Source organism: Salvelinus fontinalis, chromosome 2 (assembly GCF_029448725.1).
Source record: "Salvelinus fontinalis isolate EN_2023a chromosome 2, ASM2944872v1, whole genome shotgun sequence".
Lineage (NCBI taxonomy): Eukaryota > Metazoa > Chordata > Actinopteri > Salmoniformes > Salmonidae > Salvelinus > Salvelinus fontinalis.
In genome coordinates, this window is record NC_074666.1 from 74842514 (window position 1) to 75092230 (window position 249717).

The 249717-nt window shown below is 44.6% G+C and overlaps 8 protein-coding genes, 4 non-coding genes and 2 pseudogenes across 22 annotated transcripts; 4 read left to right on the forward strand and 10 right to left on the reverse strand.

The window, feature by feature from the left end:
* Positions 1–2776: 2776 nt before the first annotated feature.
* Positions 2777–14325, forward strand: LOC129867367 (fas-binding factor 1 homolog; annotated as a pseudogene).
* Positions 12761–12833, reverse strand: LOC129833816 (small nucleolar RNA SNORD49). The gene has a single exon (XR_008756116.1). It is a non-coding gene; the product is annotated as a small nucleolar RNA SNORD49 (small nucleolar RNA).
* On the reverse strand, positions 12998–13069 carry LOC129833809 (small nucleolar RNA R38). The gene has a single exon (XR_008756111.1). It is a non-coding gene; the product is annotated as a small nucleolar RNA R38 (small nucleolar RNA).
* On the reverse strand, positions 13558–13629 carry LOC129833811 (small nucleolar RNA R38). Its single transcript, XR_008756112.1, has one exon. It is a non-coding gene; the product is annotated as a small nucleolar RNA R38 (small nucleolar RNA).
* Positions 14326–14411: 86 nt separating the features above from the next.
* Positions 14412–35875, forward strand: LOC129825810 (sphingosine kinase 1-like). Its single transcript, XM_055885952.1, has 5 exons — positions 14412–15687; positions 25746–25895; positions 29487–29581; positions 29744–29859; positions 31749–35875. The coding sequence occupies exons 1-5, from the start codon at positions 15261–15263 to the stop codon at positions 32611–32613; spliced, it is 1653 nt and encodes a 550-aa protein (XP_055741927.1). The 5' UTR covers positions 14412–15260; the 3' UTR covers positions 32614–35875.
* Positions 35876–36962: 1087 nt separating this feature from the next.
* LOC129825822 (serotonin N-acetyltransferase-like) lies at positions 36963–38983 on the forward strand. The gene is made up of 3 exons (XM_055885959.1): positions 36963–37215; positions 37522–37676; positions 37858–38983. The coding sequence occupies exons 1-3, from the start codon at positions 37065–37067 to the stop codon at positions 38311–38313; spliced, it is 762 nt and encodes a 253-aa protein (XP_055741934.1). The 5' UTR covers positions 36963–37064; the 3' UTR covers positions 38314–38983.
* A 9638-nt stretch (positions 38984–48621) lies between these two features.
* Positions 48622–61349, reverse strand: LOC129825830 (envoplakin-like). The gene is made up of 21 exons (XM_055885968.1): positions 61191–61349; positions 59253–59352; positions 58872–59026; positions 58580–58703; positions 58148–58279; positions 58003–58044; positions 57545–57814; positions 57308–57403; positions 57103–57213; positions 56865–57011; positions 56590–56744; positions 56393–56490; positions 56069–56241; positions 55781–55959; positions 55495–55633; positions 55152–55345; positions 53173–53323; positions 52974–53057; positions 52750–52857; positions 52541–52633; positions 48622–52426 (listed from the first exon to the last, which is right to left on the reverse strand). Exons 1-21 carry the CDS (start codon positions 61232–61234, stop codon positions 48929–48931), a joined length of 6093 nt encoding a protein of 2030 aa, XP_055741943.1. The 5' UTR covers positions 61235–61349; the 3' UTR covers positions 48622–48928.
* Positions 61350–69082: 7733 nt separating this feature from the next.
* LOC129825842 (probable ATP-dependent RNA helicase DDX5) lies at positions 69083–74563 on the reverse strand. Of its 2 annotated transcripts, none has more exons than XM_055885978.1 (13): positions 74381–74563; positions 73432–73606; positions 73165–73261; positions 72912–73045; positions 72740–72805; positions 72518–72659; positions 72281–72441; positions 72026–72198; positions 71828–71938; positions 71684–71745; positions 71549–71608; positions 70068–70286; positions 69083–69841 (listed from the first exon to the last, which is right to left on the reverse strand). In XM_055885978.1, exons 1-13 carry the CDS (start codon positions 74419–74421, stop codon positions 69429–69431), a joined length of 1854 nt encoding a protein of 617 aa, XP_055741953.1. In that variant the 5' UTR covers positions 74422–74563; the 3' UTR covers positions 69083–69428. The 2 variants fall into 2 exon arrangements, with proteins under 2 accessions (XP_055741953.1, XP_055741958.1); XM_055885983.1 differs by having other exon boundaries at positions 69722–69841; positions 70055–70286.
* A 5945-nt stretch (positions 74564–80508) lies between these two features.
* Positions 80509–136675, reverse strand: LOC129825920 (E3 ubiquitin-protein ligase SMURF2-like). The gene is made up of 20 exons (XM_055886038.1): positions 136281–136675; positions 108819–108857; positions 106952–107060; positions 102341–102474; positions 100816–100881; positions 99934–100018; positions 99356–99439; positions 98211–98425; positions 96906–96990; positions 93570–93728; positions 93366–93419; positions 88533–88734; positions 86681–86784; positions 85940–86054; positions 85127–85305; positions 84684–84821; positions 84283–84403; positions 83920–84121; positions 83203–83278; positions 80509–83000 (listed from the first exon to the last, which is right to left on the reverse strand). Exons 1-20 carry the CDS (start codon positions 136330–136332, stop codon positions 82901–82903), a joined length of 2319 nt encoding a protein of 772 aa, XP_055742013.1. The 5' UTR covers positions 136333–136675; the 3' UTR covers positions 80509–82900.
* A 288-nt stretch (positions 136676–136963) lies between these two features.
* Positions 136964–140198, reverse strand: LOC129825928 (importin subunit alpha-1-like). Its single transcript, XM_055886052.1, has 11 exons — positions 140138–140198; positions 139801–139927; positions 139531–139671; positions 139257–139345; positions 138874–139139; positions 138690–138784; positions 138232–138498; positions 137851–138084; positions 137557–137739; positions 137287–137436; positions 136964–137189 (listed from the first exon to the last, which is right to left on the reverse strand). The coding sequence occupies exons 2-11, from the start codon at positions 139864–139866 to the stop codon at positions 137100–137102; spliced, it is 1581 nt and encodes a 526-aa protein (XP_055742027.1). The 5' UTR covers positions 139867–139927; positions 140138–140198; the 3' UTR covers positions 136964–137099.
* Positions 140199–142350: 2152 nt separating this feature from the next.
* On the reverse strand, positions 142351–167123 carry LOC129825858 (nucleosome-remodeling factor subunit BPTF-like). Of its 10 annotated transcripts, XM_055886008.1 has the most exons (32): positions 166399–167122; positions 163845–164667; positions 162726–162946; positions 159932–160129; positions 159608–159793; positions 157742–157942; positions 157343–157491; positions 156690–157048; positions 156405–156536; positions 155937–156066; positions 155664–155799; positions 155205–155522; positions 153097–154990; positions 152766–152890; positions 152522–152650; positions 152077–152227; positions 151772–151895; positions 151212–151434; positions 150489–150659; positions 149736–149878; positions 149429–149558; positions 148893–149134; positions 148521–148773; positions 148290–148382; positions 146966–148250; positions 146549–146774; positions 146100–146380; positions 145805–145993; positions 145514–145706; positions 145194–145278; positions 144793–144979; positions 142351–143211 (listed from the first exon to the last, which is right to left on the reverse strand). In XM_055886008.1, the coding sequence occupies exons 1-32, from the start codon at positions 166874–166876 to the stop codon at positions 143175–143177; spliced, it is 9492 nt and encodes a 3163-aa protein (XP_055741983.1). In that variant the 5' UTR covers positions 166877–167122; the 3' UTR covers positions 142351–143174. The 10 variants fall into 10 exon arrangements, with proteins under 10 accessions (XP_055741983.1, XP_055741979.1, XP_055741972.1 ...); XM_055886004.1 differs by having other exon boundaries at positions 142351–144241; positions 146966–148382; positions 166399–167123; XM_055885997.1 differs by having other exon boundaries at positions 146966–148382; positions 159608–159790.
* A 2002-nt stretch (positions 167124–169125) lies between these two features.
* On the reverse strand, positions 169126–169207 carry trnas-aga (transfer RNA serine (anticodon AGA)). The gene has a single exon. It is a non-coding gene; the product is annotated as a tRNA-Ser (tRNA).
* A 2506-nt stretch (positions 169208–171713) lies between these two features.
* LOC129825933 (growth factor receptor-bound protein 2-like) lies at positions 171714–220865 on the reverse strand. The gene is made up of 6 exons (XM_055886067.1): positions 220650–220865; positions 219080–219366; positions 177578–177675; positions 174803–174925; positions 173879–174047; positions 171714–173550 (listed from the first exon to the last, which is right to left on the reverse strand). The coding sequence occupies exons 2-6, from the start codon at positions 219155–219157 to the stop codon at positions 173365–173367; spliced, it is 654 nt and encodes a 217-aa protein (XP_055742042.1). The 5' UTR covers positions 219158–219366; positions 220650–220865; the 3' UTR covers positions 171714–173364.
* Positions 220866–222195: 1330 nt separating this feature from the next.
* LOC129869172 (melanin-concentrating hormone receptor 1-like) lies at positions 222196–224804 on the forward strand (annotated as a pseudogene).
* Positions 224805–249717: the final 24913 nt, after the last annotated feature.

Below are 249717 nucleotides of genomic sequence, written 5' to 3' on the forward strand. Positions count from 1 at the left end.
TATTCTGTAAGCTCATACCCAAATAATGTTGTTGACTCATCCTATACTCATATTGGTGGCCAAAGCATGAATTTGAGAAAAAACACCCCACCTCAAACAGACCATTTAAAAAAATGCTTGCTATTTCCTCAGAGGATGATGTCATCCTCCTGAGGATAAACTGTCCAATCAGTGGTCTTAATTTAACTAGGCAAGTCAGTTGAGAACAAATTCTTATTTACAATGACAGCCTAGGAACAGTGGGTTAACTGCCTTGTTCAGGGGCAGAATGACAGATTTTTACCTTGTCAGCTCGGGGATTTGATCTAGCAACCTTTCAGTTACTGGCCCAATGCTCTAACCACTAGGCTACTTGGTCTACTCGCATTAATATTTTTAATGACTGGTTTACACCCACACCATTCTGTTGTTGGGGGTACACACACACATTTCATTCCAACACAGAAAAGTATCAGGGCACAAGGCGAGACCCAGATGCAGGAGGCAGATGGTTGGAGTCTTAGATGTTTATTGATCCAAAAAGTGGTAGGCAAGAGAACATGGATACGCAAAAGGTCAAAACCAGTTCAGAATCCAGGAGGTTCAGATGCAGGCAGGCTCGAGGTCAAGGCAGGCAGAATGGTCAGGCAGGCAGGTAAAGAGTCCAGAAATAGGCAAGCGTCAAAACCAGGAGGTCTAGCAAAAAGAGAATAGAGCAGGCAAGCGACCAGGAAAAACACACGTTAACTTGGACATATAACACAAACTGGCACAGAGAGACAGGAAACACAGGGATAAATACACTAGGGAAAACAAGCGACACCTGGAGGGGGTGGAGACAATCACAAGGACAGGTGAAACAGATCAGGGTGTGACAGAAAAGCTGCTTTTTAACATACATAATAATAAAAAAAATCTGAAGTAAAATTATTTCACTCATATTGTAATTCATTATAGGTCATATTTCATAGAAATCTGGAAACACTGGACAGTTACTTTAAAGGTCGACTTTGGACAAAACCACAAATACAATAGCTTTAAATGGTATAACTGATCAATCAGTCATTATATCAGGTCATTTAATGCTTAAAAACAAAAATAAAATATTAATGAGATATTTGGCTACAGAAGTGCCTTTTCTTACCAATTTCTACAGCTTCTGTGCAAAAACAAATCCTGTGAAATGACCTCAACACATACTGGAGGAGTTACTTGCTAGCTACAAATGGTTAGCTTAGCTAATCAACTAGCTACGTCGGTCACGGAGCGCATGACCAGAATGACAAATCGATGAACCATCAAAAGCAAGACGGAAAAGCTGCTTTTATTAACATACTTAATTAACATTTTTTGTTTTAAATTATAAATGTATGTTTGAAAATTGAGAAAGAGGAGTTCAACAGTTTTTTGTGCCCAAAGTCAACCTTTAAAAGCTAATTTCCTACATTTTGCCATTGCTTATGACGTGTTCATATGCTACCTGCGGGGTCCCAACTAAAAAAACTAAAACATTTAAAGTAATTATCGACCTGTTCTGAATATTGGAGTCGCATCATGCAGCCTTAGAATGTATTTGAAATCCAAACATATAGCTTAAGGTTTGTATCACAACTAAAGTTGCATAAATAATTAAGCATATAGGAGGACCTGTTTCAAATGATCACTTTGTTAAGTGTGCTCAATAAAGAATAGCTGCATGTGCGCACTCCCTCTAAAATCGTTTGGGAAAATTATATGTTTTCTATTTTATTCAGCCATATTCAATTGTATTCCTCTTACTACAAAATAATATAAAATAATGCCATGGGAATTATAAGCAAATCTTGTCTGCTAAATGAACTAGTGTAGCCTACAGCCATATTGCATAGCCAGATCAGGGCCTAACATAAGGACGACTCAGAATATGCTATTCTGTTCTTCTGAAATAGGCAACATTTCCTTCATATCATCATTTTCTTTAGACCTGCCTAAAATAAATAATGGATTGATTGTAATGTGTAGGCTATATTAAATGGATTTGTTAAGAGTTTTTTTTATGTAGATGTTCCAAAGGTCTGCATCAGTGGCTTGTAGGCTATGCGTGGAAGCCTATGTATGCTAAATGGGTTTATGTTAATTAACGGTCAATTACCGTGAGACCGGCAGTTATTTGCATGACAATTACCGGCTGACACAATTTCATGATCTCTACTGCCCTACTTGTTAGGAGCTCAAATAGAATTGGTTTGATCCCACCTCACAAACCTAAGTGCTTTGTGTTGTTGGTGCTGGAAGGGGACAAGATGTTTTGCATGTAACCAATAAAGTTTTCAAGATCTATACACTTTCAAATACAAAACGCAGCATCATATGATGCAAAATGCATCATACCGGCTCTATTTCTGTATTTTGAAAGTTATATATCTTGAAAACTTGATTGCTGACATGCAAAACATTTTGGGACTGAATCAACAATGGACTAAAGAAACAAATACCAAAAGATAGTTTTTGGGTGGAGTTTTCCTTTAATTCATCTGTTCGTGCCACTGAGATTTTGTTGGGTATAGTTGATACAGTCCATCACCACCACTGACTGAATGATTAGCTATGTAGACCCATTAACAATGTTGTTATATAATCAGTTACTTCGCTTATGTACACCAATACTGACCTGCAATTAAACAAAAAGTAGTTAGCTAGATAAAAGCAATATTTGTTATTCTATATTCTGCTATTCTGCACAATAATAACTGATATCTTGAAATGTTGTAAACTGAAACGCCACCTGGTGGTGACCAAACAGAATGTTTACCAATAATTCACTGGTAAACAGGGAGTGTACGTTGAAAATACTACAACAGAGGAACATGCGGGTAAAACACACGGATAAAAGCATATGGATTGGTATTTTATTAACTTAAATTGAGGGATGGTTAGATTTACTCGAAATATTTAAGTTAGTATTCAGTCATTCAACCTGGTCAATCAGAGGGAGTACGTTTTGATTTTCTAGCTAACGTTAGCTACACAGTTAATGCATTCATGATGAGACAACTGCCTTTCCATGTCATTTGAATGTAGCTCGTGCTGGTGTTAACGTTACAACACCGAGCTGAGTCCACACTCAGCAATATTTGTCTGTTGTTTCTAAATGCTTAAAAGGTAGCCAGTGACCAAATATACTAGCTAAGTTTGTGAAATAGCTACAGACAGTAGCTTTTAGTCGTCTAGCCAAATCAAATTTGCAGACTTGTTGGGATTTCCCTTCGCTGTGGTTACCAAGTCACCTTGACGCTTTACTTTAGCTAGCTAGCTAACGTTAGCTAATTCAGTGAAACATCATGGTAAGTATCGTATACTATCTAAATCAAGATAAGAGTAATTTATCAAAGGTCTCCTAATACATTCTTGGTCATTCTGCAAGATCAACCCTCTTAAGCTGTAATAGTGCTCAGTATAGGTTGTTGAGAGCTAACGTTAGCCAATTCCTCACAACAAGATAGTTTCTAGTTAAAGCTTACGGTTTATAACTATTAAAGTGCCAGTCCCCCATTGACTGCAGTGAAATTTGTTTTAAAACCCCTAACCTGGGTGTTTATAATTTATGGAACGTTCCAACAGGAATCTGTTCCAGAAACTTCGTAAATAACAAGGTTGCCAACAAACAACGCATACAAAGTTGTACAGCGGCCGAATAAGATACCCGGTAGGGAGTGGGCTATTTCATTAAGATTTTCACTCACTACGTTTATTCCGCAAAATGTCTGTCCTCACTCTGGTAGCCTATGGACAAACATTAAGAATAAGCTATGTGGTGAGTTGATGCCTATTCGAAAGCTAGTTAGCAAGGTGAATTTATCGTGCTACTTTGTATGCGTTGTTTGGCAATCGTGTACTTTACGAAGTTTTTGGAACAGATTCCTGTTGGAAAGTTCCACAAATTAAACCTACCCCCTATCCCATGTGTTCCTAATCGATACAGGCTAAACAGAAGAAAGGGCAGAAGAGTAAGTCCCTCTGATGTTGTTATTTACCTATTTAAATCCTGCACAATACAACTTGAATGGAGCTCACAGATTCATTCAATATGATGTTTTTGTACTACAGGTTCAATTGATGACATGTTAGGAGACCTGTTGGGAGATATAGGGATGTAATCACATACCATCAACAGATCTATGACCATTCAAAATGACAAATCATTAGTATAATATACTGTAAGTACACACTGTGTAGTGATGGTAAAGTGTTCCTCTTTATTTGTACAGATTTCCCAGTGAAGGCCAAAGCTCCGGCCCGTAAAGCAGGCAGACTAGGACCTCCTCTACCATGACGCAGTGGAAACGGTGAGTTAACTGGGACTGAAAAAATGTACTGCCATATCAGAGAGTAGTCTCAACTCTTTCTTTCTTGACCATTTAGACAGGATACTGTCGGTCTGCTTGCTAATTATATGCGTTTCGGTTCTCCAGCTCACTATTAGGCGACGACTTCTTCAGCAAACTGGCTGAGGAAGCTGAAAATGATGAGGTGAGTTGGCAGGTCATACATTAAGTATGGCAGGGAGGCAGTTGACTATGTTTTCCTTCATATACATATTTTATATTCACTTCCAATCCAGGGCTCTGATGTTTCTGAGGCTGATCCCACAGCCTTACTGGAGAGCATGAAGGTAAAAATGCCTTGTTCTAATGACAAATCCCCAGGGAGTAAGACTCCAGGCTTTATGTGTGAACCCCAGCTGTGTCTGTTCTATCCTTACATAGGACATAGATGATATGGACGCTGATCTCTTTGGATCAAAGAAAAAGCCCAGTTCAGCCCCAGCTCAGAGTAAAGGCTCCGGCATTGGAGGACCTACGAAAAATCCTCCTAAATCAGGAAACAAGTTAAAAGGAGGAGGAATCTCAGATGAGCTACACATTGAGGAGAAGAAGCCAAGTTCTGCTCCTGCATCGACAGCACGTGGCTACCAGAGGTTCAGTTTCACTGGTGAGCTGACTATCCTGTCTGGGTCTTTGGCTAGTCTGGCTACACCATTGGTTATCAATGACCCGTGCCACCAAATTAGTATTAATACAATGCAAATATACATAATTGTACATTATTTCTCCCTATTGCTTTAGATGATGATGATCTTGCCCCAACAACTGACACAAAAGGTACCAAAGCTAACAGTTGGACCCATGTATAGACCAAAAAATATCAGGTCAACTGTAAAATCCATTAGAGTGGCCCTACGTGTAGAGTTCTTAACACACCATAAAGCATATTAATATCGAAACAGAATCCCCAGCTCTGGTATCATATCTGTTGTCTATAGACTTTGATGACCCTTTGGCTGACCTGTTAGATGATCTACCCATAGAAGACAAAAATGAGCCAAAAATCACCAAAAAAGCTCCTCCAGTGCTGCCCCCAGACTCCCCTATCATAAAGAAAAAAGAAACAGGTTGGTGAACTTTTTTGTGTGTTTTATTTGTGAATTTATACATTGTAACATACCCAAAAGAAGAGAGCCAGAATGTATCAAATGCATATATTTCTCCTGTAGCCTCACCAGCTCCAGTTCCAAAGAAGCAGGACGAGCTTACGTTTGATGATGACGAGGATGACCTAATGGATGCATTGGTGTTTGGGGAGAGTCCCAAAGAGAGCACTAAGAAGATTGAGACCGTTCTCATACCAAAGAACGAGAGGTAGGGTCTCAAATGCCTCAGTCAACATCATAAGTTCCAACCAAGGCTATCACAAAACGGACTATGGACTATGATAAACCCAACAAAAAGTTCATTTGAAATGCACCCTCCCTGTTCCTCTGCGCTGACTGTCTCTAGCAGCAGTGAGCTCCCTCAAAGAGCACGCACCAGGCTAGATGAGATTCTGGGGCGTGGGACGTCCCCTCGCCTTCTGGAGCGCCCTCTACAGGGGAGAGGAAGGACCGTCCACAGCAGCAGGAAAAGCAGAAGCATCATCAGGAGACCCCCACTAATAAAGGTAGCTAACACTCCATGTTTTTGTATTTAAAGTGTGATATGGTATTCTTGAATGAATGAAATTAGTTGATGTTTCCCTTTGTCAGACCTCTTCCTAGAAGAAGACCTGACTTTTGGTTCCTATCAACCTACACTGGTCACTATACCTGAGGGACGCCACTCACGCAGACAGTCGGTCAGGTAAGTCAGAGCTCTAGCAGAAGCCCTCCTCAGTTTGTTTTGGTCAAGGCCTGGATCAATGCTTAGTTGTGTCAATAAAAAGTCCATCATAGTTAGATATAATCGGAGTTCCTGAAGATTATTTATGTAAGCTATTGGACCAGAGTGTATGTCAAAAGAAATGGCCAACATCTAAGATTAGCCACTCCTTTTCAGATTCTCCACTGAGGACAACAGTGCCTCTTCTCCTGAGAAGAAAGCCAAACCCATCACCCCCACCACGCTCACGCCTACCTTCCCCCGGCCTGCTGCAGACTGGCTGGGGCTCTCGCAGGATGATGAACCAGATGTTGCTGGAGAGTGTTCAGCAGAGACACAAGCAGGACACTGAGCTTATGGAGAACACACACAGGTATGACAGGAGCTCGGAGACCTATAGAGGTCCTGCCACCACCACAGACTGAATAACTACCTCTTTACCCAAAAGAGTGTGTGTGCTTCCACCAGGGCTCGTGTGACGCTGCTTGACGATTTCACGGCACAGCGAGAAGCACGACAGGAATGCGAGGACCTAGCAGAGCGCCTAGCCACCGTCACACGTATAGATGAACAGGAGCGTATGAAGCTGCAGGCACAGCACCAGCGCAGACTGGCCCAAACACAGCAGGACAGAGACCGAGAGGTGGAGCGACTCAGAGACCTACAGAGGTAGGGGGGCTGCAAGATACCACATTAGAGAACAAGATTGTGGCCATGCCTGTATTTTCTCCCTAAAGCTCAGCTATTTGCACTGCTTGTGGATAAAAGAATGTATGTTATCTTTATATTTCCTTCCTCTAGGAAGTCTATTTTGGAGATAAAGAAAGACCACGAGGATCAGGTCCAGAGGCTGAAGAGATTGAAGGATGAGGAGATTGACGCTGTGACCAGTGCCACATCACAAACCAGGTCACACATGCATTTCTACTCAATACTAATTTTTAACCATACTCTGCTTAATCTCCGACCTTTGCATAAGAATTATACAGAGGACATGCTACATGTAACCAAACTCGTAACTTACTACAAGTTGACATCATATAGCCTCTCTCATTCTGTGTATTGGTGTTGTAGATCCCTGACAGTGGTGATTGAGCAGATGGAGCATTTCTCCCACAGGCTGGGGGACTTTTCATCTCGGGTGGAGAGCACCCATGAGAACACAGCCCAGGGGCTGGAGCAGGGGGCACGGCAGAGAGACGAACAGCTCCGAGGTATCATACCACTACTCAGTTTTATGAAAAGATAACAATGATTATCATAATACAGTAGTTTCTATTTATTTTCCCTTCAGTCAGTGAGAATGTCATGACATTATGTGAAAGTCAGCTTGTCTACTCGTTTCAGTGATGCAGGACCGTCTGGGCCAGCAGCAGAGGGGCATGGCAGAGGAGAGAACAAGGCTCAATGAAGTCATCGCCAAGATGGACACCCAGCTGGCTGAGCAGCAGAGGCAACTAGAGGAGGTCAGGAGTCAGAGGTTAGGTCTTTGATGACTATGCTTCTATGACAGGTTGTCATTGTAAATACGATTCTTAATTGACTTACTTGTATAAATAAAGGTAAAATAAAAATGTTGCCATGCCACTCTGGGGGAAAAATGGGATTGTAAAGGAAAACGTGTCTTGAGTGACTTCATTTGAGGTCTTGTGTGTCAACACAGGGCTCCAGACTAACGTTTTCAGTTGGTGGCACCACGCCCCTAAAAAATTTAAAAATATATAAATAAATAAAAATCGGCAGCGTCACAATAGAATAAATTTGAGGCACCATCTTATAAAATCATTCACAATGCTTTATCATATATGCAGTCACTAACTGTGCATACTACCTCAATTTGGCTGGCCAACCAATGCTCCTGCACATTGGCTAACCGGGCTATCTGCATTGTGTCCCACCCACCAACCCCTCTTTTACACTACTGCTACTCTCTTCATATATGCATAGTCACTTTAACCATATGTACATACTACCTCAATCAGCCTGACAAACCGGTGTCTGTATGTAGCCTCGCTACTTTTATAACCTGTCTTTTTACTGTTTTCTTTACATACCCAAAAGTTGAGTGACACAAATATTAATTTTCGCGAAGTTTGCTGCTTCAGTGTCTTTAGATATTTTTGTCAGATGTTACTATGAAATGCTTGTAATTATACTTCAGTATTCCATAAGTGTCAAAGGCTTTTATTGACAATTACATGAAGTTGATGCAAAGAGTCAATATTTGCATTGTTCTTTTTCAAGACCTCTGCAATCCACCCTGGCATGCTGTCAATTAACTTCTGGGCCACATCCTGACTGATGGCAGCCCATTCTTGCATAATCAATGCTTGGAGTTTGTCAGAACTTGTGGGTTTTTGTTTGTCCACCCACCTATTGAGGAGTGACCACAAGTTCTCAATGGGATTAAGCAAAGGGGGGGTTTCCTGGCCATGGACCCAAAATATCGATGTTTTGTTCCCCAAGCCACTTAGTTATCACTTTTTCCTTATGGCAAGGTGCTCCATCATGCTGGAAAGGGCATTGTTCATCACCAAACTGTTCCTGGATGGTTGGGAGAAGTTGCTCTCAAAGGATGTGTTGGTACCATTCTTTATTCATGGCTGTGTTCTTAGGCAAAATTGTGAGTGAGCCCACTCCCTTGGCTGAGAAGCAACCCCACACATGGTCTCAGGATGCTTTACTGTTGACATGACACAGGACTGATGGTAGCGCTGACCGTGTCTTCTCCAGACAAGCTTTTTTCCAGATGCCCCAAACAATCAGAAAGGGGATTCATCAGCGAAAATTACTTTTCAGCAGTCCAATCCCTGTACCTTTTGCAGAATATCAGTCTGTCCCTTATGTTTTTGTCTGGAGATAAATGGCATCTTTGCTGCCCTTCTTGACACCAGGCCATCCTCCAAAAGTCTTCGCTTCACTGTGCGTGCAGATGCATTCACACCTGCCTGCTGCCATTCCTGAGCAAGCTCTGTACTGGTGGTTCTCCGATCCCACAGCTGAATCAACTTTAGGAGACGGTCCTGGTGCTTGCTGGACTTTCTTGGGCGCCCTGAAGCCTTCACAACAATTGAACCACTCGATGGTCCGATAAATGGTTGATTTAGGTGCAATCTTACTGGCAGCAATATCCTTTCCTGTGAAGCCCTTTTTGTGCAAAGCAATGATGACAGCACGTGTTTCCTTGCAGGTAACTATGGTTGACAGGAAGAACAATGATTCTAAGCATCACCCTCCTTTTGAAGCTTCCAGTCTGTTATTCGAACTCAATCAGCATGACAGAGTGATCTCCAGCCTTGTCCTCATCAACACTCACACCCGTGTTAACGAGAGAATCCCTGACATGTCAGCTAGTCCTTTTGTGACAGGGCTGAAATGCAGTGGAAATGTTTTTTGGTGATTCAGTTCATTTTCAAGGCAAAAGGGGACTTTGCAATTAATCGAATCACTTTTCATAACGTTCTGGGGTATATGCAAATTGCCATCATACAAACTGAGGCAAACTTTTGACCACGACTGTACACCTGTTGTATTCTGCGCATTTGATTAAGTGTAACAGATGTTATTCAATAAGTTACATGTCCAAGCAGGAATGTATGATTCTAATAATGTTTTATATGCAGCCTAATCCAGTGATTGTCATGATTTTTTGGATCACAAATCAAAATAGAGATCCAGAATAGACATGAATGTCCCTTCATCTTTGTGTGCCAATATTATGTAGGCCTAATTCACCACCCGAGGAAATGTAAACCCAAAACACATTAGCTAGATGTAAATAAACACCTATTGCTAGAACCATGCATTCATTTAACAGTAACTAACGTCCCCCCCAAAAAAATATTGGCCGATGCGCAATTTCACAGCCATACCAGATCCTGTGTAAAACAGTGCACTTTGAGCTCAATAATAATCGTTAAGAAATGTGTATTATACCTACAGAAAGTGGAGACCCCTCCATTTTACATGGATAACTAGCTTGCTTCCAAAGTTATTTTACCCGCAAATGCAGGAGGCTCGCTCATTACAGCATCCGGCCCCATTGAAACAGGCAGGTACAGTGGCACACAGCAGACATTTATTATGAGGATAATGCACTTCGGTGTTGAAAAGATTCATGGTTTTATCCACCCCCAATTTTTTGTTTTTCGATCGAGGTGACCAGGTAGAATGTGCAGCTCGCACCAGTGCCACCAATATAGATGTACTTGCACAGCCAAGTCAAAGGGTCGCAATATTATATTCAGAGAGGTCGTCTTAATTTGCATAAATGGTTCGCTTTTCCTTCCATTTCTCCAGAATGTTAAATAGTGATTATTGTGTTGTAGGAGCGCTGGAGAGTGAATGCAGAGTAGGCTAAGGCCAACTCATCTCAGAGAGGCCTGGACGAGAAGAGAGGAGCTTGAGGGAGAAGTGGTTAAAGATGTCTGCCAGATCCCTACTCAAGTGTTCCCCAACCCTGGTCCTCCAGTACACCTGATTCAACTAATCATCAAGCCCTGAATGAGATGGGGTACTGGAGGACCAGGGTTGGGAAACCCTGACTTAAAAGACCCCTACTCCCCTCAATGTCTAGAGTGCCTTGGAGGAGCTGTGCAGAGGAGAGAAGGGAGCTGTGCAGAGGAGAGAAGGAAGCTGGCGGCTGAATGGACCCAGTTCCACACCCAGGAGAAGCAGAGGCTGGAGGGGGACGCCATCAGCATGGCACAAGTACTGCAGACTAAGGGCTAGGATAGGACAAGAGGGTTGTATGTCTAGCATTGTCACATGCAAAATGCCAGCGTTACCATGTTCAGGCAATGGAGTTCACTTAACCCAATCGTCATTACATTTCTCACTTGATCAAGCAATTGAGATTTGCAGAGCTTTGAAACAAGCTTTCTTCTGTAATCACCAGGAGCTGGGGAGCTAAAGCAGCATGAGGCGGCTGTAGCACAGGAGAGGGAGGCTCTGGAGACAGGAGGAACTGGACAGGGGAAAGGAGAGGCTGAGTGGTACAGGCCTGCAGCTGAAGACATGTGTCCAGGAGGTAAAGGCCTTCAGCAAGGTCTGGACCACAACATCACTATTAGCTAGCTATTGGGTTGACAGTAATGTATATAAATCATTGGTTGTCGTATGCGATAGAGTGGAGGTAGCACAATGTTGTGACTGGGCGCCCTGCTTCGGTATTTGCAGCTGGCGTCAGAAAAATGTGTGACAAGGCCCTACAGGAGTCCAGACATGTGGAGGCTGAGGAGCAACCACTCCCAGATGGAGAGACTGAGACAGCAGGAGCAGCACCTTCATCAGGTCAATAAGTGTGTGGGGGGGGGGTATACCAGCCAATCTCCCACCAGCCTCTGCTGGTACACATCAGGAACAGCACATTATGGTTGGAATGGTTCCAGTCCAGCCAGTCCTCCTATAGCGCCTTTGAATTGTGTACAAATCATATCCAGACTCATGGAAATGTTAGTGTATATCAACTAACCATTGCCCCATTCTGCAGGAGACTGAAGATGACTGAGCAGCGTAGAGAAATGGAGACAGGCATAGCCTCCCAAACACTTCTTTCCCTCAATCTATGGCCCCTATATTCACAGGTGGGCTGAACCTTTTACAAAACAAATATTTTTTGCTGAATTAACATAACAGCATATTTTACAATAATTTGAAATACTTTAGACCAGCATTGGCAGTACCTCAGATGGCCTACAAGGCTATTCTCCAGCCCTCACCCGTTCTCTAGTCCGGATTCTACAGAGCTCCAGGCCAGATTGGCCCTGCTCAGGCACACAGCAGAGAAGGTAACTAATGCATTACTAACCAAATCGAGTGCTTACAATCAGTTTAAAGTTGGACAGTTTCAGCCAATTTCAGAGGGCCAAAGCAGTTTACAACAGAAGTCGGCATTGAAAATTACCCTAGATGTTCTAGTAAAGATGGAACAAGCAGATTAGTTTCAAATCTTTATTGTAGATAAATGTACTTGTTTATCTTCTTAGGATCGTGACTTTCTGCAGGACGAGCAGTTCTTCCTGGACACTCAAGCACCTTACAATTCAGCCTTTCACACCAATTAACTGTGGGGCTTAGAGCCCTGTGACTTTCTGGTTTTAGTACGCCATTAAACTTGACATTTTCTAATGTTTGCATTAGCTAGTTTCTTTTAGTCAGGCACTGATCATTCCTTTGGTGAATTTCAGTTGAGTCCTGTCCTTGGCACGTCTTTGACCCCATTACCTAAAATGAAAAACATCTAGTAAGCCAAGGAAGGGCTCCAGCAGTCAACTGTTATCTTATAAAACCAGAAGGTAGTACATATGGATCTCCCATCAAGCCTCAGGGGTTTCTATAAGTCGACACTGCTGTTCAGACAGGGATAACGTGTTTCATCACAGGCTTGTTACCCGCTTCACATCTGCACCACCATTACTCATACCATTTCATTATCAGCCATAAGACTAATTCAGTTCATGTAGTAGTTACCTGATCTGATTCCAATGGCATTACTTGCTGTATTTTCAGGGGTTCACATCCAGGTTGGCAGACCTGTAGAGAAATTACGTTAATTTGGTTCAATGCTACAATTGCCAAAAGCACGGTGACATTCAGGGCTGTGAATTTCTCAGAGCAGCTTTATCCAGCGTCAGTTATCGCATCAGACGGCACTTCCTATGCAGCAATTTCATCTCTGAAACCACAGCCACCATTATATCCACTGTAAAGTAAACCTAAAACCTTGCTGAGCACTTACCAATCTGTCCTCTTGACCCTCCGGCACTATAAACATTTGAAATGTTAATACATGTTCATCATGGTAATACTTTAATATATCATTATGCCACAATATTAATCTCCCATCAAGTCTCAGGGGTTTATATAAGTCAACACTGTTGTTCAGACAGGGATAACTTGTTTCATCACAGACTTGTTACTACACCCTCCACAGATTTAACACCATTACTTAGCAATCTGACCATCACTTAATGTCCAAGTAGTGGGTACCTGCTCACACGGGAGTAACATCATTGGAATATTTATGGATCAGACCCAGGTTAGCAGACCTGTAAAGAAATTACCATGTTTGGTTCACATTACCACAACAATCAAAAGCATTCTTCCACATTCAGGGCTGTGCATTTCTCAGAGCATCTTCAGTGCAAAGTAAAACTAATCAATGTCTCCATTTGAGTCACAAGAGACCATAGAGGTCCTAGTTAAGTACTTACCAAGTAACTGTCCCTTCACCCTCTGAGGCCACAACTACAAGAAAGGGTATTAATTAGTCCATTACTGCACGACTTCTATTGATGATCTTGCTATGCAACATGGCTACATATAACCTTGAGAAACTACGCCACACAATACATTCACTCAACTGACTGCCAAAACGTACCCATTTAAATCATATAGTCTTACATCAAGCCTCAGGGGTTTCTGTAAGTCAACACTGTTGTTCAGACAGGGATAACTTGTTTCATCACAGGCTTATTAATTAAGTTTGGTAGACACTTCAGACCTGCTCAAATCTGACTCATCAAACTGCCCAATTTAAAACTGGTCAAACGTAATCATGGAGATTGTTTTACCGCTTGCGTGTACACAGCCCATAGGACTTCTGACGTCCATCCACGTGAGTTAAGATGGGAGTCCATTCAAACGGCTCTGAAAGGTGCAGACAAAGATCAGACTGATACATAGCTAACCACATGCAATAAGATACCATCTACAGTGGAAACAATGTTTCCGCGCTAGTAAATTAATCATAAATCCGCCACAAATATTGACGCAAACCACGTTCCCACACCTCAGGCGACCTGCACCACCGTGATTACTAAACTAAACCAACACTAACTAAAACCCGTGAAGTGATAGGAAAAATCTGGCAACTTATGTTCGAACCTGATCTACAGAAACGCCAGGGTTCTAGAATGTTATTTAAACAGGCCAGGCCTAGACCTTTGGTTAGAAAGTTAGCTAACGTTAGCTTGCCATGTGGCTAGCAGTTAGCGAACTAGCTACTTCTGCACATGGCTAACAGTTGTAACTTACAATTTACACTCATGGTGGCTGGTCGACACTGGAGTTCGTAGTGTCTTTGTAGCATTTCGCTATGAGTTGATGCAGATAGTTACCCCCCCAAAAAATTCTACCGGCCACATATTCTCTGCACTATGTACGTTCGAAAGATTGAAATTGTGCTCATGGTAGGTATTTATACATTTCAAACGTCACACCCCCCCATGTGACCAATCTTGGACCAGTAGGGAGTGGGTTTTGAATTTCCCAGAGCAGACCTCAAGTGGCGCACATATCAGGAAGGCTACTCACTCAACCGTTGGGTTGGGTGACTTAATGTTTTAATCAGTGGTTGCAATCTGTCTCAGTGAATGCACCTATTAATACATATTTGTGATTTCATTTACATATTTTTCTTCTTTCTATGCCCTCTGTTGCAAGCCAGTGTCCCTTGGTGCACGTTTGGCACACTGGGGGGCATACACTCCAGGTCATAGCAGGCATATATCCGACTTTGTGAAATAATAATGGAAATATATATACCGGTAGTCTAGACCTAAATGAACAACATAGGATATTCTGACCATATAGCCTACAAATAGACAAATGAGAGCCTTGGTTTGAAAATACCTAATTGCATTTGGTGAGGCTATAAGAGAGTAATCAATCTAAAGCATTGCATCTAGTCTTTCCTAATAATATTCTAACATCAATAGATCGTATTATTTGCTACTGGTAAAATAGGGCATTGAAGTAGCCTAGCCTATTCATTATCCACGAGGTAAATAGCAAAGCGGTAAATAGGCCTAACTGATCAACAATGTAACCATTAGCCTGCAGCAAAATGGGTTATGGTAATATTTGCTCAAGATGCAAAACATTTATTATATTCCATGAGAAGAGGTGGATTCCTGGCATGGGGCATCCTTGTCCAACTTTCATTTCTCAGTGTGTGATTCCCCTTTAAGTCACTAGGGAGAGACCTTTCAACAAGGAAAACAGCTGGTTGACTCCGGGTCCAACGGCAGTCAAACAGGCAGGGGCAGCCAGCCGCAGTCATCCTCATCAACCGCACGCCGATCTGCGAATCACATCGTCCACGGGATGGATAACGACATCGCCGAACCAGACCCATCCCGTCAGCGCAATGGTGTCGTGGAAGGACTTTATGGAGAATTCACGGACTCGCTCAACGCAAAGGTCAGATATTCTGTGAGTTTGACTGAGAGTGCTCTCACTATTCAAAAGATCCCATCGTCACCTGGACAGGATGAGTTGGTTTTCCATTTAGCTGACTGTCTTGGCTGCCGGGCTTATAAAGTGGAGGACGAAGCGGACGTTGGGGCGTTCTTTACAGCCTATTTCTACCCGTTCAAGAGGCGATGGATAAGCACAGGCATGGCCCGGCAGAAAGTAGAGCAGTGCTTTCGGGTCGCACTGGTCCAGGACCCTCTCACTAATCTTCAAGAGGCAGAGAGATGGGCGCGTGCCATCAGAGAGGCTTCTATCCGCCAGATACCCCGACGACATGGTGAGAAGCAAGGCTGCATAGTTGAAATAAAACAGTTGTTTCTTTCTGGTATAGATAGTTATGTTTGATGAGGGCGTAGGTTCTAATTTAATTTAGCTTAACAGGATCAAACTTTAGGCTATTTATATGGATAACCTGAAAAGTCTGTCATCATTGCCATATACTGTGGGTCTATATGTTTCCTCATTTATTTAAGAGGAATTGTATACTCTGCCCAGGGAAATGGGGCTTATAAATTCAGTTCAAAATGTGAGGGCAACTTTCCATCACCTTTATCCCATACTGTACCTAAGGTCCAGTAATTCACAACCTGCTTACTCGGTTTCTATAGAATAGGATAGGCTTAAGTGCCAACTGACTGGGCAAGCTTGGAGAAGGAAATGGAATGTCCTGGAAATGGAATGTTGTTCATCTCTCACACCCAAGAACCAGCTTTACCTGCTGTGGGAGGATGACTGCCAGTTACCTTTCTCAGAGTGAAATCATTTGCATAGATTTGCAACTGTGAAATTTCTGTATAATTTGTAAGGGGTAATTTAGTCATCCCAAAAGCAACATTGCTGAACCCAAGTACTCAAGTGATTGAACTCATCGTTTTTCATCTAATGGTGCTTATGCCGGTTGTCTTGGATCAGGAAAACCCTTATTACAACACAACCATATTGAAATGCATGCTTTTGAAAAATCTTCAGTCCATGTCATAGACTTAGGTCCATGTGCAGAGACCCGACTGACCCTTCAGTTCTGAACATGAAACAGAGTGCTGCTGATGCTAGTTACCCAGTTATCACTCACTGAGGAGATCATTTGGTGTGGATGAAGCTGCCACAGGGAGAGCCATATGCAAAATATTATGCTGACATTCTGTCAAAATATCACACATTATTTTTAATTGAGTTTATCCAAGTTATTGCTACAAGATTAAATGTCTCACATTATTGTGTGCTTCGTTAAATTGCATTATTAGATTGGTTTTATTAGTTTATTCGGATCCTCATTAGCTCTTGCGAAGCAGCAGCTAATCTTCCTGGGCTCCACACAAAAACACAGAACATGACAAGGAACAAAACACTGATACACTGATACAGTCACACAAATAAGATAGGAGTGCATGTGCCACGGGCCTAAATAGGCAGAATGTAAGGGAATTTCCATTTGAACAAAAAGGAGAGGTGTCGAGGATATAGTCAATCATAAATCTATTCGGTTTAAGTTGCAAGAAGGATATTTTTTAAAAAGTCTAATGGTCCTTCTCTGAGAAGGCACTTATATATTAATTAGACAGTACCAAATATTCTCTAAACATCAGCCCGAGAGCCTTGTATGAAGTCAAAATAAAAGACAGTGACTTTGCCAGCTGCTACAGAATCACACAGTGTTCATAATGTCATTGTGTCCTTGGTCCTTGTTTCTTTAGTAGCTCTGGCGTCAATCACTATCAAACGATATGAGAACAATCCATAACATTCAGTGACAGAACTAGTGACCATCAACCCCTACACAAATGAGTATCATAAATAGAGCACTGGAAATCATGTATTACAGAACGGGAAAACATATACATATGCTAAGCATTGTGTTAATTATCTTAACTGAATATCAACTTTATTCATCTTAAATATTCCCCATTACACAGAGTGAAGATAATTGTCCATTAAACAGGTGTGCCTGCCTATTATCTGCTTAGGGGCCCATGCTTAGGGGCACTCTCTAGACCCCTCAGTGGCATAGTTCTAGAGGAAACGGATATTTGATTTGACAGTGACGGATTTGGAATGTTGGTTGCCAGAAATGGAGTCAGGTGTTGGTGGAATAAGGAATGAGGTCGCCCCGTGAATTGCCCTTTAGGTGTCCAAGGCAACTGAGACAAGGGTCTTTGTGTGAGTTGTACCTTAGGCCTGGAGCCAGCAGGAGTTGGAGTTTCAGAGCTTTGCCAAGAAGACAGATGGTAACCTGACCTGAGAGGTAACTGGTAGCATTCTCTCTGGCCTGCTGGACTTCAAAAGCCACCAAAGAACATTTTTAAAATGTCAATTCGCACATATTAATGAAGTATCTATCGATAGCCACTGATGATAAGCCATTGAAATGCTAACTATTGATGAACTGTGGCATGACTCAGGATTCCTGCTCTAATACAAGAAGGCTTCTCCATCTGTAGTACAGTGACTACTGCATAATGCAATGATATCATTAATTAATACGTTTTTTTTAGCATTCAAGATTCGGGCCAGACAATAATACAGTGTTCAACAGAATATATTATGTATTTTAAATGAGTAATGGGAAGCTAATAGATGCAACAAAATACTCCACATTAATTCCTTGTTCTAGAGCAGGGGTGTCAAACTCATTCCATGGAGGGCCTAGTGTCTGCAGGTTTTTGTTTTTCTTTTCAATTAAGCCCTAGACAACCAGGTGAGGGGAGTTCTTTACTAATTAGTGACCTTAATGTATGAAAGTCAGAGGGACAGAGGGCGTCTTAAAGTCAGAGGTTGCATGAAAGTCAGAGGGACCAACTAATCCCTGTTCTAGAGGGTGTATGAAGTCAGAGGGACCAACTAATCTCTGTTCTAGAGGGTGTATGAAAGTCAGCGGGACCGACTAATCCCTGTTCTAGAGGGTGTATGAAAGTCAGCGGGACCGACTAATCCCTGTTCTAGAGGGTGTATGAAAGTCAGCGGGACCGACTAATCCCTGTTCTAGAGGGTGTATGAAAGTCAGCGGGACCGACTAATCCCTGTTCTAGAGTGTGTATGAACGTTTGAGGAACCGACTAATCCCTGAAGGGATATTTATGTTAATTAATTTCATTTTATCTTGTGATGCAGTTGGATAGGTTGGATTAGGAAGGCAATTTCTTTTTTGGCTGTAAGGTTAATGTTTAGGGAAAGCTATCAGACACTTTCAGTGCATAATACCACATAATTTTGTTGAAACTGTAGATGCTAGATATTCCTTTTCCATTTGTTTTATTGTGGTTCAGTCACAGCTTGACTGTGTAAGGACTGCACAGTGTGTTCAAGTATCTGCAGTCTACCATTAAGTTCCTGTCACAGCCAGGTCATAACGGACTGAATGAGGTGTAAATAACGAAATCCTCAAACAATGTGATGTACTTTTGCACATCAAATGCCATGGAAGGTAATATCCTGCTATTTGCAATGCTTAGGGGTACCATAAAATGAATGTCTGCATTTTTGTAAGGAAATTCAGTCTGTCTTGACTTTCAGGAAGGTGAAACGTTTTCAGTGTGAACTTATACGACTTAAACCAGATATAAAATATGTTGAAAAGATAATGGACCTATACATTTTTAAATAAGATCATCAAAATATCGCCAAAAATAAAAACTCAGGGAGAATCTAAAATTCAAAAAAATGTCATGGCCCCCATTGATTTTGTTAAAATGTTTGAGTCACTCAGATAGCATAAGAACACGACATAAGCCATGGCAAAATGTGTAAAATTGCTGGAAATTAGCTTTAAAACCTCAAAATGTCTCTCTGTGTGTGTTCCACGAAGAGGGTATGTATCTGTCTCTGTGATATCGCCCTATGGCCCAAAGCTCTGCTGACGCTACAGTGTCTCTCAGTGATGGAGACAAGAGCTGAACGGTGCCCCTGCTACATCAGTGGCCTCTCACCCCAGCCTGGCTGGTCCCCCGGGGCCCTCTTCTCCCGCTCTGCTCCCTCAGACAGGCCTGCCTGTGACAGGCTGTCAGGGCCCCTGGCTCTACCTCTGTGGGCTGGGTGTCTAATCCCCCACCCTAATCTTGGACTCACTCAAGCTTGTTTGCAGATATGCCAGCTATGTCTGAGTCATGGAGGTAGTGTTACACCTTGGGGACACCTGAGACAGCAAACTTTCACTGAAAGCCATTTCTATCCGCATTGTCTTTTGTTTTCCTCAGTGTTCTGGCTAGTTTTCACTTATAGTGATGTGTCATAGCAATAATGCAATAATGTGTGGACATAATGAGAGATATTATGTTCTAAATTCATGTGTTTGGTAATACTATATGTATTGCTTTAGTAATAGATTGATTATACACAGCAAAGTTGATCAGTTAATCTGTTCCGTTCATTTGATCCCAGCCTCAGTACTTGTTAGTACTCACACCTACTCAGCCACCTCACCTCTCTGTTTACTCTTTTCCTCAGAGAAACACACACACTAGCTTGCTTGTCAGACAGCCCTTCAGCATGAGTCAGGGTCACATCTGCCCACAGGCACTTAACCACAGCCTCTCTCTCACACACACACACACACACACACACACACACACACACACACACACACACACACACACACACACACACACACACACACACACACACACACACACACACACACACACACACACACACACACACAGGACCTAAGAGGTTATTTCCACAGAAATTACTCTGGGCAGCATATTACAAAATATGACTTAGCTCCTTATTTAGGGTCCTCACTGCTTCTGTAACCAACTTGACTGGTGAAGATCACCGCCTGTAACAGAAGCCCTGTTCATACCTAGTTCTAACATGCGCCTTTTGTCCTGATCTTGTCAACATTCTGATTGTGCCCACATTTTTAGACAGGTGTAGACGATGGAAAGACACATTGTGATTTGATTTGATCAGATCTTCCTGAGGTAGTCAGGCACGGATTGTGTCTGGATATCAGTCAAGTGTAAACAGATCTGGAATGGTCAAACTATTTAAATTATCATTATACCAGCCTCTAACATCATTGACAGATACCAAAATTGATTTACAGCATCAGTAATTGTCTTAAAATAAATACATTCATGTTATTTTTAAAGAATATCTGTCAAATAATTTGCTTACAGGGAGGCACCAGCTAATCTGGTCACAATGCGGACACAGTGAACGGATAAGAGACACATTTTAATACAATGTGTAGACACGACAAACCTTGATCACATAGTTATTGGATCATATTGATCAGATCACATGTTAGCGCAAGGTGTAAACAATGCTATAATAAACCCTGTATGACTGCTACTGAAACTTTTGTAACTATCAAGCTCTGATAACCATCTTCAATTCGGATAGCTTTGCTTTCGTGCTGTATCCATGTGAAGGAGTTTTTTTTTCTATGATAAGTGAAACACCAAGCTATATAGTATTTCTAGTTGCAGTCCATAGGTGCACAAACGTACACTTCTTTTAATGTCAACTCGATATGTTTTCTATACCCAATTTTACCATAGATAGACCTAATAATGATATAAGGTATTTGACTGTTTAGATCACCTGTGAGCACATATGTTAGAGCCCACCTCTTATTGACACAGCAACCATGGAAATGCTTCCTCGACATATACTCTGAGGCTTCTGGAAGCTGAAGGCTTTTGAACAATAGGAGGCCCTATGTTTGAAAGTAACGTTACCAACTTAATGAGTAGACTAACGTCTAGTTTGCGTCTTTAGTTTTAGCCCCAAGCAACCATTAATGTACTGGTACAGGAGACTGAAGTAGTCAGGAGACAGGAAACACAACAGAATACAGCAGAGCATGATATTGCTTACATGGAAATATCTCATGTTCTGTGGTGGTAAAGGCGATGCTGAATTCCTACTCACAAGCTGTCAGGGTAGGATGTTAAACCGCCTCTGTATTTGAAGCACAAGGACAACAGCATTGGCTTTGACCCCTGAGGAGGCAGTGATTGTTCTGTCATCCCTGAACTGTTTTATTGAAGCCTTTATTTGGCTCATTGTATTGAGAGCATTTTATAGAGCTCATTTGACCACACTTGAGTAGAAAAACTGACCTTAAAAGTTATGTACCAAACGGCAGCATCCACCATTGTGTCTGAAAGACAGGAAGGCAGAGCCTTTTGTGTATAAAAGCCACATTGTGTAGTGTGAAGAAAAAAATACAATGGCAACCCTTTGTATGAATGGGGAAGAGTTAGCAAGACTGTGTTTTGATACTGTCTTAATACTGCTCTTTGTGATGGTTTCACACCTCACTTTGAGATATTTCGGTACCTCTGCTGTCCCTGCACAGGAGCCAAATGAGTAGAAGGTGCCACTCCAGGTCAGCTGGCTGGTAATTGGATTTCTGGGCAGGAACAGGGGAGGCCATTTCCGCTCAGACGGCACTGGGCTTGAACCAGACAGAGGGGCCTTGTGTGGAGGGACAGTGGCACAGCAGGGTAAGGGTGTACTGGTGCCAGTCCTGTTGGCATGAGGCTACAGGATGGAATTCACAGGGCAGTGCGATGGCTGTTTCACTGCTCCCAAGGGTCCAATTAGGCCCATGGGACCGGTCCCAATGCCCAGCAGAACCGGACTCACACTCACTGGTGGGAAGTTGCTTCCGCATGTGGCACATGCAGGGTTCAGAGGATAATGCTCAACTGCCAACCTTGATCCGGTACTGATAATGTCTGACAGGGTTCATTTGAGTCTGAAGTACTACTCATAACCACAAACAAGTGTAATCTCTGTAAGGATGACCCCAATTAGTCGATTGGTCGATTGTTTGGTCGATAGGCTGTTGCTTGACCAAGATGTTTTTAGTCGAGCAGTGGCAAATATATATTTTTTAAATTATGTGGACTAATCCATTTTGAGGCCACAGGGATGGCAGACCACAGTATCACCAGTAGTACATTTACCGTTAATTACCATAATTTCTCATTTGGAATGTTTGTTTGGTTATGGTAATTTATGTTAATACATTCAATATCTTATCATAATTACAGGTCCTGGGTGGCACAGCGGTCAAAAAGCACTGCACCACAGTACTGAGGCATCACTACAGCCCGGGGTTCGATCCCAGGCTGTGTCACAACCGGCCGTGACCGGGAGCCCCATAGGACTGCTCACAATTGGCCATCCGGGGTATGGGAGGGTGACCGGTGCGGCTTTCCTTGGCTCATCGTGCTCTAGCAACTCCTTGTGACAGGGCCGGGCGCCTGACTCCGGTCATCAGTTGAACGGTGTTTCCTCTGACATATTGGTGCGGCTGACATCCGGGTTAGTGAGCAGTGTGATAAGAAGTAGGCGGCCAGGCGGGTCATGTTTCGGAGGACCTTCGCCTCTCCCAAGCCAATTGAGGAGTTGCAGAGATGAGCCAAGGGACCTAATTTGGGGAGAAAACGGGGTAAAAAAAATATGCTTGTGTCCGTCGGGGCCTAGTTAGTACTGGGATGGGAGATCGCCTGGGAATACTAGGTGCTAAAAACTATATTATTATTACAGTCTTACCGTTGTCATTGTAGGAGTGGAAACGTTGTTGGCAGAATACACATCCTAAGTTTTGGTTTATTTCATTCCATTTCCAAGTTGTCAATTTATTCACTGTCTTTTGTTTGAAGCGCTCCTGTCAATCTTGAGTAAGTACATGCACCTGATTACACATATATAATAAATAAATGTGCCCATTTGGGGATCTGATACTATTTCTGATTGTCTAAACTCACCATCACTGTGGAGCTTCTCAAAGTCATCTTTCCTTCGCCTCAAACAGCAAATAAACAGTCTGTTTTTACATCCATTGAGAATGACAATAGTTCCTTAACGTAGCCTAATTGAAAAATTCGCTCCCTTTTGATAACCACTCAGCATGAAAGGGTGAAAAAATCTCATGCTCTGATCCGGTTGAAACGTCATAAAATAGGCCTGCCTGATTACTTCTTATCCCTTGCGCAAATAGCCTACATCTGTGTCTGTTTGGGAAACTCTGAGACCCCAGGATATTTTTACATATTGGCAATGGCAATAGAAGTAATTTTTTTATTTTAATAATTTTCATTTAGATAGAATTGTGATTAACCACATGACATTGATTTTGAGACATGAGGACTTTAATATAAATTAAATTAAACTGTTCCACGAATATGTGCATATGAAAATCATAACTGGCACGCAGATCAGGAGAAATGGTATGATAACTTGGCACTCCAAATGGAAAAGGTTGCCAACCGCTGGTGTAGCCTATTACTGGCAACTTCAGGAGAATAATGGCAGAATCTGCGAAGCCCGGCAGCAGCAAGAGGAGGAGGGTCGGGTCAGGAACAGGTTAGGCTTATTGATCTCTGGCTTCCTCTTTAGTAATTTGTGTCTTCATTTTTAATCGCAGTGCTTAAAGCATCAGACAAGCTAAGTAGCCTGCATATAGTTGATTTTATTCAAACATAGGGTGTGTCTATAAATGGAAAAATACATGTTTTTAAATTTGGAGCAATCTATTGGTCGAAAGAACAGACGACTCTCGACTAAGATTTGTTTTTGTCGGGGACAGCCCTAAATCTCTCTTATGATTTACTATAGCCTCTGAGAAGACAGTGTCCCCTGTGCAGAAAGACAAGGGCATCTACAGTAACTATAGTATCAGAGGCTAGGAGTTCATCCTGAGTTAAAAACAACTGTCTCTGAAATGATCTCTCATGGCGCTCTGCAACATCTGAACAAGTTCTGCCAGCTTTTAATTATTCCGTTGGTGTCTGGTAATAATTCTAAAGATAACCACACAGATCATAACAGAGTAGCATTACTTAAAGAAATTCTCCGGTACTTCTGTATACTTTTTAGCCAGTAGTTCTGAAAGTAGCACTCATAAGCCAAAAGTGGTCCCCGAAAATTGTGTACTACCTCACATATGTGCACCACGTCATTGCTTTCTCTCTCACTCTGCTCTGTGTGCATCATGCTAGCTTTCACTCAAATTACGAGGGGCTGAACCTCATTGGCTGGAACTCAAATTGTTAGGGGTCTTGCTCACGTGTGGGAAAATGGCGCAGCACAGAAAAATTGTCGCTTTCAAACTAGGGATTTGTGGCTAATTTAGGTAAAACTGCAGATTGACACATCCAGCCCAAAGCGGCAGGTTTAAAAAATACTTAGTATTCGCCAAAGTTCCGGAGCATATCATCAACTACAACATTAGGCGAATGAGTTGAGGTGGCATGTGTTTTGTTAGACTTACATTTCTGGGGGAAAATAAGTGGATCACAAAAACAATAACGTCAAGCACCATCTGTGAGTGAATGGTGTCACTGCACTTGGCATCACTGTTTAATGCTATCTTTTTGAACAATGGTTTTCTGCCAAGGGATCTAGAGGGTAGAGACTCCTTTCATAACCTCTGACATGTCTGAGATTGTCTTCCAAAATGTTTTTCTGACATCAATGGAGAGTTGCATGATTGATGTTTCCTTGAAAATTAAGCGGAGCAAATTTTCCCATCATCAAATCAAATCAAGTTTATTTTATATAGCTCTTTGTTCATCAGCTAATATCTCGAAGTGCTGTACAGAAACCCAGCCTAAAACCCCAAACAGCAAGCAATGCAGGTGTAGAAGCACGGTGGCTGGCAAAAACTCCCTAGAAAGGCCAAAACCTAGGAGGAAACCTAGAGAGGAACCAGGCTATGAGGGGTGGCCAGTCCTCTTCTGGCTGTGCCGGGTGGAGATTATAACAGAACATGGCCAAGATGTTCAAAATGTTCATAAATGACCAGCATGGTCAAATAATAATCAGGAATAAATGTCAGTTGGCTTTTCATAGCCGATCATTAAGAGTTGAAAACAGCAGGTCTGGGACAGGTAGCACGTCCGGTGGACAGGTCAGGGTTCCATAACCGCAGGCAGAACAGTTGAAATTGGAACAGCAGCAAGGCCAGGTGGACTGGGGACAGCAAGGAGTCATCATGTCCGGTCGTCCTGACGCATGGTCCTAGGGCTCAGGTCCTCCGAGAGAGAGAAAGAAAGAGAGAAGGAGAGAATTAGAGAGAGCATACTTAAATTCACACAGGACACTGGATAAGACAGGAAAGTACTCCAGATATAACCAGCTGACCCTAGCCCCCCCGACACATAAACTACTGCAGCATAAATACTGGAGGCTGAGACAGGAGGGGTCAGGAGACACTGTGGCCCCATCCGATGATACCCCCGGACAGGGGTACCCTGATGATACCCCCATGACAGCTTGAGAATACCAACTCACAAACAATTCCTTCTTCCCTCTTCTGTTTATCTACATCTTTCACTCCATTGCTCGCTTTTTCTATTTTCTCTCGCTCTCTCTCAGATGTGAAGTACTATGAGGTACGGCGGCCCTGCAGGGTCATGGTTCTGGTGAACCCCCAGAGTGGGCGAGGCCAGGCTCTCCAGCTTTTCTCCGGGCAAATCGAGCCCATGCTCACCGAGGCTTCAGTCCCCTACACACTGGTCATCACTGGTCAGTCCCCTGCACATTGGTCATCACTGGTCAGTCCCCTGCACATTGGTCATCACTGGTCAGTCGCCTACACATTGGTCATCACTGGTCAGTCCCCTACACACACTGGTCATCACTGGTCAGTCCTCTACACATTGGTCATCACTGGTCAGTCCCCTACACACTGGTCATCACTGGTCAGTCCTCTACACATTGGTCATCACTGGTCAGTCCCCTACACACTGGTCATCACTGGTCAGTCCCCTACACACTGGTCATCACTGGTCAGTCCTCTACACATTGGTCATCACTGGTCAGTCCCCTACACACTGGTCATCACTGGTCAGTCCTCTACACATTGGTCATCACTGGTCAGTCCCCTACACATTGGTCATCACTGGTCAGTCCCCCACACACTGGTCATCACTGGTAAGTCCCCTACACACACTGGTCATCACTGGTCAGTCCCCTACACATTGGTCATCACTGGTCAGTCCCCTACACACACTGGTCATCACTGGTCAGTCCCCTGCATACTGGTCATCACTGGTCAGTCCCCTACACACACTGGTCATCACTGGTAAGTCCCCTACACACACTGGTCATCACTGGTCAGTCCCCTACACATTGGTCATCACTGGTCAGTCCCCTACACACACTGGTCATCACTGGTCAGTCCCCCACACACTGGTCATCACTGGTCAGTCCCCTACACACTGGTCATCACTGGTAAGTCCCCTACACACACTGGTCATCACTGGTCAGTCCTCTACACATTGGTCATCACTGGTCAGTCCTCTACACATTGGTCATCACTGGTCAGTCCCCTACACATTGGTCATCACTGGTCAGCCCTCTACACATTGGTCATCACTGGTCAGTCCTCTACACATTGGTCATCACTGGTCAGTCCCCTACACACACTGGTCATCACTGGTCAGTCCCCTACACACACTGGTCATCACTGGTCAGTCCCCTACACACACTGGTCATCACTGGTCAGTCCTCTACACATTGGTCATCACTGGTCAGTCCTCTACACATTGGTCATCACTGGTCAGTCCCCTACACATTGGTCATCACTGGTCAGTCCTCTACACATTGGTCATCACTGGTCAGTCCTCTACACATTGGTCATCACTGGTCAGTCCCCTACACACACTGGTCATCACTGGTCAGTCCCCTGCATACTGGTCATCACTGGTCAGTCCCCTACACATTGGTCATCACTGGTCAGTCCCCTACACACTGGTCATCACTGGTCAGTCCCCTGCACATTGGTCATCACTGGTCAGTCCCCTACACATTGGTCATCACTGGTCAGTCCCCTACACATTGGTCATCACTGGTCAGCCCCCCACACACTGGTCATCACTGGTCAGTCCCCTACACACACTGGTCATCACTGGTCAGTCCCCTACACACACTGGTCAACACTCAGTCCCTTACACACCCCCTGCTTGAGCCCTATTATCTCACTGCCCTGATTGCGCACACACACATGCACACACACGCACACAAACACACACACACACACACACTTTGACTCTGCACTGCCTTGTCGGATCCCCTGCTCCCAGTATTATATACTCTCAACTGCTTTTCACTAACAGTAGCAATGAGTTCAAAGTCACTGAACTCTGCATAACCTTTCACTGAATTAAAGTCAGGTATCTTTGAGCAGCAGGAACAATCCAAGGAGCCAGAAAGACTTTTAAAAATCACATCAGCTACATATTAACACCACCACCTATACTTCACCATCACCCAGTATAGCTGACAAGAAGCTATCTCTGGCAGCGTTACAAACCATCACCAAGACACCTATGAGTTGTTCAATGCCTTCTTAATCTTTGAAACAACTGAAAAAGGAGAGAACAGAGAGAGAGTAGAAAGAGTGTGAGTTCAGTCCCAGGGGACATGGGGAAGGTTAGCATCTGGGTGGTGATGAACAAAGACAGTCTATTTACCGATGGTCGGCGTGACGATGCTGACCTGGGACTGCTGGGAGAATATGAGTCACCAGAGGCTCTCTCAGCTAGCGCTCAGCTAGCACTGCTTCCCCTCCACTGCCTGGGTACTGTAGCTAGCCTGTCTGAGTGGATTAACCAGCGCCACCTCGCTGCCCTGCCTGCCTCCACTTAGAGAATGGAGCCCTGCAGAACTATCATGTCACCTACTAGTCTCTGCCAGAGGACTAAGGCACACTGAGAGGATCGTCTTTCAGCAAGGGGGTAAATCTGTGGTTTTCTGTGGTGTGTGTTCATGTGCTTTTGTGCACCTGCATGTGCACAAACTGGTCAGTCCCCTACACATTGGTCATCACTGGTCAGTCCCCTACACACTGGTCATCACTGGTCAGTCCCCTACACATTGGTCATCACTGGTCAGTCCCCTACACATTGGTCATCACTGGTCAGTCCCCTACACATTGGTCATCACTGGTCAGTCCCCTACACATTGGTCATCACTGGTCAGTCCCCTACACATTGGTCATCACTGGTCAGTCCCCTACACACTGGTCATCACTGGTCAGTCCCCTACACACACTGGTCATCACTGGAAACTGAGAGCAGAAAAACGTTATATTGGGCATGCGTTGGTATCATCCTAACCCAAAAGGGACCTTGGTTCATATCGCATTAACAGAAAGTAGCTACCAAGCTATAGCTCATCAGAAGAGAGGATTACATAAAATCCAGAAAGTCAAGAGATGGTGAGGTAGCCCCTGTCTATGTGTGTTTGTGTGTGGCAGTGACCCCGTGAATAAGCAGAGGGCTGGGAAGTGCAGCCTCAGCCTCCAGCCAGCAGCATAGAGTGCTGAGTCAGCCGCAACAACCTCCCTCTGCTTTTGCCTGACAGCACAGGACCACATCACTCCGCTCTCAGTCTCCCCATACATACCAAACAGCCTGGACTTAAAGGAAACTCAGTGGGTGAGGGAGGGCTAGGGGACAGGTACATGTTATGTTAGGAGAGGAGGAGAAGAGGAGGAGGAGAGGAGGAGGAGAGGGGGAGGAGAGGAGGAGAGGGGGTGGATGTAGTAATGGAGTTTTCTGGTCATTTTTCAAACCTCAAAACATACGGTAACTCAAGCAGAAAAGTAATGCCCTTGTGATGACAATGCCTCAACACACCCACACAGACACAGGCATAGACACACACAATTGCAAAAACAAACAAACACAGTACTGCCTTTAGCAGAGCTGATATTTGCTGCAGAACACGAGTCTCAGCTGGCAGAATGGTGCTAGACAGTGTGCTTAGGGGGGATCCAATAAGACCCCCTGCAGCGCGACTGTCTCAAGGACATCTCCAGTAAAAACTCCACTAAACAAACAGAGTTGGCCCCAGTCGTCACATTAACCATCACAGCAGTGGCAGATGTTTGCACTAAGGCCTGGCTGCTTTGAAGACTGCCACTGCATGGTCTAATGTGATATGTATGGACTGATAGAGTGAAATGTAATCTCTTTTCTCTCCAATCTCACTGATCCCTCCCTGGGGGCTTCTGGTGAATGGATGCCATCTCTCGGACCTTATTCCTTCTCTCTTTCCTCCCTCCTTCTCCCTGTCCCTCTCTCTCATGGCGTTTCTCTCTGTCCCCCATAGAGCACCAGAACCATGCGAGGGACCTGGTGAGAGAGACTGATCTGTCACAGTGGGATGCTCTGGTCATCCTGTCAGGAGACGGGCTGCTGTTCGAGGTGCGCCAAGTATAGGCACTGCATGAACACATTTCCAGCATAGCTAACTTGTCTAAAGTTTCCCTAAGACTGTTTGAATAAGCAGTGGGGTTTGTGGGGTACAACTCTCAGTTGGAGGGTCATGGCCTGATGCTGTTTGTGTGTGTTTGCCTGTCCGGTCAGGTGTTGAATGGTCTTCTGGAGAGAGAGGACTGGGAGGAGGCCATCCAGACCCCATTGGGCATCTTACCAGGGGGCTCGGGCAACGCCCTGGCAGCCTCCGTCCACCACTACACGAAGTAAGTCCACAAATGAGACATTTAAATGCATAGAGTACAGTAGAATGGAATGGGATAGGAAAACTGGCCTGGACAAAGAAGGTGATTTATCCCTTTTCTATGGATGTCATTATCACATTAGCTGACTGGGCAGAGTAGGCACATTTCTCCAGAGACAAAGGAGAGAGATAGTGTCTGCTTCAGCTTCACACTTCATAAAGTCCAAGGAGAGTCATTATTTGAGAGTTGCTGATAGCTACTTTTAATGGAGTGATGTAATGGGTTCTAGAGCAACTGGAAATTCAGTGGACTACTACTGAGGTAGTGGCTGGACCGCTTTTATTACTGCTGTTTGTGAAATATGAGCCCCCTACATTTACAACATCAACAGAACAAAATACACAGCGAGTTGTATAACATCAGATATCTATCACAGTTGAATAAAGCTTTGCAACCAATGAACAAACCTAACCCTAACACCCCTGTTCAACCCGAACCAAGCTAACCCTAGCCACAACCCTTACCCTAGCCACAACCCTTACCCTAGCCACAACCATTACCCTAGCCACAACCCTTACCCTAGCCACAACCCTTACCCTAGCCACAACCCTTACCCTAGCCACAACCATTACCCTAGCCACAACCATTACCCTAGCCACAACCCTTACCCTAGCCACAACCCTTACCCTAGCCACAACCCTTACCCTAGCCACAACCCTTACCCTAGCCACAACCCTTACCCTAGCCACAACCCTTACCCTAGCCACAACCCTTACCCTAGCCACATACCTTACCCTAGCCACATCCCTTACCCTAGCCACAACCATTACCCTAGCCACAACCATTACCCTAGCCACAACCATTACCCTAGCCACAACCCTTACCCTAGCCACAACCATTACCCTAGCCACAACCCTTACCCTAGCCACAACCATTAACCTAGCCATATCCCTTACCCTACCCACAACCCTTACCCTAGCCACAACCCTTACCCTAGCCACAACCATTACCCTAGCCACATCCCTTACCCTAGCCACAACCATTACCCTAGCCACAACCATTACCCTAGCCACAACCATTACCCTAGCCACAACCATTACCCTAGCCACAACCATTACCCTAGCCACAACCATTACCCTAGCTTCATGTCCACACGCCAGTTCAACCCTAACCCCATTATCTTACAGTTAGACATTGCAGATGGTTATGTTTAAAGTACTATAACTGTCCAGTGTTTCCAGATCTCTATGAAATATGACCTATAATGAATTAAAATATGAGTTAAATTGTGTTCCTTCCAAAAAAAATTGTAATTAAGAATGTTAAAAAGCAGCTTTTCTGTGTTGGAATGGTGTGGGCATACCCCAACACAGAATGGTATGGGTGTACAGTGTACCGGTAATTATAATTAAAAATATTAATTCATAATTAAAAATATGAATGTGAGTAAACTGCTGATTGGCCAGCTCATCCTCCTCTAGACTGCTGATTGGCCAGCTCATCCTCCTCAGGAGTATGACATCATACTCTATGAAAGAGATAGCAAGTATTTTTGAAACGGTCAGTTTGAGTTTGTCTCCAAGTTATACTTTGGCCACAAAAACGAGTATAGGACGAGTCAACAACATTATTTGGGTATGAGTTAGCAGAATATAAATTTAAAAGTGAGATTTTCACTGGACAGTTACTTTAAAACAATGGGATTAGGGTTTAACCAGCGTGTGGACATGAACCTAGGGTTAGGGTTATGGCGAGGGTTAGGGTTACTGCTGTAAGGACAATGTATTACCATTCTAGAGTTAGGATTAGGGTCATTACTTTTAATTGAAGGAGTAGCTCCGGCTCAATTGAACCACAGACTGATACCTAACTACCTCAGTCTACTGTGAGCTGACTACTACTCCCTGCAGGTCTCCCCCGGCCTGGGGTAAGGAGCTGCTCCTGAGCTGTGGCTTCCTGCTGTGTAAAGGCCTGGTGACTCGGCTGGACCTGGTCTCTGTCCACCTGGCCTCCAGCCAGCGCATCTTCTCCTTCCTCTCCCTGGCCTGGGGCTTCGTGGCCGACGTCGACATTGAGAGCGAGAAGTACCGCCTCGTTGGCCCCATGCGATTCCTGGTTGGTACGCTGATGCGCCTGGCCTCCCTCAAGGTATATCAGGGTAGGTTGGCATACCTGCCTGCTCCTCCCTTCACACCCCAGAACTCCTCTCTCTGCTCCTCTCTACCCTGTGGGCCCAACAGCTCCCCCAATCAGAACTCTCGCCACAACCACAGCACAAACCACAGCACAAACTCCAACCACAACACCGCCCACAACTCCTCCAACATTGCCATCACAACCATGAGGACCAAGCCCCAACCAGTCAACCAGAAGGGGCCTCCTGACTCGCTCCTAGTAGACCTGGAGCAGCCGTTGCCTGAGCATTGGACAGTAGTGAATGAGGAAGAATTTGTACTGGTATTGGCCATGTTCCAGTCCCACTTGGCTGAGGACCTGTTTGCCGCCCCTGGGGCCACAGCAGACGACGGCTTCATCCACCTGTTGTATGTGCGTGCAGGCATCTCCAGACTAGCCCTGCTCACACTCTTCATGACCATGGAGAAGGGGGGCCACCTGGCTATTGGCTGCCCACACCTTGTGTATGAGAGGGTGAAGGCCTTTCGCCTGGAGCCTCTGTCCCCCGAGGGAGCGATCACTGTGGACGGGGAGATGGTGGAGTACGGGCCAGTACAGGCCCAGGTTCATGAAGGAATTGCCAGGCTCATCTCAGGCTGAGAATCTACTCAGAGCGTCTGTCCTCCCCACAGCTCTGACTTCTCGCTCCCTTTCTTACTCTGTCTACTGTATATACAAAGTTCCAAAGACATTATATCAGCCTTTGGAAAATCCCCCCCTTTTTTCTATAGATACATTCAGTATCTATCTCTGTGTCCTGTTTTTTAGAGATCCCTCCCTTTCCTCTCCATGCTTCATTCAGGGTCAAAGCCATGGATGTTCTTGCAGCTGGCTGGTCTCAGCTAAGAGTGTGTGTGTATGAGAGTGTGTTGTGAGCGGTGAGTTTAGTAGGGAGGGGCCCACGGCTGAGGAGTACCTTGTGTGCTCCGCTGTCTGACTTAATAAGTGTGACACACGTGAAGAGAAACACATTTTTCTGTCCCGCGAGGATGTGGCAGGCAACCAGCTCTACGCCCGCTATCTAGCCCCGGGGTAATCATTCTGTGGAAGATGAGACACGGGCCTGACATGAAGGCCTTCCCCCCTCATGATATACTGTTCGAGTCATGGATGTAGGTTTTCTATGGAGAAGCACAACGTTGGAGAATGCAGCATTGTAGACCTCCACCAATGATATTAGGTTACTCTTCTCTCTCTCATCAGTGAAAACCTCCACTTTACCTCTGTGTTTAATGGATGGGGTGGAAGGGGTTAGGTGCTAGTGAGGTCGTGTTAAAGCAGCGTGGAGGTTCAGGAACCTGGCCAGCTGAGGTTACCTTCTTATATATCTTGCCTGTCTCCTACCCTGCTGCTGCTGCAGCTCTAGCCAACATGCTTCTTGCTGCTACTGCAGCTCTAGCCAACATGCTTCTTGCTGCTGCTGCAGCTCTAGCCAACATGCTTCTTGCTGCTGCTGCAGCTCTAGCCAACATGCTTCTTGCTGCTGCTGCAGCTCTAGCCAACATGCTTCTTGCTGCTGCTGCAGCTCTAGCGAACATGCTTCTTGCTGCTGCTGCAGCTCTAGCCACCATGCTTCTTGGACCACCTCCTTCCTGACACACACAAACACACAGGCTTGACTTTCCCTTTCAGATCTGGAGCACTTAGCAAGGAGGGGGATGGTCTCATCTGCTACATATGATCCCTTTCTTCTAGCTGTGTTAAGATTGTACTCCCTCCTCCTTCACAAGATTTTGGAGCCATCAGCACCTAATGTGTCCTTATTCTGAAGCTTTATGGGTGAATGAAAAATACTAGCTGATAGAACTACAAGCAGTTGAAGAAGATACAGCACCATTGTCGATTTTTATGAACGTTTTTATTGTAGATAAAATAATATAAATATTTCTGTTGTTTTCTGTCCAAGCACACATTAAGAAGGGAAACAGGGTTTTGCACTACGCAGCACTGCATGGGTCAGTGGGTTTTGCACATTGACTCGATCAATAAGAGTTGGAGCGACCAGGCCAGAGTGCTGTGCTCTCTGCTGGGGCCTTTTTCTTGTCAGGGCGGAGATGATGAGCTTAGTGCACTGGAGCAGATGTGAGCATTATCATCAGTTCTACTCGCACCAGTTCATGCCAAGTCGGGTTCACCCCAGAGATATAACAATTACTGGTTTAACTAATCCTAGAGCCCTCACTTGGTTTGGTTTGGATCAAAATGTCATATGGGTGGAATGGTTTTAATGTACTGTATAATGAATCTAAAAGGATGCTTAAAATGACTCTACTTGAAGGTATGCTGACTGCAGATGTAACATTAACTTCTCGAATCTGATTTCAATCTTCCATTTCTGTGCCTGTACCTGACTTTGATATGCCTTTAGATAAATAAAAGTTTAAGTTTTATTTGTCACATGCACAAGGACAGTGAAATGCTTAACTTGAAAGACCTACCCAACAGTGCAGTATTATATATATAAAAAAAGTATAATTAATAAGAAAGAAAAACCAAGGGGGGAAAAAACACAAGAAATAAGAAAGAAGAGAGGAAGCTATATACAGCGTCAGTGCCAGTACCAAATGTACAACGTACAGAGATACTGGAGTATTGAGGTAGATAGGTAAATGTAGGCAGGGATTAAGAGAAAGTGACTGGAAGCAGGATAAATCACTTATTATAATAATATTAAACATACTGTACGGTACCTTTTACCCCATACATACCTATCTACCTACCTAATCCTTAGGTGTCAGGCTCTGCTGGTGGTATTGACAAGGTCATAGACCATGGATACACAAGAAAAAGCACATATCCAAATTGAGAGATTAGCTATGCAAATTCTTTCAATGTGGCCCGTTCTGGGACACCTCACTGCTCTTTATGCAGCGTGAGGGGTCCCCCTAGTGGATTTACCTTAACCAGTCATTGCAGTGCACGTGGTGGAAGTTCTGATAAAGTACTTGCACATTTGTTTCTATGGTACAACAGTAGTACTGTATAAAATCTTATGATAGCTCACTTTCATTCTTTGTATGTTTGGTTGCATTGATTCACTAGCATACTGGTATCCAGGTTATGAAAACAATTACAAGCCATTTGAATTAAACTACAATCACTTATCATATTTCCATCTGATTATCAAAAACCTCCATTTGAATCACCTCAGGTACGGTAGCTCATGCTAGACTGTGTATACTGAGTATCATCTCTCCTCAACCGAATATAATCTCTCCTCAACCGGACAGACAAGCGGACATCCATTGCTGACCCTGGCTGACCCTAGTGACTGTTATGTAATATGTACAAAAAACAACCGGTCTCAACACATCTGAGTGGAGTAATTGCAATTGTGTTGAACTACTGTTATCTTCTGTGTCCTGTACCCTTGGCTGGTAGGGTGGACTGTGGAGTGACTACATCATAGTACTGTTATCTTCTGTGTCCTGTCCCCTTGGCTAGTAGGGTGGACTGTGGAGTGACTACATCATAGTACTGTTATGTTCTGTGTCCTGTCCCCTTGGCTAGTAGGGTGGACTGTGGAGTGACTACATCATAGTACTGTTATGTTCTGTGTCCTGTCCCCTTGGCTGGTAGGGTGGACTGTGGAGTGACTACATCATAGTACTGTTATCTTCTGTGTCCTGTCCCCTTGGCTGGTAGGGTGGACTGTGGAGTGACTACATCATAGTACTGTTATTAATATTCAAATACTGCTGTAGTCTTCTCATTGCATTCATGTCATTTTGTATGTCATCATTCCTGTGTAGGAGAGAGATCTATATTTTTCCAGGGTTTCATTTAGTAAGAACCACAACTAAATACATGAATCATGCTGTATCGACTGTCTGAATGGTAATAAAATTCCCAAATTCTTCAAGAGTTCTGTCTTGTTCATCATTAGCAACCATCTTTTCCAGAGAGCATTAACAATGTTAATTTTCTTTTTAGTTTTTATATAAAGTGAAAATGATAATCCAGTGGTTAATATTGTCCTTTACAGGTGTTGTGTATTTGAGGGTGTATTATAGTTCTGCTTTTAGGACCAGACTAATCTTATCTTTATGATAGCAGTGTTCCAATGTCAGTACTGCTGATAGCTTCTCTCCCTCTAACCATGGATACCCATTCTAAATATCCACCTGTTGAGAGAGTAACCACTAAATAATATCATTTGTAGGCCTATACTAAGGAGACCGGTATAGAGAACTTGGCTGGAGCAAGAGTTGACCACAATTACTCCATGCCTACTATATCTCCCAAATATACAGGAGAATATCCACTTTGCCATGTGTCAGTCAAACTCAAGGGATGACGATAGAAGCTAATACGCCGAGTTGTGGAAACAACTTCTATAATCTGTCACGTGACATAGTAATAATCACTGGCTTTATAATGAAGAGGTGGACGTCTTTCAGGGCACGCAAGAGAGAGGAGGGAGGAGATAACGAGAGGGTGAGATAAGACAATAAGGCAGGTAGAGAGAGTGTTCGGATGAGATTGCATCAGGTAAGTAAAGCAACGTTATTTTCAGTTACAGTGCTGTTGTTGGTTACCATATCATTTCAGAGTATCTGCATATGAGTATCTGCATATGAAGGCAAACAAATATCGAATGTTAGAGGAAAAAACATATTGTAAATTCATTACATTCAGTGTGTTAATTTTCTATTCTGTGTTACATTAATTCTCTAGGAAATTAATAAACAGGTTGTCACAACACTGCCATTTGTGCGTAAAGCAGCTGACCTCAGGTCGCTTAATTTCTGACTCTAGTTAATTGCTCTCCACTCTCCCTCGCTCCAAATTCTATTATTTCATTCATGAGCACCGACGTCGTACTATTCATATTCTAAATGGTAAAATGACTCACATCTACATGGACCACATCCTATAAATACGGATTCTACTCCCTTTGGTCATCTGTGCACAGGCTGTCCCAACAAGAGGAGGAAACTGAAGATTAACCCTCGTGTAACAGCCAAGAGAGAAGACTTGTGCAAACAAACAACAATAGAAGGAACAGAAGAATATCGAAGTAATCCAACTGGAGTAATAAAAGTTGTAAAATGTCACTAGTGGGCGCCCTGCCTTTCCTGAAACCGCGCCTCTCCCCTTCTGTTTCTCCTGGGCGCCAAAGAAGACACACACTGCCAGCAAGCGAGTTCCGACCGCTCAACACGCAAGATGCCATCAGCGTGTTCGAAATCGAGAAAGAGGGTAAGTTGTCCATAGATTCAGTTATAAATGTGTGTTTGCATTATGTGTTATAAATTAATGGCACGAATATACAATGTATGAGCGTTATCAGGGGTACTCATGTCGCGCGTAAAACGTGTGCCAACAGCCTTTCCTTGGGCTTTACGCACGTTGACTGGGCGCGCTAGTCTGTCTCTTGCTTTAAATAACACTTTGTATTAATCCCTTGTTATAGGTTTAATGCACTGATACGGATCCGCCTTGGCATTCTTAAATACAGTGAGTCCAAGGATGATGAAAACGTGTCTCTCTCTTTTCCTCCGCCAGCCTTTATCTCTGTGTCAGGAGACTGCCCGCTCCACCTTGATGAGGTGCGTCATTTCCTCACGCTGTGTCCAGAGCTGTCCATGGGCTGGTTTGAGGAGGGGAGACTAGTAGCCTTCATCATTGGGTCCCAATGGGACCAGGACAGACTCACCCTAGTAAGACACCTATGATGTTATATAATTTCCTATTGATTCATAGGTAATTTACTCTATATCTTACTGTGTTTGTATTAGCTCACTGATAGTTTTTCGAAATCAGGTGCTCTGTATTACATCCCCGTACATATTATTGAATGAACTTTACTTGAGCTACATTTGCATTTTTCCTTTGCTGCAGGACGCCCTAACTCTTCACAAGCCCAAAGGTTCCACAGTTCATATCCATGTGCTGGCGGTCCACCGGACCTTCCGGCAGCAGGGCAAGGGTCCTATCCTGATGTGGCGCTACCTGCAGTACCTACGCTGCCTGCCCTATGTGCGCCGTGCAGTGCTCATGTGCGAGGACTTCCTGGTTCCCTTCTACCAGAAGTCTGGCTTCAAGGTGCAGGGCCGCTGTTCCATCACGGTGGCATCACTGACCTTCACAGAGATGCAGTACCCTGTGAGGGGCCATGCCCTGATGCGGCGCAACAGTGAAGCTATTGGTTTTCCTCAGACTGTGTTATTATTGGAGGAACAGACTCAGAGGCTTGAGTCTGTGTTATTATTGGAGGAACCGATTCAGAGGAGTGAGTCTGCATTGTTATTGGAGGAACAGACTCAGAGGACCGAGCCTGAGCCTGCTGATGTGTAAATCTTTTTTTACTGAGTAAGATATTAGATTCCTGCTGTACATATCAACTATGATGTAAAATAAAGTGATGTAAACATTTACATTTATATCTAAGATGGTAGTCTAAAGTGCACACCATACATGCATGACCAATGCAGGGAGTCTTTAAGCTTTATTACAATGTTTTAATTTCAGATACCTAACGTTATTTAATATGTGAATATTTCAACGTTAACTAGCTACATGCTAATGAATGTTAGAACAAATATCGTGTGACTTCTGTCTGTGTGAGATTATATTTTTACTGCAAATGTTCCCGTTTTATTTATTGTACGTTTTGTCTGAAGGTTTGAGTTGCAAGCCCCCTCCTCTCTGACGGTATATGGACTGACGTCACTGACTACCAGGCTTAGCAGCTCAACCGTGCCTCTTTATCTCTATTAGTGGGCATTAGGTATACTGTAAACGTCTGAGGATTTACACCAGGATCCTTTCATTGGACTGCCAGTAGATCTAGTGACTTAACAAGCCCGTTTTCATACAATGAGAAAAGTAGGCTACATCCACACCAATTTGGATTAATTTGTTACAGAAACTGTTTGTCTATTCATTTCCCTTTGGGTCATATGTGCAGAGCGTTAATCAAACCATGTAATATCTTCTCTTACTCAGAACCTGTCTTACCCTTGAAACCAATCATATCTTTAATAAATATGTTTTTGTACTGTTTTTGTTATTAAAAAATGTAATAAAGATGATAATGTATTAACTTTCTGAGCATGTTCAATTTGGATGACTTCAGTATAATAATGAAATTTACTGTTGATTCATTTAACTATATTTATTCATAAGAATACACAACATCATATGCATACTTTGGCTGTGTTTACACATGCAGCTCAATTCTGATCTTTTGCAAAATTATTGGTCCAATAAGTGGGAAAAGATCCGAATTGGGCTACCTGTGTAAACGCAGCCTAACATTTGTCACGACCCAGAACTAAAGCTTGCGTGAACATGGCCAGCTACTGGACAGGAAAGACTACTGGACAGCAGCTTTCAATCTATAGCTAGAGGACTCCTGATATCTCCAGGTGACTTCAACCTAATTACATCTACCTCCGGTTAATTACTTTCCACCTCTTTCTTTCCACTCCTTGCCTCTTCTTGCCTCAGCCTTTCCCGGACCCCTCCCACTCACAAGGCAGGCAATATGCTTGACCTAGTCCTTACTAGAGGCTGTTCGCCTACTAATCTCACTGCAACCCCCCTCCAGGTCTCAGATCCCTATTTTGTTTCCTTTTCTGTCTCCCTCTTCTCCTCCGACCCAACCCACTCAGCCCCTACCCAGATGGTCATGTGCTGTCGCAATCTTCGCTCTCTCTCTTCCACATCTATCCTATCATCTCTCCCGTCTGCTAAATCCTTCTCCCTCCTGTCTCCTGATTCTGCCTCTTCAACCCTACTTTCCTTCCTTTCCGTATCTTATGACTCGTACTGTCCCCTTTCCTCCCGGCCGGCTCAGCCCTCCCCTCCGGTTCCATTGCTGAGAAAATCATTGCGAGCATACAGAACAGGGCGAAAATCGAGGAAAGCTAAACTCCCTCCTCTCTATATTTCCTCCCTCTGTATCTGCTGCGAAAGTCCATTTCTATCACTTCAAATTTCAAGCTTCTTCCTCTAACCCTAGGAAACTCTTTTCCAACTTCTCCTTCCTCCTTAATCCTTCACCCCTTCCTCATCCCTCTCTGCAGACGACTTTGTCAACCACTTTGAAAACAAGGTTGATGACATCAGCTCCTCATTCACTCAGCCTAGTGAGTCTATTGGTCCCACTGACACAGAACAACTACGCTACGCCTTAACCTCTTTCTCCCCTCTCTCTCCAGATAAAATCCTGAGACTAGTGATGTCCGGCCACCCGACAACCTGCCCGATCAACCGATCCCCTCCTCCCTTTTCCTGACCATCTCTGTGGAGACCTTCTCCCAAACCAACACTTGATCACTCTGACATCAAAAACTATAGACTGGTATCCTTTCTTTTCTTTCCAAAACAATTGAGCATGCTGTCTCTGACCAACTCTCTCGCTAGCTCTCTCAGAATGTGTCAGGCTTCAAGACAGGTTACTCAACTGAGACTGCGCTCCTCTGTATCAGTGAGGCTCTCCTCACTGCAAAAGCTGACTCTCTCTCCTCTGTTCTCATCCTCCTCCTAGATCTGTCCACTGCCTTTAACACAGTGAACCATCAGATCCTCCTCTCCACCCTCTCAGGGCTGGGCGTCTCAGGCTCTGCACACTCTTAGATTGCATCCTACCTGACAAGCCGCTCCTACCAGGTGACATGGAGAGGATCTGTGTCTACACCACATACTCTCACTACTGTTGTCCCCCAGGGCTCGGTTCTAGGCCCTCTCCTTTTCTCTCTATACACCAAGCCACTCGGCTCCATCATATCCTGACATGGTCTCTCTTATCATTGTTATGCGGATGACATTCAACTACTTTTCTCCTTCCTCCTTCTGACACCCAGGTGGCGACACGCATCTTTGCATGCCTGGCAGATATCTCAGCTTGGATGTCGGCCCACCACCTCAAGCTAAACATTGACAAGACGAAGCTGCTCTTCCTCCTAAGGAAGGCCTGCCCACTCCAAGACATCTCAAAGTTGACAACTCTACGGTGTCCCCATCCCATAGTGCAAAGAACCTTGGTGTGACCCTGGACAACACCCTGTCGTTCTCTGCAAACATCAAAGCAGTGACTCACTCCTGCAGATTTACGCTCTACAAATCCATCGAGTATGACCCTACCACACACAGGAAGCGGCATAGGTGTTGGGATATTTTCTAGCCGTTAGTGAGGAGTGCTGCTGTATGATGTGTTTGCTGAGGTCACAGCAATGAAAGAAGGTCGACTCCCCCAGCCATCAGTTAGAAGCGTGAGCGGCACTAAATTGTATTAAATGAAAGACAGGTGTCAGTGACGCCTATTCATCCCAACAGTGGAAACAGAGTGGTGTAAATGCTTCCTCTTGTGTGCAGTGGACACAGGATCAGTGCCAAAGACCGTGGTATGGCATTATGGCAATAATCGCACAGCAATACAAAAGGGCCTGCAATTACTTTCGTCATCCATTATGTTTTATGACTGAAAACAACTTACTGTCACACCCTGATCTGTTTCACCTGTCTTTGTGCTTGTCTCCATCCCCTCAGATGTCACCCATCTTTCCCATTATCCCCAGTGTATGTGTTCTCTGTTTGTCTGTTGCCAGTTTGTCTTGTCGAGCCTACCAGCGGTTTTCCCATACTCCTGTTTTTGCTCTTGTCCCTGTTTTCCCGGTTTTGACCATTCTGCCTGCCGTTCTGTACCTTGTGACACTGCCCTGGATTACTGACCTCTGCTTGCCCTGAGCCTGCCTGTCACTGATCCTGTTATGCTGGTGAATGAGGACCCAAAAGCGACTTAACAAAAACAGAGTCTTTATTCCAGTCTTAAACAAAACGGTACTCCAGGATATATCTTAGATGACACCTGCTCACACGCAGCATCTGTTGAAGGCAAAAACACGACAGGGCGGAACCAGGACACAGAACAGCAAACATCAAACAAAGATCCGACAAGGACAGAAGCGGAAAACAGAGGGAGAAATAGGAACTCTAATCAGAGGGCAAAATAGGGGACAGGTGTGAAAGATTAAATGAGGTAGTTAGGAGAATGAGGAACAGCTGGGAGCAGGAACGGAACGATAGAGAGAGAGCGAGAGAGGAAGAGAGGGAGGGGAAGAGAGAGGGATAGAAAGAGGGAAAGAACCTACTAAGACCAGCAGAGGGAGACAAATGGAAGGGAAGCACAGGGACAAGACATGATAATCAAATGACAAAACATGACAGTACCCCCCCACTCACCGAGCGCCTCCTGGCGCACTCGAGGAGGAACCCTGGCGGCAACGGAGGAAATCATCAATCAACGAACGGTCCAGAACGTCCCGAGATGGAACCCAACTCCTCTCCTCAGGACCGTAACCCTCCCAATCCACTAAGTACTGGTGACCACGTCCCCGAGAACGCATGTCCATGATCTTCCGTACCTTGTAAATAGGTGCGCCCTCGACAAGGACGGGAGGGGGGGAGGGAAGACGAACGGGAGCGCGAAGAAAAGGCTTGACACAAGAGACATGGAAGACAGGGTGGACGCGACGAAGATGTCGCGGAAGAAGCAGTCGCACAGCGACAGGATTGACGACCTGAGAGACACGGAACGGACCAATGAACCGCGGAGTCAACTTGCGAGAAGCTGTCGTAAGGGGAAGGTTACGAGTGGAAAGCCACACTCTCTGACCGCGACAATACCTAGGACTCTTAATCCTACGTTTATTGGCGGCTCTCACAGTCTGCGCCCTGTAACGGCAAAGTGCAGACCTGACCCTCCTCCAAGTGCGCTCACAACGTTGGACAAAAGCCTGAGCGGAGGGAACGCTGGACTCGGCGAGCTGGGACGAGAACAGAGGAGGCTGGTAACCAAGACTACTCTGAAACGGAGATAGCCCGGTAGCAGACGAAGGAAGCGAGTTGTGAGCGTACTCAGCCCAGGGGAGCTGTTCTGCCCAAGACGCAGGGTTTCGAAACGAAAGGCTGCGTAAAATGCGACCAATCGACTGATTGGCCCTTTCTGCTTGACCGTTAGACTGGGGATGAAACCCGGAAGAGAGACTGACGGAAGCACCGATCAAACGACAGAACTCCCTCCAAAACTGTGACGTGAATTGCGGACCTCTGTCTGAAACGGCGTCTAACGGGAGGCCATGAATTCTGAACACATTCTCAATGATGATTTGTGCCGTCTCCTTAGCGGAAGGAAGCTTAGCGAGGGGAATGAAATGTGCCGCCTTAGAGAACCTATCGATAACCGTAAGAATCACAGTCTTCCCCGCAGACGAAGGCAGACCGGTAATAAAGTCTAAGGCGATGTGAGACCATGGTCGAGAAGGAATGGGAAGCGGTCTGAGACGACCGGCAGGAGGAGAGTTACCTGACTTAGTCTGCGCGCAGTCCGAACAAGCAGCCACGAAACGGCGCGTGTCCCGCTCCTGAGTAGGCCACCAAAACCGCTGGCGAATAGAAGCAAGCGTACCCCGAACACCGGGGTGGCCAGCTAACTTGGCAGAATGAGCCCACTGAAGAACAGCCAGACGAGTAGAGACAGGAACAAACAGAAGGTTACTAGGACAAGCGCGCGGCGACGCAGTGTGAGTGAGCGCTTGCTTTACCTGTCTCTCAATTCCCCAGACAGTCAACCCGACAACACGCCCTTCAGGGAGAATCCCCTCGGGGTCGGTAGAAACCACAGAAGAACTAAAGAGACGGGATAAGGCATCAGGCTTGGTGTTCTTATTTCCCGGGCGATAGGAAATCACGAACTCAAAACGAGCGAAAAACAACGCCCAACGAGCTTGACGTGCATTAAGTCGTTTGGCAGAACGGATGTACTCAAGGTTCTTATGGTCAGTCCAAACGACAAAAGGAACGGTCGCCCCCTCCAACCACTGTCGCCATTCGCCTATGGCTAAGCGGATAGCGAGCAGTTCGCGGTTACCCACATCATAGTTGCGTTCCGATGGCGACAGGCGATGAGAAAAGTAAGCGCAAGGATGAACCTTATCGTCAGACTGGAAGCGCTGGGACAGAATGGCTCCCACGCCCACCTCTGAAGCGTCAACCTCGACAATAAATTGTTTAGTGACGTCAGGAGTAACAAGGATAGGAGCGGATGTAAAACGCTTCTTGAGGAGATCAAAAGCTCCCTGGGCGGAACCGGACCACTTAAAGCAAGTCTTGACAGAAGTCAGAGCTGTGAGAGGGGCAGCCACTTGACCGAAATTACGAATGAAACGCCGATAGAAATTAGCGAAACCGAGAAAACGCTGCAACTCGACACGTGACTTAGGAACGGGCCAATCGCTGACAGCCTGGACCTTAGCGGGATCCATCTGAATGCCTTCAGCGGAAATAACAGAACCAAGAAAAGTGACAGAGGAGACATGAAAGGCGCACTTCTCAGCCTTCACGTAGAGACAATTCTCTAAAAGGCGCTGGAGTACACGTCGAACGTGCTGAACATGAATCTCGAGTGACGATGAAAAAATCAGGATATCGTCAAGGTAAACGAAAACAAAGATGTTCAGCATGTCTCTCAGTACATCATTAACTAATGCCTGAAAGACAGCTGGAGCATTAGAGAGACCGAACGGCAGAACCCGGTATTCAAAATGCCCTAACGGAGTGTTAAACGCCGTTTTCCACTCGTCCCCCTCTCTGATGCGTACGAGATGGTAAGCGTTACGAAGGTCCAACTTAGTAAAGAACCTGGCTCCCTGCAGCATCTCAAAGGCTGACGACATAAGGGGAAGCGGATAACGATTCTTAACCGTTATGTCATTCAGCCCTCGATAATCCACGCAGGGGCGCAGAGTACCGTCCTTCTTCTTAACAAAGAAAAACCCCGCTCCGGCGGGAGAGGAAGAAGGCACCACGGTACCGGCGTCGAGAGAAACAGACAGATAATCCTCGAGAGCCTTACGTTCGGGAGCCGACAGAGAGTATAGTCTACCCCGAGGGGGAGTGGTCCCCGGAAGGAGATCAATACAACAATCATACGACCGGTGAGGAGGAAGAGAGTTGGCTCTGGACCGACTGAAGACCGTGCGTAGATCATGATATTCCTTCGGCACTCCTGTCAAATCCCCAGGTTCCTCCTGAGTAGAGGGGACACAAGAAACAGGAGGGATAGCAGACATTAAACACTTCACATGACAAGAAACGTTCCAGGATAGGATAGAATTACTAGACCAATTAATAGAAGGATTATGACATACTAGCCAGGGATGACCCAAAACAACAGGTGTAAAAGGTGAACGAAAAATCAAAAAGGAAATGGTCTCACTGTGGTTACCAGATACTGTGAGGGTTAAAGGTAGTGTCTCACATCTGATACTGGGGAGAGAACTACCATCTAAGGCGAACATGGGCGTGGGCCTCCCTAACTGTCTGAGAGGAATGTCATGTTTCCGAGCCCATGCTTCGTCCATAAAACAACCCTCAGCCCCAGAGTCTATCAAGGCACTGCAGGAAGCAGCCGAACCGGTCCAGCGTAGATGGACCGACAAGGTAGTACAGGATCTTGATGGAGAGACCTGAGTAGTAGCGCTCACCAGTAGCCCTCCGCTTACTGATGAGCTCTGGCTTTTACTGGACATGACATGACAAAATGTCCAGCAGAACCGCAATAGAGACAAAGGCGGTTGGTGATTCTCCGTTCCCTCTCCTTAGTCGAGATGCGAATACCTCCCAGCTGCATGGGCTCAGTCTCTGAGCTGATGGGAGAAGATGGTTGAGATGCGGAGAGGGGAAACACCGTTAACGCGAGCTCTCTTCCACGAGCTCGGTGACGAAGATCTACCCGTCGTTCTATGCGGATGGCGAGTGCAATCAAAGAGTCCACGCTGGAAGGAACCTCCCGGGAGAGAATCTCATCCTTAACCTCAGCGTGAAGTCCCTCCAGAAAACGAGCGAGCAACGCCGGCTCGTTCCAGTCACTGGATGCAGCAAGAGTGCGAAACTCTATAGAGTAATCCGTTATGGATCGATCACCTTGACATAGGGAAGCCAGGACCCTGGAAGCCTCCTTCCCAAAAACTGAACGATCAAAAACCCGTATCATCTCCTCTTTAAAGCTCTGATATTCGTTAGTACACTCAGCCCTTGCCTCCCAGATAGCTGTGCCCCACTCCCGAGCCCGACCAGTAAGGAGTGATATGACGTAGGCGATCCGAGCTCTCTCTCGTGAGTATGTGTTGGGCTGGAGAGAAAACACAATATCACACTGGGTGAGAAAGGAGCGGCACTCAGTGGGTTGCCCAGAGTAACATGGTGGGTTATTAACCCTAGGTTCCGAAGACTCGGAAGACCAGGAAGTAACAGGTGGCACGAGACGAAGACTCTGAAACTGTCCTGAGAGGTTGGAAACCTGAGCGGCCAGGGTCTCAACGGCATGACGAGCAGCAGACAATTCCTGCTCGTGTCTGCCGAGCATTGCTCCCTGGATCTCGATGGCAGTGTTGCGAGAATCCGTAGTCGCTGGGTCCATTGTGGTCGGATCTTTCTGTTATGCTGGTGAATGAGGACCCAAAAGCGACTTAACAAAAACAGAGTCTTTATTCCAGTCTTAAACAAAACGGTACTCCAGGATATATCTTAGATGACACCTGCTCACACGCAGCATCTGTTGAAGGCAAAAACACGACAGGGCGGAACCAGGACACAGAACAGCAAACATCAAACAAAGATCCGACAAGGACAGAAGCGGAAAACAGAGGGAGAAATAGGAACTCTAATCAGAGGGCAAAATAGGGGACAGGTGTGAAAGATTAAATGAGGTAGTTAGGAGAATGAGGAACAGCTGGGAGCAGGAACGGAACGATAGAGAGAGAGCGAGAGAGGAAGAGAGGGAGGGGAAGAGAGAGGGATAGAAAGAGGGAAAGAACCTACTAAGACCAGCAGAGGGAGACAAATGGAAGGGAAGCACAGGGACAAGACATGATAATCAAATGACAAAACATGACAGATCCCTCCGGAACTGTCATTACGCACGCCTGGTCCCCATTCCCACTGATTGTAATTGTATAAATGTGCCCTTTGGTTCACACCATTGGGCTGTCGATTATTGTTCCAATGTCCGTTGGTCGTATGAGTACCTGTGCTGTGTTTTGGCTTTCGTGCCGCTTGTATTGCGAAGATGATTACGGGTCTCGTCCCGTGTGGTATCATTGTGTGCGTGTATGTTACGGGTCTTGTCCCGGTGTATTTCTTCAAGGTACTCCTCGCTCTTTTGTTTGGTCTTCGTCCCCGTGCCTTTACATGGCACGCTATAATTTGGGTAAATAAAAATCCCTATTACGCATTCCTGCGCCTGTCTCCTGAACCCTTTATACCAAAGTGACAGTGCCTGCCGTTCTGTACGTTTCGGACTCTGCTCTGGATTACTGACCTCTGCTTGACCTGTCGTTTGCCTGCCCCCTGTTTTTGTAATAAACTTTTGTTACTTCGAACTGTCTGCATCTGGATCTTCTCCTGAGTCGTGAAACTTACTGTAATTTCATTGAGGTGGACGGGCGATTCCATGCCACACCGTCTTCCTTACTGCTAGTGAATGAGTGAGTTGTCGTCATAATGTATACCATAATTTGTGTCGTTTCAGTCATGACAGTTATTCAGACAGCATGGACAAATCAAAAAAGTGGTCCCTTAGACCTTTAACTGCTGTTTAAAATAAACGTAAGCGTTCAAGTTGTTCCTTGATGGATCTTTCTCAATTTTGGAATTTAGGGATCATCTACCTAAGCATGGAACCACAGTAAGTCATTTCACCAACCAGTGCAAAATACAATAAAACATTTGTACCTAATGGACAAATTCACCATTGTCAAATGCATTCTTCTCATAGCTAGGCTGTGTTTTGTAATCTCTCTGTTTTTAATCCCTATATCATTTTAAAACCAGTTAAGGCACCAGGTCACTTATTTTACAACCTCATTTTACAACCCCACTTACAGGAGGGGGCCACTTCCTTCCCCAGGCAGGCTCATGTCCAGTAATCCCATAAAGCCCTGTCTGTAACCAACTAATCTGTTTACTAGACATCCCATCAGAGGGGACTCTCACCAGTCCCCACAACACCTTTCACCTCTCACCAGGACAAGGGGAGGGACATTTACATCTGTAGATCCTTATTTACTTGCATACTGGCCCGTTCCGGTTGGACACACAGCAGCACAGAAACTCTCCAGATTAAATCCACTGTGTATTGCATTAGCATGCTACCTTGTTGTATGGTTCTGCCATCTCGTGAGAATGTCAAAACACGGACATCCTCGTGTTATCATGTGGTCTCAGCTAGGTCACAGAAGTGAAATTGACAGTGGGCAGCATACTAAACACCAGGAAAGAGGGCCACTACCATTACTGAAAAGACAATACTATTCCATGAAAGGCTAATCCCTGAGCATCCTTGAAGTAATTTTCCTGCTCAATTTTTTATTTTTATTCCATTGAGCTCAATATTTTATTTGTTTTTTACTTTTTCTATTATTGTCGCATTGTTTAGAGGTGAACATGTAAGTAAGAATGTCCTTGTACTGTGTACAGTACACCACAATGTGTTCCTGTCCATATGACAAATAAACAACTTGAACTTCAACAATTACCACCATCATATAGGAGTAATCATACACAGAGACCAATGTTTGTTTTGAAAAAAGTAATAATGAGTGGTTATTTGAAAGTTTATTGGAAGAAATGGCTCTCACAATACTGAAGCTCTTCACCAAACATAAATTTAAATTATGTGTACAGCAACTCTTGAGAATCATAGCATCAATAAAGAACAGGTACATGTGTACAGTACAACCTAGACATTTTCTGACTTCAAAAATCAGAACTATAAAAATGTTCTACCTTTACCATAAAGACATCATAAGAACATATGTTTGTGTTGTTGTGATGTGAATTTCTATTTCTATTTAGCACCTGGAGCTGTAGCATCTCTCTAGATCTGGCATGTGTGTCAGCCACATGTCTAGACTTGGCTGTAGGAGCCAGGGAATCGATAGTTGGAGTATGATGGTGCATCTTTGGAGTCACCACTGGAGGCTGCAGGGAGCAGCAAGAGCCCTGTAGTGACATCTTTTTTGCAGCGATCCATTGCCTCCTTGTACGAGATCTTCTCTTTTGTGATGGGGTCAATCAACTCTTTGGTGTGGGCAGACTTGTCTTGGAGGTTCTTGGCTACTGTGCTGTCGATTATCTTGGTGTTAAGAGCATTTTGGACACTGATGCGACCAGCTTTATGGGGGTTCACCAGCCCCCCAGTCAGGTACTGTGCTTCCATGTACCTCATGGCACTATCCTGAGGTATCCAGCCTTTCTCAGCCGCTTGCCCTACTGCGAGACGCTCCTTGGTCACAGGATCCTCCACTCCAGTGAAGGCCTTCTGAGCATTCAGCAGCAGATGCATGTGACTTTTGTCAATGAGACCCAGCTCAACTGCTTTGTGAACAGAGAACTTGTCCTTTCTGTTGAGGTCGACGATGCCACCCGTGGCTGCCTGAGCCTCCAGGAGCTTCTGGGCTGTGGTTGGGTCAATAAGGTTTCGAGTCAGGGCACTACGTACAGACATACGGCTGTTGGTGGTGGAGTCCAGCACCCCAGAGATTGGGAAGAGCTCTTCACCGCTAGAAATGTTCAGGTTGCTACTGCTGCCGTATCTATTGTTTGTGAGACTTGAGTAGGAAGACCTTAGTGATGATGGCATTGTGCTCAAAGAGGATGCCGCAGTGGTCTTTGTCGGTGTCCTTGGTGTTGCGATTGGACCAATGTAAGGCTTTGGTCTGGAATCCCCAGCGACCAGGAGAGCAAATTCTGAGATAGGCATTTTACCCTCCTTGTAGCGGTGCAGATCGGACTGGGTCAAGCGGCCATCCTTTAGAGCATTCCTGACAGAGAACTGCTTTCCACTCTTGCGATCCTGCAGAATCGAGGTCTCCCCATCTGGACCCATTGAGGTGATCTCCTCCCAGTCACATTCTAGCTCCTGAAGGTGGATGTACTGGTTGCGGTCAATCAGACCCTCTAAGTAGGCATCATATGGTGACATGTCTTTGCCAGTCTCGGGGTCAAGGATGCTGATTCTAGTGGAGAGGTTGGTCTCTCTGGTGTGTGTCTCAGAGTGGTCCTCTTTCTTAAGATTGTTCTGCAGCTCCATAATGTAGGTCTCCTTTTGGTGTATCCGGTCTTTTTCATTCAGGATGTCCTTCTCTAGACGTTGTACCTCAGAATCCATCTTGAAGCCCCTTTGCCTGTTTGTCTGGTTTCTCTCACTCATCAGCTTGGATTGCAGCTGGAACGATATGCTTAAATCATGTTTCTCAGACTCCAAAGTCCTCAGTGTTTTGAGGAGATTTTCTTTCTCTCTCATCAGGGAATCTCTATTGAGGGTGATGCTTGTTTCTTCGTGAGAGGTGCTTGACTTTGTGGTCTGGAGCCGGGTCACTTTGGTATTAAGCCTCTGGATTTCATCTTCTTGATCCCGTCTGGAACTTCTTTCCTGCAACACTAGATCTCTGAGATGGTCCCTCTCAGCCTCCACATTCTGGTCCTTCTCCACCCGAATCACCTCTTTATATACAGTCTTTTCAATGGACTTTTCCTTGCGCAGGATGTCCAACTTGATCTTCAGGTTTCGGATGTCCCTTTCCAGCCGACTGATGTTGGTTTCCTCCATATCCCTGTCTGTGCGTAAGCCACTGGTTAGTTTCTCAAGCTTGGGGTCTCTCTCCACTTTGAGAACTTCCTCAATAATGATCTTCTCCGCAATGGGTTGAGGGGTATTTTCAAGCTCAAGGATGCGAGATTTGATCTGTCTAAGCTCTGTTTCTACTTGGATCTTCTTTTGCCGGTCGTCCATCAGTGCCAAGTTTCTCTCTATCTCCTCAACCAGGGCTCTCAACTGTCGAACTTCCAATTCCAGTTTCCTACGGGATTTAACCTCTTCATCTAAGTTCTTGTTCAGCTTTTCATACTCCAGGAGTTGTTTTGGATCCTTCTCAAGACGCACCACTTCCTGCATCACTATCATCTCCTCTGGTTTCTGCCTTTCCACCATGATATACTTGTTTTGAAGGTCAAAGACAGTTTCCTCCATGTTGCGTCGTTGCTGGATTTCCTCCCTCACATCTCTCCTCAGACGGTCAGCCTCCTTCTCCAGTAGGGGATCATTTTCGTATTTGACAACCTCTTTGTTTACAAGCTTTGTCTCTAACTTAGACTTTTCGACCTTCCATTCATCTCTCTCTTTGCGCAGGCGGCTCAGCAGATCCAGGGTGCTGTCGTATGAGACCCGCAGAAGTGAAACCTGGTCATTCAACCTCTTAATTTCCCTGATGACCTCTGGGCTCTTCTCCTCTTTAATCACTTCCTGGGTCACTTCCTTGAACTCCGACTTGGGTTTCTGGGAACGCAGAGTTTTAAGATCCACCATAAGTGAGTCGATTTCTTTCTCCAGATCAGTGCAGTTTCGATTAGAGTCATGCAGCTCTTTCCTTAGCCTCACCAGCTCCACCTCTGTCTCAGGGTCCACCCTGTAGATCTCATTGATGATCTCCTTGACCTCAAGCTTGGGCCGCACCTTCTCCACTTCACTGTAGCGGATCTGGAGGCTGGTGAGTTCCTTCATCAAATCACTGTTCATCTTGTTCTCCTCTTCCAGGCTGGTGTGGATAGTCTTAACCTCGTCAATGAGTTTTGGGTCCTGTTCCACCCTCTTCAGCACCTTGGTAACAATCTTAGGCTGGATAGTGGGAATGATCCTCTCAAGTGTGTTTATTTGGCTCCTAGTGCGGAATATGTCATCATTGAGGGACTTGGATCTTAACCCCTCCTCTGAGATCTCGGTCTGAAAGGTCAGAACTGCTTTCAGCATCTCCGGGTCCTTCTCCAGTCTCACCACCTCCTTTTTCACTACTCTCTCTTTGATAGTCGGTCTCTTTTGTGCCAGAACTGTGATCTCAGTCTTCATGTGGACCGTCTCTGTATCTCTCACCTGGACCTCCTGCTCCAGCTTGCACATCTCCTCTCTCAGCTTGGTGGCCTCCTTGTCAAGCTGGGGGTCCCTCTCAAACTCAGTCAACACCTTGGTTAACAGCCTAGGTTTGACATTTGTCAGCTCAGTCTCCCGGCGGATGATATTCTCATTGACAATCTTTATCTCTGTCTGGGTGCCAGAGTGTTTAATAGTCTCATCTTGGATTCGACTCTTCAGGGACACCAGGTCACCCTCTAGTATGGGGTCACGGTAGTACTGCACAACTTCCCTCTCCTCCATTCGTTCCACACCTCTACGGCTTTTCAGTGAAATAAACCTCTTTCTGTATGTTGCTAGGTCATTCTCAGCATGGGAGCGCCTGGTGATCTCTTCCGCCAGCTCTCTCTTTAGAACGTCTGTTTCCTCCAGGTCTTTCTGCTGGCTCTGGAGCTGCCGCTGCTGTTTCACCACCACCTGGCTCACCTTCTCGTCATTCTGTTCAGAGCAGGTAACAGTGGACAATATAGTTTAACCTATACTAGAGTGGGTTTTTTAAATAAGGAATTACATAATCCACTGTTGATGTTTTACAAAGTAATTGTGTCATACCTGGGCAATTATGTTCTTAGCCAATCCCATCTTGTTGAGAAGCTGATCATTCTCTGCAGACACCTCTGAGTAGAGGTTCAGTAGAGCTCTTTCCTGAAACAGAAACATACAGCCTCTAGATCATGGATCTTGAATCAATGCCCAAACTTGAATGCAAATTAAGTCAACTATAGGATGAGGATTGTTGCAGTCGCTCAGGTCCACAATACCTTTTTCAGCACCGCGTCAGCCATGGCGGATGTGCGATGTCTTTTGGTATCTTCATCATCCACATCTTTCAGTGTACCACGGTACTTATCAGATTTGGCCTCATACTCCTACGAAACATGGTGAATATTTATTTTCTCTTTTAAGAACAACATTGACCAAAACCCTTCAACTGATATCAACATTTTTAATAGTAGCTCTGATCAGATGTATTTTTTAAACTCACATTGAGAACATTCTGCAAGTCACGGGACTGTTTCACTGCTAGGCCCACATCATCCGATTTTCTTTTTATGTCCTCCACCACTCTCTGAAACGAAAGCAACCACCCAATAAGAACAAGAGAAATGTACTGCAGAAAACTGACGATGTTCATAACAGGGACAATTGTTGAGATAAAATAACACAAAAATAAGCCCACAAACCTTCTGAGAGTTCTGCTTGGAGTTAATTTGAGAAAGTCCATCACTTGGGTTGATCGTATTATTAGGCAGGTTGGTCAAAAATAAGTTCAATGATTGGACAGAGCTCTGGAAGCCTTGATTCTTATTGGTTGCCTCTTGCAGCAGAACCGTTCTATAACAATAGATTTTTTATTAAGCATCAGTATATCATAGACCAGAGAAGTAACCACAGACACAAGACATATATAACTGTGACATAAAAACGTCCTCTCACTGTCAACCGAGTTTATTTTATGTACAAATATTTGTATGAACATAACAAGATTCAACAACTGAGACATAAACTGAACAAGTTCCACAGACATGTGACTAACAGAAATGGAATACTGTTTCCCTGAACAAAGGGGGGGTCAAATTTAAAAGTAACAGTCAGTATCTGGTGTGGCCACCAGCTGAATTAAGTACTGCAATGCATCTCCTCCTTATGGACTGCACCAGATTTGCCAGTTCTTGCTGTGAGATGTTACCCCACTCTTCCACCAAGGCACCTGCAAGTTCCAGGATATTTCTGTGGGGAATATATTTCCCGGGTGGCGCAGTGGTCTAGAGCACTGCATCGCAGTGCTAGCTGCGCCACCAGAGTCTCTGGGTTCACGCCCAGGCTCTGTCGCAGCCGGCCGCGACCGGGAGGTCCGTGGGGCGACGCACAATTGGCTTAGCGTCGTCCGGGTCCGGGTTAGGGAGGGTTTGGCAGGTAGGGATATGTGGATATTGTAGTGTGTAAAGTGGATATTGTAAAGTGGTTGTTCCACTGGATATCATAAGGTGAATGCACCAATTTGTAAGTCGCTCTGGATAAGAGCGTCTGCTAAATGACTTAAATGTAAATGTAATGAATGGCCCTAGCCCTCACCCTTTGATCCAACAGGTCCCATGCTCAATGGGATTGAGATCCGGACTCCTCACTGGCCATGGCAGAAGACTGACATTCATTTCTTGCAGGAAATCACGCACAGAACGAGCAGTAAGGCTGGTGGTATTGTCATGCTGGAGGGGCATGTCAGGATGAGCTTGCAGGAAGGGTACCACATGAGGGAGGAGTATGTCTTCCCTGTAACGCACAGTGTTGAGATTGCCTGCAATGATATCAAGCTCAGTCCGATGATGCTGTGACACACCGCCCCAGACCATGACGGACCCTCCACCTCCAAATCGATCCCGCTCCAGAGTACAGGCCTCAGTGTAACGCTCATTCCTTCGACGATAAACGTGAATCCGACCATCACGCCCGGTGAGACAAAACCACGACTCGTCAGTGAAGAGCACTTTTTTCCAGTCCTGTCTGGTCCAGAGACGGTGGGTTTGTGCCCATAGGCGACGTTGTTGCCGGTGATGTCTGGTGAGGACCTGCCTTACAACAGGCCTACAAGCCCTCAGTCCAGCCTCTCTCAGCCTATTGCGGACAGTCTGAGCACTGATGGAGGAATTGTGCGTTCCTGGTGTAACTCGGGCAGTTGTTGTTGCCATCCTGTACCTGTCCCGCAGGTGTGATATTTGGATGTACCGATCCTGTGCAGGTGTTGTTACACGTGGTCTGCCACTGCGAGGATGATCAGCTGTCTGTCCTGTCTCCCTGTAGCACTGTCTTAGGCGTCTCACAGTACAGACATTGCAATTGGTCCCTGGGCATCTTTCTTTTGGTGTTTTTCAGTCAGTAGAAAGGCCTCTTCAGTGTCCTAAGTTTTCATAACTGTAACCTTAATTGCCTACCATCTGTAAGCTGTTAGTGTCTTAAGTGTCTTAACAACTGTTCAACAGGTGCATGTTCATTAATTGTTTATGGTTCATTGAACAAGCTTGGGAAACAGTGTTTAAACGCTTTACAATGAAAATCTGTGAAGTTATTTGGATTTTTAAGAATTATCTTTGAAAGACAGGGTCCTGAAAAAGGGACGTTTCTTTTTTGCTGAGTTTAGCTGTGGGACAGATGGGGTTCTCACCTCTCCTGTAGCTGACTGTTGACGTTGGCATAGCGGTTCTTCAGGTGTTTGACCTCTGTCTGCTGGCGGCGGATGTCTGGGCAGTACTCATGGAAGCCCTTCTGCAGGGAGCTGCTCAGCTGCTCTGTGGACTCCAAGTCCCTGCTCAGCTTCAGCATCTCGTCCTGCTTTAACGCTACATCCTTGTGCATGTTCTGTTTGTAGGACAAGGGAGAAACACAGGGGACTTATCAAAGAGGCTGGGTCAATCAAAACAAAACACTCACTGCAACTCGTAAGAGTCCATCATAATGACATGATGTATGATGAACTTTAAGTAGTCATATGACGAAAATACTGTTACCTGAAGCTTCTGGATGCGTGTCTGGAGGACGTTGGGAACATCAGGGATGGCAGCATCTTCAGCCAGCTGCTCCTCAAAGCCAGAGACTGAGTTGTCCACCGTATTGATCTGCCTCTCCAAGAACATGGAAGCTGTGGCTCTGGTCATGACAAAGAAATTCGTGAGTGAGAATAATCTTGAGGAATTGGATGTAAATAAAATAAAAACAAGTAAAAAATAAGAACATATAGCTAAAGCAACCTTTACATAGGTTTTTTATATTTCACATTGTAAACTAAATTCGTACTTTTTGTTGTACAGGTCACAGAGGACGTTGGTGTCATCAAACTTGTTGTTAAGACCACTCAGTTTGAGTGACAGGGCGGAGGTGGTGGGCCCAAGGGGCTTCTGGGCTAGGATGGGATCCATATCTCTCTGGACCGCTGCCTTCTCTGACTCTAGGTTCCTAACAGTCAGGGTGTCCCTCTGCAGGGCAAAACACACCATGGATATCACACTCTGGAACCACACTGTTCATTATAATGATGCTATGTAGCAGCCTGCAGTGGTCTGAAATAAAAAACAATCCCTTCACCTCATGCTCCTTCAGCCTGTTGGCCAGGTCACGTGTGGGGTCACTGCGATCCAGAGGGGCCCTCAGCCGGCTCAGGATGTCCTTCTCACTGTGGTCCAGGTTCTTGCTGATCTTGTCCAGCTGGCTGGCCAGCACTGTGGTCTTTGTGTCCACTGGGGCATTAGCCACAGGGGCTGAGGACAAGCAGAGGGCACAGTGAGAAATAAGGGGACAGGAGAGGCCCACACTGAGTCTAGTCCCCTGTATCTACTAGGGTCCCACTGTGAGTTCAAACTAAGTGATTTCTGCTAAAGTTCTTACCAAGTGGAGTGATGTTCCACTCACCTGCTCTCACTGAGCGCACCACCTCCACACCGGGGCTCCTCAGGGAGGCCATCAGAGTAGTTCTCTTTCTCTTCAGGTTAGAAAGCTCTCTGTCCAGACTGGACACACAAACACACAATGTCATTACAGTTCACCTGTGATGGTGGTTAAGTTTTGGGTCATTGTAATAAGGAGAGTCTTTTTTTCTCCCTCTTTACCTTTCCACTTTCTCAAGGGCCTCAGTGTCTGGCGGTGGGACCAGGAAGCAGGCTCCAGGCAGGGTTTTGGTCTTCCCAGTGCTGGTCTGGACCTCCCACTTCTCATCGTCTAAGTTGGACTTTAGCATAAGCTTCTCTGCTTGAGACACTGAGTCCTAAGGGTGGCAGGAGTTTGCATCATTATATTGTGCTACAGCTGTCAATTGACAGGACATTAGCTTGCCCTTTAGCTTCTCAGAACTCTCACAATGCTATTCTATGAAGCTATTTTCTACCTCTCCATTGGTCCATTCACACAGGGACACCACAGGGGTGGGTTTGGTGGGGCGGAGACGCCGCAGCTTCAGAGGGGCGATGGTGCTGCTGAACTCCCTCAGGGCTACGAGGCGCTGTTCGTTCCTCTCTATCGCTCTCTCATCACCCTGAGGATATGAGATACAGAAGATATTAGAGAACAGATTGAAATAATGCTGTACGTCATAGAAACGATACAAAGAATAAACCAAATCTCACCTCAAGCTGTAGCAGGATCTCTGGGTTGTTCTTGTTGTTCAGTGATTTGGGGTCCAGATTAGAGTTGAGTCTCTTCATGGACTCAGACAAGGTCTCTACATCCAGCTGGTACTATAGGTAGGAACACACATAGGAGCAATGTTACATTGAGCCATGACAACGAGCCATAAGAAACGTCCTTTCCCAGGGTTAAGCGATGACGTACCTTCCTGTAGTTGTCTATGTTGTCAAGGTGTACCTCCTGGCAGATGCACAGGTTTAGGAAGCTCTGCCACTCGTTCTGCAATGCGTCGCTGTGTGCCTGAGACAAACCAAGCATATTGTCCCATGGAAGATCAGAGTAGATGATGTGGTGAGTAACTCATGTGGTGAGTAACTCAATGTCCTATACTTAAGCTATTACAATGGTAAAAGTTAACATTTTGTAGCCATATAAACATACCCGTATTGTGGAGCTGGCAGGGTGCTTCATTTCAATGAGACGATCCCCATCCATCTGTAGCTGGTTGGTCTCACTCTCATGTGTTAGCAAAGTGTTGTTTTTAAACTTCTCGTACTCCATGCGCACCCCTGTGGGGTCCAGCATGCGGTCGCTCCAGTCCTTCCTGAGGATCCTCTCCTGGTACTCGCTCAGGTAGACCAGCTCCTTACTGCAGCCCTGCATGTAGTCATACAGAGAGGCCAGGTACCTGTGTCTCCACAGGGAGGCCTCCTGCACCACACAGCATGGGGAGAGACAGATCAGTCACACCTGGACTATTTTATAGTCAACGATGGAGAGATAGCACAGGCACAAAGGTTCAAATACAACCACAACAGTGTAGCATTCTGAGCCCCTTTGACATGTCAGAGCCATACTTTAATGCACACACAGATGTATTACATAACTTCTGGACTCACCAAGAGATCTGTGTACTGTCTCTGAATGGTAGACAACTTTTCCTGTGGACAGAAAACAAACCATGAAAATCATTGTTTAGAGTTTCTCCCGAGTTTTGGTGAGATTCAGAATGAAGAAAGCAGCCGAGGGCTTTGTAGTCGTTACCGGAGAGCCAGTGCTGCTGCGGTTCATTTGGGAGCCGTAGGCCTCGATCTCCTGGTGCAGGATGTTATGAGAGGCAATCTGCTTCTCCACATCAGACAGGTTGGGCCCGTACCTCTCTGCACGTATCTGCTTCTATAACACACAGCACACAGGTACAGTAAATCCTCTAGAGTTCAGCTGTATGTCTACCTCAACCACATGTCTTGTTAACTTTGTTTGGCTGTTTTCCCCCTGGGGATAATAAAGTTTTGTACCACTACTACTACATTCAGAAAGATATGTTACTCCAAGCAACTAGGAGCTAATACCAAAGGTGTGGTTGCACCAGCAGAAAGCGGTGGTCAACCAAAGTTGTTATATAATGACAGGACAGTACTGTCTACAGTCATACTGGTCTTGAATAGAGTGTTACCAAGGATATGGCAGGCTCACCTGTTTCTCCTCCAGCACCTGAGACCAGTCAATCCTGGGAGTGAGCTCCACCTCCTGCACTGCCTCATACAGGTCCCGGTACATGGTACAGTCCTTAGACCAGCGGTCATGGAGGTTTCTCACACTGAGGAACAGAAAAAAAGGAGAAATCAGAGGCATGTTGAAAGAGGGAAAGAGAGAACATGAGTGTTCAGAACGTTCTCTGAGAGCCTCTGGAAAAGTATCTCTTTCACAAAACCATTGTTTCATATATTATAAGTGTGTGTGTGTGTGTGTTCTTGCTGGAACTCACTCGATCTCTATCTCTCCAGCCTGTGGGTGTGAAAGCTTCTTGGCCCGGTCCACATCCAGGAACAGATCCTTCAGCAGCCCCTCAGCCCCAGCTAGGATCTCTGTATTCTCCTTCTGGTGCAGTAAGGGCCTGTCCTTTGTGCCATTCACTGTGTCCTAGAACGGAAACGGAAAGGCACTCCCCATCATGACACATTTGTGTTGAATTGCACATTGATAAAATATCTGTGGGGGGATCGAAAAGTTTTTACTTGATCAAGTGGAATTAAGGGATGCGGATTTCATTAAGTTGGGCATTGTAACGTGTTAGTTAAAGGTGTATGTATAACTGTGTAATTACATACACAGGCAGTGTGTGGGTAGGGATTATAGGACCTCTTACCACAGCCATCAGCTCCTCAGAACGCAGCACATTCTTCTCCACCTGGTCTGCATTGCTCTGCATGCGCGCCACCAGCATAGCCACATCATTACCTTGGCTCCTGGGAAGAGAAAAGACAAACCTCCATTCACATCAGTGTAATTGACACATTGTTGAAACCAGTAGGCCTATCTAAGAGAACTCAGTAGAGCAACCTGAATGTTCAGGAACCAGATTCCAGGTTTGGTAGAATAATCAAAATGAGAACCAGACTCAGGCAGAACAAAAAGTATTCCTCAGCCTCCCCCATCCAAACTTTACAAAGGACTGTCACTCATCTACATTCCTCTAGCAATCAACACATCTTTAAGTCTGTATGTTCTTGTACTTATTCTTCTGTCATTCCTACTCGTAGTCGCTGTTATGAAAGTCAGCTATTTATTCGTACACACCCTCACATTGATGGATTATTGAGGAGTGTCCTCAGGAATTTACAGTGAATGGGTGACATAGCACATGGAATTCTACTGATGTCCCCATGAATCACTTTGATCAAAGTTAATAGCTGATGAATGCAATTACATTCCAATGGGACCATAAAACGAATAGTGATAGTGGGGGGATAGATTTACTGTTTCAACATTGTGGTATCTAGTATCTCATACATGCCTTGTTGACAGTTCTGAGTCATTTAGGCAACTGCTTATCTCTGTTAGTATATGTGGTAAAATGACAAAGTCCACATAGCTGTAGGAGCCATCTAGGTTTGGCAGACACATCCTGTCATACCCTGTCACATCCTAAAGAAAGTTAAAAGGAGTTAGATAATGCATAGCTACCGTACCAAAGCAAACAGCACACACACATGTCAGGGTGAGTAGGAGTGTGACAGGCAGACACTAAAGGGAAGCCTAAAAGTTACCCTGCTGGTTCTATAAGATAGAGAGCTGCAAAGGATCCAGACTCTACACCCTGTCGCTCCAAGACACCCCCCAGTGTAGGAGTAATGTGGAGGGTGTTCCTGCATGTAGTGAGTGACACAGTGTTCAGTGATGTAAAGGAACTGAACGATAATCCTCAGATTATTGATTTATCAAGGCACACTTGAAAGGAACATAGTACATATTTCACAAAAACAAACGATCTATTCATCTCTACGCAACTTTGTATATACACAAATCTGATAGAACCTGTTTAAGCAACAGAACACAAAGTACATACCCTCTTCTCTATATAAACATAAATCCTGAGTCTTCCAGCGATGTACCTAAACACATTCCAAATCTGCTGTCTGTCACTCACTTCTGTGAGATCACACTTCTTCAAACAGTGCTTTTATGTGCTCTGGGCTCTTTGTTACCGGGCCAGGCCACCTTAGTGTAACATAGTATTATCCATCAGAGCTATTGTTGCTCTGTCTACATAATTAGTCAGAGCAGCCATCTATTGAATACTGAGAGCAATGTGGAAGATCAATGCACCTTAATGCCACACCCCATTGCTAAAGGCACACATCAGTGGTTACATACAACACAGTCCAAATACCAATGAGATTACTCTTTTCTCAGGAAAGTAAACAAATTGTGACAGTTACTACAGAAATGATTGTCTTGTCTCATCATCAATCGGCGGCAGATGAGATTCATTTTACGCTTATGTAAGGTAGCAATGAGGCGTTACCAATACTAAGTGCTCATAGATCAAATCTGATACTTCATCTAAATCATCTACTGCATTTTCCTGGAAGACTGCAGACTCTTAAAATACACTATCATTCTAAGTTGGACATAGAAAAGACCAGTCAACAAATGCCCACATGTGCGTGGACTAGATTCCAGGTCGCCCCTACAGGGAATACAAGCAGGCTGAGATGAAATGAAAAATAAGAGACAGAGAAAAGAGAAGAAAAGAGAAGGAAACATAACGCATTAAAGTTCAGGCAACGGAGGGAAAACTCACTGGGCCACTTTCACCAGGTCGTACTCCTTCTTCTTGCTGAACATCCTGGGAGGCTGTGTGTCCTGTCAGTCCCAGTGCAATTATCTTACTCCTCACTTCCCTCTCCTTGCTGTACCTCTCTCTCTAGCCGTGTCTCCTCTCTCTAGTTAAAGAGCAGCCACCTGCCTCAGCTCCACCCCAATGAACAGGTGTGTCATCATGAAGGCACTAGACCAGAGGAGCAAACCGGGTAGACCTGTTCCTCTCTCTCTCTCTCGCTCTCTCTGTCTCTCTCTCACTTTCTCTCAATTCCTACACACCTGCATTCCTATCTTTTAATGTATTTACTTTCTCTTACCTGGGCATAATCAATAAAGATAGTTTTTTTTATAGACATTGTTGAATAGGCACTGCTTTTCTAAATCAAGGGAGTCAACACTAAGAGATACACATTATTATAACAGTGTGATTCCTCATTGGTAGACTTCCAATGGAGAAACACTGGAATGTGGCAGGGCCAGTCACCTGTTAGATTCCAGGGTGCTACTCACTCACATTTACTCACTTCAATCAAACCAATCTAAATTCATTTCCACCTTGAAACATTGGAGATTGAATTATCTAGTAATGACATTAAACCACTGATTAGTTGTCATTACAAACAGATTATCTAGATTCTAGACATATTTGGGATGAAATGCCAGAACACCAAAAGGCTATAGTGTAATGCCAAACAATGCCCAAAGTTCACACTGCATAAAAACATATCCAACAAGAATGATAATAGTTACTACTACATACACCTTTATTGAAGGTTGGGCAAACCACCTCCCAACTGTGCTATCCACCCAACAAGCACACAGAGAAGGACACTAATGTTTAGAGAGTATCAGACTAAGAGGGTGTGATCTGTGCGTAGTAATAATATCACAAAAATATCCAAGGAAAACGTAATAGCTATTTGTAGTAGTGTGACCTATTTAAATGTTAGGTTAGCCTGACATGCTAGCCCACTACAGAAAGACAGAAAGGGTGCAGTGAAACTGGACAAGTTAAAACAAGTCTAGATAATAAACAAAACGTGACAAGCATTTGACATCACCATTGATTCTTTATTTTAGGAAGTCAAAACTGTGCATGAGTGGTCGTGCTGGTTTGCATTGTATTCTGTTTGTAGCTTAGCCATAGGTTACAGCTTCAGACACTACAGTACAGTAGGCTACAGTTCCCCAGGCTTCTGAGTATCAGTGATTATCAGACAGGCATCCTGTTGAATTACCACTCTTAGTATTTATATATATACATTTTTACCTTTATTTAACTAGGCAAGTCAGTAAATTCTTATTTTCAATGACAACCTAGGAACAGTGGCTTAAATGCCTTGTTCAGAGGCAGAACAACAGATTTGTACCTTGTCAGCTCGGAGATTCGATCTTGCAATCTTTCGTTTACAAGTCCAAAGCTCTAACCACTAGGCTACCTGCCGCCCCTAGTATAAGGAGTCAAGGTCTCAGAGAGGAATGCAAAGTACCCTTACCCGCTGAGGGAAGAGCTGGGGCCTCTGCTGACGGTAGAAAGATAAACATTTATGAGTGTATGTGCATTGTTCCCTCATAATCAAAAAATTGAATCAAATCCATGAAATGAAATGCTTACGGGCCCTTCCCAACAACGCAGAGAGAAAGAACATAGAGAAATAATAGAAAAATAATAACACGTAATAATACAAGTTATAATAAATACACCATGAGTAAAGATAACTATACCGGTACTGAGTTGATGTGCAGGGGTACGAGGTAATAACTTGGTTATATACACAGGGTACCAGTACTGAGTTGATGTGCAGGGGTACGAGGTAATAACTTGGTTATATACACAGGGTACCAGTACTGAGTTGATGTGCAGGGGTACGAGGTAATAACTTGGTTATATACACAGGGTACCAGTACTGAGTTGATGTGCAGGGGTACGAGGTAATAACTTGGTTATATACACAGGGTACAAGTACTGAGTTGATGTGCAGGGGTACGAGGTAATAACTTGGTTATATACACAGGGTACCGGTACTGAGTTGATGTGCAGGGGTACGAGGTAATAACTTGGTTATATACACAGGGTACCGGTACTGAGTTGATGTGCAGGGGTACGAGGTAATAACTTGGTTATATACACAGGGTACCGGTACTGAGTTGATGTGCAGGGGTACGAGGTAATAACTTGGTTATATACACAGGGTACCGGTACTGAGTTGATGTGCAGGGGTACGAGGTAATAACTTGGTTATATACACAGGGTACCGGTACTGAGTTGATGTGCAGGGGTACGAGGTAATAACTTGGTTATATACACAGGGTACCGGTACTGAGTTGATGTGCAGGGGTACGAGGTAATAACTTGGTTATATACACAGGGTACCGATACTGAGTTGATGTGCAGGGGTACGAGGTAATAACTTGGTTATATACACAGGGTACCGGTACTGAGTTGATGTGCAGGGGTACGAGGTAATAACTTGGTTATATACACAGGGTACCGATACTGAGTTGATGTGCAGGGGTACGAGGTAATAACTTGGTTATATACACAGGGTACCGGTACTGAGTTGATGTGCAGGGGTATGAGGTAATTGAGGTAGACATGTACACATAACTAGGAATAACTAGGAATAGGCAACAGGATAGATAATAAACAATAGCAGCAACGTACGCAATGAGTAAAAAAAAGTTTGTGCAAAAAGGGTCAATGCAGATAGTCCGGGTTAACTATTTAACTAACTATTTAGCAGTCTTGTGGCTTGGGGGTAGAAGCTGTTCAGGGTCCCATTGGCTCCAGACTTGGTGCATCGGTACCTCTTGCCATGAGGTAGCAGAGAGAACAGTCTATGACTTTGGTGGCTGGAGTCTTTGACCATTTTTAGGGCCTTCCTCTGACACCGCCTGGTATATAATTACACAAGCATGTGCAATTAATAGAAAAGTGGGAGGTGAGAGTTATAGTCTGAGTTATATTAACGCTACTAACTCATAATGTGATGTCTACGGCTGACTGAAAGCTGTGGTTTAGCATGCTGTTGAGCATCAGGCTTGACGTAGGTATGTCTGGCTCACATCCATAACGGGTACAGTACTCTCCTGACCAACGGCAACATGCCAGTAGAGAAACATGCAAGATACTAAAGATATAAAAAGTGAAGAGTGATGAATGAAGAGGGAACTACAGGTAACTGCCCAAATAAAGGAAACATTTTAGTAAATGAGGGATACAAAGTATATTGAAAGCAGGTGCTTCCACACAGATGTGGTTCCTGAGTTAATTAAGCAATTAACATCCCATCATGCTTAGGGTCATGTATAAAAAGGCCCATTTATTATTTTGGTTACCATGGCTAGAAGAAGAGATCTCAGTGACTTTAAAAGAGGGGTTTTAAAGATACATAGGAGGTTTAAAGGGTGTGTGTGTGTCTCAGTCACCAGATCTCAGCCCAATTGAACACCTATGGGAGATTCCTGAGCGGCGCCTGGGACAGCGATTTCCACCACCATTAACAAAACACTAAATAATGGAGTTCTCATTTAAGACTGATGTCGCATTCCTCCAATAGAGTTCCAGACACTTGTAGAACTATTGCAAGGCGCATTGAACCTGGCAGCTCGTGGTGACCAAACGCCCTATTTAGACACTATTCTGGTTTTCTATATTTTGGCAGTTACTTGTATGCCATACACTAAATTACGAAAAGTATGTGGACACCTGTTCGTCGAACATCTCATTCCAAAATCATGGGCATTAATTTGGAGTTGGTCCCTCTATTACAGCCTCCACTCTTCTGGGAAGGCTTTCCACTAGATATTGGAACATTGCTGCGGGGACTAGCTTCCATTCAGCCACAAGAGCATTAGTGAGGTCGGGCACTGATGTTGCGCGATTAGGCCTGGCTCACAGGCAGCGTTCCAATTCATCCCAAAGGTGTTTGATGGGGTTGAGGTCAGGACATTTGTGCAGGCCAGTCAAGTTCTTCCACACCGATCTCGACAAACTATTTCTGTAAGGACCTTGCTTTGTGCATTGGGAAATGTCATGCTGAAACAGGAAGGGGCATTCCCCAAACTGTTGCCACAAAGTTGGAAGCACAGAATCGACTAGAAAGTCATTGTATGCTGTAGCATTAAGATTTCCCTTCACTGGAACTAAGGGGCCTAGCCCGAACCATGAAAACAGTCCCAGTCCATAATTGCTCCACCATCAAACTTCACAGTTTGCACTATGCATTGGGGCAGGTAGCGTTCTCCTGGCATCCGCCAAACCCAGATTAGTCCGTTAATTTAAAAAAGATGTAGGCCTATCTCACTTCATAATCCCAGTTAAAAAATACTCACTCTGAGTAAAGCAGCAGCAGCATCTTTCAAAGTTCAGGTTTTCCTAATGTGGTCATAAGGTGTGGGCTACCGGTGCTGCATATTATTGCATTGTAAATGTCCAATCTCATTTACTGACTTATCATGTAACCTCACCACACCCCTCCCCAATCCCACTACACTACACCACAGGGCAGAACACATACCTGGTTACATTCCACATTGTGCAAGCCTGGCTGCCATTCATCTGGGAGAGGCTCAGCCAAGAACACACAAATCATTTACAGAGAGAGCACATTTCAGTCAAGGTATGTAACACTGAAGAGCAGGGCTTGAACTACAAGGGTTATGGGAACAAAGCAAACAAGGGCATCCCCTTAATCATTGAAAACATCAAAAGGGTCCCCAAGAATAGGTGTTTAATACTTATGTTGGCCCAGGCCCCTATTTTTAGGGAACTGTCTAGTGAATATCAAATCAAATCAAACGTTATTGGTTGCGTACACATATTTAGCAGATGTTATCGCGGGTGTAGAGAAATGCCCATGTTCCTAGCTCCAACAGTGGAGTAATACCTGACAATACAAAATACACTCAAATCCCCAATATAAAAATATTAGAACGAGCAATGTCAGAATTCGGAATGTTGAATTTCTGGTCCAAATGCTGGTGAGAGACCGCCGATCTAATATCCAAAAGTTGTTTTCGGCTGTAGGTAATAATGCAAGAAACGTTCTGAGCAAATAATGTAAGAAATAACACACACAAAGATATACTGCAAAGTTGGTTAGGAGCTAGAAACACGGCGAACATGTCCGTAGGCAATTTCAACCCTGACATAGAGTTCTAAAGAATCACTATTTTTGAAACACTTCTTAATTGCACATTTTCAAATTGAGACATAAATGGATGCAGAAGAACATAATACTTGTGTCTGTGATTTGTGTCTGTGATTCACTGTGGCCTGTTTCTTGGGACAGGACCTCTAAACCCGCCACTGTTGGATTATTTCTCACTGCTGGATCATGAGAAAGCACCAGTCATAAGAGAGGCGAGGCTGCAGCAAACAAGGAAAGATAAATACATATAACCAGCTTTCGTAGGCTACTAACAAAGGAAAAAGCGGGCAGTATTTACAGTTAACATGCCAAACATACACTATATACACAAAAGTATGTGGACACCCCTTCAAATTAGTGGATTCGGCTATTTCAGCCACACTTGTTGCTGACAGGTGTATAAAATCGAGCAGACATGCATGCAATCTCCATAGACATACATTGGCAGTAGCCTTACTGAAGAGCTCAGTGACGTTCAAGGTGGCACCATCATAGGATATATATATTTTTACATTTATTTAACCTTCATTTGACTAGGCAAGTCAGTTGAGAACAAATCCTTATTTACAATGACGGCAAACACTGGCCAAACCCGGACAACGCTGGGACAATTGTTCACCGCCCTTTGGGACTCTCAATCACAGCCGGTTGTGACAGACTGGACTTGAACCAGGGTGTCTGTAGTGCCGCCTCTAGCACTGAGATGCAGTGCTTTAGGCCGCTGCGCCACTCAGGAGCCCGACTGGTCTGCACAGAGCCCTGACCTCAACCCCATTGAACACTTTTGGGATGAATTGGAACACCGACTGCGAGCCAGGCCTAATCACCCAACAGTGCCCAACTCCACTAATACTCTAGTGGAGGTATGGAAGCAAATCCCCACAGCAATAGTCCAACATCTAGTAGAGAGCCTTCCTAGAAGAGTGGAGGCTGTTATAGCAGCAAAGGGGTTAGCAACTCCATATTAATTGCCTGGATTTTGGAATGAGATGTTCAAAGAGCAGGTGTCCACATACTTTTGGTCATGTAATGTACTTTAGGGCCATTCAGATCATGGCTGTGAAAATATGTACTGCTCACCCTCAAGCCATCTAGAATAAACTGAGTTAATGAGTTCCGTGCTCTTCTCCAGCAGGGTCAGACATCACAATCTGCATGCATTTTTTGCCATCTACAATGGATACAGTACAAGGTGTCAAAACATGTTAAATACAGTTTGAGCTGTGTTGAGCATTAGATTTATTATGTGTCACTCCACCCAAACAATTCCCTGCCAACACCTGTGGAAAGACAGACAGGGCCAACCAGTTACCCAACCCTCACCAGCTTGCTAAGAGGGATGGGAGAGGATGGTTTCATGTGCTGCTCAGTAAAAGCAGGCAGAGAAACATGTTTTACATAAGGCATATCAATAGGCTGACAATGTTAGTCACCATAATACAAGGGGTGTCCCCTGTGTCTCCACAGTGTCTCCTGACCGCTCCTGTCTCAGCCTCCAGTATTTATGCTGCAGTAGTTTGTGTCGGGGGGGCTAGGGTCAGTTGGTTATACCTGGAGTACTTCTCCTGTCTTATCCAGTGTCCTGTGTGAATTTAAGTATGCTCTCTCTAATTCTCTCGTTCTCTCTTTCTCTCTGAGAACCTGAGCCCTAGGACCATACGTCAGGACTACCGGGCATGACGACTCCCTGCTGCCCCCAGTCCGCCTGGCCTTGCTGCTATTCCAGTTTCAACGGTTCTGCCTGCGGTTACGGAACCCCTACCTGTCCCAGACCTGTTGTTTTCAACTCTTAATGATCGGCTATGAAAAGCCAACAGATTTAGTCCTGATTATTATTTGACCATGCTTGTCATTTATGAACATTTTGAAAATCTTGGCTCTTTAATTTTCTCCTCTCTTTCTCTCGGAGGACCTGAGCCCTGGGACCATACGTCGGGACTGCCGGGCGTGGTGGCTCCTTGCTGTCCCCAGTCCGCCTGGCCTTGCTGCTGTTCTGCGGTTATGGAACCGCCACCTGTCCCAGACCTGTTGTTTTTCAACTCTTAATGATCGGCTATGAAAAGCCAACTGAATATTATTCATGATTATTATTTGACCATGCTTGTCACTGATGAACATTTTTGAACATCTTGGCATAGTTCTGTTATAATCTCCACCCGGCACAGCCAGAAGAGGACTGGCCACCCCTCAGCCTGGTTCCTCTCTAGGTTTCTTCCTAGGTTTTGGCCTTTCTAGGGAGTTTTTCCTAGCCACCGTGCTTCTACACCTGCATTCTAGCTGTTTGGGGTTTTAGGCTGGGTCTCTGTAAAGCACTTCGAGACATTAGCTGATGTACGAAAGGCTATATAAAATAAACTTGATTGATGGGTGTTCTATTGCGCTGCAACATGAGGCCAATGAGATTCCCCAGAACTCCTTGTAGTCTACAAAAAAATTCACTCGAGGAAGTCTATAAATCAAAGTATACCAGTACATTGATTTTGCATAACTGCAAGCCCCAACCCACAGTATTAACATGAGCGATACATAGTCAAGCGTATTATGCAACTGCAAGCATCCACTAATTTAAGCTATTGACCATGTGCCTATAACCTAGACTAAATATTTATTCCATACTGCTCCTGAGAATTCATCCATTTACCTGTTGAGGAAAAGTTGAACAGACTCACACATTTACTGAAATTCATGTAATGGTGTAAAAGAATACGACAACAAGATATGTATTTTTGGTTTTTAATCGAAAGGCCATGCAGTGCCTCCCAGTTAAGATCTTAACATATCACTTTAAATGGTACAGGTGGGACAAAACAATACATTTGCAATTAACTAGTACAAAATAAGACTAGACATCACTGAGGAATGTAACAAATTAAATAAGTAAAAGAAAGCAAAACTGTGCGCCATCACTATTGCTGCGCTGCAGGACCCCCCCCACAGGGACTGGAGGTTCATAAATTGGCTGAACCCTGTTGTGTAAAAAATTAAACAGTACAATTTTGGATAGAGTATAGGACTAAACAAGACAAAAAAGCAATAAGTTACCATCTTTACTTTCATGTGCATGTTTACTGTGGGAATTGAGGGGGCATTGGGTAAGGCACCATGGGCTGTGGTGCTTGTTGCTGTGTGAAGGGGAACTGTTGATGGCTCATGCCACTCTGTGCACCGCCCTGGTTGGCACTAAACTGTGGGGCCTGGAAGTTCTGCGTTGGGAACGCCCCGGCCTGGCTGGCACCATAGTTTGACTGGCCGTTGGTGCCGTAGCCGCCACCAAAACCATTGCCGCTTTTGTCAAAGCCACTTGCCCCATAGCCCCCGCTCTGTGAATTTGTGCCAAAGACCTTCTTTGGTCCACTGTCAAAACCTCTATCATTTTCCCTGTCCCTAAAGCTACTGAAGTCACGCCTGCCCCCGGAGGAGTACCTGTCCCGGCGGTCATCCCTAAATCCACTACCACCTCTGCCTCCCCTTGAATGACCTGAAAGGAAAAACAAGAACAAATTAGAATGGACTTTCATGCTAGTTTGAGTGATATGAAATGGGTACATGGGAAAACACTGTAGGGGGTAAATAAATGGCTAACACAAAAATGAATCAAGATCCCATAGCTTTGACTGTGCCAAACCAATCCACGTCAACAAAAAAAGGGGAAAAAAATGGCTGCAGCTGAACCACAGTTCCTGTATCTCACCAATTAGATTTACCTCCTCTGTCCGCCATCTGGAGGAGTTTAGGGTTGATGGCCTGGTTGGCCTCACGGAGCACAGCAACGAGGTCGCTGGCCTGCCTCATGTTGTTGGGGGTGAAGAAGGTGTAGGCTGTGCCAGTCTTTTGGCTCCGGGCAGTTCTGCCGATGCGGTGGATATAGTCCTCAGAGTTGTTGGGGTAGTCAAAGTTGATGACAAATTTCACGTCTTCAACATCTGTAGGATGTGTTGCAGTGTGGCAAAAAAAAAAAGAGCGCACAAAGATGCACACCACAACAGCCAGAGCAAAAGACCAAAGTTAGTACAACCAGTCACTGGATGTAGCTGGTTCTTCCAATAGGCTGTAAAGAATAGCATTAGATAACTCCAGAAAGACTAAATCCGTGAGGATACTACGGTGGGAAGAGAGAAACGATGCACACTCCAAATGCTTCCAATCCAGATAACCTCAATTAATTCTCAACAGCCCCCACCCCTAAACACGGATCAGAAGTCTTACCATAAAGGAGTATGCATTCACTAGTCCATTCCCATTGCAGAAAACTCCCCACACAATGCCAAGTGACTGCAGGGTGCTTCTACACAGTAAGGCCACTATGCGCACTGTTGCCTCCTCATGTGCCAAAACTAGGACCTTATGGTGATAACGAAGGCCCTTTCTTCCCACACACTCATAAGAAGCTCGCTATAAAGGCCACACTGGAACGTCTTGCCAGGACCATAAACAATTGGGGAAAGCTAAAAATGGAGCCACTTACTCCGGTGACCCATAACAAAAGTACCCCCAGTCTCATCAAGGCGAGATATTCCCAGAACCAGTGTTCACGTGATCAAATGTCTCTCGTTGGCAGGTCTCGACATGACTTGAAACGCAGGTGAGGGAGGAGTGCGAGGTTGGATTTTGTCCCCAGCCAACTGACATGACCCACTGACACTAAGCGCCAGTAGCCATATCATTACAGAGGTGAACGTGTAATTGGACTTACAACTGCTCTCAAAACAGAAGTTTAGGAAACTGCCACATTTGTCACACATGCTTTGAGAAAAGCGACACCTTCCAGAATTCGATGACTTGCAATACAATGCCCAAACCGACATGCAAGACATGGAAACAGCAGAGCCTGGTGGAGCCATGAGCTTGGGTGTGAAGCAGTCCAAACCGATGCCAGAGAACAGCTGCATTTACAGGGGTGCGGCAGCTAACCCTCATTTAGGCCCCCCTTTTGGGCAGCCCAGCGTGATATTCAGCACTCAGGCCCCGCCACCTCTGTATGTGACTGGGTGATGTCCCAGTCAGGACACCTCCAAGAGTCCTCCTTCCCCCTCTGGAGACCTGGGCGTGTCATGCCAAGGCCCTGCCTCAAAAGACCGCTCCTTCAGATAGGGGAGAAACTCAGAAGGCAGAAGAGTTACAGAAAGAAACACTTTCTTTCAGAAAAAAAGTTGGTACAAGGGACCAAGTACAGAATGAAACTAACCTAGACCCCTGGAGGCGACGTCTGTGGCAATGAGAATTGGCGCCTTTCCGAACTTGAACTCTGAAAAAGGAAAAGAAATTGATAGCTGGCCATAAGAGGCTGTTTCATAATAAATTGTTCTTGTGATAAACTCACCATTGAGCACCCAGTCCCTCTCCTGCTGGCTCTTGTCTCCGTGGATGCCCATTGCTGGCCAACTAAAAGGAGCAAGTGTCAATTGAGTCCAGAAACACACACGTGTACCTTGAGTTTAAAGAACGAAGTATGGATGCCACTTACCCATCCCGCCTCATCCTCCTAGTGATCTCGTCACATCTCCTCTTGGTCTCTGTAAAGATGATGGTTTTGTTCTCCTTCTCACTCATGATCTCCTCTAGTAGGCGGAGGAGTCTGAAAGGGAAGAATTCAATTAGTGATTTGACAAGCATGTAAGTCATATTTTCCACCCATTACATATACAGATATGACAGGACTCACTTGTCTTCTTTCTCGCCATCATTGCAAACATCCACGATCTGCAAGATGTTGTGGTTGGCACTCAGCTGCAGAGCACCCACATTGATCTGGACGTAGTCCTTCAGGAAGTCCTCTGCCAGCTGGCGCACCTCTTTGGGCCAGGTGGCACTCCACATCAGTGTCTGTCGGTCAGGCTGGAGAGAAGGAACATGTCAGAATTTCCCTTGATGACTGTACCAAGTGAGATCAGTAGACTAACACATCAACAGAACTCACTCTGATTTGGTCCACAATTTTTCGGATTTGTGGTTCGAAACCCATGTCGAGCATTCGGTCAGCCTCATCCAGGACCAGGTAAGTGCATCTGCGCATGTTGGTCTTTCCTGCCTCCAGGAAGTCAATAAGCCTGCCAGGTGTGGCAATGCAAATCTCCACACCTATAATAAACAATCTTGAGCACCAAATTCCATACATTCAAATCAGCCAAATGCGTAGAGCAGTTGTGGAACTTACCTCTATCCAGGTCACGGAGCTGTGGCCCTTTGGGCGCGCCCCCATAAACACAGACAGACTTCAGGCGAGAAGCTCTGCCATACTCTGCTGCCACCTGCTGGACCTGCTGAGCCAGCTCACGGGTCGGAGCAAGCACTAAGCACTGAAAGAAAGATCGGACCATAAATCCATGTTGGGTGGATGAGAGATGATACAAGTCTTTGAATATCCATGGGTACTTACAATAGGGCCATCTCCACGTTCCAGGAAAGGCTGGTGATTAATGTGCACGATTGCTGGCAACAAGTACTGCAGGGGGGAAATTATGACATTGCATTACAGTATAAAGGACTATCGGGCCTCGTAATTTATGAGTTGTTGGAATAGTCCAGGCTAATATTCTCACAAGACTTACCGAGAGAGTTTTCCCAGAGCCTGTCTGTGCAATACCAACCATGTCCTTGCCACTCAATGCCAGTGGCCAACCCTGTGCTTGGATCGGTGTTGGTTCTGACCAGCCTGCTTTGTTAATGACATCCATCACATAGGCTGCAAGGGCAAGGAGAAAGAGTACATGAATACATGAAAACAAGCCCAGATTGAAGACGAGTCTGGATCAGAAATAAATATTTCAACTGAATGCGTCAGATATTAATGGATGTGCCTACTTGGAAAACTGGCTTCATGGAACTTCATAATTGGATTGGGGCAGTCCCTCCCCTTCACAGTAACCGCTTTAGTACTTCTGTACTGTGCAACCTCTTGCTGCAGTGAAAACAGAGACTCAGATCAATTGGCATGGCAATGCAGAAGACAACTACACCAAACGGCCATTGGGGGAAAAAGGAACATGTGCAACAACGCACGCCAACGGCCATTACGTAACATGTACAGTAAATCAGCTGCATCTGGATTTTGACCACTAGAATACATACCGGAGATCTCCGAGTAACATCGGGGTGCTCTTGGTAAAAGTTCTTGTCAAATTTAGAGAGCTCGTCAAGGTTCCAGTGCTTCTTGCGCAGTCTATCACCGGGATTACCAAACTTCCCCCCACCACCTCCTCCTCCTCTTCCACCGCCTCCAAAACGAGGTGGTCCGCTGCCATAACTGGGGAAGAGAATGGTCTAATGTTAGTCACGCCAACCAATGTAAAAGAGATTAAGTTACCAGTGGATATACTCGCTTGAGTAAACGCCAATCAGAGATTTCAATTTTAGACTTAACAGAATTGTTTAGTGACAACTAGCAGTCAGCGTGTAACTAAAATTTACCCCAACTTCAATACAATGCATAAGTTACTGCCAGCGTTTTAAGTTAAACAAACTAGAAGAAATGCTTGGCTTATTGGACTCTGCGTCACGTTAAAACAGCCATCTTCAATATATATCCAGGACAATGGGGGAAAAAAAACCGGCCGGCATTTTGTATCCGCATTCAATAATGCCACATGGCGTACAAATACATTTAGTCCGCTAGCTTGCCGGTTATCGGACACATACTGTATGAAGAAGCACAACGTTAATGTTAAGATTAACGTTAAGAAAATGCGATAACGTAAATTAGAAAATTACAACCCCTGACTTGGTGTTTCGTATTTTAATTAGCAGGCCTCCAGCTAAGAATTATCGGATTCAGGTCAGGCCTCTTGCTAGTTTCATGACGAAACGAGGCCTTTAAAAACGTTGGTCCCTTCTGATTCTGAATACTTAACGAACTAAAAATTTCGATATTAACTTTAAATGGAAACTACGACAATCTAATTAAGAAAAAAAATATATTTACCTAGCTAGCTACCGCGATCCAGTGCGTCATGTCAGCCATTTCTGGCGAGACAACACGAGGTGTTAAATTCGTCTAAAATTAATTCATTCAGACACTTACCCTCTATCTCTACCACGATCTCTGTCGGAAAATCCAGGCATCTTGTAAACAAAGTGTATAAATAAAAACGATAAATAAACTACGCCTGAAAATCCGATCTCAAAAGCGAACTGCCGTGATGATGCTGAAATGCCGGTGAATTAAAAGAAGAGATTCGGCTTTTATTGCATGAGGAAGTGTCACGCTCAGACTGAGTGAAGTATTAATCCGCCGTGAACTGACTACACCTCAGCACATTGCATAACGTCACATTCAAAGCTATTTGGAAGGAAAACGTGCATATTTTGCGTCTATGTTCCGAAAATGGTGTGAAACGTAGGAGCTAATTTGTCGCAATGTGTTTATAATGTTAAAGGCGCCTTATAGATAAAGTATCTGTATCCCATATGAACATCCATTATATTAAAAAAAAGGTTTTGAACAAATTCTATTCCAAATTAAATCTCCAATACGACAGAATGCTATTGTGCACAACATGTGGCATTTAGCTAGTTATTAGTATTATTGTCAATGTATCACAATAACCACGTTTCCATCCAGTTTTATACGAGTAAATTCATACCGTATTAACAGCTGTGATATAAATGCCGACTGTGTGTCCGTACAATTATTTATGAGAGAAATTCACGCAACGATATGGTATGACTCGGGAAACCATTCAGTTTTTTGGGCTACATATGAAATAAATTATTATGAACTTCACAGGTTGGTAAAAGGTCACGGTGATCTTGATGCTCCTTTCCAATAAATATTGAGGGTCTAATTCTGGTGACATGATGATCGATGCTTGACTGCCGTTTGACAAATAAACAAATTCTCTCTCTTAGGTGTATCAGAACGATATATTTAGACATAGAAACAAATTCTCGCTCTTAGGTGTATCAGAGCGATATATTTAGACATAGCTCTCTGGGTGTATCACTTGGGATTATTTAATGAAACCTGTTGGCGAAAGCATATGTACAAAAAAAAGAAACAGTTGTGATCCGGTTGCTTTCCTTTTACCATAAGTGACGTCAGAGCTCTAAGAAAGCACATAAAGTAAAAAAGAAATAAAAAATAATGGCTAGACGGCAGTCTCAAACTAGTGCAGTTGATTTGCAGGAAAATCTCCCTAAAATTTGAATTCTGCTGATTACTTTAGCGTAAAAGATGGTAGACCTAAAGCCACTTAATCAGGTCATGTTTTTAATGAATAATAGACTGTAAAGGGTTTTTGAAAATTGGAAAAGCTACTCTGTAATGTGAAAATGTTGATTTACAGTAAAAAGTCCCTAACCTCCGAACTTGTTAGTGTAGTTCTGGGTCAGTTGTCGATATTCTTTTTCACTAAAATGCCTTTAATAGACTACTGCCGTTTATTACAGTGCCTCCCGAAAGTATTCACCAATGGTGACTTTAAAACAGTTACTGAGTTTAATGGTTGTGATCGAAAACTGAGGATTGACCAACAACATTGTAGTTACTAATTATTATTATGAAAAGAAGGAATCCACAATGAAAAGAAGGAATCCAGTACAGAATACAAATATTCGGAAACCTTCACCCTGTTTGCAATAAGGCCCTAAAGTAAAACTTAAAAAAAACTGGCAAAGAAATTAACTTTTTGTCAAATCAAATGTATTTATATAGCCCGTCTTACATCAGCTGATATCTCAAAGTGCTGTACAGCAACCCAGCCTAAAACCCCAAACAGCAAGCAATGCAGGTGTAGAAGCACGGTGGCTAGGAAAAACTCCCTAGAAAGGCCAAAACCTAGGAAGAAACCTAGAGAGGAACCAGGCTATGAGGGGTGGCCATTCCTCTTCTGGCTGTGCCGGGTGGAGATTATAACAGAACATGGCCAAGATGTTCAAATGTTCATAAATGACCAGCATGGTCAAATAATAATAATCACAGTAGTTGTCGAGGGTGCAGCAAGTCAGCACCTCGGGAGTAAATGTCAGTTGGCTTTTCATAGCCGATCATTAAGAGTATCTCTACCGCTCCTGCTGTCTCTAGAGAGTTGAAAACAGCAGGTCTGGGACAGGTAGCACGTCCGGTGAACAGGTCACGGTTCCATAGCCGCAGGCAGAACAGTTGAAACTGGAGCAGCAGCACGGCCAGGTGGACTGGGGACAGCAAGGAGTCATCATACCAGGTAGTCCTGAGGCATGGTCCTAGGGCTCAGGTCCTCCGAGAGAGAAAGAGAGAATTAGAGAGAGCATACTTAAATTCACACAGGACACCGGATAAGCCAGGACAAGTACTCCAGATATAACAAACTGACTCTAGCCCCCCGACACATAAACTACTGCAGCATAAATACTGGAGGCTGAGACAGGAGGGGTCAGGAAACACTGGGGCCCCATCCGATGATACCCCCGGACAGGGCCAAACAGGAAGGATATAACCCCACCCACTTTGCCAAAGCACAGCCCCCACACCACTAGAGGGATCTTCAACCACCAACTTACCATCCTGAGGCAAGGCCGAGTATAGCCCACAAAGATCTCCGCCACGGCACAACCCAAGGGGGGGTAACCAAACGTGTAACTACGCCAGCCCAAGACCTCCACATCTCGCTTCTTCACCTGTGGGATCGTCTGAGGATGGGGTGGTGCTGATAAGTATCTCTGTTTGTAATGAAGCCCATTTTGTGGGGAAAAACTCATTCTGATTGGCTGGGCCTGGCTTCCAGTCATGTGAAATGTATAGATTAGGGCCTAATGAATTTATTTAAATTGACAGATTTCCTTCTATGAACTGTAACTCAGTAAAATCTTTGAAATTGTTGCATGTTGTGTTCATATTTTTGTTCAGTATAATATTATATCTCAGGAGGGACCCTTCCATAAAGCCCAGATTCATGAATTGCTGTAGACTGTTGTCCTTCTGGCAGGTTCTCCCATCTCAGCCATGGAACTCTGTAGTTCTGTTAGTGGTCATTGGGGTTCTTGGTCACCTCCCTGACCAAGGTCCCTCTTGCCCGATTGCTCAGTTTGGTCAGACGACCAGCTCTAGGCAGAGTGGGTAGTTCCATATTTTTTCAATTTCCAATGATAAAGACCATTGTGATCTTGGAAACTTTTAACACTAGAAATTGTTTTATACCCTTCCCCAGATATATGCCTTATCACAATTCTATCTCAGAGATCTAAGGACAGTCCCTTGGACTTCAGGATATAGTTTCTGCTCTGACATGCACTGTCAACTGTGGGACCTTATATAGACAGGTGTGTTTCTTTCTAAATCCTGTCCAAACAATTTAATTGGCCACAGGTGAACTCCAATCAAGTTGTAGTGACGTCAATGATGATCAAAGGTAATTGAATGCACAGGAGCTCAATTTGGACTGTCATAACAAAGGGATGTGAATACTTATGTAAATGAAATATTTCCATATGAAACTTTCACTACATTAACCAAAATTTCTCAAAGCATGTTTTCACTTTGTCATTATGGGATATTGTGTGTAGATGGGTGAAAAATATTTAATCAATTTTGAATTCAGGCTGTAACAAAAAAAATTGTAATTAGTCAAGGGGTATGAATACTTTCTGAAGGCACTGTATTCTCCCTAAAGATTGGAAAGCTTCCGCGGTCATCCCCTCTTCAAAGGGGGTGACACCCTAGACACAAACTGTTACAGACCTATATCCATCCTGCCCTGCTTATCTAAAGTTTTCGAAAGCCAAGTTAATAAACGGATCACTGACCATTTCGAATCCCACCGTACCTTCTCCGCTGTGCAATCCGGTTTCCGAGCCGGTCACGGGTGCACATCAGTGATGCTCAAGGTACTAAACGATATCACAACCACCATCAATAAAAGACAGTACTGTGCAGCCGTCTTCATCGACCTGGCCAAGGCTTTTGACTCTGTCAATCACCGTATTCTTATCGGCAGACTCAATAGCCTTGGTTTTTCTAATGACTTCCTCGCCTGGTTCACCAACTACTTTGCAGACAGAGTTCAGTGTGTCAAATCGGAGGGCATGTTGTCCGGACCTCTGGCACTCTCTATGGGGGTACCACAGGGTTCAATTCTCGGGCCGACTCTTTTCTCTGTATATATCAATGATGTCGCTCTTGCTGCGGGCGATTCCTTGATCCACCTCTACGCAGACGACACCATTCTGTATACTTCTGGCCTTTCTTTGGACACTGTGCTAACTAACCCCCAAACGAGCTTCAATGCCATACAACACTCCTTCCGTGGCCTCCAACTGCTCTTAAACGCTAGTAAAACCAAATGCATGCTTTTCAACCGTTTGCTGCCCGCCCAACTAGCATCACCACCTTGGACGGTTCCGACCTAGCATTTGTGGACAACTATAAATACCTAGGTGTCTGGTTAGACTGTAAACTCTCCTTCCAGACTCATTTTAAACATCTCCAATCCCAAATCAAATCTAGAATCGGCTTTCTATTTCGCAACAAAGCCTCCTTCAATCACGCCGCCTTGTAAAACTGACTATACTACCGATCCTCGACTTAGGCGATGTCATCTACAAAATAGCTTCCAATACGCTACTCAGCATACTGGATGCAGTCTATCACAGATGGCATCAGTTTTGTTACCAAATCAGCTTATACCACCCACCACTGCGACCTGAATGCTCTAGTCGGCTGGCCCTTGCTACATATTCGCCGCCAGACCCACTGGCTCCAGGTCATCTATAAGTCTATGCTAGGTAAAGCTCCGCCTTATCTCAGTTCACTGGTCACGATAACAACACCCACCCGTAGCACTCGTTCCAGCAGGTATATCTCACTGATCATCCCCAAAGCCAACACCTCATTTGGCCGCCTTTCCTTCCAGTTCTCTGCTGCCAGTGACTGGAACGAATTGCAAAAATTGCTGAAGTTGGAGACTTTTATTTCCCTCACCAGCTTTAAACATCAGCTATCTGAGCAGCTAACCGATCGCTGCAGCTGTACATAGTCCATCTGTAAATAGCCCACCCAATCTACCTACCTCATCCCAAAAAATATTTTTATTTTATTTACTTTTCTGCTCTTTTGCACACCAGTATCTCTACTTGCACATCATCATCTGCTCATTTATCACTCCAGTGTTAATCTTCTAAATTGCAATTATTCGCTCCTATGGCATATTTATTGCCTACCTCCTCATGCCTTTTGCACACTGTATATAGACTCTTTTTCCCCAACTGTGTCATTGACTTGTTTATTGTGTTATTGGCTTGTTTATTGTTTACTCCATGTGTAACTCTGTGTTGTTGTCTGTGTCACACTGCTTTGCTTTATCTTGGCCAGGTCGCAGTTGTAAATGAGAACTTGTTCTCAACTAGCCTACCTGGTTAAATAAAAAAAAATATATAAAAAAGTCACAGCTCATTCTATTAATATACTGTCTATACATACCATTATGTACATATACACTACATGATCAAAAGTATGTGAACAACTGCTCGTCGGACATCTCATTCCAAAATTATGGGCATTAATATGGAGTTGGTCCCTCCTTTGCTGCTATAACAGCCTCCACTCTTCTGGGAAGGCTTTCCACAAGATGTTGAAACATTGCTGCTGGGACTTGCTTCCATTAAGCCACAAGAGCATTAGTGATGTCGGGCATTAATGTTGGGCGATTAGGCCTGGCTCGCAGTCGGCGTTCCAATTCATCCCTAAGGTGTTAGATGAGGTTGAAGTCATGGCTCTGTGCAGACCAGTCAAGTTCTCCCACACTGATCTCGACAAACCCTTTCTGTATGAACATCACTTTGTGCACAGGAGCATTGTCATGCTGAAACAGGAAAGGGCCTTCCCAAAACTGTTGTCACAAAGTTGGAAGCACAGAATCGTCTAGAATGTCATTGTATGCTGTAGCGTTAAGATTTCCCTTCACTGGAACTAAGGGGCCTAGCCCAAACCAAGAAAACAGCCCCAAACCATTATTCCTCCCCGACCAAACTTTACAGTTGGCATGTGTACTCGACCAATAACATTTGATTTGTGGAGTTATATCAGATGCAACCCAAAATACCCAGACTAAAATTCAATAGAAAAAAATTCAAGTGTTTGTCTTCACAATAGCGAAATTCAGCCCAAATCCTTTGAAAGCCCCCCAAAACCTCTCACAGACAAAACACAAGGCACAGGCACATACAAGGTGCCTCATATAATTTGACAAAGGCAAGTTTAATTAGACCTAAATTACACACAAAAAGAAAATACTCCTACAAAAATGATAGTGTTAAATACGTCTAATTGCATCAGTCAGCTATAAGAGATATAGTCCTGCTCGTGGATCATGCAAAAAAAATTAAGCAACAAAAAGCTCAAATTTGACTTGTTATTAAAAAGTTCCATTCTTCAGAGGCAGCTATGGAGTAATGCAGAGAGATTGTGTAAGAAACAGACTGTCAAGGGATCTTTTTGTGCCACTTAAAGTAAATTAATATGTTAAGATATAAAATCAATCAGTCCATGACCTATCTGGTAAATAGATAGAAGTCACCTAGTACATACGGCGACAAATAGTTCTGTATGTGTGAAAAAAAAAAAAAAAACTTAAGTTAAAGATAAATTACAGGTTGTGTGATCCACATTAATGAACAATATCCTATCACTGTACAAAGCACCATCTGAGGACACGTCACTTTGCATACACCTCTATAAAAGAAAAAGATGAGCAATTCATTTTCAATGTATGCTAACTTCAAGAACAGTCCACGGTCATAGATTGCTAGACAGGCAGCCTTTAAAAAAGAAGAAAACATTCAACAATTTGTTTGAATGAGTAGAAAATAAATATGTTATCCCCCAAACCCATACTTGTAGAGCTAGGTTCAGGTGAGTAGAATTAGGGGGTTCATCTCATTCATTCAGATTTAATTTATAGCCAATATGGAGATATAGAAACCCAACAATCACATGTCAATGTCTACTGTTGGGTTACAATACATATGACAAATGTAGACTTTATAGCCACTCAACATAATGTACTGTATAAGACATTCAAACATTACAGAGGAAAAGGTTTTGTATCCGACCACGTCAGCTACCAAATAATACAACAAATAATATGACATCTCCTGAGAATGTGGCTTGAGGTCTGAGTGATGTTTGTTCAATTCATTGCAACTTTTTGTATGTTATTTGCTATGCGCCCATCTCAGACCCAGGTATAAGACTGGTTGCCAATATCTTGAAAGAAATGAGCAAACTGCTGTCTTATTTAGCACCAGAAGACCATAACCGGAAGGTAGTAGTAGTTATTTGCCAGAATAACAAGAGTAGCACTTACAAAATATGTGTGTAATCTTCACATAACAAAATGCATCAGGGTAGCAGGGACTCTTAGCCATTATTTTGTGGGGACAGAGCAGATCACCATGGTAGAAACAATCATGAAATCATGAGAAAGGCCTATGGAACTCATCATACATACCCCATCACAAGTACCTACTGGATGATGTCACTGGAATTTAAAAGGGTCAGGTTAATATCTAAATAGTTGAAAAGATTCAGTCAAAAGTATTATGGCACTCAGAGGACTGTGTGTATTAAAGACAACCCACCCTTAAGACCACCTCTCTACTTACGGTGTAGGAAAGAGGCTATGTAAAGATTTCCCCCACAGCAATCTAAGTGTACTTCTTTCAAGCTTAAACAGCAAAAAAAACAAAAAAAACCTGCAATAATGGCAAAAGCTTTCTGAAATATAACAGAAATAAATTATATATATTATATATAATTTTAGTGTTTCTTTTTTCATTTTCCTATTATATAAAAATAACACTATTCAAGCTATTTATTTAAATTTCCAAACAAGCTTACATGTCAGACGTGTGACACTGGTTTCTGGGAATGGATCGCTGAAAACCAGCCCACTTTCTTTGGACAGGGTCGTTGACAATGGGGCCCTGCATGTCTTTCTCCATAAGGTCAAGTTCTGAACATGTGCTCCAAAGTCCAGCCTCTGAATGAAGATAGATGCCCCAAGAGTCCTCAGTGGTAGAAGAGGACTCAGTCACCAGGGGGTGCTAAGGAGCCTTCATGCTCCCTTCAGTCCCTGCCTCCAAACATACCAAGCACCATTCAGTGTTGTTGGTAACCGTGGGTAACAATGTACTCCATCAAACCAGTGATACCTGTCTTGTTTATGTGGCCAATGTTTTGTTTAGTTGTGGACTTCCTGTTCTGCTTGGTAAGATGGTGCGTAGCTACATGGAATACTGACTATTTTTATAATGCTAAAACTAAACTTATTAAAAAAGGAAGCCATTTTTGCAGTTCCACAAGTTAGTAAATAGTCTGAGTAATTAGCAGCTGAAAATGTTATTAAAAAAAAAAAAGGGGGGGGGACCCTTAGACAGATGAGACTGCTAGCTCAGGTCTCCTCTGCCCCCCCCCCCCCCTCCTGGCCACATGTCCCTATTGTGGGCGAGAGAGTCCTTGGGCCACTGGACCCCAGACGCCCCCTTCCCCTGGGTGAACTGGATGGTGGGGTCTGACTATGGTCGAGTTCCTTCACTCCTTGTTCCTGCCGACCCCTGCGTCAGCAGCGTCTCACTCCACAGCAAAGCCACACGTCTCCTCGATAGCAGTGAGCAGCTTGTCATACAGCTTGTCATAGTTCTCGTAGGGAGGAATGTCGACCCGGTTGAAGCTGAACAAACAGAGGGCAAGAGAGACTTGAACATGAGCCTTTGGTATTAGGACCTCACTATGTTCATGGTTAACATATACATGGGTGGAAACCTAAACCTAAAGCATGATGTTGATATATCAAAATGCCCTTCCCAGCTTTGACAAAGGCATACATTGTTCCTGAAGGGCAAGCTGCAGGGTCAGAGCAGACAGACACTCACCAGGTGTGGGCTTTGGGCAGGTTGTTGGAGCTGGCATCGATCTGGTGGATGGTGAAGAGTCGTGGGCCTGCAGCACCTGTAACATATCAACAGTTACTGTGAAGCACAATGGCAGAGCAGACTTCACTCGCACACAAAAGACAGTACTGTACTGGACAGCTTGCTCAGCACTCTGCGGCGCCAAGTGTGGGCACTAAGAGCACTGGGTTTGTGTATGTTGTCATCGGCCTGCGCGGACCTTGGTATTGAGACCAGCAGCAGCGATGGTCCTGTTATGTAACATGGAAGAGCAGAGTGAAGCGGCATGTCAGACAGGAAGAGCAGTGGATCACAGTGTGTTCCGCACGCCTGGGTGCTCTCTGGGCATCCTGTCTGACAGACCGGACCCACTGAACTACTGGACTCCTCTCAGCCTGCTCTGCACAGAGGGTTCAGCTCAGACAACAACAACAACACACTCTGAGGCCTGCTGAGCTGCCTCGGGGTACAGTAGAGTAAAATACAAACAACCCTCAACCATCTCCCTCTGGCATAAACATTCATTACGCCGTCATAACAAATGTTATAAGCCATCATAACAATCAATATTACATGCCTATAGGGGGTGGACAAGGGCTAGCTAGCAAGCAACTCTCCCAGTGAAGCGCAGTGAAACACTGAGAACCTAACTATGTAGCTACTGTACATGTCCCAGGAGGGTGAGTGCTGTGAGGGTACCTTGGAGGGCTTTGAAGCCTTGCAGGGGGACCCTGGAGGAGCCGGTGACAAACTGCAGCAACCTGGCCCGGCGCTCCTCATCGTACGACTCCACGGCCTTCCAGAACCACTTGACAATGTTGGTGTCGGTGGTGCAGTGCTTCAGCCGCGTGTTGGACTTCCAGTCGTTGATGTCAATCTTACCCAGGCCACACACTATGAGCTGAGGTGGAGAGAGGGAGAGAGTGAAATGAAAGTCAAAGGGAAACTGTAGGGAGGAAATGGATGGGGAAAATGCTGATGTCTGGGAGAATGCTGTCCTTTTTTAAAGGATGGACAGTAAAGATAAGTACTGCTAGTCTGAGGGATGTGTCTCATTCATACCTCCAGCTCTTTCTCGTCGAAGGCCTTGAGGAGGTGCTGGGAGATGACCTCGTTGAAGCCCTTCTGCAGGGCCAGGAACTGAGCCTCGATGCCTCGCAGGAAACGCCAGTTCACATACAGCCTGTAGGGAATGAGGGAGAGGGAAAGAGAGAGTCAGAGATCGATGATTCATACTGGAACGTGAAGGCAAAGCCATGATTCTGAGCCTCTTTGAGGGGTATAGCAAAGCCTTTCACATCTACTTTACTCCCTGATCCTAGGTCAGTTAACTGTGGCTGGTCACTTGCAGCTAAGCTCATCTGAAATCCAAACAGTATCTCCTCCCTGCTGGGCTTGACTGTCGACTGCTAGACCAACCCTCTTCCTGTGTGGTGAGGAGTGGTCGGTGGGGGAGTACTCACCTGACATACTCCTTCTTGGTGTCCTGGGTGACCTGGATGATTTTGCCGTTGGGTTTGAGTTCGTGCTGGATGATCTCCCCGTAGGCATTGTGCTCCACACAGAAGGTGTGGTCCAACACGCCTGTGATGTCATTGTCCCTGAGAGGTGAGAGAGACGGACAGGGGGGTTAGAGAGAGATGGTGCTGGGGGAGGGGGAATGTTAATGTATGTATGGATCAAAGTTCAGTTGAAGAGCTCATCATGTGTAGCTACATGATCATGAGTGGTTCTTTTATGGACTTTAAAAGTACACCAGTATATGTTATAGTTCACATACACCAAATTATCACCTGATGAATTAAAATGAGCCATTACAAAACTATTGTCATTAAAAACCATGTTAATCTCTGTGAGCGCATCTTGGTCTGTGTGAGGATGTTGTTCCCATGTCCTTCCTACTCACAGGATCCAGACCAGGCTGTTGTGGAGGTCTGGGTCCACTGACTCCATGTCGTCCAGGGTGATGGGTTTCCCCAGCAGCTGTTTGTAGAAGGGCAGGGTGAAGCCCCCGTCTATGTAGTGGCCGTGGAACACCGCCATGCCCATGATACGACCCACAAAGTGGAAGTAGGACAGGTGCTCCTGGGGAGGGGGACAGAAACACCTTTAGTCCTCTTAAACACTTCATAGTACATCCATTTAGCATGGCATCTCCCAGTCTTCAGAGAATTACCAAGATTGAGCAACTCAAGGCAGAATCCTAACTTAAGATGCATGCATGCAACTCAAACGTTTTCTTAAGTCATGCATTGATGTCGATGGGAGATTTGAGCTATAGCTCAGATTTCCTCACGCATGTCTTAAGTTAGGATTGGGCCTTTGGTAAATAATAAATACCTGCTATTCTTACAACTAGGAATTTATTGCAGTGCGTAATCCTAACAAAGGTTAGGACTCAAAAGGTGAGCAGCAGAATCCAAACTATTTGCAGTTGTAAACTATTTCCCTTATGATGGATTTAACAACCAAATGCTATAGAGGCAGTAAAGAGTCTCAACACAGCAATTAAATAGTTGCCTAATTCATCACCAGTCTCCAGGAGATCTAGCATCTAGCATGAGAACAGCTGATAGGGAAATGGAAGGCCAAACAAATAAACAGGCAGAGGAGAGACAGAGAGATTGTGCAAGACTAGAGCAGATGAGCGGTCCGTGTGACCTGGTCTTTCACATCACAGCGGGGCGGGCTGGTGGCGGCGTCTGGGCCTCTGACTCACCGGGTTGACGGCCGAGTCGGGGTTAATCTGCAGGGTGTAGATGTCATCGCGGGAGTACTGGAACAGGCCGTAGTACGGATTCAGCATCTCATGGGACAGCAGATACAGCCACTCCCTGCACACACAGGAGACACAGAGGGACAGATAAAGAGAGACAGACGATGAAAACATCCATTGTGAAATCTCTTGATCCATTTAATATTTTTTCAAGGCAGGGAACATCAATTTCAGAAAGTGAATACTCCATGGCAATTTAAAAAGCAGAAGTATAATTCTCAGATTGGGTGCTTTAAATCAATATTACCCCTTGGGGGCCAACCTTGTTTCAGCAGATGGTGGCATTCAAATCAAAATCAAATCAAATGTTATTTGTCACATACTTCCTAAACAACCGGTGTAGACTAACAGTGAAATGCTTACTGATGGGCCTTTCCCAACAACGGAGAGAGAAAAATATAGAACAAATAATAACATGAGGAATAAATACACAATGAGATAACTTGGCTATATGCTTGAGTCAAAAGAGTTGGTGCAAAGAGGGTCAATGCAGATAGTCCGGGTAGCTAATTGGTTAACTAGTTAGTAGACTAATATCTTGGGGTAGAAGCTGTTCAGTGTCCTGTTGGTTCCAGACCAGGTGCAATTACTTCTCTAACACACAATAGAAATCTTCTTTGTTCCATGATGATGCATATTGAGCATAACTTCGTTTTTTCCTCATGCTTTGCTGTGGATTCCTACCTGGCCACTCCTCCGTAGTCCAGCCCCTCCTCCCCTTTAAACTTCACCATCAGTCTCTTCCACAGGTCCTTCGGCCTCATCTTCATCACCTGGCGGTAAGACTCCTGTAACACATACAGAGATACACCTTTGTAACAAACGGGACTGGGATGGAGGACTGCATCCCCAAACTTACCGAGTACTTCCATCAGAGACCATCTGGTAAATACTGTACAGTCCAGGGTCTGTGGCCAGAGGGATGCATCTATCTGCACTGTAACGTCTGTGTGTGAGTGATGCTGGCTCTGGGGACCGAGCCAAAGAATAAACGTTCCTGTGCTCTGTCATTTAGGACCAGCCTGGCTGGCTAGCAATGATGTACGCCCTTTCCTCCCCTGCCTAAGTAACCTGAGTGTCCAGTCCACCCTTAATCAAAGCGCATTATCAGGAGGTGGGGCTAATAAGAGGACATTCCCCAACGTGACACATTCCACCAAGAGATCCCGTGAGTCTCACTAATGTCCCCCCCGCCCCCGTCACCACTGTCCCAGTCTCAGTGGCTCATGGGAAACGGGGTAGGAATGCAGAGCATGAGTCTGGCCAAGCCCGGCCTGTCCTAAACATGCAAACCAATGACCAAAGACCTGTGCAATTCCAAATTGCTTCAAGCTGAAGACAAAAAAAAACGAAGAAAAGAAGGAACTGTCCTGAAACAATGATGAGAAACACCCCATGTTCCTCGCTGGAGGGGGCTTCTGTAGAACATTAGAAGTGTTTTAGTAACAAACTTTCCTCCTGGTAATCAGAGTCTGGGATCATTACACCCCACTCTGGGTTGGTGCGTTCACCCCACATGCCGAGAGCTGCAGACACAGGCCCTAGCCAGCTAAGTGTCGGGGACAGTCTCATTAAAAGTGGATTGTGAGAATGATAGTAAACAGACAGAACAGAAGAGTGGAACAATAACACCGCTTTCCCCCCAGAGCTGGTTCACCGTGCCCTCCAGTTACACTGAGGATGTGTCAGCGGTGACACCAGAGCTGGTCCACCGTGCCCTCCAGTTACACTGAGGATGTGTCAGCGGTGACACCAGAGCTGGTCCACCGTGCCCTCCAGTTACACTGAGGATGTGTCAGCGGTGACACCAGAGCTGGTCCACCGTGCCCTCCAGTTACACTGAGGATGTGTCAGCGGTGACACCAGAGAAATAAGGCCTCTTATCTTTAATAGAATGTACACACTGAGACAGCTTGACAGTCCACCAGCTGACACTTGCCCACACAGTCGTATTTCTAACAGCTCGGCGTGTCCAGAAAAGCGATGAAGTTATGTCTAGCCTTAAAATCCACCCCCATCTCCCTTTCGTGTTGAGATCAGCCGACAAAAATGTCTTCCTTCAGATTAACAGACAAAGCTGTTCCAGCACATTCCATCACATATTTTACGAGGGTCATGTAGTCTGTTGCAGGTGTTGTTGCTCTGATGAGGCTCCACACCTCCCAAACTAGAAAACCTCCCCCACTGAGGAGTGCACTTCACAAAAGCCTAATTTCAAATACGAGGTCTGCTTTGGATATGAACAAACTCTCTTCACACATCATAGATAATAGCGTGGTGGATAACGCCGTGACAGAAACATGACAAGCAACGATCTTGAGGAGAGGGAAGTAGAGGATGGGAAAACCATTGCCTGAGGTAAAATATCTGGTATAATAAACTTTTACAAGTGTAAATGAGAGTGAGGAAAATGTCCAGAGTTGATGCTTTCCTTCAGGATCGGGATAGTCAACCTCTTCAGTAATACTAATTAAAGACTCAATAATGCTGGTTGTGTTCAAGAACTGAGGGAATAACACTAATTCGACAGTCTCACCTCAAAGATCTCCTCGCGGGACACCTCTATGCGACAATGGCCTGCCTGGGGCTGCTGCTGGGACAGCTCCTGGCGGAGGATCTTCAGCTTCTGCACCAGGTCCCTCTTGTACTTGGGCACCGTGAGGCACTCGGCCTCCTCTGGCAGATTACCTGGAGACACCAGTGCCTGCTGGGACTGCTCCTTCAGCTGGTTCTGACGGCTGGGGATGGAGAAAAAGAGAAAGAGAAGAGATGGAGAGGGAAAGATCATTGTTGAGACTTGGGGTCATAACAACACGTACAGGTACACAAAAATAAAACACCACAAAAAACCTTAAACCCAGAAACCCTAACAACTCAAAATAAAGCCAGGCAGGAATTCTGTCTCCCTCCTTTTGCTGACTGGAGAACGAGAGGTAAACACACTGAGGTCATCTGGGAAGCACATCAAGTCAAACAAGCTGCCATGTGCCCACAGACATAGGTGGAGGTGGTATTTCTGAACAAGCACACATGAGGGGGCAGAGCCAGAGGGTGGTGTGATGTGTCCGTAGGCGCCACATTGTCTGTCTGTTTACAGGACGGAGGTGAGGTGCAGCCAGTGACCCTTCCTCCACGCCCCGCCAGGCTATCCATACAAACGGCTCTGTCGTACGCTCCTCGTGGGCAACTCCGTGGGCCCCTGCCGTGCTGGGCTCTGCCAGCTCACAGGTGTGTGCCATGCCATCTCCCCTCCCCACCTGGCCCCACGGTGGTCTCACAGAGAGAGAGACAGCACGGCACAGACAGAGAGAAAATAGACAGTCTTACAGGGGGGAAGCAAAATCTGGCCACAGCAAGAGACATCTGCAAATAGATTCAGTGTCGGTCTCATTCTGCACTGAGCAGTGAGGGTTCAATGACGGTGTCCATAGACCTCATGTCTTCAGCTTAAATTGTTCAGGAAGGTTCTTTATTTGTTTATTAACAGGAGTGACATTTCAATGCAAGTTCCTTCATAAGAGGATACGTGTTGCTGACTATAGGAAACCAATAAATGAACAACCAAGTTGTGTAGGGTCCCTAACAGCTAGGACGACCACCTCAGTGGGTGGCTGTAACTGTGATAACACATCAGTGCTGTAGAACGGTTAACTTCCAGATCAAAAGACAGGCTATGAGTATGATCTGTGTTGGTAGTGAACGAGGTTCTTGACTCCTGCCCAAATCTCTGGCATGAGAGTGAACTTCTGAACCACGGCACTGGTGGTAGAAGGCCCTTCTGCTCAAAAACAGAAACACGCACGCACACACAGACACAGAGAGAGAGAGAGAGAATCAAAAGGCCCTTTATGGAGCCAGAGCTGGAGGATTATTTGCATGCTGGCCTTTTGCACTTTAGTGGGCACACTCACCCCCTGAGCAGGGTCATCAACACCAGGCTGTACAGCCAGCCACAAAGGGTTGTGTGTGTGTGTGAGTGAGAGAGAGGGGCAGAGTGTGTAAAGACATCCGCATGCTTCTCAGACGGAAAAGTGTGCATATATTATGACAGCATTTTGTGACGTTTTGGACTTTGGTTAGTTTTCTTCTTCTCTTGTTCGGGCACAAAACATCTTTTCTTGCCGAAGTCAGTAGCTGAAGTCTACACCCCTTTGTCTGTGATTGGTCAACAGTAGGGATTCTTCAGTAAAGTCTTTGTTGTCATTCAACCAGAGATGACTCGTTTTCATGCACATTTTTTCATTTAGAAATATTACTGCACCAAACATCTTTGTTAGGTGAAAAATTGCGCTAAGATTTCCTCAGCAAAAACATCTAAATGAATGACAGATTTCTTAAATTATCCTAGATTAATTGTAACTATTTGGAGGAAGTGTATACTGGCTACGGCGTCTCAAAATTGACAAACAGTACTATTACTGCTTTCAAGCGAAGGTCTTTTAAGGGAGTACGCCAGCACACTCGTTTGGTTCGCCTAGCTGACTACGGCTAGCCACCAGGCCGAACTGAAGCATGCTGACGCCTTATGTGTGTGGGTAAGTGTGAGCGAGGGTAAGCAGAGAGTCTGTGACAGGAGAGTCATGGAGCAACAACCCATCCTGGCTAAATGGATTTACCTAGGCCCAAAAAGTACAGGATCATATAATATTGGATAAGCCAAAACCACTGAAATCCAGTCATTTCTAACAACTCAGCAAATCTATTTCTGTCTGGGACACCTACCAAACATTTGCCATTCACTGTACTATACAAAACCAGACAACCTTTTATTAGGTATAAATGTAATCAAATATGGCAAATACACAATCCTAGCTCTCAAAAAGATTTGTTTGGAGGGTCATACACTGAGCAGGAGTAATTGACAGTCATGTAGCAGCCATCTTGATCTTTATATCCACACACCATAATACACAGTGACAGCTTATTCTAAGGACTGACTGCTCTAGGCTCCCACTGTCTTTGGCCTCGTCTAGCTGAGCTGAGCTGGCCACTTCCTGCGATCCCACAGAGCAGCAGGGCCCCATAGGGCACTCCAGTCCTCCTCCTCAATCCCTTTATTTCCTGCAGACTAGACTCAGAGGGAGCGAGGGAAAGTCGTGGAGGGTGGAGGTAGGAAGGGCTGCCTCCGGACAGCACCCAAACAGAGAGGAACACTCAGACAGGGAGAGGAGAGGTACAGAGCAGCACTCCCTCCAGTTTCACTCATAAATCAAACATTCCTGCCCCGTCTCACACACACACACACACACACACACACACACACACACACACACACACACACACACACACACACACACACACACACACACACACACACACACACACACACACACACACACACACACACACACACACACACACACACACACACACACACACACACACACGTGTGCATTCTCTCTTTTTCTAACTTGTTTTAAGAGAGTAAGATGGCATGGTGTGTAACCTGCTGAAGCTCAGACAGTAATACAGTGAACTCAGTGTAAAGCTAGAGAACACTAGACTCCTGGGAACTGATCTGAGTGTTCATGCCAGAGTTCAGAGGGCAGATCTGAGGCCCAACAAGGTTTTTGTTACCTATTGTCCAGTGACCAGGCTTAGAGTCAGGAGATTGCAACATCACAAAAACGTATTGTGGCCCGCCGAGGCAATGTCTTTAGCAAATAAAAGGGGTAATAAACTATAGCTTGAAGGACACGTATATATCAAACATTTTTGTGGGATGACAGCATGAGGGGTGAGAATTTCTGAAATCGTTTGCCTTGATAAAAGGCAGATGTCTTGATGGAAAACCACGCCGGCCTTCTGATATCTTTTCCAGAGTTTTGTCGCTGGTTGGAATGTCACTCCCACCCCTCGTCTCAGCCAGAGTCCAGCTTCTCTGCTCCACAGTGAGGGGATAAAATCAGAGAAGGTATTCTCAGATAGGATGATCCAGTCAGACTGGGTCAGGCCCATGAGCCCTCTGCTAACCAGCAGACTGCACACTCCAAACCTCTGAGCCACCATCCAATGTGTGTTACATTAGTGCACACCTAGAGATCCTGTTGACTGCATTAACACAGGCAGCCTAATTCTGATCTTTTTTTCATTCATTGGTCTTTTGACCAATCAGATCAGCTCTGAAAAAGATCTGATGTCAAAGATCTGATGTGATTAGTCAAACTACCAACTATTGGGAAAACATCTGAATTGGGCTGCATGTGTAAATGCAGCCTTAGGTTCTCCAAGACAAAGCCAAGGGTTTCTCCCTTTAAAGCAGAACCCAGGGAAGGTATGTGGTTGGATCCAGGGCCCATCATACATCATTCTAATGGCCACAAACCCACTCTTGGCTCATCTTAAACACCTTCCATTTCAATACAATTCTTCCTCTCAAATAAAGGAATCAATAACCTAGTAAACTCTAATTCCCAACTTTAAAGTGAAATAATAATCGGACCAGTGCTTTTTAAAAAGAAGAAACACTGTGCACTGCTTTTCACACATCTGGACATTATTGTGCTTTAGACAAGATTCCTGCATTACAAACATACATGGCGTGCCAGCCTGGGATTTATATGATTTTCAGAGGACCGCAGAAAAAGAAAAAGCACCAAAGTCCCAAACACGTTCTTTGATCTGTCAGAACAGGGGAAAATAACAGTAGATCTTTTCATCGGTGCATTCCGCCTCTCCCGGCACGGAGCAGGAATGAGGTCACACGGAGGAGGCCCACCGAACCCGCCCGTACTCTGCTCCACCTTTATACTGCACTGTGGGTAATGCTGCATCTATCGTTACATGGGCCGTGTTTAAACAGCTGCGAGGAAAAATTCTGAAGCGCATGCACTGACGAACACAGCACACACACACACACGTACCAACACACACACACACTATCTCGCACACACACAATTCATTCATTGACTCGGGCATCAAATTTATGCTCCGTTTCCTGGACGTAAGACGCTCCTCAGCCACAGACACATCAGTCTTGGTTTCCACATTGTTATCTGATGTCAAGCCAAAACAAGCTTTGTGACGGATTGTGTGCTAAAACCCCTGCATGATCAAAACCGCTGCCGGGCGGTGGAATGCAGCCTTGTGCGTGCAGTGTGTGCGTCTGGATGGGTGAGGTAGTGTGTGGGAGTGTGTGAGGGAGAGTGTGTGCACAGGAGAAAGGCTGCTCTGATAGCTGAACCCCAACAGGTGCTTAACACACCTTGGCACTGGACTCTCCTGTAAAACATCCTGTGTGGGGGAGTCAATATGTCTGTGTGTGTATCTGTGTGTGTGTCTGTGTGCAGTCTGTTCTGTCTCCCCAGAAACAAGTGTTGGAGAAATAGAGGTTGGCCACAGAATAGAGGGGGGAAATAGAGGAACTCACCTGATCGGACTGTTCTGAATTTCGATGCCGCTGCGGGAACCATTGGGGCTTGGGCTGCAGAACACAAAACACCACAGTTACACAGCCACACTGCCAGCCAGTCATACAGTACAGTTCTCCCTCAACTACTTCTCATTTTATCTGGGCTGTTATGAGGCTCTGGACCATGTTTAATTTGTGGCGCTGGTATAACCCGATACTCACTTAAGGACTAGATGCAGGTTGGCGGAGAGGCGCGGGTCTGTGAACTGCGTAGTGCGGTTGTTGTGGTCCACGAAGTAGACCCGGCCGGTGGCTGTGTTCCTGATCTCCCAGCCAGGGGGCAGTGGGCCCAGCTCCTCACAGTTTACATTACTCAGGTCTCTGGGAAGCACAAATCCCCAACACAGTCAGAGGTGAAGGGCAGAAAATAAAAAGAATAAGACATAAGACCAATCAAAGTCAAGGTATGAAGCAGACCTCAAGGCTGACGGTAACTGGGAAACAAAGAGGCGTGAGAAAAGATCCCAAAACGACATCACTTTTCTTCAATTTTTCTTCTTCCCGTCTAAATTATTTATTGCTGCCATGCAATCCTTTCAGCTGGACTCCTTTAGCTGTCTGTGGAGAGCAACTAAGAAATGACAGCAGCCCCACTTCAACGGTAGTGACTTATCGGACTGAGGCCCAGCCAAATGACCAAGCCTCTCAGCACTGGGAGCTTGACAGCCCAGCATCTGCTGCACACACAACCAGGGTGTGGCGTGACCAAGATAGATGGCATTTTTCTTGCATTCCATGCTATCACACATATTTCCACGGGGGCAAGAGAACAGCAACGTCTAGGTATTTTTCAATCACTGACTTTCTTTCTATTGACTCTATTCCCAGTAGACTGACGTGTTGATGTGTGATCTCCTCTGGGCCTGTGGTAATCCATGACACACATGCCTGAGTGAGTGGCGTCTCTGAGCCACATGTACAGTAGGGCTGAAGACTGTGTGCTGAGAGCTGAGGGTATGGAGGGAGAGGGCGTGCCAGAGGTGTCTGCTGTGAATCCTCTCAGATCCCTGTGGTTTACATTTACATGCCATTTAGTGGACTCTTTTATCCAAAGCGGCTTAAAGTCATGAGTGTATATATTTCACATACGGGTGGTCCGGGGAATCGAACCCACTATCCTGCCATTGCAAGCACCATGCTCTACCAACTGAGCGACAAAGAACTGTGACACCAGCCCTCTATCGTAGCTTGTCAGCATGTAACCAGCAGCATATTTACAGAAGGTTCCGGACAAGCCTAAGGAGAGCTAGCCACTGATTGTCCATCCCATGACAGAAACATAGGTGGGGGTAGGTGATGGTCTATATCAACAGCCTCACCCAAACCTGCATGAAACTACATTACAGCATCCCAGATCATCCTGTTTTTGTCATCAGCCTCAAATCATTTGTGTTGGAAATACTTAATAAGTGTACTGCGTATAGTGTACAGAGAGTATGTATGTGTTCAGACAGTGGTGGTGGTGGGTATACCTGGGCACTGTGTGTTCAGACAGTGGTGGTGGTGGGTATACCTGGGCACTGTGTGTTCAGACAGTGGTGGTGGTGGGTATACCTGGGCACTGTGTGTTCAGACAGTGTTGCTGGGTATACCTGGGCACTGTGTGTTCAGACAGTGGTGCTGGGTATACCTGGGCACTGTGTGTTCAGACCGTGGTGGTGGGTATACCTGGGCACTGTGTGTTCAGACAGTGGTGCTGGGTATACCTGGGCACTGTGTGTTCAGACAGTGGTGGTGGTGGGTATACCTGGGCACTGTGTGTTCAGACAGTGGTGCTGGGTATACCTGGGCACTGTGTGTTCAGACTGTGGTGGTGGGTATACCTGGGCTCTGTGTGTTCAGAGAGTGGTGGTGGGTATACCTGGGCACTGTGTGTTCAGACAGTGGTGCTGGGTATACCTGGGCTCTGTGTGTTCAGACAGTGGTGCTGGGCATACCTGGGCACTGTGTGTTCAGACAGTGGTGCTGGGTATACCTGGGCACTGTGTGTTCAGATAGTGGTGCTGGGTATACCTGGGCACTGTGTGTTCAGACAGTGGTGCTGGGTATACCTGGGCACTGTGTGTTCAGACAGTGGTGCTGGGTATACCTGGGCATTGTGTGTTCAGACAGTGGTGGTGGTGGGTATACCTGGGCACTGTGTGTTCAGACAGTGGTGCTGGGTATACCTGGGCACTGTGTGTTCAGACTGTGGTGGTGGGTATACCTGGGCTCTGTGTGTTCAGAGAGTGGTGGTGGGTATACCTGGGCACTGTGTGTTCAGACAGTGGTGCTGGGTATACCTGGGCTCTGTGTGTTCAGACAGTGGTGCTGGGCATACCTGGGCACTGTGTGTTCAGACAGTGGTGCTGGGTATACCTGGGCACTGTGTGTTCAGATAGTGGTGCTGGGTATACCTGGGCACTGTGTGTTCAGACAGTGGTGCTGGGTATACCTGGGCACTGTGTGTTCAGACAGTGGTGGTGGGTATACCTGGGCACTGTGTGTTCAGACCATGGTGGTGGGTATACCTGGGCTCTGTGTGTTCAGACAGTGGTGGTGGGTATACCTGGGCACTGTGTGTTCAGACTGTGGTGGTGGGTATACCTGGGCTCTGTGTGTTCAGACAGCGGTGGTGGGTATACCTGGGCACTGTGTGTTCAGACAGCGGTGGTGGGTATACCTGGGCACTGTGTGTTCAGACAGCGGTGGTGGGTATACCTGGGCTCTGTGTGTTCAGACAGTGGTGCTGGGTATACCTGGGCACTGTGTGTTCAGACAGCGGTGGTGGGTATACCTGGGCACTGTGTGTTCAGACAGCGGTGGTGGGTATACCTGGGCACTGTGTGTTCAGACAGTGGTGCTGGGCATACCTGGGCACTGTGTGTTCAGACAGTGGTGCTGGGTATACCTGGGCACTGTGTGTTCAGACAGTGGTGCTGGGTATACCTGGGCACTGTGTGTTCAGACAGTGGTGCTGGGTATACCTGGGCACTATGTGTTCAGACCATGGTGGTGGGTATACCTGGGCACTGTGTGTTCAGACAGTGGTGGTGGGTATACCTGGGCTCTGTGTGTTCAGACAGCAGTGGTGGGTATACCTGGGCTCTGTGTGTTCAGACAGCGGTGGTGGGTATACCTGGGCACTGTGTGTTCAGACAGCAGTGGTGGGTATACCTGGGCTCTGTGTGTTCAGACAGTGGTGCTGGGTATACCTGGGCTCTGTGTGTTCAGACAGCGGTGGTGGGTATACCTGGGCACTGTGTGTTCAGACAGTGGTGGTGGGTATACCTGGGCTCTGTGTGTTCAGACAGTGGTGGTGGGTATACCTGGGCACTGTGTGTTCAGACCATGGTGGTGGGTATACCTGGGCTCTGTGTGTTCAGACAGTGGTGGTGGGTATACCTGGGCACTGTGTGTTCAGACAGTGGTGGTGGGTATACCTGGGCTCTGTGTGTTCAGACAGTGGTGGTGGGTATACCTGGGCTCTGTGTGTTCAGACAGTGGTGGTGGGTATACCTGGGCACTCGAGGGTCGTGCCATGTGCTGACTCCTGTCTGGGTGTGGAGGAAGTACACCTGGCCCTGCTGCGTGGTCCTCTGCTCTGTAAGGGGGGAACAATAGCATGGCTACTCATACAGGTATAAGAGGTACAGAGCAAAGATTACAGACAAGTACACACATGTGAGAGATGAGTGAGAGAATGGGATGAGTGAGAGATGATTGAGAGTGAGAGATGAGAGAGAGAGATGAGTGAGAGATGAGTAAGAGGGTGAGAGGTGAGTGAGGGAGTGGGAGATGAGTGAGAGAGTGAAAGATGAGTAAGAGGGTGAGAGGTGAGTGAGAGATGAGTGAGAGATGAGTGAGAGATGTGAGTGGATGATAAGGAAAATAAAGCAGTTAGTTATACATTTGTTCCACTGTGAGGATTGTTATTGGTGCTTCAATGTGCGTGCGTATCTTGATCCGAGCGTGTGTGGAAGCGTAAGAGAGATCACACAGACGGAGATAAAAGCAGGGATTGAGTCCGTTTGGCTCCCAGTTGCGGGGCTGACGGGGAGAAGATGGTTGTCTGTGTGTTGGTGAGCTCATTCATCACAGCTTGACAGAGATATTTCCATGAGCTTGGAAGCTCTTCTCTGGCATTCCTTAGGACCCACCGCCCTGCCTCTCTAACATGTGTGTACATAACCCCCCCCGCCGAGCGCAATGCATTCGACACAGAGTGACACTTCTTGGCCGACCTTGGCCCACCACTGGGGCTGCTGACAGCGGTTCAGAGGAGCTGGCCCAAAAAGAGACAGCACCCTCCTAATCTTGAAGAGCTGGGCTGGGCTGGGCTGCTGTTATTTACTCCTCTGGCCAGCACTCCTAAATCCTCAGCAAGACTACACAGTGTCTGAATATCAAGCAGCCGCCCATGGGCTGCATGTGAGGAAGGAGAGGAGGGGGAGGACTTTAACTGCTAGATCGATTCAATTTGTTTTTTTTAAATGGGGCCTGTCAGGCTGCTTATGCTGCGCTGCAGACTCATGGTGGCTGTGCTGTTGGGACTGAACAGGGACATAGATTAGCAGGATGATTCAGCTGAGCGTTGGGCTGAAGAGAGGAGGAGGGAGGCAGTTAACACCGAGGCATTGCAATGACGACACCGGTCTTAAAACAGAAGTAGACACGTCTGTCATAGACGATGTTCATAATACAGAATGCTCCAGTCTAGTCTGGCTGTGGGAACCGAAGTGGTAGTCCTATAGTGTGATTGTGTGTATGTTGGTGTATGTCCGGTGTGTCCATATTGGGTGTTAGAATCCTCTTTCCACTAACCGTATCCCTCAGGCAGGTCTGGGGGTGTGTGGAGGTGTGTCCTGCTCATGTAGTTCCTGTGTCTCTGGGAGCGGACGCGTCTCTCCTGGGCCCGCTGGTCGCTGGACGGGACACACGGAATGGTGGGCGTGGCCCCATTGGTGCTCAGGATGGGCGTGTTCTCATCCACAATGCAGCTGAGAGGCCGGCCTGGGCTGGAGTACTCCGACGCAGGCCTGGGAGAGACAGGGAACAGGAGGAGATCACAGTCAGACAAGGAGGGTGGGTTATAATATATCCTTCATGGTAGGTTTGTTCAAATCAGGCCCGTGTCTACTCATATTTCATATCTAGCTGTGCTTGTAATACGCTTAGATGCTAGGGCTAGGCATTGGCTTGCGCCTGCTTTCTTAAGCATCACGAGGTCAGTGAGGCAGAGACACAGGCACACACAGACACACAGAGCAGTATTGAGTGAGGGGCCTGAGGCCAGTCTAGAGCAGAGCAGAGTAACAGGAAGGGAGCTGATAAGGGAGCAAAGAGAGAGAGAGACTGTGGAGCAACAATACCGTCTGGAGCATAAGAGTCTTAGGGCCCCGTTCAATAGTCTGCAGTCTCCTGATACAAATTCAATGCTGTCTAGGCCTTGGGGACTCATGCCTCATACCATGGGTTTGAGGTTGGGTAGTGGGTGAGACTGTGTACTCACTCAGCCTGGACTCAGGGACAGACATAACATAGTAAATGTAAACCGGTCTCTCTCCATTTAGTATATGTTACGAATTACAATTCGTATGATGTTACAAATTGCAATTTGTACAATATGTTAAGAATTTTCAATACGTATGATATGTTTGGAATTCCACTTTGTTGTGGCTAACATTCAGCTAGGTGGCTAATGTTAGCTAGGCTAGGAGTTAAGAATTAAGGTTAGGATTAGCTACTATGCTAAGTAGTTTCTAATTAGCAAAAATGCTAAATTTCGGGTTGCTAGACATTCGCTATATACGCCCACCCATCCTACCCGACCAACCTCCCTCCTTTAGTGTTTTGGCTTCAGTAACCTTGTGTCTTATGGCATCATAACAAACATATCATACTAATTTGAGTGTCACAGATTTACATTTACTAAGTTACATCAAGACTTTGAGGCCAGGCTGACTCACCTGGTAGGCCTCTCCCACTGTGTGGTGCGTGTGATGTGGTTCAAGTACTGGATTCGGCCAGACGCAGTCCTCCGCTCCTCCCAGCTGGATGCAGCAGATACAAACACACACACGTACAAAGCAGTGAGTGGACATTGAGGGCAACCAAGTTCAGGTAGTACCTCCTGTTTCACTCTGTTTCAAAACATTTCCCCCTACTAAACATGACCCAGATATTCCCCACAGAGCTTCTTGCTAGCTAATAGGACGCAGTCTCCCATCTGCTCACCCAATTCCTCTGGCGCACACCAACCCCAGACTAGACTACCTAACCCCAGCTAACATCATTGGCTCAGTGCTGAGGTCAGTCGTGCTAAGCTGGTGAAGTGTCTGAACAGCAGAGCCTCTGGCTACTTAGATTGGAGTCTGGGACACCGCACCACATGCTGTCTGGAACACTTTTGGTTGTGGGGCAGTGTGGTTATGATAGGCTCAGACTGGCCCTGCTGTGAGAGTATGATGTGGTGATAGTGGGTCCACTGTCCAGTACGGACAAATGTTAAATGGGGTTGTGGTGTGTTGGTGGGTATGGTACTCACCCGTCTGGCAGGTCATTGTCAAACAGACGGCTGCAGTCCACCACTGGGCCTCCTGTGCCTATTCTGTCTCTGGACTGCAGGCTCACTTTGGACACACAGACACATTCAGATACACATAGGAGAATGACTGGGTGGTAGAATCTCACTTTATTCATGTCCTCTCATACCAGAGACTAAAACAGAATTATTTTAAAACTGTGAATTGCTGTAATGCAATACTGTAATGATGTTATTTAGGGCTAAATGAGGAATCCATTTTTAAGAGGATCACATGGTCAAATCCTCTTGTGCGTGACAAGATGATCGTGTCTGGAAGTAGAAGTACCAGCCGTCTGCACTCTGACAGTGGCCTGACCAGTTCCGAATCCCAGTTCTGGAAAGGACCCAAGAAGTGAGTGGAGGGCACGTATTAATGCTAGACTCTGTCTACTGTAGCTAGCTAACCCTGGCCTCTCTGCTACCACCCAGGCTGTTCAGTGCTCATGTTGGTGGGTCAGAGGTGCTGTGACTGTCTGTCACCAGGCCCTGTGGTGCAGATGGAAATGCGGGCCGTCTGAAGTCAGAGGGAGGCGCTCGAAACGCTCAGGGCCAGCGCTCAACGCTTTACACACCAACAAATCACTGGGAAAATAAGTCCCTCTGCAGGCTCAGGTTACTGGAGAGAGACTACATGGTGTTGGGAGGGTTTCTTGTTCTCTTTCCTAGTCCTCTTTCTATGCGTGGTGGTGTAGTGAGGTCTTATCAGCATTATAAAAACAACTGTGGTTAGCCTGAGGTTCTAATAATGGAGTGGTAACACTTCAGGTACATAACAGTGTTACGTGAATGTACGTGAGTCCGTGGTGAAAGTCTGTGTGGCCTGCTGGTCACTGCTGTACTCACCCACTATCTGACCCCTCACTGTGTCACTGTCATTGAGGCCCAGCTTGTTCATGTCCAATCTCTGATCTGTGGAGGAGAGAGGGGAAGGAGGAGAGAGAGGAAAGGGGGATCGATCACTGTCTGAGAGACATGTAAACTAGCATGTGTTGGGAGGGTTTTTGTCCCCGCAGACAAGTCCCTTTGCTCTGTATCGTTTACATCACCCACAGTGAATTCCTCTCTCTCCCCCCTCCCTTGGAGGCTGGGTATGGGATATGCACTGGAACAGATGGTCTGTGGAGTGGCCATGGGCCGTAAAAAAATCACTGAGCATCGGTACCGAGAAGCCTGCAGTTCACTACAGAGGTCAAACATTTGACAAATCTCTGCACAAAGCCGGCACTATTCCACCCAGACTGAACATGGACATGAACCCCTGCCAATGTCTGGAAACTCTTTGTCTACGTTCTCAGCCTAGGCTGAAAAACAAAGCAAAAAAAAATGTCAGGAATACCACGTTGCCTGCAGACATGAGAAATGCCACTATCTGTTCACTGTTGTCTGAGTGTCATGCAGATCAGCTCAGGATGTGCGTCTAGACTAAACAGGGACCAAAACATGGTCGGTCAAACCATTACAAGACTGGGGCAATGAGCGTGCACACACAAACCCAAAGCCCCCTAAAACGCCTGTGGACAGGACACAGTGGAACAGCTGCAAAAAGCACAAGCGAAAAAATGACAAACATACACTTGAATAAGACCACAACCGAGGGACATAACAAATCTATGCTTACATTTAAATAGCTGTACAATTATGCATGTCTGAGTAAAATGAACGGTTGTCTAGATTTGTAGACCGAGATAAACGGAGGTTAGTCACTGTGGCGCATGCATGCTGCCAGTCTATGGGACAGACGAGGGTGGAGGGCGTGAGGAGGGGGGAATGAGAGGAAATGCAGAGGCAAACTACTCACAGCTGAGGCAAAGGGTTCGGGTTTTCCAGGAAAACAAGTGTCAGGGGCTTCTAGGAAAAGCAGTGGGATTTTCTCCTTTTTCCGTCTACAAGACCGTAGCAGGCCTATCAGCATAGTATACATACAGTGGGAGGGGGAGGCACTTTGGTAAAGCCATCACTGGGTCCCTGTCTGGCTGCCACTGCTGCGTTGGCTTGGAGCGCCAAGCCTCAATCTCATTTAGCCATTCGCTTCTGACATGACACGTTTACAGTGATTGTGGGCTGATGCTGATTGTCTTTTCCTGTTCTGGCACTGCAGAATGTGACCCCTCTCACAACCTGGTCTGTGCCCTGTCAGGAATAGGGAGAGAGTGTGCGCACTTGTGAGGGTACAGCTCAATGTGTCACTGTGACAGGAGAAGGGGATTATTAGCCTGTGACTCTGCTAGCCTGTGACTCCGCTAGCCTGTGACTCCGCTAGCCTGTGACTCCGCTTGTGGGACAGACAATGGGTCACTAGACAGACATTACCTCACAGCATTAAATACACACACACACACGCACACTAATTCAATCAGGTAGTCCTTACAGCCGGTGTCTTTGAGGCGGTTGATGGCGTTGGATAGAAGGCGTACACAGCCCAGGAAGCCAGCCCCCTGCTTCTTATGGATCTTCTTGTGGTTCCACACGCTGATGGTGATGGAGTCAGACTTGCCAATATATCTGAGGAGAGAAGAGAGTGACCAGTCACTAACAATGTACTGTAGATGTTACTAAAGCCCGCGTGAATGCACTGTTCCAATAGGCCAGTCTTTGCCTGGATGTCCCCGCTGGGGAGGCACACATCCGCTCGCGGCTGCCTGTCACCGCGGGCTGCGTCCCCACAAGAACACAGTCAGGTGGTGTCTGAGAGGGATTTTCCGCCCGACGTCTGTGAATGTGCGACTCCCGACCCCGAGAGTCTGGGTACGAGACGGACGAACGAAGACAGATCCTGTGAGTCATAAATCATCCAAAGGCAGCCCTTCGACCCAAAATCACCCAGAGGGAGAGAGAGAAATGAAAGAGACAGGGAGGAGGAGAGGCTGAACGAGAGATAGAAAGAGGGATAGTGTAAGTGAGGAAAAGAAGGCGAGTGAACAGTTGAACCATGATATTACTCCCTGACTGCCTCTGTTATCAATCTGTGTGTGTCAGTCGAGGCCTGGGTATTAAACTCACACTACGTGAACCTGACGTGGCACATCTGTTCTGCCCAGTTCCCTTCCTCAGTGTAAAATTAATCATCCATACAGTTAGCAGACTGCATCCCACTATAATTATCATGCTGCTTACCGAAACTAAAGGGATGTGAAACAATGGGGCTGTGAGTAAGATGTCTGGACATTTTGAGTGGAAGCCAAATGCCTGTCTGGGGTGCTATCTGAGAGCATTAGAATGCAGGACAGATTTGTAGGGGGGAATTATTACATCCAACACAGATCTGGATATGATTATTTGATCAAATAATAAGGGCAGTAGACTAGACATTGGATTAAGTTTTTCAAAACAAGATACAGTATGTTTACATACACTATACACATGCCAAACATAACAAACTCTCAGATAATATGATTACTTGTAAGATAAGATAAGATAAGAGTTTCTCCTCTTAGGCCATCTCTATGTTATGTCTCTGGTTGGTTTAGTTACAGTATATGGCATATTGCATGGCAGTTGGGGCTAGGCAGGCCAGGCTGTCACACTTCCTCAGCAGGCAGAACAGGACCAGCTGGGACCTGGGGACACTACCACCACCTGGTCCCCCTGTCCCCATAGCAGCAGAGATGGGACAGAGAGGAACAAGGGCCTGGGCCAGGCTATGGGAACACAACATTGTGCATGTGTCTTTTCATCCCAATATTTGTATCTATGAAGTTATAGGAGATGAATTAACATCTCATCATTATATATCAGTGACGTGCACAATACGGAAGTGGTCCGACGAAGCAGATGCTAAGCTACAGGACTGTTTTGCACAGGCTGTAATATGCTACGCGATTCATCCAATAAAATTGAGGAGGTTACCACATCAGTCACCGTCATCATTAATAAGTGCAACATCCGCACTGAGCTAAAGGCTAGAGCTGCCGGTTTCAGGGAGCAGGACAGTATTCCGGACGCTTATAAGAAATCCTGCTACAACCTCCAACGTGCCATCAAACAGGAAATTTGCTAATACAAGACTAAGATAGAATCCTACTACAACGGCTCTGACGCTCGTTGGATGCGGCAGGGCTTGCAAACTATTAAGGGGTACAAAGGGAAACCCAGCCACGAGCTGCCCAGTGACGTGAGCAGACGAGATAAATGCCTTCTATGCTCGCTTCGAGGCAAGCAACACTGAACCATGCATACAGTTCATTGACTATAGCTCAGCGTTCAACACCATAGTGCCCTCCAAGTTTATTACTAAGCTAAGGACCCTGGTACTGAACACCTCCCTTTGCAACTGGATCTTGGACTTCCCGACGGGCCACCCCCAGGTGGTGGAGGTAGGCAACAACACATCCGCCACGCTGACCTTCAACACGGGGTGCGTGCTTAGTCCCCTCCTGTACTCCCTGTTCGCCCGCTACTGCATGGCCGCGCACAACTCCAACACCATCATTAAGTTTGCTGACGACACGACGGTGGTTGGCCTGATCAGAGATGACGATGAGACAGCCTATAGGGAGGAAGTCCAAGATCTGGCAGTATGGTGCCAGAAAACAGGTAACGGAGGGCTGAACATGCCCCCATCCACATCCACGGGGCTGTAGTGGAGTGGTGAAATTATCATGGTCCACACACACCAACACAGTCGTGAAGGCACGACAACACCTCTTCCCACTCAGGAGGCTGAAAAGATTTGGCATGTGCCCTCAGATCCTCAAAAGGTTATACAGTTGCACCACCGCTTGGCATCCGACTGCAAGGCGCCATCCAGGACCTGGACGCCAGGGAACTCGGTACTTGATGTACTGGGCCGTTCGCACTACCCCTTGTAGCACATTGCGGTTGGATGACAAGCAGTTGCCAGTCATGGGAAGGCCTTCAAAATTGTCAAAGACTCCAGTCGCCCAAGTCATAGACTCTCTGCTACTGCACGGCAAGCAGTACCGATGAACAAAGTCTGGAACCAACATGACCCTGAACAGCTTCTACTCCCAAGACAAATAGTTAACCAACAGCTACCTGGACTACCTGCATTGAGCCTTTTTGCACTAACTCTTTTGACTCATCACTTACGCTGCTGTTACTGTTTATTATCTATCCTGTTGCCTAGTCACTTTATACCTATGTACATATCTACCTCAAATACTTCGTACCCCTGCACAACGACTTGGTACTGGTATCCCAATGTACATAGCCAAGTTATCGTTATGCATTGTGTATTTATTATTACGTGTTTTACCTGTCTATTATTTCTCTATTTTCTTTCTCTCTGCGTTGTTGGGAAGGGCCCGTAAGTAAGCATTTCACTGTTTGTCAACACCTGTTGTTTTCGAAAAATGTGACAAATAAAATGTTATTTGACATATTCATTAATATATTATACTTCTTAGTATAAATGTAGTTTGAAGCGTGCTGCACAAGAAACTGATAGGTTTGTCCCCTGGTTTGTCCCTAATAGGGCTACAGAGCCGTATTACAGTCCAGTCTGTCTGCTCCACATACTTTAACTGGGCTGGATAGGAGTCGAGGAGAGGCAGTTTGCCAGCGAGACACAGTCTGTTATCCTTGGCATACAGGCCACTTCCGCAACAATGCTGGCTGGGGTCAGCAGTCACGGGCCAGTCTGTTGGTCTGACCACTGACAGCACCACTGAGGAGGCCCTGACGTGTCAATGTTGCCATGAGCACATACACTTCCTCACGCTGTGCACATACAACCAATGGAAAAAAGCTTCAGTGCCAATTAAGCAAAGGCTTTTCTGGCTCTGCTGAGTGTGAGCACCTGGTGTTTCAGACACCATTTGAATATGTGTGCTCAGCTACCCCCAGTCAATTAGTGTGTGCTCAGCTACCCTCAGTCAATTAGACTCCACACACTGAGGAGAGTCCATGTGCCTTAGCATGGAGTAGTAATCCTTAACTCTGACACACAGAGGGAGGGCACCTAAAGGTTTAACATAGTCATTAACAGGAAGAAACACAGGCAGGTTCCAGGTGATAAAAAAAACCTGGAGAGGTGTGTGTGCGTGCATTTGGCTCCATCTTGGGAGTACATAGGTCGATGTCCTCCCATCCATCACCATGTCCAGCACTCTCTCTCCTCTACAGTGGGACTGACTGACTGACTGACTGACTGACTGAGGGCTGTGTTTCCCTCCTGTCAAACGGGACATGAACAACTAATTAAACAGCCATGTTGGGAGAGGGTCTGGTATCCTGAGCAACCAAACAAATGGAGACATGTGCTTCCTCTTTCTGTTAGCTACGCGTGGCGTCTGGATAAACACTGGGAAAATACTGGAAACTTTCACCCCCCCCTCTTTTTCCAGGTTGTTTTCACAAGACAAGCAGTCCTTGGGAAAAGCGACATGGGTGCAACAAGACATGCATATATTTCTGCCCAAAAGGTAAAAGGCTTCTGAGATTAGTTTCCCTCCCCACGGTTCTATTTAAATGTTTTTCTTTTTCACGTTAACTACCTCAGTGGAATTGTCATTGCTGGCCTACAGATAAGTGAGAGGACAGACATAAACACAGCTTACTGTAAGGCATTCAGATCCTGCAGAATCAATGTGTGACACATCCCTGATGTCCACTTGGCACATTGGAGTTGGGTGAGGGAATGCATAGATCACAGGAGGTTGGTGGCGCCTTAATTGGGGAGGACGGGCTCATGATAATGGCTGGAGCGGAATGGTATCAAATGCATGGTTTCCATGTGTTTGATGCCATTCCAGTCACGCTGTTCCAGCCATTATTATGTGCAGTCCTACCCTCAGCAGCCTCCACTGGTGTAGATATAGCATAGAGGGCACTGGTGATAGTTATAGAGAGGGGCCACAGTTCAGCAGAATGCTGGTTCATTACTAAATCAGCAGGTTATGGTAAGGTTTCTGTTATATACACGGTTTCACATCTAGTCACAGCTGCTTCTATATGGATGGTATGTCAAGCGCAAGCGCTGCGCTATCCATTATGTTAGTTGAGTGATGAGGGGACTCACAGGTCGTAGTGCTGGTTCCACTTGGGGTCGAGGGTGTTCTTCACGGTGTCTGTGGAGTGACATTGTCCTGAGCCGTCCACCACCACTTTGGCAAAGGGATCAGGGAGGCCTACAGGGGAACACACACACACACACACACACACACACACACACACACACACACACACACACACACACACACACACACACACACACACACACACACACACACACACACACACACACACACACACACACACACAGAGACACACACACAGAGACACACACACAGAGACACACACACACAGCCTCAGCACACAGCCTCAGCACACTGGCCTGGCCAAGGACAGGCTGTACTAGGAGAAAATGTTACAGGCATCACTCCATCATTATTTGATGATTTCATTATGCAGATGGAAGTGAGACTATCCGGTTTCTGAAAGGGGGAAAAGAGGTTACCTGAAGAAAACTACGTTTGATGAATAACATTCTATGACAGTCTAGGAATGGCTGATGTGTGAATCTGATAGTGTGACTGAACCTGAGCCGAGTGACAGATATCTAGAGATACGGGTGGACATGACATTGACACTAATAGACAGACCTGAGGGACCTGTTGGATGACATTTACCTGCACATAGCCTGGGTGTGGTGGATACACAAGCTCACAGACACACGCACACACACATATGCCATGCAGGCCCACACAAACAAAACAAACTGCACTTAGAAATACATCTCTCCCTATACATAAACACACCATCCCACAGAGACAAGCCTGCCTTGCTGCCACACAAGGCAGAGTTCTCTCCACCCAGGCCCTGACTGAGTGAGTGTTTACTCAGCCCCTGAGTGCTGGAATGGGAGGAATGGGCACCAGAGAAACCACCTGAGTGAGGGACCTTAACACACTCACTCTCCATGACAGCCTGACCCAAACACACCCAAACACTGGGGCCACTATGGACACCTAGCACACACTGAAATGCTATGCTGTGCTGTTTCACTCTGAAATGGACTAGCTTTAAATGACGGTATAAACGTTTTATTGATATCCCATACTTAACCTCTACAGAATTGCTCCAATTAGGCACATTTGGCCAGACTTAATACAACATTTTGAACAGAAATACAATGGTTCATTGGATCAATCAAAAAAACTGCACATACACTTGCACATACACTGAAATTGCGCCTAACCTGGAAAAATAAATTGTGACCCTTCTCTTGCATTTCAAAGAAAAAACTTGTTTTTTCCCTTTGTATTATCTTTTACCAGATCTAATGTGTTATATTCTCCTACATTAATATCACATTTACACAAACATCAAAGTGATTCCTTTCAAATGGTATTAAGAATATGCATATCCTTGCTTCAGGTCCTGAGCTACAGGCAGTTAGATTTGGGTATGTCATTTTAGGCGAAAATTGAAAAAAAGGGTCCGATCCTTTAAGAGATATTTCATACCTGTGTGACTCAATGCATGAAATGTGAATGAAACAAAGGGAATAAAATAGTCCTAGTTTTATTAGTAGTTTGATTGGCTAATATTGATAATAAGCTACATCATTGTGACGTGGTGAGCTCATCTTTCTCCCCACAAACTTATCAGTAGTAACATTACATGCTACTAACCCTTTCCTCTTTGCTGGTGTAGTGTAGTAGTGGGTTAAGTGTGTTAGCATGGCGTTCTGCTGGTAGGGAACTCTAGCTGCTGGCAGCAGGCCCTCTAATCAGCTCAAACTGACCCACATTTCACATTTCTCACAGGGGATACATATCTCACACTGCAGACATCAAAGCCCTCAAGCCCCCTGACTATGAAACTATAAAGCCATTTAACATGGAGTCGAGGATCAGAAACACAGCTTTCACTGGGTTACTTACGAAAGAAATCTTTCTTCACCAGGTTTTTGGCACAGAGGACTGAAAGAGAAGAGGAGAATGAGGTGTTATTTTTAATCGTTGCAGATAGACACATATTACACACTGACAAGCTGTTGTGATCGTGTGGTTACATCACTGCCAAGGGAGAGGTTTGTGCAGGGCTGAAGTGATACACTGCTGCTCAGGGAACTGAATCGCAAAGCGCTCCATCTTGGATATGGATAGCCCTGGCTACATTACATAAGCAGCAAGAGCATTTCTTTTATAATGTGTAATGTAAGACAAGTAATGTGACTTTTAGGTGATAGAGAAAACACATGAACATATATATTTAGCCAGACTGGATTGTGCCAGACCCTATATCTCTACATTTGAGTGTGTGTACTGATCATAAGCTGACAACCAGGTGATAAATCAATGACATGAGGAACTCTCCTGTTCCGCTCCAGAAAATAGACCAGCATCAACATGCTTTATAGCTATAGTAGTTGATTAACAGCAACTCAATCAAGAAAGTAACTTGACGATAGTGCATATGGACACTTGTTGGCGACATGCTGAATCATTGGGCATTCGCACATGAATTCAATATGAACTATTAAAAGGGAGGGGCATACTCTTCCCCACAGCAGCCAGTCTGCAGCAGCAGAGCAGTAGATTGGGCAGATCCCCAGTGAGAACCATGGAGGGGCTGCTGAGGCAAGGAGGCAGAGCCACTTAAACACCCTCCACTGGGCCTGGATGAACGGCCACCTGGGTGTCTGGAGCCACCGACACACACTCAGTCACTTACTCAGCCCCGGCCCAGGCCCAGTCCCTCTGGTCCGCTTCAGTACAGACACAGCCACAGGCAAGAATGGCCTTTCTATTGTACTTCAACTACCTTTGTGTATTTGGTCTATGTATTTTTTGGGCCATCCCGGTCACATCCCACTGATCAAAATCCACCCACTATGCTCACTACCAGCGCTGTTCAATACCACCCCCATAGACGCCAGCTGCGGTGCGACAGCCGTCCATAGTTGCCATGTGAGTCGATTTCAGATCTTTGAGAGATGAAATCTGTCTCATGTCTGGGGGCCCCCCGAGGCCGTTTGTGTGTCTTCTCTCTACAGAGACCCGCTCACATGCAGGTGTGTCCAGACTTTACTTTGTTAACACAAATAAACAAAGGCAGGCCCATAGGGGCAGACAGCAGCCTAAGCCATTGAATCTACAACCACCGCTATTCATCTGCCCCTCCCTACCCACCCACAGCTAAACACAGGGAGAACCACAGTGCTTACACTGCATGTGAAACATAACCTGACTCCTAAATCAATTAAGGTCTGAGCCGAAACAACATATGAGAGGGAACAGAACACCATTTTAGAGTGCCATGGACTGAATTAAACACACAAATCACAGACCGCAGTGTGAAACACAAACATCTACACATGGTGTTTACTGATACACTCAGCACACACAAAGGGTTTCTGGGTTTAATGAAAATTACACCATTAAGATGGAGAGGAGGGAGAAAAGTAGGTCTTAACCGAATCTAAACCCTCTTGGGGGATGGGAAGGGAGAACATGCTCGACAGACGAGGAAGAATTTCTTCCAGCAAACATCCCTGGGAATGTGTTCCGTTCCAGTGAAACCCACCTCATTACTCAAACATCTGGTATGCATCTCTCTCAGTCAGTCTCACACACACACTGTATGCCAGTCACACACACCACAGGCCCCTGAAAGGGTCCACAACACCTCGCTCTGCACACCCGCTCTAGCTCCAGTGATCTAATTAATTATTTACAGGCAGAGAGGTGTGAGAGAGAGAGAATGTCGGGGTGTGAGGTGCTGTGAGGGGGTGAGGAGTTGTAAGAATCAGGTAACAGCACTCGGTGATATCACTATTCAGGTCTTGCTTCTTTTACAACCAAATATGGACAGAACGACATACGCTGGGTACTGAAAACTAGCTACATAGTGTGTTTCTCAAAAATAGATGATTTAATCAAAAGAAATGGACTCTCAAAGCTGGTAATTTTCTGTATTTTCACAGCTGCAGCAGAGCAAAGCTACAGGAAATGGACATGAACAGTTAAATCGTTACAGGGAGTCCCAGTGAGAAAGGGCAATGGTGAGTCTCATATAGCCAAATGTAAACTGGGAGAGAGGAAAAGGGAAGAGAGAGGAGGCCGGTGACACAGTAGGCCTGTCTGACTGTGGTAGAGAAATGACACATCACGGAACACCAGAACTTGCAGTAATGTCCCTCTGACCGGGACATGAAAACCAACGGGCCTTCTGTAAGCATACCATTAAACCTAGCCATCAATACAGCAGGAAAACAACACAACACTTATATATGTAAAATATAGAACAGACCGAATTACAGCCGAGCACAGCAGACCCAAGACAAAACCACTGAAATTACAGAGATAACCAGACAATGGCAGCAGAGAAGCCAATGATGAGATAGACTGCAGGACATGAATGGAGCACCGGGCAGCAATCATCATCCAATGTAAGCCAACCATCAGAACATGAGAGGAGTTCTCATTACTAGGGCCCTGTAAAATCTGCGATGAGGAGAACGGGGATGGAATTACAGTATCCAGACATTAAAACAGAATTCAACCATATAAATGTTTTACTGAACTTAGTAGGGAATCAACTAAATGTATTGAAAATTAATTAATTTGAGCAAGCTTATCATACATAAGACATGAACAGAATACATCAGTGATATGTATTTCCTGCAACTTTCTGAAGAGTTAACGAGAATTCCCCATCTGTGTATTGCGCAGTGAGCGCGTCTACCATTTTGTGTAGTCGATAGCGATGATGCTAATGAAAAGTCTTCTGGTAGATGGAAAGGCTTTCCAAAAAACCTTCTCCATTAAAAGTAACCTATGCTTAAATGGATTATTTGCATTAATCTAGTGGGTATTTATTCCATGTGTAACTCTGTGTTGTTTGTGCTTTGCTTTATCTTGGCCAGGTGGCAGTTGTAAATGAGAACTTGTTCTCAACTGGCCTACCTGGTTAAAGAAAGGTGAAATAAATAATACAAAAAAATTGTTTAGCAAATTCTACCATCACATACACCACAAGAATAACACTAAATAATAGCCTCTTGCTATGTGCTACACCCCAAAATCTACATTTATAAAAAATGTCACAGACCTCAAGTGGTCTCCTGATGTGGTTTAAGCAGTGTTGTGGACTTACAACATCCAATTTAGTTGTTTTTCTATTTTAAAAAAAGTTTGATTTGGAGAGTGAAAACGAGAAAAAAACAGGGGAAAACAGAAACCTTGAAAAACTAAACAGAGAATACGGAATCAAGCAAAAAAAAATAAAACAGATTTTCTAGGGACCTACATTACATACAGACAAGCGTAAACTCAGACACCATGGGCCAACTGCCTCTCCTTTAGTCAATATATAGCCTAACCACCAATATAAGTGGTAGGATAGGTAGGTCAATGTTATGCAGGTAATGAGCAGATAGTCTGACTGATCACGTAGTAAACTAGAGAGTGAAGACCGGCTGTAAACTATAATGATGTACCCATATTTCCGTGAGTCTGGCCCTGACTGTCTGATGGGTTTTCCCAGAGAAGGGCAGCTAAATTAACCTATCGTGGCTAAACATGGCGGGCTCCAGATAATGTGAGCGCTGGTTGACCCCAGGAAAGGGAACGCCGTGATCAGATCAGGCTCTATGCCAGCGGCTCAGCAGGCTTCCCCCTTGGATGGACGGACAGACTGACTGCAGTAGGAGCCCGGAGATGAACCTGCTAGACGGTACACATTGTCCCGGTCCACTCTTCAGGGGTGTCACCCCTTATGGGACGGAGGGCTGAACCGCTCGGCTCTGCTTTATACTTTTACAGGGAGAGGATTCATTATTATTGAATCTTACATGAATACAAAGGGTTATGGGACCCTTGGTTTGTACCTCACTGTCACTCCTTCTGGCCACATTTTTGTTAGTTAGTGATTTCTCAAGGGCTCTTTCCCATGGTAGCTGAGAGGTGCCTCTCGTGTGTAAATCTGAATGTCAAACAGCCACGCTCTTAAATGTTTCCCCGATGATGGTTGTTTAATACTTCTCATGGTGTTACATACACTACATGACCAAGAGTATGTGGACACGTGTTCGTCGAACATCTCATTCCAAAATCATGGGCATTAATATGGAGTTGGTCCCACTTTTGCTGCTATAACAGCCTCCACTCTTCTGGGAAGGCTTTCCACTAGATGTTGGAACATTGCTGCGGGGACTTTCTTCCATTTAGCCACAAGAGCATTAGTGAGGTCGGACACTAATGTTGGGCGATTAGGTCTGGCTCGCAGTTGGCGTTCCAATTCATCCCAAAATTGTTTGATGGGGTTGAGGTCAGGGTTTTGAGCAGGCCAATCAAGTTCTTCCACACCGATCTCGACAAACTATTTCTGTATGGACCTCGCTTTGTGCACAGGGTCATTGTCATGCTGAAACAGAAAAGGGCCTTCCCCAAACTGTTGCCACAAAGTTGGAAGCATAGAATCGTCTAGAATGTCATGGTATGGTGTAGCGTTAATATTTCCCTACACTGGAACGTAGAGGCCTAGCACGAACCATGAAAAACAGCCCCAAACCATTATTCCCCCTGCACAAAATTTTACAGTTGGCACTATGCATTGGGGCAGGTAACGTTCTCCTGGCATCCACCAAACCCAGATTCATTCGTTGGACTTCCAGATGGTGAAATGTGATTCATCACTCCAGAGAACGCATTTCCACTGCTCCAGAGTCCAACGGTGGCAAGCTTTACACCACTCCAGCCGACGCTTGGCATTGTGCATGGTGATCTTAGGCTTGTGTGCGGCTGCACAGCCATGGAACCCCATTTCATGAAGCTCCAGACAAACAGTTCTTGTGCTGAAGTTGCTTCCAGAGGCAGTTTGAAACTATGTAGTGAGTGTTGCAACTAAGGACAGACGATTTTTACATGCTCAGCGCTTCAGCACTCGGCGGTCCCGTTCTGTGAGCTTGTGTGGCCTACCACTTCGCGGCTGAGCCGTTGTTGCTCCTAGACGTTTCCACTTCACAATAACAGCCCTTACAGTTGACCAGGGCAGCTCTAGCAGGGCAGAAATTTGATGAACTGAAAGTCACTGAGCTCTTCAGTACAGGCCATTCTACTGCCAATGTTGGATCTATGGAGATTGCATGGCTGTGTGCTTGATTTTGTACACCTGTCAGCAACGATGTGGCTGAAACAGCAGAATCAAGAATTTGAAGGGGTGTCCACATACTTTTGGTGAGATAGTGTATTTACAAGTAGTTTCTAAATAGAAAATAACTGATGGGAGGATCTGAATGTAGAACAAGGAAGAGAACTGTGGGGGGACAGTCAGAGAACCACCCTGGAGAAAGAGAATGGTTGCACATCCCATCTCACCAACACAGAATATTGCATTAAACGGTCCATAAGCCACTGAAGAAACATAGCAAACACCATATCGCTGACAGAAATATATTAGCCATATGATCCAACCTACGGAACACCCCCATTTAATCTCCTTTCTGTCACGATAGCTTTGTTTAATGACATAAAGTTAAATCATTGTCCCCATTTCCTGCCAGCACACAGAATTCTTTAAATGTATGGGTTTATAGGAAGTCTGTCCTGATGACAGGAGTCGTCCCTAAGAAAAGGAAACCGGCCAGCTTGCACCTACAGGGCGGCATCGTAAATCTATTTTTATTGGTCACGCCGGGCGCACTTTCTCATACTCACACACTGACAAATATATAGCTCTCTCCATCCAGGCACATAAACATGGCCACACAGACACAGACACAGACACACACAGACACACACAAAAACACACACACACACACACACACACACACACACACACACACACACACACACACACACACACACACACACACACATTTCAAGCATTTCGCTACACCAGCAATTACATCTGCTAAATATGTGTATGTGACCAATTAAAATTGATTTGACACACACGTAAATATATGCAACATCATGGGCACTTACACACACAGACACAAAAAGCACTACACTCACAATCCTGGAGAAAAAATATAAAATATAAAATATATATATATAATATAAAATATAGAAATAGATTTTGGTTAGTTAGAATCACATAATTTATTTCCCATGTCCACTTTTAAGAAAATGCTGTTCTCAAGGAGTTGCGATTTTTTGCACAACCGAGTAATGTACTTGCCAAAGTGAGTAAGGGTGAGGGGTTTGATTGGGAGGGAGCTAGCTAGAGTCAAAAATGGCACAAAAAAAGTGACAATTCTAACCACTTCCACCTTATTACCCATGTGGAAGGGTTTTGACTAGATGGGATACAGCTTTTGTCATATTTTTCGTAACAGGTTAGGAGAACTTACACAAAAGGTTAGGAGAACTTATGCAGCAGGTTAGGAGTATTAACATAGCAGGTTAGGAGAATTAGGTTAAGGTTAGGAAAACTTTTATACTTTGACGTTCATTTGGCAAAAGCAGTTTCCCTTCTAGCCATGACCATGCGGAAGGAAAAATATCAGCCTCGTCTAAAACCCACCCCTGGTGCAAAACTAATTTTCCAAACATTTCTCACCCTGCCTGCCCCTACTAAACACTCCGGAAAAACATCACGTAATCCTCTGCATCTCGGCGCATCTTAAATCCTCAGTCGCCATAGCGACTGCGGTATCGAGTCAAGGCTGAGAGAAGGATCTCTCTGTGTGTCTGTGTTTCTCATTCTGGTCGCGCTGCCGGCAGCTCAAAGACCCAACGACTGCAGTGTGACTGACAGGGAGGAAGGACAGCACAATTGAGCTGCTCACAACAGGAGAGGAGTAGGCTAATGAGTGTTGACATTTAAAACTATGAATACAGTAATGGAGAAGAATACCACACACAAACAAACACACACTATAATACAGGCGGGCTCAGAGGCATTCCTAATGGTTGTATAGCAGTGGAATGAGTTGAGTGTGGATATGACAGGGTGGACAGAGTAGACTTGTAGTGTAGTTATTCAATGGTGTCAGCCTTGTACCAGGCGCGGCGCTGCAACATCAGTCAACTAAGGTATCTGTGGGGGTGACAAAGTGAGTAATAGCTGCTGTATATCACAGCTTGAATACTAATGATAACCACGCCGCGCGCCCTTCCCTCCATCACCAGGCTGTCCACACAGCCTTCATAGGGAACCGGGATCACATGCAACTCTGATAAATGACAAAAGCCTTTTAGGCTAACACATTCTACATTTACTCCACATTCTTATCTAAATGGCCCACAACCAAACAGCTGGAGAGGAATTTGAAGCTGCAGCTGGACACACATTCAGAAACCCACCCACACACACTTCCCTCTTATGACCCATGAAGCCTCATCTCTTAATATCCTGTTAAAGATGTGGTATCACTTAATGTCCTCCTACAAGCCCTGAGTCATTGGCACCGACAGGAACAAACAAGTGGAACATATCTAATGACTAAACTGGAACCTCACCTGGCATTCCAGCATAGGAAGCAGAGGAGTTGTGTGTCCTCCTTCTGTCGGACAGTCAGTCAGTCAGTGGGTTATTAGTCACATCATAGGTTTCCAAATCACAGCCCAAACTAGGTAGATTCCCCAAAGGGGGGGGGGGGGGGGGGGTCAGCAAACACCACAACCTCCTGGCTTTCTCAGTCAAAATCGATGAACAGATAGGTTAGAGGCAGGCAGAGAGCTTGGGGGTAAAGTTAAAGTTCCACCTATGGAGAAAGAGAAGTGGGTGAGTCTCTCCCAGGGCTGGACACAAAGAAACCCAGTGTCCGGGGACTCAATGCACCCCGCCACTCAGGCCACCTGGGGAGGGAGAGGTCACATGACACACTGAATGAGCAAACAATCACCAACCAAAACAAAATGGAGGCACTTCAGCTGGATCCCACACATCTCCAGCTCTCTCTCTCTCTCTCTCAAACACACACTCAAACTCTACCACTCGAATTATAACCCAGTGGGATGGAACATGGGAAATGGATGCTGTGGGGAAAAAGGGGATTCACAGTGCTGCCCTGGTGTACAGCTCTGTGGTTAACCATCACACTGGAGTGCCTGTGGAGGAGGAGGAAGTGGGGGTGTGGGAAAAGAGAACTGCCTTATAAAAACCCACCATTACCAGCCTGTCCAAAGTCAAAATCAGGTCTGGAATTTAACAAAAGAAAAAGAGGGACATGTCAAAATCAACCTCTTTCAGTGTGAAATCATAATTGTGTCACCCAAAACAATAGTGCTGCTGCTGCTAACCCCTGCACCACCCTTCCCCTCCACCTGGTTCTCCTAGTCCAGTGCCCTGACCCAATCCACCAGACAGTCTGACATCTCCCTGGAAAGCCCCCCTCCCCCCTATCCCCTGCCTGCCTGCCTGTCTCTAGCCCTGTTTTGACTCCAGGACTGAGCGCTCTCATTCGCAGCATTGTTCTTCTGTAAACAAAAAAGCTTCCTTTCCCCCAACCACGCCTTCTTTCACTGAGCCTTAAAAAAAAGAGAAGAAAGATGGAAGGAAGGAGAGGGAGAGTTCAGATCAACAAGTGTTGGAGGTGGACCAGGTCCTAATCTGTAATCACCAATCCGCTTCCTCCTGCAGCCTGATCCATATCCTGGTTTCCCCACTCTTGAGGGCGAATATCCCTCTGCTTCCAGCCAGCCCATTAGGCGCTGGTGGGTTCTCAAATCCAGGCCTGTCTAGGCTCTCATTCTAAGAGAATGTGAGTCTTATCTGGGCTGGGGCTTCCATTGCCTCTCCACAGAGGAACAGTGACAGGACAACATGACTCACACACACATAAAAGGGTTTGATGGGAATCGAGACAGTACAATAAAGTCTTCATGGACATTCTATAGGGTAGTTGTAGACATTAAATGAGGGTAGGTTATTTATATGGCCTACGCGTTGTGTGTCATGGTATGTCTGCCTGGGCTGGCTGTGCTAACATGAGCGTCCCACACGCTCCAGAAAGCCCTGCGTAGTGGGACAGTTCAGTAGGTTTGCCGCTGGGCAGGACACTCCTCTCTATGTGTGCACTCAGCTCTGCTCCGGAAAAAAGTGGGTTGTTTTTTAAAGACCTTGCCACACCACTTAACTGTAGACCTGAATGTAGCCTAGTTGGGCAGGGTGGGGGTTAGTGGGGGAGTGCAGAGTAGAATTTCATCAAACCCAACTCTTCAGAGCGCAAGTGTGGAAATGTGGTTGGGCCAATGGACTGGTAGAAAATTTAAATATCCATCTAAGGCAACTTTTACATTTTAGGAAATCCACTTATGTAAATATGCTAATCTGATAAGACTTCTGCTGGGCAAATAAATGCTGATATTAAGAGTCTAGGTAGGAGCTGAGTGATCAGGGAAGAGGCTGCCAGGATAATCTCCTAATGCCTGTAAACTGAGCTGGAACTTCCAAAGCTTTAAAATTAGATGTGGGGGAAAAAAACACCACCAAGATATCATCATCTCACCTGTCACTTCAGATCATAAGGAAAACAGAGAGCAGGCTTTAATTTTTTTTTATTTTCACTAGGCTCAAAATCATAGGAGCATTCAAAGACATGCTTCATCTCCTACACTCTAGAAGTGGAGAAGTCTTCTCAACACAGGGTTCTACAGTGTGATCATTTCACTCGCATACGCACTTAAATATTTTGCTGTGAAACCGGAATTGTTTTATTTAGGCGCGCCTAGATAAATTAAGGATTCTAGCTTTAATATCTCAAATATTTATCATTGTACTCCTAATTTGTTTTGCGTGTGCCTACATTTTTCACACGTGCTCCTTATAAAAAAGGTCAGTGTAGAGCCCTGCAACAACTAGGGAATGGAGAGGAAGGTCGGAGAAAACCTGCTGTGATGTACATTACGGACACAAAATAAATACAGCTGAATAGGATCCCCCGAAACTACTATTACACACTGATGGACAGTGGAGCTGACATCAGGCACATCTGTCACACAGTCACTGTAAAATGACTGTGTGAAATACACAGTCACTGTAAAATGACTGTGTAAAACGCATGTTGGAATTACAGAGGACTCAAAATGTTCCACATACAAAAAGATAAAAAACAAACCTCAACCATCAGAGATGTGCTCCAAGAAACGTCTCATTATCATACTTAACACAGCAGTGTTGAAAAGTGACGACAGATCTGTACATGTTCTGATGAGCTCAAACTAAGAACCTGTACAGTCAGGTGACATGATGTCTGGTTGGACTTCAGAGAATATCCACCAGGGGGAAGGTGGCATTCATTGTTGCCAAACTGAACCATTCTCCCGATGAAGACAATGAGGGAAGCGCTATTTAAAAAATATATTTCACCTTTATTTAATTAGGCAAGTCAGATAAGAACAAATTATTATTTACAATGACGGCCTACCCCGGCCAAACCCAGAAGACGCTGGGCTAATTGTGTGCCACCCTATGGGACTCCCAATCACAGCTGGATGTAATACAGCCTGGATTCGAACCAGGGACTGTAGTGACGCCTCTTGCACTGAGATGCAGTGCCTTAGACCGCTGCGCCACTCGGGAGAGACAAGAGTCACAGAGTCGGTAAAGCAACCTTTCACTGCTAAACCTGTCTGACCATGCAAACAGATGGGCTGATGACATTCTTGGTGTGAGAACATGTCATCCATCTTACATCACCCTTTCCTCTATGAGGCCTTGTGTAATTGCATAAGGAGTCCACACCAACTATTTTGAGAACCAAAATGAAGGAACTCATCCCCATGTTTTTTGCTGTATTTTTGGTACCCCTGCGTAAGTAGGCCTACATGTGTTTTTCCCACTGAGTGATACAATGTGCCTGAGAGGAAGCCATCCAGTCGAGTAAAGTCTTCCACGGCACTGATGCTTAGTGAGGAGTCAAAACAGTGAGCACTCAGCTTCTGCCAGCTTGCACCACTGTTGGCTGGGACTGGGCAGTTTAGAGTGGCTGCATGGCTCTCTAAAGCTCTTTGGCTCCTCTGCACTTTCTGATGTAGACTAATGGAGGAGAGGCCGGGGTAGAGCTACAGAGGAGAGAGGGATATTACTAACCTGTTTAACAGACATGGAGGTCCGCCACAGCCTGGAGCAGAGAAATACTGCTGCTCCCTTCATTTTCCTCCCTCTGAGTTTGTTTCATAAAATGATTTCACAACTCTGTTTGAGAGGAGGGTTACATCATGAGCAAGCCACAATTTGGGCCATGCCAACCATCACACTGCCTCGAGTAGACTCTGATTCTTCTTTTCACCTGAACAGCAACGTAATACAATGAATGTGCTCTATCCCTTAACCTTGAAAGCCTATAGGTGAAGACACAACAAGAGGGTAACCTAGGCCCTATGTATCGCCAATGATTTGGGCATAATGTTTTCAAAGTAAAAGAGACAATGTAGTCCACACACACAACATGTAGGCTAGTCACACATGTGTATCTGTTAATATGCATTCTTGGGGGACCCAGTCATCCTTGATTGTCAACATAAGGTACAGTGAACTCCAAAAGTATTGGGATAGTGACACATTCTTTGTTGTTTTGGCCTGTACTCCAGCCCTTTGGCTTTGAAATGATACAATGACTGAGGTGCAGACTGTCAGCTTTAATTTGAGGGTATTTTCATCCATATTGGGTAAACTGTTGAGAAATGACATAACTTTTTGTACACAGTCCCCACATTTTAGAGGACCAAAAGTATTCACTTGTGTATTAAAATAGTAAAAAGATAAGTATTTGGTCCCATATTCATAGCACACAATGACTACATAAAGCTTGGGACTCTACACATTTGTCGGATGCATTTGCGGTTTGTTTTGATTGAGTTTCAGATTATTTTGTTGCCAATAGAAATGAATGCTAAATAATGTATTGTGTCATTTTGGAGTTACTTGTATTGAAAATAAGAATAATGTGGATGCTACCATGACTAATCCTGAACATATCATGAATAGTGATGAGTGAGAAAGTTAGACGCACAAATATCATACCCCTAAGTCATGTTAACCTCTCCCCATTACAATAACTGGGGAGGTTAGTTATTTTTGGGGGGTATGATATTTGTGCGTCTAATGTTCTCACTCATCATTACTCACGATTCATTCCGGATTATCCGTAATCATTAGGGATGCACAATATATCAGTGAGCATATCGCAATCGGACGATATTAGCTAAAAACGCCAACACCGGCCCGATGTCTAGTTTAATGCCGATGTGCAAAACCTGACGTGCATACGTATAAAATACAGCGCTACACAGAAGAGGGTTTACATGAAATGTTACATACACAGCTGGACAAGATGGAAACGGACACAGTGACAGTGCGTACCGAGGAAGAGAGGCCACGGACAGACAGAGCTGAAACTTCCCTGCTTGACATGTATGATGAAATCCTGGTTGAGAATGAAAAGACTGAACAAATGAACAACGAAATAGCACAGCAAGTAAGTGAAATAAATAGGTTTTGATTTTGTTTTTCTGGTAACGGGGACATACGTAAATGCCAACAAAATAACTTCTTGGTCAGTGTGGTGTGTGTAACCTTTATTTAACTAGGCAAGTCAGTTAAGAACAAATTTTTATTTACAAATGATGGCCTACCCCGGCCGACGCTGGGCCAATTGTACGCCGCCCAATGAGACTCCCAATCACAGCTGGATGTGATACAGCCTGGATTCGAACCAGGGACTGTAGTGACACCTCTTGCACTGAAATGCAGTGCCTTAGACCGCTGCGCCCGTGTGTTAACTATACTAGAATGCTGAAAGGCCGCTAAAATTAAACATTTTGGTTATCGGTATCGTTTTTTTGACAAGGAAAATATTGGATATCGGTATTGGCAAGAAATATCGGCGCATCCCTAGTAATCATTGTATCATCCAAATAAATGTAAGTGTTTAGAAACATTCGTATTTACAATAAAAGTGACTCCAAAATGACACAATATATTATTTACCATACATTTATATTAGGCACAAAATAATCTGAAACACAACCAAAACAAACAGCAAATGTCTCCAACAAATTTGTAGAGTCACAAGCTTGATGTAGTCATTGTGTGCTATGAATATGGGACCAAATACTTACTTTTTTACCACTTTAATATAAGTGAATTTGTCCCAATACTTTCTGTCCCCTAAAATGTACAAAACTCTAAATGGTTCACTCGATGGATGAACATACCCTCAAATTAAAGCTGACAGTCTGCACTTTAACCTCACAGTCATTGTATCATTTCAAATCCAAAGTGTTGGAGTACAGAGCCAAAACAACAAAAAATGTCACTGCCCCAATACTTCTGGAGCTCACTGTATGTGCCGCTGACAGACATTGAGCTCCATGATTAAAAACCATGAGCGAATGGCATAATGTGCAGGTGTCTACTATAAAGAGCTTTTACTGGGTGTTTTGAAGTGTGTAACACGTGTCTACGCATCATTGTGTCATGTCTGTCCCAGTTTTAGCACCATTGTGTCATGTCTGTCCCAGTTTTAGCACCATTGTGTCATGTCTGTCCCAGCTTTAGCACCATTGTGTCATGTCTGTCCCAGCTTTAGCACCATTGTGTCATGTCTGTCCCAGTTTTAGCACCATTGTGTCATGTCTGTCCCAGCTTTAGCACCATTGTGTCATGTCTGTCCCAGCTTTAGCACCATTGTGTCCTGTCTGTCCCAGTTTTAGCACCATTGTGTCATGTCTGTCCCAGTTTTAGCACCATTGTGTCATGTCTGTCCCAGTTTTAGCACCATTGTGTCATGTCTGTCCCAGTTTTAGCACCATTGTGTCATGTCTGTCCCAGCTTTAGCACCATTGTGTCATGTCTGTCCCAGTTTTAGCACCATTGTGTCATGTCTGTCCCAGCTTTAGCACCATTGTGTCATGTCTGTCCCAGTTTTAGCACCATTGTGTCATGTCTGTCCCAGCTTTAGCACCATTGTGTCATGTCTGTCCCAGTTTTAGCACCATTGTGTCATGTCTGTCCCAGTTTTAGCACCATTGTGTCATGTCTGTCCCAGTTTTAGCACCATTGTGTCATGTCTGTCCCAGTTTTAGCACCATTGTGTCATGTCTGTCCCAGTTTTAGCACCATTGTGTCATGTCTGTCCCAGTTTTAGCACCATTGTGTCATGTCTGTCCCAGCTTTAGCACCATTGTGTCATGTCTGTCCCAGCTTTAGCACCATTGTGTCATGTCTGTCCCAGCTTTAGCACCATTGTGTCATGTCTGTCCCAGTTTTAGCACCATTGTGTCATGTCTGTCCCAGTTTTAGCACCATTGTGTCATGTCTGTCCCAGTTTTAGCACCATTGTGTCATGTCTGTCCCAGTTTTAGCACCATTGTGTCATGTCTGTCCCAGCTTTAGCACCATTGTGTCATGTCTGTCCCAGTTTCAGCACCATTGTGTCATGTCTGTCCCAGCTTTAGCAATTGAGGGACGTGGGCAGAGTTGTGCCATGCTGCTATAATGAGATCATTCCAAGTCTGGGCAGCTCTGATTAGCGTGCAGGGAGATGGGGTTAATAAGGAGGCACGGCCAAGACTTTGAGATCTTATTTCTTGCTCTCGCTTAGAGAAGGGTTATGGCCACTTATATGACAGCCGCGTTTAAAAGCTCCTTGAACTTTTTGGGGCGTAAGATGTAGCCTAGTGCATTACACTTTAGTCACCTGTGGCCCCTCCCCTGATGAGTCAGACCAGGGCTGTAATTACACATCCCATCTGAATGATAATGCACATTGAAACCTTGACCTCATACTCTAGACTTGACTGGCTGGAGTGTCTGCGGCCTCTGATCCAGCTAAACCACAATGAATCATCGGGCCATTGTAGCGATTGTTTTAATGGAGCGGTCCTGGATGGTGAAGGTACTTTCATAATGATTTTCCACCTAGCAAGCCACAACTTATTAAGCAGACAGTTACACAATAACTGGGTCAATCTCGCAAACAAGGCACAGAGTTAAAAAGACCGAAATCTGACACAGAGTCCCTCTTCTTTCTACAAGGATAAGGTTACCGACCTCATTCTGGAGAGTTCCAATAACTCTAGGACTATGGAATGAGTTGATGGCTGTGCAATCATGTTGAGAGTAGTCCCTGTAATAACAGCGTTAACTGGGTCCTCTCAATGAGACCGTGTATGCAGCCATTTTAAAAGAAGGATACCTGGCCGTCCTTAAGCCAGTCAAACAGCAAAAAATACTTGCTGAATTAAGTGTAATTCTATTTAAAAAGGAGAAGGGGCATAATGTTAGGTGACTTAACTAGCCAACTACCGGACATGACAGTCTTCAGAAGTAGACATTTTAAAACAGTCATCCTCTTGCTCACATGCAAAAATCATTTACAGGAAGTCTTGGCATATTTGTTCAACTTTAGTGGAAATGCCATTTGAAATGTGATCTGGTGTGAATATAAACAACTCGTGATCTACCTCCTCAGAGGACCAAGGGCTCAACGGCAGGCTGGGCACAGACAGATGCTTTGTGTCAGCTGTGAGCGCCTTGCGGTTTTCACACCAAGCATCCCATAACACTGGTGACTTAGAGACCCCTATCTGCTCAAGGTTAGAGAGGTATGAGTTAATCACATCAATCCAGGTTTACAGCAGAGCCCAGGAACATTCTAGGTACCCCACCACCTTTTCCTGGAAACGGAAACAAGTCTGGATATCTAGTGTAGAGGTCGACCGATTAATCAGCATGGCCGATTAATTAGGGCCGATTTCAAGTTTTCATAACAATGGGTAATCGTCCTTTTTGGATGCCAATTATGGCTAATTACATTGCAATCCATGAGGAAACTGCGTGGCTGGCTGACTACCTGTTACCCGAGTGCAGCTTCAAAAGGACTTTGTGGCTGTAAGGAGTCAAGGTAAGTTGCTAGCTAGCATTAAACTTATCTTATAAAGAAAAATCTATCTTTACATAATCACTAGTTAACTACACATGGTTGATGATATTACTCGGTTAACTAGCTTGTTCTGCGTTGCATATAATCAATGTGGTGCCTGTTGATTTATCATCGAATCACAGCCTACTTCAACTTCGCCAAACAGGTGATGATTTAACAAAAGCGCATTTGCGAAAAAAGCACAATCGTTGCAATAATGTACCTAACCATAAACATCAATGCCTTACTTAAAATCAATACACAAGTACATATTTTTTAAACCTGCATATATAGTTAAAAGAAATTCATGTTAGCAGGCAATATTAACTAGGGAAATTGTGTCACTTCTCTTGCGTTCAGTGCAAACAGAGTCAGGGTATATGCAGCAGTTTGGGCCGCCTGGCTCGTTGCGAACTGTTGAAAGGCCATTTATTCCTAACAAAGACCGTAATTAATTTGCCAGAATTTTACATAATTATGAAATAACATTGAAGGTTGTGCAATGTAACAGTAATATTTAGACTTAGGGATTCCACCCATTCAATAAAATATGGAATGGTTCCGCATTTCACTGAAAGAATAAACGTTTTGTTTTCGAAATGATAGTTTCCGGATTTGACCATATTAATGACCTACGGCTCGTATTTCTGTGTGTTATGTTATAATTAAGTCTATGATTTGATAGAGCAGTCACTGAGCGATGGTAGGCACCAGCAGGCTCGTAAGCATTCATTCAAACAGCACTTTCGTGCGTTTTGCCAGCAGCTCTTCGCAATGCTTCAAGCATCGCGCTGTTTATGACTTCAAACCTATCAACTCCCGAGATTAGACTGGTGTAACCGATGTGAAATGGCTAGCTAGTTAGCAGGGTGTGCGCTAATAGCGTTTCAAACGTCACTCGCTCTGAGACTTGGAGTAGTTGTTCCCCTTGCTCTGGATGGGTAACGCTGCTTCGAGGGCGGCTGTTGTCGATGTGTTCCTGGTTTGAGCCCAGGTAGCGGCGAGGAGAGGGACAGAAGCTATACTGTTACACTGGCAATACTAACGTGCCTATAAGAACATCCAATAGTCAAAGGTATATGAAATACAAATGGTATAGAGAGAAATAGTCTTATAATTCCTATAACAACTACAACCTAAAACTACTTACCTGGGAATATTGAAGACTCATGTTAAAAGGAACCACCAGCTTTCATATGTTCTCATGTTCTGAGCAAGGAACTTAAACGTTAGCTTTCTTACATGGCACATAATGCACTTTTACTTTCTTCTCCAACACTTTGTTTTTGCATTATTTAAACCAAATTGAACATGTTTAATTATTTATTTGAGGCTAAATTGATTGTATTGATGTATTATATTAAGTTAAAAGTGTTCATTCAGTATTGTTGTAATTGTCATTATTACAAATAAACAATTAAAAAAAAAAATATATATATATATTTTATTTTAAATAATCGGCCGATTAATAGGTATCTGCTTTTTTGGTCCTCCAATAAATCGGCATTGGTATCGGCGCTGAAAAAAAATCATAATCGGTCGACCTCTAATATATACACATATATATAGATCTCTTTCTCACAGGAGGTTAGTGGCACTTTAATTGGGGAGGACAGGCAATGGCTGGAGCTGAATGAGTGGAATCGTATCAAACACATGGTTTCAATGTGTTTGATACGTTTCCATTTGCTCTGTTCCAGCCATTAATTAAGCCATCCTCCCCTCAGCAGCCTCCTGTGATATATCTATATTTATATATATATATCTATATATATATATATATATTTGCCCTTGAGCAAGGCACTAACCCCTAATTTGCTCCAGAATCCCCGTATAACTATGGCTGACCCTGTAAAAGAACACATTTCACTGCACCTATACAACATAACGCTAGTTAGCATCAGCTCGCGAAACTACCTCGAACTTCCTTCATATTGCACGCAGATACTTTCAGAATCTCACATTATCCCTTTAAGACACTAGATATTACGACCAGCCTACATTTGGCAAGGGAGTGAGAACGAACACAACCCATTTCTAAGTACCCAATACTCTTTCTGTACTATTTAACTGAAAAACAACAAGGACATCTAAAGTGAATCATAGTGAAAAAAAGAATGGAGCTCAGGCAGCAGTGATGAGGAGCCTGCAGACAAGCATCAGATTCATTCTCACTAGAGCTCCCCCTCAATGCTAATCCAATTCTGACCCATTAACCGGCTCTGCCAGGTTAGCACATCAGGCCTTTGAAGGCGCCCTTTCAACCATTCAAGTTAGAGAAAACATTCACTGTCCACACGACTCCCAGGTGAAGTCTTCCTTGGGAAGATGACAGATGTGCTTCTACGGAGCAGCGGCGTGAAATGCAGATATGTCAGTGTGTAAATAGGAAACTGGGGGGGTCAAAATGGACAACCCCGTGGCAGAGCAGGTATGGAGAGTGTTTCCTCTGTCAGACATGCAGACAGTAAGGTGGAGGGGCGCTTGTAAATAATGTCAGCTGCTGCCTGGAGAGCACTAATCATCAGAGAGGGGCTGGCTGCAGATGTTCTGTCGACTGATACTCACGCTCAGCACCTGCTTAACATTGGATGCCCTCTGGTTTCAAAGAACATAGGCTACAGAGGCAAGACAGAGCGATGTATAGACAGACGGTTGGTTGACAATGTTGAAACAATGATGCACTCACATCTAAGAGGTAAAAGGCTGTGTTATGATCCTGAACGGTCAGATGGCAGCTTCTAGTCATTGCTGTAGCTCTGTGGGTAATCATAGGTGGCTGTTTCAGCTAGTTGTCTTGTTTTGAGGTGTTTTGAGGTGTCACGGCTATGCCAACATGGCTAAAATTCGCTAGCTAGCTAATCAACAACTGTAACGATGCATTTGAGAGACACCACTTCTTATTGGGCAAACGTATTTATTTTTTCAATAAACATTAAGACGAAATATGGTTTACATGTTGTCAATAATCCTTTGTTTGTACGCCAACCCCATCTGTGCTGCCCCAAAGTTGATCATGCATCAGTTCTGTTGGTAAACAAACCACCTGTCTATAGAAAGGGGAATGTGAGGTGGTCTGTGCATTTAGTTTCTAAACGAGACAAGCAAACTATAATCCATTAACCCGACTTGAATGGAATGTATTGAGTCAGTGAGATAAGCACACAAACACCAACCTAAGCCAGCATTAAGTTCAATAAATAACTCTGGATTTGGGAAAACAATCCACCACTGAAGATAAAGCTCTGTCTGATGGGCCACCCTATGCTCGGCCTAGCTGGGAGCACCACTCTCCTAAAATCCACCACCGACTGATTGCTCAAACTCACTGCACTAAAGAGGACAGCCCTCATAATCCACCCAGCAATCTAAGCAAAACATGAGGACCAACCGACAGTCCTGCCGCGCAATATAACTGCAATTCTTCACTTTATTATTACTATGAACCTCAAAGGGAGTTTCTCTTGTCTGCTCCCCACCTGTCAGGGGTGACATTTGGACAAGTGTTCATCTGTAAAGAGCTTCCTCTCCGATGCTGCCCTCTCCGCCTCTACATCTGGCCTCGGCTCCGTTGCTGGCAGCGGTTTGGGAGTGTGACCGCAGAAGCCTTCGTCCTCGTTGAAGAGCTGCTGAACCAACAGGAAAGCCAACCCCAGTCAATTAATTTATGGAAAAATTGCAATTATTGGAGGGCCCTCAGCGGGGGAAGAAAAACATTTCCAAATGACGCGCAATAATTGCTATTGTTTTGTTTTCCTTCTCTTTAAGCAAAATGTGGAACTGTTCTGCAGTTCTGTAATGGAGTAGCAAAGTCAACAGTTCCCCACATGTACCTAATCATTGTGTATTTACGATGTATCCCGTCTGAACACCCAGATGACCAAAATCACTTCCATACAGGCACTCTGTAAAACGGCCTGAGCCACATGAACGCACCAGGCAGACTCGGCACACATTAAGAACTCTTGATCATTAAGTCCTGTGCCTCTGTAGCACCATCTGTGCCCAGCTGCAAGTTTCCCCCCACTACCTAACATGTTAACCCAAACGGTAGACTAAGCACTACAGAGAATGGATCCTTCAATCAGATTTGTACAGTGAGAGAATGTTTAATCTCGCAACCTATTGTCACAAGGAATTTTTTTGGCCTGCTTTGATTTAAATGAGACAAGTACATCTGTGTTCATTCAACAGCCCATTTTATAAGATCCCAGAGATGTAGCTAGCAACTATAAATCGACTAAATAAAATTTTGACATTTCAATAGGTAAACCTGACAAAGCTGCAGCTTTGTTCAATGCTGTCCTCAATAGTTGCTAGTTCCCAGTCAAAAGACAGATCAAAAACCACTGACTGAGTCAGAGAAACCCAGCACCACACGACAGCTTTCTCTCTCACTGAGGATGGGGGTGACACACGCTTAGAACTGGGAGGGGAGCAGTTTACAGTCGGAAAGAAAAGGACTGACTCACAGAAAGAAAGAGGGGGGGATGCTTTTGTGGAGAATGCTTGACAATCCCATAGAGTCAGTTCTTCCCTCTTTCCGGTACATGGCAAAACCCAGAAGAGTAATATGCATGCTAAACAAAGAGTTGAATCAACTAACAAAGGGTCAGCCAATAAAACTAAGAACAGATGGCCCTTAAATACACTGCTCAAAAAAATAAAGGGAACACTTAAACAACACAATGTAACTCCAAGTCAATCACACTTCTGTGAAATCAAACTGTCCACTTAGGAAGCAACACTGATTGACAATACATTTCACATGCTGTTGTGCAAATGGAATAGACAAAAGGTGGAAATTATAGGCAATTAGCAAGACACCCCCCAATAAAGGAATGATTCTGCAGGTGGTGACCACAGACCACTTCTCAGTTCCTATGCTTCCTGGCTGATGTTTTGGTCACTTTTGAATGCTGGCGGTGCTCCTACTCTAGTGGTAGCATGAGATGGAGTCTACAACCCACACAAGTGGCTCAGGTAGTGCAGTTCATCCAGGATGGCACATCAATGCGAGCTGTGGCAAGAAGGTTTGCTGTGTCTGTCAGCGTAGTGTCCAGAGCATGGAGGCGCTACCAGGAGACAGGCCAGTACATCAGGAGACGTGGAGGAGGCCGTAGGAGGGCAACAACCCAGCAGCAGGACCGCTACCTCCGCCTTTGTGCAAGGCGGTGCACTACCAGAGCCCTGCAAAATGACCTCCAGCAGGCCACAAATGTGCACGTGTCTGCTCAAACGGTCAGAAACAGACTCCATGAGGGTGGTATGAGGGCCCGACGTCCACAGGTGGGGGTTGTGCTTACAGCCCAACAACGTGCAGGACGTTTGGCATTTGCCAGAGAACACCAAGATTGGCAAATTCGCCACTGGCGCCCTGTGCTCTTCACAGATGAAAGCAGGTTCACACTAACCACATGAGCACATGTGACAGACGTGACAGAGTCTGGAGACGCCGTGGAGAACGTTCTGCTGCCTGCAACATCCTCCAGCATGACCGGTTTGGCGGTGGGTCAGTCATGGTGTGGGGTGGCATTTCTTTGTGGGGCCGCACAGCCCTCCATGTGCTCACCAGAGGTAGCCTGACTGCCATTAGGTACTGAGATGAGATCCTCAGACCACTTGTGAGACCATATGTTGACACATGCACATGTGGCCTGCTGGAGGTCATTTTGCAGGGATCTGGCAGTGCACCTCCTTGCACAAAGGCGGAGGTAGCGGTCCTGCTACTGGGTTGTTGCCCTCCTACGGCCTCCTCCACGTCTCCTGATGTACTGGCCTGTCTCCTGGTAGCGCCTCCATGCTCTGGACACTACGCTGACAGACACAGCAAACCTTTTTGCCACAGCTCGCATTGATGTGCCATCCTGGATGAACTGCACTACCTGAGCCACTTTTGTGGGTTGTAGACTCCGTCTCATGCTACCACTAGAGTGAAAGCACCGCCAGCATTCAAAAGTGACCAAAACATCAGCCAGGAAGCATAGGAACTGAGAAGTGGTCTGTGGTCACCACCTGCAGAACCATTCCTTTATTGGGGGTGTCTTGCTAATTGCCTATAATTTCCACCTTTTGTCTATTCCATTTGCACAACAGCATGTGAAATGTATTGTCAATTAGTGTTGCTTCATAAGTGGACGGTTTGATTTCACAGAAGTGTGATTGACTTGGAGTTACATTGTGTTGTTTAAGTGTTCCCTTTATTTTTTTGAGCAGTGTATATTTTTTTATTACCTATTACTGATGCTATGGAGATTTCTTAATCAATGTCTGTGCTGTTCAAATCTGTTGGTGGGTGAGGCGAATTCAGCGCTCAGCTACAAACAGCTGGGGATCAGAGGCCTCAGTGTTAAAATGGAGGGATCACTTCTCCCTTCCACAGTTTCTTTGTTCAAATTACTTTATGGGAGACAGATAAGTTTGCATGTGCTGTGTCCTGACAAATTTATGGCTGTTTGGAATGGATACCATTTGGTCATGAACCATGTTTGAGTAATACAATTTAGAGCTGATCAGATAATGTGCTCCGCATTGAGCCATATTTTAACGCTGTAATTTATTACTTAACGGATCATGTATTGTGCCATTAACCATGTTTGTGTGACATAATTTAAGAATGATCAGCTGTAGAGCATAATGGAATCCTGTCTTGTGTATTCAAGGGGCAATTCTCACCACAAGTGTTAGTTTTAGCGGCTTGCTTGCCATATTTTTCCAGTTTAAAAGCTGGCAACCCTCTGCAACATCTGGTTCAAATGGATGGGGGTATGTCAGCAAGGAGAAGCTCAGAGGAACGCAAACAGCGACAAGACTGCTCACATTTAACAACTCATCATTCAAGGTTTACCCAATAACAAATTCATCAACAGCAATGTGTCAAAGTCAACAACATCTAACAAGCTGCTATTATGAATTCACGACTCATGCTCATACCTTCATTACTTATACAAACTCACCTATCAGTAAGCAAACACAGATTTTCACAATCATTTCATCTTATCATGCCCAAATAGTTTATACAATATTTGACAGATGAAGATGGAGAAAGATGGAGAATAAGCCATGAAGGAAAAGTATTGGAGTTTTGGTGAAGGTACAGCCAACTAGCGCAAGAATAATATTGCGATATTGTCGAAACCATATATAGTCAAAAATAAAATCCCAATATGTAACTATCGATTAGAGGTCGACTGATTAATTAGGGTGGATTTCAAGTTATAACAATCGGTAATCTGCATTTTTTAACGTCGATTACATTGCACTCCACGAGGGGACTGAGGCAGGCTGACCACCTGTTACCGTGGCTCCTTGCTGAACTTACGTAAGTTCCTAGCTAGCATTAAACTTATCTTATAAAAAAAACAATCTTAACATAATCACTAGTTAACTTCTTGTCAATATGGGGGCACTTTCCACTTTGGAAAAAATCGTGCCCAAATTAAACTGCCTCGTACTCTATTCTAGATCGTACAATATGCATATTATTATTGGATAGAAAACACTCAAGTTTCTAAAACGGTTAGAATTATATCTGTGAGTAAAACTACTCATTTTGCAGCAAACTTCCAGACAGGAAGTGAAAAATCTGAAAACGATGCTCTGTTCCAGGGCCTGCCTATTGAATTGCCTTATATTTATGGATATGCATGCACTGCATACACCTTCCACTAGACGTCAACAGGCAGTGGAAGGTGGAATGGGGTGTCTAGCTTGATCTGAGGTCGAACAAGAGCTCTTGGAATGACGTGTCCAGAATTTCCTTTCTCTACCTAGGCGCGGGAAGCTCTTCCCTATTGTCTTATGATAAGCGTTCGGTATACACGGCTAATATCTCCGGCTTTGTTTTTATTTGATACATATTAGAAAAACATAAAGTAGGTTTTTTCAACCGAGTTTCATCAGTTTATTCAACTTTTAAATGGGACTTTGAGTTTTCCGTTCTCTGCGTCGAGAGAAATTGGGAACGTCATCAACATTGGCTAGCCTTGTGGAGCGAAAAATCGACAGGAGAGAAGGACATTCTAAAACCAAACAACGATTTATTCTGAACAAAGGACTCCTTGTACAAGATTCTGATGGAAGCTCAGCAAAAGTAAGAACAATTTATGATGTTATTTCGTATTTGTGGAAAACGTTGAGTCCTATTTCGCGTTTTGGCGGGCGCTGTCTCGCTATAACGTAAGCTGTTTGTTATGGTAAAGTTTTTTTTTTAAATCTAACATGGCGGTTGCATTAAGAACTAGGGTATCTTTAATTTGCTGTCCAACATGTATTTTTTAGTAAAGTTTATGATGAGTTCTTTTGTCAGATTAGGTGAGTGTCCAAAACAGCTCCGGACAATTTGGTGAATCGATGCTACATTTTCACAATGTATAAATACGGTTTGCAGCTCTAAATATGCACATTTTCGAACAAAACATAAGTGTATTGTATAACCTGATGTTATAAGACTGTCATCTGATGACGTTGGTCAAGGTTAGTGATTAATTTTATATCTTTTGCTGGTTTTTGCGAATGCTATCTATGCAGTGAATAAATGCGGTTGTGCGTTTGAATATTGTGGTAAGCTAATATAATGCTATATTGTGTTTGCTGTAAAACACTTAAAAAATCTGAAAGATTAGCTGGATTCACAAGATGTTTCTTTCATTTGCTGTACACCATGTATTTTTCATAAATGTTTTATGGTGAGTATTTAGGTATTTCACGTTGCTCTCTAATTATTCTGGCTGCTTTGGTGATATTTTTGATGGTAGCTGCAATGTAAATCTATGATTTATACCTCAAATATGCACATTTTCGAACAAAACAAATGTATTTTATAACATGTTATAAGACTCATCTGATGAAGTTGTTTCTTGGTTAGTGACTAATTATATCTCTATTTGGTCGGTTTTGTGATAGCTACCTATGCGGTAGAAAAATGGTGAAAATATGCGGTTGAGTCTTTTGCTATTGTGGTTAGCTAATAGAAATACATAGTGTTTGCTGTAAAACATTTTAAAAATTGGAAATGATGGCTGGATTCACAAGATGTTTCTTTCATTTGCTGTATTGGACTTGTGATTTCATGAAAATTATATCCCTGTCGCGTTAGGCTAGGCTAGTCAGATTTTTTGATGATGCTCCCGGATCCGGGATGGGTAGCAATGAAAGGTTAAACTACTAATAGCATCAACCATGTGTAGTTATCTAGCTGTCCTGCGTTGCATATAATCTATGCTGTGTCTGTTCATTTATCATCGAATCACAGCCTACTTCGCCAAACGGGTGATGATTTAACAAGCGCATTCGCAAAAGAAAACACGCTGTCGTTGCATCCGTCTACCTAACCATAAACAGCAATGACTTAAAAAAAAAAAAAAAATACACAAGTATATTTTTTTAACTTGCATATTTAGTTAATATTGCCTGCTAACATTAATTTATTTTAACTAGGGAAATTGAGTCACTTCTCTTGCGTTCTGTGCAAGTAGTCAGGGTATATGCAGCAGTTTGGGCCGCCTGGCTTGTTGCAAACTGTGTGAAGACCATTTCTTCCTAACAAAGACTAATTAATTTTCCAGAATTTTACATAATTATGACATAACATTGAAGGTTTGCAATGTAACAGCAATATTTAAACTTAGGGTTGTCGCTCGTTCGATAAAATACGGAACGGTTTTGTATTTCACTGAAAGAATAAATGTTGTTTTCGAAATGATAGTTTCCAGATTTGACCATATTAATGACCTAAGGCTCATGTGTGTTTATTATAAGTATATGATTTGATATCTGATAGAGCAGTCTGACTGAGCGGTGGTAGGCAGCAGCAGGCTGGTCTAAGGCACTGTATCGCAGTGCTAGCTGTGCCACTAGAGATTCTGGGTTTGAGTCCAGGCTCTGTCACAGCCGGCAGCGAACGGGAGGCCAATGGGGCGGCGCACAATTAGCCCAGCCTCGTCCAGGTTAGGGAGGGTTTGGCCGGCAGAGATGGGCGCAGTGAACGCTGACACGGTCGCCAGGTGTACGGTGTTTCCTGACACATTGGAGCGGCTGGCTTCCGGGTTGGATGAGCATTGTGTCAAGAAGCAGTGCGGCTTGGTTGGGTTGCGTTTCGGGGGACGCATGGCTCTCGACCGTCGCCTCTCCCGAGTCCGTACGGGAGTTGCAGCGATGAGACAAGACTAACTACTACCAATTGGATACCACGAAATTGGGGCAGGGGAATTAAAATCCAATAGTCAAAGGTATATTAAATACAAATTGTAGAGAGAGAAATAGTCCTATAATAACTACAACCTAAAACTTCTTAACTGGGAATATTGAAGACTCATGTTAAAAGGAACCACCAGCTTTCATATGTTCTCATGTTCTGAGCAAGGAACATAAAACGTTAGCTTTTTTACATGGCACATATTGCACTTTTACTTTCTTCTCCAACACTGTTTTTGCATTATTTAAACCAAATTGAACATGTTTCATTATTTATTTGACGCTAAATTGATTGTATTGATGTATTATATTAAGTTAAAATAAGTGTTCATTCAGTATTGTCATTAGAGGAAAAAATAAAATAAAAAACGGCTTGTTTTTGGTCTTCCAATATTCGGTATTGAATATTCATAAATCGGTCGACCTCTAATCTCATGTAAACGTTTCACTGTTTGCGTTGAAATGGTACAAATCAGATAAGTGACCCAGAGAGTGTGTTGAGGCCCTATGTTTGCATCATTTCCACAGTATTCTGGGAGGGATCCCCATTTTGCAGTGTGATATGGACTGTCTGGGAGATATGCTGCGTTTACACGGACAGCCCAATTCCCATCTTTTTCCCTCACCAATAATTGTGCAGAAGATCAGAATTGGTCTGCCTGTGTAAACGCAGCCATAGTCTGTCCATCAAGCTCATTTAGTCGCCATCTAGATAAAGCTTAAATTTTATTGTTTTATAGCACAAGGACTACAGTCATGTGGGACAGTGACATTTATGGCAATTAATGAGAATGTTAGTTACCCACATTAACATTATAGTACATGCATAGTTTAAAAATGAAACAGGAATATCTATACTGCGTTCTTACACAAAATTGTGGACGTAATTGTATCTTGCGCACACACTACCCCAAATATTTATTAATAACTATCTTGATTAAACTAGTAATGTTAGTATTTAGTTAGCCACTAACAGTAATCCCAGGCGAATTACTTTTGTATTGCCTGTGCTAACGTTAGATTGGTATCTAACCAGCTAACTTTCACAAGCTAGCTGTCTAATTTAGCACGCGTTAAATATTTCTGAACGTTACCAAGTAATCTAGCTAGCTACTTTGTCGTTTAGTTTGTTTAATTTGCCATATTAACGTGCCCTTTCCGAAATATTAAAGTGCGCCCAAACTTTTAAACCACAGCAAGCACCCTTTCTTACACACGTTTGTCCTACAAACTAACGTAGTTAGCTAGGCTAGCGACACAAAAACTAGCTACAGTAGCTAGGTAGCGCTAGTTCGCCACATGTGTAGGGACAACATTCAACATTGGGTCTTACCTGTTAAACGCAGTTTAACCGGACCATTTCGCCGAACTCCTTGGTTAGACATCTTGCTTCCAGCTTAATATTGAAGACTAACCAGTTTCAGACCGAAGTAACAATAATGGAATGAAGGCATTGTTTCCCGGATGTAGACAGCACTGCTGCCATCATGATCACACAATCACTGTCGCGTACATACAAAAAACAATTACTAGCTAGGATGCCGCAGAGTGCATTTGACCAAATACTCTTGCAAATCAGGGTTCTGGCCGACTAAATATTTTAGAGTAACCAAGAGACCCGAGTTCACATCTTCAGCTTCTGAACGATTGGAATTCAGTCCTCCTCCCAGTCAGACGAGAGTTGAACTGTTGAGCTCGTGCGCCCTTCAGTGCAGATCCCACTTCAGGGAGGCTAGTAAGTAAATTACCAATGACGACATGGGGATGGAAACATCTGCCTGTACGGCTTGGCTAAACTGAAAGGATCTGATGCTAATGACCGAGAAAATACAACTTTGTCAGACAAGTGACTTTTCGGATTGCTAGTGTTATAAAACAAAGAGTCTAACAGTCCAGATACCATTGCAAAAACAGTGTTTCTTTGCATATAGTTCTTACAGAAACAAGAGGGTGGAAGCTATAAAGATTCATATTCAATTGGAAGTCAGTGCTGCCATTCCACCCAAACTACAGCAGTTGGAATTTCTTTTAAGAAATTTATTTACAGACATTTATAAAACATATGTACATTTCAGACAGAGAATAGAAGTCCATTATTACACAGAGGACAAACAGTGGCAGTATACAGTAGAGATGAAAGGAAAAGTGGTATTTAGAAGTTGAAAGTGCTTTGGTTCTCACTGATCTGGAATGCATAGCCATCAGTTGTCAATTCTGGAGCAAGACATTGGTCTTCCTCTTCCTAGAAAACAGAATGTGCAAGAAATTGAGGCAAAGGAAACAAATAGCATCTATAATAGGACAGGTTCAATTAGTCACCATTACACAACAATGCTCACCTCGCCAGAGAAATATTTCTCAATTAGGTTGAGAGCGGCCTTGTAGACTAGCTCATTCTCATGGGACTGCAGAGCTTCAATCTTGTCTAGCCCACCGCATTCCTCGATCATCATGCACAGCTTGTCTTCTTCACCAATCTTATCTCCAGCCTGATGGACAAAACAAGTTAAGAACAAATACGTCACCCGAATCTTGCAGTTATATGGTACAAATGCCTACGTCTATACCGTAATAAGATTAACTAATTCTTGGTGAGAAGGTCCCCTTACCAGGAAAATGTTGGTGATGGCATCCAAGATGACAAGGATGGTTTTGCTGTCCTTTGTTGAGAGTAGATTCAACAGAGGCTCCAGCACATTAGCTTGAACAAGATACACAACCTGTTCAACTGTGCCCCCACTGGTAAAGTTGGTTATTGCCCAAACTGCCTCTTTCTGAGTCTTGTAGTCCCCCTGTATGGAAAAACAGATGAGGAATATACATTTTTAAATCCCACCATTCCTAGTTATGAAAAAGAAAATCCGATCATTTAAGAGATTACTACAGAAAACAAACCTACATACCTTACGTAGGACATCTACCATGAGAGGGACCAGGCCAGCATTGATGATATCCTGGATCTGAGAGTCTCTCCCTGCAGTGATGTTGGACAGGGTCCAGGAGGCCTCCTTCTGGATGTTACTCTTGTGATGGCGCAGCAGGCCAGGGAACATGGAGAGGGCCCCAGCGTTCAGCACTGCCTGAGTCTGCTCATCCGTGCCAGTCACCATGTTTCCAATGGCACGCAAAGAAGGAGTCTAAAGGGAGACAGGTAAAAGACGGTGAGCACTTGGGTGAAAAAATACATAGTACCATAAATGTTGAAATATATAAATATGGGGATTACTTAATTATTGTACATGACAGTCCACCACCTCTGCAGGATAACTAGAATGGGCACATACCACAACAGAGATCTCCCCAGAGCCAAGCAGCTGCACCAGGCGGGAGACCAGGCCAGTCTGCAGCACCACCACCTCGATGCGATCGTTGGGCCCGTCGGTCAGATAGGACAATGCCCAGCAGGTGTCTGCCAACACCTCCTTATCATCATGGTGCAGCAGACGCACCAGAGTGGGCAGGATCTGCTGCACGGCTGCCAGAGGGGGAGATGGGTTCTTGTTGCGGCACAGGTTTGACAACAGCCAGGTGATGTTTCTCAGGTAGCCAGACTGCAGAGAATCAAGACAAAAATATTTTAGAGTTGTTCATTCATTGAGTTACAGCACCTCCTAGTGGCCAGTGAGGAAAGTAATGTGGGGTCAATGAGTTAACCAAAAAACAAGACTAATACTTTGTGTCATGTTATGAATGGTTGCCAAGGGTCACCACATTAAGAGTACTAGGCACTAAGAATACTTACAGAGAACAAAGAGAGCTCAGGGACAGCGAGCAGACTAAGCAGGGGGGCCACAGCTCCAAGCTTAATGACCTGGTCTCTGTAGCCCGACCCATCACCTAACAGAATAAATCAAGGATGCAAGATCACTTTGGCAGTTTAGGGTTCTATACACTGATGAGATACTGTAACAAGAGGAATGCGCTACCTGCAATGTTACCCAAAGCCCACACAGCCTGCTCGCTGATGTGGGGGTGGGGGGATATGACAAGCCTGATGAAGGCTGGAATGGCTCCGCCCTCCACAACAGCACTGGTCTGGTCAGATGTTCCAGATGCAATGTTGGTTAGAGCCCAGGCAGCTTCAAACTGGATAGGGGGGGACTCCAAACCCAAGAAAGCAACTAACTTAGGAATCAGCCCAGCACTGATGATGTGGTCAATGGGAGGATGTCTCTCACGGGATAGCAACTTCCTGTAATGAGAACAATTGAAAAACCAACAAGTCATGATTATGGTAGCCAACAATTAAAAATAAAAACACTGCCACAAATACAGCATTTCCCAGACAGTTTTACATCCATCACTTTACCTTGCAGCTTGCGAAGCATTGAGCTGGGCATCAAGGTTGTTACTGTTCACACCAGCAAGAATCTCCTCCACAGACCACTGTCGAGTGGCCTGTAAATTAAGACAACAGGTTGTTTCCATTGGAATTATTTTACTAGGCAAGTCAGTTAAGAACAAATTCTTATTAAAACGACCTACCCCGGCCAAACTCTCCCCTAACCCGGATGACACTGGGCCAAATGAGCGCCAATGGATTTAATGTGCATTGTATAAACAGACAGGCCTAACAAACTCACCTGACAGTTTTGGCTTTTCTCTTGAAGTGGGGAAGTTGCCTCGTCGACCAAAGTGTTGACATTTCTTCTTTTGAAGATCTGATCGTCCTTCTTTGACTTCCGAAGTTCGACGTTGACTTCTACTCTCCTGCGTCTAAGTTCCTGCAAAGTGATCAGCAACCACCATTGACTATGACTAGCCAGATTCATTTAACTCACAAGCCATAAACACATATTTGAAATGAAACATTGAAGAAAAAAGAAAACGTGCCATGCATACATGTCACTTACATTCGCATCTTTTCCCTTATTCTTGAACTTGTCCAGACGGACACCGTTCTCGTTGCCAGCAGACATTTTTGGGCAAATTGACAAAAATGTTCGAAGTAGTTTGATAAAGAAATATTTTTTTGAGCACCTAAACGAAATGCAACAATTAGCTTCATAATACGAACTGCTAGCTAGGATCCAAGAACACGTTTTTGGCTTTTCTATAAAGTTATATCGGTCACAAGTGACCAGGAAGAGTGGCTAGCAAACCCCATCAACACAGTAAAGCAGTAACATATAGAAGTACATCGAATATTTTCCAACCACTACAAAATATAAGCCCTTGACAAGCACTTACCCGATCCTTCTACAGAAATTCTAGGTAATGCATCGAAAATTTGTACAGACCTTTAAATTCCTGTCACAAAGCTCTCTGATTGGTCAGTTCGATTAAAAGCATCACCCTATTGGACTGTTTTGAAAAATCACAGGGCGCTCTGGAAGTGTTGTCAGTAGAAATCTATCGCGAGAATTCAGTACTCCCATGCCCTCATAATACAATTTGTATCATATCAGAAACAATTTTTCCAAACAAGTTCATGTTGTAACAGTTGCTTTTGTATTATTAAATATAACCGTTCAAAATGTGTTTTCTGCTTAGGTATGTGTGTGGAAAACAATATCTAAACCTGATGCAATTCAAGGAGTGGTTTCAAACCGCCCAGAAGATACGCTTAAAATCAGAGAACCCAGACAACTAAAATCTGTTAAAATATATGGTAAACATTACACTGACTATTTTGTATCATGACCAATAATCAACATCAACCTCTGAATATAGTATTTACATGTGCTTCCGTATATGCATTACAATCCAGACATGAATGCCTGGAACTGGGGATAAAAGGGTCACTGGACTCCCATTTAGTCATACCAGTCCTATTAATGGAAATTCAAATTATAGAGATGCAGCTAGTTGATGAGATCATAATGTCTTACTCAAGACCCTGGTTCGATTCCAGGCTGTATCACAACTGGCCGTGATTGGGAGTCCCATAGGGCAGCCCACAATTGGCCCAGCGTCGTCCAGGTTAAGATTTGGCCGGGGTAGGCTGTCATTGTAAACAGTAAATTTAACTGACTTGCCTCGTTAAATAAAGGTTAAATAAAAAAATAAAAAAAATAAAATTGATTAAATCTTTTTTTTCTCATCAATCTACACACAATACCACATAATGACAAAGCAAAACATGGTTTTAGAAATGTTTGCATATTTTTTACAAATAAAAAACAGAAATACCTTATTTACATAAGTATTCAGACCCAAACCAAGCCATGAGGTCATAGGAATTGTCTGTAGAGCGCTGAGACAGGATTGTGTCGAGGCACAGATCTGGGGGAGGGTACCAAAAACTCTCTGCAGCATTGAAGGTCCACAAGAACAGTGGCCTCCATCATTCTTAAATGGAAGAAGTTTGGAACCACCAAGACTCTTCCTAGAGCTGGCTGCCCGGCCAAACGGAGCAATTGGGGAAGAAGGGCCTTGGTCACGGAGGTGACCAAGAACCCGATGATCACTCTGACAGAGCTCCAGAGTTGCTTTTCGGAGATGGGAGATCCTTCCAGAAGGACAACCATATCTGCAGCACTCCAGCAATCAGGCCTTTATGGTAGAGTGGCCAGACGGAAGCCACTCCTCAGTAAAAGGCACATGACAGACCGCTTGGAGTTTGCCAAAGAGCACCTAAAGGACTCTGACCATGAGAAGCAAGATTCTCTGGTCTGATGAAACCAAGATTGAACTCTTTTCCCTGAATGCCAAGCGTCATGTCTGGAGGAAACCTGGCACCATCCCTACGGTGAAGCATGGTGGTGGCAGCATCATGCTGTAGGGATGTTTTTCAGCGGCAGGGACTGGAAGATTAGTCAGGATCGAGGGGAAGATGAACAGAGCAAAGTACAGAGAGATCCTTGATGAAGTCTTGAGTGCTCTGGAGCAGGTTCTTAGACTGAGGCGAAGGTTCACCTTCCAACTGGACGACTCGAAGCACACAGACAAGACAATGCAGGAGTGGCTCTGAATGTCCTTGAGTGGCCCTGCCAGAGCCCGATCGAACATCTCTGGAGAGACCTGAAAATAGCTGTGCAGCGACTCCCCATCCAACCTGACGGAGCTTGAGGATCTACAGAAACTCCCTAAATACAGGTGTGCCAAGCTAGTAGCATCATACCCAAGAAGACATGAGGTTGTAATCGCTGCCAAAAGGTGCTTCAAAAAGGACTGACTGAGTAAAGGGTCTGAATACTTATGTAAATGGGATTATTATTTGAATATTTTTTTAATACATTTGTTAAAATTCCTAAAAACCCGTTTTTACCTTGTCATCATGGGGTATTGTGTGTAGAGGGGAAATTTTTTAGAATAAGGCTGTAATGTGGAAAACGTCAAGGGGGTCTGAATACTTTGAATATTCAGACCCCCTTGACGTAAATGCTGAAGCGAAAATGCTGAAGCGAAAAATATTTACATATAGCTAGAGCAATTTATTTCACAAAAGCATATGCCAACACTTTCAGTAGTGGAAGAGAGCTCAGTCTTCTCCATTTATTATGTTTCATATACATCAATCTCTTCAGCTGTAATACAAAAACAAAAATTCAAAATCTGACAAGTTTTACAAACAGGGCAGGATACCTTCAAATACATGTTGTTTTTATCCTTAGCAGTGTCATTACTGCCGGGCAATTAGTACCAAATACTTTATTCCTTTCAGCATAGCTTGACTGAAACTCAAATGTGTCCAGAAAGCTAGTAGGTCCAAACTCAAGCAAGTCCTTCCCAATGAGATGCATCTTTCACACCACCTCTAATAAAGTGATTGAAAGGGTATAGACACACATAAGTGCACGGTGCAATCTGATACAGTGAGTGCAACTCAGCTCAACATTTTTCAACGTTCAAACAGGCGTCAATTGTATTTTTTTTGTTATGGGCATGGCCATGGAAGCGTAAGCTTTTCTTAATTTCTTCAACTGGCTAGAGGGGTAACAAAGAATCAAAACAAGAAGAACGAACAAGGAAACGTGAGATCTCCAAAGAAAGTATTTTCTTCAAGGTAACCTTTTTCAGAAATGCCTTTATTCAAACCCTCCATTTTAAAATGTCCATGTGGCAGAGGTGGGCAGGCAGCAGCAGCTCCACCTGACAGTTCGGTGGGAGCAGCGCTGCTGGTCTTACAGGGAGAGTCATCCTTTGGGGGCTGCGTAGTGGGGCCAGAAGGAGGGAGTGGAGGTCACAAAGCACAGGAGCCAGGTCCCAACATGGATTAATTGTTCAGAATTTATCCCAATTCTCACAGAGTGCATTTTTTTGTTGTTCAAATATGTGGTATATACTAAGAGGTCGAAGTCTGTAGTTTGTTGTTATGAGACCTATAGAATGTGGAAAAGGGGAACAGTTGAGAACCTTTAAAAATGTTTATGAATAGTTTAGACATACTGACATGAACAAAAAACAAAACAGTGATACAAAAAATGGATGCCATGGGGTCAGGAAGGAGATAGCGCAGCCATGTTGGTCTAATTCATTGGGAATGACTTAGTCAATGAAAATGGTGCTTCACGTCTACATCCTGAGGTACCTTCATGCAGTAAGGCATGGGGTCCAATATAGTTAAGCCGTGACATTTTATTTATTATTTTAAGTCTATATAAATTCCTCTGACCATAGGCTCTCTTTGTTTTAACCATAAAATAATCCTTCACAAAAGGATTAAAAACCATACAATATTCATCTTATTTTTTTTTATCACAAAATTGAAAACATCCAAATAATAAATCAACCAGTAGTTAAGCTATAATTTACCTACAAACCTGTGTACTATATTAAAATCATGCCCATTCATTCCGAATGCATGATATTTAAATTAGCAGAAAGAAGGCCATGAGGAAGAGAGGAACTTAATTTGATAAATATATAATAATAAAATATACAGCTTTACATATGTGGTCCCAAATGTTGTTTTTATATCTCCCTCTCCAAGAGTAACTAACTAGAAAAAAAAAAAATGCATGTCTGGGTGAAGCTTATTTAAACATTTCTAAGTAAAAGCTTCCCTGACACTTATCTTGCTGATAATTGATACAATTTTAAATGGAAAAATTACTAAAATAATAGAGAAAAAGCATATCCCTTGAAAACTTGATGTGTAAGTGTCAACATGGCTGCCATTTTGTGATTGTCACAGAAGGCATCTTTGGAATTCTATACTTGCAAATGTACATTTAGACATGGTTTGTTTCACTAATAGAACACTTGTTTGTGTGTTTATTTCTTTAAATCTTAAATAAATCACAGAGAATTTTGACTGTTTATGAAACAGCAAGTTCCATGATTCACTACTAGAGACCCCAGCATCCAGCTCAGACTCCAGCTATTACGTCAGACTTATGACATCACAATCTGCAAGAAAGAGAGAATGAGTGGCATAAATCAAATGCATGCGGTACAGGTGAAAGAGACACAAATGCAAGGTGATGCATGACACAGAGATGGAGCAAACATTAATGAAGCTCTATTGAAAACTATTGCAGGGGGGATGTCTGAGCTGAAGTCAGCCCTGTAGGCTTTGGTAAGACTCTGCATCCCTCTACCAAGCAGCCCACAAACCACAGCCAGGTCTGTGGGGAAGACCACAGCCAAAGTCAGGCTACTACAACACAAACGGACATGCCCAGAGAGTGCATGAGGCTAACTAGCATGACACGGATGCATGGTTTAATGAAAAAGAAAAGATTAAAAAGGGTGTTCTTGGGAAATTCTCAAAAGCAGATTCAATCAAAGTCACATGGAGTGTCATGAACATTATATGACTGCCAAGCCATTACCCATGCCCTAATGTCAGATGAGACCATGGAAAGCAGAGGAGCATGACGGAGGGAGTCTTTTCTAACAGGAAACTTAATGACAGGGCCTCTGAAGAGCTTTGGGAGTCATGAGAGCTCTGAACTTACCTGCTAGCTTTGAAACCTTTGAGCTTCTGTACAAAGAATGACTCCAGAACTTCGGCACACTGAAAGAAGGGGGAGTCGTTGGGGTTGTAGTAGCGGCAGTTGTCAAAGACTTTGGTCATGTCCGCCACAAACTCAGTGAGCTTGTTGTAATACCGTTTCTGTAATCTGTCTTCCATTGTGGAGAGGTCTGGGGATGAAACAAAGAGAAGGGTGAAAAGGTAAATTACGAAGGTAAATGTGTTGGTCAATTATTATATTTTCTAAACAATCAACATAAACACTAGCCAGTACACATTTTGTGTGTACTTTCCAACACATTCAAGATTACAATGTTTTTTCTCCAAAACAGAAATAATAGCGACAGTCAATGACATTACAGTGATTTAGAGATCTGCCCTTACCCATCGGTTCCTTTATAACGCCATAATAATCAGGAGCATCGTTGGGATCTACTGGTTCAAGGAACGGCCACGCCATTTTGTGAGCCTGTTAACAGAAAAATAGATGTTTCACTAGATTTACAACAGCGAGGTATACTGAAGTATGTTGAGAATGTAGTGCCCCAGACCAGAACACTGGTCCTGCAATGCAATGTTGTTTCATTTAGTAATTTCCTTTATTCAAGACAGGGTACATGATGTAACTCCCAACTCTGGCCATATCCATATCAAATGCATCATCAGTAAAGACACCGAACAGAGGAGACCACAGGCTTTCATACCTGTAAGGAACGCAGGATTCTTCTTAAACCCTCGTAGTCCTTGTCGGTTAACGGTGTGAGGACCGTCATGGCGTCCTCCGTGGATTGACACTGCGGGCACACGTACTCGTCTATGTGGGTGGCCTCACTCTGCAGAATGCCCACACAGCGCCCGTGGTACCAGTTCTGGCAACGGTCGCAGCCAATGTAAAACCTGGGAGAAAAGACATGGGAAGTACAGGTCAGGGATATTTGGACCTATAACATTCAGTTCACCCAAGCTATAACCTTATTAGTATTGTGTTATCATACTGTGTTTCATCATATGGCGTCCGGCAGATGCAGTACAGCTCCTCCGTGGTGCCCTCTGAGTCCTGTGAGTCCTGGCCCTGCTTGCAGCCATTACAGACGTAGTCGTCCATCTTCTTGGCCTCCTTCTCCGTGATGCCCACACACGCACCGTGGAACCAGTTGGAGCACAGGTCGCACCCAATGTAGAACCTGAAACCATGTGGACTTAAGTTCGACGTCTTTGACATACATGCTACAGTTCAGTTACATGTTCAGTGTTTCAATGGGAACCCGATATGGTGCATCCGTATCTTACTTGGCCTCGTCATAGGGCGTTTTACAGACACAGTACAGCTTCACTTCCTTCTTGTGATCCTTTGAGGTAGTGGATATCATCTTCTTCTTCTTGGGCTTGGCGGAGGACGAGTCCCTCTCGTCGTCCCTCCTGCGTTTGTGGGCGGAGGAGGGCGAGGCCATGGTGGGGGAGAGGGATGAGGCCACCTGGGCTGCGGCTGCAGCAGCAGCTGCCTGAGAGGCTGCAGCTTGGGCCTTCTCCTTCTCCTTCCTCAGCCTGCTGATGTCCCTCCTCAGCTCCTCCTGAGAGAGAGGACATAGGGGAAAAGAAGGGGAGAGAGAGAGAGAATGGTTGACAGTTGGTATCACATTGTAAGGAATTCCTGGGCAGTGGCCGCAACACATCCAATATCACACTTCTACACACTACAATACAGTGGCCTATGATGCAGAGGTGGCTTTGGCACTGACCTGAACCTCCAGCTGCAGCTCCTTGTCCAGTAGAGCCCTCTTCTTCAGGATCTCAGCCTTGAGCTGCTCTTTGTGCTTGAAGAGCAGAGCCGAGAGCTTGGTGGCATTCTGCTTGCTGCGTTTCTGCTCCACAGACTCCTCCTTCTTCCTCTTCTTAGCCGCCTGCTTCTCATCCTTGTCGATCTTGTCCAGGATGAACTTCATAACCTGATTGCAGACGATTATTCTGCTCAGCAGGGGATAGAGGATGGGAGGGCTTGTCAGACTCATCATGGAATCAGACAAAATACAACTAACACAAAATAGTTGGCGATTGTTGGTAGGATTAAGCATAGTAAGGTTTTGGGAAAAAATGTGCTGTAATTCATATTAATGTCGTTATGTAAGGGTCATGTCTGTGAACAATGACAGCCATACCTCTGGTTCTCCTCCCGCTCTGCTGGAGTCATGGTCTTCCTCTGTTTCAGATTGTCTATCACAGCATTCTGCTTCATCACCACCTGTTTCTGGATGATGTCGCTGGGGCTGGAGGCCTGCAGGCTCTGCTCCCTTTTGGCCTCCTGCTGCTTCTTCTTCTGCTGCTGCTCTCTGAGCTGCTGGATCCTCTGCAGGTGGTCCTGCACGCTGGCTGTCTGGATGGTCACCACGTTCTGGATCTGGTGGGCCTGCACCTGGCCTCCTGCCTGCTGGATCTGGATAGGCAGCTGCAGCTTGATCTGCTGGGGCACCGCCCCACCCTGCTGGGCCTGGAGCTGGGCCGCCACGTGGGTCTGGATGGTGCCCAGCACCTGGACCTGCTGCTGCAGCCCCGGCACTGTGATCAGCTGGTGTTGGTGGTGGAGCTGCAGCTGCTGCGGCCTGATCTGAGCCGGAACCTGGGGCTGGAGTTGAGCATGGGCCTGGATAGGCCTCACTGTGCCCTGGGTGATAGAGGGGGAGACCGAGAGAGTTTTCATATGGACCTGTTGTGGAGAGGTTGGGATCTGGGCTATCTGCTGGATGGGTAAGGCAGTGGGAGACTGGAGGGGGATGTGGACTTGAGTCTGAGGAGGTTGAGTCTGATGTGTGGACACTGGAGGGTGGGCAGGAGCGAGGGCAGGGGGCTGGACTGGAGCGATAGGCTGTTGAGGGGGCTGGACTGGAGCGATAGCCTGTTGAGGGGGCTGGACATGAGCGATAGCCTGTTGAGGGGGCTGGACATGAGCGATAGCCTGTTGAGGGGGCTGGACATGAGCGATAGCCTGTTGAGGGGGCTGGACATGAGCGATAGCCTGTTGAAGGGGTTGGACATGAGCGATAGCCTGTTGAGGAGGCTGGACATGAGCGATAGCCTGTTGAGGAGGCTGGACATGAGCGATAGCCTGTTGAGGAGGCTGGACATGAGCGATAGCCTGTTGAGGAGGCTGGACATGAGCAATAGCCTGTTGAGGAGGCTGGACATGAGCGATAGCCTGTTGAGGAGGCTGGACATGAGCGATAGCCTGTTGAGGAGGCTGGACATGAGCGATAGCCTGTTGAGGAGGCTGGACATGAGCGATAGCCTGTTGAGGAGGCTGGACATGAGCGATAGCCTGTTGAGGAGGCTGGACATGAGCGATAGCCTGTTGAGGAGGCTGGACATGAGCGATAGCCTGTTGAGGAGGCTGGACATGAGCGATAGCCTGTTGAGGAGGCTGGACATGAGCGATAGCCTGTTGAGGAGGCTGGACTGGTTGTGCCGGTGCTTGAGAGGTGGCGGGAGGCTGGACATGAGCGATAGCCTGTTGAGGAGGCTGGACTGGTTGTGCCGGTGCTTGAGAGGTGGCGGGAGTCTGAACCGGAGGCTGAGACAGTGCTGCAACGGAGGAGAGAGAGACAGCAGCACAGTATTAACACATCTACACAAACTAGAGACCAATCCAAATGAACATTCTAATTCACAACTCTGCAAAGCCTTGTGTACGATGCTTGTTGAAGTGGCCTGGCCTCATACCTGGCACTGAGGGTGTTGTTGTGGTGGCTGTGACGGGTGTGACAGCAGCACTGGCTGTGGTGGCGAGGGTGGGGGCAGGGGCTGATGCCCCTGGGGTGAAGAGGAAGCGCTGCACCTGGCCGTTGGGCATGGCAGCCTGCATGAGCTGCTGCCCAGGGCCTGGGATGACTGTCACCCCCTGGGGGATAACCTGCAGCTGGCCTGTGGTCTGTCCCTGTCCCTGGATTACTACTGTGAGACCCTGGTTCCCTCCCTGGAACACACAGACAGATATAGAAACACACAGAGAATACATCCAACAGGAGTGTGAGAGCATGTGTGAACGTAGGTGTAAAAGAGAGCAGGTGTAAAAGAGAGCAGGTGGCTCCTCACCTGTGCCCCCTGCGTTAGCTGGGTGAGCTGGGCCAGGGTGAGTTTGACCTGTCCCTGCTGTGGTCGGCCGCCTTGGGGAGTGGATGGTGATGGGGACTGCCCGGGGGCAGGGGTGACAGGACGGGGGGACGGGGCGGCACCCAGCATCCTCTGGCCTGCGCTGGTCTGCACAGGGCTGGCACTGGAAACGGCTGTGGAGACAGGTTGGCCCCGGATGATCTGAGTCACCACCTGCTGCTGGCCTAGATGACAGACAGTGAGGCAGACAAACAAGTAGCCTTAAATAAGAAAAGTGCATGGGACAGTCCCAAGACAAATCAGGTGACTTATCATGAATGAATTGACTGGAGGTCATACATAAAGTTAACATCGGAGGACTACCAATACAGCTCGAAATATAGTATCCATTAGAATAAAATTAATACTTATAAACATATCAACACAAAGCAATGTTGCTGACTGTCTGTAATGTGCATGCTGAGGAGTGAGCCGAGCCATGCAGCCACAGGTTGGGAGGCGGCAGAGGAGAGACCTACTGGCTGGTAGAATACCTTGTTGCATCATCAAGGGGGTTCTGATGATGGTTTTGCCCATGGTGGTGCCCTGCTGCAGGGGTGATCGGATCACCGACATGCCCGGACGGATCTGGGCTCCGGTGGCAATGACCTGGGCCAAAGAAACAAAATACAAATAAATTATACTGTACACATGATTATGCTAATTTCACTACATTCCAATTAAGATTATAACTCAAAGAAAGAGCAGGGGAGAGCATAAGAGGGAAAAAGACAGAGCAATAATATGTGAGAGAGGGATAGATCTGTTTGGATGTCTATTCTCTACCGGCTGAGTGGTGGTTGAGGTGGCGGTGTTGGGTCTGATGTTGATGGTTGCGTTGCGGTTCTGGAATGAGGAGTAGGTCCGCTGGTTGCCTGGGGTACTGGATGGAATAATGCCCAGGACATTCTGCTGGACTTGCACCATACCTGTGACGGAGAGGGACTGTGTTAAGCAGTATGAATTCACTACAAGTAGATCAACAGTAGGGTGTTGAACCTCAATAATGAGATTTACAACAAGTCAAACGCCCTTGTTAAAAGCTCATGGAACTAGGAATTCAGTTTTCCAAAGAAATACTAGGTTGAATCACATCTCCAAATATACTGGCAAGTCACAGCCATCAGTGGGAGAAATTTCACCTGCCCCTCTTGCAGATGACCTGGACAGACTGTATGGATCAAGCAGAACAGGTCCTTTGTGTTGAGACTGTTTGGGACGCAGCCAAGATACCGCAAGGAAGCTTCCATTGGAACAATAATCTGACAGACAGGACAGCCATTACTGTGTCTATTACTGAGCGAGACAGACAGGGCATCCCAGGGGTCCTCCTTCCTGGAATGTTCTTGTATAAATCAGTGGCATTTTCTACGTATTAGGGCAGCCAGCACACTCAAACCTAAAGCAACACCTCAAAGCCCCCACGGGGTGAGATGGTTCATGGTTTTGCTGAGTGGGGGTAGGCCTGCTGAGTGGGGGTAGGTCTTGTCAATGCGATCATGCCGGCTAAAACCTTACAGACGGCAAGGTCATCCATACCTCCTTGTGTGGTTGGCATGTTGACCGTAACAATCTTGCTGTTGGCCGGAATGGATAGCTTGGCGGTGATGACCTGGCCAGCCATGGTCACCGGGCTGGCAGAGATCTGGAACGTTTGCCCAGAGGTGGTGACCATGCTGTTGGCCACGGTGGCCCGTGAGCAGGTGGAGGCTGCAAGACACACCCCACCTGCAGTCACACACCATGTGCAAGTGCAACCACAACAGCCAGGGTGTATAGCAGTGGTGTCCACTAAGGGGTCCTTCCCCCCCAGCTTTGATTCAAACAAAGCCGTTGCATAATGCTTTTTGGACTGATTATGAGCCTGAATTTTTTTTCTACGAGTCAAAAGTTATTCTAAAGGTTTTTAAAATTCCCTTTCCCAGCCCAACACCTGACTGGGTTTCAGATACAGGAAGTGGACACCACTGGCCATTAAGGCAATTCAACATACTGTAAATATCTAACAAAATAGGTCAAATGAAAAAAGAAGAATCCAAACCCTAAGATTATCTGTTGTAACAATTTGACATCCACAAGTGAACCTCAATGGCCACCATTAAAAAGCGAATGGGGAAAGAAAACGCCTTCTGACCAAAAACATGGAAATATGAAAAATAATATTTCAACACTGCTACCAAGAATCACTATCAACTTAAAACACACCCCCACAGTAGCCACTGCCATGATTTTGTATGAGCAGCTAGTCGTCACAAAACTCACCTGGACTACCCTGGCCCTGCTTGACCCAGGAAGCAAACGACTGATGGAAGTTCTTGTTCTGCTGGAATGTGACAGGTGTCCCCAGCTTGGTGGCCAGGACCAGTTTAGTCCCCGGGGTGACCTGGCTGGTCAGGGATGCCGGAGTGCCAGAGGCTGAGGTTGTAGGGGTGCTGGTGGGGGTGGAGGTGGTGGTGGCACCAGGCTTCTGTTGCTCCAACCGTTTCTACAACGCAAAGGTTCAGATGCTAAATCTATGCTAAACCACATAGAAACACCAAACTCATTGGAAAGTGGAGGCCGGAGTAAAAGACTGTGAGTACAGAGTGAACATGTCTCATCTGAATAATACATAACATAACTTCCAATACACATTTGTAATCGCACATGGTTTAAAAGGACAATTATTTGGATCAAAACCAACCCAAACAGAGGCCCTTGAAATGTCCCAGCTCCCAGTGTTTAGTGTTTGTGCCCCCCCAGGTTTGGGCTGAGGGGGGGTGGATTGTAGGGAGGCTAGGTGTCACCACAGTGCAAGGTGGAAACTTGTCTGATCTTCCCACCTGCTGAGCAGCCAATCTCTGGTGCTTTAGCTGAGCCTCCAATTGGGCCTTGGCCTCCTCTGCTGTCTTCAGCGTTCTACTAACCTTAGCCTGGTCTGCAGCCTGGGCCTTCTCCCTCTCCACCCTGTGACCACAAGAGGACAAGCCAGTTAGTCATACTACATCCAATGACAACAGACCTGGGCAGGGTTACAACAAGACATCTTGAGGGAAGTATAGGTTCAAAGGTCACATAATATCAAGCAGTACAGCAGCTTATTCTCTCCAGCCCCAGCAACAAGGCTAAGGACAGTCCACCTGCTCACCTTTCTGAAAAGGCTCTGATCTCCCAGATCTCCAGCTCCTCCTCGGCCACCCACGTCTCTAAGACGATTGGTCCAGTCTGCTTGGCCGGCTCAGGCTTCTTTGGCCTCAGAGCGCTGGAGCGCAGGCCTTTCCTCTGGGGAGTGGGAGTTTCTACCCAGGAGGACAGAGAAAGGGTGAGGTAGAGAATGAGGTAAAGGGGAAAATGACAAAACGACATCTGTCAATTAATGTCATCCTTTCTATTGTGGGATAAACAACTTTCTCAAACTCCATATTTTCACTTACATTGCAAAGGATTTGCCTACTCAGGTACTTGAGAGAGAACACTAGAAGAGGTGAGGAACAAGCTGAGCAAGGCAATCCAAAGCAAAGATTCATGAGACCACTATAGGATTGTGACAGCGTGATCCTAAGAGAATTTGGGATGCAGTTTCATTCTTCTACCTTTGGGAGCTTCGGTAACGCCAATTGGGCAGATGATCTTCCTGATGCAGTATTCAGACCGGATGCCGTGCGGCCCCACATCTCGCCGCTTGATGATCTCTGTTGTGGTGATCGCCGTCTCCGAGGATTCTGGGGAAAGCAGAAAGGAAATATGTTTGTTTGAAATGGTGCCTCATCTTCAAATTGAGAAACAGGAAGGATGAGGGCAGAGAGGGAGAGGAGGGTAGGATTGCTGTGCACACACCTGTGCGGGTGGTTCCTACAGCAGGGGAGGGCTTGACAGCCATGTCATCCCACCTCAGGCAGGCCCAGAGCAGCCGCAGCATCAGACTGACCCCCGCCAGAGACTTCACAGTCTGGAGACGGTATCTGCATAGGAGACCCAAGTTAGTGAGTGTTATCAAAACAACCTTTAACCAAACAGCTATATGGACAAATGTACATGGTTCCATGTTCTCAATGGTTTTATCCCAAGCATTGTTGTCTTTCTGTGTTTTAATTTCAGTGCACGGCATATGAGGTGGTCCACTGTGTGAATGGCAGCCTAATGGCTAAGGGTCAACTACGTGACTAACCTCCACGTGATTCCAAAGGTGGGTCTGGGGGAGGGATAGGGCCAGATGTCCAGGGCTGGCTTGGCGTTGTAGTTGAAGATGGGTACCTCTCTGATGCCCCCTCTCCTCACCAGCTTCTTCAGGTCATCATTAGGCAGTACAAAGATGCTCTTTTTGCTACTCTTGGTGACAAACTTGCGGTAGGAGGGGAGGGCCGTGCCAGAGCGGGTCTTCTTGGAGCGGGAGAACTTTAGCAGCCGGACACGGTCTCTGGTGGAGTACTCCTTACTGACTGTCATGGAGGTGACTGAAGAGCCTGAGGGGCCAGATTTGGCATCTGTCAACATTGCAGTGACAACAGTCTTGGTTTCCTCGGAGACAGCGGCCTCGAGGGTCGGGGAGCTGACCCTGGTGACGGTGGTCTTGGTCATGGTGGTGAGGGTGGACACAGCACTGCTCTCTGCAGCAGGCATCACTGCAGGCTTAGTGCTGCTGGAGACCTCGGCTATCTGCACCGTGCGAGACTCTGTTGACATGGTGGTAGTAGTGGTTGTGGTGACTTGGGTGATGGTCTTCAGCACCCCAGTACTGCTACTACTGTTCACTATGGTGTTGTTACTCAAGCTGGACTCCTCTGCAGTGGGGATAGGAAACGGGGTGATCTTATTGGATGCCGTCTGCCCAATTTCCATTGGCTCAGACTTGGTCCTGTTGCTTACCGTGGGAACACCAGTGGGCGGCCCTAACAGTGACGACGTGACGGAGTCTACCACCCTGTCGCCATTATTCTCCAGTCTGGCAACCTTCTGAGGTGGCAGATAGTCAGGCTCGGACACCACAACCTTTCTCTCTACGCCCGCCAAGGCTGGGCTGGTGGCTAACACAGTGTTGTTGACCTTTAACCCGTCCTGAGAGAGAGTACCGTTCATAATGGATTTTACAGGCTCCTTCACTGGCAGTGTTTTGATCTCACCCTCTAACGTCTGGAGCATGACCTTGGTGTCCACTTTGTTGGCCAGGTTTAAGTGCATCTTTGAGTCTACAGGAGCCTTGGTGTCAACAGCGTCTTTCCCGTTCACCTGCACTAAATGTGGTTTGCTTTGGTTTACGTCCATGCTTTCTATCTCCCTCTGTCCATTACCTTGCTCTGTCTCCTCATAACCATGCTTCCTACCGTTTTCTCCTGCTATCGTCACTTCTGCTCTGGGAGGTTTGGGGGCACCTAAAGCCGGTTCTAGAGATGTCAAATTGACTTTGTTGTTGAGGTCTATGCTTTTCTGGGAGCCTCCATTCAGCTCCGTTTGAGATAACGCATCCCCACCATTGCCCTGAACGCTGCTCTCATGGTTGGCCAACCCTGTGGTGTTGAGGTTGGGGCCTGTGGCTCCTGCTGCCTGGGGTTTACAGGTGGAGCCTAATCTGACGTCCAGATTATCTGTCTCTCCTGAGGGCTGGGATTTCACTGGCTGCTCCTGGTCAAAGTCAAGCCTTTTAACAATTGTGTCTTTAACTACTGAGTCTGCTTGTCCCTCAGCTTTCAGACTAGTGCTCACTGCTAACTTGTCTGCTGTAGAAGCCTTGATGGTGGTGGGAGTCCCTGTATTAACTTTCTCCTTGGAGACTGTGTGTTTGGCCAGGGCTGACTGCTGTTTGAGGCGCTCTAGCCTCTGCTTCTCCTCCAGGGTGAACTGTTTCACTCTGCGCTCCAGCAGCCCGTCGAGCTTGGACGTCTTCACCTTCTTCTTGTAGGCCGTACGGAGCTGGAAGCCCTCGCTGACGTTCACCACATCCCAGTTGAATGGGCGGACAGGTGGCTTGGCCTCAGAGTCCTCCTGCTTAGGTTCTTCTTCCTCCCCGGGCTCCTCCTTAACAGCAGGGTCAGTCAGTGATGGGGGGCATTTGCTGTCCACTATACCTAAAAGCGAGAGAGAGAACTCCATGAATGATATTAGCCCAAAAATGCTAACTGTGAGACCTGAAAGACAGCTGCTAAGTACCAGATGAATATAGAACACAGCCAATCATAGCAAGAATGTGGAAAATACCAAATGTCATCTAATAAAATGTCTTATTCAGATAAACAGCAGGGGACCCTCTTTGTTTCTTGATGAAAAGTAATATCACTGTACCTTCTTCCTCACTGAGACAGGTGTCTGGTGGACTGGGGTCAACATCCATCTTGTCCTCAGTCTTCTCCTCCACCTGATCATCTTTCTTCTCCTCCACCTTCTCTGTGATATTTTTCTCTTCCTTCTCTTTCAGAGTCTGCCCCTCTCCTGGTGAAGTGCTCCCAGATGACTCCATGGTGGAGGTTTCCTCCTTGTCTTTTTCTTCAGTAATTGGAGTAGACTCTTCTTTTGCCTGGGTTTCCGAGCTTGTTGGTGCTTTGGGCAAACATTTTTGTTTGTTCGGGCCGGATGTTGCATTTTCTTTGCCAGTTTTAGCTGCTGTAGAGAGATTAAAACGAAAACACATGAAGCACCTAATTTATAGTGAGGCATGCTGGAGCCAAATTTTCAGCTTGAGTGCCCTTGATCATCATCAGCAAGATAAGACAGAGATAATACGTGTACAGAAGAAACACTTACCTTCGAGTGCTTTGCGGTAGTTGACGTTGGTGTTCCCTGGTAGCCTGGGAACAAAGCGATGGACGTGAGTCTTACTGACCCAGCTCCAGCCCCCGTACCCAGTTACTCTGTACTCCTCCCCCTTCTGCTTCCACACCTTACACACAGAGAGAAAGAACCAGTTAATAAAAGACCACACAATCGCATACAAAAGAAGGGATGATTATGTTGTCAGACATCATGCAGTCATAAAAGCCCAAACAGGACTTGAGAGGAAAGTGAACCCAGATTTACCTGGTGTTTGATGGGGATGGTGTACTTCACCCAGGTGGCCTGCTGCATAGTCTCCTCATCCTCCAGTTTTTTCTCTCTCTTTTTCCCTTTCTCTTTCTCCTCCCGCTCCATGGAGGTCATGCGATGGAGCCTGAAGGGAGAGGGTGGGGAGTGAAAAAAATACATCAAAATGGCAAGGTGACTCTGGCTTGTTTAGTCAGGGCCCCATTATCTTCAACAATGAACCTCCTCTCACTCATGGGAAAAGCGTCAGCTACTCTGCATACACTGCCCACACCACTACAGACCTCTGCACTGAAGAGAGGTGAACAGAATGCTTCATAATCAGCAGAGCAGTGAAGCAATATAATGAATTCAGTTTAGCACACTAGACGGCAGAGAGCAGGATGAGTTGGGTCGATGTGCTATGACTCAAAACTCAATTCAACAATGAATTAAGTCCTTTGATTCACAACTAATGTCTCTTACCTGGTGTGTCCAAGCGCATCTTTCCAGACAGGCAGCATGACCACTGGTTTGATGGCACACTCCATGATGGCCAGCGCCAAGGCAAACTCCCGAGCCTTACTGCACATCTGCACCGCTTTAATCCAGTTTGTCCTGTAAAATCCCAAACCCACAAACTCACTATATGGCAAAACATGATTTCACACATAACCTTATCAGTCAATAATATTAAATTTCTCCATTGTGTGAAACTGTTCCGAACCCCATTTTCCTATGCCAGAGTAAGTAGTCTGTTCTGGAGCCTACCTGTGCGAGGCCCAGTTTGGGTGCAGGAAGGGGGCGGGGACATTGGTCTCCAGCTGGATGATGGTGAGCCGCAGGGTGGATATGGTCAGCACCTTGGAGCCGTGGATGGAGCCGTTCCACTTGAAATCCCCGGCGGGGGTTAGGCTGAACTTATGGGACAGGTGGCGGCGCTTGTCGTGGTCCTCACGATGCTGGTGCTTGTTGAGGCCCAGTGTGTTGGTGCTGAACTGGTTGTGGTAGACTCGGAACTTGCCCTCCTGGCCCAGCTTGAAGAAGTTGTTCAGGATGCCCTTCACCGACAAGTCTTTCCTCACAGTACCCAGACGAGCCACTTCACTCTCAGAGCTGGGAGGAGATGTCTAATGGAGACACACACAGGGGGATATATATACTGAGCTGAACAGAGACACAGCTAAGAAGAGAGACATCGTTTCCATAGGGATTTGGCAATTGGGAGAATTGTGTAACATTGTGTAATAAAGTGAGTCGATGTGGAACAGAGGACTGGATTTCAGTCTAGATGATTGAAAATATAACAGGACAATCCATTTAATCCTGCTAAGGCTGCCTTCTCCTAATGTGAGAGACTAGGCTGTGGGTGAAATTCCACAGAGACGACAGAAGGTTTACACAGTGTCTGGTTGGTGTCTCACCTCCTTGCTGTCCCTGGGTGTAGGGCTGCCATCTCCCTGGGTCTTTTGCTGGCTCAGCTTGCTGTCCGGGTTACGCAGACGAGTCACTATGCGATTGTTAGTCCATCCAGACGCTGAACCCTCACCATTCCCAATCTCATTGCCTTCACCTGCGAGCAACAGAACACATCATTAAGATCAGCGATGATGAATTAAAATAGAGAAGTCAATCATGAATAAAGGATTCATGATTAATTGGGCCATAAACCAGCACAGCGGAGGCAATGTTCAATGATACAAACAGTATCTCTAATGTCACTTGGTAGTCAAGGCCCTTGAAAGTTGAATGAGTCAGGGCATGCATCAGTAACAGAGTGCCTCCAGAGGTCTGAGTGTATGGATGGTATGGCAACGGCGTACCCGTGTCGTCCTGGCTGGTGATGGAGGACTGAGAGGACCTGTCAGCGAGGTTTGGCTCTTCAGGCCTCCTGAGGACCCCAGGCGCTGAGACGTGGCTGCTGTTGCTGTTCTCGTCTCCAGGGTGTGGTGGTGTGGGAGTAGGCTGGCACTGGGCAGAGGGGTCCTCCTCTCCATGGGACTCTGAGTCTACAGGCTTATCATCTGGGGAGGAGGAGAGGATTGAACAGTGAGAAGCTGAGCAGCACAAACCCCTTAGGCTCCCTTTGTGTGAAAACATGCGTCAACGCCAGCACCAGGCACTAGCTGTCTATACTGACAAAGTATTGCAAATGATGACGGCAATGCAGAGCAAACACGGATTAACTACTTAAAAAGTAAAACCTGTAATCCACAACAATTGTAAAAAGCAGAATGCTTTTGGCTTGATGCCTTCCCTGCCTCACCTGTTCCTTAATGATAATGCACAATTAGCATAACACCAGGAAAATGCTTAATCAGTGAGTCTGAGCAAGAATTTGCACTTCAGCAGTCCAGGCTGACAGATAAGGCTAAAAAACACAGTGCAACACAACACAAGTAGTGCAAAACGCTGCTGCAGAACCAAATTAAGAAAGATACTGTGTATCTGAGCTGTGGGTTAAAATGGCCCTGCTGTATATACTGCACTGAGGTAGCAGGTGGAAGGTTCAGGCAGGCAGCGAGCCTTTTGTTTCCCCTAAAGGAACGGAGGCCAATTTCGCCGATGAATTGGGGTGAGAATAAGAGGCTGGTTGTGACAGACTTAGCATGGTGGGCGCTGCCTGCCAGGGATGCTGCTGCCAAAACGCCATTATCTGAGAACAAGTTCACAGTGTGTGGACCAGACAATGCACCGCATCAGGATCCGGCTAACACAATGAATGCATTGAGAAAATAGAACATGTAAGCAATGAACAAGGTGACTAGAATAACAACTGGCTACACTTACAGCCTCCTGAGCACTGTTCAGCCTTGCATGCTGAACACTACACAAGACAATGGAACACAAAATGGATGGCAAGAGCACAAGATCCCGCAAAAAGGCACAATGCATCTGTTGAAGGAAGAAAATAACCAGGCAGATCTCGATCATATGAAGATGGATGAAAGACAAATTCTTGGAAAAGAAAACCACAGAAATAAAGGGATACAATAATGGGCTATTTAAACGTTACATAAGCAGATGTGAAAAGCAGAGTGCTTTAAGGAGTAAGAAAATACTTAAGACAAAATATGTTTATTCCTGAAGGATAATGATCTCAGTAAGTCAGCAACACCGGTCAGTTTAATGAGTGATACTGAGGTGAGCAGTACTGTGGCAGAGTAGAGCCCCCTCTGTTACACTCATTACTCTGAACTGGGCGACTAAGTGAAGGCTGCCCAACAGAGTCCACTCACTCTGTTAGTAATCCATGTATTGAATTAGTAGACAGTAGATAACCAGAAAGGCATACTGTGTAACCGTGTTGCAGCCATTCAAGACACTCTCATCCTCAAAGGAAGCTATGATTTAGCTTTAATGGTCCAAGAAGCACTCTTTCGTAGACTTTCTACCAAACACAGCCAATTATCAAATCAACAAATGGTCACATTGAGGAGCAGCCAACCAGCATGAAGATTATCATCTAGCCAAGAAGCAGCAGCAAAAAGCCTATAGCAGTGACACCCAAGCAATGCACCCTGTGACAGCAATCACATCACAACTACAGTATGGAAGATGCTTTGAGACAGCCAGAGCACGAGACCGATGATGATGGATGCACACATGCACAGCCACAGCAAGGTGTGATAAGGAGGAGAGGCTGGGAGGAGAAATGCGGATTGCTGGGCACTTTCTCCATCATGTACCTGGCCTCTCCTGCTCAGGATCCATGGAGGCCTCCCCACTCTCCCTGCTCTCAGAGGCGGCCGAGCAGGACACCTCAGCAGGCTTAGGGGGTTCATGTTTAGGGAGAGTGCCGTCCTGGGTAGACGAGCCAGGCTTAGGGGGGTGGACGGTGGTGTTCTCTTCTCCAGCAGGGGGAGCTGCAGCTGCTGTGAAACATACAAGACTCACTCTGGATCTTTAACACACATCCGCCTCACCAGATCAACAGAAAGACGTAGCCATCCTCAAAAGGCTACATGAAAGATGCATCCAGAAAAGGACTTCATAGGCAATACACGACTCACATAGAAGAGCAACTCCAGTCTTCCCTTGTGAGCTTGCCTCCTCCTTAGACTCGGGGTCTTGGAGCTCTCTGTGGTCTGGTAGTGGAGAGCAGTGTGTGGGCGTCTCTTCCTCTATCTTGGTGGTGTCTGTAGTGGCCTTCTCTGCCTGCTCCGCTGCTCGCCGTTCCTGCCTGCCGTGCACACGCTCCAGGATCTCATCTACACAAACAACAACACAGCTGATAAGCAAATGGCCAACACCCACACACCATGCTAGGTCTGTTTGACCAGAGACTACGTTTCAACTTTATGTGTAAATCAGTAGGTCTACATGTTGTTTACAACATTATTATGTAAATCAGTAGGTGGACATGTTGTTTACCACATTATTATGTAAATCAGTAGGTGGACATGTTGTTTACCACATTATTATGTAAATCAGTAGGTGGACATGTTGTTTACCACATTATTATGTAAATCAGTAGGTCGACATGCTGTTTACCACATTATTATGTAAATCAGTAGGTCGACATGTTGTTTACCACATTATTATGTAAATCAGTAGGTCGACATGTTGTTTACCACATTATTATGTAAATCAGTAGGTCGACATGTTGTAGACTTATCGCGCTCTAGCAACTCCTTGTGGCGGGCCGGGTGCCTGCAGGCTGACCCCTGTCGTCAGGTGAACAGTGTTTCCTCCGACACATTGGTGCGGCTGGCTTCCGGGTTAAGCGGGCGGGTGATTTAAGAAACGTGATTTGACGGGACATGTTTCGGAGGACGCATGATTCGACCTTTCCTCCCCAAGCCTGTTGGGGGAGTTGCAGCGATGAGACAAGATCGATATTGGGGAGAAAAAAGGGGTAAGATACAACAACAAAAAATACAAGGGGATGTGTCAAGTAGCTAATTCCCAACCAGAGAAGCTATACTAGACAATAAGAAATGGAATGGAGTTATTTGGCTCACTAGCCCTAGCCTGTTTGTTGAAATGATGCCTTTCTATTACAGTTTACAATTGGCTCATTCATCCCCCTCCTCTCCCCTGTAACTATTCCCCAGGTCGTTGCTGCAAATGAGAACGTGTTCTCAGTCAACTTACCTGGTAAAATAACGGTAATATAAAAAAAAAAATAAACAGGATGGCATTACATATATAATGGAGTCAAACCATAATTGCTTTCCAAACTTGCTCTCCTACACATTTTGAAACAATATAAAACTAGCTGGTAAAATTGCAATTGGAAAGTAACAGGCTTATGTATAATGCTTGTAACAGTGTCAAGATCATCCTGTCACTAGGTTAACCCCTTCCATCCTAGTTCTCATAGAAGCAGTCACTCACCTTCAGAGAACAACCACACAAACATATCAATCTTGCAGATTGCTAATACACCTTCTAGTACTACTTGAGACAATGTGAAGAATGAGTGGAAACGGATTGTGACCGGTAATAATAACCAAGTCACAACACGTATGATCACCAGCACAGTTGAATACCAAAATAGTTAGCCATTGGCAGCTAAAACTAAGAACAACTCATTAGAACCCATGTCAGTGAGTCACTCCTGATTTGCTGTCTCTACTATTGTTCCCTGAAATGCAACAGTGGGCCAACGCTCCAGAGATGACGTTAATGAAACTGCTGTCTGAGCACTAAAAGCAAGAGAGTGGTGTATCAATAATGTGTTCTATGATGATATGGTATAAAATCTCCCCCCCATAAAAGGCAGACAGAGAGATTCCAATCTTAGATCTAACAAAAAAAGATGTGGACTGCCAGCAGAAAGCATTATGCCTGTGAAAGTATCCTGGGTCACAGGAGAAGACGAAAAATGAAATCAATCTCCATTCCCCACCTGCCAAAGGTGCATAACTGAGGTTTTCATAGGGGGAGATAAAGGAGTCAACACAGAGGGAGGATGAAGCAGTGGGCTTCTGAAGAGGATAAAATACCAGCAAGGCCCATTCATCACTACAGATGGTACAGGTGGAACAAGACAGGAGAGAAAAGACTCTGCATTGACTTTAAAGAAAATCTACCTTGTCTTTGGAATATCTGTCAAAGAAAGTCCTCATTGTCTAACAATTGAGGAGACTGATCCCAAAACAGTACAACTAGAACCAAGCAAGTTTACCATATAAAGCTTGGTTTGTGTAAACTAGGAGATCTAGTGGTCAGGAAATGCACAAACAATGGAAGGCTCTATAACAAACAAGGAGGAGTTGAATAGCCACACAGAGAAACCAACACCGGTTTAAAATCAACCTTCTCCCTTCGATAGAAATAAGAAAAACGCTGTTTGCATGATAAGTAGAAAGGCTGAGAGAGAAAGGGGAATAGCAACATCTATGATGTTTGATGCTTTTTTATTGTCACATACACTGGACAGGTGCAGTGAAATGTGTTGTTTTACAGGGTCAGCCATAGTAGTACAGCACCCCTGGAGCAAATTTGGGTTAAGTGCCTTGCTCAAGAGCACAGACAGATTTTTCACCTTATCGTCTCGGGTACTTGAACCAGCGACCTTTCGGTTACTGATCCAGCGCTCTAACCGCTAGGCTACCTGTGGCCCTCTGACAGTTCTAATAGATCAACCATCCTAATCATACTTCAGCACAAGGGAGAATGTAGTCTCCTCACCAGAGATGTATTGGATTGGAATCGCACAGGAGCTACACAACATGTAGCCTAGGGGTCATCATTGACATTTCTATATTGAGAATGCATAGAAGCCATGGACCAGCTAAAAATGCTTCAGTGTGACAGACAGTGATTCAGAGCGTCCAGCAGGTGGCTGTCTATCCTTACCGTTGGCTGCCGTGAGGAAGGCCTTATTGTTGCCGCGGGCCTTGTTGGTGAGGTCCTCAGTGATGTCCATGTGAGTGTGCACCTCCTCTCTCATCTCCTCGAGGACAGCACACAGGTCGTTTTCCCAGTACTCCTTGTCTAGACACTCTATCAGCCCTCCCAGCTGGACCTTTGTGCTGTAGTACCAGATCTTCTTCTTCTCATGCTCCCCGTCCTCCTCACTGGAATAACAGGCCAACAACCATTATTAGAGTTGTGACAAATAAGATGTAATATAATTGACAATTAGTTTGTTTATAAAAACAGGTTCAAGGATCTTAATGAATAGATCATGAGATGGCATCATTGTATGGCATATAATGCTGCATGAGGCATCGTTAACCGTGACAGAAAGATATCTTAACTTCAAAGGAAAATCAACACTGAATGCAAATTGGCAATAAGCTTAAATTCCATTCGAACGCATGTTGTTTTTCAGCCCCCTTATTCCTTTTTATTTGCCTCTCGCAAGAGAGACCAATTACAAGCAACTGTGAAGACATGTTCAAATGGAGGAGGCAACATGATGAACAAGTGGATACTCCAGCAGCAGTTCAGTAAACTCTCAGGGGGGCTATGGCATCACAGCACAGGAGTTTCACCCTAACTAAGGGCACAATTAACAATCACAGCACCCTCGCTGCGCTGGCTGATGTCTCAAACCGCCACTAATGATCCCTCTGGGACACAGCTTGTCAGATAGATCCCACTCTTCAGATTGAGTCATCGTTGAAAATCAGCTACATTTTTCACACGCAGTAAATGTTCCATGTTGAAATCAGCCCTCTCAGGCAGTCTGTGTATACATAGTGTTCAGCAACAAAATGTGTATTATTCTATCCACAAGACATGACTGATGTTATACCAAGCAATTCAGCACGGGAAAAAACAACTAAGTAATTCTGAAGGCAATCGATTAACTTGTTTTCAAGAACCTCAAGGACATACAACCACTCTCTGACTACATCACAAAACACAATGTATCACTCAGGTGAGATCACTCAGTATGGTATTGAGATGGTGCATAATATTGATGAAGTCACAACAACAGAAGTGGGGTGGGGGCCAGTAATTACTTACACAATTATCCTTCGGTTTAGGAACCAGTATTGCCTCCGGTGGCGGTCGTAGCCGATGGGCTCCTGGCGGATGTAGGGTTTGCTCTTCTGCATCTCTGTCACACAGTCTGTGACCCCGGGCACCTTGTGTGCCACGCAGATCTCACACTGCCATTCGTCCTCCGGCACCTCCACCAGCGGCGGCTTCACACACTCCAGATGGTAGACGGCAGAGCAGGTCTCACAGCACAACAGGTCCCCCAACCTGTGGCACACCCTGCAGTGGTCATCATACTGCACCACCCCCTCTGACATCAACTCCTCGCGGGCGATGTTGGTGGTGAGGAACTGATCCACTAAGAACTGCAGCACCTTGATCTTACTGTCCAGAGGGCCGTAGGGGTAGTCCTCCACCTCCTGGTAGGGCAGGACATGGTGGTACTCCTGGTCGCTCTCGCAGTAGGCACGGACCACCTCGGGCCACGTCATACCATCAATGAAGTAGAGGGTGGAGTTGACGCTGTCCTTGAGGTCAGCAGGACCGAACGTGGTGTTGGAGGTGTCTTCCTCACGCAGGATGGCCTTCAGTAGGGCTGTGTGGGTCTCTGCCATCAGCGTGCACTGCTCCTGGCCTACCAGCGCAGCACAGAAGTCCTCAAAGCGGAAGGGAGAGAGCCGCAGCACCGTGCTGAAGTTGCGCAGGACCTCGTAGATGGAAGACACGTTGAGCAGTTCCTCGCTGGGCACCATGAGGTCCTCAGAGGTTCTGGGCAGCTCCAGAGGAGGGATCTCCTTTTCTTCAAAGATGGGCGAGCGAGGGCAGTGCACCCGCGTCCTCTTCCGCCCTGCCAGATCGAGAGAAAGAGAGAGCAGTGAGTGCCATAATCCATGTGATTTAAAATGAAATTGCATTCTGTAAATCATGCATAAAACCCAGACAAAGCAGAATTACATTGTCTCAAGGGCTTAAATCATAGATTAATGAAAATTCAAAGAAACAAGTTGAAGACAGAATTTACTCAAGCAAACAAATGTTAGCCGTGGCCATGTAAAAGGAGAGTTCGCAAGTGTCTCTGAAATCTACTGCCACAGGAATATGTTTGATTCTTTATATTGGTGCCAGGTCCGCTTTAAAACAAATCAAGTCTTGGAATTGGCGAAACACTACACCAACTCAAAGTTGGCAAGGGTATTAAACCCAGGAACCAAGAAAATTGAGAGGGGTTATATTATTGCAATTGAGAAAGTCAAGAACAACAATTTTACATAATGGACATTCCCTTCAATGTAAAAAATTACTTCTTAAAATGGGTCTAATCCAAACACTGTGATGACGTTTTGCAACAGCAACATAACCATTACTTTTCTGCTATTCTACAGATATGTTTTGTATCTTTCTTACATTGTTTGCCAGTATCTTTCAAATTATACTTTCCACAAATAATAATGAACTTTAATTTAATCTAAATAGTTACTTATATCTATTGTGTAAGAAAATGTGCATCAAAAGTGTGTTGAAACAAAAATAACTTTTGCATTTAATTTCCAAAGTTTATAACATATTATGGATATTAAATAGTACAGATATTAATTTAACATTGAAATTAATAATTCCATTATGTATTTTGGGGAATGTAAAAACATTATTGTGCTGCGTCACTGAAAATTATTCCTCACATAGTTACAACTGGTGAAATTGAGGGCGCTTATTTTCAAAACAATGGGCCACATGGTACCTTGTCCTGTCATTAGCTCGAGCTGATGTGGATTACTAGCAAGCTAGCTGGGTGCTCCTGGACAAGAGCACAAGCCCATGACATTGCTAACTAGCTAGCTTGAAGAACTCATCTGCTTCTCAGCTGTGAAAATAGACCTATGCTGCATTTAAGAAGCTAATGATAAGTAAGAGTAGGTTAAAGAAAACCCCCAAGTTAATTAAGTCTCATTAATTTATAGACACATTTGACAAAGTATTTAACTAGCTAGACATGCTAAGTAGCTATTCCCCTGCAAGGAAATTATGCATCATCAAGTGTTGTTTTATAATACGAAACACTCCAGTTATTAGTGTATGTTACTCACTCTGGAATGTTAATATAATGTTGTTGGTCATTTTAGTTGTTTTCTAAATGATAAATCTGCATTCACAGCTGTTTAGCAGGTTCAGGCATTAGCTTGTTAGCCTAGCTTGCTAACGTTAGATAAGGTATGTTATAACTACCTCGCTATTGCAATAGCCAAGTCAGATCCAAAACTAGCAAACACAATTATAATAACATCTTGCACAATACTGTTAGTTAAAGATGTTTCAGAATTCAAAAATGTGCAATTCGGCTCTCGTGCACTGCCTAGATCGCTAAGTTAAATGCAAAGCTTTCATTCCATCATCAACAATTTTGAACTCAAACTAGGCCTGTTTTTATACACAGTCAGTGCATTCTCCATTTTGAACAATACATCTTCCTGCACTATAAGAACTAATGCCAATGAAAATACGCCCAGACAAATTATAATTAGTTACAATATCATTGTTTTCTAACATTCTCTAAGCAGCTTGATCAATATTGCGGTTTTACCCGGAGTGCTGCCATGAGTGCTCTGACTCCGAAAGCTGCTTTCAGTACAGTAGCTGGCATCATCATCCTCCTCGAGTATTTCCTCAAGCGGGTCTGACTCCTCGTTGAGGGCCTCTTCTTCCTCGTCTGTTATCGTCTCTTCCTCTATCAACTCGTCCTCCTCAGATCTCAAACTCACAGCATCATCATCTTCATCACTTTCATGATCATCATAAACCACAGATCTAGCGATTGACCGTCTGCCCCTAGTACCTCTGCCACCACAACCTCTGCCTCTTCCCCTACCGCGAGATGATCCCACTTTCCTTCTGCCCCTAGACGAAGAGTTATTTCCCCTCTTGGGACTCTCAAAATCGACCTCGGCACTACCTCTCCCCTTTGCCCTCAACTCCCTCCTGGGTCTCAAGCCACGCTCCGGCTCGGATGAAGGCTCCTGCATCCGCAGGGTTTTGGGCGGCCTGCCTCTTTTCCCCCTCATTATATATAAAAGCTATTATTTTCAATTTCAATTTCTGCGTTTATTTAGCCTTCACAGAAACAAGAAAAACGGGTACCGCCAGAAAGCTTGATTTGCGTAGATTCCAAAGAAGTAGTCCCGTAAAGCCCCGGTCTCGGTTTACGTGAGAAAGCTCAAAACGAATGGCTGGCGTCCCGCTTCTGATCGGTCGCAGCCGCCATTTTTCTTCCTCTCCGACTACTGAAAACAGACCGAAGGCCCAGTGCTGATGTCACGTGGTGACTGTTCTTCCAGTACAGTAGACCTGAACAGGCAAAGTGATTTGTATATACAGTACATTCAGTCATTGCAATCTGAACTGAAGTTTGCAATTATTGCCGAATTGACCGAAATTACGTTTTCTCAAGTAGGCTACAAAAGTGTATTATGAATATCTATAAATGGGAAAAGGATATGATACCTAGCTTGTTTCACAATTTTTTTAAACTAACATTTGTTGCTATTTTCTAAATTTTCTCAAGTTATAATGTTCAATTATTATTTTGTCAATTTAAGCATACTCCTTCCTTTTTCATGTTCCTTCATACCCCTTCATGATTTTACTCCTAGTGTCATAGAGGTGAAGTCATTTTTAAAAATGTATTCTGCCAGGGTATGCATTGGTAAATACAAAAGGTCTGATAATGCGTTTTTTTATGTTTCATTTGAAAGGGGTGATGATCAATCTTATCTTCCACCACAATTACTGAAATCACATCATCAGAAGAGGTTATAATCTGTATCGGTCCGTGCTATACGGGATCATTGGGACGTCGCCAAACACCATTGACGTTGGTTAGGGATAAGTAAGGGCTATGGTTAAGGTTAGGGTAATTAATCCTTTGTGATTAAGGTTAGGGTATAGGGTAGGAATGTCCCAAAGATCCCGGATAGCACTGACCAATCTGTATATCTCATACTGTATATCACAAGATGGCTTGTTGGTGTTGCAATGTATCCAATCATAGACTTATCTCCATCATAACATGACTATGTGTGATAACCTTATCGTAGTAACCAATGATGTACAGTACCAGTCAGCAGTTTGGACACACCTACTCATTCAAGGGTTTTTCTTTATTTTACTATTTTCTACATTGTAGAATAATAGTGAAGACATCAAAACTATGAAATAACATATATGGAATCATGTTGTAAGCATGTTGTAACAGGTGTGCCTTGTTAAAAGTTAATTTGTGGAATTTCTTTCCTTCTTAATGCGTTTGAGCCAATCAGTTGTGTTGTGACAAGGTATACAGAAGATAGCCCTATTTGGTAAAAGACCAAGTCCAAATAAACAAAGAGAAATGACAGTCCATCATTACTTGAAGACATGAAGGTCAGTCAATGCGGAAATTGTCAAGAACTTTGAACATTTCTTCAAACGCAGTCGCAAAAACCATCAAGCGCTATGATGAAACTGGCTCTCATGAGGACCGCCACAGGAAAGGAAGACCCAGAGTTGAGGAGGGGGTGTGATGGTGTGGGGGTGCTTTGCTGGTGACACTGTCTGTGATTTATTTAGCATTCAAGGCACACTTAATCAGAATGTCTACCACAGCATTCTGCAGCGATACGCCATCTCATCTGGTTTGCGCTTAGTGGGACTATCATTTGTTTTTCAACAGGACAATGACCCAAAACACACCTCCAGGCTGTGTAAGGGCTATTTGACCAATAATGAGAGTGATGGAGTGCTGCATCAGATGACCTGGCCTCCACAATAACCCGACCTCAACCCAATTGAGATGGTTTGGGATGAGTTGGACTGCAGGGAAAAGCAGCCAACAAGTGCTCAGCATATGAGGGAACTTCAAGACTGTTGGAAAAGCATTCCTCATGAAGTTGGTTGAGAGAACGCCAAGAGTGTGCAATGCTGTCATCAGGGAGGTAAAGGGTGGCTACTTTGAAGAATCTCAAATAAGAAATATATTTAGATTTGTTTAACACATTTTTTGGTTATTACATGTTTACATGTGTGTTATTTCATAGTTTTGATGTGTTCACTATTATTCTACAATGTAGAAAATAGTTTTAAAAAATATAAAGAAAACCCCTTGAATTAGTAGTTGTGTCCACTTTTGACTGGTACTGTATATAACAATATAGATCATACCACTATGTATATACATCATTAATCGTAACGTTACTGTCTGTATGTGTTACAATTTCTCCAAAAGTGGACATTTTCTACTGTATGGCTTTTAGCAAAAACCTACAAAATAATCAACCGTTGTCGGCAGGATTCGAACCTGCGCGGGAAGATCCCAATGGATTTCTAGTCCATCGCCTTAACCACTCGGCCACGACAACTTGATGATCAGCTTATCAAAATATGTCTCTAATCTATATTACAACTTGTAACAAGTTCTTGTCGAAAGTGTTACAATGAAATGTAGTTTCTGCCTAATAATTTGTAGTTTACTTGATTGTAATTTTTTAAACTAAACGGTATAAGGTTGTGGTGGCCGAGTGGTTAAGGCGACTATTTTAACAGCAGCCGTAACGTGACGATGAGGAAATGTCCACTTTTTGGAGAAATTGTAACACATACAGACACATACGTTACGATTAATGATGTATATACATAGAGTACATTGTCCAGTCTTGTGTGGTCTGGTCATAATTGAGTACAAATGCAGTTCGTTCATACAGGAAAAGGCAGCATTTACTAATTCATCTCGAATGATTCTCGCAACGGACTACACCCCATTATCGTAGTGATGCACTTTTACAAAATGTATTTTAACGTATTTTTTTTTAAAGAAGCTTTGAAAACATTGACATATGCATACTTTTATATCGAATAATTTGAAAACGGGGAAAAGATTAACATTATTATAGCGCCTTGCAGTGGTCGTACCGAATGGTGGCATGAGGAAAACAAATACATTTCAGATGATGATAGTTGCCAGGAGGTGGCGATAATGCATTATGTATACCAGAATAAACATTCTGTCGGCAGGCAGGGATTGCAGTCATACAAGGATGATTATCTTTACCACAGACCTTTTAGTTGCGTCTGTGTTTGATTTAATGTAGTGGGTACAACAGATTAGTTTTCATATTGGAAACTATGTGTACCCATTAAAGGCATTGTATAACAAACACCATGTTTTGGCATGCTGATCTGACAGTCTGGATTGTATTGAGGCATTTTGACAGTGTCATGGTGGTAGTGTAAAAGTACACCATTGAGATATCTCAGTCTGATAAGTAACGGGGTGACTGGAGTACAAAGAATCCAATGCTTGCATTTCACAGACTATTTGCATGAGGTTCAGTAAGCGGGTGAACATCAGTGGTGTCTTTATTCCTATTTGAATATGATGACAGCATAAAGAATAGCAGTGGGAAGATCTGGAAAGTTTTGCCTTCGAAAAATACCTTCCAATAGTGGATCATGAACTGGTGTGGCCCAGGGTGAGTGACAGGATGCCTCCCACATGGGTGTTTAACTTACTCACTACCCTTTGACTTTTAATCCAAGAGACGACAGCAATGTGAATCTATTGACTTGATCCTCTGAACAGGAGTCAGGGATGTTGGAAAATGTATGGTGCCCATGGCCCTCAGGTTTAATTTAATCTCCATACTACAATTGAGGCTTGTGTAGTGTATTACTGCTGTAGTTTAACCTGAGCATCCAATCAGTCCCTCCACCTGCTAAACCCCTACATTGAACACAGTAAAGAAGATGCTCCAGTGGTGTCAAAAACATAGGCCCAACACATATTTCCACAAATGAAATAGGCCCCAGAAAGTATGACATGGGAAGTTCAGTGTTATTTCACTGTGTGTGTCAATGTTTCTAGATGTCTGAAGAGGAACACAAATATGTATTTCTCTGCACACACTCCCACACCTCCGAATGGATAAACTGACACGCGCACACACACACCAAGCGGAGAGAAAAACTGTACGTTGCATCTTTGCAAACAATTCATAATTTATGTGAACACAATCATGCAATAACACATAGTGAATTGCATCAACATCTATAAAAAATTATGTTTCCATGTTTTCAAAGCCAGCAAATCCCTTAGTGGAAAATTTGACAGACAATTGATAATTTAATGGATCCTCAAATGGTGGGAGATAGGGACCCTGGGAGATTGTCCGACACATTTTTGGAGAAGACAGGTTTTGGTAAATGCTCGTGAAGTTCCCTGGCTATCTGGGACAACGTCATCAAATATGGCTGTTATATATTCATGCTGCTCACTTACATAACGTCTCTAGACTCCAGACCTGATGAGACTTCTTACAGTACATGACATCCTCAGACTATAATGAATTCCATGGACTGAGGATGGAGAGCACTTAATGTTCCCAGTCCGCTGTTTTGTTAAGTGTCCGTCAGTGGAAAGGCTGCCTGCATGTGACGCAATGTAGTCAGCAAGTGGCCAGATTGGTTGGAAGTGTTTAAGGGCTAAAAATAACAGAACACAAAAGCAGACAGTCCAGCAGACCGAGGGTAATGCAATGTGTACATTTTCACTGGGCAGCAAACCCCTGTATGTACCAAGAACCCAAGGCTGTGCTTGAAGACGCCAAGCGTCAAATTAAGCTTGTTCATGGCACCCAGAGGGACAGGAACTTGGCATTGGACACGTAGGGGAGCCTGATGTGTCAATATAGGTATTTATTTGTGATTCCTGTCTGATTCATGGCTGAACACTGCATGTCCCAGCCCCTACAGGTTGTCAGATGCAAAGCCAAGTAATGGGCCATTCATTTCTATACATTTTTAGACAGATTAATTTAGCCATCAAAAGTTTTGTTGAATCACAAGATGAAAAAAATAACTGTATGCGACTATCTATGGACCACACCACATGGTTTCTCTCTTTATTTGTAGAATTGCATTTTAATAAAAAAAAAAAATAAAAAAAAAAAAGCAAAAAAAATAACAGTATCAATAGGGAAGAAGGCAAGAGACACTTAAATAAGAAAAGTTAAATGTTGGGAAGGAGATGTGGGGTTGATGGGACAGGATTATGTACATGGTTTCTCACTGCAGGATTGACGGGCCCCACAAAGGGGCTCAAAGCAGCAGGTCGGAGACACTGAAACACCAGAGAGAAAGGCACTATCCAGAGAGAACAAAGAAACTAAAAACACACAGAAAACAAACACACCAGAAATCAAATGCTTAACATAAAAAGTGCTTGACACGCCACAGACAGAGAAAAACAACATTGGTAAAGCTGATCTCAACTTTTAGCATAAAAGACACTTCATTTTCTCAAACTGTTTATCACACCATCATGTGATTATCCAACTCATCTACTTGTTATGTGTGAGTCTAACAAGGAGGGGACTGTTAATGTATGCGTGTGTGTGTTTGAATATGTACTATATGCATATTTTTCATACATCTCTATATAATCTTATATTGACACCATTACTAATTCAGCACTTCTCGGGAATCCCTTGCGTTGTGTAGTTCAGTTCTCCGACCTTGCTTCCCTCATGTCAATGTCTATGGACTCAGTCAGCTACATTCACGGCCCAAGAGTAAAATGGCTGCAATAAATACATTGGCTTCAAAAGGTGGCTGGCCTTTTACAGGGTTTCATAATACAACAGCTCATGCAGCATACATGGCTCTACTCGCTGCTAGCTTCCTGACACGATTGGTTTTGTTAAAAATAACAGATTATTCTCTCATTTATCAGACAAGGAAATTATTTCACGTTTTAAATATCATGCCATTTTATCTGAGAGCCCTCAAATAATCCAGGAAAAATTATACTGACAATTATGCTGACAATTCAGCAAATCCCAGAGCTACTAGGTCTTATCCAGAATAACTTTTTTTTTTAAACATAATTTACAAATGGAAGAAACAATACAATTTGTGATGACTGGTAAAACACATACAAATATATAATATATATTCTTAAAAAATTGATTCTCTCTATACTGTAGGTGATTTATTTATACAGCCCTGGGCTGATGTACAATGCTCACATGCCAATGATCTTGGACTTGGTAACTTGCTGCAGATAACATCCTTATTTTTTCAATATTTTTTCAATCATTTTTTCAAATATTTGTACATGTATTTTTATTTAAAACAGCGTTAGGATTTATTGGTATTTAATTTAGGTGATTAAAACATGCAGCAAAAAAGGAAAAGAAATGCAGAATGTGAAGAAGTAGAGGACAGAAGCAGCTGTGGGAGTCTAGGTATAGAATCATTCTCATCCTTCACTTTTGGTGCACTATGCTTAGTTTCTCTGTGTTTTTTTCCTCAATGACAGTTCAGTTCTGACTGAATTGTTCACTATAGAGGCGAACATTCTCAGTGTTAAAAGTTGGCTTTGCTCAGCTGCCACCGACAAGGTGATGCCTTCAACAGAACTACTTCTCCATTTTTAATTCCTTGTTGCATTCTCCCTCTCTGCTCCTGATGTCTTCTTGATGGGTTGAGGGGGGGGTATGGGGTGGTTGTTGATGTTTATTTACATGTTCCGGTTGACTGGTGTGACGTAGTTGCGGGGGAACATGCCCGTCAGCCCGTGGCATCCTCCCTTCCACCAGTTAGGGTCAGAGTTGTCCAGGACCTGGATGAAGTCTCCGCGTCGGAAGCCCAGCTCGCCATCCTCCTGGGGGTCAAAGTCAAAGAGCGCCTGTACATATGTGGGATGCTGTGGGCAGGGAGAGAGAAAGAGAGCAAAACAAATCCATGAGTTCCAGACATGTTAACAGTCTGACAAAAGGATAAAGCCTCGGTTCTTCCCTGATTGTGTTTTCTGAACCAACCGTGACTCGTTGGTGAACTGAGCCAATGCCTTGACATCCAAAGGTTAGGCCGGCAGGATGAGAGATTGAGTCAGCAACTCTGGGGCCAATCTGTCTCCCTCAAAGCTATTATTTTACACTAATAACCTAGTTTGTCATTGTGACCATTAAGTGTCCTACAAAGCCACACTGGTAAAGAGCCAGAGATGAAGGTTAAGGGGGATGTGTGCTCACCTGGGTGACCTGCTCAATGTCACGCAGGAAGATCTGCTGGTTGCGGGATACAGAGGTGGATCGGTGGTAGTCCACCAGCTCGTTGAGCGAGTTGAACTTTACCACCCACAGGAAGTACTTTCCTGCCCCATCACGCAGGACTTTGAAGTGCTGAACGTCATTTCCAAACCTGAGGAGACGGGGAACAGAGGAAGAGAACCATGGGTAGCTGGCCAGCAGCAGACAGTCAACAGACGCAGAACTGCTGAAACAGGACAGAGAAGAGAGATCCCAACGGCCAAAGGAAATACATGTGGACATGTTTTCTTAGCAACACATTAGGAAGACAGACTGTCTCTATAACAGTGTGAACACAGGTCATGACCCCATGGATGGTAACGCTGCAGACAGATATAAAACCAGCCTCTTCCACAGCCATCAGGGGGATTAGTCTCTACTAAGACAAACTCCTTGTTCTGTACTCAGAGGGCAATAGACGGGTGGAGTCACATAGACAATTCAAGATAATTAGAGCGATCACTATCTACTTGACATACAGACAGACATTACAGCACCATGACAGTGAGGCCTGCTGAATTTAGCATTTTTAAGTAAAGCAGAGTGGAAACAGACATGGGGAAATCAAGGAGTTTGCGTCAGTGTTGTGCAAGCTGGAAAGAGAGAGCTGAAATCCTGCTGTAAAATGACTGTCAGTGAGCTGGAGTTAATGTTCATAGACACCAGGGGGCAGCACAGAACACTGGGTAAAAAAGAAAGTGCTGGTGCTGTAGTGTATTTAAACACAGGAAGAGAAAGAAGAGAAACATAGCAGATGTTTGTGTCTGTTACCCAATACATTGTTCGGTGCAGAGCAGAGTAGTCCCTCGCCCCAACATACGTAGAGCAGGGCTTCTAAACCTTTCGTGTATGTGTGTGTTCACTTACTTGACAGAGAGGGAGAAGTCCCCTGGCGCACTCTCACTCTCTCGGATGAGGAAGGCCCCGTCGTGCCTCTGTTTGTTCAACATCTCCTCTGCCTTGGCACGGGGGATCTTGCCAAAGAACCACCTGGAGGGAGGGACAGCACCACACACACACACAGTCAGGGGAGAGAACACAGCCGGACCAGCATGAAACAAACAAATAGACATCTGCTCCCTCACGATCAGGGACGACACATGGTCATCTCCCACTGTTTACAGTCCTGAGAGATTATACAGTATTTCAGTTTAAGCCTCTGCCCCAGTCAACCGATTAATACTGCAGGTAGGAGAACCAGAACCGTGGGCGTTGTGTACAGTGAGGGCACAGGGGTTGAGGAGTGGGGATTGCGTGCTGTGCTGCTGAAGCAGAGCATGTCTCACTCCCAGCAAGGTCTGTGATAGCAGCACTGGCTGGGCCAATGGCAGCTGTAGCAGCAGGAGGCAAAGAGAGAGTGAGAAAGAGAAAGCGCTCTCTCCGGTTAATTATTAACCAGAGCAGCCAGAGAGATAACATCTTGGCTCCTTTGCATGAAAGTGAAAATCAATAATAAAATTACCAAGACCTAATCCTCTTTGCATTTGTGACCTCTATCAGCCGGCCCCCGCCTACAGTTCCCTGTCTGATAAAGGTGCCGGCAGAGCAATTAAAGCAGGCACGGAAAGAGCAGCCAGGCCATGTGGAGCCAGACTGGTTGCGCCTCACACACACACACACGCACAACTGTCTGGTCTGTGAATACATACCGGGAGATGAAACGCAGAGGCACATTAACATCTAGCGTTGGCTGAAGCTACTGTACTGCGTGTGGGTAGTTGCCATATGGCCAAAACAAAAGTGAACAAATTATTTATTCAAAAATGAAAGTTAAAAAAAATTGTTACTAATTTAAATCAGTAATCATATTCTGTTGAAAAACACATTCATTTGTATAACGATGATAACCAAGTGTCTCCCCGTGAAATTTTTAGTAAGATTGTAATTTGACAAAAACCTAGATAAAAAGCAATTACATGACTTGTGTACTATAATAATGTTACCCGCTTCAACAAATATTTTACAGTTTGTTCAAGAAAACCCCTTTTTTATTAGTGCAACCCCGTAGAACATGTCGTCCCACCGATGGTTAGGGTTAAAACGTAATTAATGAAACTATGACGTTTCTGACTGCTCTAAAATGCAACTTCTAAACATCAATAACGGATCCTCATTAAAGGATTTAAAATGTACTCATTCCAATTACAGGACATCAAAAAAGTCCTGCACTGCTATTTTTCATCACTAGCTCCCCGAGTCGGGAGTGGGTAATTTGCAAGCCTGTTGCCTTTCTTGGATGTGGAAGCTATTTCTTGGGACCTGAAAGTTAACTTTGTCCTCTGTCATGTCAACTACACATGTAGGTTTGTCACGTCAACTAACCATGCACTGTACCCAAAATAAGGCAGGCTAGTTGGTGTGTGTGCTCACTTGCTGCCTGGTGCCACTCCGTCACAGCTAGTCTATAGAGGGACAAAGGGCAAACTCCTGCCACACTACTACTGGCATGGGATCAGATCACAACTGCCCCCTACACTAAGGCTACACCAAACTATATGGGGGAAGGACTAACAGCTGACCCACAGTCAGTTAGTGCAAGAGCTAAATGCTGCTACTGACATTGGATAAAGGATTGATTTAGGCTAAATAGAGTTTCTCTTTCAGGTGTTCAAAGCACTTAAATAGTCAATCAATTGAGAACACCACATAGACACTGTATTCATTATTCAGTATCTATTCACTCTTTTTTACGATGATGGCATTAACTGTGATGTAACAGCATGGTACATTACTTGACAAGGGCAACTAAGATCTGTACACAGCATCACAGCCCAGCTGAACAGCAAGACCTTTCCCCTTTGATGTGGCTATGAGTGGCAGCCCGGACAATTAAAACAAAGCCCCTGATGAGGAAGTGGTGCTGAGGGGTACATTCCACCTTACAGAGAGGGATGACTCCACTCAGGGCTTCCATTACACAGACAGACTGAGGGCAGGGACCAGACCCGAGATAACTTGTTTCTGCTGGCCATCTATTCCCCATGATCACAGCCACACATTTTACTCACACTCTGCCCACACCAGCTGACCTGAGCTCTGCTATCTCTCTGCTCATTAACACAGAATATGGATCAGATGTTTCTCACTATCCAAGTCCAGGCATTAATCATCAAGAAATTGGCCCTGGAGCAGTTGCTAACAGCTTATACCTGCACTATATATCTGCATTCACTTCAATCCACTGTACACAGACAGACAAAGGCATGGCGTAGCTCCTTGGGACAGAGACAACTAGACCCAGCCCCCTCCATACTCCAAAATCCCACCTGATAAAATCCCAGTGGCGATGAAGGGTCAATATTAAATTAAGTCTAAGAGGCCCAGAGCGCACTAATACAGAGAGCGCTAATCTGGCACTGTGTGCTCCAGAGGTAATATCCTCTAAGAATCCTCACAGTGCTTCAATGAACACACAGGGAGAAGATTCCACTGTGGTGGCACTGGCCATTTCAGCACAGTACTCGGAGTTGACGGGACTGTTCAATTCAGACAGTTGTTTCATAGTTCCAAATCAATGTGATACATTGACCTGGCAGTCATGATGAGTCCTGTTTGCACATACTCCGAGTCAGCAACAATAAGCTGTAGAGGTGAGTCCTCCTGAGTCATAATAGGAGTCTGGGTCAGGTGGTTCATACTTACGGATGTGCTTTCATCTCTATGTAGTTCTTGGGGATGAAGCCGTCTTTCCCGTTCAATTCTGCTTTGTACCAGTTCTGGTCACACTCTTCATTTAATACCTAGAGAAGGGAAGAGAGTTAACAATATATCACATCTAGTAAACAGAGTACTTCTCTGGTCACTGTGAAGGGCGGCTGAAACGGTTTTGTATCCACTAATGGGGCACAGCCATAAACGACAGATTGAGACACGTTTGTCTGTTGCGAGTACACTCATTTACCAAGCAAGCAAGCCTCCATGAGGCCAGGCCAGCTGTGGGAGCACTCTTGTCTGAGAGACGTACGGTGGTTTGCAGGTTTGGGAGCACTGGTGCATGAGTGTGTCTAAGTTTGTGTGTGTGTGTGTGTGGCTGTTGTTGTTGAAAGACATGCACCTGTACACTGGTGCAGTTAGTAATGTAAAGCCTCTGGCTTGAACACTCATAGTCAGATGAAAGAAACAGTCGTCATCAATTCTCACCAGGGTTCTGACTCACAGTAATATATTGACACGTCCCACTCAAAACAAAGATATTCCAACCACCATCTGCCTTCTGGCTTCAGTACAGCCTTTCCATTTCAGAAGAAATAGGAGTCATACTAGATATAGTCTAGAACGCACAGGTATTTCAATGTGATATGCTGACCACAGGCTTCAGTGTTGGGACACACTTCATGGCCTCTGCTAGGTGTTGAAACACCTTTAAACAAACCATACTGACAATCTGTGTTCAAGGGAGGAATTAGGCCTAAATCTGTTTATCGGCAAAAAAAGTGTCGAGGAAATGGAGTGTGCAACATCCTTCCTGTGCACAGAGCACTGGGAGAGAGAGAGCCAGAGATAGAAAGGAAAGTGAGGCGAGTGGGTGTGCCACCACTGTCACACCAGAGGGTTCTTAAAGCCTGCAAGGCTTTTGGGCGACCTGACCAAATTCACATTGAAATGTGTGTTATAGATCTGTCATTCACATTGAAAGCAAGTCTAAGAAGCAGTAGATCTGTTCTATATGCGCTATTTCTTTGCTTCCCGTGCTTAAGTTTAGTTTTTTGCGTCTTTTACGTTCGGTTTTGTACACCAACTTCAAACAGCTGACAAAACAATATCCTTGGTTATGGAAAATATATTTTACAGCGGTTTAGATTGTACAATGACTATCTACACTAAACTTGCTTGTTTTGTCACAAAAACTGAAATTAGGCAAACTATCAGAATTTTAGCAACCAGGAAAAGCTGGAGCGATTTCGGCATATTGCATCTATCTTTAAACCTAACCTGAAATACCCAAGGGGCGGTTGCATTGCGTGCAGAATCAAACTCTTTTTTGATTTACATAGATGGCTGACAGGTGAGGCAGTGATGATAAACTGAGTAACTCAACTAAAGCACCTGATTCCTTCGCAGATAGTCGTTTACTGTTTAGTGTCTGCGGGTTCATATAACTTGGTCACAAAGACCACATCAGAGTGTGTGAATTGGCCTGGAGGACCTGTGAGAAGAGGGGCTACAGATAGACGACAACCTTCAGGCACTCAGCACCTCAACCACATCCAGCAACAAGATGGCTTCTTAAGCTCCCCCCAAACACAATACAGTCTCTGATCCAGAGTTATAAAATGATCTTCCAAATGTCAGATAAGAGGGTTGCTCCGGGTGAGATTGATTTCTCCCTTTTCTCACACAGACATACAGTAATTTACACAGTAGGCGTGTAGTTCCCCTAGAGGGGAAGGCAGACTGGTACAGCACAGTTTAGTTGGCAGGCTGTGTTGAACAGTGAGTTGTGCAGCAGTACAGAGGGCTTCTGACCACAGAGTACTGATCTATGCTTCAACACAGCGGTTGGGAAACATCTCCATAATGCATACACAACAATGTAAAGGCAGCTAGACATGTTGTCTATCAGGTATCATTTTACATTGTTCACAAAAGAAAAGCTGCAGCTATGGTAGACAGGAAGGACATACTCACGTCACAACAGCTAACCGTCATAGCCCTATCTGACCAGAAACTACAGATATGCTTCAATTTTCAGTGTCTTTTAATCCCGCCCCATCCTGTAAGAGTCAAGTTTTTCAGAAGAGCTGAGTCTCATCTACTTCGGTGTGTAGTGTTGATCTGAAACCCACGCAAGCAACCAGTCCCCTTGGTGGTAAAAAACACTATGGCTTAGTGGAAAGAGGCAAGCAGGAGACAACTGAAACAGGAGTCATGTAAGACTATGTGAAGGCATCCCAGGCCATCAGTGTCAGTAGTACAGTGTCAGTGGTGAGATTGACATTAGGCCTATACACTCTTTCCAACACACCCTCCTACTTCTCAAAGCCCCGATGATGGGGTCTGACAATTTCCCCCCCAGCTGGTCACTGGCCTCAGTGCTCTCTGACCTCTCTGCTCCAGCTAGCCTGCAGCACACCAGCTGTCACCAGCTGTCACTGTGGAACTACAGCCACTGTGCCCCACCACAAGAGACAAAATTACAGAGGGGGGAAGGAGGGAGGGGTCCATGCCTGTGGCACTATGATAATGTGAGTGAATGTGAATAGGTTGTGAGGAGCACAGGGGGGAGACAGGCACAGTGATGGGAGAGTATGCCTGTGGCAGTGTGTGTTTCTGTGTGTTTCTGTGTGTTTCTGTGTGTGTGTGTGTGTGGTCTTACAATTGGTGGGGCAATGCAGGCAGGCGGCCTCTGGGAGTGACTGATTGCACATGTGTAGACGTGGCAGACATGCGTTCTGGAACTCTGAACTCTTGGTGATCTCACTTTCTCTACATCTTATTACAAACACTACACTCCACCTTAGTCTCATCACCTACACAGTTCACAACTTAGCTACCTCAAACATAACAGCTCACAGACACTCCCATATGTTCTCTTGCAGATATTACAACAAGCTTGGATTTTCGTGATAAGGCCATTTGCCCAATCTGCCAGGGCACCAAGGCCATTAACCAAAATAGTAAATTAAATTGATTTGAAAACCAAAAAACAACTATTCTCTTAAGAAAAGCACAAGTGTATGTAAATGTAAATAAAACAGTAGCCTACATGTCAAAGTGAAGGTGATAGCCTGCGTATTGGCTAAAGCCAGTCATGTCCAGACCAAAGCTGACATGAGGGGCCTGAAAATGTAACCAAACTTTAAATAAGACTTTTAATTACACACTAGGCTAAACACCAGTCAGGTTCGACAAATATAATGTAGGATCATTATTAATATCTAACGGCTTGATAATGTCGACACATATATATAAACTCAACAAAAATGTCCTCTCACTGTCAACTGCATTTATCCACAGCAAACATAACATGTCTAAATATTTGTATGAACATAAAAATATTCAACAACAGATATAAACTGAACAAGTTCCAAAGACATGTGACTAACAGAAAAGGAATAATGTGTCCCTGAACAAGGGGGGGAGGGGGTCGAAATCAAAGGTAACAGCCAGTATCTGGTGTGGTACTGCCGTGCATCTCCTCCTCATGGAATGCACCAGATTTGCCAGTTCTTGCTGTGAGATGTTTCCCCACTCATTCACCAAGGCACCTGGAAGTTCCCAGACATTTCTGCGGGGAATGGCCCTAGCCCTCACCCTCCGATCCAACAGGTACCAGACGTGCACAATGGGATTGAGATCCGGGCTCTTCGCTGGCCATGGCAGAACACTGACATTCCTGTCTTGCAGGAAATCACACACAGAACGAGCGTATGGGTGGTGGCATTGTCATGCTGAAGGGTCATGTCAGGATGAGCCTGCAGGAAGGGTACCACATGAGGGAGGAGGATGTCTTCCCTGTAACGCACAGCGTTGAGATTGCCTGCAAAGACAACAAGCTCAGTCCGATGATGCTGTGACACTCCGCCCCAGACCATGACGGACCCTCCACCTCCAAATCGATCCCGCTCCAGAGTACAGGCCTCTGTGTAACGCTCATGCCTTCGACAATAAACGCGAATCCGACCATCACCCCTGGTGAGACAAAACCACGACTCATCAGGGAAGAGCACTTTATGCCAGTCTTGTCTGGTCCAGCGATGGTAAGTTTGTGCCCATAGGTGACATTGTTGCTGGTGATGTCTGGTGAGGACCTGCGTTACAACAAGCCCTCAGTCCAGCCCCTCTCAGCTTATTGCGGACAGTCTGAGCACTGATGGAGGGTTTGTGTACCTGTCCCGCAGGTGTGATGTTCAGATGTACCGATCCTATGCAGGTGTTGCTACACGTGGTCTGCCACTGCGAGGACGATCGGCTGTCCGTTCTGTCTCCCTGTAGCGATGTCTTAGGCGTCTCACAGTACGGACATTGCAATTTATTGCCGTGGCCACCTCTGCAGGCCTCATGCCTCCTTGCAGCATGCCTAAGGCACGTTCACGCAGATGAGCAGGGACCCTGGACGTATTTCTTTTGGTATTTTTCAGAGTCAGTAGAAAAACCACTTTAGTGTCCTAAGTTTTCATAACTGTGACCTTAATTGCCCACCGTCTGTAAGCTGTTAGTGTCTTAAGCACATTGTTTATGGTTCATTGAACAAGCATGGGTAACACTGTTTAAACCCTTTACAATTTAGATCTGTAAAGTTATTTAGATTTTTATGAATTATCTTTGAAAGATAGGGTCCTGAAAAAGGGCCGTTTCTTTTTTTGCTGAGTTCATATTTATATATACAAAAGTATGTGGACACCACTTCAAATGAGTGGATTTGGCTATTACAGCCAGACCGGTTGCTGACCGGTGTATAAAATCAAGCACACAGCCATGCAATCTCCATAGACATACATTGGCCTTACTGAAGACCTCAGTGACTTTCATGGTAGCACCGTCATAGCACCGTCATAGGATGCCACCGGTCATAGGAGCTGCCCCGGTCAACTGTAAGTGCTGTTATTATGGCATGGAAACGTCTTGGAACAACAACGGCTCAGCCGCAAAGTGGTAGGTCTCATAAGCTCACAGAACGGGACCCCAAGTGCGGAAGCGTGTAAAAATAGCCTGTCCTTGGTTTTAACACTCACTACCAAGTTCCAAACTGCCTCTGGAAACAACGTCTGCACAATAACTGTTCGCCGGGAGCTTCATGGCCAAGCAGCCGCACACAAGCCTAAGATTACCATGTGCAATGCCAAGCGTCGGCTGGAGTGGTGTCAAGCTCACCGCCATTGGACTCTGGAGCAGTGGAAACACGTTCTCTGGAGTGATGAATCACACTTCACCACCTGGCAGTCCGACGGACGTATCTGGGTTTGGGGGATGCCAGGAGAACGCCACCTGCCCCAATGCATAGTGCCAACTGTAAAGTTTGGTGGAGGAGGAATAATGGTCTGATGCTGTTTTTCATGGTTCGGGCTAGGCCCCTTAGTTCCAGTGAAGGGAAATTACAATGCTACAGCATACAATGACATTCTAGATGATTCTGTGCATCCAACTGTGTGGCAACAGTTTTGGGAAGGCCCTTTCCTGTTTCAGCTTGACAACACCGCCGAGCACAAAGCGAGGTCCATACAGAAATGGTTTGTCGAGATCAGTGTGGAAGAACTTGACTGGCCTGCACAGAGCCCTGACCTCAACCCCATTGAATACCTTTAAGATGAATTGGAATGGTGACTGCGAGCCAGGCCTTATCGCCCAACATCAGCGCCCGACCTCACTAATGCTCTTGTGGCTGAATGGAAGTAAGTCCCTGCAGAAATGTTCCAACATCTAGTGTAAAGCCTTCCCAGAAGAGTGGAGGCTGTTATAGCAGCAAAGGGCGGACCAACTCCATATTAATGACCATGATTTTGGAATGAGATGTTCAACGAGCAGGTGTCCACATAGTGTACAGGTCCCGTAGTATACTTGAGGCACTGTTCGTTCACATAGGAGAGAAAGGCCAGTGCCTGTTGCTCACCACAACATCCTTGCAATCTGAGCGGAGAAAGTGAACATTTTGAAACTATTTAACCATAAATGTAAATGTTCAAAACCTGGAAGTTTCGTCATTTTATGAGGCATGTCTTACCATGTTCTGACCATAGGAATGTTAAGGGGATTCTTTTATAAACACTTCCTCATATGCCTTTGAAACCAGTATTTCTCTCAGGTTCAACTTTATTTTGTTATCCAAAAACCAAATTCACAATCCTAGTCATATTAACCCATGCTTGTTGTTGCATCTTTAGATCTTCTCTCCTACATTTCTGAAGGATATTTTCATCTCTGTCATTTTCAACCGCTCGCATTTGCAGTGCACTTTTGAGAACAGTGTTTTCCCGCTAATTGCATTTTGGAACAGTTGCACTTATATCTAACGTGTGCGCATTGCTGCGCTTATCATGTGAAGAAATAGCCTAATAGTTGATCAACATTTTAAGCTAAACGTTTTGATCTGTTGCATCAGCCTCATTGCTTTTTGAAGTTTGATATACAGAGGTTGTATTAATTTGGGATGTAACAACTGTCCCAGAGTCTGTTTGGAATATTTATCTCTCTCACAAAAGGACAAGCTGACCAATAGAATAGGTACATATTTGTACTATGGGGGATAGTAGATTGACATAGGCTAGTGATTTTGCTGTTTGTTACTCATCTTGTTGGCTGACGAAAAGTAAATGTGGACAGTTCTAACATCTTCAATATGTGCCTCGGAATTCCATAAGGACGCGTGTCGTTGCAACTACGATGTGTCGGTTTTCACTTGTATATGTATGTATATTTTTACAGCCCTCGGGACATAATTATTGTTTGGATAACCTTATTTACTTTTATGTATTGGTTTTTATCTTAATTTTTTTCACTCTTTATGCGATGCGCACTGCAAAGAACACCGGAAGAAGAATTATCACTGAATTATCACAATTAATCAATTTATGTGTCAACTAATCCCATAAGGGATAGGTTGCCAATTTGCGATTTGACACGAAAATAAAATGTCATTCACTGCAGCCTACTTCGGAGCTATGACACCTGTGAGAAGGACCAGATCACTTGTCAGGCATTGAATAATAAGAATTGAAATATCTGAGAGAGCTATGTGAGTGAGAGGTGCTTCGGAGCACCGTGATTGGCAGCCAGGAGAAGGGAATTTGAATTATATTCATCACTTTGGCCCCAAGGCATGGATTATTTTATGGGAATTCGATGCCGCAGGGGAAATGCAAGGCCTGTTAACACATATCTAAACACTCACTGCTGATTCATGCATAGCATCATTTTAAATCTGTGGACTACCAGTGCCTTAGGGGTAAAAAAGTGATCTAATGGTGTGAGTGACTGAAGCTCATGTTGTTTGTGGGTGATGGTGTGAAAGCGCTACAAGGGCCACTTTACCCTTGTAGCCTGCTAAATCCAAGATGGCGTAGCAGTCAGACGTCTTTGTCTTTGTCCTGTCCCTTGTATATATCTTTTTACATATTTTTCTTCGCATATCTTTTAAAAATATTTTCCTAAACCTCAACTTCTAAATACTCTCCTGCAACCCGCCTCATCCAATGTGGCGTGGATCTGTTTTTTTTTCTTAAAGTATTTCTATATACTTCGGATCTGGAATCCCTCAACTGAAGCTAGCCACCTAACTACCTACCAGCTATCAGTTAGCAAACCACTGCTAGCGGTCATCAGCTAACCTTTAGCTCGGAAAGCTCTCGCCAGTTCGTACAACGTGACTCAAACCAGAGCATAACAGACCTAATTTTTTCTCCCCAAATCCCCGGATTCCTACCGCAAACACTGAACATTTTCATCTGGATCTTCGCAACTAGCTAACCGCAATCCCGGGTGACTACTCCTGGCTAGCGTTTCCATCCCGGCGCAAGCACCAATTAGCCTGAGGCTAGCCCGGGCTCCTGTGCTACCACCGAAGCTTACTCCTGGGCTACAATATCCAGACGCCTTCTACTGCCGGTACGGGGCACGGAACCCCGCCGATCCTCTACGACTGGAATACCGACAATCTGCCCGAGGATTCCAACAGGCCCCTCAGGCGCGACATCCGCTGAAGGCCCATTCTGCTAACCGCGGCCTGCTAGCTACCTAGAGCTACTTGGAACCCCACCCATCCACGACTGATCTATCGACGTCACCGCGCGAAGAGGCAAAAACTGACTTACCTCCATTGCGATGTCCCCCAAAGGCCCTTCTGCTAACTTGCTAGCCCCGGTCTGCTAACTGCTAGCTCCGGTCTGCTAACTGCTAGCTTGCTAACCCGGTCTGCTGTCTGCTAACTGCTAGCTTGTTTAGCCCAAGCCTGCTAACTGTCTGAATCGCCATGTCCCCAACCAGCCCAACCACTCACTGGACACATCTATTCATTTGGCTACGCATGCCTCTCTCTAATATCAATATTCCTCGTCCATTACTGTCCTGGTTAGTGATTACTGTCTTATTTCACTGTAGAACCTCTAGCCCTGCTCAATATGCCTTAACCAACCATGTTGTTCCACCTATTACATATGCGATGACATCACCTGTTTTAAACGTCTCTAGAGACTACATCTCTCTCATCATTACTCAATGCCTAGGTTTACCTCCAATGCACTCACATCCTACCTTACCTTTGTCTATACACTATGCCTTGAATCTATGCAATCCTGCCCAGAAACCTGCTCCTTTTACTCTCTGTTCCGAACGTGCTAGATGGCCAGTTCGTATAGCCTTTAGCCGTAACCCTTATCCTACTTCTCCTCTGGTGATGTAGAAGGTAATCCAGGTCCTGCAGTGCCTAGTTCCACTCCCACTCCCCAGGTGCTCTCATTTGTTGACTTCTGTAACCGTAAAAGCCTTGGTTTCATGCATGTTAACATTAGAAGCCTACTCCCTAAGTTTGTTTTACTCACTGCTTTAGCACACTCTGCCAACCCGGATGTCTTCGCCGTAGCTGAATCCTGGCTTGGGAAAACCACCAAAAACCCCGAAAACTCCATCCCTAACTATAATATTTTCCGCCAAGATAGAACTGCCAAAGGGGGCGGTGTGGCAATCTACTGCAAAGATGGTAATACAGAACTCTGCAGGCTATCCTCATCTGTACCCAAACAATTCAAGCTTCTAAAAATGCACCTTTCCAGAAACAAGTCTCTCACTGTTGCCGCTTGCTATAGACCTCCCTCTGCCCCCAGATGTGCCCTTGACACCATATGTGAATTGATTGCCCCCCATCTATCTTGAGCTAGCGCTACTAGGTGACCTAAACTGGGACATGCATAACACCCCGGCCATCCTACAATCTAAGCTCGATGAACTCAATCTCACACAAATTATCAATGAAGCTACCAGGTACAACCCCAAATCCGTAAACACGGGCACCCTCATAGATATCCTCCTAACTAACTCGCCCTCCAAATACACCTCTGCTGTTTTCAATCAAGATCTCAGAGATCACTAACTCATTGCCTGCATCTGTAAGGGGTCTGCGACCAAACGACCACCCCTCATCACTGTCAAACGCTCCCTAAAACACTTCTGCGAGCAGGCCTTTCTAATCGACCTGGCCCGGGTATCCTGGAATGACATTGACCTCATCCCATCAGTAGATGATGCCTGGTTATTCTTTAAAAGTGACTTCCTCACCATCTTAAATAAGCATGCCCCATTCAAAAACATGTAGAACTAGGAATAGATATAGTCCTTGGTTCACTCCAGACCTGTCTGCCCATGACCAGCACAAAAACATCCTGTGGCGTTCTGCATTAGCATCGAATAGCCCCCGTGATATGCAACTTTTCAGAGAAGTTAGGAACAAATATACACAATGCAGTTAGGAAAGCAAAGGCTAGCTTTTTCAAACAGAAATTTGCATCCTGTAGTACAACCTCAAAAAAGGTCTGGGACACTGTGAAGTCCATGGAGAATAAGAACACCTCCCAGCTGCCCACTGCTCTGAGGCTAGGAAACACCGTTACCACTGATAAATCCACTATAATTGAGAATTTCAATAAGCATTTCTCTACGGCTGGCCATGCTTTCCACCTGGCTACCCCTACCCCGGTCAACTGGCTGGCACCCTCCACAGCAACCCGCCAAAGCTCCCACCATTTCTCCTTCACCAAAATCCAGATAGGTGATGTTCTGAAAGAGCTGCAAAATCTGGACCCCTACAAATCAGCCGGGCTAGACAATCTAGACCCTCTCTTTCTAAAACGGTCTGCCGAAATTGTTGCAACCCCTATTACTAGCCTGTTCAACCTCTCTTTCGTATCGTCTGAGATTCCCAAAGATTGGAAAGCTGCCGCGGTCATCCCCCTCTTCAAAGGGGGTGACACTAGACCCAAACTGCTACAGACCTATATCTATCCTACCCTGTATTTCTAAGGTCTTCGAAAGCCAAGTTAATAGACAGATTACCGACCATTTCGAATCCCACCGTACCTTCTCCGCTATAGAATCCGGTTTCAGAGCTGGTCATGGGTGCACCTCAGCCACGCTCAAGGTCCTAAACGACATCATAACCGCCATCGATAAGAGACATTACTGTGCAGCCGTATTCATCGACCTGACCAAAGCTTTCGACTCTGTCAATCACCACATTCTTATTGGCAGACTCGACAGCCTTGGTTTCTCAAATGATTGCCTCGCCTGGTTTACCAACTACTTCTCTGATAGAGTTAAGTGTGTCAAATCGGAGGGTCTGTTGTCCGGACCTCTGGCCGACTCTTTTCACTGTATACATCAATGATGTCGCTCTTGCTGCTGGTGATTCTCTGATCCACCTCTACGCAGACAACACCATTCTGTATACTTCTGGCCCCTCTTTGGACACTGTGTTAACTAACCTCCAGACGAGCTTCAATGCCATACAACTCTCCTTCCGTGGCCCCCAACTGCTCTTAAATGCAAGTAAAACTAAATGCATGCTATTCAATCGATCACTGCCCGCCCGTCAAGCATCACTACTCTGGACAGCTCTGACTTAGAATACGTGGACAACTACAAATACCTAGGTGTCTGGTTGGACTGTAAACTCTCCTTCCAGACTCACATTAAGCATCTCCAATCCAAAATTAAATCTAGAATCGGCTTCCTATATCGCAACAAAGCATCCTTCACTCATGCTGCCAAACATACCCTCGTAAAACTTTACATCCTACCGATCCTCGACTTCGGCGATGTCATCTATAAAATAGCTTCCAACACTCTACTCAATAAATTGGATTCAGTCTATCACAGTGCCTTCCGTTTTGTCACCAAAGCCCCATACACTACCCACCACTGTAACCTGTACGCCCTCGCTTCATACTCGTCTCCAAACCCACTGGCTACAGGTTATCTACAAGTCTCTGCTAGGTAAAGCCCTGCCTTATCTAAGCTCACTGGTCACCATAGCAGCACCCACTCATAGCACGCGCTCCAGCAGGTATATCTCACTGGTCACCTCCAAAGCCAATTCCTCCTTTGGTCGCCTTTCCTTCCAGTTCTCTGCTGCCAATGACTGGAACGAACTGCAAAAATAACTGAAGCTGGAGACTCATATCTCCCTCGCTAGCTTTAAGCACCGGCTGTCAGAGCAGCTCACAGATCACCGCACCTGTACATAGCCCATCTGTAAACAGCCCATCCATCTACCTCATCCCCATACTGTATTTATTGATTAATCTTTCTCCTTGGCACACCAGTATCTCTACTTGCACATTCATCTTCTGCACATCTACCATTCCAGTGTTTAATTGCTATATTGTAATTACTTCGCCACATTGGCCTATTTATTGCCTTAACTCCCTTATCTTATTTGCACTCACTGTATATAGACTTTTTGTTTTATTTTTTTCTACTGTATTATTGACTGTATGTTTTGTTTATTCCATGTGTAGCTCTGTGTTGTTGTATGTGTCGAATTGCTATGCTTTATCTTGGCCAGGTCGCAGTTGCAAATGAGAACTTGTTCTCAACTAGCCTACCTGGTTAAATAAAGGTGAAATAAAATAAATAAAAAACCCTGCATGGTGCGCTAGAAGTGGTTACAAGAGTCAAGTAAAAGTGAGAGTAGGGCTGTGGCGGTCATGAAATTGTGTTTGTCAAGCGGATAGGTGATTGTCAAGCAAATAACTATCTGTCTCACGGTAATTGACCATTAATTAACATAAACACATTTAGCATCTTCTGGCACCCACACATAGCCTACAAGTCACTGATGCAGACCTTTTGAAGTCTAAATCAATCCATGTAATATAGACTACACCTTCACAAAAAAATCCTATTTTTTTTTTAAACAAGTCTAAAGATATGATATTTAGAAAATAGTCTATTTCAGAAGAACAGAATACTCCGAGTTGTCCTTATGTTAGGTCCTGATCTGGCTATGCCAAATGGCTGTGGGCTACAATAGTTCATTTAGCAGACAAGATTTGCTTAGAATTCCGTGGCATTATTTTATAGTATGAAGAATACAATTGAAAAAAACTGAATAAAATAGAAAGGATATTTGACGGAGTGCACATGCGGCTATTCTGTGTTGAGTGGTTAACAAAGAAATAGGTACTCCTATATGCTTAACTTAGAGTTATTAATGTAACTTTAGTTGTCTAAAATGTCGGGCTATATATTTAGATGTTTTATATATTGTAAGGCTGCATGATGCGACTAATGATGATTTGAAAAAAGTACCGTAATTTCTGGACTATGAGACGCTACTTTTTCCCACGCTTTGAACCTCGCGGCTTATACAATGACGCGGCTAATTTATGGATTTTTCCCGCTTTCACAAGATTCATGCCGCCAAAAAAACTGAGCACCGTCCGTCACAATGTGACGTAAATCGAGCGCGCTCAAACTTCCCATCATGCCAGTGGGTCCTGACAGCGTGGAGCATTGTCAAAAAATCCACTATCATCAACGGGTTTCGAAAGGCTGGACTGCTGCGTGTTGAAGAGGGCAGCATGAGCTCAGCGGGGAATTTGCCTCCGGATGAAAGTGACGAGAGCGACAATGAAAAACGATCCAACATCGGATGAAGCAATTCTGAGGCTATTCAACTCCGACACCGAAGGAGATGACTTCAGTGGTTTCAGTGCACAGGAGGAGGAAGATAGTGACCAATTACTTTATTGGTAGGCTACTGTTTACTGCATTTTTTAAATTTTTGTTACAAGCCGTGTTTCGTTAAAGCCTATTTATTTTTGTTACAAGCCGTGTTTCGTTTAAAAGCCTATTTATTTTTGTTACAAGCCGTGTTTTGTTTAAAGGCTGTGTAAAGTTAATTTGTTTCAAAGTACCGGTAGGCACCTGCGGCTTATAGACATGTGCGGCTTATTTATGTACAAAATACATATATTTTTTTTAATTCAGTGGGTGCGGCTTATATTCAGGTGTGCTTAATAGACCAGAAATTACGGTAGCTAGAAAGGCATGAGCTCTGCTTAGTTTTTTTGTGCAGGCTTGTACACACTTTCTCAGTCTCTCATTCACAATTTGACAAGCACTTGATAAGGCCTCAAATTTCACAGCAGCATCCCCTTTGTGTGGCTGTAACGCACTCTAAAAGAATCCATGCCTTTTGCTGCTGTTGTGCTTCTCCCTGAGTGCTGCATGCTCCGAAGAACCTCTCACTCACATGGCTCTCCATCACGTGATCGGGTCTTTCTCACAGGCTACAAGTGAAGACAGACACATTGGGGACAAAATTGCGCACATCCTTATCCAATTCCGAGGTGCATATTTATTTGTTTTTTTAATCCTTTTTCTCCCCAATTCCGTGGTACCCAATTGGGAGTTGCAGTCTTGTCTCATCGCTGCAACTCCCGTACAGACTCGGGAGAGGCGAAGGTCGAGAGCCGTGCGTCATCCGAAACCCAACAAAGCCGCACCAACAAAGCTGCTTCTTGACACAATGCCCACTTAACCCGGAAGCCAGCCACACCAATTTGTTGGAGGAAACACTGTACACCTGCTGACCCTGTCAGTGTGCACAGTGCCTGGCCCGCCACAGGAGTTGCTATTGCGCAATGGGACAAGGACATCCCTGCCGGCCAAACCCTCCCCTAACCCGGACGACGCTGGGCCAATTCTGTGCTACACCATGGGTCTCCCGGTCGCAGTTGGCTGCGACAGAGCCTGGACTCGAACCCAGAATCTCTAGTGGCACAGCAACACTGTGATGCAGTGCCTTAGACCACTGCGCCACTCGGGAGGCCCTGGGGTGCAAATTGAAGATATTGGAAGAACTGTCCACATTTACTTTTTGTCAGCCAATAAGATGAGTAGGCCTAACGAACAGCAAAAGCACTAGCCTATGTCAATCTACTATCCCCATAGTACAAAAGTTGACCTACTCCATTCTGTGCAAGAAATAAATATTCCAAACACAGTATGGGACAGTTGTGGAATACGATAGATCCCAAATTAATACAACCACTAGCATTAAAAAACACATTTTTTACACAACGTGGCCGACACTACAGATCAGAACTTTCGCTTAAAATGTTGATAAACTATTAGGCTATTTCTTCAATATAAGCGCAGCAATGTGCACACGGCAGTAGGCTATACGCGTGAATGTTCCATTAGCAGGAAAACACCATTATCAAAAGTGACAGTAAATGTGATCATGCACGAATGCTTTTATTATAAAAGGTGCAGTTTTATGGTGAAAATGATGTTCCCCAAAGTTGAAACTCACCAGCTGCTTACGTAGACCAGTTAGGCTCTACACCCCTTGTAAAGCAGATTAATGTGCTTCATTTTAAGAAGATATTTGGCCACTTTAGTGATACAAACATTATCAAAACATATAGGCTTATGGGCTAGGCTACATGAGGTGTGAGAATACGATTTGAAAAAGTTTTTTAAAAAAAGGCATTGTTTCTTGCCTTAACCTGGGCATCATTCACAAGTGATATTAAATAATTCACAAGTGATAGGTTAAAATTGTCGCCCATCAGACTATTCTTGATTTAATCTCACCTTTACATTAACTAAATAATGTAGTGGGGAGAACAAGTATTTGATACACTGCCGATTTTGCAGGTTTTCCTACTTACAAAGCATGTACAGGTCTGTAATTTTTATCATAGGTACACTTCAACTGTGAGAGATGGAATCTAAAACAAAAATCCAGAAAATCACATTGTATGATTTTTAAGTAATTAATTTGCATTTTATTGCATGACATAAGTATTTGATACATCAGAAAAGCAGAACTTAATATTTGGTACAGAAACCTTTGTTTGCAATTACAGAGATCATACGTTTCCTGTAGTTCTTGACCAGGTTTGCACACACTGCGCAAGGGATTTTGGCCCACTCCTCCATACAGACCTTCTCTAGAACCTTCAGGTTTCGGGGCTGTCGCTGGGCAATACGGACTTTCAGCTCCCTCCAAAGATTTTCTATTGGGTTCAGGTCTGGAGACTGGTCCTGTAGCCTCTTACTGAGGGAAGGAGGTTGTTGGCCAAGATCTCGCGATACATGGCCCCATCTATCCTCCCCTCAATACGGTGCAGTCGTCCTGTCCCCTTTGCAGAAAAGCATCCCCAAAGAATGATGATGTTTCCACCTCCATGCTTCACGGTTGGGATGGTGCTCTTGGGGTTGTACTCATCCTTCTTCTTCCTCCAAACACAGCGAGTGGAGTTTAGACCAAAAAGCTCTATTTTTGTCTCAGACCACATGACCTTCCCCCATTCCTCCACTGGATCATCCAGATGGTCATTAGCAAACTTCAGACAGGCCTGGACATGCGCTGGCTTGAGCAGGGGGACCTTGCATGCGCTGCAGGATTTTAATCCATGACGGCGTAGTGTGTTACTAATGGTTTTCTTTGAGACTGTGGTCCCAGCTCTCTTCAGGTCATTGACCAGGTCCTGGCGTGTAGTTCTGGGCTGATCACTCGCCTTCCTCATGATCATTGATGCCCCACGAGGTGAGATCTTGCATGGAGCCCCAGACCGAGGGTGATTGACCGTCATCTTCAACTTCTTCCATTTTCTAATAATTGCGCCAACAGTTGTTGCCTTCTCACCAAGCTGCTTGCCTATTGTCCTGTAGCCCATCCCAGCCTTGTGCAGGTCTACAATTTTATCCCTGATGTCCTTACACAGCTCTCTGGTCTTGGCCATTGTGGAGAGGTTGGAGTCTGTTTGATTTAGTGTGTGGACAGGTGTCTTTTATACAGGTAACGAGTTCAAACAGGTGCAGTTAATACAAGTAATGAGTGGAGAACAGGATTGTGAGAGCCGGAATTCTTACTGGTTGGTAGGTGATCAAATACTTATGTGATGCAATAAAATGCAAATTAATTACTTAAATATCATACAATGTGATTTTCTGGATTTTTGTTTTAGATTCCGTCTCTCACAGTTGAAGTGTACCTATGATAAAAAATTACAGACCTCTACATGCTTTGTAAGTAGGAAAACCTGCAAAATCGGCAGTGTATCAAATACTTGTTCTCCCCACTGTATATGTGTGAGACTTGTTTTTATTCAGAATGGACCATTATCATGCACTTGTTTCAAAACAGGGGCATGGGAAAAAAATACATGTAATCTATGCACATTTCCTGTGGTTCATTTTCATGCCAGCAAGGTAAGCTATACTCCTGTTGTAAAGAGAAGCAATGTGCTTAATATAATGAAAGTTGAGAAATAAATGTTAGGCTTAGCCTATAGAAAGCTGATGGGATCTCCCTCTTAATAGAGGCCATCACTATGATCTCTCACACAATTGCATAGCCTATAGAAATTGCATAGCGTACAGAAATGTTGCGCACCATGAGCTCATGGGCTCTCATTAAGTGTTTGATTTGATTTTCGATTACATTTGCATTGGTGTCAGAGTGATGAGTACCAGGCAGAGTACGAGACAGTTAGCAAGTTTGGTAGGCTACTAATGACCATCAGCAGCATCAGAGCTTGGAGAAGGCTAATTGCTGTACTGCCTTCATGACTCGCGACCGCCGGTGTGGCAGTAATATGGTCACCGCCAGTGCTCTAAGTGAGAGGTGGTTTGTAGAGGCAAACGAAACACAGCCCCCCCCTCTGTACAACCCTGACACTCCATCGGCACCTAACTGCCGCATCCGAGTGAGTATGAGGTCTCAAGTAGAGATATCAGAGGACAGTCAGAACAGATCGCAGGGGTCTCAAACATGTAAAGAAAATAGTGATAAATTCAGGCGCCACAGATTGAGAAGCAGGCACTTTCTCTGTGCTTTCTCTGTTCTCAGGTGAAGCTTGCATTCTAAGCTTCACCTGAGAACAGAGAAAGCACAGAGAAAATACCTGCTTCTCAACCTTGCATTCTAAACAGACCTCAAACTACTTCTCTACCCAACAAAAACCAAGTACATGATCTTGTCAAGCAAAAAAAACAACTCAGTCTCCAGCCGAACACACCCTCATTGTCAACAACACCTCCACTGAACATGTACCGCATTACAAATACCTGGGCACCTGGCTTGATGAAGAACAACTTCAGCACCCATATCAATATCCGCAAAATCTAATCCAGACTGGGCTTTTTGTACCACAACAAATCCTGCTTTACCCGCCGCTCCAAAGTCCTGCGTCCTCCCTCTGTTGGACTATGGTAAGACACTACCGCAATGCCCCCAAAACCCTGCTTTCAAAACTGAACTCTGTACCGCTCAGTCATAAGATTTTCCACTGAAGCCCCCTACCGCACCCACCACTGTTCCCTCTATGAGCAGTTTGGACAACCATCCCTCACAAGCAGAGAACAAATTCATAGGTTCATCATAATTTACAAAACCCTTACTAGCAAAGCCCCCCTCTACCTCTTTAGACTCCTCTCTATGTCCTCCTACATCTCCCTGTCTGTTCCAACATCCTGCTCCAACTCCGGCTCCAAAATATTAACACTCTGCTGCTACTGACTGGAATAAAGGACTTAAAACTCAACCTAATTCATCTCCATTCCCAGTTTCATTAACAGGTTAAATTAGCTGGTTATCCACCCCTGGGACTGCTTTTAGAGTAAGTGGCTACTAGTTGTGTCCCCTGTGTTTTACTGATGTGTTGTAAAGATGTATTTTTCTTTATCTGTTTTTGCGTGGAATGTCTGCTTTGTCTGCATGTTGTCATGTGTCTGCATTGCTGCACGGTTACTGCCCTCCCCTGGTCAGGTCATTATCGTAAAACAGAATGTGTTCAATGATTTACCTGACTAAATAAAAGGTTAAAGAAAATAAATAAACTAAACAGGGCTGCTTCCTTGCTGGAATATTCCTGGGGAAAGGCCCAGAATAAATGTCAGCTCAAGGTACAGTCATTAAATGTAATTGAATTCAGGTTCCCATGAATAATTAACCAAATATAAAAGACAAAATGCAAACTTTGTACATTCACCAGAACATAGCAAAACCAAAATAACTTATTGTACCAATATTTTCCCATTCACAATTAAAACCCTGTGATATCGGTATTCTACCAACATACCCATGTGTGTTTGAAGGTTGAATTGAGACCAAGAAGAAAAGTTTTGTAGTGGCAACCAATTTGCAAACTCTCTCTTTATCACATTATGTTGTTAGCTACCAGTTGCAGAGGTTTGCTCAGCCTGCGTAAAGAGACTTCACTTCTCCCTGGGGCTTGAAGAGGACTGTTTACTCAGATTATGACCGAGTTTCTTTTAAAGGCTGAAAAAAGTCAATCGTCCATAAGTAGTTCCATGATAACATGAAACCACAAGGCAGTACCTTTAAACGGTAAAGCCGTAAACCTAGTTGGCTTGTTTACCTCGCTTGGCTTAGTCTGCCTAACCAGTTTTGTTACTGTATCTCTTAACTTGAAGCTAGGGGACAGAATATTTATGTTTGGAAAAATAACATTCCCATTGTAAGCTGCCCATTTCTCAGGTCCAGATGCTAGAATATGCATATAATTGACAGAATAGGATAGAAAACATTCTAAAGTTTCAAAAACTGTCAAAATATTGTCTGTGAGTATAACAGAACTGATTTTGCAGGCGAAAACCTGAGAAAATCCAACCCGGAAGTGACTTCTATTTGGAAAAATCCCTGTTCCATTGCCTGCCTATCCCTTTAAATGGAGTTTTCCAGTGGCCTGCTGGAGGTCATTTTGAAGGGCTCTGGCAGTGCTCCTCCTTGCACAAAGGCGGAGGTAGCGGTCCTGCTGCCTGGTTGTTGCACTCCTACGGCCTCCTCTACGTCTCCTGATGTACTGGCCTGTCTCCTGGTAGCGCCTCCATGCTCTGGACACTACGCTGACAGACACAGCAAACCTTCTTGCCACAGCTCGCATTGATGTGCCATCCTGGATGAGCTGCACTACCTGAGCCACTTGTGTGGGTTGTAGACTCTGTCTCATGCTACCACTAGAGTGAAAGCACCGCCAGCATTCAAAAGTGACCAAAACATCAGCCAGGAAGCATAGGAACTGAGAAGTGGTCTGTGGTCACCACCTGCAGAACCACTCCTTTATTGGGGGTGTCTTGCTAATTGCCTATAATTTCCACCTTTTGTCTATTCCATTTGCACAACAGCATGTGACATTTATTGTCAATCAGTGTTGATTCCTAAGTGGACAGTTTGATTTCACAGAAGTGTGATTGACTTGGAGTTACATTGTGTTGTTTAAGTGTTCCCTTTATTATTTTGAGCAGTGTGTATATATATATATATATATTTTTTTTTAAATCTGACTGAGACACAATAGATTCAGGAGTTTCTATTAGCGAGGCTAAGGTCCAGGGGATAATCTCCTCCACAGCTGCCACTGAGCAGACCGGCTCCCCCTCACACACACAGCGCTTCTCAGACCCTGCTAAAATCCTGGTGACCAAGCCTGAGATGCACAATGATGAACTCTATGCACCCCTTGGTCTGACTGACTACCATCCCCAAAGCAGACTTCAATGACAACCTAACACAGATGAGAGTAGCTAACATAAACATGTGGAGCGGGTCTTCTTCTGACGTTAGCATAGCTTACAGACCCAGCTGGTTACCTGGTGTAGCCTAGCATGAGAGGAGGAGGGGAGATGACTGATAGCCACACGTCTGTACTGTGGACGCAATCCAGAGACCATTTCTATGAATCAAGATTGCGGATTATGCTGGAGTGTGAAATTAACTGAGGCCAGTAGATAAAGCGTGTTCAAACTATGGGCCTCCCAGGCCTGTTGTTTCTGATAATGGACTTCTGTCGTGCATTTTCAATTAAAACAACGGAGATAAAATCCCACATGTTCATCTCATCCATCCAGCAATCAAGCAACGGCTGGTTCATTAACTTGTCAACTCACATTCAACCATTGTTCAGCTTTTTGAGAGACGGGAACAGAAAAACTAGGGTTATTTTTATCAGTTTACCCTGTCCTCAATACACACGGACAATTGAATCGTATCAATTAGGATCATGACGGATGAAACCGCGAACAAGGCCTTTGTTCATCATCTGACAATGCTGCCTGTGTGTAGTGTATGAGCGCACGAGAGACAGTAACTGTATTCAAAATCTGTGAAAGTAACGTGACAAAGCAAATAGTTTGGCGTACATGGAATGCACCCATTGGAAGGCCTGGTATGTTGACACGTTGGCGGCTGTGCATTGAGTCCGACAGACTGGGGAAGGTCAAGAGCACACTGACCCTCCTTCCCCACAGCAAGGGAGCAGACACTCGCTCTGAGGAGGAGTGCTGATATGCACCAGAAAGAGAAGCTTACCCTGCCGCTAATGAAGCACTCCAACACTTGTAATTAACACAATGCTAAGGGCCATTACCACATGGGGAGCCGCCCCGCCACCCCACAGCTGCATTCCCCTAGTCAGCTCAAACTCAACTGAGGTGACTGGACCAATAAATTACATCATGAAATCACAATGGATTTTTAAGTACCACTTCATAAACCAAGGCACCAGGGAAAGTAAAATATGAAAGGGTCTCAAGCAGGACTTCTAGTGACGCATATGTAGAGAGCAGAGATGAGGTTAATCCACATTTCAATTCTTGTCTGTTGGATTAGAATTTCTTCATGTCTAGAATTAAAAAGGACAAAATCTGGCACTGTGTACAGCCATCTGTATTGAATGCCAGCTGTTGTATGGAGTATGGAATTAGGGCTCAGCTCTGGTCAATGCCAGCTTTACCAACTGCTCATTGGTGGAATGGATTACCCATTATTACAATGGCGGTCGGGTCTGTCTACACGATAATCTAAAGATTGTGCAACACGCTCCCTGAAACAGATAAGCAAGAGGCATTTTGCCTACCATCATCAGCAGTGGAGGGTTAGCGAACAATTCAGACAACCCCATTACTGGTTGCACTTCACACGTACTAAAACACTGAGATTAGCCTTGTACTGGAGATTCAGCCATAACTCCACACTACTTCTGTGTAAGGAGAAAGGACTCCAGCAGAATGTGCCACAGTGAAGCCAGTCTGTGAGGACAGCAGCAGTCTACTCACAACCACTGCCCAATCCCCATCCCCTGAGGAGGTTTTCTGGGGAATGGGGACAGCCAGGGATGGGAAGGACCAAAAATAAGCAGCAGACCAAAAGAGGTTGATAATGCAGGTTGATACTCGCTCCTCTCTTCACAGTAGAGCAGGAAGGGTGATTTGCATAAACAGGGAGGAGACAGGGGCGGCAGAAGAGTCCTAATTACAGCGTTGACTTACTGCTACGCTACGAAGCCCTGCTCCTCTCAGGAGGAGAGGCATGATGGACCAGTTCAGAGGAATCACACTCCCTGTGATCAGCTCAAGAAAAGTCCTCCGGGTAAATAGAAAATGAGGGCATCTCTATTTTATGGCAGCATCCAGCCCCACACGGCGTGTATGATGTCCAATTTAGCAGTAGCCTATATTCCATGTACAGTTTGTTCCCATGTAAACAATATAAGCAGAGAGAACAGAGAGAATAACTTTGTGTGTGACAAAAATAAAACACAAAGGGCAACAGAATAAGAAGTTTCTACAAGTCTTTATGTTGGCTAGAATCATCCTTTATCGTACATACATAAAGAATCTAATGGTTTTTCCGCAGCATGGAGAAGGAGGCAGAGTGTCAGATGGTGTGTGAGTGAGTGAGAGTGAAAGAGAGATAGGTCTAACAGGGTGTTTATGTCAAGTAGCTGTGATCAAGGAGCATTGGGCCACCCTAATCCCTGCTTTAGAAGGGCGCTTTAATGAGCTTCACAGGCTGCCCACGATGGATTACCACGTTAGAGTGCACGCTGCAGCCACCTCCCTCCCCACTCTCACTAGCAAACTCACTCTCTCCGTGTCTCTCTCCTCCTGAGCCCAGCTGAGACGTAGGCTAGCAGCAGCAGCCTGGGTCTGGTGGTCTCCAGGGGCTCATTGTGATGAGCTCAGGGCCAGCCGCTACCGGGGTAGGGGACAGACTAATCTCATCTCTCAACTACAGAACAGTGGAGAAGAGGGGAGCGGGTGAAAGGATGACATGAGATATATATATATATATATGAGAGAGAGAGAGTGGGAGGTTGATGGAGAGTGACTCAGTTTGTGTCCACCCTGCAATGCAGAGGACCCTGGGGCTCCATCCAACCCACAGGTGTCTGCCTGCCTCAATGCTCACGCCCATAAACCCAGGTGCACTCAGGGAGCCTGTGACATTATCTGGTTAGATATTTATCAGTGACTCACACACACATGCACTCATCCAGCCACCAGGCCCAGTGATGCCTGACTAAAGCAATGGCCTGCTCTGATCCCAATTCCCCCATGAGAGCCACAAGCTGACTCTGGGCAGATAGCATTTACTGCTCTGACGAGCGCAGAGCCAGCAGACACTGTGGATGATGGAGAGACTAGGAGACAAGTAGCAGAGAGCCACTATGTTGACACGAAGCCCGATCTTGTCCTTTGGTTCCTGGGCCAGCGTGGGTGGGCGCCAGGGTGAATCAGTGTCAAGCAAGCGGGCCCGCTGCCGTTTGCTTTCCCCAGAGAACATAGAAAAGGATGCCAAACAGTCAAGGCTCCATTTCAGTCCATTAGCACAGTAAGGCAATATTTGCCATTGCCATTTCTGTCCTACTGAGGGCAGTGACAACAGGGTAGGGTGCAGGTGGTGTCATGGACAGAAAGCCTTCCACTGTGCTGCTAAGGGACACCATGTTCACTGTTCAATCACTTCCTCCTCTTAACTTCTGTCTCCTAAACATGACTCACTACCGTGATACACTTACGCAAGTCAGCCAGGTACAGCGTTAAAACGCCACATTACTGACGACGACAGGGGGGGGGGGGGGGGGGGGGGGCTGCCATGGCTTGTGTCATAGCACGCGTTCCAAGACAACTTCTAGAAAAGTTCCCATGCTACCTAATAGGGTCATATTGGTGCTGTTCTGACAACAGAGGGGAGGGGGAGACATAGGCTTATTTAATCCCCACTCTCATGGGACGCCACACTTAATTAGAGAAACCCCATGACTATCACTAGCTACACTTACAGCTACTGAAACACACAACGTGGCTGGTCCCTTAACACGGCAGGGGAACTTAGAAGGTTTCTGGCTGGGAGAATGGCGAAGCAGAGGCCCTCAGTTGAACCAAAAACTTCACAGTGAGCACCACGGCGGGGACTTAACCATTTTCCACCCCTGTGGACTTAACAGCCCAATAATTTAACTGTAGGGTTTTGGGAATAAAAAATAGAAAATACAATTACTGGATCTGATCTGGTTTGAGTCAACTTGTCTGCTCAGAGGATGCCTCATGTATTAATCAGGCTCTGGTCAGAACAGGAGTGAGGGGAATGATCAGCATAAGAGGGCACAGCAGGCACGGCTCTTCTCTGTGGTAAATCTAATGGGAGATGGGATCGATAGCTGCGCAGAGAGCTAATAAGTGATAGGGGAGAGATTAATCGGAGGCTTAGAAGAAGTAACTGACTAAAAGCTTCAGAGCTCCCCTTTGAGAGTAAAAGCCTGGATAGTGATATGTCAGAGCCAAAAAAAAAAAAAAAAAAAAAAAAAAAAAAAAATCGCAGCTGAGAAAAAATAACAAATAAAATTAAAAAGGGAAAGGGGTTGTGTAAACAAAATGTAATATGAGATCATGAAGTATGAATGAAATAGACCGAACAAAAATACAAAACGCAACATGCAAAAATGTCAACAATTTTACAGTTAATATAAGGAAATCAGTTAAATGAAATCAATGAATTAATCTATGGATTTCACATAACTGGGAATACAGATATGCATCTGTTGGTCAGAAATACCTTCAAAAAAAGTTAGGGGTATTCTTACATGCCGTTTTGCACTTTGTAATCCAGTGCAGCATTGTAGGTGTGGCGTGTAGTGATCGACTGTGCTGCGGAGACAGGAAGCTGCTGGGGGTGGAAGAGGCTCCAAACAGGAAGTGAGAGCTAAGCTGTGGTGAGAGCTGCACTGCACACACAAGCATGTGCCAGTGCACAAGCTCAATCTGCATTCCAAGGTTCCCAGCACTCTGAAGTAGGAGGGACTGTCCCACTTTACTGTGGCACATACGCCTAAAACAGCACAGTTCTGATCAGTTTACACGGTGAAAGATTAAAAAGGTGGATATAGACTAGAGCTGGGACGATAAACCTGAAAATTATCGACACCGACCATACCCATCACAGGCATTTTTCTGACATTGTTCATTACGATAAGTAGCCTACACTAGAGAAATGTAGTTTGAAATTAAATGTTTGCTTATATGGGGGGGTTGTTAATGGGACAATTGATAGGTACAACCATGAAACTAGTAGTAGTAGTAGTTGTAGTTTAAACGATAATTTAAAAAAGGTGCACATTAAATGTTATCAACTTCAATTTATCGTTATCACATGAATTCAGGCAATTTATCATGATATAGATTTTTGTCCATATCGCTCAGCTCTAATATAGACCAATTAAGGCCATCCTTTACCATTCACGGTGCCAAATGGGAGAGTGTTATGGAGCGAAAGTGGAGCACCGCCTGACTGGAGCTTATATCAGGACGTCAGGTTGTCTTGATAACCTGAGACGTGATTGGATACAAAGCAATAAGAAAAGGTAACATCCAGCCACTTTCCCAGTGCTTAGGTCTAAAGTTAGGATGCAATATCTCTCAGAAACTGTTGTGTAAAATGGGACTGAGAAATATGTATTTTATAAACCTCTTTTATATACCCCAAAAGCGTGCGTGCCTGACGTGAGAATGTCCTATCCTCCATGCAAACTTTGGACCATGCGTACGCACTTCTTCTATTAGTTCATTTTAGTATACTGTAAACAAACGGTATCCTTTCAGTTGAGCGTACTAGCGCATCGCCTGTCTACCGGAAGTTGATGCTGTTGCTATGCAACCTCTTGCTAGCATAACAAATTACAAACTAAAAATTGTTTTCTCTCAAGTGCCAGAGTGCACTCTGGGCTTTTGTAAATCCAGAGCGTACACTGGACGCTCTGGCTGAGGAGTAAGGTTGATCCGGGCGTTCTGACCTCCCAACGGCAGTCAAGCACCCAAGCTAACTGGCTAACGTTGGCTAGCTTGCTAGCTATTTCCAGACACAAATGAGAGAACACCTCACTCTGACCATTTTACTCGCCCTAGCAGAGCTGGTTAGGCTGTTTTCATGTTATCCAGAGCGTTGGTGACTAACTGTGCCGCTGGCAACAATTTAATTATGCTTTTTTTTTGCCGACGTTTACTGACACCGGCCATATATTCAAGGGGTGTTGAGCGTTCGTAAATTAATCAGTTATTCTGCGCTCTGGAACACTCAGACGAGAGTGCTCTGAAATCGGAGTAGATAGACAAAATTAACAATTTCCATTGAGAAAGCACGACTTTACCACTTACCTAAGAACGACGTGAAGAATCAAGTCAATAAACGTTGGGTAGTTAGTTAAATTATAGTTCGTATACTGCCTGGCAAGTTTGATGTATTAATGATGTGTTAGGTAACTAGCTAACATACCGGTACATACTGCTGTAATGCTATGCGGTTCTTAAGAATAGCTTAGCTAACAAATTGTAAGCTAACATAATTTGAAATCATTACATTGCTCAACATTCTCTTAACATTTGTCATAATTAGTTAAAGTAATGAATTTGTATCTGCTCTCGTCGGACTTCGGCTGCATTTTTTCTGCCATTTTCTTCAAATCTGAAAACGTTGTGAAGCCACGCCTATTTTCTGAAGAATTACATTATGGGCCATAAAAGCACAGACATAGTGTCCACTGCTTGTATACTTCGTATTTGGGTGAATTTAGTACGACATCTGGGAACCTTTGGCATACTAACTATATCCATACTATGACCTATAAGCACTCAATTTAAAGTCACAAATAGTACAGTTAGTATGAGCATTCGAACACAGCTCTAGTGTTTTATTTTTGTAATCTAAAATAATTCGACATAGGACTCATAACAGAATAAATTCCTCACCTTTTCTGCCCGTGATGGGTTCATATTCCTGAATTCAACAAACTACCATGCACATCCCTCATTCAATTGAGCATAAGTGAATAGATAAGCCATGTATTTCAAGTTCTGCTGTACGTGATCCCATAGGCAGCGCAGTTTATAGCCTACAGACAAATTGAACAGGTGAACAACAATTTGCCATTGTATTATTTTTCAGAAACTGTCATCACAGTCCTTTTCTAAATACAGCATACATTAACATTCTGCCAACACAGTAAATAGACCGGTAGCTTATGTAAAATATTTGACAGTATGGGTAGGCTACAGTATTGCTGTACGATAGGAGCACGACATCATAAAACTATTTAATCTCAGAGCCTATACCAAGGTAGGACATGGAAACAATTTATTGATAAACAAAATATTTAACAATTCGTTGTCTGTATAGAAGTTTGCAGACAGGCAGGATGTCGTTTGAAGAAAAAAACCTGCTGCAAAATATCATAACATTCTGCCCACACATCTACAGAAATGTGATCATATATGCAATTGCTGCTTCTTTTACACAACTGCCGTGGCCTAATTTGAAATAGTGCCAAATTGTACAGCAAATAAAGTGCGTTATTGTCACCATTTTTTATTTTATTTTATTTCACCTTTATTTAACCAGGTAGGCTAGTTGAGAACAAGTTCTCATTTGCAACTGCGACCTGGCCAAGATAAAGCATAGCAGTGTGAACAGACAACAACACAGAGTTACACATGGAGTAAACAATAGACAAGTCAATAACATGGTAGAAAAAAAGAGAATCTATATACAATGTGTGCAAAAGGCATGAGGTAGGCAATAAATCGAATAATTACAATTTAGCAGATTAACACTGGAGTGATAAATCATCAGATGATCATGTGCAAGAAGAGATACTGGTGTGCAAAAGTGCAGAAAAGTAAATAAATAAAAGCAGTATGGGGGTGAGGTAGGTAAATTGGGTGGGTAGTTTACAGATGGACTATGTACAGCTGCAGCGATCGGTTAGCTGCTCGGATAGCAGATTTTTAAAGTTATTGAGGGAGATAAAAGTCTCCAACTTCAGAGATTTTTGCAATTCGTTCCAGTCGTAGGCAGCAGAGAACTGGAAGGAAAGGCGTCCAAATGAGGTTTTGGCTTTAGGGATGATCAGTGAGATACACCTGCTGGAGCGCGTGCTACGGGTGGGTGTAGCCATCGTGACCAGTGAACTGAGATAATGCGGCACTTTGCCTAGCATAGCCTTGTAGATGACCTGGAGCCAGTGGGTCTGACGACGAACATGTAGCGAGGGCCAGCCGACTAGGGCATACAGGTCGCAGTGGTGGGTCGTATAAGGTGCTTTAGTAACAAAACGGATGGCACTGTGATAAACTGCATCCAGTTTGCTGAGTAGAGTATTGGAGGCTATTTTGTAGATGACATCGCCGAAGTCGAGGATCGGTAGGATAGTCAGTTTTACTAGGGTAAGTTTGGCGGCGTGAGTGAAGGAGGCTTTGTTCCGGAATAGAAAGCCGACTCTAGATTTGATTTTGGATTGGAGATGTTTGATATGAGTCTGGAAGGAGAGTTTGCAGTCTAGCCAGACACCTAGGTACTTATAGATGTCCACATATTCTAGGTCGGAACCGTCCAGGGTGGTGATGCTAGTCGGGCGTGCGGGTGCAGGCATCGAACAGTTGAAAAGCATGCATTTGGTTTTACTAGCGTTTAAGAGCAGTTGGAGGCCACGGAAGGAGTGTTGTATGGCATTGAAGCTCGTTTGGAGGTTAGATAGCACAGTGTCCAGGGAAGGGCCGGAAGTATACAGAATGGTGTCGTCTGCGTAGAGGTGGATCAGGGAATCGCCCACAGCAAGAGCAACATCATTGATGTATACAGAGAAAAGAGTCGGCCCGAGAATTGAACCCTGTGGTACCCCCATAGAGACTGCCAGAGGACCGGACAACATGCCCTCCGATTTGACACACTGAACTCTGTCTGCAAAGTAGTTGGTGAACCAGGCAAGGCAGTCATTAGAAAAACCGAGGCTATTGAGTCTGCCGATAAGAATATGGTGATTGACAGAGTCGAAAGCCTTGGCCAGGTCGATGAAGACGGCTGCACAGTAATGTCTTTTATCGATGGCGGTTATGATATCGTTTAGTACCTTGAGCGTGGCTGAGGTGCACCCGTGACCGGCTCGGAAACCGGATTGCACAGCGGAGAAGGTACGGTGGGATTCGAGATGGTCAGTGATCTGTTTGTTGACTTGGCTTTCGAAGACCTTAGCTAGGCAGGGCAGGATGGATATAGGTCTGTAACAGTTTGGGTCCAGGGTGTCTCCCCCTTTGAAGAGGGGGATGACAGCGGCAGCTTTCCAATCCTTGGGGATCTCAGATGATACGAAGGAGAGGTTGAACAGGCTGGTAATAGGGGGTGCGACAATGGCAGCGGACAGTTTCAGAAATAGGGGGCCCAGATTGTCAAGCCCAGCTGATTTGTATGGGTCCAGGTTTTCCAGCTCTTTCAGAACATCTGCTATCTGGATATGGGTAAAGGAGAAGCTGGGGAGGCTTGGGCGAGTAGCAGCGGGGGAGACGGGGCTGTTGGCCAAGGTTGGAGTCACCAGGTGGAAGGCATGGCCAGCCATTGAGAAATGTTTGTTGAAGTTTTCGATTATCACGGACTTATCAGTGGTGACCGTGTTATCTAGCCTCAGTGCAGTGGGCAGCTGGGAGGAGGTGCTCTTGTTTTCCATGGACTTTACAGTATCCCAGAACTTTTTTGAGTTAGAGCTACAGGATGCAAATTTCTGCTTGAAAAAGCTGGCCTTTGCTTTCCTGACTGACTGCGTGTATTGGTTCCTGACTTCCCTGAACAGTTGCATATCACGGGGGCTCTTCGATGCGATTGCAGTTCGCCACAGGATGTTTTTGTGCTGGTCGAGGGCAGTCAGGTCTGGAGTGAACCAAGGGCAATATCTGTTCTTGGTTCTGCATTTTTTGAACGGAGCATGCTTGTCTAATATGGTGAGGAAGTAACTTTTAAAGAATGACCAGGCATCCTCAACTGACGGGATGAGGTCAATATCCTTCCAGGGTACCCGGGCCAGGTCGATTAGAAAGGCCTGCTCGCAGAAGTGTTTTAGGGAGCGTTTGACAGTGATGAGGGGTGGTCGTTTGACCGTGGACCCGTGGCGGATACAGGCAATGAGGCAGTGATCGCTGAGATCTTGATTGAAGACAGCAGAGGTGTATTTGGAGGGCAAGTTTGTCAGGATAATGTCTATTAGGGTGCCCATGTTTACGGATTTAGGGTTGTACCTGGTGGGTTCCTTGATGATTTGTGTGAGATTGAGGGCATCAAGCTTAGATTGTAGGACTGCCGGGGTGTTAAGCATATCCCAGTTTAGGTCACCTAACAGAACAAACTCTGAAGCTAGATGGGGAGCGATCAATTCACAGATGGTGTCCAGGGCACAGCTGGGAGCTGAGGGGGGTCGGTAGCAGGCGGCAACAGTGAGAGACTTATTTCTGGAGAGATTAAAATTAGAAGTTCGAACTGTTTGGGCATAGACTTGGAAAGTATGACAGAACTTTGCAGGCTATCTCTGCAGTAGATTGCAACTCCTCCCCCTTTGGCAGTTCTATCTTGACGGAAAGTGTTATAGTTGGGTATGGAAATCTCAGAGTTTTTGGTGGCCTTCCTAAGCCAGGATTCAGACACGGCAAGGACATCAGGGTTGGCAGAGTGTGCTAAAGCGGTGAGTAAGGCAAACTTGGGGAGGAGGCTTCTGATGTTGACATTCATGAGGCCAAGGCTTTTTCGATCACAGAAGTCAACAAATGAGGGTGACTGGGGACATGCAGGGCCTGGGTTTACCTCCACATCACCCGAGGAACAGAGGAGTAGTAGGATGAGGGTGTGGCTAAAGGCTATCAAAACTGGTCGCCTAGAGCGTTGGGGACAAGGAATAAAAGGAGCAGATTTATGTGCGTGGTAGAATAGATTCTGGGCATAATGTGCAGACCAGGGTATGGTGGGGCACGGGTACAGCGTAGGCAAGCCCAGGCACTGGGTGATGATAAGAGAGGTTGTATCTCTGGACATGCTGGTCTCAATGGGTGAGGTCACCGCATGTGTGGGGGGTGGGACAAAGGAGGTATCAGAGGTACGGAGAGTGGAACTACGGGGTCCATTGCAAACCAAAACAATGATAACTAGCCTGAACAACAGTATGTAAGGCATATTGATATTAGAGAGAGACATACAATAAGGCATAAAGTGATTGCAGGTCATGATTGGGAGAGCTAGCTAAAACAGCAGGTGAAATAACAGCAGCTATTCAGCTAACACAGCAACAGAAGGTAAAAATGGCGACGACTGGGCAGAGAGGGTCGGATTAACTACACACAGATCCTGAGTTAAGGCACAGAGCCGACAGATAAAACACAAATAAACAGAATGGAGTACCGTGAATTAATGGACAGTCAAGCAGGCATCAGCTATGTAGCCAAGTGATCATAGTGTCCAGGGGGCAGCCGTAGATGGAGTAGTGAGGCCTCCACTGAGCTAGCACGCGTTTAAAGTTAGTAGCCCGGGGGGGTGGTCTGCTCAGACGGAGGGGGTCTGCTCAGACGGAGGCCGGTTGAGGGCACCGGTTGAGGGCACGTCTGCAAACCAGACGTGGTCGTGTCGACAGAGAATCCAAGCCGGATAGCGATGGCGAAAGAGAGGTTGTGAATTGTAGAATTGTGTTTGCTAACTGGTGCTAGCTTCCTGGCTGAGCTAGCTGCAAGATAAGCTAGCAGTTAGCAGACCGGGGCAGGCAAGTTAGCCTTTGGGGGACGTCGCGATGGGGGGGGGGGGAAGTCTGTTTTTGCCTCTTCGTGCGGTGACGTCGATAGACCAGTCGTGGAATTAGTAGGGTTCCAGGTAGCTCTAGGTAGCTAACAGGCCTAGTAGGTTAGCAGAATGGGCCTTCAGCGGGCGTCACGCCTGAGGGGCCTGTTGGAGTCCCCGGGCAGATTATGTCGGTATTCCAGTCGTAGAGGATAGGCGGGGTTCCGTGCTCCGTACCGGCAGTAAATGGGTCCGGGTCTTGTAGCCCAGGAGTGGGCTTCAGTGGTAGCACAGGAGCCCTAGCCAATTAGCTTCAGGCTAATTGGTGCCTGCTCCGGTGCCTGCTCCGGGATGGAAACGCTAGCCAGGAGTGGTCACCCGGGATTGTGGTTAGCTAGTTGCGAAGATCCAGATGAAAATGTTCAGAGTTTGCGGTAGGAATCCGGGGATATGGAGAGAAATAGGTCCGTTATGCTCTGGTTTTAGTCACGTTGTTCGAACTAGCGAGAGCTTTCCGAGCTAAAGGTTAGCTGATGACCGCTAGCAATGGTTTGCTAACTGATAGCTGGTAGGCAGTTAGCTGGCTATCTTCAATAGATGGATTCCAGATCAGAAGTAAATAGAAATACTTTAGAAAAAAGCAGATCCACGCCACATTGGGTGAGGCGGGTTGCAGGAGAGTATTTAGAAGTTGAGGTTTAAGAAAGTATTTTTAAAAGATATGCGAAGAAAAATATGTAAAAAGATATATACAAGGGACACGGGACACGACAGGACAAAGACGTCTACACTGCTACGCCGTCTTGGAAGAACCATTATTCACCATAAAAGGTGAATGGAGGGCCTTTTCCAGGCGGAGTTTTATTGCTCGTTCACGGTGCAGGTTTATGACAGGTCTGATTTATAACTGAAACATGAGTATGTATGGCATGCGTGGGGCCTCCCGAGTGGCTCAGTGGTCTAAAGGAGTCCTTGTCCCATTGCGCATTAGCGACTCCTGTGGCGGGCCGGGCGCAGTGCACGCTGACACGGTTGCCAGGTGTACTGTGTTTCCTCCGACACAATGGTGCGGCTGGCTTCCAGGTTAAGTGGGCATTGTGTCAAGAAGCAGTGCGGCTTGGCTGGGTCGTGTTTTGGAGGACGTACGGCTCTCAACCTTCGCCTCTACCGAGTTAGTACGGAAGTTGCAGAGATGAGAAAATGTAATACCACAAAATTGGGGAGAAAAAGGGGTAAAAAAAGTTTAAAACAAATGTATAGTATGCGGAAACTTTATCCATCTCAATATTTTTGTACATGCGCAGACTTGTCAGAAATGGGGCACGCAGAAATGTATGCAATGTTTATAAATGAGGCTCCTATGTAATACACGATACAAGAAGTTACTCAAGTCACAAACCTAAACACTACTAGGCTATTCCCCTCAGGGTTTTTTTGTAACGGTGAATTAATTGAGATGGGTGAGTAAAAGTACAGTAAGCATAGCATTAAAACAATAAAATTACTTTAAAATCAGTAACATTTTTAATTCAAATGACATACACTGACTGGACGCATCTGGCATCATGGATCATGTAGCCTTAGCTTCCATTGTGCTAGAAGAGCACAGTGATGAGGTATTGGCTGCCCTGCCATATGGCATGACTGACTTGAGGTGCCCATAGGAAAAACATCTAGGGCAGATAAAAAGGAGATTTACAGCTCACTGCTTCTACAATATGGCATTGGCCACATTATAATGGCACTCTGGTTCTCAAATAGAGGGCTGTCTTTTGCTGTACAAATAGATCTGAAAAAGCACTGGCCGCATTCATGCTTCTCAAAGGAGAACTAGCCAAGAGCATAAAGAATAGGGCGCTTCAAGTTCCATTGTCAGAGGCAGAGGCCCCATCTTTTGATTCCAACCCCATAATGGCATGAGATATAATACGCCTCCTTTCCAACTGAGATGTGAAATGACAACTGTCAAGCAGATCTCGTCATAGTGAGACTAGTGTATCATTTTAAACCCTAACCAAAAAGGAGAATTTTTAGAAACCCCCCAAAAGCAAAATGAGTTCCTTCCCCTTTTCAACACTGATGCAAAATCACATGACACACTGTGAAACTAAGCCAAACCGCACAATGTGAGGAAAAAATGAACCAGATATTTTTCATATTAGCTACGTACATTTTAGTGTGTGCTAAGAATATTCTATTAACACTTCTCTATTTAGGTTGTTTATTTAGGTTGTAAAGAAACGCTACACATTAGCATTGAGCAGAAATATCTAACAGCTTTAAAATGTATGTTTAATAAAAACAGGAAGGTAGGAGTTACAGCTCGTGTACACCATTAACCAATAAGCAGAAAAAAAACATTGTGCACCACCACACACAAAGATGTCTATATGAGGTAAATGTTCTTCAATTACAGTTAGCCTAATATGGACAGTATAATTCAGGCCCAGACTACCATCAAGCGCCTGAGAAAACTCTTGGTAAGCTAAACAAAGCGTGAAAAAAGGGGTAGAAAAAAGCCATTATTGTAGGAACATTTCAGCCGTTGTTGCTGTCAGAATGTGATTGTCCGCTTAGTCTGTGTGTGTAGCAAATAAGAGGGATACATTTTGGTGTATAACTCAGTGTTGCAAATTAGAGAGGAGCCCTGGCTGGTCAATCAGCTGTGTGAGTCAGAGGTAGAGGCCGAGGAACAACGCAACCTGAATGCTCAACACAATGTGAACCAACAGGACCATACACGTCCCCACTGTGGTCAGAATCAAAGGCAGGTCACATGAGTGGCTATGACCACTCACTCACACAGAAAACCCTGAAAAAGCTATGGGACACTCCTGATCTGCAAACTGATATTTAATTTCAGAATTTGTTAAAATTAGGTTATAGGTTAGGGTCAGGGTTTGGTTAATTAAGGAAAGGTTCAGTAAAAATACGAATAAATACGAAGTTATTTTGCAGGTCATCAGTGTTCTCAGAGTCTCAGAAAACACATGAAGGTCAACACATTGAAAGGGTAACATCAAAGAGAACACAAATACGCTACATATACATTCACACACAAAATGCATGCGCAGACTAATTTCCACCAAACTTTCCCACAGCTCAATCATGGTAAAACACAGACTTTTTGTCAGCTCTCGTGGAAATAGAACCAGTTTAAAGTCTTACTTCCCTCTTTTCGGGCAATGGAAAGAACCCCCAAGAGCACTACGTAATTAGATAATAATGGCCTTCAGAAACCATGTAAAATCATGACCAGCTTTACTCCAAGAAATACAAATAGCATGGGCTTTAGTGAACCTTAATTATTCAACAAGACATTGCATTCTAGCGAGAGAAATCAGTAACGCAAACTAATAATCCAAAATGACTGCTGTCGTATTCACACACAGAACCTACTGACTGAATACTGAGGGAAAGAGGTTTAAAGATATCTTGACTTCACAGAGTCAATCTTTTGAATCTGGATTATAGAATGATTTATATTTCTGAAAAAAAGACATTGTCATGTTTATGAAACACAACAAAAGGCTTACACAGCAGCAGCAGCATGAGGCGATTAACGCATGTTACGTTCCAATCCCACCCCTTTCATCCCATCAATGATGGAGCTTTAGATAACTAGTTATGTAAAGGGTCTTTTCTAAAAGCAGGTGGAAATTAGGGTGAAATAAATTGTTGTGTGGCACCAGCTAGTCGCTAAACATCTTCGCCACTGTTTGGATTAAGAATCCTATTTCAACTTTAAGAGGCCATCAGCTGATATCCCGTGATTGACATACAGTTTATCAATCACTGACATATACAAACCTTTCTTTCATCAGCTACACCACCAGACTGTAGGCACTGACATCACAGCACAGCTTCTGGTTTGAGAGGGCCAACTCACAATCTTGTTCAGAGGACAGAGACTCTTACAGTCTAGGCTTCAGCCACCCAGAGAATAACAGTGACACACCGAGAGAGAGGTGACACAGAGACAACACATTGTGTGAAACACAAGGGCTCAACAGATGCTCATGTGTGATGGAGGGGGGATAGAAAATAGAATACTAACACCACATCTCTCCATACTGGTGCACTTAAGGCGACTTTGAATAAACAAAGCCTCAACACAGGCCATCCTCTCGTGAGAGAGACCCCTTGTCTCGAAAGCAGAGATGCTTAGGCTTAGCACTAGCAGGCAGTACTGGACATAGATGTTGAGAGAAGCGTGCCTCAGACACTGATACTCAATCTTGGATGGCTTTTTGAATGCAATACCCTGCATGCAAACTAAACTGGGTTTAAAAATTCAGTAGACAGAAGAACCAGATACTAAGCTTTAAAGAGGTGAAAGTTACACATTATCATGATAACTACCTTGGAATAGATTAATGTAGGTATGTAGGCGTAGAATAGACCTTTGTCATCAATCACAAGACATTGAAGCAGTCTACTCTACAGTATGTGAACCTGACAATTTGCATAAAACTGCACAGACTTGGAAACAGAATGGCTGAGCTACCTAGTTTCCTTTCCCATTTTTTAAATATCACACTGACAGCTTTTTCTGATATGATACCCTAAAATTAAACTGACTGATGCTCTATCACATATCAAAATGTCCAGACTGAATGGAAGCAGCAGTGTCTTGGCCAGCAACTGCCAACTATGACAGACAAAACCAACCAACGACATCATAAAGCACCCACCAAATTACTATAATTATTATCCATTAAAACAGGCTATTTGGAGGAGTTGAGGTTAATATTCACACAAGGCCTAGTTAATGTGTTCATTTCCTTTCGGTGCCATTGAACCATTCAGATAGTCTACTTATTGTTTATCTGAAGTGATTGTTCTGTACACAGAAATGATCACACTGCTGTTTGAGACATTAGGCAGACGGAAAAGGCCCATCTTGAGCACTAGCCATGTAGCAGGCCATTTAAAATGTGACCAATTCTACCTTGCAACTAGTGACTCTCAGACCTGCTAGTTTGGGAGCAAGCCAAACCTAAAAAGGAAAAATCCCACTCTCCTCAAATAGAAAGCGGCCAACCTCAAACGGTCACAATCATATGGAACGGAAGCTTGCCAAAAGTCAGAACACAACCCCTGGATTTCAAATTGTTGGTTTATAATCTAGGATTCATCTTTTTAAGTGTAATAATCCAGTTATGCTCGGTACTCTGATGATTACCTTACCTCAGGGGAACAATTGGTCTGAAGAAAAACCCATCTTAGCAAATAATGGTTGCTCCAAGCTTCCTTCAAGGTTTAGGTGGATGGCAAAGACTGAAAACACAATCCTAGGCATTATTGTATGTGCATTTGCACATGCAGTCAATGAAAGTTATTCCTCACCAATACATGCCCCCCCGAAAGCAGCCGAGAATAGTCCATCACATGGAAGCTGGTGCACTCAGCTTGATTTCGTGGTTTAGCCTACGTGCTAAACATGCCACGATGTGAGGTGCCTATGGGCATTACGGGGGATGGAGAGAGAATATGGACATGTTCTGTCCTGTCCCACAGAAGAGCAATCTGGAGGGGAGAACATTCAGACATACGTCCTGCTATCAGTAGAGTGAGGAAAGGAGGGGGGGGGGGGGGGGGGGGGGGGGGGTTAGGAGTGATAGTTGGAGAAAGGGAGACTTGCCAGATGAGGTAGCCATCAACCAAGCACCGCCCCACCATTTCAGATTCTGTCTCCCCTCTATTGCTGTGAACGACTCTGAAGGGAAAACCTCAGTGAGTGACATTGGCAAGTCACTGCTAGTGCAGAAAAACTGCTGTTCTGGGGGGTGTTGCTCTAAATAGGCCGACCATCCCGTCTCCGATTGTGGAGCTTGCTCGGCACTGTTCTGTTAATGACCCCTCTTTCCCAGTCAGCTCACCCCCTGCACTCATTCACGTCAGCGAAAGCAATTATGATTAAAGGGTAAAAAATCTATTTGAATTCAATCACTTCTTGACAGCCACCTTTTGATTTAAACAAAACCTTCCATACATATTTGCCCGTTGTAGAAGTGCACAGAAAGTTACTTTTTGGACCTGAATGCAAAAACATTCAACAGATAAACGTGCTCAAAGTTCATCTATTTTGTTTACCTGGCCAAACTATGGAGACATCCATGTCTTCATCACTGGAAAAGATAAACAGTTGAGATTGATATCACTTAAAAAGTTGACAAACAGGGTTATATACCTATTTTATAATTGTTATTTATTTTGTACATTGTCCTTTAACCTTAAAAAGTCAATGATCTAAAAACACACCAATTGTTTTCATATTGCATATGTTCTAGCTTAGATCCTATTTTACATCTGAGGTTTTTGTGTTGTGCCGCCATCGATTAAGACAACATGCTCTTGAATACAGGGTGAGTGTAATGTATTGGCTGATAAATGTACTAAAATGCAAATAACATTTAAACTTTCAAAATGGTACCACAAAGAAGGTTGAGGTCCACACAGAGAATGTTGACTTGAATGGGAATATCAGTTGATGTAAATTATACCGTCAATCTTCCATAGCAAGCGTATTGAACACATAGAAATATAGATAATAGAATATACATGATCAATTAAGTTGACATTCAACAGCGGGTAGACCGGTGGCCATCTTTTTGGTATAAGTTAAAATATCAATTGCAATGGTGTGCCAGCTAAATTGTAGTGGTCTGAAGGGATAGGTCCATTCTATTAATTATATTTCTATAATTGAAATGAAACCCACCCTGTATCCAAGAGCATGTTGTGTCTCAACCGATGGCAGACAACACAAAATCCTCAGATATAAAATAGGGTCTAAGCCAGGGCTGCCCAACCCTCTTCCTGGAGATCTACTGTCCTGTAGGTTCAGTCCAACCCTAATTTAGCATATCTGATTCAGCTAGTTAAAGTCTTGTTGAGCAGCTAATAAGTAGAACCAGGTGTGTTAAATTAGGGTTGGACTGAAAACCCACAGGACTGTAGATCTCTAGGAAGAGTGTTGGGCAGCTGGGATGTCTCATGGTACAGTGGGGTATGCAAAATCGGCAAACGTGTATAGAAAATGTTGTTTAAATCAAAAGGGATGCTGTCTAAGTGATTGAATTCAAATGGGATTCACCCGTAAGTGAGACGCACCAATCATTCTACTGAGGACCCCCTGATGATTCCTAGGAATTGAATCCAAATCATGTCAGCCAAAGAACAAAGGCAGCACACAGAGAAAGGATTATGAGATGCAAGGTTCCAGGGACAGAGCAAGAGGGGCTAGCCAAAAGCACTTACTTAAAGAGATTCTCTAGGACAATGAACCCTAGACCTCCCCATGCTCTGGTAGTGCATACTCCTTTCACATTCAAACTCATGCCTCTGCAAGGTAGACAGGCCGACAATGTCCTTCTCTGTGTTGAGGATCTGATGTGATCAAGTATTAAAAATGGATTTGGAACAGACTGTCTGAATCTCCTAATCAACAAACATTTCACGCTGGGTAGCGTGCTGTCTACTTCTAGAAGTTAACTTCTTTCAGTGTAACACTAACGATTCTGGCTGTGAAAATTGAGATCACTTTTTCTTCTTCTGATATGCAAATTTAATAAGAACCCTTATATGTAGCTCTACTTTCTGAGCCCTCTCTCCCCCAGAGTCCCCTGGTGAGATAAGTCCTCTTCAAAACCCCATAGCAAATCACATACGAAGACAAAAAAACAGGCCAAAATTAATTCATACATTGCCAGAGACTAAATAGCAAAGTTGACTGCACCTAGTCTGCATACAATCCTTTTCCTATTTATAAGTAACGATATTCAAGAGACATGAGAGAACTCAAGATCTTACTGACACATACGAAGGGCTGGATGAAGGGAAGCAGAATGGAATGGCCTCTCCCAAACAGGGCCATTTTAAAATTTCTACCACAGATATGAGACGTGTTCTCATATGGCAGGACCTACTTACAAAGTTACACTTAGCACTTAGATGAGGGCTGAAATTAAACTGTTGGGGGGGGAGAACCTTTCATGTACATGGTTTTTAGATGCCCATGCAATCAAAATTAATTCTGTATCTTTGCTCACACCAGTATTCCACGGGTCTTTCTCTGATCTCTGTCGATGATGGTGCCGAGGCAATGTGGCGGTCTAGCCTGCGGCTTACGCAACTCCTGCAGGAATTTTAGAGTATCGCTATGCTGCCGGCTTTGCGTTCTGCCATCAAGCTGCTCGCCGCCTCACACTCTGATTAATATTTATGCAGAACTCGGTGCTGCAGGGGGCTTGGGCGAGGGGTTGTCGGAACACAGGGGCCCAGCACCACACTGGCATCTGAGGCTAGGAGGGACGGGAGTCTCTCTCTGGCTAGCCTACTCCTTGTCACCCCAGAGTCGGACCTGTCCTAAAGCTACAGAGGGTAGTGCGTACAGCTCAGTACATCACTGGGGCCAAGCTTCCTGCCATTCAGGACCTAAATACTAGGCGTGTCAGAGGAAGGCCTAAAAGACCCCAGTCACCCAAGTCATAGAATGTTCTCTCTGCTACCGCAAGGCAAGCAGTAGCGGAGCGCCAAGTTTAGGTCCAAAAGGCTCCTTAACAGCTTCTACACTCAAGCCATAAGACGGCTGAACAATTGATCAAATGGCCACCCAGACAATTTACATTGACACCCCCACCCCTTTGCTTTTACACTGCTGCTACTTACTGTTTATTATCTATGTATAGTCACTTTACCCATACCTACATGTACAAATTACCTCGACTAACCTGTACCCCTGCACATTGACCCGGTACCAGCACCCGTTGTATATAGCCTCATAGTTATTTTATTGTGTTACTTTTCATTTTATTTTTTCCCGTTAGTTAATTTAGTAAATATTTGAGTAACTCTATTTACTAAACTGCATTGTTGGTCAAGGGCTTGTAAGTAAGCTTTCACGGTAAGCTCTACACTTGTTGTATTCGGCACATGACAAATAACATTAGATTTGAAAAGAAGAGTATTGTGTTTCTGTGGTTATAGGGAGGGGGTCTTGTGTAAGCGACCACTGTGCTTAACTAGCTTTAAGCATTACTTAACTATGCTTTAAAACCCATAAATTAGCTAGTCAAGAACATATGTTCTGAGTGTGACTCATGTTGAAGAGACTGGGTGGGTTTTAAAAATAAGTGGGAGATGCCTACTGATACTGTTTCAACAGCAGTGTCCTCTCCAACTGCATGAGAGGCGGGTGGGTACCTGTTGCCTGTCAACACACACTGCTATTATGGTGTAAGAACAGGGACGGTTTGCACTGGTGTGTTATGTTCATTAAGTGTCCCAGAGGGGAATATATCTCTGTTGACATTTATATATAGTGCATGAGGCATTCTGATGGGGTGTATGGACTGCTAATAGCCACACGAAACACCACAAAATGCCATAAATAGTTCAAAGGATTTAAAGTGTACAGAATCTTACAAACATGTAGTTGCTAGCAAGACAGAGGTTTAGCTCCACTTGCTACACACACACAATCGTTTGAAACGGAAATCAGATAAAACATACGATAGCTGGTGTGCTTAGGCGGTAAATTTACCCCCTCTTTACCTAAAACCCATTGACATTCAGAGGGATTATGATGATTACATTTAAATCCCAGAGCACTTGCATAGACATTTTTTTTCTAACATCTTGCAGTCCCATGATGATCAAGCTCTGAAAATGGACTGAGCTCTTTTACAGTGAGCCTGAGAGTGAGGCTTTGAGTAAGATGGCTGTCTGAAGTGATCCATTGGCCACAGGTTGTGTCAGATTAGAGAAGTTGCAGGATTGGCATTTCAACACAGTGAAATAAACCCATCCGCAAAGTCCTTGTGTTCCATGTGTTGAGCCCCATCACTCTACTAAGCCTAAACCTTGTATTGAACGTACTATGATGTTGGCTTATTCATTGAATAAGGTGTAGCTTTAGATACCGATACTATACTGTGTGTGAAGAAAGGGCTGAGGAAAGAAAGTACAAAGAGGAACATTGCAGAAGGCAACAGCTCTGACAAATAAGCTGTTGTGTTGCTGTTATTTACTAGACGTGGGACGATATGGTCTTTGATATTTTCCATGACAAACATTTTATTGTAGCTGGTTTGCAATAGAAAAACAAGTTTGTGCAATTCAAATGTAATTTTTCTTGACAATTGAGGGGCATATGCTCCCAGAAGAGCAATTTGATGTGCCAGTAAAACATATATTTGTCCATTAATTGTAGATTAACAACCTTTGATCAGGTGAATTATACAATCATTTAAAGCAGATAACTAGCAGCTACCAAGCCTTGCAATTAAGTCATCTGAAGACAAAAAATGCACTAATCCTACCTTTAGAACTTCCCCACGTTTAAAACTTAACTCGTCGTCAGCAGTGGCTTTGAAATCGTATTTGGCAATGGCCTCCATGGTACTGGTTATTGGATAACCGTGGGTTTAGGGTACTTGATAGGGTGAATGCTGTTTTATTCCCTGTCGTTGATGTGTGGAGACCAGCAGTGTCAAAATAAAAACACAGTTCAAGAATTCCGTGATCGGTTGCTTGCTCCGAGTCGCTCCTCCCGTCTATGACCCGTTCCTTTAGGGCTGGATCCTCACATAAAGCTCACAGAAGGTATCTGCAAAAAAGGAGAAACATGCCACAAAATAATATCTAGCTTCTCTGTTTATGCCTGTCGGTCAACCACTGTATGATGATGGGACTGAAATTGACAGATGTTCTTCTAAAAAGAGGTGAAGGCAGACAGTTGACATCTTTCGGATGTGCGCTTGATACATTTGATGCTGATAAAAAAAAAAAACCAAACGGCAATGAGATGGGTGGAGTTCGTTTTGCATGGCTGGTGCCCCGGGTGGACGGAGTATATTCATGTTAGACCATTCCATTGGTCCTTAAGTGAAATTTCAACCCACCTGGGGCACCTGGCAACCCAAAACCAACTGTACCAATGTCAGAATTAAATCCACACTAGTGGTTGGCCAAGATTTGACAATTGACAGGCCATTGTTGGGTTAAGGAATGGGGGAGCGCTAAAGTCTGTAGCTACTTGTTGTAGTGTAGCATGCCTCATACGAAGTTTACTAGCTCTCCAATCAGATTCGCTGTTTACTAAACATTTCTTATCCTGCTTGATACACACACAACAATCAAAACCAGCACTGGAATATACAATTTCTGCATCAATTCGATACTTTCTGCTACGTAGGTCACTACCGGTTACCCAGGCTTACTTACCAATCATGCGAAGTGCGTTATATTAAGTGACTAGTTAGCTAGTTGGTGAACAACATCTTTCTAGGTTATTATTTGACAATTCACGTTTATGGGAGGCTTTCTGGCAACTCTCGTTATCAGTTTGTTTCTATCTGTGACAGAGCTTCCACTTGTAGGAAAGTCAGTTAACTAACGTTAGGTACCCACATTAGGGCCAGTGAAATAGCCAATTCTACTACATTTGCGCTAAAGTGTTACAGTAGCTAAATTCACTTATGTTGGTTGTACTGTGAAACACCGTTTCCAGCTGTTTTGAATTAGAGCTAGGAGCCAGTTCAAACGCTAGACATCTGAAAGAGGAAGCTAACGTTAGCTAGCAACTAGCCAAAACGAAAAATCTAGCCGGCTATTTAGCTAGCTACTAGTAACAACAAACACAAATAAAAAAAACACCAACCTATTTAGCCAACAGTTATTTGTTTAATATCTAGGTTAAATGTCTGTGTACAGTTATGTCAATTCGTAGTTTTCTGCATGGCAAGCATATAGGCCTATTAGCTAGCTACAGTACTACAGCTATATAAAAAAAAAAAGTAAAACCAAGAAAATACTTTCGTATGCTAGCGGGTACTGTAGCTGGCTGAGTAGCCTTTGCTTTGTATTCAGTAGAACGAGACAAAAACTCACCCGCCAGTTTAGCTGTGAAATGTAACCTTCTTGCTTGATCAAATGTCCTTATTGTTTATGATCCACCCTTTACAGTTTTGTTAGTGGAGGTAAATGTACAAAATACGTCTGTTTTTGCTTAAACCCGAACTAGCCAGCGACGTTTATTTCCGCTTCCTTCCAGATGCTTCGGGTGCTGCTGCTGCTGCTGCTTCGGCTCCTGCCTCGCGCTGTGAGCAGGGTGTCTGACCGGCCCATAGGTTTCGCCTGCGAGCCACTAGACCGTCTATCGCGATACTTTCACCTGATAGCTAGCTGCATACAGCTCTGTGGTTGATTTGCTCTTCTTTTTTTTTTATTCAAGTACAGCGCAAATATATGCATCTCTGTCTGTCACATAACTTTGGTGTGCCTGGTGGAGCAATAGGCAACATAGATTAAAGTGTTGTTGTACTATTTAAAACACATTTCTGTTACATAGCTAGTTAGATGGTGAAAAACATGGGAAAGTGCGTCACCTAGTGGCAAAGGGTGTCCACTACGGTCTACACACACAAAAAGAACGCTTACACCCTGGTGTCATGGGAAGAAAGGCAAGGAAATGAATGAGTGGAATACAAATAGCTACATTTAGAAGTATTGTCAATGTCCCCCTAGCCTGGAAATTGTGGCACGTTTATTTCTTAGTTGTTGTCAATCTAACAAACAGTGCCATCACAAACGGGCATCAATCTTGACAGTGGCACTGTTTTACTTGTGCACTCAGGCACTTACATACTGGTATCACACATAGCCTATTATTTCTACGAAGTCAAATCAGTTGTCACTACGTGTCTCTATGTACCCCTCCTCTTTTTCTCTATCATATAGGGCAGGATGCGAAGCCACCATTTGAAATGTTGGCAAGGCACATCACTGTAAACCTCACAGGCTCTCTTTCAAGAAGTATTCTTGTGTGAGGGAGTGCTTTGATTAGCAACACTACTGGTGTAAAGATAGAATACCAATTGGATTTTGACGAAAGGCTACAGAAATAGGAACAGGAAAAGGTCAGTTTGTACAAATTCACCCCGTCTCCACTGAATTACTTTGATTGATTGATTGATTAATTGATGTACTAGAATAATTGGAGCCTGGTTCATCAACAATAATTACAGTGCACAGCATAGACAAGGGCGCCCGTGCCTTTCTTTGGGTCTAAGATGTTTACAATTGTTTACAAATAGTTTACAAAAGAATGTTGAGTAGTTGCAAATGTTTCACCTGAGAAGTATTATTATCATTATTTTTCATTGTGTTGTCTTTTTGAGACTGTGATGAGGACAAGGATTTTCCCGAATATATATTTGATGTCATTACAACAATTCTTGCCACTATGAAATAATACATTTCACTATTTGACTGCATCTATTTGAGCATGAAGTGGGTTTTATTGACAGTAGCCAAGCAGTACAATAATAGTATAGCCTACTGATGATATAATATTCACTTCTATAGTCTACTCTGATGGTAATTAGGCCTACGTTATTTGCCTGTTTTCACATCATTTTTCATTCAGAGCCCATCCTTTTGTTGAGCTTAGTCTAACTTCGAAATGGACTTCGAAAATGTATCGAATGACAACTGGTCTCAGACGTCTCTCCCATCATACAACTCATCCGAAAGTCCAGCAGGTAGCCTGTTATTTTCCTGATTTCATGCATGAATGTTATAATGTAAAATCAATGTTAATGAATTCAATGTTATCCTGGGAATTTAGTCCTATGACTTTTACTTTACATTTGAGTGAAATTATTAAATGTGAGTGCGTGGTTTAATTAAACAACAAGGCCCGAGGTGTGGTATGTGGCCAAATACTACAAACCCCCAAGGTGCCTTATTGCTATTATAAACTGGTTACCAACGTAATTAGAACAATAAAAATAACTGTTCTGTCATTCATTCACCTGGGATACCATCTGATATACAACTGCATTCAGGGCTTGAACCACCCAGTTTATAATTAGCAATGAATATCAGCACCACATGAGTTGACAGCTCCCATCTCTGAGGATTAGTTTGGAGTCTTTGATATTTGTGATGTAGCAGCCAGGAGTGACATTATACTGTTAGTAAAAATCAAGACTTACTGTATGCAAGCGAACACCTGTCTGAATGACACTGCAACATGAGACTGAATGTACTTTTCCTGTCAAACTTACAGAAAATGATGTGCCCTACCACAACGTCCTAATGCCCAGCATTTTTGGTGTCATCTGCTTCTTTGGGATTATTGGCAACTGCATTGTCATCTACACCATTGTGAAGAAGACCAAGTTCCGAGCCCAGCAGACAGTGCCGGACATCTTCATCTTCAGCTTGTCTTTAGTGGACCTCCTCTTCCTTCTGGGCATGCCCTTCCTCATCCACCAGCTCCTGGGCAACGGTTCCTGGTGCTTTGGTGACATCATGTGCACGGTCATAACCGCCCTGGACTCCAACAGCCAGATAGTGAGCACCTACATCCTCACCGTCATGACTCTGGACCGCTACCTGGCCACGGTCCATCCCATCCGCTTCAACCATGTGTGCACACCCTGCGTGGCGGGGGCTGCGGTGGGGATGGTGTGGGTGCTCTCCCTGGTCTCCATCACTCCCGTGTGGATGTATGCTGGCCTTATGCCCCGAGGTGACGGCTCAGTGGGCTGTGCCCTCCTGCTGCCCAATCCAGCCACTGACACCTACTGGTTTACCCTCTACCAGTTTGTGCTGGCCTTCACCCTGCCTCTTGTCATCATCTGCGTGGTGTTCTTCAAGATCCTCCAGAACATGTCTGCCACGGTGGCCCCCCTGCCCCAGAGCAGCTGGAGAGTACGTGCACGTAAGGTGACCTGTATGGCTTTGGCTACATGCCTGGCCTTCTTCATCTGCTGGGCTCCGTACTACATCCTGCAGCTGGCCCACCTGGGGGTCCAGAGACCCAGCTTTGCCTTCCTCTATCTCTACAACACTGCTATCAGCATGGGTTACGCTAACAGCTGTGTCAACCCATACCTCTACATCGTGCTGAGCGAGACCTTTAAGAGGCAGTTCATTGTGGCCATCCGGCCAAACAATCTGGTCTTCAGGTTGAACTCTGGCATGGCTGACGGCAGTGTGAGTGAGACTGGCCCCAGAGGGTAATCATCAGTCTCAGTCCTCCAGAGACCTACTAGTACACAACATGCTGCCTGTCACTGTGGCTGTGCACTGAGTCAGGAGCCGTAGCCTAGCCCCATCCCTCAGCCCTAGTTCCATGAATCTGGGCTCTCTCTCAGCTCAGCGGGAAGTGGTGCCCCCATCAGACAGTCATGCTCCCAATGTGTATGACAGGGTTAACGTGCAATGTATGTAGTATGTTGAGTGTGTACAGTATCTATTTTGTACACAGCAGTACTGTGTTTATAAGACACTTTTCCCGACAGGGACATTCAACTTCATCCTATTAATCCTATCCTATCATGCTCCCATGAAGGAACTGTGAATACAGGGACTTTGTACTACTATTCAGTTGGCAATTGAACTGTAGGCTATTAGTAACAATGTCAACGTTTATAAAAGGATGCAAGCCCACAGTTATCAATAACACTATTTTGCAGTTCTGTTTCAAGTGGTAACAATTTGTATTTCGTTTTCTTTGATAATAATCACATTTGACAGATTTCCACTGCAGTTCAATGTGTTAAAACAGGTTTCTGTGTAGATATGTGATATCCTGTGATTCTGTCATTGGTCCGTCCAGTCAGTGATCTGAAATGCAGGGAAATCATACCTTGTCGTAATGTAATCTATGTCTATACTGGAACCTGTGTGATGACTGTGATCATTGAGAAAGTTGTGACATATTGATGTATTATTGTGTGCTATCTTTGAATGGGATTTTGACGTCAACTAATATGTTGTCCTTAGTCGTTTTGTAATATTGAATATGTGCAGCCTGTCTATTACCATGTAATGTCTGTGATCACCAAGGAAACCTCTATGTTATTATCTTTGGGGAAATAATAATGTTCTGATGCACCATACAGTGTTGAATGACTGCAATTGATCCAAAGGGATTTCTAGATGTCACAATAAAGAATTAAAGCATGAGACATAAGAAAAACCAATGCAATACAGTAGCAGCAGAACTGTCTGTGCTAGAGTGCATTTTGTGTATTTGTGAAGAGCTCTTATTCTCAGAGAAGGGGAAGCACACATAAAGGAGGAAAAAGCATTCTGTCCAAACAAAGCAATATTTTACCTGATGGCTGCTGTAGAAGAGAGGCAGGTTATCTGCTGGTAATCTTGGAAAAGGGCAAAGTTATCACTGGACTGGAAATGAACCATTTGTAGGGTAGTAATGGCTTGCTTTAGAAGGAGAAAAATGCTATATTGAACTCTGCTGCTCTCAAACCCAGACACCCATATATTACTATTGTTATTTCATTCCCAGGAACATTGGATTCCCTTCCAACACTGTCCAGAAATAAAGTACCTGAATTGGTGTTCAATCAAATATATTTAGTACTAATTTGACAATACTGTGCACTTGTGTATGTGTGAGGAGTAAAATGGAGGTGAAGCAAATCAAAATACGAAGGGAATCCAATTTTTGACCGCACTTTACCAACTCAGTAGTGGTATTAAAAAGGATCCTGGTTCACTTGTCATTTATGGAACCACAACACCGCACCAGGGTACAAATGCATTAATAATGCACATCAAGTATTTCATTTCACTCAGTAACTCAAAATGGCCATGACCAAAGGAAAAACCCAGATGAGAGCAATATCTTACTGCAATGCACACAAGTGCTTTTGGAATTAAGAGCTGTCTTAGTATAGGCTGCAGAAATAGTGATAACAACTGGGGGTTTCTCATACAAGTTCAGCACTCTATATAAAGGGAAAAGGGGATACCTAGTCAGCTGTACAACGGAATGACTTCAACTGAAATGTGTCTTCCACATTTAACCCAACCCCTCTGAATCAGAGAGGTGCAGGGGGCTGCCTTAATCGACATCCACGTCTTCGGCGCCCGGGGAACAGTGGGTTTACTGCCTTGCTCAGGGGCAGGACGACAGATTTGTACCTTGTCAGCTCGGGGATTCAAACATAGTAGAACTTCCAGTGTATGTAAATATGATATATTTACAATATTACTATCATGGGCCTTTTCTTTTGGCATTCTCATTATTAATATGTATGATAAAGGCAGTAGTGTGTGTGTGTGTGTGTGCGTGTGCGTGCATGTGTGTGTGTAAGGTAATCAGAATATGCATATGCACTATTAGGCAGGCACAGATACTAACCGAGGCGTCTGTTGACTGTTCCTGTGGTAATGGATTTGTGATGGTCTTCTTTTGAAACACCTGTCTGACGATTTGCATTTCCTGCATTACATACACGAGTATCCCACAGTGGTTTATGAGCATGGTATTTTCAAACATCCTTGGATGTTGACAGGATTTACGCCGTTAGACACAGTGTCAAGTGGACAACTGGGAATAAGAGACGCAACAATATCGAGTTCCGTTGGGCCAGTGGGCAAAGTTGTTTGTAAAGAATTCAGGCTGACATCATTGTATACTTATTGAAAAAGGAAGGTTTTCCTCATGTCTTTGTAGTGACCAGAAGAAGATGTCTTTACGTGGCTGGTTGAAATCTGGTTATTTGTAATCCAGATTTAAACTATAAAAAATGTCATTACGGCCCGTGCTAAATAGTGTTGGTACCATAAGGTATGAGTACAAGAAGGTTGTTAACAGGCTGTGTTTCTTTGACGCAAACCAAGGCGGTCCAGTTCAGGATCTGTCTACTTGATTCACAATAGCAAAATTGATTAAGAATCAACATGGGCATACTTTTGGAAAAGTTCTTTCTGAAGGTTACATTTTTTAGGCCATCTATTAAATGGATTTGGTGGTTTTAGCTAAATCGTTTCATGTGTTCGTTTCATGTTAATTAATTCTGTCTTCCTGGATCAAAATGACCGCCCCATTATAGCTGATTATAAATCCATAATAATACATATATTATCGCCTAATGTTGTGTTAGATCTATTTATCAACTTAAGTTCTTGTGAAGTTTTGAACTTCTATTTGCTATTTAGGCCTCATTGACCTGAGCTCAAACAACTAGTTTTTGAGTAAAAAATGCATAATGTATGGATTATTTTGACTATAACAAATACTCAGATGAAACATAATGTGCTATTTATTACAAACTACTTTGTGTCAAAGTTTAACAGGGACATTTGTTTTGAAGCTATTTAACATTTTTAAATAGTGGCACAAAACAACATCTGTTGTGTTCCCGGTCAAAACTGACCGGTATGATTGTATTAGTAAAGAAAGGACATAGGCCCAAAACTACACATGTGTCACGGCTTCAACCGAGGCAGGCTCTCCTTCTCGTTCGGGTGGCGCTCGGCGGTCGTCGTCACCGGCCTACTAGCTGCCACTGACTATTTTTCCTCCCCCTCCTTATGTGTTTATTTGTATCACCTGTGTTTAGTTAATTGTTAATTAGTGTGGCTTTATTAGTCAGCCAGCCCGTACGCTTCTTTGTGCGGGATTGTTTCATTGTAGCTTTTGGGATTTCGGGAGTGTTTATGATTATTGTGGACTGGGTTTGTTTCGCGTGTCATTGGACCGTTGTGTATGACACCCAGTACGTCCGTGTTGGACATTTCGTTTGTTAGTTGGGTATTAAAGACTCAACCTATTGAAGCTCTGCTGTTCCTGCGTCTGACTTCGCACCTCCCGACACTCAGATCGTTACAACATGAAAACATTACCATATTACAAAATGAATGTCTGAACAAACACATTAAAGAACAACAGTAGTACTAACAATAACAAAAACATAAAAAATGTCACAATCTGTCAATCAATGGTGGTTACATTTTGTGTGTTCTCATGCACATGTTCGACAATACATGGTGGTTGTTGCATGTGCCTGGACTTGGGTTATAGATGAGTGGCAGGCGCTCCACCCACTTGTGCTAAACCTCTCTGATTGCTGCCAGCTTGTCTTGTTGACGGAGGCATGGTCTTGTACCATGGTTGTTGAAGCGAATCACCCGTGACAACACATATAATGTCTGGAGTGACATAGTGGCACGAACAATTGCCCGACCAGACTCTGCATCCCATAAAATGGTGGTAGATTAGTTTCTGGATCTGTACACACCAGCCAAAATCAAGAGACCCACGTCGACCTCTCCTCTCAGCTGGGGATGAAAACCAGGACAAATTCCCATTATTTGACCGGAATGTAACAACAACCTCAGCAGGGCCCTCTTCCTCATCACTGGATTGTTCCACATTGGTTGTCTCTTGGTCTGGATCATATTCTGTGTTGTCTTCAACTTCTGACACTTCCTCCTCTAATGCATTTTCACTGTCAGTTTCCTGGCCTCTCTCCTCCTCACCAGTGTCATGATCAAAGATATATATTTTATTTAACCTTTATTTAACCAGGTAGGCAAGTTGAGAACAAGTTCTCATTTACAATTGCGACCTGGCCAAGATAAAGCAAAGCAGTTCGACACATACAACACAGAGTTACACATGGAGTAAAACAAACATACAGTCAATAATACAGTAGAAAAATAAGTCTATATACAATGTGAGCAAATGAGGTGAGATAAGGGAGGTAAAAGCAAAAAAAAGGCCATGGTGACGAAGTAAATACAATATAGCAAGTAAAACACTGGAATGGTAGATTTGCAGTGGAAGAATGTGCAAAGTAGAGATAGAAATAATGTGGTGCAAAGGAGCAAAATAAATAAATACAGTAGGGGGAGAGGTAGTTGTTTGGGCTAAATTATAGATGGGCTATGTACAGGTGCTGTAATCTGTGAGCTGCTCTGACAGCTGGTGCTTAAAGCTAGTGAGGGAGATATGAGTCTCCAGCTTCAGAGATTTTTGTAGTTCGTTCCAGTCATTGGCAGCAGAGAACTGGAAGGAGAGGCGGCCAAAGGAAGAATTGGTTTTGGGAGTGACCAGAGAGATATACCTGCTGGAGCGCGTGCTACAGGTGGGTGCTTCTATGGTGACCAGCGAGCTGAGATAAGGGGGGACTTTACCTAGCAGGGTCTTGTAGATGACCTGGAGCCAGTGGGTTTCGCGATGAGTATGAAGCGAGGGCCAGCCAACGAGAGCGTACAGGTTGCAGTGGTGGGTAGTATATGGGGCTTTGGTGACAAAACGGATGGCACTGTGATAGACTGCATCCAATTTATTGAGTAGGGTATTGGAGGCTATTTTGTAAATGACATCGCCGAAGTTGAGGATTGGTAGGATGGTCAGTTTTACAAAGGTATGTTTGGCAGCATGAGTGAAGGATGCTTTGTTGCGAAATAGGAAGCCAATTCTAGATTTAACTTTGGATTGGAGATGTTTGATGTGAGGTTACAGTCTAACCAGACACCTAGGTATTTGTAGTTGTCCACATATTCTAAGTCAGAACTGTCCAGAGTAGTGATGTTGGACGGGCGGGCAGGTGCAGGCAGCGATCAGTTGAAGAGCATGCATTTAGTTTTACTTGTATTTAAGAGCAATTGGAGGCCAGGGAAGGAGAGTTGTATGGCATTGAAGCTCATTTGAAGGGTTGTTAACGCAGTGTCCAAAGAAGGGCCAGAAGTATACAGAATGGTGTCATCTGCGTAGAGGTGGATCAGAGACTCACCAGCAGCAAGAGCGACATCATTGATGTATGCAGAGAAGAGAGTCGGTCCAAGAATTGAACCCTGTGGCACCCCCATAGAGACTGCCAGAGGCCCGGACAACAGGCCCTCCGATTTGACACACTGAACTCTATCAGAGAAGTAGTTGATGTACCAGGCGAGGCAATCATTTGAGAAACCAAGGCTATCGAGTCTGCCGATGAGGATGTGGTGATTGACAGAGTCAAAAGCTTTGGTCAGGTCGATGAATACGGCTGCACAGTAATGTCTCTTATCAATGGCGGTTATGATGTCGTTTAGGACCTTGAGCGTGGCTGAGGTGCACCCATGACCAGCTCTGAAACCGGATTCTATAGCGGAGAAGGTACGGTGGGATTCGAAATGGTCGGTAATCTGTCTATTAACTTGGCTTTCGAAGACCTTAGAAATACAGGGTAGGATAGTTACAGGTCTGTAGCAGTTTGGGTCAAGAGTGTACCCCCCTTTGAAGAGGGGGATGACTGCAGCTGCTTTCCAATCTTTGGGAATCTCAGACGACACGAAAGAGAGGTTGAACAGGCTAGTAATAGGGGTTGCAACAATTTCGGCAGATAATTTTAGAAAGAAAGGGTCCAGGGTCCGGCTGATTTGTAGGGGTACAGATTTTGCAGCTCTTTCAGAACATCAGCAGACTGGGTTTGGGAGAAGGAGAAATGGGGAAGGCTTGGGCGAGTTGCTGTAGGGGGGTGCAGTGCTGTTGATAGAATTTGGTTCTTGTGCTGCCACAGAATGAATTGTTAGCAAGGCCTCAAAAAAGCTTTATATACCAGAGCTGCTAGAAAAGTTATATATATTATTGAAACAATGTTGCGATTGTTTGTGAGAATGCCAACAGGTGTGGTTCCCGTGGGAGAAAGTTATATATATTATTGAAACAATGTTGCGATTGTTTGTGAGAATGCCAACAGGTGTGGTTCCCGTGGGAGAAAGATTCTATTGGGGAAGGTTCAAGTGGGGGTTGCCATGGAAGCCAAGAAGGGGAGTGAGGTGTGTGTGTGTGCTCAAACACACATGCATTTGGGGGTCTGGGAGAGGAAGTGTTTCCATCTGATGAATGGGCATGTGCCTGAACTCAATTTTATACACTAATTGTAGTCTCACCCATTAATTTCTAATGACCGGTAATTTTTGACCAGGAACACCACAGGCGTACAAAAGTTAAATAAAACATCCAAACTTTTATGAAAATCATCAAATTGTATTTTGTGTGTTCAGATGCCCTGTGTGGACAAAGTCATGGAACCTTATGACAATCAGATTAAATGAACTACATTTTTCAGAGAGAAAACTTGTAAATTGGTCTAATTCGACCGGAACACAACAGGAGGGTTAAATGACTTGCCAAGGCAACAGAAATACTCCAATAACCCTTCTCAACTCTTTTTCATCATAATATAAATAATTCCAGACTAAATTGTGATACATTTATTTAAGCTCTAAATCATTGCAGATCAGTCTTTTGAACAGGATTTGATACTCTCCAATGTGTACATTTTACAACGAAGGCACTGTAAAATTCAGCAAACATGCATTTCCTTACATGATGTTGCACCAGTGAGTCCCTATCTATGATTATATACACCAAACACCGAGTTTACAAAACATTAGGAACACCTGCTCGTTCCATGACATACACTGACCAGGTGAAACCAGGTGAAAGCTATGATCCCTTATTCATGTCACTTGTTAAATACACTTCAATCAGTGTAGATGAAGGGGAGGAGACAGGTTAAATAATGCTTTTGAACCAATGAGACAATTAAGATATGGATTGTGTATGTGTACCATTCAGAGGGTGAATGGGCAAGAAAAAATATTTTTGTGCCTTTGAACAGAATATGGTAGTAGGTGCCAGGCGCAGCGGTTTGAGTATGTCAAGAACTGCAATGCTGCTGTGTTTTTCACACAACATTTTCCTGTGTGTATCAAGAATGGTTCACCACCAAAGGACATCGAGCCAACTTGACACAACTGTGGGAAGCATTGGAGTCAACATGGGCCAGCATCCCTGCGGAATGCTTTCAACGCATTGTAGAGTCATTAATTACTGCCTCAATCAAAACACAATAAAAATGACACATCTGAGCTGACTGAGCAGTTACATCCCTTCACAAAACAGAAGGAATGTGCATAGTCCTCCAGGCATATAGATAACTTCTGGTTGGAGTGCTTATTAACTGATAGGGCGAACTAGTCAAATGCTTTAATTAAAAACATCCTCGTTGTGGTTTGAAATGTCCGTTATTTTGAAAAGGGTGAAAGCAAGAGCATAATGTAGAATGTTTCACCTGACATTTCAATGCACTGGGGATAACAAGGAGAGTCTGTATAAAAATAAACAGAGAGGACCACACAGTTCAAACATGTGAGGTAAATACAAGTTTACTGATTAGATTTAGACATGTATAGCTGGTCTAAACTCAGCCTTTGTCAATCCGTACAAACACTTCATAAACACACCATTCAAACACTTCATAAACACACAACGTTTTATGAACATACTGTATAGTAAGGCCCGAATTCCAGTCCCCACATCCTTTATGCTCAAAACCATTCATGTTCTGTTCCAATTGTCTGAAATTGAAGATCTAATTCACTATCTTAGGATGTCCAACACAGACAGGCATGCTACGTGATGCAATTTGCATGTTATATGAATGATTCTTTTGTGTGCCTCAAGATCTCAGATTTCTGCCATGGAATATATGAAGCATAACCAGTAGTATCTGTACTTTATACATGTACTGTATGTCATTTATATACATGGTTGAACAGAACATTTTTATTTACGATTTCTGCTATTGTTCAGAAAACAACAATAAGCGTATATCATTGAAGGTTGAAAAAGCTTGCAGGACATTAGCCTCTCCACATGAATTCACTGCCCCCCTCCCTCCCCACACACCCCCTAACTTAAGGAGCACATGCCTCAGTAGCTCAGAGTGATTACATCCTGTAGGTGGTGCTTCTGACAAACAACAGACTTGGAATGTTTCCCCAGGTTTAGATAAGACACAGCAGAGTGTCTAAGGCCTGCTCTAGGGAATGGACTAAACCAATTGTGTGTATCAGCGGGAAACTAGTGAAGACAGAAACTTAGGTGCCTTGAGTAGTGTAAAAACGTTTTATTTTACAAAATGTTTACATTCTGTCATAAAGAACACATGTTCAACTTAATAAAAAAACATGTTTCCAATCTCAAGAGGTTAAATAAAACATTTATAGTAAGTGCCTATTAATGCCAAATAAAGTAACGGGGTTAACGACGTCATTTTAAATCACCCATAAATCCCATTGTGACAGAGGGAAGGGAAGCTTGTTGTGTGCAGCAGGGAGGGGCAATTTAATGCAAGCTTAAAATATATACAGTATACATATTGTTAAAACATTTCTAGCCTGTCTGTGGGTAACAAGCTTGACATGTTATGCTCGACCTGTTCAGTTTTCCACCACCTCGAATTGCGGTGCTCCCTATCATTTCAATTCCAGCAATTGATTCAGCCCTTATTTACTTGAACAAAGACTCTTCAAAAAGGAATCTTCAGCCAAATTTAAATGAAAGCAAAATGATTACTGGTGCTCTGGAAATCAATTTGCTGTCACGGCTGACTAGGTGTGTAGATAGAAATCAGGCGCAGAGAGCAGAGAGGTCCAGAGGAAAGATGCACTTTAATGCGGCACCAAAAGTAAATGCCCAAACACGCAGGGCGCAAAACACTGACCAACCCAACACAACGGGTAACACGGTCCAGAGCACAAACACCAACGACACAAACGTAAACATGAAAATAATCCCGCACAACAAAGGGGCGGGTTCCACACGCTAAATAGGGAAGCAAATCAAGCACATACAAAATAGGAACAGGTGCAACTAATGAGACAAAACTAACCGAAAAGAAAAAGGGATCGGTGGCGGCTACGACGACCGCCGAGCACCACCCGAACAGGCAGGGGAGCCAACTTCGGCGGGAGTCGTGACAGTACTCCCCCCCCCCCCCCCTGACGCGCGGCTCCCACAGCGCGCCGCCACCGGTCTCGAGGGCGGCCCGGATGGTGAGGCACAGGGCAATCCGGGTGGAGGCGGTGGAAGTCTCTCAGGAGTGAAGGGTCCAAAATGTCCTCCACCGGTACCCAGCACCTCTCTTCCGGACCGTACCCCTCCCAATCCACGAGGTACTGTAGGCCCCTCACCCGGCGTCTCGAGTCCAGAATGGTACGTACTGTGTACGCAGGGGACCTCAGGCACCTCACCTTCTTGTAGGGGACCAGCCACCACCGGCCTGAGGAGAGACACATGAAACGAGGGGTTAATACGATAATAAGTAGGAAGTTGTAACCTATAACACACCTTGTTTATCCTCCTCAGGACTTTAAATGGTCCCACACACTGCGGCCTCAGCTTCCGGCAGGGCAGGCGGAGGGGCAGGTTTCGGGTCGAGAGCCAGTCCCGGTCCCCCGGTGCGAACACGGGGGCCTCACTGCGGTGCTGGTCAGCGCTCTTCTTCTGCCGTCCCCCAGCCAGTCTCAATGATTCCTGGACGGCTTTCCAGGTGTGCTTTGAGCGCTGCACCCATTCCTCCACCGCAGGAGCCTCGGTCTGGCTCTGATGCCATGGGGCCAGGACCGGCTGGTAGCCCAACACACACTGAAAGGGAGACATGTTAGTCGAGGAGTGGTGAAGGGAATTCTGAGCGAGCTCTGCCCAAGGAACATACCTCGCCCACTCCCCTGGCCGGTAATACGACCGCAGAAACCTGCCCACATCCTGGTTTACTCGCTCCACCTGCCCATTACTCTCGGGGTGGAAACCCGAGGTCAAGCTGACCGAGACCTCCAGCCTCTCCATAAACGCCCTCCAAACTCTGGACGTGAACTGGGGACCCCGATCAGAGACGATGTCCTCAGGCACCCCGTAGTGCCGGAAGACATGGGTAAACAGAGCCTCCGCAGTCTGCAGGGCCGTAGGGAGACCGGGCAACGGGATGAGACGGCAAGACTTAGAGAACCAATCCACAACGACCAGGATCGTGGTACTTCCCTGGGACGGGGGAAGATCGGTGAGGAAGTCCACCGACAAGTGTGACCACGGCCGTTGTGGAACGGGGAGGGGCTGTAACTTCCCTCTAGGCAGGTGTCGAGGAGCCTTGCTCTGAGCGCACACCGAGCAGGAGGAGACATAAAACCTCACGTCCAGTATATCCTCCTAAGACTCCGCACTGTCCTCTCAATGCCAGGATGACCCGAGGAGGGTAGAGTATGAGCCCAACGAAGTAACCTGTCCCGGACACCCCGCGGCACGTACTGAGCCCCTGCTGGACACTGAGGGGGGGGCAGGCTCCAACCGTGATGCCCTCTCTATCTCCGCGTCCACCCCCATACCACCGGTGCCATGAGACATGAAGGTGGAAGGATGGGGGTCGGCTCGATGGACCGCTCCTCGGTATCATATAAGCGGGACAGCGCGTCGGCCTTGGTGTTTTGGGAGCCTGGCTGGTACGAGATGGTGAAGCGGAACCAGGTAAAGAACATGGCCCATCTAGCCTGACGCGGATTCAGTCTCCTCGCTGCCCGGATATACTCGAGATTACGATGGTCAGTCCACATGAGAAAAGGGTGTTTCGCCCCCTCAAGCCAATGTCTCCACACCTTCAGAGCCTTGACTACAGCTAACAACTCCCTGTCCCCCACGTCATAGTTTCGCTCCGCTGGACCGAGCTTCTTCGGAAAAAAAGGCACAAGGGCGGAGCTTTGGTGGCGCACCCGAGCACTGGGACAGCACGGCCCCTACCCCAGCCTTGGACGTGTCCACCTCCACTATGAACGCTAAAGAGGGGTCCTGATTCGCCAACACTGGCGCATTGGTGAACAGCTCCTTCAGACGACTGAAAGCTCTGCCCGCATCTGCTGACCAGCGCAAGCGCGCCAGTCCTCCCTTCAGCAGTGAGGTAATGGGAGCAGCCACCTGACCAAAACCGTAATAATTGGCAAACCATAAAAACTGCTGCACCTCTTTTACCGTGGTCGGAGTCGACCAATTACGCACGGCTGTAACGCGGTCACCCTCCATCACCACCCAGGAGGTGGAAATGCGATAACCCAGGAAGGAAACGGCTTGTTTGGAGAACACACACTTCTCAGCCTTGACATACAGGTCATGCTCCAGCAGTCGCCCAAGTACCTTACCCACCAGAGACACATGCGCGGCGCGTGTGGCAGAATAGATCAGGATGTCATCGATGTACAGTACCACTCCCTGCCCGTGCAGGTCTCGGAGAATCTCGTCTACGAAAGATTGGAAGACGGCTGGAGCATTCTTCAACCCATATGGCATGACGAGGTACTCATAATGGTCAGATGTAGTACTAAATGCGGTTTTCCACTCATTTCCTCCCCAGATACGCACCAGGTTATACTCACTTAGTTCATCCAATGAGATAGTAGTGTCCCTACACGCTAGCTCCCTCCGGACGTCCTCCCTGAGGCTACAATGGAAGTAATTACACCTTGCAGGCTACTGAGCGCAGCGCAAAGCAAGAGGGGAAAGAAGATACCAATAGCTTTTATTCTACAAAACATAAACATCACATCAGCCAAGAGAAGGGGTCATCCATAAAGCTGCTGAACACAACATACACAACACAACCCAACACATACCTGAGCCTTCAGTGTGATCAAGTATACTGGTATGACTGACTTTATGAATTTTATTAGAGTCTGTACTTTACCATCACTTTAATGTGCCAACACATTAGAGATTACATGAAAAGGAAAATGTATGCAATTGTATTGTGTGATAATAGAATATGTTGAGGTCATAGGTTAAAGCTAGAATCCTTTGATGCTACATCCATTTTTGAACTTATAAAGTGTAAATACCTCATGAGCTTAGTTCAACTGTCTAACCCAAAAGTTTGTTAAAAAAGGTACAAGGTAACAAACACTGTATAGCCTCAAAACATGGTTCATACTCCAATTTTGATATCATGGATGGTCAGTCCTTACATTCATAGCTCGGTCTATGAATTTGAGAGTGGTTACATTTCTCCAGGCCCTTCCCCAGCTTTGTTACCAAAACAGAAGTGGAGTGGCCGCTTTGTTATTGTTTCGGATTCTAGCTTTAAGTGCATAAAGCTAATGCAAATGATACAGCCTTTCAACTGCCCCATTTCAGTGTCAGGCGTGTAGATTGAGAAATACATACGCCTTTGCATTTTAATTATAAATGTTGTAAACAATCAAAAAGCGTGATATTACGCTTTGATTGAAGTCATGAAAAAGACTCCAAAATTACAGATGCTGAGATGTCAGTCTAAAATATAATAAGCTCACAAAGAAAGCGTACAATAATAAGTTGATAATTAACAAACACTACCATTTGGACAACCATCAGGGTGAAAGGAAAAGAGTGATATAGTATCTTGTTGAAGCATTTTTCTTTGCATGTCTCAGGTAAAGTGCTTTATATTGTTTGCTAAACACAGAGGACCCTTACCTTGTGAAGGTAGTAGCCATGAATACATGGCCCTGAATGGACTTATGGGATGTGTGAAAATAGAAGGGAAGAAATAACATAGGATATGTCAACTACTTCTCTTTTGTCCATAACTTTAAGCAACAATCTACCTGGGTTATTGATATTCTTCAACCTAGGTTGAAAATCTTCACTCTTATTAGAAAAACTCTCAGAGATAAGGGAAGATATTTCATTGTTCCATATTCCATTTTGTTCTCCTCACAGGTGCAATACTGGGTATAACAAAAACTGTAATTATATTTTAATGCAAGGAAAAATGTGACATCCTGCCTACCAAGAGATTGTCATATATATAGTTCAGTGATGTGCTTGAAACCCTAAATGGCAATATTCTGAAATGATAACTGATTATACTGCAGTCTGATTATGAGTGCCTATCTGGCTGCAGTGAGGAAGGAGTGGATTTTTTGGAACCAGTAATGCTGTATTGTGCTGGTGAATTGGACTATAAGGAAAGGAAAACATGTTGAGAGATTAGAGCACCAAATACATTAAAAAGACAACCATCTAGAATTATGATTTTCTATGTCTCTGTCAGGATTTGTCCAGGATTGTTCAGGTTTTGGTCACTGATGCCCCCATTGTGCTTTTTTTTTACCCTTTTGTTTTTTCTCTTGTTCCAGTTATTATTTGCACCTGTGCCTCATTTCCCTTGAAAGTATTTAAACCCTTAGTGTTCCTCAGTTCTTTGCTCTGTGTTTGTATGTTAGCACCCAGCCCCAGCCATGCTGTGAACATTTGTTTCTCTAGTTGGATTTTCTTGAGGTACTCTGGTTTTCTTCTTGTTTATTTTTGATTATTTTTTTGAGGTTTGTTTTTTTCCCTGCTGTTCTTACCACTTTGTGGATTTTTCCTTGTGTCTTGGAGGATATTACATTTTTTCTCTTGGATTTACTTTTGACGTTGTGGATTTATATTTTTTGCTTGAAGATCTTTTCCTTTTTACTTTATTAAACCACCGTCTCTAGTACTGCTGTGTCTGCCTCATCTTCTGGGTTCTGCCGACTATTAGTGGCTCAGTTTACTAAGTGACTGTTTCTCACACCGGAGACCAGAGTTCATAACCGGGTCCTGACAGTCTCCTGTCCCTACGCCCCAAAATCTCATCAAAGCCATTGTAAATGCAGTCACTGGCTTGCCATTTCTCATGTCACAGGTGGGTAACTAGGCTACATCACAGGTTAATGTCCCTATTACATTAAAATACACTCCCCTTCATATGTACACTCTCCAACTTATTTATTTGGACAGTGAACAGTTTTCATACATATCTGTTTTGCCGTTTAGAAATTAAAGCACTTTGTGTACACCCATTTAAAGGTGTCATAAGTATTTGGACAAATTAATTTATAGAGTATTACATTTAGTCAAAAGTTTAGTGTTTGGTTCCATATTCCGAGCACGCAATGACTACATCAAGCTTGTGACTCAAACTTGTTGGATGCATTTGCAGTTTGTTCTCGTTGTGTTTCGGATTATGTTGTGCCCAATAGAAATTAATGGTAAATAATGTAGTGTCATTTTGGAGTCACTTTATTGTAAATAATAATAAAATATACAGTGCCTTCAGAAAGTATTCTGACCCCTTGACCTTTTCCACATTTTGTTGCGTTACAGCCTTCTAAAATGGATTAAATAAAAAAATGTCCTCAGCAATTTACACACAATACCCCATAATGACAAAGCAAAAACAGGTTTCTTGAAATGGTTGCACATTTATTAAAAATAAAAAACAGAAATACCTTATTTACATAAGTATTTAGACTCGAAACTGAGCTCAGGTGTATCCTGTTTTCATTGATCATCCTTGAGATGTTTCTACAACTTGACTGGAGTCCACCTGTGGTAAATTTAATTGATTGGACATAATTTGGAAAGGCACACACATGTCTATATAAGGTCCCACAGTTGACAGTACATGTCGGAGCAAAAAAAAAGCCATGAGGTTAAAGGAATTGTCCTTAGAGCTCAGAGACAGGATTGTGTCGAGGCAAAGACCTGGGGAAGGGTACCAAAACATTTCTGTAGCATTGAAGGTCCACAAGAACACAGTGGCCTCCATCATTCTTAAATGGAAGAAGTTTGGAACCAACAAGACTCTTCCTAGAGCTGGCAGCTCGGCCAAACTGATCAATCGGGGGAGAAGGGCCTTGGTCAGGGAGGTGACCAAGAACCCGATGGTCACTCTGACAGAGCTCCAGAGTTTCAATGTGGAGAACCTTCCAGAAGGAGAACCATCTCTGCAGCACTCCACCAATCACGCCTTTATGGCAGAGTGGCCAGACGAAAGCCGCTCCTCAGTGAAATGCAAATTACAGACCGCTTGGAGTTTGCCAAAAGGCACCTAAATGACTCTCAGACCATGATAAACAAGATTCTCTGGTGTGATGAAACCAAGATTGAACTCTTTGGCCTGAATGCCAAGCGTCACGTCTGGAGGAAACCTGGCACCATCCCTACGGTGAAGCATGGTGAGGGCAGCATCATGCTGTGGGGATGTTTTTCAGGGACTGGGAGACTTGTCAAGATCGAGGGAAAGATGAACAGAGAAAAGTACAGAGAGATCCACACAACCAAGACAACGCAGGAGTGTAACGGAATTTGTCCTCCTCATCTGATGAGGAGTAAGAAAGGTCGGACCAATGCGCAGCGTGGTAAGTGTCCATTATATTTAATAATACTGAACACGACAACAATACAAAAATAACAAAGTGAATAGAATAGAAAACCGAAACAGTCCCGTAACGTGAACAAACAGACACGGAAGACAACCACCCACAAAACACAACAGAAAACAGGCTACCTAAATATGGTTCCCAATCAGAGACAATGACTAACACCTGCCTGATTGAGAACCATATCAGGCCAAACGAAAAACCCAACATAGAAACACAAAACATAGATAACCCACCCAACTCACGCCCTGACCACACTAAAACAAAGAAAATACAAAAGAACTAAGGTCAGAACGTGACAAGGAGTGGCTTCGAGGCAAGTCTCTGAATGTCCTTGAGTGGCTCAGCCAGAGCCCGGACTTGAATCCGATCTAACATCTCTGGAGACCTGAAAATAGCTGTGCAGCAATGCTCCCCATCCAACCTGACAGAGCGTCAGAGGATCTGCAGAGAAGAATGGGAGAAACTCCCCAAATACAGGTGTGCCAAGCTTGTAGCATCATACCCAAGAAGACTCGATGCTGTAATCACTGACAAAGGTTCTTCAACAAAGTACTGAGTAAAGGGTCTGAATACTTATGTAAATTTGATAAATCATTTTTTAATTTAAAAATAAATAAATTAGCAAACATTTAAAAAAAGCTGTTTTTGCTTTGTCAATATAGGGTATTGTGTGTAGATTGATGAGGGGGGAAAAAACAATTGAATCTATTTTAGAATAAGGCTGTAACGTAACAAAATGTGGAAAAAGTCAAGGGGTCTGAATACTTTCTGAATGCACTGTATCTCTGAACACTTCTACAATAATGTGGATGCTACCACGGTTACGGATAATCAATAGTGATGAGTGAGAAAGTTTGAAAGTTACAGATGTACAAAAACATGCTAACCTTTCACCATTACCAATACCAGGGGATTTCTTTTCGGGGGGGGGGGGGGGGGGGGGGTATGATACGTATGCCTCTAACTTTCTCACTCATTCACGATTCATTCATGATTATCTGTAATCATGGTAGCATCCACATTAATGTAGTGTTCAGAAACATATTCTATTCTTATTTACCATAACAATGACTCCAAAATGACACAATATAGAATTCACCATTCATTTATATTTGGCACAACATAATCTGAAACACAACCAAAACTGCAAATCCATCCAACAAGTTTGTAGATCCACAAGCTTGATGTAGTCATTGCGTGCTAGGAGTATGGGACCAAATACTAAACTATTAACTAAATTGAATGCACTATAAGTGAATTTGTCCAAATACTTATGATACCTTCAAATGGAGGGATTAGATACATAAAGTGCTTTTATTTCTAAACGGTTAAACAGATATGTATGAAAATACCCTGAAATAAAAAGGTGACATTATGTACTGCCGCCCTCTTATAAAACATTTGATTTCAAATCTAAAATGCTGGAGTATATAGTCAAATTAAAAGTTTAAGCTTCACTGTCCCAATAAATACATAAAGTTGAAGTCGGAAGTTTACAGACTCAGGTTGGAGTCATTAAAACTCGTTTTTCAACCACGCCTCAAATTTCTTGTTAACAAACTATAGTTTTGGCAAGTCGGTGAGGACATCTACTTTGTGCATGACACAAGTAATTTTTCCAACAATTGTTTACAGACAGATTATTTCACTGTATCACAATTCCAGTGGGTCAGAAGTTTACATACACTAAGTTGACTGTGCCTTTAAACAGCTTGGAAAATTCCAGAAAATTATTTCCTGGTTTTAGAAGATTCTGATAGGTTAATTGACATCATTTGAGTCAATTGGAGGTGTACCTGTGGATGTATTTCAAGGCCTACCTTCAAACTCAGTACCTCTTTGCTTGACATCATGGGAAAATCAAAAGAAATCAGCCAAGACCTCAGAAAAAAATTGTAGACCTCTACAGGTCTGATTCATCATTGGGAGCAATTTCCAAATGCCTGAAGGTACCACGTTCATCTGTACAAACAATAGTCCGCAAGTATAAACACTATGGGACCACGCAGCCATCATACCACTCAGGAAGGAGATGCATTCTGTCTCCTAGAGATGAGCATAATTTGGTGCGAAAAGTGCAAATCAATCCCAGAACAACAGCAAAGGACCTTGTGAAGATCCTGGAAGAAACAGGTACAAAAGTCACACCCTGACCATAGAGAGCCTTTTATTCTCTATGTTGGTTAGGTCGGGGTGTGACTAGGGTGGGTTATCTAGGTTATTATATGTCTGTTGGCCTGGTATGGTTCCCAATCAGAGGCAGCTGTTTATCGTTGTCTCTGATTGGGGATCATATTTAGGCAGCCTTTTCCCACTGGGTGTAACGTAGTCCTCCTCCTCTTCATCCGAAGAAGAGGAGTAGTGATTGAACCAAGGCGCAGCGTTGTGAAATGACACGATATAATAAAGACACGACAAAAACAACGAAGACAGAAAACGAACTATACTTGAATAAACTAACAAAATAACAAAACGATGAAGACTGACCTGAACCATACGAACTTACATAAAACACGAAGAACGCACGAACAGGGAAAAATAGACTACACAAAAAGAACGATGTACAAAACAAACCGAACAGTACCGTATGGTGCGACAAACACTGACACAGGAGACAACCACCCACAACGAACACTGTGAAACAACCTACCTAAATATGACTCTCAATTAGAGGAACGCCAAACACCTGCCTCTAATTGAGAGCCATACCAGGCAACCCTTAAACCAACATAGAAACAGACAACATAGAATGCCCACCAAAACTCACATCCTGACCAACTAACACATACAACAAACTAACAGAAATAGGTCAGGAACGTGACACTGGGTTTTTGTGGGATCTTGTTTGTTTGTAGTTGCCTGTGAGCACTGCATTTGACTTCACTTTTCTTTGTTCTGTATTGTTTTGGAGAGTTTCATTAATTAAACATGTGGAACTCTACGCACGCTGTGCCTTGGTCCGTTTATTCTACAGACGATCGTGACAACAAAAGTATCTATATTCACAGTAAAACGAGTCCTATATCGAAATAACCTGAAGGTTAGGAAGATGACACTGCTCTAAAACCGCCATTAAAAAGGCAGACTACGGTTCGCAACTGAATTTTCTTCTAAGTGGGTAGATGTTTCTAAACATTAATTCATGAACCCTGATAATGCCATGATTAATAAAAACCATGAATGAATCATGAATAATGATGAGTGAGAAGGTTAGAGACTACAACAAAACATGCTAACCTCTCACCATTACCAATAACAGGGGAGGTTAGCATTTGACCTTTGTGTCTCCGTAACATTCTCAATCATAGTTTTTCACGATTCATTCGTGATTATTACATTAATGTAGAAGTGTTCAGAAACACGTTATATGATTTCTCACAATAAAAGTGACCCCACAAAAATATACTAGCTGGTTTCAGAAAACAAGACAGCTTGAATATCTATAATGTCTCCAGTGTGTGTGAGCGTGTTAACTGGCCCAACGCTCTAACAGCTAGGCTACCTGCCACGTGTGTGAGGGAGAAAGAGAGATTCCTTTTAGGAGTGGACACTCTATCATGGCTGGCTAATAGCTGCCTTACATCACACGCAAAAAAGAATTAAGCCATGCAGTGATCAATGCTTTTGATGGCCTTGTTTTCTAAGAATAACGTCTTCAGGCAGTAAGTAAAGGCAAGGCAACATGTATTCTTCCAAATCTCTAATGCTTAATGTGCCTCATGATTTTTGATTTAATATGCTTCCCTTATTTTATGACTAGTATCTAGGGGGTGTACATTAAAGCTAGCTGCCTCACTCTAAAGAAACAGGAGACGGGTTCCTGCTCTATGGGCCGTTCTACTTTGGGCTTGTTTTGTGAAATCGACTTAAACCTGTTGCTCTTGTGGCCGTGGCCAACAGCACAGTCTCAGACTCAACATTTTTTAGGCCCTCCTCTTGGGCACAGAGAGAAAATGTTGCCATTGAAAAGCTAATTTCCTCCAATTCTACACATTTTGCCATGGGGCTAAGAGAATTTTTTTTTTTTTTTAAGCTAGTTCCCTGCAATTATACACATTTTGCCATGGCTTATGACTTGTTCTTGTGCTATCTGAGTGACTCAAACATTAACAAAATCAATGGGGACCCCATACCATGCCATTTTTGTAATTTTAGATTCTCCCTAATTGTCTAGTTTTTATTTTGGTGAATATTAGTTCTCAAAGATGATCTTATTTAAAAGTATAAATTTTGCCCTCAGAACAGCCTCAATTCTTCGGGGCATGTTCTCCACTAGGTGTCGAAAGCATTTGACAGGGATGCTGGCCCATCTTGAATCCAATTTTTCCTACAGTTGTCAAGTTGGCTGGATGTCTTTTGGGTGGTGGATCATTCTTGATACAAGCAGGAAACTGTTGAGAGTGAAAAACCCAGCATCATTGCAGTTCTTGACACAAACCGGTGCGCTTGGCACCTACTACCTACTATCGCCTGGCACTTCAATCCTTTGTATTTCCCATTCACCCTCTGAATGGCACACATACACAATCCATGTCTCCATTGTCTCAAGGCTTACATATTTTTTTTACCTGTCTCCTCCCCTTCATCTACACTGATTGAAGTGGATTTAACAAGTGACATCAATAAGAGATCATAGCTTTCACCTGGTTTCACCTGGTCAATCTATGTCATGGAAAGAGCAGGTGTTCTTAATGTTTTGTATACTCAGCTCCATTATCTTTTCTACATATTTATATCGGGTTTAAGTCGTTGAAGTTTACACTGAAAATGGTTTACCCTCACAAACATTTGATAAAATAATTAAAAAGGCACTTTAATCAACTGAGTGCCTAGTCTAAGACAGTATCAGAAGCCACTCATGGGAACTTATTTGAATATCTTGTTGTGTGTGATAAAGTAGTCTTTGTGCCTGCAAGCAACAATTAAATCAAGTCAATGGCTGCTATTGGAACTGGACAATGATGCTGCCATGGCTTTATCTAGCTATTCATGAAACAATCCACATGAGCAGCATTCCATCTAAAATGCGCATGCACTGTTGCGTGTGCACTTCCTCCTGGACTGCCGCGCAAAAGAAATGCCATGCCGGCAGAGATGCAAGAGATTGAACTTCACTGAGTTTGCCCCATTAGTTTGCACTATATAGATCAATGTTTTTTCTGTGATTGAATCAACATTATATCAGCCTCTTTTCAATGCAACTAACCAAAACAAATCTAACTTTGCAAGATTGAGTCTGTGATTTTGTTGTAGGCAGAGCCAGAGAGCAAAGGTGTATCCCCACTAGCCTTCTTTCAATCACCCTGCAAGGGAATGTGCTTTTCAGATCAGTTCGGATCAGGAGCCTCATTTATAATGTTGCTAATGTGCTTTTCAGATCAGTTCGGATCAGGAGCCTCATTTATAATGTTGCTAATGTGCTTTTCAGATCAGTTCGGATCAGGAGCCTCATTTATAATGTTGCTAATGTGCTTTCCAGATCAGTTCAGATCAGGGGCCTCATTTATAAACGTTGTGTAGGCACAAAAGAAGGCGTACGCCACTTTCTAAGCAAACTTCGGGATTTATAAAAAACAAACTTGATGGGAGAATATGCAGTCCTCCACTAACATGAACACTTTTACCCATAGTACGCACAAACTGGAGAAATGAGAAACTGCGACTCCAATGGCAGAAGGATGAAACTCTAGAAATGCTTTGAAATTGATACCATTGTGTAAAATAAATTGAAATATTAACTCACATATTATATATGAAGAGTTCCCTGGAATGCACAAAAAAAAAACAACATGATTTAGGATAATAAATACAAACGGAGATATCTGTTTTTGAAAAAGAACCCCTCAAATATGTTGTACAGTTTAATCGGGAATCATATTTAATTGGATCTGTAATTATTAAACAAAACTTGTATGTTATGAAATGTATTCTCATAAATAATACGGTGAACAAATTACATTTAAACTGATGCCGTTTTCGATGCCTCAATCGGGCAGATATGAGTGCACAGTTTCATATATTGTTATCACATGTGCGTTGCGCAGAACTGTAAATGTGATGATAATGACCTTGTCATTGTCAGTTACAATCAGGGTAATTACCACATCTGATGATGTTACGCAATTGGGTAGCTTTGACAATCAAATGGGTGGGTATAAAAAGGCATGCAATTACAATGCGTAATGACGCGCAATGGCTGCTGTAGCACTGTTGGAAGATTTGGCGAATGGAAGAACTCAGAGAGATTTACTGGCCAATGATAATAAGTGGCTTATGAGCCAGATCCGATTACCAAGAGCTGTTCTCTTGGATCTCTGTGCTGTAGTGGGCCCAGCTTTACAGAGAAGCACCCGCAGAAACCAAGCCGTGCCTGTCCCGCTTCAACTCCTTGGCAACCTCGTTAATAGCGTCGATGGTGTCTCTTTGTGTTTGCAGGACTGCATCTGTGAGGACATAGCCGCTGGAGGGTTGTGACGCACGAGGTGCAATGGAGAAGCCGGGGCTGTGTCACAGATCCCTCCCCGGTACTGATGCTCATTCTGTTCACCAGTTCTGGAGGTCTTCCTCACTGGCTTTCTAGGCTTCACTGAACGGGATTCATTATCATCAACCCTGGATTGTCTTGTCTGATTACACACACCTGGTTCCCATTTCCCCTGATTAGTATGTTATATATGTTCCCTATGTCTTTGTCGGTTATTGTTCCCATGTTTGTTGGTGGTGTGAGTACCTATGCGTTGGTGCAGCGGTTATGCTGCGTGCTATACACACACACAGATATATATATATATATATATATATTGTGTATTATGGGTATCGTCCCGTGTCGTTCAACAAGGTTTACCCTCACTCTTTTGTTTGGGTACAGCCCAGTGTTTTTGTATACGTGTTTGTTTTGAAAGTATTTAAAACCCCTATTGTGTATTCCTGCGCCTGTCTCCAAAATCCTTTATACCAGCATGACAGGCTGGGTGCACTCAGCTCCTGCTCAGCTGCAGCACCACCAACCCCGCTGGAACACGTAGCGAATAAAAACACTAAAATGTCCGTTTGTGTAAATAAATGCATAAACAACTTGAATGCATTTGGTTTACTCTTTTCAAACGAGAGAATACTAATTATATACCTGGATCATCCGGTGCGTCTTGCATGTCATTGTCCCCCTCCACGTCCGTCATTACTCCACTCAGGAGGGATTCCCATATGATACCAACAAGTCGCTCATCAAGGGGGTTGAGCTCCGGTGTCCCCGTTCCCCAGCCGGTGGCACAAACACTTTGTCTGTGTAAGGCTATGCGCCTTTTGGCCTCCACGTTTATGTCGGACCACTTTTTTTTTTATTTCTGAGAGGGTCCGACCTTCTGAGCCAGCAGCATTCACAGCTGCTAAATACTGCCACTCTAACGCCTTTTGGCATTTGTAATGCCCACACTGTGTCCACCAAACAATATACACTGCTCAAAAAAATAAACGGAACACTTAAACAACACAATGTAACTCCAAGTCAATCACACTTCTGTGAAATCAAACTGTCCACTTAGGAAGCAACACTGATTGACAATAAATTTCACATGCTGTTGCGCAAATGGAATAGACAAAAGGTGGAAATTATAGGCAATTAGCAAGACACCCCCCAAAACAGGAGTGATTCTGCAGGTGGTGACCACAGACCACTTCTCAGTTCCTATGCTTCCTGGCTGATGTTTTGGTCACTTTTGAATGCTGGCGGTGCTCTCACTCAAGTGGTAGCATGACACGGAGTCTACAACCCACACAAGTAGCTCAGGTAGTGCAGTTCATCCAGGATGGCACATCAATGCGAACTGTGGCAAAAAGGTTTGCTGTGTCTGTCAGCATAGTGTCCAGAGCATGCAGGCGCTACCAGGAGACAGGCCAGTACATCAGGAGACGTGGAGGAGGCCGTAGGAGGGCAACAACCCAGCAGCAGGACCGCTACCTCCGCCTTTGTGCAAGGAGGTGCACTGCCAGCGCCCTGCAAAATGACCTCCAGCAGGCCACAAATGTGCATGTGTCTGCTCAAACGGTCAGAAACAGACTCCATGAGGGTGGTATGAGGGCCCAACGTCCACAGGTGGGGGTTGTGCTTACAGCCCAACACCGTGCAGGACGTTTGGCATTTGCCAGAGAACACCAAGATTGGCAAATTCGCCACTGGCGCCCTGTGCTCTTCACAGATGAAAGCAGGTTCACACTGAGCACATGATCACATGTGACAGAAGTGACAGTGTCTGGAGACGCCGTGGAGAACGTTCTGCTGCCTGCAACATCCTCCAGCATGACCGGTTTGGCGATGGGTCAGTCATGGTGTGGGGTGGCATTACTTTGTGGGGCCGCACAGCTCTCCATGTGCTCGCCAGAGGTAGCCTGACTGCCATTAGGTACCGAGATGAGATCCTCAGACCCCTTGTGAGACCATATGCTGACACATGCACATTTGTGGCCTGCTGGAGGTCATTTTGCAGGGCGCTGGCAGTGCACCTCCTTGCACAAAGGCGGGGGGGGGGGGGAGTATGTTCAATAGAAAAGTAAAATTAGCAAGTGCGCGTCCTCTTCGTCGTGTGCACAGAGACTGATTTCCAACTCTGACTCCCTGTACCAAAACTCAAAAATCTTCCTCGTTTGGGAAGAAACAAGCCTGAAACCTTGAACAAAGACTCTTGACATCTAGTGGAAGGCATAGGAATTGCAATCTGGGAGCTGGAATTGCATAGGACCCATAGCTTTCCATTGAAAGAGCATAGGCTCTCAAAAAAAAAAAGGTCCTGTTGGTTTTTCTCCTACCATATCAATTGTGTTATAGTCTCATACATTATTTTAACATTTCTACAAACTGCAACGTGTTTTCTATCCAATGGTACCAATTATATGCATATCCTGGCTTCTGGGCATGAGTAACAGGCAGTTTACTTTGGGCACGTCAGTCAGACAGGAAGTGGAGAAAAATAGACCTTACGTTAGCTTTTTTACATGGCACAACAACTCCAGAAGGAATTCTGTTAGCCACGCCTGTAAAGCCTGTTACACACCTGCATAAGGTAAGTCTAAATACAAACTACTGAGAAGTGAGTGTGTAGGAATTGCATACATTTCCCTAAGAGCACAGCTCACATGGCAAGAGAACTATTTGGACTGTGCTCTCTCAATATCAACAAAACGTGCATGACACACTGGATGATGAATTTAAGAAAAAATTGGAATACAATTTTTTCTCCACAATAGATCAACTTTTGTTAATCAGTTGTTCTCTACACCTTGGTTTTGTAAGTTAACAACTTCTTGAGAATACAGGGGGTGCTGTTTCGCATTAGCATAATTGCCTCTACAGATTAAACTGCCTCTTATTCAATTATTGCTGTTACTATATGCATATAACCATATACCATTGGATAGAAAACAAGCTATGGTTTCTAAAACCGTTCCAATTTCGTCTCTGAGTGAAACACAGGTCATTTCACAGCACTTTCCCTGAGCCAGAAGAAGATTGCAAGATGTGTATGCTCGCTTCAACGCTCTGCCTATATATGGTCATGCCACCTATGACCCGAAACACACTTCATTCGTCTTCCTCTGGGTGTCAGGAAAACGTCAGAGGAGAAATTTTTTGTTTATCTTGTACTGACGTGAAATAAGACCTATTTCTTTAGCGTGACCGACAACTTCCGGTTTTCTCAGACGCGCGTCTTAGAGCTGCCATTGTCTTTTGTTATGCTGACGTTACGGATGAAAACTATCTCCGTCTCGAAGTTTGTTTGATACATGTGACCATATCACCGTAATGTATGTTTTTTTCAATATAGTTTAATCAGATTATTAGAATTTTTTCGGGAGTTTTGCCGTGTTCCGTTCTTTGAGTTTTTTAACTTTGGACAGGGACCGTGCCAGTCGACCAGTACCCAGGCTAAATGAAGAGGGGAAGTTGCCATTGTGAATGGATTGAACGACTCATCAGGACTAAGGACACCTTGATCAACATTCTGATGAAAGATCAGCAATAGTAAGAACCAATTTACGATGTTATTTCATATATCTGTCGTGCATGTGAACTGGTCGGGCGCGTCCAGCTGGTTCTGGCTGGCCTGGTTATGCTAATTTAGCGCTACATTTTGTTTTCGCTATAAAACATTTA

Excerpts from the sequence above, each read along its gene's own strand:
- LOC129825920 (XM_055886038.1), bottom strand. The coding sequence starts at position 136,332 with ATGTCTAACCAAGGAGTTCGGCGAAATGGTCCGGTTAAACTGCGTTTA. Across the intron at positions 107,061-108,818 it reads GGTGAAGAAAGATTTCTTTC|GCCTCCCTGATCCCTTTGCC; the intron begins GTAAGTAACCCA and ends GTTCCCCTGTAG. Across the intron at positions 98,426-99,355 it reads CAGTGGGAGAGGCCTACCAG|GCCTGCGTCGGAGTACTCCA; the intron begins GTGAGTCAGCCT and ends TGTCTCTCCCAG.
- LOC129825822 (XM_055885959.1), top strand. The coding sequence starts at position 37,065 with ATGTCACTAGTGGGCGCCCTGCCTTTCCTGAAACCGCGCCTCTCCCCT. Across the intron at positions 37,216-37,521 it reads GTTCGAAATCGAGAAAGAGG|CCTTTATCTCTGTGTCAGGA; the intron begins GTAAGTTGTCCA and ends TTCCTCCGCCAG. Across the intron at positions 37,677-37,857 it reads ACCAGGACAGACTCACCCTA|GACGCCCTAACTCTTCACAA; the intron begins GTAAGACACCTA and ends CCTTTGCTGCAG.
- LOC129825933 (XM_055886067.1), bottom strand. The coding sequence starts at position 219,157 with ATGGAGGCCATTGCCAAATACGATTTCAAAGCCACTGCTGACGACGAG. Across the intron at positions 174,048-174,802 it reads GACTTCTCCCTCTCTGTCAA|GTTTGGAAATGACGTTCAGC; the intron begins GTAAGTGAACAC and ends CCGTCTCCTCAG. Across the intron at positions 173,551-173,878 it reads ACATTGAGCAGGTCACCCAG|CATCCCACATATGTACAGGC; the intron begins GTGAGCACACAT and ends CCCTGCCCACAG.
- LOC129825928 (XM_055886052.1), bottom strand. The coding sequence starts at position 139,866 with ATGTCTGCTGGCAACGAGAACGGTGTCCGTCTGGACAAGTTCAAGAAT. Across the intron at positions 137,437-137,556 it reads CCATCACCAACATTTTCCTG|GCTGGAGATAAGATTGGTGA; the intron begins GTAAGGGGACCT and ends TTTGTCCATCAG. Across the intron at positions 137,190-137,286 it reads AGAAATATTTCTCTGGCGAG|GAAGAGGAAGACCAATGTCT; the intron begins GTGAGCATTGTT and ends TCTGTTTTCTAG.
- LOC129825842 (XM_055885978.1), bottom strand. The coding sequence starts at position 74,421 with ATGCCTGGATTTTCCGACAGAGATCGTGGTAGAGATAGAGG. Across the intron at positions 72,442-72,517 it reads GCTCCGTGACCTGGATAGAG|GTGTGGAGATTTGCATTGCC; the intron begins GTAAGTTCCACA and ends TGTTTATTATAG. Across the intron at positions 69,842-70,067 it reads CCAGATGGCGGACAGAGGAG|GTCATTCAAGGGGAGGCAGA; the intron begins GTAAATCTAATT and ends TTTTCCTTTCAG.
- LOC129825858 (XM_055885991.1), bottom strand. The coding sequence starts at position 166,876 with ATGAGGGGGAAAAGAGGCAGGCCGCCCAAAACCCTGCGGATGCAGGAG. Across the intron at positions 157,943-159,607 it reads TCCTGAGCAGGAGAGGCCAG|ATGATAAGCCTGTAGACTCA; the intron begins GTACATGATGGA and ends CCTCCTCCCCAG. Across the intron at positions 149,879-150,488 it reads CATGCCAACCACACAAGGAG|GTATGGTGCAAGTCCAGCAG; the intron begins GTATGGATGACC and ends TCTCCGTCACAG.
- LOC129825830 (XM_055885968.1), bottom strand. The coding sequence starts at position 61,234 with ATGTTCAGCAAGAAGAAGGAGTACGACCTGGTGAAAGTGGCCCA. Across the intron at positions 56,745-56,864 it reads GTGAATGGACCAATGGAGAG|GACTCAGTGTCTCAAGCAGA; the intron begins GTAGAAAATAGC and ends TGCCACCCTTAG. Across the intron at positions 52,858-52,973 it reads ACTTGCAGAATGTTCTCAAT|GAGTATGAGGCCAAATCTGA; the intron begins GTGAGTTTAAAA and ends CATGTTTCGTAG.
- LOC129825810 (XM_055885952.1), top strand. The coding sequence starts at position 15,261 with ATGGATAACGACATCGCCGAACCAGACCCATCCCGTCAGCGCAATGGT. Across the intron at positions 25,896-29,486 it reads CTACACACTGGTCATCACTG|AGCACCAGAACCATGCGAGG; the intron begins GTCAGTCCCCTG and ends TGTCCCCCATAG. Across the intron at positions 29,860-31,748 it reads TCCGTCCACCACTACACGAA|GTCTCCCCCGGCCTGGGGTA; the intron begins GTAAGTCCACAA and ends TACTCCCTGCAG.